Here is a 288,206-nt window from a genome sequence, read left to right as displayed (position 1 = left end):
GAGGACAGACACGACAGCCTTTCTCTCGCCGCGTCCAGTATTGAGGAATGGTCGGGCTCCATTGCGGACCCCCCCCCCCTCTACAGCACCCAGCTGCACCGGACAACGCGCCGATATCGACGCGGAGCTTACTCGCGTGCTTACAAGGGCTGTCAGCGACCTTCAGCTCGACTGGTCTCCTCCAGACGAGCCCGCTAAAAGCAGGCTGGATGAATGGTTCCTGCAGGGGCGCCCTTCGGCCCCTCCGCAAAGAAACGCCCCCTTCTTCCCGGAAGTTCACAATGAACTCACGAAGTCGTGGAAAGCCCCATTCTCCGCACGCTTGAAGACTTCTGTCTCGTCAGCGCTCTCCTCTGTCGACGGCGCCCGAGACCACGGTTACGAGAGCCTCCCCCCTCTCGAGGAGGCTATTGCTGCACACCTCTGCCCGCCCTCAGCCGCTGGATGGCGGTCGAAGCCTGTGCATCCATCCAAGCCGTGCCGCACCACCTCAGCTCTCGCTGGCCGAGCTTACACCTCCGCTGGTCAAGCCGCTTCGGCTCTACACACCATGGCTGTGCTGCAGGTTTTTCAGGCCAGACTTCTCCGTAACCTGGACGAGTCTGCCCCAGATACCTATGACTTTAAAGATCTCCGCAGCGCTACTGATCTAGCCCTGCGTGCGACAAAGACCACAGCACAAGCATTCGGCCGAAGCATGGCAAGCCTCGCTGTTTTAGAGCGACACCTCTGGCTCACGCTCACGGAGATGAAAGACACCAGTCGGTTAAGGGTTTCGCTGAACGCTTCACTGAGGCTCAGAAAACATCGCAGGCAATGAGACACTTCCTGCCGAGACGCTCTAGCTCTGCTGCGGGACGCCGTAGAAACGCGCCGCCCCCTCAGACCTCGAAGCCATCGCAGCCAGACTTACAGTCTCACCCAGCGACCAAAACCCAGCACCGCTCTCGCTCTACGAGCCGCAAACCGCCAGAGAGACGGGGACCTCGGCCCAGGATTGTGCTGAACCCCGAGCCTCTGAAGCCCTCCTGACCTTCGGGCTGAAAAGACCGTGGTTAAGTCCCGCTGCGGCCGGACCACCACACAAGAAACCTCACATGCTTCCTCCAATCCCCTCACTAAAGGCGGTTGGAGATGTCTATACTGCAGTAAACGAGCCTGTTACAATGCACGCACGCCTGCACACAAACGCCGTTTTCACGGCGACCTCAATAAAGCACAAAAAGAGCTTTTTCTATGTAGGCAGTGTGCCCACTACACAGTACGCACCCCTACATGTATACACACTCCCCCAAGTGTCACAAAGACTCACTCGGGTCTCCTTTCATGCCCACCTTCCCGCTCGCGCCGGAGGTGCTCTAAATGTAGCGCGCGTGCCCACTTCTCATTGCGCAACCCTACAAATAAGCGCTGTCACCACAGTGTCACAAGCACAGCATACTCGAGCTACTGGTCCCCTCATAACAGGCGGCCAGTGCCCGAAGCACATTCAACCCATAGCCGCACGAGCCGCTGCATGGCAGGCCATCCCCGGCATATCAGATTGGGTTTTGAATATAATAAAACGAGGTTACTCGCTCCAGTTTGCTCGCAGACCGCCGCGCTTTCGCGCCATGGTCGAAACGAAAGTGAAAAGCGAAATGACACACGTCCTTCACGCCGAACTGATAAACCTTCTTGCAAAAGGGGCGATAGAAACTGTCCCCCCTGCGCAGCGCGAGTCAGGCTTTTACAGCCACTACTTCCTCGTACCAAAAAAGGATGGCGGTCTCAGACCCATCCTAGATCTCAGACGTTTGAACAAAGCGCTTATGACGCGATCGTTCAAAATGTTAACTACCAAACAAATACTCGCGCGAATTCGCCCGAGGGATTGGTTTTTCTCAGTGGATCTGAAAGACGCTTACTTTCACATTCAAATAGCACCCCATCACAGGCCATTCTTGAGATTCGCCTTCGAGGGGCAGACTTATCAGTACATGGTTCTTCCATTCGGCCTCTCCGTAGCGCCCCGTACGTTTACGCGGTGCATGGATGCCGCTCTCGCACCCCTGAGAATGCGGGGAGTGCGAGTATTGAACTACCTCGACAACTGGCTAGTTTTAGCCCATTCCGAGGAACTACTGACGACACACAGATCCTCGATCCTCAGCCATTTAGAATGCCTGGGTCTCACGATCAACACTGTCAAGAGCGCTCTGTCTCCCAGCCAGAGGATTTCCTTTTTGGGGATAGACATAGACTCTGTGACATGTACAGTGCGTCTGACGTCACAGCGCGCTCTCACTATTCAGCATTTAGCCGTGTCGTTCAAAGCCGGGTCTCTTTACCCGCTCAAACGATTTCAGGAAATGCTAGGTCTGATGGCATCAGCCTCTGCGGTTCTCAAACTGGGCCTGCTGCGCATGCGCCCACTACAGCGCTGGCTTAGAGACCGTGTTCCAGCGCGCGCCTGGATTTCCGGCCGCGCGCGCATCAGGGTGACCCACGGCTGCATCGCAGCTCTGGCCCCTTGGAAAATAGCCAACTGGTATCAGTTAGGCGTAAGCACGGGCGCTGTCTCGAAATGGAAAGTAGTCTCGACAGATGCATCCAACCTCGGTTGGGGCGCCCTGTACGAGGGCAGGTCTGCCTCCGGCCTCTGGTCGAGCCCGGAGCGACTGTTACACATAAACTGTCTGGAGATGATAGCGGTCGAACTATCCCTGAAAGCTTTCCTCCCATTTTTAAAGGGCCATCACGTTCTGGTCAGATCAGACAGCATGTCAGTGGTGGCCTACATAAATCGCCAGGGTGGTGTCAGGTCAGAAACCTTGCACACCCTGACCGAGCGTCTTCTGACATGGGCACATTGCAATCTGCGCTCGCTAAAGGCAGCGCATGTACCTGGCATCCTGAACCGGGGCCCGGACATGCTTTCCAGGGCGAATGTTCCCCCTGGGGAGTGGTCTCTTCACCCACAGACGGTTCAGTTGATGTGGAGCATCTTCGGCAGGGCAGAGGTCGACCTCTTCGCCTCAGAAGACAACGCTCATTGCCCAATATATTTTTCAAAGAGCAGGGACGCGCTGGCCCTCGATTGGCCCAGACGCCCGCTTTATGCCTTCCCACCGGTCGCGATGCTGCCGCAGGTCATCGATCGGGTCAGGAAGAGCAGATGTGCTATGCTGCTAGTAGCCCCACTCTGGACGACCCAACCTTGGTTCTCCGAGCTGATGCAGCTGTCCAGTACAGCCCCATGGCCAATACCGCTGCGGAAAGATCTCCTCACGCAGCTGAAGGGCGCGCTCTGGCATCCCCACCCCGAACTTTGGGCCCTTCATGTATGGCCCCTCAACGGGTACCCGGGAACCTCCCTGAGGGAGTGTTAAAGACCATTACGGAAGCCAGAGCGCCCTCAACCAGGCGCCTATACGCGCAGAAATGGTCAGTGTTCTCCACCTGGTGCGGGACACGGAACCTAGACCCTCACTTATGTGACGTGTCGGAGATACTCTCCTTCCTACAGGAACGTTTAAATGCGGGCAGATCCCCGTCTACGCTCAAAGTGTATGTGGCAGCCATTGCAGCTTCTCATGCTCCGGTGGCCGGCCTATCACTGGGAAAAAACGAACTGGTCATTCGTTTCCTTAAGGGAGCTCGTCGGATGAACCCTCCCCGACCCCCTTCAATCCCTTCCTGGGACCTGTCCACGGTCCTAGAGGCCTTAAAGGGCCCCCCTTTTGAACCCGCTTCAGTCTGTCGATATGAAGCTTCTTTCGTTCAAAACCGCTTTTCTACTGGCTCTGGCCTCAGTCAAGCGAGTGGGGGATTTACATGCGCTATCTGTAAGCGCTGACTGTCTCGAGTTTGGGCCTAATGACTCCAGAGTCATTCTCAGACCAAGACACGGCTATGTCCCCAAGGTGCTCTCAACACCGTTCAGAGCGCAGGTCATCTCGCTGTCAGCCCTTTCCTCGCAAAGCGACGAAAGCAACGCGAGCTTCATCTGCCCCGTCAGGGCTCTTAAAACCTATATTGCGCGCTCCGCCTTATTCAGGAGGTCGGACCAGCTCTTCATATGCTTTGGTGGGCGCACCCGAGGTCTCGCCACCACGAAGCAAAGCCTATCGCGATGGATAGTAGACACTATCTCGCTGGCTTACAAATCTAAGGGCCTTCACTGCCCGTTCGGCATCAGAGCCCATTCCACCCGAGGTATGGCCTCGTCATGGGCATGGTCCTGCGGGATACGACTGGATGATATCTGTGCGGCGGCAGGCTGGGCCTCTCCGTCCACATTTATTAGATTCTATAATCTGCAAGTCCCTGCCCTGCAGGCCAGGGTACTTTCTATATAGACGTGCTAAGCCTTATCACGTCCCCCTTTTTTCGTTCCCTATATAAAGCTCACTAAGGTTGGCTGTTGGGACTGGGATTTCTCCTGCTATAAAGCCCCGAGCTCTCGCCTTGGGCTGTGACAGGTCGAAGTTCCCGAGCACGCACGGCGTTTTACATTGTGTTCCCATAGCGTAAGCTAGCTTACGCAGTACGAGAGTACTCTCGAAAGGGAACGTACTCGGTTACTAACGTAACCTCGGTTCCCTGAGATGAGGGAACGAGTACTGCGTAACCTGCCGTGCTATGTGCTCGGACCGGGTGATCGCTTCAGTCGATTTAAAACCTGATCCCTATGGTGAAGCGGTGGCTTATATAGTTCCAGCCACGCCTATTTTGGCGCGCTCTGACGTCCAATGGGCGCGAAGCGCCCCCATTGGTTCGTTACTCTCCGCCGCCTCACCATAGGTTGCTGCAGTTGCCGCAGCACAGCCAATAAGCGCGCGAGCCGCTTCGCTTGGGTCTGCTGTGCTGCAGCACTGCGTTTTACATTATTTAAAAATTAAGGATAATTTTTGGCTTCATATTCTCGAGAAAAGGGGACCTTTTCCCATAGCGTAAGCTAGCTTACGCAGTACTCGTTCCCTCATCTCAGGGAACCGAGGTTACGTTAGTAACCGAGTACGTTTTCCAACTTAAGGCTGTTAGTGGTTCCTAGAACCAGACTCAGGTCTAGGAGTGATTGAGCATTCACTGTTGTTGCTCCGAGACTTTGGAATAGTCTTCCTACAGAAATCAGAACTGCCCCTACACTATCCATTTTTAAATCCAGGTTAAAAACATTTTTATTTGATCTGACTTATTATTAATGATTTGCATTGCTCTGCCCTGTGTCTTACAGTTTTATTTGTTATCCTTGCCTTTGTTTTTAATTCTGTTTGTGGTTGGTTACTTTGTACGGCACACTGGTCAACAGTAGTTGTGTTTAATAAAATAAATAAGTAGTGCTTTATAAATAAATTAAAATTGAAATAAAAGCCAGCACAAGCTAATAACACTGTAATTTCTGAGGTCAGTGACATTAAATCTGCATAATGAAGTCAGGTTCTTGGCACTCTAGAATTTTAAATTGACAAATAACTTAAATACACAAGATAATTTTAAAGAAAGATATTGTGTTTTTCTTTTTATTTCAAAACATACGAACAGTATTTGTCTTAACCCTTTCCCTCAGAAATTGTCAACAAGCAATGTTTTAAGGGAAAGGGCGCACCCTACTGCTTCCTGATCACAGGGAACACAATCTCTTTTGAGGAAGCCATGTTTTCTCAGGATGGCCACAGCATATTCACACATCCTTTTAATATTAGGGTTAACACTTACTCCTCCTTTACAAGATATGCCAGGACATCTTGATAGTATTTTCAGCATGCCAAGATATAAAAAAAAAATCCCTGTCAGATGATCTATGATAATGACCCATAAAATTTCAAAGATCACAGTTTGAACTACTGATAGATCATTTTGAGCAGGTCGAACAGATCAAGAACTGTGCTTGCACACTGCTGGCAAGCTTTCATTTCTTTTGGGCTGGTTACTTGTAAAATCTGTAAATCATGTCCATAATACTGCCTTATCTGTAGATTTATTGTACATATTGTAGACCTTGTATACTCTGTACTTACTGCTTATTGCACCTCTGGTTAGATGCTAACTGCATTTCGTTGCCTTGTACCTTACATGTGCAATGACAATAAAATTGAATCTAATCTAATCTAATATAATCTAGATTAATGTATTATTATGTCAGTTCATAATACATTCATGTTAGTTTACACCGTTTTAAATGTTTCAATTTATTAGTGGGTGTAGAAATTAACATTAGCCATGTTTAATAAAAGCTATAAAGGTATTGTTCATTGTAAGCCCATGATATTACATGCAATAACAAACTGAACCATCCTGTAGTGTTTCAGATTTTATCATTTGTTTGGTTCTAAAGGCGGGTGTTCGTTCCGCCAGGACGAGAGGGGGCGGTCGAGCGCTTGTTTCGTCACCGCTTTGTTTTTTTGTGCTCATGCGCTCCAACAATAGTTGGCGCCAGATGATCCGCGGTGCCGTCCCGCTACGTGGGTGCGTACAGAGAGAGAGAGAGAGAGAGAGCGAGAGAGCGAGAGACACGCAACCAGGCAGTATCTTACAGACGCAACACAACGAAGATCTTCAGGCCGCAGACTACGCCGTGCATCTCGCGAAAGAGCCATTAAAGGGCCAAGAGGTCTGAAATGTTTACAAAAATACGTTAATATTTGAACGCCTAATGTGTATGTGCGTCAGGGTTTTTAGATGGCCGTTGCTAGTCAAATTAGCTGGCTAACTAGCGTGCTATATATGATACAAGGTTGTTATTTCATTGAAGTTATGTCATTGGTTGTGGCGTATGCTGTATATTGATTCATGTTATGTGCTCGCAGCGATCAGAGTGATTGTTCGGGTGTGTTGTGTAGCAATGGCGGCGGGGCAGCTAACGCTAGTGTTCCGCTAGCACGAAGCTTAGCAGGAAGACAGGCCATGTTTGTTTCGTGTAGCTAAAAACGGGCTAGGATTATAGCATAAGCACAGCTCATAGCAGCGCCGTGCAGATTATTAGGACGATTTCAGAATAACATATAGCCACAGAAGACGCTGAGAGCATGTTATTTTGCTTTTAATTCGACGCCACGAAACAACAACTCGCGTTATGTAAGAAAGGGCCGCCTTTCCCGGGCTTTCGCGAAGAGTGTACATCTGTGATTAGCCTTTAACTTGAGCTGTTCGCCTTGTGTATGCCTTGACATCTTGACTTTTAAGAGCTATGACGACACCGCTTCTCAGCGAGCAATACAAGTAGTAAACTAACGTGACCCACTTTATTTGCATTCGCTCGCGTCGTGTGTTGTCTCTGCGTGCTTTATGAAGGGCGGAAGCTAGTCGCGGCGGCCATCTTACAGCTAGTTAGCTGTTTCCAGTCCCTGGCGCACAAGATGCCCTCCTTTAAACGCCTTGTGTTTCCTCGAAGCTGTTAGAAGCTGTCTCTGCGTGACTTGAACGCGACTAAGATATGAATGTTTGACTGAGAAATGATGAGTAAACTTAAGAACTCGAGGTGGCCTGTCATCTTTCCAATTCAGTATTCTTTTATGTTCTAGCTGTAGTGCTAGTTAGCCAGCAAGTTAGCTGATAATACATGCTCAAGGAAGCTAACTAGCAGCTATTTAGCCAGCTATCCTAGCCAGCAGTGGCAAACCAGCTGTATGGAGGTTATGTGAAAGTGGTAAACATGGGTTTTAGTTGATTTTAAGTTGATGGCATGTATAAAGGGCTTCATTGTTGATCACTTGGCTTGAGAAATGTAAATGTCTACTCAGTAGATTCATATATATATTTATATACCTAGCCTGTCAAGTTAGCCAATTATAAACTCTATATGCTAACCTTAGCCAATTTGTAGCCAGTGGTATTTCTGCTAACTAGCTTTATGATTGTTTATAGATGTGCCTAATTTTTGGTTTACAGTTTTTAACCATAAAATGTATAGCAAGTAGTGGTGTAACGTTACATAGCCCAGGTTCCAGTTCTGTTGGTCTACAGCCCACTTTATTACTTTAAAAGGATATTGATTGTTGTATTTATGTAAAGAGAGGGTAATATGTGCACATCCAAAAACTTTAGGCAGGTGCTCAATCACATAGAGCACTTCACTGTCAATAAGCTAAATTTGGCACACTGCCACTACTGCTCTCCAAGTCAGAGTTTATTAAATTCACGTTTTGACCCTAAAGTCTTCCTCAGGCAAACAAGTGATCAGAAGAGTATATGTGTATGTATATTTGAGACAGTGTATTTTTGTATCAGCTGGTTCTATGGCCTCATAACTTTTTTTTTTTTTGGTTAAGTTTCAAGTTTGTCTAAACGTATTATTTGCCAGTTGTTCATTAAGTTGAAGATGTGTGGCAGAAATTTATGTAATTGTTAAGACCACAACTTGTTTTCCGCATTTTTTTTTCAGGCAGTAAATTCAATATGAAAGTTAAACGTTTTCAGCTAAAGTATTTCGTTATGATCATGCAGATGAGTTTAAATGTTTGCTGTCTTCCAACAGGCCGGACTGATCCTGACCCAAGAACTGACTGTGCCTGTGACGGGCAACCCTTCAAGTTTCTTTGCTGGAAAGCGGGGCTCGTAGAACATTGCTAAGTTTCACTTAACCGGGAAGACGGAAGTCGTCAGGCTGGAGTGCGTCCTGATGGCCGAGTCAGAGACTGACTGTGACACACCAGGTCTCGATACATTGGGATCTGAGTGTGTCATCGCCCATACCCAAGTCGTTGACTTGCATTATGGAGCGGAAACTGAGATTATGACTCAGGAGGATAAAAGACTTGACCTAGAGGCTATACATGGTGATTTAGGGGCAGTGACCTGTGTGGATGTGGTAACAGAGACGGACCATGACTACATTAAATCTGAAATACACCACGATCATCATCAGTACTTCAGCAGTGCAGAAATCAAAGGCAATGAGCATTTGCTCGGTGAGGTGCTGTTGAAGACGGAGATAGATGGTGGAGAACATATCGTAAAGGTGGAGTCAGACCACGGAGGGGAGCTTACAGTGGAGTCAGAGAATGGAGTTATCATCCATGAAGCCCATGGCCTGGAATGCAGTGAGTGTGGGGAGATTTTTGGCTGCATGTCTGATCTGCATGAACACTTTGAAATCCACAAAGCCACTCACCCCTACATTTGCGTCCACTGTGGTGAGAGCTTCGCTGTTGAAGCCAGCCTAAGAAGTCACATGAGGATTCACATGAAAGAGATAAGTTATAACACTGGTCTTGAGATGGTTGGTGCATTCAACTTGAAACCCCACCAGATGATGCACTCTCCTGAAAAGCCACACAGATGCTCTGAGTGTGGCAAAAGCTTCGCTGCTGCCATCACTCTCCGGGAACACATGAAAATGCATTCGGATGACAAACCCTACAAATGCACCCAATGCCGAAAAAGCTTTGTGCGCAGACGCCACTTGAAAAAACATCAAGAGCTGCATGCCCACGACAAGCCGTTCACCTGTCTTCAGTGTGGAAAAGGCTTTACGACGGCTTCTAATCTCAAGCAGCACCAGAAGACTCATGCTGGTGAGAAGCCACACAGATGCACCCAGTGTGGAAAGTGTTTCGCGGCAGCAGCTACGTTGAGAGAGCATCAGAGAATCCACTCAGGGGAGAAGCCCTACAAGTGCACCCAGTGTCGGAAGAGCTTCGTCAGGAAACGCCACCTCAAGAAGCATCAGCTGGTCCATCAGGGTGGAAAGCCCTACCGGTGTTCTCAGTGCGACAAGGGTTTCAACCATTCCTCCTCATTGTCACGACACCACAAGGTCCACCTTGAGGCCAAGATGTTCGCCCAGGCGGATAAGGATTTCCCCTTCGATACTACGCTAAAGAGGGGAATGCACACAGGTGAAAAACCATACAGCTGCAACCATTGTGAGAAGAGCTTCAATCATTCGTCGTCACTATCCAGGCATCAGAGGACTCATTCCGATGGAAAGTCCTACACCTGTGCTCAGTGTGGGAAGAGGTTCAATCATCCCTCTTCTCTCGCGCGGCACCAAAGGGTTCATTTGGAGGATAAGTCAACTTACAGTGCTATTGCAACAGGAAAGGGATTCCCCCACACTACCATCTTGAAACAGAGAATCCTTCAGAGTGAGAAACCATATAGGTGCGATCAGTGTGGAAAGGGTTTCAATCATTCGTCTTCTCTGTCTAGGCATCACAGAATTCATATTGATCAGTAAGCCTGTTTTCTCTCCCACAAGTGGTGCACTACCATTCATTCCATGATTCAGGCCAGCTTGTAATGTTAGAGGGTTTGGCAAAAGATGCAAGAAAATCCAGAAAGTCTGAGTGGAAGTGCTCTGAGCGAACTTGTCAAATCAATTCCTTTGGCTTTTTAAGAGCAATGAATTTCAATTTGGCATGATTGACACCGAAATCCCCTGTGTGATGTTCAAATGACTAGATGCGTACATTAATTCTGGAAAGTGGTGTATGATTAAAACCGTAGACAAAACTTCCTTCATCACTGACTTGTACTTTAAGCTTGAAGTTTATTGAAACCTGGCACAAGTTGGTTTTGAAAGGTAGATAATTTCTGCAAATAGGCCCAATAGACAGCTATTCACTCCCCTACTTTGTATCTTTTCCCAATCTCTGTATCATTAATGGGTTGAGAAACTGATATCATGTGTAAATATATGTTGATTTTCTTTTATATAGCTGTATAGTTGAATAGTGTGCTGTTCTTTTCTGAAAAAAAAAAAAAAATGAGAGCTTGTCTCATGTATGGTCCAGTTAGTCTTATCCATCTCTTGTAGGTGAAGTGGTATGGTGCTTTCAGGGGATGAGACTAGTTTTGAACAAGCTGTCGTATAGAAAGGCTATATTAATTATCATAAACCGTTTATGCTACAAACCAACAGAATTTGCAACACAAAATGGCATATTATTAACTTGACTGACCGCTGGAAGTTCACTCGAGAGCAGCACAAAATTGAGGGGCAAGAAATGTCATCTTTCATGTTGTTAGTTTTCAACACATCTGAATTGTACAGCTGATTTTGTTAAAACAAGTGGACTTGGTACAGCCTAAGTATTCCCCTAAATGTCTTCAGTGCTTCTCCCTGCTACCCACCAATGTTACCAATGACTGACTGCCCATTGAAGATTTGCCCAGTCATTGCTCAAGTCAGACAGCAGTGTATAGCATTTAGTTGTATTCTGGGTACATTTAGCAGAGTATCAACATTTAATAATAAGAATAATAATAGATTGTGTATACTTTAATGCAAATACAAAATATAGCTTGCTTTTTTTTTTTGAGGTTTGTTTGATTTATGTTTCCCTCCCCCTTTAATTCCATGGGTTTGTGCTTTCTATTTACAGTTCTGTGTATGGAGAATATCTTTTTACAAACGGATGTATTTTTTTAATAAGGTTTGGGTAAATGAAAGGGAAATGAAAGGAATACTGTTTTTATGGGAGTGAACGATGTATCGGAACTATTCTTTCTTTTCCATTGGAAAACAATTGTGCTTCATCACTTAGCATAGGTTTATTCATTGTGTTAGTTAGGTGCCTTATTGCATGCCATGTAGAAATATATGCTGAGCTGTAATAGAAAAAAAAAAAGTTTTGGCTCCTGCTCCCTTGTTTATTTACATACTAATCAATGTTTTAATTTGAAATTTTTTTTTTTTTGCTTCTCTGTACGTGAATGTTTACACTGTTACTTCTATCTTTTATTTTACTTGTCTGTCAACAAGCCTCTTTGTAGAATAGAGGCTAAAGAAAGTTACAATTTCATTGATCCTTATGTTGAGTGCCCTCTATAGTAGTCAATTCTTGTCCTAACTGTCCCCATCTTTGAGTGGCTCACATATATGGATAAATAAAGGTTGTTGACTATCAACAGTGTTTTTTCAAGTGTTTTTATAGTACCTGTCTGCTTTCATCAAGGTTTGCTTTAAGTAGTGTATTAATATTTTTTAAAGGGTATTTATCCTGTCATTAAGGAAGATACATTATTGGTGACTCAATATTTTACATTTAATTTGTAGGATTGTTGTTAAAATCTGAAGGTCAGATCATACTAAAAGAGTCCTTGTTGGTAAGGTTATCCTTGTAGCAAAGTAAACAGGAAATATAAGTTTGTGGCTGAAGTGACCTTGTGTTAGATGCGTGTGCGATGCCATCTGCTGGTGTGTTCATCATTCTTCTGTGTGCCTTGCTTTTAGGTTTAAACAGGTTTTGTTTCCAGTGATTGAGATTACATGTATAAATATTTTCTGAACCGGTATAGTGAATTTGCTTTTTCTTGTAGATTTTTTTCCAAAGTCCTGAGCAGTCAGTAAACGCGTTTCTTATGTTGTTGGTGATCATGTTTACTAGAGATGTCAAGTTTCAACAATTCATGTTCGAAGTCTTTTTAAATGTTTTGGAAATGAATTACTTATTCAAGATTACTTTTATGTATTTTCAGCTGAAAATCCTCATTGTTTAAAACCATTGCATTAGTTCCTCATATTCAGTGACCTCACACAAGGTTGGCTTATTTTATGACCAGTTGAGATAATCTTGATGAGAAGAGTAAAGATGAATTTCCTCACTGTTAGTTCTTTCATCATATATTTTTTTCTATTGGGGCTGGAGAATCGTGTGCAAAAGTACGTTTTCTGAATTTAAATGTATGTCTTAGTATTGATACTTTTTGCGAGTGTGGAAGGTTTATTTTTTTATTTATTTTGTTTACACTGAAGATTACTGAGAATCTGCACTAACGCATGGGAAGAGACCTCAGCTATATACCACCCAGTATTCCTTCCTCCATTCAAACTGTGGATTTCAGTTTTGATTTTTTGAAACACAGAAGAATGTTTTCCCAGTTTTGTCTTTTTTGCGAGTCCTTGATCGGTCAAGGTAAGCAATATTGTTGCCATCTAAGTATGTTGTGTAATGTGATGCTTTATAAGTTATTATATATTGTATGTATTCGTTTTCAGATGCTACATCAAGCACATTGAAAATGATACTTTCTACAATGTGAAGTATTTTTGATCATCACTGGAAAATACTTTGGACCTGGATGCTTGAGTTCTTTACATAACCTACAAACAATAGTTCTTGTGGATGTTGGTCTCTCATCTTTACAGCTTCAGATGAATAATCTAACTGAGCTGCAGGAGCTTAGAGTCGGGACAAATAACATCCACTCTATGTCTCTGCCTTCATTCATGAGCACCTTCAAAGACTTCAGTTTACTTGATCTACATGCCAATAATATATCCATCATCAAAACTGATGACACTGCTCTGTTGCGAGAGATCGACAAAAACATGACTTTGATTCTCTCTTTGAATCCGTTATTATGCATTGAACCCGGAGCTTTTAAAGACATTTATCTCAGAGAACTGGACATCCGATCTGCTTTTTTCTTCTGCTGCAGAAAGCTGGTCTAAAATCTCTATATGGTCTTAATGTCAAAAGGCTAATGTTTGGAAAGTACAGGTGTGATTACAAGATTATGTCATCAGATGCACACTATTTAGATGGTCTTTGCTTTATTAATGTTCATGAGGTATATTATTACATGAAAGAAAGGCATGTTGTGCCAGTTCATATATTTCACTGTATGATAAACACCACAGTTGTAGCTGTGAAGGGTGGGATAACTTGTGAAATAGTGAATGTGCCATTTAATGGAATCAAGGAGCTTTATTTGATTTCCAATCAATTAGATAATATGCCAGTTTAGTAACTTTCACATCTCCATACTTTTGAAAAACTAGTATTTACAGACAGCGTTACAACCCAAATTCCAGACTTCATAGACATGCCTAAGAGTTAAAACCAAATTACTTCAACATCATGCTGCACATTTTTTTCTGGGACCCCTGAATTGAGGTATTTAAATTTGAGTCTAAATCCACAAATTGGTCTTTTTGTAGGACCATTTGATGGACTTGATTCCCTTGAGATTCTAGATGTCCATCATACAAGGGTTATAGGTATGGGATACCTCTCACTTTTGAGGTATTTGGATGTTTCTTATTCAGGTATCAACTTTGTTAACATATATTGCTTTTATGGGCTAATCTTAAAATGGCCGGCAATACTTTTCAGGGTGATGTAGCAAGATATTTATTTAATAATCTTACTTTTCTGGAGCACCTTGACATGTCATACTGTCGTGTGATAGAGTTATATACAAGCTCAATCAAAAATCTCCAAAGGCTTAGACTTTTAAATTTGAGAGGAAACAATTTAATGACTATAGATTTTCTGGTCCTCCCAATCCCAAACCTGAAACAATTATCATCACTTTATGTCGATAAAAACAGCATTGCTAGCATCCCACTTCATGTTCTCCAAAATTTGCCCACAAACCTTTTAGAGTTTGATTTATCCTCTAACCCCATTGATTGCTCCTGCTCCCAGACAGATTTTATTTCATGGATTTCCCAAAATCAGAACATTTTGAAGCAACCAAAAAATATTTTCTGTAAAACCTTTTTACCAAGCTCAGATTTTAGAGCGACAGACTTTGACATTGACAGCTGTGTGCACAAGAAAAGACTCACAATTGTTTTATCGGTATGTTTTGTTATAGTAGTAGTTCTTTTATCACTCTTGGTTTATAGGTTTCAGTTTTATCTTCAGTATTGCTGTATTTTACTGAGCGGCTACAGATCACCTGGACAGGAAGAATGTTCCTATGACGCATTTGTGATTTTCTCCAGCTATGATGAAGTCTGGGTCATGAATGAACTGATGGAGAATCTGGAGAATGGTGTTCCACCGATTCAGCTTTGCCTTCATATGCGCGACTTTCAAGCAGGGAAGTCCATCGCCTCCAACATTATCGATGAAGGGATAATGGGCAGTCGAAAAATCATTGTGGTCGTGTCTCAACACTTCATTGATAGTTCCTGGTGTCGCTTTGAGTTTGAATTAGCTCAGTCTCGCTTTATGATGGAGCGCAATGCCAACATCATCATCATCATTCTGGAAGATGTGGAAGAGAGGAAGACTAAGAAAGTGTTTGGACTTCATAAGCATCTGAAAAAGAACACATATCTAAAATGGAGCAGAGACACTTTGAGTAAAATGAGATTCTGGATACGCCTCAGGAAAGCTATTATTGCCACAAACCAATAATATACTGTATATGTTTTAAATAGATAAACTCATTTTCAACCAAAGTTTTAAAGAAGAATTATTGCATTTTATGTTGTGTTAAACCATTTTCCCATGTCTGAGCTTCTTTTAAAAACTACAAGTAAAGAGCTTTCAGTGCATCATGGGAATGCACGTTGGAAATTATTAACTTCCCTTTTTGAAACAAAACCAGAAGTGAGAGATGTTTGCAAACATGCAATACTTAGACAACAGAGAATAATCAGATTTATGTCAAATGTGATATTAATTGAAACCGCTTCACACTCACTGATGTGTGAATTGAATTAATATTCAAGATCTAATGATAGAAAACGTCTTAGTTTGCTGTAGGATCTAGAATCTCCTGTCTAACAGTTTGTTCTTTGTCACGTTAAGTTTTCCAGATCTCATGCAAGATTATTTCTAACAATGATCGTGACATTTGGGGAACGGATGATTTTCCTATGCTTAATCTTAATTTTGGTGAATGCTGGACAAGGACAGGAATGTACCACGGTAAGAACAACCTAGTTCATATTTATATGTTTTATTTGGTTTTAATTACGTTTAGTTTATGTGGGCCCAATAATTAGTTCAGTAGTATTTTGTAGTAGTGTTACTGATATTATTCTAGTGAGCTAAAGTGTTATAAACATGCAGAACTACAGAACTTTGGTATAAATTTGATTCGTTCTCTTGAAATTTTTATTTTTTCAATGTCCCAAAAAACTAAATATTGTATTATATTATATATCTATTAGTAAAGTAAAAAGGCCTTGGTCTCTCTAAGACAGAAAACAAAGTTATAAAAATAAAAAGACCAAAAGTAAGTTGAAGTAAAAAATAAAATAAAATGGTAATTTCCTGTGTCTTTCTTTTATTTCTAGATAATAAAGAATAGGGAGTACTCATGTTCTGGGAAGAATTTGACTCAAATTCCCAGCAGTCTTCCCTTCACTGTGACGTCTCTGGATTTCAGTTTCAATTTCTTGAGCTCTTTACAAAAGTGTGTATTTCCTGTATTGTTGAATTTAGAAGTCTTGGATCTCACAAGGTAAATAAACAATCATGAATCATTATGTGTTACAATTAAAACATGTTAGCCATTTTTCAAATGTACTCATTTTTTTTTCTTTTTGTCTTTCAGATGCCACATCAAGCACATTGAAATTGATACTTTCTACAATGTGAAGAATTTGATTACTTTGATTCTCACAGGAAACCCTATTACATACTTTGGACCTGGATGCTTGAATTCTGTAAATAACCTACAAAAACTATTTCTTGTGGATGTTGGTCTCTCATCTTTACAGCTTCAAATAAATAATCTAACCGAGCTGCAGGAGCTTAGAGTCGGGACAAATAACATCCAGTCTATATCTCTCCCTCCATTCTTGAGCACCTTCAAAGACTTCAGTTTACTTGATCTACATGCCAATAATATATCCATCATCAAAACTGATGACACTGCTCTGTTGCGAGAGATCGACCGAAACATGACTTTGATTCTCTCTAGGAATCCATTATTACACATTGAACCCGGAGCTTTCCAAGGCATTTATCTCAAGGAATTTCACATACAATCTGCCTTTGTTTCATTAGATGCACAAAAGGAGTGTTTAGAAGCTCTTGCTGGTCTTAGTGTGGATAAGTTGTTCATTGGTAGTTACAGAATGCAATGGAAAGTCAAGGTGTCAGATGCGAGTTATCTTGATGGTCTTTGCTCAGTTAATTTCAATGAAATATATTTTGTTCTGAAAGAATGGTCTGACTCTGAAATACACTTGTTCCGCTGTATGATCAATGCAACAAAATTCACAGTGAAAAGAGGATATTTCAAAAGCATGGACTATACTCAATTTCACCATCTTAAGGAGCTGTATTTAGGCCACACTTCATTATCTGTTGTACCATTTATTTCACACATACCTAGCTTAGAAAAATTAGTGGTGAAGAATAATAGACCCATGACCTTTAATGGTATCAATGATTTGCCTCTTCTTCAGTTTGTAGATTTGAGTGGAAACTTTTTGATTATGAAGGACTGCTGTTCCCAATTTTTTCAAAGGACACCAAATATTCGTTACATGAACCTTAGTCAAAACTCGGAGATAGGGATGATTGATAAGCCATTTTCTGGATTAGACTTGCTTGAAGTATTGGACCTCCACCGTACACAACTAATCCTATTTTTTTACTTTGGATTTTTACATGGTCTGAAAAATTTAAAGTATCTGGATATTTCTTACACAAGTATTACTTTCACAAGACAAATTTTTTTTCAGAACATGAACAATTTGACTGTGCTTAAAATGGCGGGAAACAGTTTTCGTGGTGATGCATTGACTTACCTCTTACAAAATCTAACAGGCTTGGAGGTTCTTGATATCTCACACTGTGGCATTGAAGAAATCTCCAGAAGAACTTTTACTGGCACACAGAAAATACGGCATTTATGTTTAAGTCAAAACAAGTTAATGATTTTGGATTTTCTGGCCCAACCAGAACTAAATCCCCTTACATCACTTTATGTCGATAAAAACAGCATTACTAGCATCCCACTTCATGTTCTCCAAAATTTGCCCACAAACCTTTTAGAGTTTGATTTATCCTCTAACCCCATTGATTGCTCCTGCTCCCAGACAGATTTTATTTCATGGATTATCCAAAATCAGAACATTTTGAAGCAACCGAAAAATATTTTCTGTAAAACCTTTTTACCAAGCTCAGATTTTAGAGCGACAGACTTTGACATTGACAGCTGTGTGCACAAGAAAAGACTCACAATTGTTTTATCGGTATGTTTTGTTATAGTAGTAGTTCTTTTATCACTCTTGGTTTATAGGTTTCAGTTTTATCTTCAGTATTGCTGTATTTTACTGAGCGGCTACAGATCACCTGGACAGGAAGAATGTTCCTATGACGCATTTGTGATTTTCTCCAGCTATGATGAAGTCTGGGTCATGAATGAACTGATGGAGAATCTGGAGAATGGTGTTCCACCGATTCAGCTTTGCCTTCATATGCGCGACTTTCAAGCAGGGAAGTCCATCGCCTCCAACATTATCGATGAAGGGATAATGGGCAGTCGAAAAATCATTGTGGTCGTGTCTCAACACTTCATTGATAGTTCCTGGTGTCGCTTTGAGTTTGAATTAGCTCAGTCTCGCTTTATGATGGAGCGCAATGCCAACATCATCATCATCATTCTGGAAGATGTGGAAGAGAGGAAGACTAAGAAAGTGTTTGGACTTCATAAGCATCTGAAAAAGAACACATATCTAAAATGGAGCAGAGACACTTTGAGTAAAATGAGATTCTGGATACGCCTCAGGAAAGCTATTATAGATCATTGATCTAGGCAAATATGTACTGTGAATATGTGTAATGTGAAATCAAATCAGCTGTTACTTCAATTTAAACAAATAATGTAAAGTGGACTTATTGCATTGAGCTGTTCTTGGTAAGCACCTCTCTCTTGAAAGAAAGGTGAGAAGTGAAAGTTGCATGCACACATGAATAAGTGAGAATGCAGTATCAACAAAACTATATTAAACACTAATGTTTACTATTGTATAATATAGCCGCTCGTGGCCTAATGGTTAGAGAGTTGGACTCTCAATTGAAAGGTTGTGAGTTTGAGTCTCGGGCCGGCAGGAATTGTGGGTGGGGGGAGTGCATGTACAGTGCTCTCTCCACCCTCAATACCACGACTTAGGTGCCCTTTAGCAAGGCATCGAACCCCCAACTGCTCCCTGGGCGCCGCAGCATAAATGGCTGCCCACTGCTCCGGGTGTGTGCTCACAGTGTGTGTGTGTGTGTGTTCACTGCTCTGTGTGTGTGCACTTCGGATGGGTTAAATGCAGAGCACGAATTCTGAGTATGGGTCACCATACTTGGCTGAATGTCACTTCACTATTGTTTTTTTTTGTGGTAAGTTCCTGGTTTAGTGCTTGACAACTCTGTAGCTGAGTTTCCAACCTTTGGACTGTAGTTTGCTCTTTTTCACTTGATTATGCATTAGGAGTTTCACAGCTCTCTATCTCTGAAAATAGATCATAGCTCATATGAATTATAAAGATATGAAATAGCTCATATGAAATGTCAAACAATATTTATTCATTTATTATTTTTCATTTTTTGGCTTTCAGATGTCATGCAAATTATATTGATGGGAAGAATTTACTTAGATTTTCACCTGTTACATATTTTAGACCTGGATGCTTGAATTGTCTGTAAATGAAACTTCCTCTGAGCTTTGATGTAGATATGCAAATATATGCTTATTTACTTAAAAAAAACTGTTAAGCTGTTGCATGTGTACATTTATTCAGTTGTGCAAAAATGCTTTGTTTACTTACAAAGCATAAACGTTTTTGAACCTGACATCATAAAAAAGTACAGCTGAAACCGTAGACTTTTACTTCCCCTTATGGTTCACCATCAACACAATGACCTTGTGTGTGTGTTAAGGGTGTACTCACACTAGCCAGTTTGAACCGTGCCCGAGTGCGTTTGACCACCAAAGCGCGTTTCGTTTGACTAGTGTGAGTGCTCCGAACCGTGCCCGGCTCGATTAGCCGGCCCTGGCCCGCTTGGAAGAGGTGGGCCAGAGCACGGTTCAGTTGGACTCGGGCGCGGTTCGCATGCAGTGTGAGCGCTAACCGTGCTGGACAGTGTTGCCAGATTGGAAATGTCCAAGTATCGTACCAGAAGTTCAAAATTATCGTATTTGGAAGAAAATTATCGTACACGAGTCAAAAGTGTTATTTATCTATTCTAAACCAAGAACATTTTGACACGACCTGCAAATTACCAGAATAGATAACAAGGCGTATTGTTGGACAGAAGCAGTGAGAAAAAATACATACCATTATTTGCAGTGACTGTCTGCGTCGCGGCGCATATTAAAACATATTAAAATGATTTTTAACCCTTGCTTTGTCGCGTCCAGTGAAGAAAGAATTTAGCTGTTGCTGCGTGGTGCAGTTAACTCCACATCTGAGCCGCTGTCATCGGAATCCTGCGTATTGCCACATGTTGATGTTCATGGACCGCAACTAGTTCTCATTGGCTTTAAAGCAGGGCACTCTCCTACATTCTTAACACACCCTCAGGTGCACATGAACGCATTTATAGTGTCTGTAATGAGCCGATTTCTTGTATGAGTAAAGAACCCCTATGACTGCAACTACTATCATTACAATTTTCACAAAATTCTAAAATTATCGTACATTACGGGATTTTTTTCATTATTGATCGTACATCGTACAGAGGTAAAAATTATCGTACAAATACGATAATTATCGTACGTCTGGCAACACTGGTGCTGGAGCACGGAATAGGACGCGTGGCGTCACGGTTTTGCGACGCTCCAAAAGTGCAGCTGCAAAGTCCTTGCTGCACTTCAGCTGGTACCTTGCAAACCTCCTCATACGAGCAGTACGATTACGTGAAAATTTTCGCGCCACTACACATCTGTTTAACAACAGGCTGTGAGAGGGCTGTGGACCACCGTGGACCAAACGACACAAAATTATCCACAAAGAAAACAGAGCGATGGACTCCATTGTGTTCAAAGAGCGCCGCTCTTCCTGTTTATCCCGAAACCGTCGCGCACCATAACGACGTAAGCGTGCTCCGGCACGAATGCTGAAACCCTATGTGAGTGCAGGCAAGAGGGGGAGTGGGGAGGGGGGACAATGGTACTCGGGCCCGGTTCATGGCAACCGTGCCTAGTGTGAGTAGTTTGCAATGTTTACATTACAAAATTCACATATTTGCTTTTCTCTTTGTTCTAACATCAGCTGTCACTTGTGTATTCAGGAGGTGTTACCCTAACCTGGTAAACTGGTTTATCACACATGCTTCACATTTCTCTATTTAATGGATGTGTCAGTACAGTTTCATTGAAACTACATTTTACTGCTTGTCTTTGGATTATGCCAAGAGAGTTTAAACATGTCTGGAAGCAGTACAGCAAACCAAAGCCGTTACAGCACTCTGGAGAAACCCCGACGGTCTGGAAGATACAGCAGCTCCAGCAGTCGGAACAGCTCTAGAGAAGTGCTGTGTGATTTTTGTCTGGCTAAGAAGAACAAGGCAGTGAAGTCGTGTCTTACGTGCTTAACCTCCTTTTGTGAGACACATCTCCAGGCTCATTATGAGTATCCAGCTCTCATGAAACACAAACTGGTGGTGGCAACAGGGCAACTGCGTGAGAAGATCTGCGCGGAACATGATAAACTCATGGAGGTTTTCTGCCGTTCTGACCAAGCATGCGTTTGTGTTTTGTGTATCATGGAGGAACACAAAAAACATGATATTGTTTCAGCAGCTGCTGAAAGGACAGAAAAACAAGTGAGCTTATCAGCAAAGAGAAAATTGAATGCCATGAAGAATGCAACTCAGTACAACTAAATCATGTTCTAAATCAACCGATCAACGTCTCACCAATGTGAATTTATTTTTTCAACAGAAACAGCTTGGGGTTAAACTAACGGCATCACAGCAGAAAACTGAGGAAAGATTAAAGAAATGGCAAGATCTCAGGCAGGCAGTGGCCTCCCTAAAAGTGAGGATTTTAGAATTTTCTGTTCATATCTGTTACTTAATTGCTCAAGTTTAATAAACTGATGCTACAGTAAGGTTTATTTGTTGTAATAAATTAATGCATTAGGTCAGGGTCAGTGGGGTTTGTGCGGAAATGCAGGGACTCTGAGAGTTAATGAACCGCTAATAATGAATTGAATCATAAAAATGTCATTTGAATATAAAAACAACCAAAATAGAAAATGTACTTAAAAAAAAAAGAAAAGTAAGAACTATTCGATTTGTTTACCTGCATGTCATTTGACTTTTAACCGACATCGAGAACTGTGAACAAATGTGTTGATGCAACTGTGTTGTTCAATTATCGAAACACTACCTCATAATCTCAGGTGATTCCTCAACTAACATTTTTGGTCAAAGGGGTTCTGTTTAAAAAAACAAAACAACAACAACAAAAACAAAATAACAAAAACAAAAAAACCTTTGGGAATCCCTGCACCAGTCCTTAACATTTAAACATCAATTAAAGTATCATGAATAAACATGAATTAAACATGAATAGGTTTATAAATTAAATGAATTACTGAAGTACTTTAAAATTATTAAGTCATGAGATTTTAAAAAAAAGGCTCTTTAGATAATTAAATGTTTTTAAGAACTGTCCACTAAAAGGTTCTTTAGGGAATCCCAAAAGGTTCTTGGCTATGGCATCACTACACGTGTTCATTTAGCTCACTGTGCTGTTTCTTGCTTACCAGTTTATTAAACGTTAGAATGGTGCATTGGATCTGTTCCATCTCTTAAAAGTGAGGTAGCATTTGAATGTGTAAAGGAAAAATGTGAATAATAGTCCCTATCTCATCCATGCTATTTTTTCTCATTGCAGCATTCATCTCAGAATGTACTGGATGAAAATGAGCGTATTTTTGCTGAACTGCTGCGGGCACTGGAGAGGAGGCATGGAGAAGTGAAGGAGATGATCCGAGCCCAGGCAACTCTACTGCTGACACGTGCCGAAGGACACCTGGCCAGGCTGGAGGAGGAGATTACATTACTGAGAAAGAAACACAATGACCTGGAGCAGCTGTCCCAATCCGACGATCATATCCATTTCTTACAGGTATTGTTAAAAAAGCGCTGTGGCCCAAAAAGCATTTGCATTTGTTTCCTACAGATAAAATAACATATCTGCTTATTCTCCCCTAGAGCTGGCAGTCTTTTTCTGCTCCTTCTGGATATGAAGACTTGTCTAAGGTGACATTAGCCCCTCATCACACTTTTGACAATGCAAAGAAAGCCATATTTGACCTGAAAGTGCAATTAGAAGACATAAGCAAAGAAGAACTGGACAAAATCTCATCAGCAGGTACTCAAAACCCTCTATTACAATTACATAAATAAAAACAATAATAATGTGAAATATTACTACAATTTAATAAGACTGTTTTCTATTTTAATATATTTTAAAATTACATTTTGTCCTGTGATGCCAAAGCTGAATTTGTTTGAGTATCAGTCTTCAGTGTCACATGATCTTTTAGAAATCATTCTAATATGCTAATTTGCTGTTCAAAAGCAGTTCTTATTATTATCAGTGTTGAAAACTATTAATCATTAACAGTTAATACTTTGTGGAAACAATGATACACTTTTTTAATTATTTGATTATTAGATGAATAAGAAGTTCAAAAGAACTGCATTTGTTTCAAATAAAAATCTTTTGTAACATTATAGATGTCTTTACTGTCTTTTTTGATCAATATAATGTATCATTGCTAAATAAAAGTGTTTTAATTTATATTTAAAATAAACCTTACGGACCCCAAACTCTTGAACGGTTGTGTATATTTTGTATAATATGTTTACAAATACATCTTCTTCATCTGTAGTGAAGGAGGTTAAAATTCTCCAGACTCTGGATCCTGCAAAAAGGGAGGAGTTCTTAGAATGTAAGTTTAAATCAATATAATCAACAGTGAGACAGTCATGTTATATATATATATATATATATATATATATATATATATATATATATAATTTTTTTTTTATTTTTTTTTTATTTTTTTTTTAATGTGGATTAATTTAACAACACCACTTTTCAATCTAGATTCCTGTCAGCTCTCAATGGATCCTTCAACAGCCCACCCAAACCTGCACCTGTCAGACAGAAACACAGTGGTGCGGATGAACAATGAGCCAAAGTCGTACCCGGAGCATCCTGATCGCTTCGAATACTGGCAGCAGGTGCTGTGTAAAGAGGGGCTGGCCGGCGGTCGCTACTACTGGGAAGTGGACTGGAGTGGCACAGAAACAGACATCGCTGTGACTTACAGGGGGATTCAGAGGAAAGGAAATGACTACGTTGGCAGCTTTGGGGGGAGTGACATGTCTTGGAGTTTGTACTGCTCTGAATCCAAGTACTCTTTCGTACATAACAGCAAAAGAACAACTATTCCTGTCCCCAGTTCTTCCAGGATAGGGGTGTATGTAGATTACGAGGCTGGAACAGTGGCATTTTACAGTGTGTCTGACACAATGAAGCTCTTGCACAAGGTTCAAGCTAAATTTACTGAGTCCCTTTACCCTGGCCTTGGAGTCTGGGGATATGGGACTACAGTACGGCTGTATATATAAAGTACAATAGTTGGTTGAATAGAATGTGGTTCTTCTATATTTATTTTATCTTAGTTATCATTTTAGTAAATTCAGTGGGAACATGAATTACTTTCCTTCCCTCTTTGGGCATCTAAAATATGAACCACAGACACTCAATCTGATGTATAGGCCTACATATCATATAACCGTCAATGTTCACTATCAGCAGTGGGTGATCTTAAAAATAGTAAAAAACTGATTTTTTTTCAGCTCATTGATTTTATTTACTTGGTTTAAAGTACTCTAGGCCAACACTGACCCCCATCGGAAACACAAACACTGGGTATATTTTGTATGCTATTTTACACAATAAAGTAAGAATCAAAATACATCAAAATAGGGCCTTCTTTTTTATTCAAAAAACATCCACTAGACGGAGCCATTACAATTTTATTGAAGGTAAGAGATTTGTAATACTTTTTTTTTCTTAATAAAACCGAGGTAAGCAACTCTTGTGTTTTGTTTTGTGTATTGTGTTTTATTTGGCATTTGCACATTTTAAAATGTATAACAATAACCGATATCATGTCAGGCTTAAGAAATTTGCTTAAATGAGGCAAACTTTTCACAATCAGTATCTACATTCACTGACTCATACATCACTCCTTCTTTTGACCATGTGTTCTTATCCATGAATATTATTTTCTTCAATTGCACATAGCGTCAGCTGGTTACATCAGAACATCAAAAGAACAAAGAAAGATGAAACACGCAGCAGTGTGAACACTGATTAGTATTGCTAGTATGAAGCAGTGGATTGTGGTACTGTCTCTGCATAGTACAGCTGTGAAATCGTGTTTTCTTCAGATTGGTTGTGGCTAATGGCAAATTGTAGAAATAGAAACTGACCATACTTATAGTTGAGGTTTGTTTTTATAGGCTGTTGTGTGGGCAGAATATGTTTTGGTAACAGCTATTCTGAAATTCTGACCAACCTTGCAGTAGGATGACTGTTAGCTGTGATGCTTGTCTGATAAAAAAAATGCTTTTTAGACAAGATGAGTAATGCATTGAACATAACATCAGTAGCACATCTAATCAGAGGGGAACTCCTATCAGAATGCACTAAAACTCTAATATAAGTATTTACATCATGCATAGCATATCTTGTCAAGCAGAACAAAACATCAGGATGTACAACCACATTATTAAGTACAAGTTGCAGCTTTCATAGACAAGACATACATATTATAATGATAATAATATGTTCATTCAACAAGATTGTTTAGCTAACCTATTCTGTCACTTGTAATGGTTTACTACAGAGGTTGCTCAACTGTGATGCAATGATGTCTGAGGCCTAAAAAAGCATTGCACTCATTGCACAGTTTTTCAAGACATCAGCTGGTCAACATAGTTTCCTTTTAAACAGAAACCGTCTGGTGTTAAGTTTGAAAGGAAAAATAAGCAGTTTCTGACTTGAAGATAACAAGATGACAGTTGATCATTATTATTTAAGACACTGGTTAAAGTCAAAACACTTACATTGTGCATTCTTTCCTATTCCTTTAGTTGATTTTTTTTTTTACAATTATTATTACATATTATATTATTAGCATGACAATTTGAGTGGAAAGTTAAATTTTAGTTAACATTAAGTAACGTGAATCACATCTGAAGATGGCTGAAAGTGTCAGGGATGTGTATTATCACAGATGATAATTAAGAACAGCCAAATCAATTATCAGTAACTCAATTAGATAATTTTCAGCAAGTACGTTATGACTCATGACATAACATCAAGTTATCACTTCAAGCTACATATCTCACATAATGTACAAAGGCTTCTGCATCAAACAAAGACTGTACATATTAAATGTAATGAATTAGTCTGCTTCAAGTACAGTACATGTAGGCCTTAGCAAGGATCATGATTAACCATGATTGAGATGTTCTATATCTATAATAAAACAATCTAAAAAAAATAAACAACATAAAATGCAACGTAAAACACCTTATATGTAGCCTACATATATTACAAAATCTATTTAAATAAAATATTTTGGGAACGTCTTTTTTACCGCGTCAAGTGCGACTGTACAAAAACATGATTTGAAGTTTTACTCATAAAACTACAGGCAGTGTTGGGAAGGTTACTTTGGAAATGTAATAGGTTACAGATTACAAGTTACCCTGTTTAAAATGTAATAGTAGTGTAACTTTTTCAATTACTTTATTAAAGTAATGTAACGAATTACTTTTGAGTACTTTTTGATTACTTTTCTAAATTTGTGAAAATTAAAGAATAATAAATAAAAGCATATACATCAACTTAAATACAGTTATCTAATAAGCATGTGACATATTCTGTGTAATAAACTCCTGAAACATTGGTGTTTTTTTTAACTGCTGTATCTCTGTATATGATGATAGTTTTCTCAAAATAAGTAAAATGCACATGAAGTGACACAGAGCAGTTCTAGAAATTATGTTTATGTGCTCGTTTACTCCTATATTGAGGCGGCAGAGGTTGAAAACACTGCGAGCTTCAGTAGGCCTATGTGTAGAAAATGAAACCATTTCTTTGCCATTAATTTACAGGAGGGGCGGACTGGGAAAAAAAATCAGACTGGAAAATTCAAACTCATACAAACAAATTCATGGACAAAACTATTTTTTATCTATTTTTAATCTTTAATTTGGGGACATGCAAAATAATTAAAAGTTCTCTCCTGAACTGCACCTTCACTTTCATTTTTCTCTTCAGTTTCTTTATTTTGCCCTGTTATGCATCTCTCTCATGACTTTAATACTCAAGATTGAACAAAACTATACTTTACAATACAATACTCTACAATACTACAATATCTTTATAGAAAAATCCTAATACTGTACACGAGTCATATTTTTCCCTTACAAAAATTAACCATGCTTTTATTAGCCTATATAAAAGTAAAATAACCTTGTTTAATTTTTTTTTTTTTTGCAAATGGATTTGTATTTATTTTTAAATAAATACATTTGTAAAATAATTTTACATTTTTGGTTATCACAGTTAAACAATAGTAACCATTTTTTCTGGATTTATAGTTAAAGATTAAAATGTTAATTTTCGTAAGGGTTGTGTTGTTGTCTGTCGTAGCTCCCCCTAAACCTATAAAAAAATCTGATTTTTTTTTCAGCTAAATTACTACTGTAACATTACAACAGATAATAATTATGTCCTTTATATAGTATTTTGAGTGATGAATGATGAGCAACGTGCTGCTGCTTGATTAAATAAAATAAAAAAACAAAGACAAAAAAGCATCTTTACAGATGAAACTGACCTGAAACCCTGAACAGTAGTTCTGCTTCTCTGCTCCAGCAGTCCACTCTACTCTCTCTCTCTCTCTCTCTCTCTCTGTCTCTCTCTCTCTCTCTCTCTCTCTCTCTCTCTCTCTCTGTCTCTCTCTCTCTCTCTCTCTCTCTCTCTCTCTCTCTCTCTCTCTCGCATTGATTACTCGGAGTCTGATCCAAACCGTTTGGCGGAGCCGCGGAGAGCGCGCGAGTCATGACTAACACTTCATGATTTATTAAAAATTTAATTATCAAATGGCCAATTCGCAAATGATCGCTTTAGTACATTCGGCAGGCAATTATACAATAATGATATTAAATAGTTGGGCAAAATCGGCTGCCAGGTCACCGGGAATTGTCCCGGTTCTCCCGGTGTCCAGTCCGCGCCTGATTTCCACGGACACGCAGAATGTGCAAGTCATATATTGCACTTTTGGGGCTTAATATTCACAGACACTAGTCCATGTCATGTTTTGATTCAAGTGTACTGACCTACTTTTGATTTAGTCATCCAAAATGTGGCATATTCCATCCGCGTTAGGCATTCCGTTTTTATGACTGGATTCTACGAACCAGACTGTAGCCTATTTCCGCATCCCGGAAATTATTAGGGCGGTATGTCTCAGAATAGTCAGTGCAATTTGGGAAAGAAATCAGTTAAATCTGTATGTGGATGCGTGTAAAAATTCAAATGTAATCCCCTTTGTAATCGTTAAAAATTTCATAAGTAACTGTAATTTAATTACTCATTTTTTCGTAGTAACTGTAACTAATTACAGTTACAATAATTTTGTAATTAAATTACGTAACGCCGTTACATGTAACTAGTTACTCCCCAACACTGACTACAGGCCTATACATATAACTACACTTCTCTATAAAACCACGTTGAATGTAGCCTAATATAGATGTTTAATGTAAATTAAATGCTTTTTATCTTTTTTAAATTTATCTCTAGTGGTTTTTGTACATCGTTTCACTTCAAAATTACAAACAATTTGTTCAGTGAATCAGGATGTGTGTGTGTGTTGTGTCAGGAGGCGGAGCTGTGCGAACAGCTGAACTGTTTAAAGTGCGCGTTCAGTCCACACGGCGGGACAGGGACACTGAGATAGACAGAGCAGGACGTCCGAGAGGAGCGAGGTTCTGCAAATCTGTCGAAAACTCCGAGAACGAAGGACCTTACATAGCCGCTGTGTTTTGGATGATTGAGGATCAACGATAAACCTGTAGCGGTTTACTGGTGATTGATGCAGTCCGCTCCTGAACAGCCTGCGCTCCGTCTGAGGGTCTAATAACAAAAGCTGGGAGACGCGTCTGCTCTCCCCTGTCACAGTGGGAAGGTGAGACACAGTGTCCACACTCTACACTAAACACACGGCTCTTACAATTACGTTAAGCTGCAACTTCAATCAGCCGTTTTGCCTTGTTACCAAAAGGAAGTACTTCTACATGCTACAGTTTTCAATCACAGGCAAGTTTATTCATTCAAATGCACACCCGCTAGACATGCAGCAGTTATTCCAGGCATCGAAATCTTCTGTTGTTTCTGCAGCTCCAGAGAAGAGCATACACAGAAGCAAAGATATAAACTTATATAGTAGGCTACATAATAATGCATATGTAAATAAGAGTATAAAAGTGTAAACATTTGTGCCAACAGCTTGGCAAACAGGTAGGTATGCATCGTGAAATAGTGCAATATCAAATGTCCAAAATGCCAGGGAACAGTCTAGGGAACTGTTTATCATGTTTTTGTCATTGAAAAGATGATTTATTTTGCATTGCAGATATGATCTTTAAGATAAGCCAGTTTGGGGTCATGCAACAATTATAAATGCACATTGACGAGCAGAGGGAGGCTGGCGAAGGAGAAAGAAGTGGATTTTTTGAGGGGAGCAGGAGAGGACCGTGTGCTGGAGATGTCTCTGTGGATGATATTACCTGTCAGCCTCCCAGCTCTGACCATCACTGGAATATGGGTTGTGTAAGTCATCATGAATCATGATCTGGATCCATACCTATTATGGATAAAAAGTGCAGATGTCATGTATGCTTTGATTTAAGATTGCATAGCTTTATGGTCTAGCAGAATAAATGGATGTAGCTTTTATTTGTCACAGATTGTTTTAATAGTGCGATGTAACCAGTACCCAGCTAACAAAAAAGGATGTTTACTAACATTCCCATTAAGTTATATAAAAAACATTATTTCTGAACTATCCTAACATTTAAAATGTCAAGTTTGTAAAAAAGTTTTAGAAATTTTTTGGTTTTTGTTTTGCAAATGTTAAGCGAACATTTTTTTGCAAACATTATGGTAACGTTATTTTTCAATGTTTTCTGAACAATTTGAAACAAACATTTAACATAAAAAAAAAAAAAACGTTAGATAATCATCTAACTTTCAGGTAAAACGTTCCATGAATGATGTATAAATAATGTTTTGGGATCATTCTTAAAAATTTTTAAAGAAATATTCTATTAATGTTACTGGAAGAACATTTGTTCATAACTGTGAGAGAGCGTTCCATGTTAGTTGGATACATGCACAATATGCTGAAGCCAGTTCATTTTATGCAAATATATCATAGTTTTAGGTTTGGCCTGCATTGAAATGGTTTTTATAGTACACAGAGATTCTATCTTTATCACAACAAAATCTGTCTCTAGGTAAAATATTTTGGGACACCTCAAACCTGCTTCTGAATCGTTCAGTTTCAATGTAACATAATTTGTTATGGAAAGGTGTATTATTTGTGCAAGTATTAAATCATAAGCCAAAACATCTGAAGTGCTGCCACTTTCAGAACCATTTGTATTCAAATTCCTGAACCTTCTCTTTGAGGAGTGGGCTATACATAAATGTTGCCCATAACTGTCTCGCCTGAACTTCCCTGAAAAATGTTGAAGACTTTGAGGTCATTATTAGTAAAGTTGTCATGGTACAGAAATGGTGAGAAAGCCCATGATGTTCTGGAAGAGAGCTGTGCATGAACCGGCATGTGATGTTTTTGGAAGTTTTATGGAAATCAGGTTTTTGACTGCATGTGCAATCACAGTTGTTGAAAGACTGTGATCAAGTGGATGTGGATGTGGTTTTATTTACTTGCAGTGATATGTTAGTGTCACATTGCTTGTCCCTACTTCCTTCCTGTGGAATGCTTGCAAATGCCCTGTTTCTACGGGGCGTTCAAGATCCCCTTCCTCTCCTGTAGAGCCTTGAGTTTGAAGTCACTGAGGTGGTTACATAAAGCCTGTGTGAGGAAAGGAGTGAGTAAAACAGAGAAGTGCAACTTAGAGCAGCATCAGTGCCTTCTCATTTACTATGCTAGAGAGAGAATGTTTGGTTTATTCTTTCTGTGACTCCTGTAGTGATGGTCTGGGAGAAGTTCCCAATACAACAAGGACTAAACCTATCCCGCTTCAGATTTTTTCTTCCATTATCTGTGCAAGAATGGGCATGTTTTCATAGTTGAAAATGGAAACTCTAATTATGACCTATAAAAGAAATAAGTTAACGTTTCCAAAATCAACAACAACTAACAGTTCAAGCTGCACAAAGAAACTGTTTGGTGTGCTCTCAAACTGAGTTTTTTTGAAAGTTTAAGGTTTGTTAGTAAAAACACATTTGTTCGTTGCAGTTTTGGAGTAGTATGTAGCCCCCTTACACCCCAGTGGAACGTTTGTTTAAATGATTCAGGGTACATTGTAAAAAAAAGTTTCCATTTAGGAAAGGGTAAGTTTCCAAGGCAGTGTTTCCACTTGAACGGTATTCCTATACGTTTAGGCTGTTGTTTATGGTAACGTCACACAGGCTTGAATAGTCCCACAAATATGTGCTGTTCCCTGCAACGTTGAACACGTTGTTAATGCAAACAACACTGTGAATATTTATTCATAACAAAAGCTTTATATTTTAAAGCTTATACATGGTAACAGCTGAAACTGTCAGTGCTACATTTGTGTCCTCAGTAGTTGTGATATGTTTGGAAATATTAGCATTGTGCCTCTGTGGTGGGGGATGTAGCCTAATTTTCCAATCAGATCAGGTTTGGTTTGACTGGACCTGATTAATTTCTCACACTTACAAATACCTGCTGTGGACGCCCAGCACAAGGTGTCCTTTTAAATGACTCGAGTACATGATGTGGAATGGAGGGGATATGGACACCGATGGAGTCTGCCATCTGTTTAAAAGGTTGTTCGTAAAAACATGTAAGCAATTAGATTCAAAAGGGCTCATCAAAACATGTTTCTTACATTATGAAGCACTTATCCTTGGTCCTCGTCTCTTTCTTAGCCTTTATTGAGAATACTGTAACTTTTTAAGCTGAATTTTGTTTGAAAACTTTGAAATTAGAAAATATTACAAACCTTTGCCAAAGCTTAGCTTAAGTTTTTATTTAGAGCTATAGTTCGTCCAAAAATTAAATTTTGGAGAGACTCACCTTCTGCAGAACATAACATGTAGAAGAAATTTTGAGAAATGTCAGTGTTTTTAGTCTATACAATTATTAAGTCAATTAACACCAAAACTGTTTAATTATCAGCATTCTTCAAAATTCTTAAAATCTTATCTTTTATGTTCTACATAAGAAAGAAATTCATTCATACTTTATATTTAGGGATGCACCAATCCTGATACTATCGGTATCGCCCCGATACTGCACTCCTGTACTCATACTCTTATTCATAAAAATACCAAAAGCCGATACTACACTCCATGTGAATAGAGCTGTGTACAGCAAAAGAAACACTGACAACAGAACAAGAATGGAGTTATTAGAGTTAAGGGTTTCTATGAAGTACATGTAAGTAATTAATATAATGTTAAACATTCAATATTCACGCCTGTATAGCGTTTGTGCGCAAGTTGATAAGCAGAGCTAGCTGAGTGGATTGAGCGTGTGGCGGCACAGATGCGTGAGCTTGTTGAGTCTCACAGACATCACTGGAAAGTTCTGCAAGCAAGCAAAACAGTGCACAAGTTACTTAAGTTATTTGATGGTAAGGAGGGCGAGAGAGAAAGTCAGAGAGTGTGCACTTCTGTTGCATGATCTGAATTGCTGTTCGCTTCATTAGCACATGCATTTGGATTAAAACTAAATCCTAAATATAAAACAAGCAAAAATTATAGGGGCATTCACTAAAAACAACATTTATTTTAAATGTCAAGCATACACGATTAAAGCAAAAGTGAAACTGGTAGACTGTGGCTTTATATTTCTTTTTTTTTGTGCACCATTCCAAAGTGTGCAGGCTGCGCATGTTTAGCATGCTTTAAAGTAATGTTTTTTTAATTCATGTAATTTGCGTTCAGGGCCAGGTTTCCCGATAACCATTGATCTTAGTGCTTAAGAACATTTTCCTCGAGTGATTTTACGATCATTCGTTATTGTTTCACGTGCGTTTCCCAAAAATGCACATAAAGCAATCTCACGTAGCTGTGCTTTAAGTGCTACTTAGAAGTCGCTATACGTTTTTCATGTCCTGAAATGTCACCTTATAGAATGGCTCTTAATTGTAGTACACAATCGTTTATTGATTTTAACCTAATGCTGCTTCCAAACAATATTATATTATATTATAGTGTATAATATTATACTTTACATAATAATATATACTATATTTTTTATATACAGTAAACAGAGAGAGAGAGAGAGAGAAAGAGAGAGAGAGAGAGAGAGAGAGAGAGAGAGAGAGAGAGAGACGTTATTTCTGGGTCCAATACATAGCTGGTTTTCGTGCACTTCAGCAAGTCATTGACAATTTCTTCCCCCCAGCAAATGACATCTTCCAACTGCAAATGAAATCACCAAAATAGTACACACATACTCGTATAATGGAGCAATTGAATGGAGCAGCTCTAATGCACCATTAAAATGAACAGTGAATGTAACAAAAGCTTATACAATACATTTTAACAGGTATAATTAAGTGTGGAAATAACTAAAGGAAATATCTGTATGCTAAATGAACCCAATTAACATGATTTTTATTATTATTATTATTATTATTATTATTGTGTCTCTGTACCCAATATAAAAAAAAATGCTGTGAAAATACAGGTATCGGTATCGGCTAGAACAAAAAAAATGAAAGTATCGGTATCAGACTCTTTCTGATCCCTACACATATTTCATTTGTGTGTGTGTACTATCCCTTTTAAGCCTTTGAAAGAACAAACATGAAGAAGTAATGTTTAGCCCAAAAAAGTCACTAACGACTCCTGTTAAGTTATTTCAGAGAGCGAATCGAAATCTTACGATGAGCAGATGGGCTGGGGTTTCTGAGCAGGGTTACTCTGTATCCAGACTGTGGTACAGTTTTCTGGGGAAAGCCTCTCTGTGATGTTGAGAGTGACCTGGTAACAAGTTGGGTGATTTTTCACAACACTGGCTAGGGCAGATGGCAGAATGTTTGTTTACCAATGAATTTCTCTCAGTGTTGTGCTAAGTGTAGAGCAAGTCTCAGGTGATCCGTCTCTTGTGAACACACACACATACATTTACTTGAGATGAAAACAAACCTAATTGCTGCTTAGCCCACTCCTTGCATGCTTGTGGCGGCACTCGTTCACTGAAGTTTAGCAGAGAATTTCATGCAAAAGCCTCCTGACTACAAAACGGAAATATTTCCGTGACTTTCTAACAGTTACAGATGGAAAATATATCTGTGAAATGTAAGTCCTTTGAGGAAATCAGCACATCTCAAATGCATTAAACAGAGCAAATCAGAAAGCACACTTATGTCTGCAAGATGTCTGTTAAAGATCGCTTCATCTGGAAAGCATGTACAAACATCTGATAGACGTCTTTAAGTTTGTCAGTTTTACATACATTCTAAATCATAAACATCTTAAAGACATTTTCTAAACATCTATTTGAAATCTGATAGGAAACATCCTATTCTTCTTTTGCAGATTAGCAAACACTCTAAAAATACATCTTGCAGACATCAGATAGACATCTCCGTGATGTACGTGTGCGATCAGGGAAGTAACTTTCAGCAGCACACGAGTCTGTCAGAGCATCTGACAGAGCAACCACTTTAACCTATATGTGTCCGCATATCTTGCAAGTTATTTCAAAGTCCTTAAAATAAACCATGTCTCATGTTTAGGACAAACTGGATTATGCACTTCCCTGCAGCAGCTCACTCTGCGTCTTCTGCTATTATTCAGATGCGCTCAAATTAAACTGCTGAATATTGATATAAATGTTACTGCCTCATACCATATCGCTTATTAAAATATATTGATATATCGTACAAACCCGATATTCGGTTCAAATTGGTAGGCAAACATTTACTTTGACCGTTATCTGATGGTCCTGTGCTCACTGACATCTCCTGAGGGTCGATGTGACTGGATCAGGAGGGCGTTGACCGCTGGCATGTGTAAAGAATGACACATAATGCCGATGTAAGCTGAAGATATTCAGGTCATATTGACTTAATTTCTAGAGCTCTCTGGTTTTTGGTTCTGTGCTAGCAGAAAACGTGTCAAAAGGACATCAACCTCTGGTTTCATCAGTGAATACACAGGCTGTTGCAGTGGTATGGAAGTTGGTTGCTATTTCTGTCTGTCCATAAGCATCATGTATAATGATAAAGTAACTTGTACGATTTTACGTGTTTCATACCTTTAAGCCTTGGGCATATACTGTGTCTCTTTGTGTAATCTCAGACATCAGTGGAGTAAATTGGTTTTTGGTCATCTTGACTTGAAACATTGTTTTGAAATTTTGAAAGAATCATGGCTGAATTCAAAGACAGATTGTTTTAGGCCAGGATGTTTTTATTTTGAATTGTTTATGTCCATTTTATTTAGATCAAGTTTATTATGTACAGATGCTATGGTAACACTTTACAATAAGTTTTAATTAGTTAACTACATTAGTTGACATGAGCTAGCAATTATCAAAACAATTAGGATTTATTTAACTTTTAATAATCTTTGTTAATCTCAACATTTACTAATACCTTTTTTAAGATCAAAAGTTGCATTTGTTAACATCAGTTAATGCATTGTGAACCAATCTGAACATGAATGTTTCTATTAATTACAAAGGTAAAAAAAATGCTGTACAATATATTGTTTATTGTTTGATCACGTTAGTTAAAGCATTAGCTAATGTTAGGAAATGATACCTTATTGTAAAGTATTACCAATGCGACATCAGACATTCATTTTTCACAATCCTTTTTAAATGAGAAAAATTTGTCCTTGCAAATAGGAATGAAATACGAGCTTAAATCCTCCTTTTAAAACTTTTGCTCTGATTTTAACTGATTACGTGGCTAATATATCATAATTTATATTTTTCCAGGTATGCCATGGCCTTGTATAACCAGCATGTCTGTCCTGTGGACAACTGGTAAGTACATATCAATATATTATGGAATTTTTTAATTATTTATTTAAATTGAATACGGGCGATTAAATATTTTAAATAATGTTGAATTCTGTAATGCACATTAAATGTAAAACATTAAATTTAAGAAATATTTTTTGAAGAAACAATTTTAAGTTTTTAAAATATGTCAAATTTTTTGTTAGAGTATTTTTATATGTTTATTACTATGTTGGTAACTAAAATGTGCATATTTTTGTCTTTTGAAAAAAAGAGCTGATTTTGGTGTATGAGCTTTGAAGCTATTAATCATTTACTGATAACACCTTTTTAAAATGTGCACATTAGAGAGAGACCTCCTAACTTTGTATCTCCTACACCTCTTCTGCTCTAATGAATAATGTATTTGATATGAGATGTTGAACGAGTGTCCGAATCCTGTCTCATTGACTTTATTTGGCTCAAGGCGCGTGTCAGCCAGTGAGGAATTAAATCCTGTCCATTTTGGGAGGTGGCACACTGTACTTTAATTATTTAAAGCATTAATAATGGCATCTGTGTGTGGGAACGTGAGCAGCGGTATGACTGATTAATAAAACCCACCGTTTCAGAATATCACTGAAATCACCTGTACTTTCTGACTAGGTGTCATATGTAGAGCAAATAAAACATTTAATTTAATAACAGTAACTAGTGAGCAAACAAGATCAAATTCGGTCTGTTGAATGAAACGTGGCCCGCAGGCTGCCTTTGCCTTTTAAAGTGCTTTGCATTCTTGAGTAATTTTTACACTCTGGAAAAAACAGTGGTCTTTCATTATTTTTTTTCTCTTGGAGGGAGGAGCATTGGTCCTGTAGAGTGGCATGTGTTTGCTTTAGCAATGATGTGTAGCCACGTTCTGTTTGCTTTGAGTTCTGCATGGTGTAGTATAGGCTTGCCAAATCTACTGACATCAGTGTCTGTGTGTATCTGTGAAAGCGTTCGGAGAAGAAACGGGTACTTTTGACTACCCTAGTGTATTATGAATCGAAGTTATGGCGGAGTTATACTGGAATTTAGTTGTAACTCTGGTCGTATTATTCAGCGTACGGTAGGAATGCAGTGGCGTGTAATCAAATTCACAGACACAACCCTCTACAGACACCTTGGCAATTGAATCGCAACAATTGAAAGAGTTTACTTTCAGTTATTTAAAAAACTGTGACATTTTACAAACATTTATTATATATAAGTGCATGAATGCATATTAGTCATTTTAACTAAACATTTTAACTGGACTGGTGGTGGTGCTTTTTTGGTCATTCTGTGTTTCTGTAAAAAAAATAACAAAAATACTGATAAGATAAGATAATAATGATATGAATTCTACTAATAAGAACAATATAAAACACATTAAGGATTAATGAGATACTATGAATGTTCTCCAAAGGAATTGGAGAAAAAATTCCAAAGGAACGCCGTTGTTTTGAAAGAAAAATACTACAAAGAATATTGTTTACATGTAGCGCTTCAACTCTCTCTCTCTCTGTGTGTGTGTGAGACAAAGTGATGGCGAGTTGTTCACCTTCACACTAGAGTTTACAGTAACTTATGTTAAATACAGGTACAGCGTGCATCCATTGAGATGAACTGAAAAATAGCACAGATCACTTGATGGAGAGTGAAACTCTGAAGTGCTCAGTTAGTGTGTTCGGTGAGTAAAATATCTGTGCTAAACTTATACTTAGCCTCTAACTCACACACTGGCGAGTAAAATCTGAGAATTTTTTTAACCATCATCTAATATTAGACTCCCCTCAGTCATGGTATTGCTGGCCCGAGACTCAAACCCACAACCTAAGGGTTAGGAGTCAAACTCTCTAACCATTAGGCCACGACTAGAGGGTTAAGACAGATGCAGCTGTCCCACTCAGTAGCATACACTCAGATCTGTCTGATATGATTAATTATTATTTATGGCCAGTGAGCAAAACTCAAAGTATCTCAAAGTGGTCTCCCAGAGACTTGTGGACTCATTTTGGCTCTGTTTTAACTCCATATGTGTATTAATAATATGGTGGTCTATGCGTTTGTTTACTTACAGGATGTATAATCATTCATGTGAGGTGGATCTGCCAATGCAGAGAGGACCAACCCTATGCTGTACTATGGACAATGTTCCTTTCATAAGGTCTGTATGAAATAACAGCAAGAAAAAACTATGTCAATGGGTAACAGTAAATGGTTTAAATGTTATTTTATTTCAAGCAATGATAATATTTTTGATGGTTTTAGATTTAGTTTTAGGTTAACTGTACTAATCCGGTATAATAATTTCTAAACTATCTAATAGTTCTCAAAAATATATAGAATTTGTGTTTCTAATGCTTGAAAAAAGTCATTGAACACCAAAGTGCACCTTATTCCAGGAAAGTGTGGCTCTCAGCCTGGCTCTCTACCTGAGGCAGTGGTCTGTGTCAGCACATTCTTCATGCCATGACCCCTTCCCTTCCTCTGCATGCATTTAGTTTCTATTTTCCTCAGTCTGAAGACCGAGATAGGGTCAGGGGGAGAAATAGGAATGTAAAAACATGTGACCTTCGGGTCACCATTACGAAACAAGATATTTCACCTTTACAAGATATTTTTCTTGCTGAGAGAAAAACATTCAGAGGAGCTGCAACTTGTACACCACACAAAGGAATTTCCCTAATTACTAAGGAAAAAACGAAACCAAACTGACAAAAAGTACAAGAACATTGATTTGAACATTAATTTATTTGACTCTTCTAAGCATTTTATCATCAAAGGGAAATCTGACAAAATGCATATATTGTGGATTCTGGAATAACTTGTGGGATCTTTGATCCAAGCTGTTCAATAGACCATCTGTCTCCTTTGCCTTCAGAGCTGTGTGGTTTATGGAGTATGAACTTGTGTTATGTGTTAAGTCTTATTTATGTGTGTCTTTGGGTGTGTCCATGATCTGCATGTCTACTACCAGCAGTCTGTGTATTTGTGTGTGTGTTTGTGTGAGGGTTTATTTTGACTGCTAGCCACCATAGTCTGCGGTTCTCAGCCCAGAGGTGCTCTGAAGTGGGTGAAAGGTCAGATCAACAGACACTCGCACTTAGAACAGGACACACATTTCCAGCTTATCATTATAGACCTTAACACATCAGTGATTTATTTATGGAAAGCAAAGCTATATGTGAAACAGTAGAGGCTCATTTGGCAGGAACCTATTACATGGTTTTGGAAAGCTGAATTTGGTTAAGAGAATTTTTATTAGGAGAACATGGCTTTTTGGGAATACAGTTAGTTTACATTTATTATGTCTTGGCTGAAACATTTACTTTCTTCTATGTAATTTTTCAATGTTTTGAAGACTATTCATCCAGGTCTTTTTCCATACAATGGCAAGTTGTAGACAATTTTTAATGTGATTTTCAATGAATAATGATTTAATTTAATTGTGCTCCTTGCACAAGTCTGTCATATGGTTTCAGAAGTCAAATGTATCATTTTTAATCAGACTATTATGGTGCTTTTATGGACATTTTTTAAATCTTTACAACTGTTGTCACTATAAAAGTCTTTGTTTGGAAGAGACATTAAGAAAAAACTAAACGGGTTTAGAAACCTATGAGGGTGATTTAATGATAACAGAATTTACATTTTTGATTGAACTAATTCTTTAAGGCAATGAATCCAGAGCTTTATGTAGCAGGTAGCTTGTCATTCTCAACACTCTTCGGCTGATTGGCTGTAAAATTAGGTTTGTTTACTCCATTTATTTGCAGCTGCATCTCCTTTTAAAGGCTTCATACCACAGTGATGTTATATAAAGCTGAAATGGCCTTCAGGAATGATTACCTGTATGTTTATAAGGAAGATTTCCTTTCATGGTGAAGTTTTTTTCTTTGGTGAAGGCCCTATCTTTGCTTATCTTTTGTCATTTCCCATACAGAGTGACAGCTGTGTGGGAAAAGCTAAGGGTCCTCAAGCCCTCTTCTAGCTCTATCCCCATAACCCACAGCTGCCAGTGTGCTCCCAAGAGCCAAACAGGCCTGTTTTTGTCAGCTGCCAATGGGAGTTCATCCCTCTGGACCCTTTACTTTGGAATGTGCATCTATGTATGTGTGTTTATTCATGTGGTGAGAACCCTGGGCATCTAACCTCTGCTCTGATGTTCTGATCTGCAGTAAATGTGGTTCACTTCCTCCGGAGAGCTGCTTCTTCAGCCTCATCTGCAGCACCGGATCCTTTATGGGTGAGTTTACAATGCACATCTCCCACTTACACTACAGTTTAAATGTGGGTAAGTTTCTCTAAAAGAAAGTAGGCTCTTATGCTCACAGAGGCTGCATTTATTTAATCACATTTTTTTTTTTTTTTTTACATTTTATTGAAATTAAAAATAGCTGTTTTCTATTTGAATATATGCTGAATTTTCAGCATCATTACTCCAGTCATGATCTTTCAGAAATCATTCTTATATGCTGATACACTGTTCAAGAAACATCTTTTATTATTATCACTGTTGAAATCTTAAGTTAAGTGCTGCTTAACATTTTTGTTAAGTACCATGGTACTCTTTTTGAGGATTCTTTTATGAAGTTCAAAAGAACAGATTTTATTTTGAAATGGATTTTGTAACATCATTTAATGTTTTGCTTTTGATCAGTTTAATGCATCCTTAATTCAGAATAAAATTTTTATTTTCTTTAAAAAAGATTATTGGCCAAACTTTTGAACAGCAGTGTACATTCTATTCATTTTAGTTTGTATTTGCATTTAATTTCACATATTGGCTATACGAAAAATCCTAAGCCTCTAAAAAATCACATTCACTTGTATGTAAAAAGAAAGCTTCACTCTAAATTGTGCTAAATAGAATGCTCAAAAAAAAAAAAACATTCAGTGTCAGATCAGTTTACACTTTTTGGCGAAATCAACCTGCAGATAGCTTACAGATTGATGTGCATGTTAAGCTGGGATAAGAGATTCAGATAGCACACTTCACCTTCAAGCATCGACTTCCCTTTTCCTCTCATTTACAGCATTTCTGAACTTTATTTTGATTTTGGAATTTCGGATCAATCTGCAGTTCACTCTGTAAATGATTCCCATCTGTACCACAATGATTCTCTGTCTGGGCAGCAATCAGCTCAGGAAACCACAGGCTTAGTGTGTTTGCTTTTATGTAATATCACAACTAAATATACAAGGCCAACTATCTTCAACATTACGGATGCGTTCATCTTCACTCATGTCAGATTTTTAGGGGAAGACATTATCATCTAAACACTGACAATACACACTTCTCATTCTCTAAACTTGCCCGGAAAAGCAGTTGTTTACATGTAACTTTGATATTTCACAGCTCAATAAAAGCTGAGTGGGTATGTGCATTCAAGCATTTATAAAACGTAGCAGTCGATGCAGTCACTGCACATTACCAAACACTGTCATCAGACACCAAGGAAGTTGCTGTTGAGGAAGGATGAATCCTCTTCAGAAATGATCTGAATTGTATTTGAATCACATCACAGCAAAAACAATGACCAGAGGCCAAGCAGATAAGCAAGAACAGAAATTCCCTTTAAATACAAATTTTAATAGCTAACATTGAGATATTTCAGCCATATCACATTATAAAACATCTTATTTTTTAAGACTTTTAAGACATGGTGTTCCCTGTACATTAATTTAGCTGTATCCTGTGTGAGCAGAGCTATACTTAATGCAAATGATGTCGGTTACAGCCGAGTGCAAACTACACAGCAGGTCTGTGAGAGTAAAGGATCATTGGTTCAGTGTGACCTCTGACCTGAGCGTCTGGGCCTGGGCCTGTGTTCATGCTGAGAGCTGAAGTGCTGTATTGTTGTGTTCAGTCCCACACCCAGTGTAACGATAATTGAGAGTATTCTCCTGCTGGGAGATTCGGGCTCTGCCTGTTTGCACAAGGAAATTACCGTTGTTCATCCAACAAAGCAAGAAAGCTGAATTTTGAATAGTTTTTGAAAGTGTGTTTTATATAACACAACTATCAAACAAAACCTCGAATGCTACGTTATTTATAGCGTCAGCGTTCCAGGAAAATAAGATCTTAATGCAGTTGTTTATTCTAAAGAGTTTATAAAACACCACGATAAAAAGGCCTCCCGATCATTCTATCAATGGTGACCAGCGGTTCCCCAGGGCTGCATTGTTTTCTCATGGCTTATATAATGCACAGTGTTCCCAAATCTGATCTTTCAAGAGATCTTTTTGATCTCAGCATGCACTAGAGGAAACATCTCTCCGCACTGTAGCGCGCTAACAGATGTGAAACAGGGTGGAGAGAGTTTACTGCAGGAACTGACCGAAGCTAGTTTAGGCTGCCGAAGACCTTGTGACACAACTGTTTACTTTTATCTCCTGTTTTTTGTTCTCTTGAGGGAATGCTGCACCAAGGTAAAAACCCATGATCCATTAATGCACAGGTGTCATCTCGCTAATGTGTTTGTGTTTGGGCTACAGTATTTCCGCCACATTTCACCTCTTACAAACTGATGAACTCCTAATGTTGACTCCAGACCAATGACACATTCAAGGCGTATAACTCGCTTTGACTTTTCAGAATCTGAAATATCTAGCTCAAGAGAGGCACATTTTCAGGCTAAAAATGTAAAGTGAGTTTGATTGGAATTAAACATAGCTTTTTTTTTGGTGATAGTTAAACTGCAGGAATAATAATTTCCCATGTCCATTGGGCACCTTGTGTTTTTTAAACCCCCTGTCTTGCGCCCTATGGAACGTATTTCCAGAAAACAGTGCTTACCAAAACACCCACACACAACCATGTACACAGACAGGCAGTTGGAAAGAGCTTGACCTTTTTTGACCTTTTCTTTACACCCATTAAGAAGAATGGGATTCTGGGGTTGTCCAGAGCACAAGAAGATAAAGTTTAAAGTTAGTCAGTGGAAAACAGATATATTTAGCCATTGGCAGATAGCTGTCTGTGCTGAATTCCCATTGTTCCTGCGCCCGTTTCCACTGAGGGCCCATTCATGAGGGAATTGTCAACAGTAGATGCTTGGGAAGGAAGACTGAATCTTACAGTGTTATCTAATGCAGTTAACAACCATTACCCGTCACAAGTTCTGTTGCTGTTGTGCCATTTCAGCTGGATTTTATTAATTTCCTCAGCCTGCAGACATGTTGTTTGTTTTTCCATGCTCGTCACTTGCTGTAACGAACACATCAAACATAGTAGTTACTGGTTAGAAATTAGTTACTACTGCAAAAGTTACATATAGCCTCTTATATGTAGAATGCTGAAAAGACCAGCATACAAGGTCACCAGCATACAGTATGTTTTGTTTTTGGATGCTGGTCCTCAATGAGCTCTTGATCTAGCTTAATCAGCAAGAGTTTCTTGATCATCCAGCTTCACCATGCTGGTTGACTGGCATCATGCTGGTTAGAAACATGGCTATAGTGGTCCGTTTGCAAGACCAGCACTAATTAGCATGTAAATTAATGCTGGTCCTTCCTGCAGTGTTTCAGTACTAGAAGTAATCCTGTCATGCCAGTTTTAATGTTGACTAGGAGTTTGGGCTGAGGAAGGGGGGGGGGGGCAAATCTGCCTCAGTCAGTTTTCATTAAGCATTAACCCAGCATTGAAAGAGTTGAGCAGATTGCACCAGCTTGATTTATGTTAGAGAACTCACCATGAAGTCCCTTTCTTATCCACTCTCTCCTTATCCTTCCACATTGTTAGTCTTTACATTTTTTTTCTTTTCCAAAGAATACTGGAAATAATGTTTTAGAGTGAGTCTGACTCAGTGAGTCTGAGGCCAGCTGGATCGGAAATGAGTAAAGATACTATCCTCCTTCTGTCTCATTTGTTAGGTCAGAGTAACCTAGTAAGATTGCATACTGTATGCCGTCATTACTTATTTGTAAAAACAATTGATAAAACAACCTAAGGAGAGCAAGTTAACTTTGTTCCTGTACTTCAAATGTGACCAAGGACCACAAAACCAGTCATTAGTGAAGAGAAAATATTTTGACCCATAAAATTTATTTTTGGCTATTGCAACAAATATATCCCAGCAACACTCAAGACTGGTTTGCTTGAATTTAAATGCAAGTTGTAGTTTTTTATTTTTTAAGAAAATCATAGTTTAATTTAGGTAAGATGCATAAAATCTATCAAAAGTGCTAATAATGTTACAAAAGATTTCTTGAGAAATATTTTATAAGCAGCAAATCAGCATGTAAGAATGATTTCTGAAGGATTATGTGACACTGAAGACTGGAGTAATGATGCTGAAAATACAGCTTTGACATCCCAGGATTAAATTACATTTTAAAATATTTAAATAGAAAACATTTTTTTACTGTATTTTTTATCAAATAAATGCAGCATTGGTGAGCATAGGATACTTCTTTAAAAAAATTAAGTTAGGCTATGTTATTTTAAAATAAACAGTTTATATAAGCTTCAACATCCCTGTGACACTAAAGAGGACAGGTGGTTTGTAGAATGTATTGACATAGGCTTATATATATTTTTGGGATTATGATAACTGTATTATTTAGCTATTTCTGTGCATATTTAAAAAAAAACAGTTGGTCTCTGTGTCTCACCAATCTCTCTGTGAAACTGTGCCTGTCACAAATACATTGTGATGCTTCGCTGTTTCACTGTTGTCATTTTGGTGGCTTCTGAAATGAATATTTTATGTATGCGTCACTACTTAGCTGAAGGGAAAAAATTAGAAATGCTTCATAGATATCCTACATATACGTCAGTGGAAGATTTCCCGATGAGAAGTTGAAGTCATTAGATGAGGGCAAGTCAAAACAGATTTTTCCTTGTCCAGATTTTTCCAGATGTTTTGGATAGCATGTTGCTATTCACTAAAGCCAAGTTTTACCTTCATTTGGTGCTTATTGAGTATTACTTTTGGACCCCGTTTATACTGCTTACATTGTATACCTTAAATGATCTTTGGTTAACAGTCTCTGCCAAATATGAACATAAATATGAAGTCATATTTTAGAAATCTTGAATGTTGGAATACTGCAAATTGTTTGTTGTAACATTAGGACAGGGCATGTCTTAGTGTCTATTGCAGACTATCCAGACGGTTGACACGAACTGTTTTGTATTAAAAGTCCACATTGTTGAAGGTTGCTAGGCTTTTCATTAGGAATTCTGCATATATACAGTATATAGTATATACATACACACACACACACACACACACACACACACATATATATATATTCAGTGTCTTTTAAATGTGTGCTTTTCTGCAAATTTAATTGTAGTGTTTCTTTATAAAATAACCAATTTTTTTTTTCTCAGTGATGGTGATTGTGATGCTTCGCTATGCCCATGTGATAGAGAAGCACCAGAACTGTGTGTTAAACACAGCAAGTCTCTCCACCGGCTGGATCTGTGCTGCTGGACTCATAATGGTCGGCAACTTCCAGGTACAGCTTGCATAAACCTTACTTATTTGTGTCCAAAAACTGCTCCACATTAGGACTGGAAGATTTCTCTTTAGGGTCTTCAAGTTGAACATTTGACAGCAGAAGAGGAAACACAGTCTCATAGGCTTCAGGCTCTAATGCACAGTGGCTTCCTGAAGAAACACTGGTATTACCACGTGTATATATATATGTTTTTTAGGCTAGAAAAAGGCTAAAAAATAGAAATTACAACTATGATCATTTATAATTTAATGATAATTTATCTATGACATTATATATTACATTATATTAAAAGATATATATCTTTTTTTTAGCCTTAACATAATTTAAAGGGTACATAACATACACAGTTTCACCTAATCTCATGTTAATCCTTTACCTCACATCCAAAAACACACTTATTTAGAGACATTCTCAAACTAATCCTATGCACCTCTGCTGACGATTTCCCGATGAAGTGCATTGATGTGTGCGGTCTCGCTCTCCTCTGGTCAATGTGTGTGCGGGCGCGCTTTCCCGAGAGAAATGCTCATATAAGGAGTTCAGCTCTCGTCTACGTCATTAGATTCACTATCGAAAAAAAACAGCCGAAAACTTGTACCAACCTGGAAGTAAGATATTCGGCACAGAGATTTTTTCAAACATTGGCCATGTTTAGCATGAGAATCCATCTCTTTAACACTGTGAACAACTCTGAATATATGAAATACCATTGTAGCCCCCTTTAAGATATTGGAATAAAACACAAATTCAGTCCAGTGTGTCAAACATTTTGGCTCCCATGTCCCATGCTTATGTTTGTGTTTGCAAGTGTATTTTAGCATGAAGTTGTGTGCATGTGTATATATCAGCATTTGGGTTAAAGTTTTCTGTCAAATATCTCTTGAGAATACCTCTGTCATCCGTGCTTGAGTTACTTTACTCCCGTTCTACCTTGGATCCTTCTCCAGAGCGTTTAAATGAACGATAAATGCCAGACTCCATAAAGCCCTCATGCAGAGCTACATGCTCCTCTGAAGCCTGTGAAAGCAACATCCTTTACCTTTATTCATGAATTGGTGTGAGCCCTTGGCGACAGCATTTTTGCAGGTTGAATTGTTTGAACGTTTGGCCGTGTTCCCAGACCTTTAGTGATGTGGGGAGGTCGGCCAACGGGGGCATCGCAGGTTTTTATGGGTCCTGATAATATAAGCACCAGAGTCTTATCTTTGTACCCCATCTAAAGCAATGCCTTATGTGTAGGAGCACAGTTCAGACTTGTTTTTTGTCCATCTCTCACTAAATCAGGCTGTATTAACTTATACACTTAAAAAAAAGTATTGAACCTTCAACCTTGCAACATAATGAACTTAATTAGACTTACCAGCAGTTTTGTTATTGGTTTAGAGTTAATCTGGTTTTGCTCCCCTGAGTATTTGATATGTTTTGAAATCAAGCATAGTCTGCTAGCTGGCCATTGAAACATTTGTTTGTTGCATCCTAAAATGATCTGGGATGGACTGATTCGGATAGTTAGATCATCGAAAAAAGCTCTCATCCTTTACTCACCCTCATGGCGAACTAAAACCATTCGTTCATTTTGGAACACAAATTAAGATGGGAGATTTCTGTCCCTCTATTGAAAGTCTGTTCCACCAGAACATTGATGTTTAAAATGTTCATGAGATCGTAAAAGAAATCCACACTAATTGAGCGGTTTAACTGAATTCATGAGACACAGTCACTGTATATAATGAACAGATTTAGATTAGGCTATTCCTCACATACTGTATAAGCGTTCATCCCTGCACATGCATAGAGCACATCCAATATGGTAAATTAAAGCTCAACTGTACTTGCCATATGGACAAGAGCCTCACTGACTCAAGCTTAAAGGGGTCATATGATGTGATTTCATGTTTCCTTTCTCCTTGGAATGTTAAAAGCTGTTCGTGCATACAGAAGATCCATAATGTCTCAAAGATTAAAGTCTCAAGCCCGAAGAGATATTCTTTTTAAAAGTGAACGCTAATCCACGCCTTTTTCTAAAACGCCTCATTCAAACATCCCCCCCCCACATATCTATGTCACTCTGTTGTGCAAGATGTGCATAACACCGCCCAGATACATGCTCAAAGCAAGAAGACGTCACTTTTATTATCGCTGTAGTATTGTTGATGCCGTGGCCATGTTGAGGAGACGTTGTGTGTTTCGTTGTGAAAGCCAAACTACCTTGTTTGTCCTTCCAAAGAGGACACAACTAGAAATCAGGGTTATTTACAACCCAAATATTCGAGTTTGTGCAGTTAAATTTTCCGGAGGAAATTTTCCTGAACCTGGTAAGGGGCGTAACATTTCTGCACATGCTTGAAGTATTTGCCCTATAACAACACACTAGATAGCTGGCCAATCAGAGCACATCGCTCTGTAAAAATCGACATGTTTCAGAAAGGCGGGGCATAAAGGAGCAACAATAATGTACAGTATGTGGAAAATAATGTCTTTTTTAACCTTAATAAACACATAAATACATTGCATTACACCAATTGTTTTAGTTTTTAACATGCTCAAACTGCTAAAATCAAATCGGTATCCTATTTATGAAATTTATGATATATCAAAGTTTTGGTTGCATGCACTTGATGGACATAAATCACTCAGGTTCCTTAGCAAATTTTCACATTTGCATTTTGAGGATTAACGAAAGTCTTATGGGTTTTGGAACTAAATGAGGTTGAGTAAATGATGACAGAATAATAATTTTTTAGGTGAAGTTCATCCACAAGAAAGATTATGATATCTGAACAGCATCTCAAGCATAAAAAATCAGGGAATTTCAAGCTGGTCTAACCCAGTCTTACAGCAGCGAAGATAGCTTTAATGCCTCACGTTAGGTCATTGTGATACAGGACCACCCGTGCTGTGTGGAGAGCAGTAATGTGTATTGAGCAGAGAGTTTCATGTTTGAGTTGCACATGTGAAGTCTGCAGTCCATTAGGTCACATTTGCCAGCCCTCTTTCCGTTCCCCTCTACTGTATCCTCCATCAAAAAAAAAGAAAAAGAAAAAAAAAGCAGTCCCTCCCTCCTCTGCTGTTTGTGTAATGAGAACATGTACGGAGCGTTCCTGCCCACTGCCACATTGTGCTCCAGTCAAGCCTTCATAATTTTCAGCATCATTACTCCAGTCTTCAGTGTCACACGATCCTTCAGAAATATTTCCAATATGCTGACTTGCTGCTAAAGAAACATCATTACTATTATCAATGTTGCAGATAGTTGTGATTCTTAATATTTTTGTGAAAACCGTAATACATATTTTTCAGGTTTCTTCGATAAATAGAACATTCAAAAGAACAGCATTTATTTGAAATCAACATCTTTTGTTATACTTTTGATTTATTTAATGTGTAATAAATATCTTATTGACCCCAAACTTTTGAACAGTACACATTTAAAATGTATAGCCTTCCTCTACTGGGAAAAACTGAACAAAAATATTGATGACTAATCCTGTGCTACACAGATATTTGTTAGATCAGATGCATTTTAGTATCTCACTAGCAAATCATGGTTCATGGCTTTGATGTAACTGATATTTCTTTTATTTAAGGAACAAATCCTTCTAGTGTTGTCACGGTACCAAAATTTCAGTATTCGGTACCGATACCAGTGAAAATCCACGGTTCTCGGTACCAATTTCGGTACCAAAGCAAAAATATGCTAATTAAAAAAAAAACTTTTTAGCACTAAAAATAAAACCAATGCGATTCTTTATACTTATTTACAATTGTGTTTAAAGTTTTTCTACAAGTTATATAATTATGAAAAACAGTAAAAACAAGTTTCACCCAAATTTAATTTGTCTTTTCATTTATGAAATTTAAACACATTATATTTCTTATATACACATTATATATAAAGGGGATTTTCTATTAAAATTAAAACATGTAAGAAATATTGTGATTTATTTCTTTAAAAAATAAAGTTTTATAATTTTTTTTCAACAGTAGTAGCACTATCACATACATTTTACTAAATAATAGTAATATTTCTAGCACAATGCCTTTATGTAAAAATTAACTTTTAGGCCTAATGAATGCATATTTGTCATTTTAACTGAACTTAAAACTGGTGGTGATGCTTAAGATTTTTGGTCATTGATGGTTTCTGTAAAAAAATAGTAATAGATCATATTAATTAGTAATCATATTAATTATTATTAAAAGATAATACTACTACTAATTCTACTATCATACTAATGTATATCCAATGCACTATGGATTAATGAGCTGCTGGGTTCATGAATATTAATTACGTTGTCTGCGTTCGGTCAAACTGATTTGCTGAAATCAAAACAGGGACGGTACAAAATCAGCGCCAGCCAATAATATTGCCATTTGCGCATTAGCTCCGCCCACTACCGGAGAAACCGGTGTGTCTTCTGCTTGTTCAAAAATGAATATGAATAATTCTAAATGAATTCCATTACAGGAAAAGACAATAAAGAATCGTTTACATATAGCGTGTCGATTCAGCGTGGCAAGACTCTCGCTCTCGCTCTCTTTTGCATGTGTGAGAAACAGAAAAGATCGCTTGATGGAGAGAGAACTCTGAAGCTCAGATGCTAAAATTAATGCAAGCGTCATGCGCTTCAGTCTATGTAGTAAACAAACCCGCACGTCTGTCATTCATTAATTCACACAGAGACACGGATTCATATTTCAAGCAACATTTGCGGTTTAACATTTACAGATACTGGTCCATATGGAGATTTGATTTGATTAATTTATGCTAACTTTGACAAATTCTATGACTGTCCATATTAAAATGTAAGTTTCATTTTCATGACTGGATTTTGAGATTCCGTCCTCGTTTTCTGCTTCGCGGAAATCATAGCGCTGAACCGGGTTTGAACGGGACCTCGGTACTACCGGTACTTAAAGAAACCTGGTACCGTCACATTTAAATTTTTTTTAGTACCGACTTGGTACCGAAGTACCGGGTCTTTTGACAACACTAAATCCTTCAAAATGTCCTGCTTCTAGTTTCAGTAGGAAATATGTCAACATGGGAAAGATCGCTGCTCTTGTAAAGCGGCTTCATGAGGTCTTAAAAGTTTTGAAATTGTATTCTTTATTTCATTAATGGGAAATATTTCCAAGTGAATGGAATTTTTTGCAAAAAGATGTGTAGTATGGGACTTCATTGAATCCATCAGGAATCGATTGAGATGTTCTAATGGATCCAGGTGCTTGGAGGGAAGAAGCCAAAAAGGATAGTTGTTTTAGAATAATGTGCACCAGTGAATCATTCACAATAATTAAAAAAGTAGTAAACTTTTTCAGTTGACTTTAATTTTAGGTAATTAAATTGTCTTGATTGCAGTTCACTCCAGCCTTTCAGTAGGTAGTTTTGAACTGTTTTATAATGACAAAGAAATAATTTTATTTGCATCTAGATTTTCAACTTTTTAATATGAAGATCTAGATGTACTTGTTCCAGTCCTATCACCAACATTTAATTCCAAAATTAGGCATTTCTTGGAAAGAAAAATGGATTGCTCCATCCTTCCTGTCTTCTATAGAAATGGAGAGAAGGTTACTGGAATCATGGATGAATGAGTCATGGTGTACCATGTGCTTTGTGTACGGAGTACAGAGCTCCCTTGATCTGACAGGCGGGAGAGGCGGGAATGAGCACGTGGCCCAAACGCCACATCTGCACCTCATCAGCAAGCCTGCCTGCCCTTCTGGAGCGATTCACCGCTGCAGTGTTAGATTACAAGGGCGCAGACAGACTCCCATTATTATCAGGGAAATGGGAAGTCACGTTATGTAACTCTGGCTGTGCTGTTTCTCTATCCGAAATTTGATAGAACTTGATAGTACTGATGGTCTTGGATAGTTCGTTTTGGTGTCAGAATGCTGTGTTGTGGTTCTCCTGAAGTAGATTGGGAAGAACAAAGCTTCTCGGAGTGTGTCCTGTTTTGATTGGTACAGGTGTTCTGTTCCTGTCCTGTTCCAGCAGTCCTGTTTGAGCTTGCTGAAAGAGCTACGCTACACTGCCTTGTGTTTCCTAATAAGCTAAAGCCTTATTCAAATGAGTCTAGTTTTTCTTAAAGATTTTGCAGATGTAGTTTTAAGCTCATCCAAATTGAATAGTGATGAGGTGAACTTGGTGAAATTGACTCTGCAAATTATCTACAGTGTTTTGACTGTTTTTCAGTGTATTATTTTTCCAGATCGGTTAATTATTTTGACATTTGTTGATTTACGAAACTAAAACTAAAATTTTGTTTGTAACGCTGACTTTCTGAGTAAAATAATACTTTATTTTAGTGCTGTAGCCTATCAAATAGAGATTCAATTCCAGCAATTTTTCACCTTAAAGTCTGCATTAACAGGAAATTCATCCTATTTATCTTTTTGATTTTGTGAACGATTAATCCATGCATACATTTCATTTGTACAAAAAAAATAAATTGAGCTCACAATTCTTAATTATGTCTTTAGTGATATATGTGATATAAACTGACTTAAAGTTCACATTCAGATCTACCTCCATCCAACTAATGAACTGCACCAAGTCCCTGTCCTACATTTTAACATTTTTCAATAATCCATTTCCCTTTGATTTAGGCACAGTGTCGAAGAAAAGATTTATCGCTACCTGCTTATATTGCAACTTTAATGCTGTATAAGTCTGATATAGGAAAAATTTGTCAGAAAATTTTCAGTTTATTGTCAAATTGTCAATTCTTAAGTGAAGGCCCTTTGACACTGAGTGTGATGCGAATCACAGACAAACGGTGCTTTCACAATGAGCACGAAGCGATTGATCATCTTTTCTAATTCATGCCGGCACACTAGATGGCGCTGATCAAAATTTTTTCCTCATTTATGTATCTCATATATGGCTTTTACATCGACCGCTGCTCAATATACAGCATTCATTTAAGATAAATAAAGTGTGGCTCTACACCAGAAATGCAAACTATCTATAATGCTTACAAGAATACATCTTAAAATATATTTAGAACTACAATTAGCATGAAGCTACACTTCAAAATGCATTAATATTTTTGCTCAAAACCCCCTTTAAAGTATTATCGAGTGCTTGGAAAATAAATCACAATTGTGATCTAAAGGGGATTTTGATTCTGTAATAGGAAGATATGCATGCTTTCATATTTGATGTGTAGAAAAATGTGTCTGTCAGATTTGGGATATGTGTAAGGGCAGTAGAAATGATTACATGATTGACAGATCTTGAGTGAACGCGCTCTGACTCATAACACTCGTGCATGTGGCAGAAAACTGACGGTGTTCTTCAGATCACATAATTAAGTGGAGAATAAATAGAAATGATATTCTGTAAGAATAAATCTGCTCTCAAAAACCAATGATAACAAGAACTCAGGGTTACTCTCTTCTCTCTTCCGGGATACTACTCTTCTGTGTCTGTTTTGATTTGAAACAGTGCCACCAATCTCGCCCATTTGTGCAACAGCAGCTGCTCAAAGCTCAAATCTAATTGGACGGCCCGTTTCATCGAGTGTCGGGGGAAAAATCGACACAGAGTTTGAACAAAAATTCTTGTTTTTTTGTGAAGTGTGAATGGCTCCATAGAGAACAGCCTTTTAGATTTAAGAGCGTCATTCGTGCTAAATGTTCACGTTCAGTGTGAGAGGGCCTTGAGAGTCCCTGAGATCTACTAGACATCCTGTGAGCACGTGTGCATGTTTTATACATGAGTGTGAATGTTTATGTTTATTTGGATGCTTGTGTGGTCCCCTATAAACATTTAACTACAGCCAAACTCGTGTTTCTTGCTCAGAATTGGACTGGAGAGATCATCCTGAATTAATAAAGATTGGGGCTCTTCTTGTGTTTGAATGTTGAAGTGTGTGTAGTTGAGTTTTCTGTGCATAGACTGTCTCACTTGGTCTTAGTCCTGATGGTCTAGCAGGTACTGGCTGCCAAAGCAAACTGTGTAGATCTTTACTTCTGCATTCCAAGAATGGAGGGAGGGATACCCGAAGGAAAAAACAAACAAAAAAACTGAAGACTGATTTAAGTCTGAAGAATTATTTGAATTTATTTAGGTGTTGTGCAATTTAAGATTTGGATTTGACAGCCCTACTTATTTTATTGTTTGCTGTATGCTATTGTATGCAACTTTATATTGTTCTTAAAACACTGTGCACAAAGAGAGAGAGAGAAACAAATCTTTTTTTTTCAACCACATGTTATAAAGCAAGTCCATATGACAGAAGCTCCTTTCTCTTGCTAAGAGAAAATACCCTGCACTGGTATGTCTGTTACTGTGTCTAAGATCTAGATGAGTTTGTTTCTTCATCTGAACAGATTTAGAGAAAATATATCGTTACATCACTTCCTCACAATTGGATCCTCTGCAGTGAATGGGTGCCGTCAGAATGAAAGTCTAAACGACTGATAAAAACCTCAAAATAATCCACAATTCACTAGCTAGGACCACGCCACAAACAAGCTATGAAACTGTTAATTGAACAGAGAGTTGGGGAAGAGTAGAAAGAGGAAGAAGGGGTCGAGGGAATGGGATGATGGTCAGGTTGATCGGGGCATCTAGAATTGATGGCTCAGAGAGACTCAGGGTGGGGGAACCGTCTCTAGCATATATTTAGGCCAGACAATGAGGACCCCCTGATACAACATGATAGAAATATAATGTGGGGTAAGGTTGGCTGAATGGATGAGAAAGGGAGGGAAGGGTGGGTTTGAGAGAACAAGACTAGCAGTACACCATAAACTGTATATGGAGGGTTTTTTTTAGAAGCCAGGTGATTGTTTGGGGCGTGCCCCTGCTCCCGAACATCTGTCAACCAATTAACTCCATGTAAACCACATGGCTCCAGTCTATTACTTCACATCTTGTAAAGTGGAAAGTTGTGTGTTTGTAATAAATTCACTAATCCTCCTGGATAATATACAAGTCATCCGTCCACAGTCTCATTTAGCAGACACTTTTATCCAAAGCGACAGATCAAGCACTGTTGTTTACAAACAAATATTCCCAGTATCTACAGTTATAAATATGTTGATGGATTTTGATATGAGGAAAACAAAGGATGGACTGGATGGATGGAAGCATAATTGATGGAGCGATGGTTTAAGTTAAAAAGCAGAGTTTCGCTTAACAAGATATTAATTGATAGACGTGGATTAATTTTGGATTATTTTGATATTTTTATCAGATGTTTGTACTCTCATTCTGACAGCACCCATTCACTGCAGAGGCAAGTAATGTAATGCTATATTTCTTCAGATCTGTTCCAATAAAGAATCTAATTCATATTACATGGCGTGAAAATAAGTACATTTTCAGCTAATTTTACTCCTTTAACTCAGGTGTTCACTTGAAGGTGTAATGTGAGTGGCCAGCATTTTGTTTTGGCAGATTAATGCATCAGTCTCATCCATTGTACTTGTTTCCCACAAGACTATGAAGCTTTCAAGAGGTTCAGTCCTTGTCCATAAACATGAGATGCACATTACATACTTGCAAATTGCATTGATGATGACAGCACAAGTAAGCAATGGGAACATCAGCTCAATATTTAGACACTAAAGTGAATGGGAAAGTCTTAGCCTTAAGGGAACATACAGGATATCATTTGCTGAGATAATCAGTGGTTCACTGACAGCCTGGAGTTGATTTATGGTGTCCAAAGTTCCTCCTGCAACACTTTACACTTTGCTTTTGCTTGTGTGTCAAAAAAATAAATGTAGATCAAGTTATTTAAAGGGGTTGGTTGAGGGACAGTGATATATATGCTGTCTAATAAAGTATAATAGATTGCTATGCAATAATTTGTTTAGCAAGAGATTAATACTTTTAACCAGAGGATGAACAGAGGCTTTAAAGGGAAAATACATTTTTCTAAAAAAAAAAAAAAGAGAGAAAATTATAATAAGAACTGTATAACATTTTACACAAACTTATTATGCATCAAAACTTTTGTCAACATTGATGATAAGAATAAGAAATGTTTATTGAGTACCAAATCAACATATTAAAATGATTTCTAAAGGATAATTTGGCACTGAAGACTGGAGTACTGATTAAAAATAGCTTTGGCATCACAGGAATAAATTATGTTTTAAAATATCTCACAATAGAAAACAGTTGTTTTAAATTGGAATAATATTTCACAATATCACTGTTTTTACTATCATTTTGATCAAATAAATGAAGCTTTGGTGAGCATGGGAGACTTCTTTTAAAAATGTTGTATGTTCCTTATATAATATTACATGTTTTAAAGCATGATATGGATTTTTACTGACATTTTCCAGGTTTTTCAGACCTTGTCTGGTGTGGTTTAAAGTGGAGTTGTGGTTGTTCTGCTGCCCTCTGCTGCTGCTGGTGGTGTTGAATGTGATGTGTGATGTGGCATTGTGAACTCCCCATTCTCTGCCTTCAGCGCTCAGACCTTAAAAACACCACACAGTCATATCTGGCCAGCACAGCAAAGCTTGCTTCTATAAAAGTGGAAATTATGCATAAACATAAATTTTCTTGTGTTTCCCAATATGCTTTAGAACAATTTCGGGACTGTGGTTTTGTAACTGATCAGATCCACTTAGACTTACTGTACTGACAGTTATAACCCATCTTTCATTGTTTAAAGTACAAAAAAAACAACAACAACAGTTGAATTTACATACTGTATGTATGTATGTATGTATCACCCACATCATGTGACGTGTTGCTAACTATATCTGTAGTTTTGATTGGTGAATCTGTGCTCACTGTTTTCTGTCACTGTGTTCCTCACAGGTGGATAACTCCAAGGTTCTTCACTATGTTGGAGCAGGGGTGGCCTTCCCCACTGGTATGCTGTTTGTTTGTCTCCAGTCTGCGCTGACCTACCGTCTGGCGAAGACTCAGGGAGAATATAATGTGGGTCATTTGCGCCTCTTTATGACCCTGCTGGCCTTTGTAGCCTTGGTGCTCAGTATCCTTTACACTATTACTCATCCTCATATATTGTCTATTTGTATTAGGGTTGTAAATCATTTTAGATTATTGCTGTCATAATATCAGATTTTAACTACATTATTATGTTAGCAACAATAATTCACAATAACAATATTAATGCAATAGCTATAGAGAAAAAGTCAAATTCATCTTTAACTTTATTTTGTTTTCTCTTTTTTTGGTAGATTTAGAGACAGAATTAATGTTTAACTATTTGCTCTTTATAAAAATTTTTTCTTTTAATTCTCCCACCATTTCCCAAACCACCAAAACCAATATCAAAACAGCTGATTGATTTGAAAATATTAAACACTGATTTTTAGATTTTTCAGTATGCATTAAAATGCACAAGTAATGCGACCTCATTGCAAATTTTCAAAGCAAAATAAATATTATAACAATTTTGCCACACTTTATTCATTTAATATTGTATTTGTAACATTTAGTTTCTAATTGGACTACACAATCAAAGAAAATTTGATAAATAACTTTTTTTTTCTCAATTGGATTTGTTGAAGGATGTGTGGCTGAAGTTAACAGAATTAAACAGCTAAACATTAAAAAACATTAATGGATTCATTTCAACAGTTATAATATGTAGTTGTTATTTTTTAATTGGTCAGGTTTATTGTTGCAATATTCTCAGATCTCACATATTCCCAGAATATCCTGTTGTATTCAGCCTTCAGGCTTCAGTCTCTTTTGCTTTTCTTTTGTTTCCCAGTCAGTGAGTTCATGCATGTTCTTCCTGTAATGCAAACAGGCCTGAGCATGAGTTTACAGTGTTCACTATGATTCCTTGATGAAACTTTCCTCAGGCGGGGCGTTTTTTGTCCAGGAGAGTTTTGTCCTGCAACATGCATCAGCCATTTTCGAGTGGGTCTTCTGTGTCATTATTATGCTGTTCTACAGCACATTCGCTTTTGAATTCGCCGGGATATCTAGTGACACAATGATGGTGCTGGCCCGAGGGCAATCTCTACAGTCTGTAAGCCAAAACCACAAAATGGAGTCTCTTGCTGGGGCCAGTATGCACCAGACTGAGAGCCTGTCCAAACTGTAACCTCAGTGTCCTGTATTTGCCAATCTCTCTCAACACTAGAAAAGAACACTACAACCGCAGAGGGAAAGTGACAGAAACTGGACCTGGCTCTCATACAACCGGCTTACCTTTTGGCAAAGAATCCAGCTCATATTTTGCACATTTTTGAGAGATTTTTTCACTCTCTGGGGACCTTTTGAATCGCACAGCTTCCACACTGGGAAAAACAAAGTTCATTGCCTGGATGTTTTGGAGTTTCCATTAGATCTCACTGGGATTTTTGAGTATCTGTGTTACTTGGATAAAGGAACTAGACTGCTAGTTGGCTAAACTACACATGTCCATTGGTGAACCCAGAGGACCGCTGCATCAGAAGCCTTCTGCAACACTCAAAAATTTTAACATAGCCCCTCAAAACAATGGTTGTTGTGCCAGTTCCAAACATTGCAAGACAATGGATCCAAAAATGCTGATGCTTTTCTGTGCCTTTAGGATGTTGTTTTTTTTAGAGTTTTTATTTTCAAAGGCAGTGATGGTTAAACCACATAACATTGTATTTTCACTTATCACTACTGTTTGATAACTGATCAAGGTGGTTCATTTTGCCTTAATCACAATATGCTGTCAGAAATGTATTTTCAGGAGATTGTCATTACCAATGTGCCTTATATACCAAAAACCAAATACAGATATTTATTAGAAATGTATTCAGTTGCCTTGAATATATAAGGCATGTATTTTTTTTTCATATGAAGCAAAAAATATGCTGGTTGTAAACAACTAAGCTGAAAGAGATACGCAAAAACTTCTCGTGAAACAGGTGCATAAATTTATCACATTAAGTCGCCAGTAATTGGTGCCATTCCAGGCACCATGTTAGAGTCTATGAGTTTTGCTTTACATTTTGACCAAATGTTACTGAGAAGAGGGTTCTGTGGTCAGTGTGATCATATGTTTCCCTCTTTCTGTCACTGAAGGAATCGTTGTGTGTTGAGTGGGGGGTTTATGGGAGTCACAAGGAAGCGTCTAGTAATGAAAGATGAATGAAGCTGCCCTTTAATGTAAAGGGTGATGAGTGTAGGTGTTCTTAGATGTACAGAAGGTCTCTATGAGCTGTTTTTTGCAGACAATATTACTTGCAGCAGGACTGCAAATTTATGATTGATTTAGTTTCTTTTGAAAAAAAGAAACAATTAGGTTTACATTGGTCAAATGTTTTCACACTACCAGCATGACAAAAAATTAATATTGTTCCTCATTCATTATCAAGGGAGTTTTGTCATTTAATTTGTCAGGATAAGAGCCATATTTATGCTTCTCACTATTTGATTCCACCAGTGCTGTCCTGAAAACATCATTCATGTAATTTCAGTTTACTAATTCTCTACGCTCAGGAATTCAGATCTGTCTTTTGCTGTCACATCTTCTCTCTGTGTTCCAGACTGTGTTGATCCACCAGATATGAGTAAACATTCAACTGTTTCAGTAACTTGTTTAGAACATTTCCTTCATGTAGCCAGAGAGCTGTATTTTGCTTCGATTGCATCACTGGGACTCTGTTAACCCCATAAATTGGTTTAATTTGTTGTTTAAACCATTGTCTCCGAAGTTTTTCTCGTGTATTGTTTAAATAAATAATTCATCCAAACATAAAACTTCACCAAATATTCAACTTAATTTAGTTTCAAAGTCAAAATCTGTTATACTCTATGTGGAAGTCAAAAGAAGAAATTAGAAGAATTGTTGTGCAGCTTTATTCCATAGCAGACAATTCACAGCAATGACCAACATAAAAGTAGCTCATAAGACTCATTTGGTGTATTTTAGCACAGTGTTTTTTATGTTTGTTTTGTTTTTTAGATTTTTTGGTGCTTAATAGACATGGTCACCATGAGGTGAATTTTTAAAGTAACAAGAAAAAAAATAGAATCTTTAAAAGTTTGCAAATATTCTCATTTTGTGTTTCACAGGCGGGAAACATGAGGGTGAAAAGTCATTTTTGACTAATCCTTTAAGAAACCTGTTAAAAGTCATTTTGCTTAATAACCTTTTGCCTAGACTTGTGTTCCTTCATATATTATCTATTAAGTTTGCTTAAACTAGGACTCTGGTGGTCAATAGCTGTACTGTTGCAAACATGCTGTCATCATTCAACAACAAATATCTTAATGTGCCTTTGTGTCAACCAAAGATTGAATCACTCATTGGAGAAGAGTTTTGGGGTGTTTAAGTGTGCTGTAAAGTTGCCTTAAAATGTATGGAAATGTAGCAGAATCAAACATTAGTCTCATTAACTTTTCTCTTATCTCTGTGAATGAACTTTGCTTAAGTCATGGAGACTGTGTCACACAATTCCAGTTAGTGGTCACCATGGACTTGGAGTTTATTTAAACACATTGAATTTGTTGTTCTGGTTTGACTTATCAAGTGCTTTGCTTCATATTTTTGTGACATATTACAAAGATGTGTAATAAACATAATCCTTGCACATAATGAAATGACTGGATGGCATATTAACCAATAAATTAGCCATTCATCGTGTTTAAATACATCCAATCTGACTCCAGACATATATGAAGAATTTTCCACACTTTAATTATTCACAATTATTTACATGTCAGATCTCAAATTTAATCTTAAAGACAAAAGTTGAAAATCTGAAAGAAAACGGTATGAGTAATATGGTTTATAGTGTTTTTAAGGGTTAATGCCTCTGTTGAACTCAAAGAAGTCTAAAAACAAATGAGGCTTTCACACACATCTCAAGTGTGCAACATTATCTGGGTTTGTTCATAACTGAAGTACATAAACACACATACACATGCTCACTCTCCAGTGATGACAATTAATGTAAGACCAGCACAAGATCTGTACACATAAACAACAAAATTCTAATAATATCCCTCCGCCATTATCAAACATTAATGAGATTAATGCAGCCACAAATGAAGCATAAAAAGCAAATGTTCTAATGATGCAAAAAAAGGCACACAAATTAGACCCTTTTAAGACTGTAAATATGATGCCAGAACTCAGATTGTAAACATGTATAAAACCTAAAGCTCCCAGTGGTCCACATTATGCTTATAACTCTTCACACAATGAAAACCGATTAAATAGCCAAGCTATTCGACTCATGATCGAGGAAAATAAATTGCAAAGTAGTAAATACAGAATAATTGTGATTTAAATCATTTAAAGTATAAAGCTGAAATGTGTTATTTCTGAGGTACTAGTGGCACCAAACAGAAGTACAATCCCCCTCCCCCATCCCACCAGTTTATCCGAAACCTCCTCCGTTGATCGGAAAAACAGATATTCCCGCCCAAAACTCCCGCCAGTGTTTCTGCTGACAGAGTAATACATTGATAGCACTACAGAGTCACAGTACTTACACTCTTTAAAGTAATTAATCTGATTACTTAAAAGTTGATTACTTAAATGGCAAGCTGGGATAGGACGCACTTCAGCTTTAAGGAATGATTAATTGTCACGAGTGTCGACGTGGTGAGGGATACTTTCATGACAGACGGCTATTAATTTATCAATCTTGACATTTACAGCATATTCATCTAATCTGAAATGTAGCATATGCGGGAAGAGATCCAAAATCATCTGAGAGAGGAGAGCTGGAGGAAAGAGCGACTGAATGACTGAAGGTATGAGTCGCACGCCTCTCGGTTTAAACCTTGAGACTCTTGGCCATCTCCCAGGGGAACTCTGATCGGCCAAAATGACCGTAGCAGGCGGTGCTCTGGTAGATCGGTCTCTTCAGGTTCAGGTCCCTGTCAGTGGAAATTGAGTTAGTTAGCTTTTCACCAAACAGACCACACCTGAATCCTACTTGAACCTTTAATAAAATGTAGGCAACCTAATTTATGTACATCGGTACTTATTAAATATTTATACTAAATAATCTATATGTTGTACTATGTATAATGCATACTGTTTTAATTTGAATGAAGAGAAAGCTATTGCAAATTAGAACCGCCATTTCGAGTACATTGGTGGTAGTGATGCTCCCCCTGGAGGAGAAACTGGGAAACCCCATGTTTACATACAGTCATGGCAAAAAGTTTTGGCAGTGATTTTGTGTTTTGCAAAGTTTGCTGCTTCAGTATTTGTAGATTATTTTTAACACATGTTTCTATGGTATACTGAAAAAACAATGATAAGCCTATCGTATGTTTTAAAGGCTTTTATTGGAAAAATATATAATGAGTCAATATTTAGTGTTGAACCTTGTTCTTCAAAACCTCTGCAATTCGCTCTGGCTGGATATTAGCGTCTGGGTCAAATCCTGACTGATGGCTATCCATTCTTGCTTATTAATTCTCAGAGTTGAACACAATTTGTGGGCTTCTGCTTGTCCACTTGCGTTTTGAGGACTGACCACAGGTTCTCTATGGGATTGAGATCTGGGGAGTTGACTGGCCATGGATCCAAAATGTCAATGTAATGATCTTCAAGCCACTTCTTTATCACTCTTGCTTTGTGACATGGTGCTCCATCATGCTGGAAGAAGTCGCTCTTGCAAGGTGTTTTGATACCTGTCTTTATTCATGGCAGTGTTTTTGGGCAGAATATGAGAGAGCCCACTCCCTTGGTTTAAAAGCAACCCCACTCATGGATGGTCTCAGGATGCTTCATAGTTGGCACAACACAGGACTCATTGTAGCATTCACCTTTTCTTCTCTGAACAATCGATTTTCCAGATGTCCCAAACAGTCGGAAGGGAGCTTCATCAGAGAAAATAATTTTGAACAAGTCTTTTGCTGTCCAATCCTTGTACTTTCGGAAGAATTTCAGTCTGTCCTTGACATTGTTCTTGGAGAAAAGTGGCTTCTTTGCTGCTCTTCTTGACACCAGGCAGTTGTCCAAAAGTCTTGGCCTCACTGTGTGTGCAGATGCTCTCACACCAACTGCTGCCATCCCTGAGCAAGCTTAGCACTGCTGGAGACACGATTCTGTAGCTGACTCCTCAGGAGAAGATGTTCCTGGTGCTCGCTGGACACTCTGGGACATCCTGAAGACTCCATCACTGCAGTCGAACCTCTCTCCTTGAAGTTCTTGATGATCCAGTAAATGGTTCTTTCAGATGCAATATTTTTTTGTATCAATTTCCTTCTTATGTGAGGCCATTTCGATGCAAAGCTATGATGGCTACACGTGTTTTTTTGGAGATAACTATTGCTAACAAGAACACAATGATTGGAAAAACTTTCTTCCCTCCATCAGTTTGCACTTACAATCTATTTAGTATGATAATGATTTCACCTGACTGGTGCTCATACACACTTTCACATGTGGTGTTCATTTTTCTAGCCAATGAAGCTTTAAGCAATTCTTTAAAATTCATCTGATCACTCTACACAATAATCTAGAAAAATGTGAATGAACACCACAACAGCTTAAGCAGAAAACTTTGTAAAACTCTAAATGTATGTCACTGCCAAAACCTTTGGCTATGACTGTATATCAATATGATGATATAGCATTTATAATCAGTGTAAATTCTTTCTTCTTCTTTTTTCTTCATGCCACATATTTTTAAGATCCGGTAAACACACTCACTGTTTTATGGGGACTTCCCATAGATGTAATGTTTTTTATGCTGTACAAACTGTAGGCCTAAATCTACCCCATCACAGAAAACTTTAAGCATTTTTAGATTTACAAAAAAAAAAAAAAACTTACTTTAGTGTGATTTATAAGCTATTTTTCCTGATGGGGACCAAAAAATTTATCCACAAGGTCAAAAATGACTGGTATTACTATACTTGTGTGGACATTTGGTCCCAATAATTTAAGGAATACTAGGCACACAAACACACACACACACACACACACACACACACACAAAAACACATATTCATAATAGAACACCTTTGAATCTTCCCAAAATGGTGCAAACATGTCAACTTGAAGTTATTTAAGACATGCTGTAAATACACTTAACAAACCAAAATTAAAGACTAACGTGTAAAGAATTCACAGTATTGTATTACAATAGTGTCCTCATTATTTCAAGAGCTTTCACAAGGACAGCTTTCACTCGCTGATTTTGTTAAATATTAATATATGTTTAAACTAATATAGAACATGTTAATTTGGTTTTATTTTTTGCTTACTCATTGACTAAAATGTTGTTTTCATCTACTAAAAGTAGGCTAGATGCTGTTTTACTCTAAGCAAACATGATTGGATGGCCATAACATTACTTGGAACTTATTGAACAGATGTAATAGCAGAAAATAATTCCTCATTTTACCTAAATTCCATGTAAATAATGTCTCCCTCTAGTTTAACTCACCCACACAAAGTTCTGAAATTAAGCATTTGGTTTTTAAGGCTGAAAAACAGAAAAGGTTGTTTTCTCTTCCTAAAGTAGAAGAACATAATAACAACATATTATCTTATTAATTGTTTACCTAACAATGACACCTGGTCGGAGGTCAAAGTTCTTGTTGACAATATGTAGCAACTCCTTCTCTGTTTTTTCCGATGAGCCATAGGTGAAGAGGGAGACTGAGAGTGGGTGCGCGACTCCAATGGCGTAAGACACCTAGTTTTAATCCATACCAGATAAAATTGGTCAAAATGTGGATCAACTTGTTTGTCTAGACACAACTTCATACATTGTTCACATTTTTTAAACTTGTAAGATGTTATTGAAGGTGTTTACACTGTCATCTCACCTGAACCAACACTCTTCTGCACAGTTTGGCCTTCACCAGAGACTTGGCCACCCAGCGTGCAGCATAGGCAGCAGAGCGGTCCACCTTGGTGTAATCCTTCCCAGAGAAGGCCCCACCACCATGAGCCCCCCATCCACCATATGTGTCCACAATAATCTTCCTACCCGTAACACCAGCATCTCCCTAAAGAGAAGATGGTTTTATGGTTTAATGAAAATGATGTCATCCTCGTGTCATTCCAAACCAATAGGAAAAACAAAGGTAGAATTTTGTGAAGAAACATGAAACAGCTCTTCATCTTAATGAAGCTCACCATGGCTCATCATGTTCCGCTACAATGTCAGAGCCAGTGCTCTTTGGTGTCGATGTTAAAAGTGCAGCTTTCCATACAACTAATTGACAGAAGGTGCTCACCTGAGGCCCTCCGATGACAAAGCGTCCACTTGGCTGCAGATGGTAGACAGTCTTATCGTCAAGATATTTTGCTGGCACTACAGCTTTGATGACCTTCTCCTTCAGAATACGCTGTTGCACCTCAAGTGAAATGTAGTCGTCATGTTGGACGGAGATGACCACTGTATGGACACGCAAAGGTATCACAGCACCATTCTCCTGTATGTAGTGCACCGTGACCTGGAGTTGTGGAAATCATATAGGAAAACATCTGAAGTCATCATTTTATTCGACATAGGGAATTTGAAGGACATTTCCTTCTGTACGTCTGAAAATGGCAGAACTCTAAAATAGATCAGAGGTTTCAGCTTCCTGAAAGCTGTCCAGCTTGAGTTGCTGGCATGCTCTTGAGATTGACGGGTGCACAGTCGTGTCCTCTGTCCCACTGCGAAAATTAAGGACCGGGGGCCCTGGATGTCATACTGTGGGTCATTTTCTCTCAAGCATTAAAAGAGACCGCCTCATGGTCACTATCTTGCTCAACAGGCGTCACATCTATTGGCCAATGTGTTGGTTCAATGAACACTTGTCAGATAAGATATCATGGTCAATGTCAGTCAGGGGCTTTGAACCTGCACATTGTGGCTTTAAAGACTCGATAATAGAAACTTTAGAATTTTTTGTGAGTGTGCAAAAATTACTTTTTTTTGTTTTTCTTTTAAACATATTTGGTTTTTAATCTTTATTTTGCTGACCTGAGTTTTTGAGTCTGGGCGGAGCCATGGGATGGTGCCATCCCGCCGCAGCTCGGCCATTTTGGCATTGAGTTTGTGTGCGAGGACAATTGTGAGCGGCATGCACTCCTCCGTCTCATCAGTGGCATAGCCAAACATGAGCCCCTAAAACACAATGGAAATGCAAAATGAGGATGTTTATCACAAATGATGTGCTCAAACACATTTTTACACATTGGTTGTGTTCAGACCTGGTCTCCAGCTCCAATGTCTTCCTCATGTCTGTCAACGTGGACACCCTGCGCTATATCAGGAGACTGCTGCTCAAGAGCCACCAGCACATTGCAGGTTTTATAGTCAAAGCCTGAACAGAGGAAAGAGCAAAGAGTGGGAAAAAATGGTGGATGATTTAGTATAGATCTACAGTACCAGGCAGTTTGCTGAAAATCAAAATACGTATGTATTGCTCCTGACCTTTTTCAGAGTTGTCATAACCAATGTGTTTAATGGTGTCACGCACAATTTTCTGGTAGTCAACGTTGCTCCGAGATGTGATCTCACCGCAGAGAAGTACCATACCAGTCTTACAAACAGTTTCTGATGATTAAAACAACCTTAATTAGTCAAACAGCCCTTAAAAAATGGAAGCTGCCACTGTATAATCCATTGCTAGGTTAAATTTAGACATGAAGATGTTATCCATTTAATGGATGGGACAGAAACAAAGAGTTTCAAGAAATGGTCACTCTATAACTGAACAAATGTCAAGATAAGTGACCAGCTGTTGGACTATAAACTTTCAGTTTTTTTCAGAAAGTATTTTAACACTCGTGTTCATACAGAAGGATTTTAGGTGCTTATTATTATTATTTTTTTTTGTAATTAAAATGTTCACTCACCACAGGCCACTTTAGCATCTGGGTCCTGCTTCAAATGTGCGTCAAGAACTGCATCACTGATTTGGTCACAGATTTTATCTATTAACAAAATCACACCATTATAAAACAAAGTTATGTAATGTTTCAGATTAGGGTTCAAGTGTGCGTTTAAATTTATTACACCAGAAAGTTTCAGTTCAAGAGCTGAAATGCGTGTCCTATAGCAAGACTGTAGGACATAGGAATCCCGACAAAGCGAAACCCCAGCTGAGCAGCTGGAGGACAATACCGATGGTCCTCTCCTTTCAGAATCATTCACTCAGTCTATATTTGTGCTGCTAGCTGAGGCAACCGTGTAGTTGAGTTACATCAGAAACTACACTGTCAAAAACAACATCTCAGTTGATAATATAAGACAAACAAGGCAAATCTATTCAGTCTGGAGCATTATGGAATAGATTTTTTTGCATCTTGTACATGTACACCTATTGATTGATCTGCTGAAATATGTGCTGATGTGAGATATTAATGTGAACCAGACAGGTTTGCAAAATTTGTCTAGGAGGAACCAGACCAGATTAGATTAAAAGTCATTCAAACTCATTAAGAGTCATTACGTTTTCTTTAAAGGTTTTGAAATACGTAATGTGAAATCAAACTGACTTGACATATTTCAGGAGTGCAGAATCTGAAACTGTCTATAGCACTTTGGCCTTGTAGCATGACATGAGAGAACCGCAATATGGCAGATAAGAAATCTGAGGTCTGGTAAGTTCCCACCTGAAACAGAAATAACTACTGAAGCAAAATCTGTTGGTATACAGGTGTGCCACTTATTCACTCATTATACAGCCATGGGATGGTGTCATAATCAAATCATTCTTTGTATCAGTAAGTTCATTATGAAATAAATTGCATAGTAAATATGCAACTGAGAAAAGCCTACAAGTGATAGGCAGGAATTTAACGCCTCTGTAAAAGTCATGACCCCTAATTTACTATTTTTGTCTACTACACTTTCACTCAATGAAATACCAGTTAAGCACATGGTACTGTGGAAGTATTGTTACTGAAAGTGTGAATGAACCCCACTGAACTGTTGCTTAACCAGCTTATTTCTATACATACTGTTGCTTAACCAGCTCACCACTTCTATATGCTCCAGTGACTTGTTGAGGCAGGTGAATACGTCTATAGGTCTATAGGTATATGTCTTTAGGGTTTTTCTCCAAGCACGCACCCAGGTAAAGGATACAAAAGTTATGTAGTACATACTACAAAGTTTTAAAAAGCACATTTTTGAGAGTTTATTTTAAAAGTTCAGATTGAAAATCACCTGGATGGCCTTCTCCCACAGACTCTGAGGTGAACATGAAAGATCCGTCATCATGAACGTCATTCATTCCTTCCATGTTTGCTTCAAAATCAACAGGACAAAATAATCTATCAAATGCTTAATAATTGTCCTCCAGCTGTGGTTAAAGCAGGCCAAGTGTGCAGAAATCCTTATAGTCCCAAGGGTATTGAAGAAAGATAGAAAGAAAGTGAGGTGTACAGATAGATCACAGACTATATAACACACAACCTCGTCTCAAAGCAAGTTTGCCCCTATATATGGCAGAAAGGAGACACACACTAAGCTTTACTCACTCTCTCACTCACAAATATACACACATATACACACATGTCATGTGAACAAGTGGGGCAGACCATTCCAGGGGGTGTTGTTTGGGGGGAGGAGATTTAAACTTTCAGAAACACACTGTTAACCCATTGTGCGCTCAGCTCTGTATTAGGAGGGTTTTCTTTGTGGAGGGAGGGTTTCTGTTGTCAGTGGACACTTGTAGGCTAGAAATCATCCTCACATCACACCAAGTATCAGGGCTGGAGCTTTTACCAACAGACCTAAGGGTGATTTATGATAAAGATTGTGGAAAAGTTATGTCAAGTAATATAAAATCTGAAGGGGTGTGGTGAAGTTGCAGATGTGATTGGATGACACAGCACTCCTCTCATTTGCAAAGGATATGTGCTTGGCAAAATTTATTTTTTCTGTGGTTGTGTATTAAATGCATTGCAAAAACAATCAAGGTCAGTTCCAAGACATGTTGCCCTGATCTTTGTTTGAACTGTCTATGCTTAGATTGTGTTTATAATATAAGGTTTTGGATTATTATGGATCTTGATATGACCACTTCTTATTTCTATTTCTGCTGTCAATTGTAGTTTGCAGATTTCCAGATTTCTCAATTAAATGTTCCCTTTCAAAGCTTCAAAGGTGCAATATGGGTCAAGCCAGGATGTGACCAAGGGTTGAAATGTCAAATTATGAAGACCCACTGGATCACAACTTTAAAATAAAACAATAAAATTAACAATAAAATTAATGCAATTATTGTAATAGTGTACATTGAATTTGAATTTGTCTCACTTAAGTCTGCATCACTGATTCTGTTATTTCCTTGTTTATTACTGTGACACTGCTTTAAAACAGTCTGTCTTGTATAAAGCATTATATAAATAATGGTGACTTGTATCCCCACATGGGATTAAACATTCTGCTTTTACATTTGAGCAGAAAGACAAACAAAATCTATAGGAATGACCTATAACTTTACCCTTTTTACCCTTTTTTGTGAAATCACATGGAAATAAATACAGATTTATCCATTATGCTGATTTCAAGACCTGTACAAATAAAGTCCTAATGTGTTGCTTTTTAATAATTAGTAAGGTAGTTGTTAAGTTTAGGTATTGGGTCAGGTTAAGCGATCTAAAGGATGATCATGTACAACCCGAATTCCGGAAAAGTTGGGACGTTTTTAAAATTTTAATAAAATGAAAACTAAAGGAATTTCAAATCACATGAGCCAATATTTTATTCACAATAGAACATAGATAACGTAGCAAATGTTTAAACTGAGAGATTTTACACTTTTATCCACTTAATTAGCTCATTTAAAATTTAATGCCTGCTACAGGTCTCAAAAAAGTTGGCACAGGGGCAACAAATGGCTAAAAAAGCAAGCAGTTTTGAAAAGATTCAGCTGGGAGAACATCTAGTGATTAATTAAGTTAATTGATATCAGGTCTGTAACATGATTAGCTATAAAAGCTTTGTCTTAGAGAAGCAGAGTCTCTCAGAAGTAAAGATGGGCAGAGGCTCTCCAATCTGTGAAAGACTGCGTAAAAAAATTGTGGAAAACTTTAAAAACAATGTTCCTCAACGTCAAATTGCAAAGGCTTTGCAAATCTCATCATCTACAGTGCATAACATCATCAAAAGATTCAGAGAAACTGGAGAAATCTCTGTGCGTAAGGGACAAGGCCAGAGACCTTTATTGGATGCCCGTGGTCTTCAGGCTCTCAGACGACACTGCATCACTCATCGGCATGATTGTGTCAATGACATTACTAAATGGGCCCAGGAATACTTTCAGAAACCACTGTCGGTAAACACAGTCCGCCGTGCCATCAGCAGATGCCAACTAAAGCTCTATCATGCAAAAAGGAAGCCATATGTGAACATGGTCCAGAAGCGCCGTAGTGTCCTGTGGGCCAAGGCTCATTTAAAATGGACTATTTCAAAGTGGAATAGTGTTTTATGGTCAGACGAGTCCAAATTTGACATTCTTGTTGGAAATCACGGACGCCGTGTCCTCCGGGCTAAAGAGGAGGGAGACCTTCCAGCATGTTATCAGCGTTCAGTAAAAAAGCCAGCATCTCTGATGGTATGGGGGTGCATAAGTGCATACGGTATGGGCAGCTTGCATGTTTTGGAAGGCTCTGTGAATGCTGAAAGGTATATAAAGGTTTTAGAGCAACATATGCTTCCCTCCAAACAACGTCTATTTCAGGGAAGGCCTTGTTTATTTCAGCAGGACAATGCAAAACCACATACTGCAGCTATAACAACAGCATGGCTTCGTCGTAGAAGAGTCCGGGTGCTAACCTGGCCTGCCTGCAGTCCAGATCTTTCACCTATAGAGGACATTTGGCGCATCATTAAACGAAAAATACGTCAAAGACGACCACGAACTCTTCAGCAGCTGGAAATCTATATAAGGCAAGAATGGGACTAAATTCCAACAGCAAAACTCCAGCAACTCATAGCCTCAATGCCCAGACGTCTTCAAACTGTTTTGAAAAGAAAAGGAGATGCTACACCATGGTAAACATGCCCCGTCCCAACTATTTTGAGACCTGTAGCAGAAATCAAAATTGAAATGAGCTCATTTTGTGCATAAAATTGTAAACTTTCTCAGTTTAAACATTTGCTATGTTATCTATGTTCTATTGTGAATAAAATATTGGCTCATGTGATTTGAAAGTCTTTTAGTTTTCATTTTATTAAAATTTAAAAAACGTCCCAACTTTACCGGAATTCGGGTTGTAGAATAAGGCATTAATATGTGCTTTATAAGTAGTAAGAAACAGCTAGTAATACACATGCTAATAAGAAACTAGTTAATAGTGAGAATTGGTCCCTAAATAAAAGTGTTAACAAATGTTTAGTTATAGAGAATGTTCAGCATTCTAACCAAGTTCTCTCATTGTTCCTAAAACTACTGTATAATAATATTTTAGGTACTGAAACTCATTTTCATTTTGATTTTGACCCATTCCTTCAAAGTTTAGTGGGATGACACAACTCAGTAAAAAAAAAAAAAAAAAGCCAATTTCTCAACTAGACCGGAATGGGGACAATTGTAGGACATTCAACTCTTTCCATGTGTCACATATATTTGTCCTTGTGTTTGAGATCATTGTCCAGATAAAAGATTAACTTTCTCCTACGCTTTAGTTTCAGCAGACGGTAACACAATTTTCCAATGGTATTCCATCCATTCTTGTTTGATTTCAACAGGACATATAGCCATTCTATGCCATATGCCATCATCATATTGCAATTTAGACATTTTAAAGTGTGGGCATTGTTTGTATTTGGAATTTTTTTTACATTTTACAAAAAAAGCTGGTTTTTGGTTATTTGACCACAACAGCTTGTTAATGAGCTTTTTGGCAAACTTCAAATTTCGCTTCTTTTGTATCGCTCACCCACAGAGGACTGTTATCCAGAGCTTTGTTTAATAGTGCACCTTAATAGGATAGTCGGTTCCTGAACTCTTCAGAAATGTTAAGGCATTTCTGTGCTTTATTATTTTTAATTCTTTTAATTTATCTTTCTTGTTTACCAGGTTCACTCATTAAAAATGGGCACTTAATCTTTATCTCTTTTTTTTCATAATATGACTCCAGTTGGTGTGGATGAGGTGCATCATTTTAGTTTTATCAGGAAGGTGTTATTGTTGCTTCTGCTTCATGCAAGAGAGAGAATTAATTATTTTTACACAATAATAACATAATGTAGCCTATAATGCATAACACACAATATTATGTTGATCTCCAGTGCTTAGAAATAGAATACATTGTACATAAAACATAATGTGGATATATCCATGTGTTTTATGTCTTTATGTTAGTTGTATTAAGATGATGATGTGTTTGTGGCAGAAGTACACAGGTTGAAAGGTTGATGTTAGTTGAGGTGACAAACATCTGTTTATATTTTGTTACCATTCTCTTGGTACAAAACGTACGTGGCTGATACTGATTGGTGTACGGTGATAAACACAACTTGTCACCTACCCTGCCCCCCTTTTTTTAAACGTAAACTCTTTTGATAAGCATGGAGGAGTGAAGTGCGTCAGCCAATGGCTAAGTGAGATGAGGACGTTTAGTAGGTGGGGTATGCATGCTTACAGCTGATTGGCCTGTAACCCAGACACATGGGTTAGACAGAAACTCTTGAAGGTGCTCCTATGAGGAGGACCTAGGTGAACTTTATAGTTGTGCTGGGTATGAAACCTAAGCTGAGTCTCTGATTGGAAACTCTGCCATCTATTTATGAACTTTCATTATGAACACATTAGATTAATAAACACATAAAGTCTCCTACTCGATACTCACTGCCTTCTCATCACCCATTTAGAGCCTTCAAACTAAATCTGAAGTCACTGTGCATGAAGCATGGAACACAGATGAATTATACCACATTTACTTTTATTAAAAATACAATTAAGTGCTGTGTTACTGTTTCATTGTCATTACTGTAATAATAAGCTTGAATAACTGCAAACGCGGTTGCTGCTATAACAAATGAAGGAGGTTTCCCACATTGGCTCGGCGGTCGGCTGGAATGCAGCAGCTGCAGGAAAGGGTGGGATGTTGGGACAACATTCATCTCAGCACATTCCAGAAACAACTGGCCTCTGCCCCTCTCCCCTAAAAATAACTATTACCACCAAAACAGAGCTGGCCCAGATCCACTAACCTAACTGTATCATCTTACATAATCAAGTTCTTAACACTTGTAAGCAAACACACCTGGGATTGGCTACGTGCTAATGTAATGGAAAGAGCTCAAAAACTCATGGAGTACAAACATATTCTGTAAATATCTGTGTTGAATTTTCAGAAAGGTGTAATGTTCACTTTATTTGTGAAATATATACCTTTATGGCTGGAATTATTATGAGAGCCTCAATATATGAACACAAGATGATTGTATATATTACAAAAATACCTTGTTTTATATGTCCTTGTTGTTACATAAATCATTTTGCAATTTTATTAGTGTATACAGGACTCTCGTGGTTATAATAATGTCCTCAAAACATGAGTACAAAGATAAAAATGGCCAAACATCTTCTCCTGGTACACTTCTTCTCCAGGACCACAGTGACATATTAGTATATATATATATATATATATATATATATATATATATATATATATAGCAATAACAGGTGCATGAAATAACAATCAAAAGGATGTAAATCTTTGGATGGATAGATCATCAGTATTCAGAACATTTAAAAAGGTAAATGCTATATAGATAATATCAGCTGTTCCAGGTACAGGACTGTACATTAGTCTGTAGAGGGCAATACTGTGCTATATCAGCAGTATAGATATTGCGGTATACTTTACTCTTTTTTCTATTGGTAGATATGCCCTGTGAATGCAATACCTTCAGTACACTTTTTCATATTTTCATTTCAAGTCATATTTTAAGTCAGTATTTTAAATCACAAAAACATTATTCATGAGTCATGACCAACTTTGTTTTTCCAACACACTGATATGACTTTATGTTGATATGGCACAGTCTGAAAATGCAGAAACTAATTAATATTATTTTAATTGTGCTATTTTTTTTTTATCTCATTAATATAGTAGATATTTTTAAGTCATTGAAGCATTCTGAGTTGTTAATTATCGTAAGAACAAATACACAGTGTACAGTATGTCTTTCGAAAGCTTTCTCCAAATTACTTTAAGTACAAGCATAATCTGGAACAAGACGTTTTTCTCAGTTATTTATTAATTTATTTTTTCTATGAGCAAGATTAGTTGGATTTTGTGGTTGTGAAATTTCCAGGTGTTCATTTAGTTTCAGGCTGTTCATTTCTGTGTTCTTTAAACAGCTGGTCACGTTAATTTCCTCAGTTAACATTTTCAAATGTGAGAGGTCCATGTGGGAATTAATAGATTAGCAGTCTGCTAAAACAGAGGATGAATTCTTTGCAATATTAGAATTGTAAGTCTATGGTGAGTTGAGATTAAAAAAAATATTGAAATGTGTTTAGACAATGCACTTCTCTTTTAATAAAAATGTATTTAATTGAAAATGTAACAAATATGATTCAGTTGGAGAACCTGTACCCTGCATATATTTTCAGATTTCAATTTCAGTCTAATAAACAGTGATTATTTTCCTTTGTTACGTTTGTGAATAGCAGTTTTTTTATAGTCTAAAAAAAAAAGTTAATTATAATTACATTTTTAAAATTATAATACAAATATGATTATTTGTTTAGAATTCCCCATTTGTTACAACGTTTGATAAACCAACATAAGCAGTTATCATATAATTATGTAATGATATTTCAATATCCTAAATATTATCTGTTAGTACAAAAGTAGTGAAACTAAACTTTCTGTAATTGATCTTATCTCTGTAATAAGTTCAGATTGTAGTATCTTATATAGAATGTCATTATCTTTTTTCGAGCAGCTCTTTCAGATGAGAAGCAAGATGAGTAGTGCAGTACATGGCTGTGTGAAGGCCTGGATGATTATTGTGTAAGGAGGTAAAAACAATCTGATTTCAGTATCATTCTGTTCTTAGGTCTGTTGTAAACGAGACCATACGCCATGTCATTGTGTTATCTCCGAGGCCTCTGAGCTCTCCTTTATGAACCCCTAGCTGGATGAACTGCTTTTACCTTTTTGACTTGATGCTAAAAAATATAATGTTGTGATACACTGAACAAAATTATAAACACAACACTTTTGTTTTTGCCCTCATTTTTCATGAGCTGAACTCAAAGGTCTAAGACTATTTCTATGTACACATAAGATTTTTTCACAAATCTGTCAAAATCTGTGTTAGTGAGCACTTCTGCTTTGCCGAGATCAGGGGCGAAAATCTCATCTAAATGTTGGGGGGGGACAATAAACATAACATTTCTCACGAGCAAGTTTTGAAGGGGACACCAATAAAACAGGCTAAAAAAGAATATGGGTACAGAGAGGAAAGCCTTACTATTGCATGGAGACCGTTCCATTATCCTTCTTCTCAAAGTTTCTTTCTGGTTCAATGAAAAAGCTGACTAAATTGACGAAAACATTCTTCAAAACTTTTTTTTTTTTTTGCAATGTTTTTGAAGTTGTTTACACAATCAAGCCACCAAAATACAATGGAATTTGAACTTAACTTCAACTTTTATTTATTTATATAGCACATTTAATTGCAATGTTGTTGCTTCACAGTTATAATTAAAACATGCATATATAAAAACATTTTCCATGCCTAGCAAAATGAAGGCATACACACTCTTAGACATACACCCTCACACAACTGTATAGTGAGATCAGTATAGACGTGAAAGACAGGGGAAAAAACAAACAAAAATAATAATAATTTATTACATCAATGACTGATTTGTTCAAAAAGTGGATTCACTCAGTTCGGAAACACCTCCTCGGTGTGTTTCTCAAAGACACAATTAGTGCTGTTACTGCTGTAGCTTAGTTTTCAACATCTTTCGTTGGTGAAATAGAGCTAAAACAGTCAATATGGTGCCTAAAATGCACTTAATATTAACTTCTTGTTTATTAAATTTTTTATAAAAATCTAAATCACATTTGTTATGCTAATATCTGGAGAACAACTGCACTCTTAGTATGATGTTATATTAGATTAACTATATTAAATGAAATAAACTGACCAGTGGCGGCTCGTGAATTTTAAAATAGAGGAGGCAAACTAATTGTATTGGTCTGGATCCCTGCCAATTGTTATTATTATTATTATTATTTGCTTAACCACTTTAAAATGGCTTTTTGGCAGCTTTTAGTCAGAAACCATAAAGAAAATATATTCAATATCGTTGCTCATTATAAATACTTGGTAAATTATCAGCCCAGCCGCTCCGGGAGACGTTCAAACCATAGACTGTATAAAAACAGGTTCAAACTAATAGCACGTAATTTATGTCTCTATGATGGTTGGTTGATATTCCAGAAGGGAGGCTAGCCTCCTCTATGATGTTACTTTTCTCAGCACTCCTCAGCGCTGAAAGTGAACACTCGATGCTGATTGGTTCCCCTGGCCTCCCCCTCCCCTTCTCTTTCACTTAGCGGTTTTAATTACATCAGCAGATTCGGCACATTCGCGATAGAAAAGCGGAGCTTTCGTGTGATGGTATTACAACTGTGAAATTACAAACAAAAATATATACATTCTGAGACATGAACTGAAATGAATAATGAATTTTATTAACATTAAATCTTCCTCATTTTCACCTCAAAATTTGGGGGAACTGTGCCTCCCCTGCCTCACCCGACGACAGAGGTGGAAAGAGTACAAAAATATTCTACTCAAGTAAAAGTACCATTACATTAATGAAATTTTACTTAAGTACAAGTAAAAGTACCAGTCTAAAAATCAACTCAAGTAAAAGTAAAAAGTAGCTCATTTAAAATTTACTCATGTAAAAATTACTTAGTTACATTTTAACAGTGGGAGGGAGTCAAAAATGGGACAGGCCAAGGGGTGTCAAACTCAGTTCCTGGAGGGCCACAGTCCTGCACAGTTTAGATTTAACCCTAATTAAACACACCTGATCCAGCTAATCTAATCATTTAGGTTTATTTGAAAACTACATTGCTGAGTCCCAATTCGCCTACTTATACTACGACAGTATGTACTTTTTTTGTGAGGAAAAAGTACATACTTTTGAGTGTGTAGCAAAAGAGTATGCACGTTCTGGGACATACTTCGATGACGTCATGCAACGTGAACGACAACGTGGTTGCCTAGTTACGCACACCACAACTGTTGTTTCATTCATTCTTGTATGTCCAATAAAATTTTATTTACTATTCCCATCTTTTTTTCTCATCGTTTTTTTTTCACAATACATTTTACAATGTGTTCTTCTACCAAGTTGAGGGGTGAAGAAGCAGGGCGTCGTCGTCGTAGAACCAAACGCAGGTCGTTTGTGAGGCAGCTGATTCTGACGTTCATGTGCAGTGTGTGTAACAAAGCCATCGCAAAGCTCCTCCCTCCCGCACGCAATGGGTTGTGGGCAATATTAGCCCTTAGAGTGTGCATTGATCTGCACATCGAATTCTAACCGGAAATAGTAGACCATCCGGGTATCTTTGGAATACTCTTTTCAACATACTACGATTTGGGACGTACTAATTCTAGTTTCTAATTCTAGTAGAATTGGGACTCAGCGCATGATATGTGTGCTGGAGCAGGGTTAGAACTAAACTCTGCAGGGCTATGGCCCTCCAGGGACTGAGTTTGACACACCTGGTATAGGTCTATTAATCTCAAACTAGTTGTTTTTAATTAAAAGAATCAGTTATTTAGAATAATAAAAAATTTGGGCTGTTACCAGGCAAATCAGTATCAACAAACTCATCTTTTAATGCAGAGGAAATGCAGAAGATTCATTGGAAGTGGCATTTAGATGTATTACACTGTTTAGTGCAGGACAAGAAATCATTTAACCTGCAGTTACAAATGCATGAATAATGTTTTGATATACAAGACATAAAATGTTGAATACTCATTTGAAATTATAAGAAATTAATTATTTAAAAAAAATCAAAAGATACTTTTAATGTAAAATTAAAATGGCCAGTATGTGTCAGCAAGTCACTGTTAATAAGTGAGTCATTGCGATTGAACCGAATCATTTAAACGGTTGATTCATTCAGGAAAGAAACACTGTCACGTTGCTCAGAGACGCAAAACTGTGCTTTGGTGGCTGTGTTTGGAATTATTTTCTGTTGTAGAAAAAGAGCTAAAAAAGGCAATATGGTGTCTAAAACGCAAGTTTCTTAATTAACTTGTTTACTGAACTGTTATATATATGTATGTATATATTCATGATGATTTTTGGAGGAAAAGACGGCATTCTTTGTGTGATTTTGATTTAATATATGAAATTATATAAATATGTGAATTTTCTGCCCCTATATCTTAAACTTTGTGATCATTCTAAATGCACTTTAGGAGACTGAATCACACAGTGAAAGAACGCACTATAAATGCGCGCGCACATCATTAAAACAAATAACATGATATTATCGCAGATGATATATATAGCACACTCCTCACCACTGTCTTTTTGGCTAATTTGTGCAAAACTCTTGCTAAAATGTCAAAGCTTCATTTTAACCACCAATGCAATGATGCAATTATTTAGCTTACCTCTACATTCTTGCAAAGGGTTGATGTCTTGTCGAGATTTTATAAGCTGCTAGTTTGGTCTTCCTAGGCAAGTACAGCTTACACTGCATAATAGAGCATACATATGGCCAGGGGTTCACTTTATTTCCTTGAGTTCAACTTCAGAATATGACGGGGTTTCGTTTTCAGCGGTGTCTGCACCACTAACGCCTGTTTTGTCCGTCTGCATCTTTCTTGTGATTTTAGCGCCAGTTTGCCCTCCTGCCCATTATTTACTGCAGTAGTTTCCAGGGAGCGATTTATTTTTTTTATTTTTTATTTTTTTTACTCAGTAATTAATGTGTTTTAAAATGTAGCGAAGTACAATACTTTAAACAAAATATACTTAAGTAAAAGTAAAATTACAGATTTTAAAAATTACTTTAAAAAGTATTAGTACACAAAAAAGCTACTCAATTACAGTAACGCAAGTAAATGTAATTCGTTACTTTCCACCTCTGCCCGACGAGCCGCCACTGAAACCAACTAAATCATAGTGAACGCGGGAAAATCTAAATTCTAACGTAATCTAACGTACAAGACTTGTATATGCGTACACCATGAGTGTGTAAGACGTTATTAAACAAGCTAAACGCCTGTATAAAACGCCTGTTATAATCGCTAACAGCGCAGACTACATCGGTGACAAAAGTAAATTGGTACACAATAATATTTTTTGGACACGACTTATTAATGACTCAGCATCATCTATATTAAAGAGAAAATAATCACGTCATCCGATGTTTAATGTGAATAAAGTAAACTTGACTTATGGAGTTCCACAACAATTGTTTTCTCGCACCGGACTGTGTGTGTGTGTGTGTGTGTGTGTGTCGGTGGTGGTGAGGTAAAAGGGGAGCAGGCAGTGGACCAAAGCACTGTGAGGCAAAGCAGGGGGAACTCGAGATGTTTAAAACTTCTTTTGTTGTTGCTCAGTTTGCATTTGTATTGTTTTACTACTTACACAATTAGTTTAACTATATATCATTATATTATTTACAATACACATATTTCAATTATATTTTAGGGGGGGACAACCCTCAGATGCAGGGGGGTCCGGACCCCCCCGACCCCCCCGCGATTTCCGCCTATGGCCGAGATAATTCAACCACCTCAAAGGTGTAGCATATCAAGATGCTGATTAGACAGCATGATTATTGCACATGTGTGCCTTAGGCTGGCCACAATAAAAGGCCACTCTAAAATGTGCAGTTTTATTGTTTTGTGGGACCACCATTTGCCTCACGCAGTATAACACATCTCCTTCGCATAGAGTTGATCAAGTTGTTGATTGTGGCTTGTGGAAATTTGGTCCACTCCTCTTCAATGGCTGTGTGAAGTTGCTGGATATTTGCAGGAACTGCAACACGCTGTCGTATACGCAGAACCAGGGCATCCCAAACATGCTCAATGGGTGAGTGTCCAGTGAGTATGCTGGCCATGCAAGAACTGGGATATTTTCAGCCTCCAGGAATTGTGTACAGATCCATGCAACATGGGGCCGTGCATTATCATGCTGCAACATGAGGTAATGAGCGTGGGTGAATGGCACAAAATTGGGCCTTAGGATCTCATCATGGTATCTCGGTGCACTCAAAATGCCATCAATAAAATGCACCTGTGTTCATTGTCCATAACATACGCCTACCCATACCATAACCCCACCGCCACCCGATCCACAATGCTGACATCAGGAAACCACTCACCCACACGATGCCATACACGCTGTCTGCCATTTGCCCTGTACAGTGAAAACCGGGATTCATCCATGAAGTGCCAGACGCCATCGAATGTGAGCATTTGCCTACTCAAGTTGGTTACGATGACAAACTGCAGTCAGGTCGAGACCCTGATGAGGACGACAAACATGCAGATGAGCTTCCCTGAGACGGTTTCTGACAGTTTGTGCAGAAATTCTTTGGTTTTGCGAACCGATTGCTGCAGCAGCTGTCCAGGTGGCTGGTCTCAGACGATCTTGGAGGTGAAGATGCTGGATGTGGAGGTCCTGGGCTGGTGTGGTTACACGTGGTCTGGGGTTGTGAGGTCAGTTGGACGTACTGCCAAATTCTCTGAAACGCCTTTGGAGATGGCTTATGGTAGAGAAATAAGCATTCAGTTCATTGGCAACAGCTCTGGTGGACATTCCTGCTCGCCAAATGCACACTCTCTCAAAACTTGCGACATCTGTGGCATTGTGCTGTGTGATAAAACTGAATATTTTAGAGTGGCTTTTTATTGTGGCCAGCCTAAGGCACACCTGTGCAATAATCATGCTGTCTAATGGTGGATGGATTATCTCTCGGCAAAGAAGTGCTCACTAACACAGATTCAGACAGATTCGTGAACTGGAGAAATAGGCCTTTTGTGTACCAACGTGATCTCATGAGAATACATGTGTATTTTTACGTTAAATGTGGTTCTACCACACGCACATTTACTTACGTTTTCATGCACATAAAAACGTACAAATTTTAAAATCGTGGGTTTAATGATTTAAATCTGTTGTATTTAATTGTCATATCAATACATGTTTTTATTGAATTTATTGAAAGCAGTTTACTCATCTACTTAATAGGAAATAACATTTCTGTGCATGCTGCAAACTCATTTCGGGGGATTACATAATGTTAAACGAGACTACACTTTGAAACTTTAAAATGAATACAATTTATGTAATTGTTTAACCATTTTGTAATATTTTGCTGTGCGATTTTCTCCTATCCAATGACTGACAATACAACCATAGATACACAAAAGCACGGCATAAAATTACAAATCACATCCATTTTATTTGTTTGCTGTACTCCATATATTTAGAATCCAGTGCCCGGTTGCATGAAACTCCTTAAGTGAGGGTTTCCCTGAGGGAGAAAAAAATCCCTGAGGTAAGGGATTTCATTAAGAGCGTTGCAAGAAAACTCTTAACTGTCACCCTTACCTAAGTGTTTATACTAAGCGTTTCACAGTAGTTTCTGACAACATACGGCAAAGATCGCCGCGGTTGCTATAGTTACTAACGTTACCTCCAACAGTAAACAGAACATAACGAACCAAAAAGCCAAACCCTTGCTAAAATCACACTTGTATTAATATATTTTTGCTATGGAGAGTACAAACATAACAGAAAACAAAAAAAAACGTAAACCAAACTGGACAGAGGACGAAAAGGCAATTATTGTTCTCGTAAGTGGTTATAATAATAATACTTTTCAGCCTTTCATCAACCATTCATCGTCTCCAAGGGTTTATTACAATCATTAAAAACACGCCTTGGTATTTCCTCCTCTTCAATTAACACTAAATCAGCCATCGTATTTTGAGTTTAAGTTGACTTAAGGGAGCTGTTTTGGTCCCTTAAATTTATTAAGGTGAAATGGTCACTAAGGACTTTGTATCAACGCTTAAGGGAACACTTAGATAATTAAGGGGAAAAACTTAATAACAGCCTTAAGTTCCTTAAGGAAACCCTTAGGGTTTTTTGTTGCAACCCAAGTTTCACTAAGTGTACCCTTAACCTTATAAGGGATTTCTTAGCTTAAGGAGTTTCAGATGTTTGATGCACAGATGTTTGCAAGGAACATATCCAAATTCAGCCCTTTATCAATCAATCTTCATCTTCATTCTCAGCAACAGCGACCGTCACAGTCAAAGCCCACGCTCGTTATGATTCGAATTTGAAAATAGCGCCAGTGCGCCACCCTCGAGAAACGTTACGACATGGTTTACGGCACTGATATAGAACGCTCATTGGTTCTCATCTAATTCGTCACAGATTGCGACATGCGGTGTTTCAGTTGATAGACATTTAAAATCAGTACTGCGCAGGCGGCAAAGAAGTCGACCGGAAGTTGAAGTCGGCCGCGTGCCGCCATCTTGTAGCAGAACTTCACTTGCGTTAGCATTCCCATTGACTCCCATTCATTTTGGCGTCACTTTGACAGCGAATAACTTTACATCTGAGGCGTTTAAAGACTCCATTTGTCCATTATTTATTTCTGAAGATACACGACAATGTATAAAGGTCTCCATTACCTTCTATGTTACATTATGGCCCCGTAGAAACAGTTTTTGTAAAAATAGGCTATCGATTGCGTCATAACCACTCGACTCTGTCGCATTACCGTACAGACAGGAGGAGAAGCTCGCAGGCAATTAACTTAATATGGCGTACTGGCGTTACATTTTAAAATACTATACAAAATAATTAATCAGAATACTTACTCCTGCTCACTCACGCCAAAGAACTCCCCGCTCAAGCTCGCCGTCTCTGCAAGATTAACGATGGCAGTTTGCACGCACAGCTACTAGAAGATTTACATCTGTCAGACAGGTTGCTGACGTCATCAAGCTTAGTTTGAGTCTGCGCGTCAGAAACGGAAGTGCTAAAAAACGATAAAAATGGGCTTCCCTTGTCTCAATTGAGTTCCAATGGGGTCGCTGTGTCCATTTCTTTTACTGTCTATGGTACTGCGCCAGTGCGCCTTCACGGAGAGAAGACAGATACATAATTTTCACGGATTAATAAATAAAAATTCTGCTCTGTACCCTACAAAAACTATTACCTCCAGAGAGGACTGCGACTGGAACTCATTATCATTTGAACTACTTTGGTACCACTTTTGATATTTTCGCAAAAAATAAATGATTAACGTTACGTTTGTTTGTCTGTTATTTGTTTATTTATAACAGTAACGTTATGTAGTTTTAAGAAATGGTTATGGGTAGGTTTAGGGGTAGTTGTAGGATTAACGTTAGTGGCTCAAAATAACGTTTTAATGTTATATTTTTGCTAAAATTGTGTTTTATTATGTTTTATTCTTTTAACACTCTGTGTAAAATGGGTACGTTTAGGTTCGGGTGGGGTTTAGGGATCTTACATTTATCAAAAAGAATTATAAAAAGGGAAAATATACATAAATATTAAAAAAATTAATCAGATACACATTGAAAAGCAGCTTCATGAGCAAATTTCTATGGATAACTGACTGGTCAGAGAACACGTTCTATCTGTACGTATTTGAGGTTGTTTTTACGTAAATTTATATACGTCTCGAATCTGTAATTACGTCAAGATAATACGTAAACGACACTGTAAATACGTAAAAGCACATAAGTATTGGACAGTTTTAATTTACGTCTAAATATGTACGTTTTGATTGTGAGATCAGGCTGTGTGTACATAGTCTCAGATCTTTGAGTTCAGCTCATGAAAAATGAGAGCAAAAACAAAAGTGTTGCATTTATAATATTGTTCAGTGTATTTAAATGCATGACTAAAATGTTTGAACCTTGTCCTTGCTTGCAGACATTTAAGATGCATTCATAAATAACTTTTGATGTCATTAAATAAAAATAAACATATTTACTTTCTGCAGTTCTTGTCTGTGACGGATACGATTTCTGCATCAATAATAATGTCTCACAATGAATAACCTTTATTTACTAATTTTTACAGCTGGTGCTTTTAATTTGTATATTAAAATGCATGTATATTAAAATCATAGACTGTATAAAAATATGGACGTAGTGTCCGTGACGTCACCCGTAGACTACTGAAGAGAGTTTTTGAAGCCTAAAGTGTGTAGAGCGGGCCGTCGCCATCTTGGCAGCGCGTCACTGCGCGACTCTCCCGGACAATCAAAAATGGGCAAAAAGGCAGGAGCTAGTTGCTGTAGCCACGCCCACCTAGCGCGACGGCAGTGTCAGCAGCGGCAATCTCCCTGTCACTCAAGTGGCCACGCCCTTAATTATGCAGAAATTTAAGTCTTAATATAATTTAAACAGATGAGTTATAAAAAAATTCACCCCCCTCACAGTTGTCATGAAGGGCAAAATTAGCTATTTAGACCAAAATCATTTTTTGAACCAGGCTGTAAACATGTTTTTTCCTGCTGTAAAGTTGGGCATTTTAACATGGGGAGTCTATGGGACTGACTCCCTTTTGCGGCCAGTCGATGAATTGCAGTTTCCCTTTCATAGGTCACTTCGATGCTGCGGTGACGTCACCACGTATGGGAACACCTTCGGTGTGACGAATGTCTGAAGCCCTATACCATCCCGCCAATCTTATTGGCCAAATAGCGCGTGGCACCGCCCAGCATGCGTAAGCATATATATACCTGGTGCCGCGCGCCATTTACCTCAGATTTCATTCCTTCAGTACGAAGCAAATCTTCTGTGCCCTATTATCTCGCGTTCTCAGCGATCATCTACGAGCAGTATACTCCTCTCCGCGGACGCGATGAGTCAACGAAAGGTAGGAGCCGTATGATGGGTTATCACGAGGAGGCACTTATGAGAGGTTCGTTGCAGCCTCTCTACAGGTTCTCTCCTTGATAGCCTATGGCTACAGTAAAATATGCATACACTTCCCCTGTGCACTAACGCCATTAGGAAGTATCCGCGCTCTGGAGTGTATTTCTTAAGTCGCCTCGCGTCTAACCCCCACCGTTTCGCTTCTGCGGTCGCCGAGGCCCCGCACGAGGTGTTGGTTAGGGGCGATATGTGCGGCTTGAATATGAATACAGTGATGCACTGGAGTTCCATGTGCTCGCTCTCCCCCACTCGAGCGCGTTAATCAACAGTTTTGCTCTTCAAATGGTGGATTACGGCTCACACAGCCGCCGCGTTTTCGCTAGCGGCTTGGCCCGATGTTATCTTGTTGGATTGAATCCTGCCGTGGATACGCTTCAGGATTATATACAACGAAATGCAGCGAGTTGACGCACACGCTTTTCTTCATGTTAATATGCCAGGGACTATGCCCTTCACTGAGAGCGCTGTTAGACTCCTAATGCACATCTACCCTCTCACTGCAGTCCCCATACTCTAACTTTGACTGTCTCGCAGCAAGGGCACCTCGAGCGTCATTGAACTGAGCTATCATTCGCGCGCCCCCTCAGACACTCTGCACAATCCAGTCTTCAGAGTTTGAGGGACTGCGCGGAGGCTGGCAAAGATGGCCAGCGTATGACGGTTCACACAGCCGCCGCGTTCTCGCTAGCGCGTGGCCCGATGTTTATCTTGTTGGATTAAATCCTGCCGTGGATACGCTTCAGGATTATACACAACGAAACGCAGCGAATGTGACGCATGCGTTTTTCCTTCATGTTTGCTTAGGACTGTGCCCGCCTCCAGAGAGCGCTGTTGGACTGCTAATGCACATCTAAGCCTCTCACTGCAGTTTCCACACTCTAACATTTGACTGTCTCACAGCAAAGGCTCCTCGAGCGTCATTTAACTGAGCTATCATTCGCGCGCCCCCTCAGACACTCTGCACAATCCAGTCTTCAGAGTTTGAGGGACGGCGCGGAGGCTGGCAAAGATGGCCAGTGTATGACAGTTCACACAGCCGCCGCGTTCTCGCTAGCGGCGTGGCCCGATGTTCATCTTGTTGGATTAAATCCTGCCGTGGATACGCTTCAGGATTATACACAACAAAACGCAGCGAGTTTGATGCATGCGTTTCCTTCATGTTCTCTAACATTGACTGTCTCGCAGCAAAGGCACCTCGAGCGTCATTGAACGGAGCTATCATTCGCGCGCCCCCTCAGACACTCTGCACAATCCAGCCTTCAGAGTTTGAGGGACGGCGCGGAGGCTGGCAAAGATGGCCAGTGTATGACGGCTCGCACAGCTGCCGCGTTCTCGCTAGCAGCGTGGCCCAATGTTTATCTTGTTGGATTAAATCCTGCCGTGGATACGCTTCAGGATTATACACAACGAAACGCAGCGAGTTTGATGCATGCGTTTTCCTTCATGTTCTTTAACATTGACTGTCTCGCAGCAAAGGCACCTCGAGCGTCATTGAACTGAGCTCTCATTCGCGCGCCCCCTCAGACACTCTGCACAATCCAGCCTTCAGAGTTTGAGGGACGGCGCGGAGGCTGGCAAAGATGGCCAGTGTATGACGGCTCACACAGCTGCCGCGTTCTCGCTAGCAGCGTGGCCCAATGTTTATCTTGCTGGATTAAATCCTGCCGTGGATACGCTTCAGGATTATACACAACGAAACGCAGCGAGTTTGACGCATGCGTTTTCCTTAATGCTTGCCAGGGACTGTGCCCTCCAACAGAGAGTGCTGTTGGATTGCTATGCACATCTAACCCTCTCACTGCAGTCCCCACATTCTACATTGTTTGCCTCGCAGCAAACGGTGCTTCGAGCAGCATTGGATTGAGCTGTAATGCCAAACGTTCCCTCAGACACTCTGCGCAATCCAGCTTTCAGAATTCGAGGGGCGATTCAAGGGTCCTGCACAGACGACCCATTTATGACGGCTCGCACAGCCGCCGTTTTTCGCTAGCGGCAAAGCCCGATGTTCAATCTGTTGGCCTAATTCCTGCCGTGGACACGTTTCAGGATTATACACAACGAGACGCAACGGCTCTTATACATACACTTCCCCTGTGCACGAACGCCACGAGCTTTTCGTGCCCGGATATTTTAACATGTATGACAGCGTTGCAGGAAGCGGAAATTTTGAGACCGCTAGTATGGTCTCGGCCGTGTGTGAATGCTTGCCCGACATTTCTCTATGGGTGTTACGCACGATTTGTCATGGATGCACCATTCAGTTTCAATAAGGCCCGCCTCCTTTCCGCAGAATTCTTTCCACGGTGGCGAAGCCGATGGAAATAGCGGTGCTGCGACAGGAGATGTCAACTCTGCTGAGCAAAGGGGCTATAGAGGAAGTACACCCCTCTCAGATGGAGGCGGGGTTTTTTACAGCCGTCATTTTGTGGTAAAAAAAAACAAAACAAAAAAAACACTGACGGATTACGACCCATTCTGGGTTTACACCATCTGAATCTTGCACTCAGGAAGTTCCTCAGATTCGCTTTAGAGAGCAAAGCGTATTAGTATTTCTCAAAATGCATGGATGGATCTCTGGCCCGGTTGCGGCACCAGGGCGTTCGTGTTTGAACTATTTTAGGCGATTAGCTGGTGTTTAGCGCAATCGCAGACTCAAGCACACTCTCATGGGGATCTTGTGCTGAATCATTTAACAGCCTAGGCTTACGTATGGAATGTTTCACCCCGTTGTCTCCGCATCGGACGATTCCGGTGACACGGCGATGTGTGATGTCGCTTAAAAATATGTATGTCAACCGAATTCTCCTGACTGAATTCTCCTGACCGGAGTCCGGCTGGGGATTTGCGCTTCCCGAGAGACTGTCACGACGGATGCGTCTTTGACCGACTGGGGAGCTGTTTGTCAAGGGAGTTGGCACATAAACAGGTTGAAATTACTGGCTGTTTTTCTGGCTCTCCAGTATTTCTCGAATCTGCTGATCGGCCGTCATGTGCTGCTCAGATCAGACAACACAGCGGTTGTGTCATACCTGAATCATCAGAGAGGATTATTCTCTCGCCCCCTGTGCAGGCTGGCGAAACATGTTCTTTGTTTTCAGAACTAAATTCTATCGATCCGAGCTGTTCATGTCCCCGGACGTTGGACTTTGGAGCGAATTTGCTATCCAGGCAGACTCTGGAGCAAGCGGAGTGGGGATTGCACCCCCAATCGGTGAGTCTCCTATGGCAGATTTTCGGGGAAGCGAAGTGGAATTGTTTGCGTCAAACACGACTGCGCATTACCCGCTTTGGTTCTCCCTATGCCCTCCAGCACCCCTGGGCTTAGATGCATTAGCCCACAACTGGCCCAGGACCAGTTTGTATGCGTTTTCCCCCAATCTGTCTGATTTCGGCGATATTACGCAGAATACGGGTGGACAGGGTGGAACAGCTGCTGCTGGTGGCTCCGCGGTGGCACACACACAGCCGTGGTTTGTGGATCTGATCAATCTGTTAGCGGGCTCTCCATGGGAGATTCCCCTCAGACAGGATTTATTATCACAAGCACAGGGACTGATTTGGCACCCGAGGCCAGATCTATGGAATCTGCGGGCGTGGCCTCTGAGCAGAGTGAGTTCATATGTCCCGGTCTTTCTGCTGAAACTACAGAGACTATACTGAATTCTAGAGCAGCTTCTACGAGACGCTTATATGCTTTCAAGTGGAGACTGTTTACGGCCTGGTGTGAAACTCATAATATGGATCCAGTTTACTGCCCAGTGGCGTCAGTACTGGAGTTCCTTCAGGAACGTTTTTTGGATGGAGTGACACCAGCTACCCTAAGGTTTACGTGGCAGCCATTCAGCTTACCACGAATATATAAATGGTGCCTCAGTGGGCCGTCATCCACTGTTTCTCCTTCATACAGGGTGCGCTACGGCTGAGGCCTTTCCGCCCCGTGCGGGTCCCTTCATGGGTTTTTCCATTGTGTTGCATGGTTTATCAGGGCATCTGTTTGAGCCCTTGGAATTGTTCCGGATAAATCCTGACTTTTACAGCACAGACTCTGTGGAAGTGTTGTTGCGACCAAGGCCTAATTATGTCCCTAGGTCGCATCTATCCCTTTCGCTTTCAGCAGGTGGTCCTGGAGGCTTTTTCTCCTGCTGCGGCGGAGTCTGGGGATCTAAGTCTTTGCCCTGTAGAGCGTTAAAGACTTATGTGGATCGTACTGCCCCATGGCGTGAGTCTGACCAGCTGTTTGTCTGTTTTGGACATAAGAATAAGGCCATGCAGTTACGAAACAGTGCATGTCCCATTGGCTGGTGCAGGCTATTTCCTTGGCCTATGAGGCGCGCGGGCTCGCTTCGCCCTTAGGAGTAAAAGGTCATTCCACGAGAGCAGTGGCTTCTTCTCAAGCCTTTCTCAGTGGATCTTCTATGGATGATATCTGTGCTGCGGCAGGCTGGTCCTCACCGAGCACTTTTATCAGGTCTTACAGTCTGGATGTGAGGATGGCTTCTGGCTCCCAGGTTCTCTCCGCTTGACCAGATGCTTCCTTGGATCCAAGCTATCAGGTACGTCAGGCGTGATGGTATAGCGTTCCCATACGTGGTGACGTCACCGCAGCATCGAAGTGACCTATGAAAGGGAACATCTCGGTTACGTATGTAACCTTGGTTCCCTGAATAGGGAACGAGATGCTGCGGTTCTGGCCGTGCTGTACCTTGATAGCTTTCTTCTTCGTCATGAAATCTGAGGTAAATGGCGCGCGGCACCAGGTATATATATGCTTACGCATGCTGGGCGGTGCCACGCGCTATTTGGCCAATAAGATTGGCGGGATGGTATAGGGCTTCAGACATTCGTCACACCGAAGGTGTTCCCATACGTGGTGACGTCACCGCAGCATCTCGTTCCCTATTCAGGGAACCAAGGTTACATACGTAACCGAGATGTTTAGTCACTTCCTTATTGGCCTCACGAGAGAGAGCGGGAGGTTGGCGCTCGATTAAAATGCATGTAAAATTTTGCGCAGTAACGTTGTATATTTTTGTGTCGCCTGTCTCTTTAAGAGGTTAGATAGGCTAGTCCTCCTCCAGCGGAGCGCGTCTGTCCCACATCGGAGTGTAACAGCAAACTGACACAGAGTCGTTGAACTGAGGCGTAAGTATTATTAGTTTTATCTGTTTCCAACCCTTGTGCATTAATGCAGATAACAAAGTTTATATGTAGTATTATATTGTCAATGCTTGTATCTGGCATTGCCATGACAACCTAACTCTCTGGCTAGTCAAACAAGCTAGCTAACGTTAGCAGGTGTTAACCTTTTTATACAGTCTATGGTGTTAACCCAATGTACTTTAGCCTCCTCTGCCAGTAGCGCACATCTCCATTCTGACTCAGCCTTGCTTGAGTATCCTTTTATTACCTTTACGTTTAATTAGCAATAAATTAGTCGATTTTACGTCGGGTTATCTAATACATCAGCAAGCAATAAGTTATAACTTACCCATTATTTTTTAATACACTTCCAGAAGTTCCAGGTCAAATGTAACGCAGAGTTTGGTAACGCTTTTGTTTCTGGAGTTCAGTAAAGTAACGAGTGACAGTGTCTAGGATAAACGGAGTTTATTGGCAGTCATGTCAACCTAAATATCATTTTAACGTGTGTCTATATAAAAATGTCTTTTGCAGTTTACACTTTGTAGTTTTTCCCTTTTCGTGAGGTAAATTACAGCTTTTTTCTAATCAGGAAACCATCAAATATGCATTCTGGGAAGAGAATATGTATATAATAAATTTAATAAAAATTAGAATTTAATTGCAACTAACATGCAATTAAATTTCCAAAAAACAGTATTTGGACCGTTCTTTTGAAGTATTTTATTTCTGTAATAATAAAAGCTCACATCTTTTTCACAAGTGTGTACACCCAGAAAGTCCTTATTTTTGTGTTTAATTTTTGTTTTGGTGAAGCACTGTTTTCCTTTCCTCTCCAGAGCTTTCCACTGAACTTCACTTTTTCCCGATTGGTAAATGTTTGCTAAACTTGCCTTGGATGTTACCAATGACCCTCATGCGAGTACGACCCATGCCTTTGACCCTTTTGTCACCACCAAGAGGAAGATTTTGTCTTTGTGTGAATAGTGATGGTAACCCTATTAGTGAGTCTCTGTGTCCCAGTCCCCCAAGCTTTTAGCCTTTGATAAGAGAGTCATAACTCAAAACCTCCCTCCAAAGTCTACATGCTGACCGGAATTCAAGACCGAAGCTCTTCATTTCTTTAAACTCTATATACTTGCATGCTTTTTTGACAAACTGCCACTTCTTGAGGGAAAGCCAGAACAGCCAGTCTCCCTTTAGAATGACAAAAGGTACTGCTTCTGCCCCAGAATGTATTGGTATAGACGTGTTATACCAATTACATGCTTGCCTTTAATACAAAGTATGCAGGAAAAAAAAACAGACACTTTGCGTGCAATGGAATTCTTTCAATGCTTTTTTGGGTTGAATGTGAGGAGATTATTACAACATAGAAGAATATTACAACATATAATGTTTTGTGTAACCTGCCATACTTTCACTGCAGTGTCATCATTGCTGTGGAGGGAGGCCATGGGCATGTGGTCACTTGGCCTTGGTGCTGTGGGGACCGCCATTGCTGGCTTAATGCTTGCAAACACTGACTTCTTGCTGTCTGAACCGGCACCTGCCACTCTAGAGTATCTAGGGAATGCTGACCTGAAAACCTTCAACAGTGGTAAGAAATGAAGTGAAATACAGAGGATGTGATCTTACGGATATTTGAAATAATTTTTTTTACCAGTCGCTATCATAATTAAGCAAAAGGGTGAAGGAATCACTGTATTTATTGAATATTTTTTAATCTGCATCCATTCAGATAAGAGGACTTTAAAAGCGAAAACACTCTGGGAGAAATCTGGTGCAGTGATCATGGCTGTCCGGCGACCTGGATGATTTTTGTGCAGAGAGGTATAGTGATCATGTATATAATAAAGTTCAGTCAGATGCTCTAATTCACTGCCCAGACAGAATCTGAGGAAATTCTGTGATAAAGGAATAGTTTACCTAGAAATTTTCTTTTTGCATTTTCAGTCCATCCAAGATGTAGATGAGTTTGCTTCGGAGCAGATTTATAGAAATGTAGCAATACATCACTTGCTCACCGATGGATCTTCTTCAGTGAATGGGTGCCATTAGAATTAGAGTCCATCCAGCTGGTAAAAACATTACAATAATCCACAAGACTCCTATCCATCAGTTAATGTCCTGTGAGATGAAAAGCTGTGTGTTTGTAAGAAAAAAAACAAAAAAAAACAAGATGCTTTAACTTTTATCAAGGAATATGCTTCTTCTGGGACAAACAGTCCATCCATGATTGTCCTCTCACATCAAAATCAACCAACATAGTTGTTGGCAAACAGCCTTGGACCGTTTCTGCTTGTAAGTGGTGCTTGATCTGTGCATTTTCTCTCCTGATTCAGATGGGACTTGTATGTTAGCCAGTGTGACATTAAAAACGTGTCATTGATGGATTTTTTTTTAAATTACAAACATAAAGCTTTTTACTTTACAAGATGCTAATTGATTCACTGGAGACATTTGTGGATTATTGTAATGTTTTTATCAGCTGTTTGAACTCTCACTCTGATGGCACCCATTCACTGCAGAGGATCCACTGGAGAGTAAGAACTATATGCTAAATTTCTCCAGATATGTTCCAATGAAGAAACAAACTCATGTACCTCTTGGACAGCCCGAGGATGAGTACATTTTCAGCAAACTTTGATTTTGCGGTGAAGTATTCCTTAAAAATAAGCCAGGAATACTACACTACTATTAGTAGCAAAAAGCATAAACACAGTAGTCTGAATGATGAATACATGAACGTGAGGCTGCTGATAACATGATTGTTTATCTACAGGAGGCCTCTGAGCTGTCCTCTCTGAAGCCCCAGCTGGATGAACTCGGGGTCCCTCTGTATGCTGTTGTGAAGGAGAATGTAGGAACAGAGATTCAGGACTTCAGGCCACACTTCGCAGGGGAGATTTTCCTGGATGAAAAGGTTAGTACCGGTAAGCATTAAAGGGATAGTTTGCCCAAAAGGAAAATTCTGTCATCATTTACACATTCTTGTGTCATTCCAAAACCATAAGACTTTTGTTCATCTTCAAAACACAAATGAAGATGTTTTCAGTGAAACCTAGGTGTTTTCTGTGCCTCCACCACTGTAAGTCCACGAAAATCAAAACTTTGACATTTCAAAAAAAATAATAAAGAAAATGATAAAAGAAGCCCAAATGAATTGAGTGGTTTAATCTAAGTCTTCTGAAGGACACTACACACATGCATAGAGCAGCACATCAAATATGGTAAACAGAAGCTCAGCTGAGCCTGCATGATGTGTATTACAAAATAGAGCATACCATTCATTATTCTGTCTGTTTGTGCACAGCAAGCTTTTTATGGGCCACAACAGAGGAAGATGGGTGGGCTTGGTTTCATTCGCTTGGGAGTATGGCAAAACTTTATAAGGGCTTGGAGGTCAGGTTACCAGGGCAACGTGAACGGAGAAGGTTTCATCCTGGGAGGAGTGTTTGTCATCGGATCAGGTGAACAGGTAATCTTTTAGATATTTCATGGCACCCAAGAGGGTGCTTTTTTAGTGCATTTCAGAGCTTCAGCCACGTGCTTGTCCTCACACATCCTGTTCTTTGTTGTTTTCAGGGGGTTCTTCTAGAGCATAGAGAAAAGGAGTTTGGAGATAAAGTCAGCATAGAGGTGGTTTTGGAAGCTGCTAAGAAAATTTTGGTAGAAAATTAGATGTTGTCTAAATTTGTCAGGTGCAGCAAAGCTGCCAAATTGGATTAAATTAAAGATTAAGGAAAGTTCTCCCTTGATCTGGAGTCACAATGCACCTCACACATATCTCTTGATAATGCTGTGAATAGAGAAAAACTCAGGTTAAGTTGAATTGTTAGCAATGACTGGAACATTTTAATTCTGGCATGTACAAATAAGTCTAATGTAGTGTAATTAAGTAATATTGTTTTTGCACTTATAGTTGTATGATATTGTTGTTTTTCATCTACTGCATTCCTTTGGCTGCCTGCTGCCACACTGGTGTTTTTTTATGTTGTATGTGTATTAATGAAAGTCTGTCTCCAAACTCCATGTTGAAGGAGCAGATTTGATGCAAACACATTCTTATAAACCTGCGGGTTTCTGGTCAATGACCAGCTAAAGGTTCTGCTAGGGGTGAACACAATGAAAAATAAGCATGTCATCTCCAAAAAATTCAGTTTGTCTTCATTTGACATTCTTTTGAGTATTGTTTATCCACATGAGAAATTCCATGTAGTTATTTACATTGTATTTCTCCACAACACAACTTGCTACTGAGCCATTCATCTCTGATTAGTATATTTGCACGTGCAACAAAGAGCTTTTCTCTGTTCACCTACTATTATGTTTGCATTTTAAAGGCAGACGACTTTGAAATGGCCCTTATAATAGCATTTTGCTTTAATTAGAAATCTGTGTTCCATCTGGGGAAGCCAAGTCATCCAGTTCAGAAAAGGTCTGATTAAAAGAAAAGTTCATCCAAAAATAAAAATGAACTCCCCAGCTGATAAAAGCATCATGATAATCCACATGACTCCAGTCCATCAATTAACATCTTGTGAAATGAAAACCTATGTTTGTAAGAAATTCATCAAGGCGTTTTAACTTTAAAGGTACTGGTTCTGGCCAAAATGAGTCAATAATCCATAGCTTTTAATCTGGTGGAAGTCCATCCCTTGTTGTCCTCAACGTCAAAACCCACTGACATGTTTAAAACTCTTCGCTTCTAAATGCTGCTTAATCTGTGCATATTTCTCTCCTGATTCAGAAAAGGATTGTATGTCTGCTGGAAAAAATCTTTTGAAATTAAAAATGTCCATTAATTTGTTACAAACACAGCTTCTATCTTCACAAGACAAACTGATGGACTAGAGTCGTGTGGAGTACTTGTGTTTTTATCAGCTGTTTGGACTCTCATTCTGAAGGCACCCATTTACTGCAAAGGATCCATTAGTGAGCAAGATGTAATGCTAACATTCTAAATAAAACTCATCCACACCTTGGATGACCTGAGGGTAAGTACATTTTGAGCAAATGTTACTATGCTTTCAAATGGACTTTCTTAGGTCACATTTTTTCTTGGTTTTTCTAAGTATGATGTTCTTCTATAGCAAATGCTAACAAACAAAATATAGTCTCAGACATAGTTTAATATCTTTATTACACTGTACCAGATAAAATACACACGGATTTAACAAAACAATATAAAATGCTGGAAAAATAAAACAAGCACCAATAATAACCATAATAATTGTGCTGAAGTGGGTCTTCCTGGTGCAACATTTACATGCAAGTTACATCACACCAATTACTGCACTTGCATTTGTCTGCACTTTCCACACTATAGGAGACTTATCAAGATGTGCGCTAAGCATCAAGTATATATGCAGTCAGTCTTCATTTTCTTTGGCGTGGTCTGATTTTTGGAAATTGCCAAATATATTTGGTGTGACAAAATGTTTTATTTAATCTATTACTATCCATATATGACAAATTGATGGACAACCATCATTTTATAATTATAAAGAAAATTATATATGACCACCATTCATTAACATAATATTAATTTTAACATTGTGGGTACATCCAATAAGCATTGTCAGTGGTCTAGTGCAATTTACAATCATAAAATATCTGTAAGATCTTGAAACACCCCCTTTGCTAAATAATTTGTTGTATTGCTGATATTACAGACAGTAAGCTGGGTCAGTGTGGTTTGAGGATGCTATGGCAGTACCGACAGTATAATGTCTGTCGATTTAAGTTTATAATTCTGCGTTTATTATGTTGAACTTTGTGTGCTGGTGCACTGTGCATTTTGAAAGGAAGAACGAGTCTTGACACTAGTCTGTGATACTTCATGTAACATGACATGTCTGAGAAGAAATCAGACTATTCTGTATAAATCACAATCAAATAGTCATATCCGCATAACATATCCAACACTTCTATATCAAATCTAGACATTTTTTTGTACTATCATCATAGTAACAGGGAAATTGTGCATTAAATAAAGCAAACATCAATCACTGACCGCTTTCAACTGGGCTACCTTTTTCAAAGGCATACTTAGATAATGTGCTTCGATATTAGGCTAAATTATTTGCCTTCAATGGAGTGCTCAAATCAAAAACAACAGATCTCTACTGCCTCTTAGAGGACATGTTGAGAGTAACGACAGTGTTGTTGGAGTCTGATGCCAAAAAAACACTGTAAAGGTTTGTTAACTTCATCCACAAAAACAACAGGAACCAAACAACAACAAAAAAATACACACCATAACATTAGCACAATACATCAGGGAAAACAAGTTTGATCTTATGTGCTCAGGTTGCAGGACCAGAGGCTAGTGAACTAATAATGGTTATATCATATACTACAGATACTACGACTGACATCATCATCTAATATATATATATAAACACATAATAGATTACCCCATGACAAAAATAAATAAAACTGGTTGTTGTTCCCATAATTGTAAATGTCGGAGATGTAATTCATGATCAAAGCAGGGGATATGAAGCTTTTTCTCCATACACCAAACAAGCATTTTCATCTATCAAACATGAGCAAACTCTGTTCTTATAATATGCTCTTGCAGCCTGACATATGTAGTGCTTCTTTCTTTTAGCCCAGACACATTCTGTCCTCTTTGTGGAAATTATTCATACAATCACAAATGGTAATAAGTATTAAATATTTAAATAAATATTATTTTGACCATTCAGTACACGAACTACAATCCACACAACCAAATATCTCAGAGAGAAGGCTTGAACAGAAATAATGAAGTGTGACCTGCAGGAAGTGATATCCATGAAAGTCCCAATAATTAGCATTTTGATGCGCTCATGAAGGAGTGTTTGCACATCTTAGGGTTTCTTTTGTAGTACATACAGGTGAATGCACACTGCATTCACTGCATAAGTGCACTTAATGGGCACATAGTGGAGTGGAGAAAGGTGGAAATACTCCTAGCAGAATAAAGTTGAAAACCTAATTTCTGTAACTGTCTTTAGTAATAACGCACATGGTAGAGTGAAGTTAGTCAGACGTTTGAGCCACTAACCTGGAAATTAATATACTGGGAAATTAGTCTATGCAGTCTATATAGTGTTGTGCAGTCAACACTAGATGGAGGTGTAAAGCAATGCAGCAGTTAACGTTCAGGCATCTTAAACTAAATCCAGCAGCAAGTTCTGACCTTCACTGTACATATAATCATTTTGGATAGTACAATAACTTGGGTAAAACTGACAAAAAATATATAACTTAGAACAGCAAAACAAAAATAAATATGTTCTACTCTTCAAGTTGTGCCCACTAACCTCCAGTGCAGTGGAGGGCATCAACATGGGCTGCAACCTAGACCTGATTACAGACCCTTGTTAAAATAAACACTGGTGATGTGAGGATTGTTTTTTCGTATCCTCTCTTGAAGCTCCGGCTCCAAGCTGCTCACCTTCATAGAACTTCACAAAGACAAAACAGAACAGAACAACAACCTAAATCAGCATGTCAAACCACGGCAAAAGTGTTTCTAAATTAGAAGCACTCACCTCTTCTGTGGGAACAGAGCACAGCACAGTGGAGTGGCAAACACCAGACTGTGGAGATGGAGAAGGCATCCATTCATTGTTTTGAACAACGATTGCATTGTATAGCAAATAAACACTGCCTTAAAAACTCACCAGAGTCCAACAAGTCCAACTTGTACAGGGGCATTGAGAACCGGGAACCGCTGAGAAATAAACAGAAATTTTACAAAGCAGTTTAAAACACATCCATCACATCACACAGATTCAGAGAGATACTTGAAATGAGTCTGTAATTTGGATTCCTTACCTTCATGAAGGCCTTCTTTTCTAAGGCATTCATGATAACTGGAGGAATAGCTGTTTGAGGAAAATTCACAACATTCTCTAAATTTCATTTTGACTACTTTATTTGGCTGTGAATAAAAGATTTAGTGGTTGAATACTTTTTAGCAAAATATAGAGGAACTCCAATTTTTAGATGAAAAACATCTAGAAAAGCTTACCCATGGCTGGCACTGCCATGCCGATACGAGACACCACCACCTGTACGATGGCTTGCTGAGCAGCTTTACTTGATTCTCCGAGACGATTTCCCTCAGCATCAGTAACAGGAATACCACACTTCAGCTCTCTGTAGAAGAATTGAGAAAAGAGAAAATTCATTCAATGGATGATTCAACACCAACATATGCTCATTTTAGTAATTCAAATGTTGAAGAGCAGTTTTCTCACTAACCTTTGTCTCATGAAAGGTATGTTGATACAGTTTGCAGCTGCCACTGCAGCAAATGGAACAAAACGCCCCATAATAGCTGGCAAGCTCTGAGAAAAGAGTTTGTATTTTTATGAAACATATTTTGCTGTTTGCTGAATGGAGTGATGGCTGCTGAGAACACATTAATTAAAACAGTTATTCAAATTGTTATAAAATGTCACAATTTTGATCAAATAAAGGCTTGGTAAGCATAAGAGACTGAATTGATTTTGAACAGTAGTGTACAGTCGTGTCAAAATGTTTTGAGAATTACATAAATATTGGAAATTGGAAAAGTTGCTGCTTAAGTTTTTATAATAGCAATTTGCATATACTCCAGAATGTTATGAAGAGTGATCAGATGAATTGCATAGTCCTTCTTTGCCATGAAAATTAACTTAATCCCAAAAAAACCTTTCCACTGCATTTCATTGCTGTCATTAAAGGACCTGCTGAGATCATTTCAGTAATCGTCTTGTTAACTCAGGTGAGAATCATTATGTCAGGCTGATTGGGTTAGAATGGCAGACTTGACATGTTAAAAGGAGGGTGATGCTTGAAATCATTGTTCTTCCATTGTTAACCATGGTGACCTGCAAAGAAATGCGTGCAGCCATCATTGCGTTGCATAAAAATGGCTTCACAGGCAAGGATATTGTGGCTACTAAGATTGCACCTAAATCAACAATTTATAGGATCATCAAGAACTTCAAGGAAAGAGGTTCAATTCTTGTAAAGAAGGCTTCAGGGCGTCCAAGAAAGTCCAGCAAGCGCCAGGATCGTCTCCTAAAGAGGATTCAGCTGCGGGATCGGAGTGCCACCAGTGCAGAGCTTGCTCAGGAATGGCAGCAGGCAGGTGTGAGCGCATCTGCACGCACAGTGAGGCCAAGACTTTTGGAAGATGGCCTGGTGTCAAGAAGGGCAGCAAAGAAGCCACTTCTCTCCAAAAAAAACATCAGGGACAGATTGATCTTCGGCAGAAAGTATAGTGAATGGACTGCTGAGGACTGGGGCAAAGTCATATTCTCCGATGAAGCCCCTTTCTGTTTGTTTGGGGCATCTGGAAAAAGGCTTGTGCGGAGAAGAAAAGGTGAGCGCTACCATCAGTCCTGTGTCATGCCAACAGTAAAGCATCCTGACACCATTCATGTGTGGGGTTGCTTCTCATCCAAGGGAGTGGGCTTACTCACAATTCTGCCCAAAACACAGCCATGAATAAAGAATGGTACCAAAACACCCTCCAACAGCAACTTCTTCCAACAATCCAACAACAGTTTGGTGAAGAACAATGCATTTTCCAGCACGATGGAGCACCGTGCCATAAGGCAAAAGTGATAACTAAGTGGCTCGGGGACCAGAATGTTGAAATTTTGGGTCTATGGCCTCGAAACTCCCCAGATCTTAATCCCATTGAGAATTTGTGGTCAATCCTCAAGAGGCGGGTGGACAAACAAAAACCCACTAATTCTGACAAACTCCAAGAAGTGATTATGAAAGAATGGGTTGCTATCAGTCAGGATTTGGCCCAGAAGTTGATTGAGAGCATGCCCAGTCGAATTGCAGAGGTCCTGAAAAAGAAGGGCCAACACTGCAAATACTGACTCTTTGCATAAATGTCATGAAATTGTCGATAAAAGCCTTTGAAACGTATGAAGCGCTTGTAATCATATTTCAGTACATCACAGAAACAACTGAAACAAAGATCTAAAAGCTGTTTAGCAGCAAACTTTTTGAAAACTAATATTTATGTAATTCTCAAAACTTTTGGCCACGACTGTATATATGAAAACATAAATTAAAACAATAGTGAGTAGTAAACTGATATCTTAATGGTAAAATGTTTTGTTTGCTTAAAGTCACTCTGTAATTAACAATAAACATTGAGTAGTTTAGTGAAAGGACAGACCTTGGTCAGGGCCTTCAGTCCAAGGGCTGTTATTACAGCTCCAGTGGTAGCACTAACATAAGCTGCTCCAAGCTGACTGCAAAAGTTAAAATAAAATAGATATGTCTTAATACTGAGCAGATCAATACCATTAATATTTCTCATGGAACTCATAATTACTGATATTACAGAATGCACAACCCTCCTTTTTCAAGACTTGGGTTTAGAAAAAGCTATGATGTCAAAGTAGTGTATTCATCCCTAAAGCACGTGTCATTTTAAAGAAAAATACAAGCCTCACTGCATAACCTGTTTACAGATACATGATAAACTGTCAATAAATAAATGATCAGAATAGAAACAAATAAATGATTATGCTGTCAGAATATGCCTGTATTCAGAATGTGTAGTGATCATGAAACACTGACATCTCTACTCCATGAAACAGAATCCAACATTTGTATCATGGCAATTTGGCTCATGCAACGGTTTTCAGGAAACTAAACTGTGTAATACACCAACATAGTGTGGGCAAAACACACCGCACCATTAAGAAATGATGACCTCCATACAGAAACCTGCATCTAGATTGTTTCTAGTAGTGATCTTAGCCTTCATACTTCACGGTGATTGGCGCATCTCCGCTGCGGTTAGTGTAGTTGACGATGGCGTTGAAGGACTGGTTTACCCACTGCCAAAACACCACTGCTGGGGTTGTCCTGATTACAATGAGAGAGACTTAAATTCAATAATAATAATTAAAAAAAAGAATCTATTTCAGACTATTTCTAATTAAAAACCCTTTCATAAACAAAGCTGTAGTCATAAGATTCTCCCAAACAAGGCTGTCATTTGAGTTACATGTTGGTCTTGCTCAAAATGACTCATTTGCAGATGACTCACTGATTCAAGTGGAAAAAAAAAAAGTGTATATAAAACCAGTAAAAGTATATATATTTTTTATAATCTTAGTCATAATGTTCTTTTACTCTGTCAATGTTTTGAGAGAGCACAAAATAAACCTAACCCTGAATCAAACCTCCAAACTAAGCGATTCAATAGAAGTGCTGTCTTTTCCATGACTCATTTAGGAAATATTCATAGAACTGAGAGGGGATATTTATCCCAAGCCATGGAAAGATTTACTCAGTTTCCTTTTCCGGCTTAAATAGAAGACATTTTTAGGTCTATATATACGTCCTGGCCATATGGTGTCCAGAACAATGAGTGATCCAGTTTGGCAGTGTGCTTACCTGTAAAAGGTAAGCATGCAGCCTGTAATGGTCATGTTCATGGGCACTTGTGCAGACATGCGTCCAATTAGCAGCATTTTCTCTCCTGTGTCTGGGTGGAAGGCAGAGTCATAAATGTATTTGGCCCTCCATAGTTGATCTTCTGTTAGCCCAGGCTTCATGATTCCCAACCTGTAAAGGAGGGCACAGCAGTACAGTAACACATCAAAACCATAATAGACTGATCCTATGATAAACTGACAACAGCATGGAGAGCTGAAATAGTATTTAAAGGTGAAGTTAAGGATGGGCGGTATTTCGAGTTGTGCATGCACACCAAACAGATGGAGCACAATAGAATAAGAGCTCATTAATTGTGTCATATGTAGAATTTTAAATATTTTTATATATTTTAAATCTATATGCTATTATAATCTATTTTATAATAGCATATAGCAGTAATGGGGTCATTGAAAATGAAATGCAATTAATCTGTGTTCTTGTGTTTAGTTACTTTAATTTTTAGTTTAATGAACTGAACCTCTGCCTTACAAAGCTTTATTTTATTTTTTTTATTAGATTGTAATGTTACAAAATACCTTTTTTGCACAGAATGGATAGCATAGCCTACTTCCACCATATTTGTTTTCATTGCCTTTAATATAATATTAAAGTAATAATAATACTAATATAATAATAATATAAACATTGTTTTATTGGACATATATATATAAAAACTTGGTATTTTTGAGTTGAAATTCAACATGCGGTGTATATTTCGGTATTCTCTACATTTTCTATATATATATATATATATATATATATATATATATAGAAGTTTTTGGCCATATCACCCAGCCCTAGGTGAAGTGTGTAATTTTGGGATTTTAAAATAGTTTCTCCTATCCCAGCTTAATTTGGACAGACATAAGTAAGCCAGTAGGTTGATTACTCTGAAAAGCTCTGTGCCACTTTCAAAACATTGCTATTTTTGTTTGAGTGTCTCAACCAGCAAACACTGACCAATGGCATTTGGGGTGGGACTGGTATCTGTTTGACTGACCAATGGGAGATGGGGGAGTGTTTGAAAACAGCCATTAATAAGACTTCACAGGGTGTCAGAGGAAGTAAAATCAAACACACACACACACACACACACACAGTCTGGTTTACTGTCCTTGTGGGTACTTTAGAAAGGAAAACAATATCCATGCTACAGTGTTTAAAGACTCGAGTCAGTTTAGAAAGGAAAACAATCATTCTACATTTCACACTCTAAAACCTTTTCCAGCAATGCTGTGATTGGTATGGCTAGTGGTTTCTTCATTATATTAAAGTACAGTATTTCACCCCTTAAGTTTACAGATACAGCATTAAAAACAGTCCAGAGGGACCACAGACCTGTAGTTCTCCACAGTAACTCTGGCATCCTCTAAAACCTCACTGGACAGCAGCACGTTTCTGGGGTCCGTCACCATGAAGAAGTGCTGAGCTCGGCCCATAAACGTGCCCTGGTCCCATCGTGGTTCTTTAATGTTGATATTCAGAGGCAAATCTCCAGACATCCTATTTGATTTCTGTGGGGATCATAAATAAGTCTGGGTTATAGCGAGATGGTTTAAGTAGCGGTTTAAACCTGATTTGTGGGAACAAAGGTAATTGGTAGACTTAAAAACCAATGATCATCTCCCTGAACATCTCTGTCATGAAGAATGCTAAATCGAATGTTAAATCTGTCATGAAGAATGTTAAATCTGTCATGAAGAATGTTAAATCTGTCATGAAGAATGTTAAATCTGTCATGAAGAATGTTAAACTGCATCTATGCCAACATAGCTGTGGGTGGCATAATAGTTTAAATGGTTTTAAAAGGTGAAAGTAAAACTAAGAAACTTAACGAAAGGGATGGTTAAAAGTAACCGTTCTTAAACTATATTTACTAATAAACATGACGGACCCTCTTTCTTTATGTTCATGCTTATTATTTCGTTTACTGCAATGCACGCCTGTAAACAATAATGCCTGACAGATGAACATGTGAGATTAGCAATGCATATAAAAAGAGGAAGGACTAGCCGGGGCTGTTGGGTTTGCAATATTTGTTTACTGCAGAGAGTATGTAACGTAACTGAACTGTTTATTAACCAACGAAAATTGTATTGTTTATCTAACGTTACCATGGAGAGCGAGCGACTATAAACCGTAATTTTACTGCTATAGCTAAAGCTAACTTCCGTGCTGGTGCGATGTAAACTGACAAGGACGTGCAAAATACCAACATTTTTCATTTAATCTCAATTGACCGAAGCTGTCACTTTGTTAAACGGAGTTGTTTGTGCTGTTTTCCCATATAAAGTATACTATTTAATTACAAGCAAACTCAAATCTCCTTCAACGGGGTAAAATACCGTGTAGCTTCAACGTAATATCGCGTACATGAACACAACAACCATATCAAAACAGACAAACGTGCATTTGTGTTTGAAGAGTCATTCAGTAAAATATCTGACACAGACCTTGCTAAAACACCACAGGTAACGTTAGCGAGCAGGTACTCCTTGAAGCAGTTGACCTCAGTGCTGACTGCCTTCCTCCGTTTGATGACAGGATTGAACGTACTTCCGGTCGTGCCTTGAAAATCAGCGTGAAGTGAAATGATGAACGGGCACTTTTTGTGTGAAAAGGCGGTGTTTAGAGTACACAGATCCACAGTTGGCTCGTGAGACTGGGCGTGGACGAGAGCGGCGCTGTGATTGGTGGCTGTTCTGAGGGCGTGACCTGGATGAGACCTGCATTATGATTGGCTGTTTGATTCGTGATTTTCACACTGACCTCCCGATTTGCTCTAATGGGGGGTTTTAGCTTTTAGAAATGGTATTAAGTGTGTTCAAAGTCGATATCAGCCATTTTGCGAAACTTCAGCCAGTTATCCACTGATTTAGCTACTGTACTTGCTCCAAAATCCCGCCTAAAAACGTTTCTGATTGGGTAAACAAGGGCGGGCAGCTCTGCTAACTCTCTTTTTTAAAATATATTTACAAAATATATGATTATCACAGACAGGTGCAATATGTGAAAAACACCTAGTTCAGTTATATCAAATATTTACCTATAGTATCCAAATAAGCGCTTTCAGCACTTTTGACCTTTAAGATGAGCAAAATTAAATATATAGCTGCAATTTGGGATGATAGACAATTGTTGGTTTTATTTGCATTTGTGATAAAAGGAGTATTAATATCGTGAAAGAGATGCCTAAAGCTGAAATTTACATGCACAATAGATACATTAAAGGTTGTTAATTATACATTTTGAGTGGCGAATTCAGTTTACAATTTTAGTACACTTAAAAAACTAATTCACAGAAAAGAAATGTCGTTGAATGACCACTGAATAGCAGTAAAGTGTCACGAAAGATGTTCCGATCTCCTTGAAGCTCCAAAGGGGATCCACTGCATGAAGACAAGTTCACATTCACCATTTGATCAAAATAAATTCTCACCCACTTCTAGTTGCAGTCATTTAATCTGGATAGACATTTAAGCCCAAATGAGAAAAGAAGCATGCTGCATCTTTATTTAGTGTTTGATGGCATCGAACGCTTACTGCAGACCAACGTGAGACTTGTTCAACAAGACCACTGTTCATATAATACTCTTATGATATGAGTGACGATTGTCAACCACTGGAGTAAATACATTTGTGCAGTGTCCTTCTGAGCTGCTCCACATAATCCAATCACATGCTTTGAGAGGCAGGCTTAAAAGGAGGCTAATATTGCCTTTGCCTCAGGTGAGGGCACGCGGCACAACATGGAGACAGGTAAAGGCATTTTACTTCATCAGACTTTGTTTTTCTTGCATTTATGCATAACATTAACAGCAGCCTAAGTGGGATAAATAAGTAAGGTAAATTAGCTTTTATTCAGGATGAATAATAAAAAAACTTACTGGTTATGCAAGTGATTTCAAACTAAATTGTTAATTGCATCTGTGTCTTAAGTATCTCACAGAGGATGATCTTTGTATAGTTTTAAGATCTTCTCGCCCTGATTAATTTAAACTGGGATATTTATTCTGTAGAAGGGAGACAATACTTCAAATCTGAGAATGTTGTCTTGTTATATTGTTAACTGAAGCGTTTCAATGCGCTTTACGCAACCTGTTGCTTGGGCGCTGTCCGAGGTGCTGAGGATGAGGCAGCGACAACTTCCTGTTTAGACTAACGTCAGGACAACACCAGTTTATTTTCTTCTCTGACCCAAAACACTTGACGAACACATAAGGGGTCAAGATGACGCGTACTGGATTCATTGGATTTATTTAAAGAAATCGGAACCTGTTTCTGTCGTCATTTTAAGGGTAAAGGAATAATTTAAGAATTTGATTATATACGTTATTTTTTTTATAGTTGTATTGGTTTGTTGACATGTACGAATACAGTAGAAATGTATATTGGTAACAACAACTTGTCTGTTTACATGAGAAATTTCAATGTGCTGGCAATTATTTTCAGATTATGTAACTATGATCCTGTTAGACAGAACCAGCACATCGCATTCATAAGAGGACCTCTACTGCTTTCTTCTGAGCGAAAGAGATTTTCATACTGGTCACTTGGACACATCTACTGACTCTTTATTATCACTATTAATAAACATGGTACTGGTATTGGTAACACATGAAAGATGCTCTATGTGATGGAACACACTTGTAGTCACATACAAATGTCTTTTTCAAAACTAAATTTAAAAATTGAATTGAAAGTGAAAATAAAAGAATCACAAACTAAATTTAATGTAATTCTCTTGATTAATCCATTAAGAAAAAGTTTTAGTTTTTTTTTCTGAACCAATAATCAAATATATGTAAATGTCACTGCTGAGGCAACATTCAAAGGTTTTTTTCAAAGGACCCTCGGGCACTTCTACTCTACCACACTACCTCCACAAGAAGCAGCAGCGCCAGAGAGGAGTGATATCTTCCCTCCTATGGGCAGAGTCATCCTCGATAATGCACCTGTCGATGGTGAGTCTTCTACAAGCGTTGCTCCTTGACATGATCTACATGCAGGTAACCAACACATTCTCATGGCAGTTCAGTGCTGTTTTAGGTTTTTGGCAAATTGGTGGGGAATATTAATAATTTTGTACGCTCTCATTTGTACATTTTTGTACAATCTGCCTATGTCACTTTAGGTTTAGGGGTGAACATGAAGGCTTCTTGTTTTCCTTTTTTTCCAAACATTATATGTTTTCGTAAATTTAAATACATGCATTTAGCAGACACTTTTATCCAAAGAGACATACAAAAGAGGAACAAAGCAATTTGTCAGATGAATCAAATGATATAAATTCATACAAATTTGATAACTCAAAAAATATTTAAATTTTTTGTATGAGTCGGGCTGATGTAATATTTTCTAAAGTATATTTATTCCATTTAAGGATCAAAATATAATGGTACTGTATTTGTTATTGGCTAATATTTCACTTTAAAAAAATAAGTAGTAAAAGTTGAAATTGGATATTTTGAAATGGTTAACTTTAGTTCTTAGTGTTTTATTTATTTCTTAGATTAAATAATAATAATAAAAAAAACTATATAGTTATAAACTATATAGTATTTGTTATCAGACATAGCAGGAAAATTATCTTATTGACTTTATCAACCAGATCCATATCTATAAATTTCCCTAGGACAATAACAGTACAGTGTCATCAAATAATGAAATAACAAACAGGATCCCGTGATGCTTTTGAAGGGGTTGCTGAATCCCATACAACTGTTGGCTGACTTTCCTTCCCTTTAAAAATATGTAAAAACACCTAATAAAAAATGTATGTTTAGTTTTTTAAAGAAATTCTTACATTAGTTAAAGTGACGTGACATACATCATGCTCTGCATTTAACCCATCCAAAGTACACACACACAGCAGTGAACACACACATGGAGCAGTGGACAGCCATTAATGCTGCAGCACCCGGGGAGCAGTTGGGTTTCAGGGCCTTGCTCAAGGGCACCTCAGTCGTGGAATTGCCGGCCCGAGACTCAAACCCACAACCTTAGGGTTAGGAGTCAAACTCTCGAACCATTAGGCCACAACTTTTTTAATAATATAATATAATATAATATAATATAATATAATATAATATAATATAATATAATATAATATAATATAATATAATATAATATAATATAATATAATATAATATAATATAATATAATATAATATAATAAGAAAAATAATATAATAAGAAAAATAATATAATAAGAAAAAAAACATAAAAAAATCCATTAATAAACGTGTGATTTGTATAAAGAATTTATTTTCAGAGGAACATTCCATTTGTGTTTGATTTCGGGGCACCATAGGTGGGGATGACAGTGAAGACATCCACACAATTACTGTGGACAAGAGTGAGGATGGCAGGCTGGGCTTCAGTGTGTGGGGAGGCTCTGAACATGGCCTGGGAATCTTTGTCAGCAAGGTGGAGGATGACAGCTCTGCAGGTACAACTGATGAGGTCACAGGACTGAGATTTTCATTTGAGATTTAAGATTTATCTTAGATTTAAGATTTTTTTTTGATCTTACAACAGGGTATGTATGTATAAGCTATTGGTGAGTTTCAAGTGAATGTGATTTCGTTTTCTCATTCCACACTACAGAGTTGGCAGGCCTGTGTGTTGGGGACAAGCTGGTCAAGGTCAATGGCATAAGTCTGGAGAGCATCACCATGAGCAGTGCAGTAAAAGTCCTGACAGGAAATAATCGTCTGCGCGTGGTAGTGAGACATGTGGGGAAGGTGCCTGGTATCCGCTATTCAAAAGAGAAGACTACATGGTGAGTGGGTAAAGATTTTATGTGCTCACTTGAACTTGATTTACTATTTAGTTTGTTTTTAAATCAGGCTAAGCACATTCTATCAGGCTGAACATCATTTATAATATTATTTCTGTACCATGTCACCACTGTCAGTCAACAAAATTGGCTAAGCTTTTTTTTCTTTACTGTTGTTTGTTTTCAAACATTTTTATTAACTTTATTGTCCATCCCCATGGAGTGTTAATATTTAAAATTAATAATGATTCATTTTGTTATTCAGAATCTGATTCTTTAAAACAATAAAACCAATACTTATTAAAGTGTAAAATACAGCTATTCTCAGTTTACATTATATTTTTTCCAGGTAAAAAAAAATTATTGAGAATTTTAAGTAATCCTGTGGAAGTCTGCTGAAGATCCCTGGTTGAGAAGCATTATTCTACACTGATGATTTTGTGACTGATGCATCACCAGGCCTGTACTCTGTCAAACAATATGACAATGTTATTGTGTATCTAATGAGATATTGTATATATCATGCAATATTGTGTATCTATGATTATAATTTTTTTTTTTTAAATAAATTATTTTTATTTTTATAGCTATACAAATAAGTAATTAAAAGCATCCACATGACCTTTAGCTGTTTGTATGGCAGCTTGACCTGTCTCCCACAAGCCTGCCTCCTGGAGGTTGTCCACATAACCTCTGACAACTCATAACAGAAAAGTGTGTTGTTTGAAATCCTGTTTCTTTAGGCATTTACTTGTTGCAGATATGCTGAATGATGGAGTTTAATTAGACTGACTGAACTGAGAAGATAAGCAGAGCCTAGTGATGGGCTCTTTCCCCCCTGCATTAACTAACGGAATGGAAACCCTGTGACTCTTGGCCTTTACTTGAGCAATCTTTTTCTTCAGCTTCTGTTTCAGCATACAGCAGTGGTAGAGTTACCTCAGTGGTCTTCTATGCCAATTCATTAACTGATAGTAGAGTGAGCAAGTTTATTACAGAAGCATATTTGTGTCCTCCTGGAAGTTTGTGTCTGCTTGTGTATAACACTGGATTTATACTTAAGGGTATGAAAGATTGGGACAGTTCTGCTTGACCAAGCTGTAGTGCAGAAATTAGTTTGGTGTTCATAAGATTTTTTTGAAGGAAGTCTCTTATGCTCACTAAGGATGCATTTATTTGAACAATTTAAAATAACTATATATATATATATATATATATATATATATATATATATATATATACACATTACTGAAGGATACAAGATGCTGAAAATTCAGCTTTGCCATCACATGAATAAATTACATTTAAATTATAAATGACATAAAAAAAAAAAAAGAAAAAAAGAAACATAATTTTTTTTTTTACATCATTTGAAATTTCAATGTAATTTTTTCTAATATGCTGATTTGCTGCTCAGGAAACAGTTCTTTTAATGATCAATGTTGAAAACAGTTGCTGGTTGCTCGCTTTTCTCAGGCAGAGCTCAGGTTCCACCTGTGATAAACAGCCAACAGGTGTGCATTATTCACCAGGCCTTGGGGATCAAGTTCTAATCAGCAGAAAGCCTCGTTTTATGGCCTTTTCTCATTGCCCCCATGTCAAGGCTCTATCAGCCTGCAGTTGTGCTGTAAGTATATAGGGCTGCTAAATGCCTGCTTTGTTAGCTGTTGATGCCACTTTTTGGTGCTAAGTACGGTATGAGCTCTGTTGGTGATGAGTGAAATGACAATGTGAGAAAATGTCAGACAAGGATCAAAACAAAAGGAGAAAGGGATGTTTTTGAACTGTGCTGCAGTCTGTTCGAATATAGCTCCTGAATGATGTGGCCTTATAGTGACTTACTTTCCTGCAAGGCAGATCAGACTGCCTCCAACCATCATCTTGATGTTCAAGCTTAATGATGTTTTGTTTTTATGAAGTAACAAACTAACTGTGACTTCATGAGAGCCTTTAGTGAGGTCAGTGTACACCTAGCACATCAGAATTGAGGTCATATCCTCCTGTCAAGTCATTTTTAAGCTTTTTAGACTTAATTTGTACAATTAAGTTTTTTCTAAAAAAGTGTTTTATGATTGTGTTATTTGTAATATCCTGTCCTAGGAGGCTGGCCGATATCCTGCTTATAAGGAGATGGTGGTGGAGTACAGCTGGCTTAATAAATGTATGTAAACGATGCTTGCAAACCTCACTATTTAACATCATATCTGTTAAGTATTAATGGATAGATTGCTTGTTTAGAGCGACCCACTTTTATGCACTTATATCTTATAAAAACACAATTTTAATTATTAAATTGATGGTGTGCACAGGGACGGTCCATCTCCAGATTAAAGCTGAATGCCAACCGGCTACGTCATGCCAGATTTATTTCATTGCTCTCCGATTCTCTGTTTTCCATGTAATATGGATGGCAGTGTCTTAAAATAGCCACAGATTAGATCTTAATGTTCACATGCAGATAAATCATTCGGGATTGTGCATGTTTGTAACATCATGGTGATTCAGGAGTATTTAGGTTGCAGGACAGAAAGTCATATATTTCTGCTCCATATTTAACACTAGTGACATTGATATATTGTTCATTCAGACGTAAAAAGTACATCAAGACTTTCTTTAATATTTATGAGGCTTTTGGCTGCCATGTCTGTTGCTATATTTATGTTTTTTTTTATCATTTCACAAATTGCATTTGTTATCCAAAAAAAAGCTATTCCTATCTGATTTAATACATAAAAATAATTTTGTTTGTATAAATGAATGTATTAAGGTGGACCTAGTGATAGATAGATAGATAGATAGATAGATAAAAAATATATTAAAATATATAATCTATAGGCACATATATAAATCATATTTTGACCTTGAGTAAATATATTAAATGAAAGTCTCTATTTTTCCCTCTTAGTGGCTAATGGAGTCCAGCCCTCTTCCTCCCAGGGTTCAGACTCCTACTCCTCCTCTTCCTCTCTCTCCTCTGGGACGCCGGTCAGCTCTCTCAGTGGCCTCTCTCAGGTCATGTTCCCTTCTGTATTCGGCTCAGAGATGGTGGATGTCTGTATCTCCACTGAGGAACGCTCACGCCAGCCCAGCTCTGAACGGAGAGAGACAGCCATGCAGAATGACCCACCAGAGCCTGATGCCACATCAAGATCTAAAAGGGTCATAACCACAGAAACCAGCCAAACGGTTGGTGAAACTGTCCTGTTAAAAGACACAGTGATCCACACTGGGACTGCCAAATCTCAGACAAGGACCTTCTCTGCTGGGGAAAAAAAGACTCTGGACTCCCCTAAAATGGCATTCCTGGTGGCTCTCAGCAAGCCTCGGAAGCCCATCCGCTGATCCCAGAGTCACATCACTGTGTCAGGTACAGTAAGGCTGGTTTAAAGAGATAAAAACAGTCTTTCAAAAGGCTGTGAATCACCGCTGCACAAGGCCGTCCTCTGTTTGTGTCACTGATATAAATCATAACCCAGTTGTAGTGTTGGGGCCCAAGGTCACAACCAGAGCAGTGATGAGGATCTTGTGTTATTTGATACACACACCATGTTGTGGAAGCTCTGCTTAGTATGTGTTGTCGAAATTAAAAAACAGAAATTGACAATTTAGAGTCACACTACGTCTGTTTGTCAAATATAGAGCGGTGTGCTGCCATTGCATCTCTACATTTAAATGAACTTGGTTGAATGCATAATACATCCGCATTACTGCATGGGATCTCCCCATGAAAGATTAATGGTTCAGACTGGAGAATCTGATGCCTTGAGAAATGTATGCTCAAAAATCCACACAGCAAAGTGTATATCATCCTGTTTTATTTGCCAGGCTTCATACCTCACACTGGAGATAAATGACCGGAGGGTTTGTGGCCTTAAACAAATACATTCAATCACAACTTAACATAGATTCTTCTTGGATGAATCTCACAGAAACATGTCCAGGTCGTATTTCACCCTAAATCAAAAATAGAAAGAAAAGAACATGTAGAAGAAAAATAGATACCATGGCCACAAATTAAGAATTTGGTACCACAACTTATCAATTCTTTACCAAGTTTATTTAATTTGCTCTTGCATTGTAGTTAAATTGTGGTGATAATGAACTTTGTTCTCTTGTTTAAATTTAGTTAAATTGTGAACAGAAGAAAGCAATTTAAGAAGAACCGATGAACAAACTGTCGGAACAAATTGGCCAAAGTATCTTGATTTTTTTTCGCCAGCATGTTTTGTTTCTCATGAAATTTTACAGTAATGAAAATGACATTTAAAATGTAATATATAAAAAAAAAACGATTAATAAAAGGCAATAGAACATTCACATTGTAGCAATTGCAATATGGTCCTAAAAGTATATAGAGTATCTATAAATAGAGTAGCTGTTTATCAACATAAAAGTGCTCTCGACCTGCAGTGACCTGGGGTTATGACGTTCTCGAGGACACAGTAGTGATGAAACAAGATTGTGATCTCAGTAACTCTGCAGTTTCTGGGTCACTATTGCTCAGGGCTGAACTGGCAACCTTTGCCACCTATAATACATGAATTTTATTACTTGGGAATGTTAAACTTTTCTTTATGAACATTTATTTATTCAGTACATAATTTAACTCAAAATTCTTTGCCAGAAGATCGCTCTTTGATCACAGTTTTGATGCTTGGATATTTAGAGGACAAGCAGAAGAAAAAGGAAGCATCAAAAGGACAAGGTAGAGATGGAGAGAAGTACCTTGCAGCGCTCCAAAGCCTTTGTCAGCTTGCTTTTTAAAAGCGGACACAGGAGGGAAAAGTCATCCTCCAGAGACAGGAAGGACAAAGGGACAGGGGACGGACACAGAGGAAGATCCAAATCCCCGAAACGTTTGGATAATGAACCAGGTGAGTGCACATATGGTTTAACAGACTTTGATGACGATCACTTTCTGTGGATACCAGGGAGTAGCTGAGGAAGTTATTTGCATTTTAAAAAAGTAAGAAAGCAGCATAATGAGTTTTTAAAGAGGCTAAATCAGAGAGCTGCTTTACTGTACACTGTTCTGCAGTGGTTTTGCTCAGCTAATGATTAGCTTGCATACAATAGCTGCCTTCAGTAGGTGCCTGCTGCAACAAAACGCAGTCAGAAGCTTAGAAACACATTGAAAACTCCAAGCTAATCACAGCTTGTCAGCCAGTCAGATTTGCCAATGTCTTTTTGTAACATTTTAACCTGGTAACATTACAATTTCTTGTACATATTTGCAATTAGTTCACTTTTAAAAACTGGCTTTTCGCAGTGATGCCCTAGAATAGTGTCCATACATGTTCCTGAAGGGCCACTGTCCTGCAAAGTTTAGCTTCACAAGTCTTATTCAACTGACACTTGCTTATTATATTTGACAGATTTAATTAGGAAAGAGATTGATAGAGGAAAAGTGTTTTGTGGTTCTGCTGGATCAACAGAAAGCTTTTGATACTGTTAACCATTCAATATTATTAGACAAAGTGTTTTGGGTTTTTCATGTAGAGTAAAATCTTGGCTGGCTTCTTATCTAACAAGGAGAGTGCTGAATGTAGAAGTGGGAGGGATATGTTCGGAGAGTAAAATTGTGTGTAATGGGGTTCTGCAGGGAAGTGTACCTGGTCCACTATTGTTTTTATTATAAACAACATTCAGGCTGCATGCAAGGGAAAATATGTTTTTATATGCTGATGATGCTGCTCTTTTAGCTTGGAAAGTGTTGCAGAAAGTTAATGCTCAAATCAAATACATTGCAAGATATACTACTTTTCTAGTGAAAGTTTAAGGGTGCTTACTATAGGACTTGTTCAATGTCATTTTGAGTATGCTTGTAACTCAGATGATTGATTTAACTAGGAAGTTGAATGGAAAAATTGCAAAAGTCACAAAACAAATTGGTGAGATTAGTTTTAGTTTTAGAACCCCCAAAATGTTTTAGTCACGTGAAGAGTAGACACTTTCAGCAGCTTGGATGGTTAAGATTTGTTAGTCTTAAAAAAGATTGGCACCTCTGATTCTAAAAATGGTACATTCAGTGTATATTCAATACATATTTTTCCCAGGCTAAATTAAGACATGGTCATATTACTTGACAGAGCATTATGGATCTTAATTTATGCAGGTTCAAGACTTTGTATGAACAAAGGGCATTTATGTATTCAGGTGCACAGGAGTGGAATAAGTTGTCTTTGGGCATTAAGTTTAAGACAGATTGAGGGTTTTAGTAATGGAGTGATGAAAATGTTTTAGACAGGCTGTGTTAAATTTGACAAATTCGATTTATTATACTGTTGGGAAGATGTTTGTGGTGTGTTTAAGTGTGAAAATTATATATTTTTTTGTAATTAGTATGAAATGGATGCCAGAAATACCTATCGTCACTAAAATAGTTTTTTCTAATATCAATATCAATGGAAATATGTCTTCTGGCAAAACGCTAACAATTCATTTTGCTTTGTGACTCTCACAGTGCATTATGGGTATTCTCTAGCTGTTTAGCATGCATCAATTGTACACTCGTTATTGCTGTGCATTGTGGGATTGAATGAGTGAACTTGATAACGTCCACTAAGGTTTCAGAGTATAGAGGCAATTTCAAACATAGTGAAGGTCTTTAGACTCACTAGAAACGTCTAGGCAAGTGTGTTGAAGCTGGTTAGAGCTAAAATCTGCAGGACGTTGGCCATCCAGTAGCAGGATTGGACACCCCTGCTATAGAAGAACAATTTTAGTTCCCCAAAGAACATTAAAATAAACAGTCCTTAGAAGATTTTTTTTCTTTCTGTGAAGAACATTTGAATAATCTAAAGAACCTTTTTCCTCTTTAAAAAAGCCTCAATGGATTCCTTATTGAACCACAGATGCCAAAACTTCTTTAAATGAGAATTTCTGTCATCAGAGCTTGTAGACTGACTCTAGCACTTGTGTCCTCAGGTAAAGAGCGGGTCGACACATAATTAACCTGTTGAGTTCTCCCAGAGAGACTTGTGCTGGAATGAGGGAGCACAGCCCCATCCCCAGCCCAGAGACCATGCCCATGTTGGAGGACATGGCCTGCACGCTGCTCAACGCGGATGAGGTGGCGGCTGTCATGAGACACTGTGAAAGGGTGCGTCATCTAAAATTCTCCTTGGTTGGAAAAATGTCTCATTTATGACTTTATACATGTACAGGTTTACAGGTTTATTGGTGTTTTTTTTTCAGATGTTTATGTGGATAACTAGAAAAGGCATCTGTATTCTACAGTACACTGAAAAAAATAATATCTGTAATTAAAACAAAGATTACTGGAGCATGTTTTACAAGAGAGTAATTCATTTAAAAATGTCACATTTAATTCACATTTAATGCATACTTACAGATTCTTTGTAATTGTTTGTGAAATTTACAAGTAATTTCTGAGTGAAAATAGTTTCTACACCAAAATGTTTTCAATGTAGGCAATGCTACAGTTATATTTAAGCTCTTGAAGTACTAGCAGACCATATTACTTCATTTACCTCAAAGTTGTGTAGTACTGTCCTTTATTGACAGTTTGTGAGCACTAAATTGCAAGGATGTTTTGTGCTTTAGACAAATTTGGTGAGATTTAGACTGTCTACTCCCAGGGCTGATGTCTAGTTCACAATATCAGGAATAAATTGCTGAACTAGGGCATCTCCTCCTGTTCTTTGGGGAAGTCATGGCGGGGGAAGGTCTCGGCCTAATGGTTAGAGAGTTTGACTCCTAACCCTAAGGTTGTGGGTTTGAGTCTTGGGCCAGCAATATCACGACTGAGGTGCTCTTGAGCAAGGCACTGAACCCCCAAATGCTCCATGGGTGCCGCAGCATAAATGGCTGCCCACTGCTCTGGGTGTGTGAGCATTTTGGATGGGTTATATGCAGAGCACGAATTCTGAGTATGGGACACCCACTTTTTTTTATTTCACCTTTCTTTAGTTTCTAGTTGAGCGTGTGGTTGAGGATCTGGTGCGCCCCCTGCTGGCCATCTTGGACAAGCCTGAGAAGCTTCTGCTGCTGAGGGAAGTTAGGTAAGGAGTGTTCAAATATCAGCCTCTGAAATACATAAATATCTCACATATATTATGTAGTTTGCACTACTCAAGCATTCACTTACTTTACTTTGCGTGGAATGTTTTAATTTAACATTCACTTTCTTTTATGTAGAATGATCATCCCTCCCACAGATCTGTGCCGTTTTGACAGTATGGTTTTGCCCTTTGAGCTTCAAGCCTATGACATACTAAAAAAACGCTCTGGTAAGAAAGCTTTTTAAATTTTAGCTGCCATGTTTGAATAGTATACACTAACAGTCAGAAGTTTAGGTAACACTTTAGTATAGGGTCCAATTCTCACTAATAACTAGTTGCTTATTAGCGTGCCTATTATAAACATATTGGCTGTTTATTAGTGCTTATAAAGTACGTATAATGCATGACATCCATAATCCTACCCAATACCCTAAACTTAACAACTACTTTATAAACTATTAATAAGCAGCAAATTAGGAGTTAATTGAGGCAAAAGTCATAGTTAATGGTTAGTCAACAATGAGAATTGGACCTTAAAATAAAGTGTGACCGAAGTTTAGATAGCTCCTCAATTTTTATTATTAATGTTTTCCATAAATTAGAGTAATAAGACAACTCAAGTAAATGCATGGGAATTATATAGTGACCGAAAACAAAAACAAAAACAAAATGACAACAATACTTTAGCTGAGCTTCTGTCAAACAGCATCCTGGGATAATTGTAACAGTATTGAACAAATTCATTTATACTGTATGTTGATCACTTGATGCTTTTCCTTGATATAAATCATATACAAATAAATAAATAAAACTGTAGTTTTGTTAAGAAAAATCTGGATTTTTATCTGAATCCAGTGTCGTTAATGTGAATTATTTATCAAGTATTTTTGTGGGTCCCCAGTAAGGTCTCCTATCCTGCGTTCTCCTCGTCACGGTGGAACACCCCGTCGCCATCTAATAACTCCCATACCAGGTAACATCCTTCTGATCAGTGTAGGAAATTATATAACCAGAAGACACAAACTCTCTTCGGAACACAGACTTCACCACAAAGTGTAAAACCCAGAGATTACGGTTTACCAACCGTGACAGTCGATCAGTCTGTGGCACTGCTTAGGTGTTATGAGAGCCCAGGTTGCTCTGATAGTGGCCTTCAGCTCTTCTGCATTCTTGGGTCTGGCGTATCGCATCTTCCTCTTCATAATACCCATAGATTTTCTAATTAATGTCAGGTGAGTTTGCTGGCCAATTAAAAACAGAGATACCATGGTCCTTAAACCAGGTACTGGAAGCTTTGGCACTGTGTGCAGGTGCAAGGTCCTGTTGGAAAATTAAATCTGCATCTCCATAAAGTTGGTCAGCAGCAGGAAGCATGAAGTGCTCTAAAACTTCCTGGTATACGGCTGTGTTGACCTTTGACCTCACAAAACACAGTGGACCAACACAAGCAGATGACATGGCACCCCAAACCATCACTGACTGTGGAAACTTTACACTGGACCTCAAGCAACATGAATTGTGTCCCTCTCCTCTCTTCCTCCAGACTCTGGGACCCTGATTTCCAAAGGAAATGCAAAATTTACTTTCATCAGAGAACATAACTTTGGACCACTCAGCAGCAGTCCAGTCCTTTTTGAAGCGAGACGCTTCTGACGCTGTCTGTTGTTCAAGAGTGGCTTGACACGCGACAGCTGAAACCCATGTCTTGCATACGTCTGTGTGTAGTGGTTCTTGAAGCACTGACTCCAGCTGCAGTCCACTCTTTGTGAATCTCCCTCACATTTTTGAATGGGTTTTGTTTCACAATCCTCTCCAGGGTGTGGTTATCCCTATTGCTTGTACACTTTTTCTTTCTACCACATCTTTTCCTTCCATTCGCCTCTCTATTAAAGTGCTTGGACACAGAGCTCTGTGAACAGCCAGGATACCAAACATGCATCACTGCCAAAAGAAGATAATCTGCCTATTTTGCTTTATAGCCTGCCTGTTTCTTTCTGCTGCTGACACTGCATGACCTCCTAACCCCTAACCTTGGAGTGCACAGTGCCCACTGTCATTGTCCACACTGTTGGGCTGCAATGTGCCTCTGACTTTTGAATGGAAGTTGTATCTGAAATGCAAGAAAGTCGCCTTGCATTGTTTAACCTTCAAGCGTCCACCCACGCAGGTCTGAGGCTTAATGCAGCTCCTTTGTGATGTCCACAGAGGGGTAATTCAAAACTCTCCTTGCTAGAGGCCTCTGAAATCTGAGCGAGATATGTGTGTATGCAACGCCACACCGCTCCTTACTCCATGGATATGAATGTGTGATTGTCGCTCACATTTCTGGATGAAAGGGAAAGTGTGTGTGAGGTTTCGCAACATCTGCACTGATTTAAGGAGATGTAAACTAATTAAGCTTTTAAACTATTTATATGATAAATACTTTGATTCTGAATTTGTAGTTGTATTAATATATAGCATCTATAAATTCACCTGTGTCTAGTGGTACTGTGGTACAATAATGATATCAAATGGTAATGCCTTGTACTGTACCGTGACATCCAGCAGCCCCAAATTAAAAAAAAATATTTTAGCCACACTTACAGTTGGTGTAAAAAGGGCTTTTCAAACTTGAAATAGTTTACCGGGGTCAGTTTTAACCTTGGGTAAACAGAATCCTATAGATTGCCCTGAATGGACTTTTCGGACTATAAAGGTAAGAACAAAACAGTCTCTTAACTCAAATATGAGGCATGTAATTAGATGACTGTTGCTAAACATCTAACTGTAATATTGTAAAACCACAATGTTTCACACTGCACAAGTTCTGTATGGTGATGCAGGGATAACAGTGCAAAAACAGTGCAAACACTCCTCCGGAGAAGGTTTCATATAAGGTAGGGTGACCATGTGTCCCCTTTTTCAAATGCTTGTATTGAAACATTTTGCATACCTAAAACTGTGCTAGGTTTTGTGAAGCATGGGCACTGGTAGGAAGACTTTTAGCTGTGTTTATGATCAATGTGCATAACAGTGACTGTAAAATATGTAAGTCTAGGAATAGCGGGACCCACACTATATTTTTGTGCACCCAGTCCCTCCCACAACAAAGGTAAAATCGCAAAATTTGCATTGGGCATCCCGCGGGACCCCAATCCTAATGCAGCCATCAATTTTGCATTATCTATTTTGACCTTTCTCTTTAGGCCTTCTCGCACGCCAACATTGGTCAAACGGCATCTAAATCAATAGTCAAAAATAAAAGCAGGGTTTAGACGGAAAATAACCTGGGGTTAAACTCAGTGTGAAAAGAGTGAGAGAAATGGTTTTAATATCCTCTTGTATCACAGATTATCGTGGTGGATTCCACCTTCAGCCAGTGCAAGATCTGGAGAGAGAACGGCGACTACCTCCTCGAGCTTTCACACCTCTCTTGGATGTACCAGTGGACACTTACATCACAGAGTCCTGCTCATCCTGGCTGGCCGCACTCAGAGTCTCCTCATGGCACGCTCCCCCCAGAGAAGAGACAACGGTTTCCCCAGGACATCACACCATGACTATTTATCCAGCAGGGGTGATTCTGTCCCAGAGCGAGGGAGATCCCCTTATAGGAATGGACATAGAATAAAAATGGACAAATCCCAGAATGGTAAAGAGGTAAAGTATACTGAAATGAGTGCACACCGCCGGAGTAGGACCCCAGTGACCCAGGTGTTTGCGCCCAGCTCAGATCAGGACTGGAAAGAACCAGTGAATGGACACTCAGACAGCCAAGAAACCCCACCAGAGCAAGAATATGAATTAACCAAGGTTTCTATCTCTAAGACCAAACATACCCTTGGTGAGTTACTTGGAGTCACAGAGTCCTGACTTTATGTGGAAATGTTTCTCAAATGACAGACATCCCATTTATGTCTGACTAAAATAACTTGATTATAAATTTATGAAATGTTAATACAGCTTGCCTATGCAACAGTTTCCTCCACAATGCTAGGGTCTTCTGGGTTTCTAGCCCAAGTTACCACACTCATATCTCTATTATAATTTGATCCATAGACATGGTTTAGGTTCCTACTTCATTGTTTAATAGTAAGGGTTAGGGGTTTATTCCGATCTCTGTTTCTGAGTATAATAGTATTACTAAAGCCTATTAATATAGTAGATTTGCAGAGCATTCGATTCATTCTGGAACCACAATGCCATACACTCAAAAATATAAACATATAAATGCTGTCACTGGGGTGGTTATCTTTTTAAAAGGTATGTGTAAAAGGTATATGTACACTTTCAGTACTAATATGTACCTTTAAGTTACTAATATGCACCTTTTAGAGGTAAAATAAGGTATCAGAATTTACCCCTTGAAAAGATACAGAAGATGGCAGTGAATTGCCCAGTGCCTGAAGTAACCCAGCAGTAATAGAGTGCTGTCCCATTTTAGAAGGTCTATAATGGACCGGGAGAAAGCTAAACATTATTATTTTACATTATTATTATTTTCTTAATGACAGTTGCTCAACTGGTGGGCATCTGGTGACACCTTTAATATGTTTAATCTGGACTGGAATCAGCATCTGTTGCTTTTATGGCACAATCAAAAGCTCAGTGTTTTCTAAGCATTCAAGTAAACAGCCTACAACAATATTAGGGTGACCATATGAGCCATTTTCCCAGGACGCGTCCTTGCCAGGATTTCTATATTGCCTAAAACATCCAAAGTAGTTTAACCAATAAAATATAGCTGAGTGCAGATGCATTTTGTATATGCTTAACTTATGTTTGTGGTTTTCAAGAGAAGCCACATCCTTGTCGATTACATCCTATCGTGTAACAACACTTGCCACACTCAGGAGATCTGGTGTCAGGCTCAAAATCCTTTAGTTGCCAAGAACATCCACTCATCTCTGGCCTCCACATGGACATGGTGTGAAAGACTAGTGGGTATTCCATTCATACCAAAGGCCAACTAATTTACATTCCACTCAATTCACTTGATGTCTCACACTGAAGCTGTAAAGGGCGCTTCAGAGCGGCTATCTTCACTGAGCTCTGCAGATTAACAGGCCTGAAGAGGGAAAGTATGGAGCGCCCTGTTGACAGGCTTCCTGTTGTCTAACTGATAACTGTATTATTTGAGTGGCAAGTATGCTCCAGCAGCTTGGAGCTAATGTTTCTGTCACACATTGTCTGCAGTCACATCCCTCTTATCATATGTTGTTGACTCACATGGCAGACGGAGGAAAACATTTCAGGGGGCTTTTGTCTATGAAAAACTGGCCACCTCAAGTTGGCTTAATAACTTTCCAGGTATTTGCTAAGCCATTAGGGTGTTGTGAATGGTGGTAGGACGATGCTTGTGGTCGTGTTTTTTACTGTGTAGTTGCTAGAGTAATGGTTGATTACAATTCCTAATTATTATTATTTTTTTCATGCAAAAAGATATATAAATAAATAAATAAATATAGTTGCAACTTTTGAAAAGCACTGTCTGACCCAAATTTGTGGATTTGGGTTTGAAGTTCAGAAGGTGAAAAATCTATTCAGCTGTATGAGCACTAAACACATTGATTACTCTTCTTCTTTGAGTCATCTTCTTTCTCCCTCTCTCTTTTTCTTCATGCACACAGTGATGTACTCTGCTATCCGCTGATAAATGACTTCACTTGTCCTCTGAATCCATAAAATGCTTTGGTGATTTGTTTCTAGTCAAAAAGGCGGATGGCATACAAAAAAGACTGATGATGTCCCTGCGGTCTCCTTAATGTAAGTGCTGTTTGAAGGGGATGTCAGCTTAAACAAATCTTAGGTCTTTAAATGACCATTAAGGGACACACAAAAAAAGTATAATGTTTTGAAACAATGCTCTTAAGTAGTTCTTGTGTTCTACTTTTAGGTTCACTCACTATGACTGGAATAGTCTCAGTGTAAAGTTGTGGGCTAAATTGTAAGCCTACTTGTAAGAATAACATAATTGTCAATGTGAATTGTTGTCCTCATCCCATTTTATATCCTTAACGTGACATTTCTGAGTGAAAAATTAAACATGAAATATAACTGGGCATTACATAAACTAAATGCAATGCTTGAAAGGTTAGTTCACCCAAAAATGAAAATTATGTAATTAATAACTCACCCTCATGTTGTTCCAAACCCGTGAGACCTCCGTTTATCTTCGGAACACAGTTTAAGATATTTTAGATTTAGTCCGAGAGCTCTCAGTCCCTCCATTGAAGCTGTGTGTATGGTAGGGCTGCACGATGTGTCGTTTAAGCATCGATATCGCGATGTACGAATCCACAATAGTCACATCGCAGGATGTGCGATGTAGGCTGTCGTAGTTGATCCGTTATTCATTAACTGTACGGGCCAGCTGCTCCCCGGCCCCTGACGAATGTGATTCGCGGATTAATTGCACAGCTTAACTATCATAGAGTGAAAGTTTTGTGTTTTTAAGTCCTGTCAGTTTAACAGGGCAGAGAGAGAGAACGCACGAGAGAGAGCAAGAGAGAGAGAGAGAGCGAGGCCCGGCCGCACGCTTCAAACAACACTAGTGCTGTCTTGCTCTCTCTCCCTCACGCATATTAATCAATTGACACAATGGTGTCGATGTTTAAATCATTTAAAATGAGAATGTAAGTGTGCTCACCCCATTTTTGTTTGTAAGAAAAAATTTGATTAGATTTCATATCGCAATATATATCGCAGAAAAATATCGCAATGTCATTTTTTCCCAATATCTTGCATTCCCTAGTGTACGGTATACTGTCCATGTCCAGAAAGGTAAGAAAAACATCATCAAAGTAGTCCATGTGACATCAGAGGGTCAGTTAGAATTTGTTGAAGCATCGAAAATACATTTTAGTCCAAAAAAAAAAATTTCAGACTTTATTCAGCATTGTCTTCTCTTCCAGGTCTGTTGTGAGTGCGTTCACAACAAAGCAGGGACGCTGCTGACGTACGATGCTGCTAACGTGTTCTCTTTGTTATTGGACGAAACCAGAAAACACGTCAGCAGCGTCACTGCAGTGTTTCATTTTGGGGTGAACTAACTCTTTAACTGGGATAGTTCATCCAAACGTGAAAATTCTGTTATCATCTACTCACCTTCACGTCGTTCCAAACCTATATGACTTTCTTTCTTCTGTCAATTACAAAAGAAAATATGTTGGGAAATGTCACATTTAAGAAATGTGGATTTTTTTTTGACGCCGATATTCTTCAAAATATTTTTTTCAGGAAATTGCACTATAAGCTGAAAATAATAAGCCAAAATAATAAACATTTTCCAGTTTAATTTATGTGATAATGAAAAGAGAAATAGAATGTCTCTATAAGAGGACAACAGTGTTTGTTTTGACCAATGAAGAGCATGAAAACAGACCCTGAACTCTAAAGATAGGTGTAGAGAGTTGACTAAACAGGTGCATCCTGGTAAGAGATCCTGACTGGGTAAATATGTCTACTTTGAATTAAAGTGCACTTGTGAGCTCCGCTGTACTCTGTACTTTTTTCCTGGCAGGAAAGACACAATTCCAAAGACACGCTCCTGCATTTGTGTGAGTATTTAACTTTTGGGCTATGCACACCTAGAGACTGGTGTTCATAATTTGGTCCAGCTCACTCTGATTTGACTGTTTTCCTCTTATATTTAATTGAGCTTTATGCTGTTAGTTTTGTCAGAGATAGGATGATGAGTTTAGATGAGAGTTGATGGATATGTCATGTTTTTGACCTGAAAGACCCAAACATCTGTGCTTCTGGTCTGCCAAAGGTTACAACCAGAGAGAAAAAAAACATCAATTTCTGAAGTAGAATAAGCTGATGTCATCCACTGGCAGAGCTTTGACACACAGTCTGAAGAAGGCCAGATGAGATCATACACAGGAGAGCAAAGGAAACGATTGGCATCCTGTGCCTGCAGCATTCGCTTTTTCCTGCCATTCAGACAGTGCATGCCTGTCTGCGCTCTGCCAGAAATACTCAGGGATGTGTCAGGAAAACAGACATCTGCATTAATGATCAAGTCCTACACCTGAACTTTTCTAGAAATCTCTCTTTATGTGTGTGTGTGTGTGAGTGTGTAGGCTGGATTCGAGCTGGTGTCTGTAGACGGAAAGTCCCTCCAAGGTATTACACATCAGCATGCAGTGGATGCCATTCGGAGGGCTTTCAGCAACAAGGCCAAAGACCCCATGGAGTTTATCATCAAAATTCCCAAGAACCTGAGAAACTGACTGAAACAGACTGAATCTCAATGAGTTTTGAGTGACATAGGCAAAACTAATTTTTGGGCCCCCCTTCCCTATTAATATTATAGGCCTAACATTAGCTACCACCCAAGCAAACAAAAATATTTCTTAATCAGTGGAAACCATTACAGTGTTTTCTATCGCAATTAGAGCTTGCGTTGAATCAATAAAAGTCGACTGTAGTTCTTAATTTGCTTGAGAACTGAGAAAGACCATTCCATTAATAGGCGCAGCATGGGCCACATAACCACTTCAAGTTGCATTATCGCTCTTATAATATTAACAGCCTGGAGTCACAATCTCACATCGAGACATTAAGATGGTTTATTTCAAGACATTTGTCATGTTTCCATCCTGAAATCTCATGTGTCATTTTTTTACTCACTTCATAAACTCCAAACTAACTTTTGGTCGGGTTTTGTTGAAACGTACATCACACCAGTTAGTACTTGAATTTTGCTTGAAGTATATCAGGGCCTTAGTGCGGCAGGGTATAAACGGAGGACAGTTGCTTGGTTTGATCATGCCATCATGACTGGCAAACCCCTGAGCAAGAATTCAAAAATGGGTTTCCATTGTTATTGGCCATTCAAAGATGCTGACCTTTTCCCTTTTCTGTTGAAATTTATTTGCTTTTGAATCTATCCCTTGTCTAATTTGAATCTATTCTATGAAATCGAATAAAACAGTCATAACTCGTCACCTCCGATGTTAAAGGATCTGACACCCTGTATAAACACAATATATTGTGGGTTTCTGTTTGTGGTTGGCTTGAGCCTGAAGCTATAAGAATGCACTGACATGACATGCTGATAATCTTATTTAAGTAAAAACACTACCCATCCATCCTACAGTCTCCACAGTTACGCCTGAGAGAGATTACACACAGACACAGTATGGATTGAGATCAGGTCTGTTTTTCTTTTAAATTGCTGGTTTGGTTTAGTGAATGTCTGGTGGATTTTTACAAACGAGGATCCCTGTCTCACTTTACATCCTGTGCTTTAAGTGAATTTCTTTTTTTGGCAACTTATGCTTATACTTACCATTTTTTATATTTGTGCCTTAAAACTGTACATTTGGACTGTGCAATTAAAATCTAAATTTGTGATGATTATAGGATCAGTGTTATATACTAAACTTTTTTTTTTCTCTGTACGCATTTAAAAAGCATCTAAAAAGCATCTAGTGTGCATTTTTGCAATTTGTTTAATTACAAAAGTCATCGTGTGATTATAAATAAAAAGGTTAAATACTGCCCGTTTCTATTGTGTTAGCTCTTTCGACTCTAATTCTTACCTCAATAATAAAATCCAAATTATTAAAGAAATGTTATGTAACTTTTGTCTCTCTAGTGGTTGCTTAACTACAAGTTATTGCGGATGAACACTGGGCCCTAACATACACCTAGCACAATGTAGCGCCAGGTGCGACGCAGGTGTTTTTTTGCTAGTTTCAGCCTAATGCAGTTGTTATTTTCACGTCCTGCGCCACGTTGTTTAATGCCCACTACAGCTACTCTGGTGTTCAGAGATCCAAAGCAAAGCTGCTATCACCACACACTGTGCAGCTGAAGCTGAAGGGCTTTAGGAGAACCAGCTACAACAAGACATTTATGATGATATAATACTCCAGGATCTCTATAGCGTTTTTACTAGTTTCTTTCTGTATTTGTTCTTTACTTCAGAACAACAGTAAAGTATTATTATTATATGCCACACTGTGTATTTGTTATTCTTCTTTCTTGTTCTGTTCTTTAGTCTTTTGTTTGTTGACTTGCAGATTCACTCAAATTTGAGTTCATTTCAACTTGTATTTGAATATGAAAAAGCACATTGTGACAAAACTGCATAATTCACAGAAAGAGTAAATGAAAAACAAACAGTTAGAAGCTGAAACAAAACACGATGCCTTGTGTTTGCTCATGTGGGTGGTATTATTATATTAATATAAAGACTGGAATGCTGAAAGTTCAGCTTTGCCATCACAGGAATGAACTACATAAAAAATATTAATATAATAATAAATATTTTAAAATAAAATAAATGTATTTATTTTACAGTTATCATGGACTGTACTTAATTGTTCTGTTTCTTATTAGGGCCTGTTCACTGATGGTGTGAGGACTCTATTGGAATTGCTCCATTCTTCTTCTTCTCTTATGTCATGAATTAATGACAACAGTCAACAGAATGTCAGGAGGCCAGAATGACGGTCCTTTTTACAGGCGCCTGTCCAACATGCTTAATCAGAAGGTTGCTTCATTTTACATTCTGAAGTAAGATTCCTTATACTAAGACTTTTGCTGCAAACTAGCTTTTCACAATAGCCTACCAGCCATCAGAATGTGCTACCAGTCATTTCAATGACAAAAAGTGTCCCAATCATTTGATTTTGAAAATTATTTTGTAAATGATGTAGCTTGCTGCTGCAGCTAGTTTTACTCAAGCCAGTTGGGGTGCTCATTCTCTGACTTGTATTGGAGCAAAAGTCTTAGTATAATGAAACTGACTTCAGAATGTAAAACGAAGCGACCTTCTGATAAAGCTTTTAGACCGGCACCTGTAAAAATGAGTGTCAGATGAGGCATTAAACTGGCCTCCTGACATTCTGTTGTCATTACTTCCCCTCCTTAATCATGAATTTGACATTATTGTTTAGACTGGTAGCGTATCCTGTTGGCGGTATTGAGCTTATCAGGAGCACTACCCAGTGTTGGGTGTAACGCGCTACTGTATTTAAATTACTTATCCACTGAAGAAGTAAAGAAAGGGATTACTGCTCATTTTTAGGTAATTCAATTACAGTTACTTATAAAGTACTTGCGTTACATACAGTAAATAATTCGAACAGTTCTAAAATCAATATTGAATTTGAAATCTAAATTGCAGCCTATTTAACCCTCTGCCCGCCAGTTTTTCCTGATTCACAGAGAAACTTTAAATACTCAGACACAGATAAGACTAAAATCAATCGAATCTAAAAAGGGCCTACTTTTATTTGTGTACACTGATAATAACAATAAAACATTGAGCTTTTGCAAAATAAAAAAACAAACACGTTGCACTTTCTGCCGTCTATTACTCCAGAGCACTCGTAGATCTACGATGAATTTCAAATGTTACTTAAGTTACAATACTCTTGGGAAACAGGCCGTAATATTAAGATCAGTCATTTGATCGCTTTTACGAACTTAGGCTTGCAAAGCTTTTGGGAAATGCAGCCCTGTGCATTTATTTTATCTGAAAGAAAGAAGAAACCACGACAAAAGAGAATATGGCAGAAACAATGGCTTGGAAGTCGTGGACAACAAGGACTGTCAGTAGCCTACTGCAGAATGAGTTGGAGGTAATTAAACAGTACAATGAAATGTGGTATTATATAAACAATCTATGCATTTGTTCAATTTATTTTTAGTTAGTTTGATTAATTTGTGACTTTTCATTTCTGTTCATAAAAATGCATGATAAGGGTTATACCATCTGCACTGTGATTGGCTGGATCATTTCCACCTTGTCATTGTGTTGCACACATTACAAGATCACGTGGTGATAATATCAAACAGGATTGAAAATGTTGTAGCATCTGTGATAGCTCGAGACAGGTTCAGATTACATTGCTGACCTGCTCATAGTTAATGAGCTTCAGCGACTGCAGCTAGCACTGATTTGGTCACCGGGGTTTTGTCGAAGACTGTGGAAAGTCTGCGACAGCAACATCCAGCCAAAAATCCTGTAGTAGCGTGAGATTGCCATAAGACCATGCGCTTAGCTTGTTAAAATAGGGCCCATTGTTTTGATTTTGTGAGTTGTGCTTTGGCTCCGCTATTCTGCTGAGAAAATTGATGATACATGGGGCAACTTTTTGAGCAATGTTGCCAGGCAGTGTTGCCGAGCGATGCTGATTGAGCACTTTGGGAACTTTCTCTTTGAGAATGGGCAACAAATTTGGTCGTGGGCCCTGTGTCTCACCTGGTTCCCCACATTGCTCAAAAAGTTGCCCCGTGTACTATCACCTTGATTGTTGGCCACATGCTCACGATCGATTCAATAAATGAATTATATTATATATTTATATTACAAATGCTTGCTGATGCTGATGTTGGAATTATCCAATATATATATTATAGTATGACATCAGGAAAAAGGGTGTAAACCAATTTAACTTGGCTAGTAGGCTATTTATAGACAACCGGACCATAATAATTGGTTTGGAGTTTGGCATGGTTTTTGTAAACCCAGTCAATGCTCTGCAAATATGATACTTTGCACAATAAAGCCAAGCTGGTGTAGATTCGTTTTATTACGTACACTGTCGCTGGGACGCTTGATTCGGCTCTAGTGTTCAAATGGGCGTGAAGACCAAAAGTGTGATTTGATCTGTGATTTTTCAAATGTTTGATTTTCAATACTTTGGATTTTAATTTAAACTAAAATATCTGTTCAGTCGTATAGACCCTGTAACAGATAACACAATTTAGTAATTGTGATTCTTCTTCTTAAGTGAAATAAAGCAGTTGCAAATGTTGTACAAAATAAACACTCAGTATCGCACCAATACATGCAACACTTTATGTTTTACTACCAAATTATATGTAATATCTAATTATTATTAATATTTCACTGGGAATGTTTCCATGACCTCTTGCGAGACCTCAGCAAAATGTCTCATGATTTATTTCTAGAACATGATGCATGATGGGATACGCTTATCCTCAAATACCGCTCAGAAGCAGTGTTCAAGTTTATAAGACCTGGTACAGTCTTGCGCCCTTACTGTACTTCCTGTTGCAATCAAAGTGGCCAAGATCATAATTGTGGGTATTTGGACAAGCCCGATGAATGGGACATCCTATGTTCTTGTGGACTTAAGGGACACTTGCACAACATTGTAAGTCCACAAGACCGTAAGTGTGCATGAGCTGTGCCATTTGGAACAGGGCCTAAAACACCTTCCACCAATAGTAGCCATGACCTGTATTCCTTGATGTGACATAAACATGCAAGGAGGAATGACAGAAACAAAGAACAAAAGAAAATTGTTGACACATTAAACTGGGTCAATTTTCAAAAACACGAGACTCAGGTGATGAGGCAACTTTCTTTAATTAAAAACACATTTTTACATGAAATACCCAACAGGAAAATATACATACATGACTAAGAAAACATACACAAGCTTTGGTCTATTCACAGTGGTTACACCTTCAAGATATTTGTGTGTAAAAACAAATACATTGAATATGTCAATAATATTACAATAAGAGGAATATTTACAAATGTATTTTTAAGGGGTGTGATTGACATGTCAGGAAGAAATGCATAGGATATTGCCCAGTGATAGAGCTCTTTCATACACTCATAACATATCTCTGCTACAGAGATGATCCTGACAACACAACGGATGATAATCTAAACAGGGTGAGAAAAATATGGCATCTTATCTTCTGATTCTCAGGTAGTCATTGATGAATGTAGAAATTAATTGAAGCGATACAAACTAGACTAATCACAAACATTGAATCATTCTGAAAAAAATACTGAAACTAATTATTTGGCCTTGAATTAAAAATATAAAAATTATCACATAAATAAAGTGTCTGTTTTACTGTAGGATCATTAAGAGTATATTACATAGTTGAAAAAAATAAAGCACTGCGTGAAAAATGTGTAAATGTATATAACTATAAGCTGATAAAGATACTATGGAAAATACATAACAGATTATCTTTGGTTGCTCATTACCTCAATCCTTATTTCATAATTTTTTGCCATTACATTTTTTTATTCCTTGTCAAAAAAGCTCTCAAGCCTTGTTGTCAGACAATGTTCTTGCCAGTTTTCTACAACATGATCAAAAATTATGTAAAAATACTGTACGTTATGATCAGAGAAGGACATAGTAAATACTCCATATGAATATAAAAACACTAACCACTATATGAAACACTGTCAGAGCTCCCTATGAACATGTTATGGCAAATGACCCCTCTGGAGAAAAAAGTGTGTGAAATATGCAATTCATATTTATTAAAACCACAAAGTTACCTGTGTTACCACAAAATAGCTTGAGGTGCTATATATAAAAATATACATAATATATATATATATTTATGTATATATATATATATATATATATATATATATATATATTCTTTTTTAAAGGATCTGTTCTGTAAAAACAACAAAGTTTATATAATGTATATATATCCCTTTAACAAAATGATCACAAACATTTGATTAGTATTTCTCAGATTGTATGCAAATCTAACATAATATCTATGCATTCATCAACTATGTCATTACAGAGCAGAAATGGTTGGAAAAACCACCTGGTTGACCTGTGTTATGCCATAACGTGACTCAACGCCAGACTGTCTAGCCACAGAAATGTTACAGTGTCATGCACACATGCTATTCACTCTGTACAGTGTGCATAGCAATACTCACAAAGAAAAGAATATATATATATATATATATATATATATATATATATATATATATATATATATATTTGCTAGTTATAACTACTAATATATCATCTAATTATAAAAATAACACTTCTACATCAGTGATTAGTATCAAATGTAGCATAAGCAGCGGGGCTGTGAGATGAGAGGTGACAGTTCTTGCTGCATAGTGCCTTAAATAGCTGAGAAGATATGACGCAATGTTGTTGAGGACTTAACACCAGCACAACTAGAACACCAAGAATGAATGCAACAAAACTGCAGTTTCTGTGACTTAACATGAGATGTTCAATGGAGGGCCTCCAAGTCTCTTCCCATCAGTGTTAATGCTGGTACAATGGGCGAGACAAATAGAGTGCTCTGTACTAAATGGAATATGAGAAACATCACGAAACCCTTAACCTACATGCTGTATTTCTTCCCACTCTCATAACCATTTCACTATATTTGCAAAAAAAAAATTCCAAATGAATTTAGTTAGCAGATGAGTAAAATTTAAAATGATCCTTTCTCTTTTGGGGCACAGAGGACCTACAATAATGTACAGTATTTGAAAAATAATTTGTTTGTTTTTTTATATTAAAGCATGTCAACATACTCTGTTAGACCAAATACACAAAATAATGATCTTTAAAAAAACATCATATGACCCCTTTTAAGAATTCATGTTTCAGATCGGGGTGGGGGTGGGGGGGATTAAATGTGATATTTTTTGCATTTTTTTTCCAGAATTAAGCTACATTTTAGCCCTAGTTGTACTATAGGGGTTTGCCAGGATCACCACCTTTGAGGACACCTTCCCTTCACCAGTGGCATCAATTAACTGCTGTTCACAGTCATTGTACATTCATCTCACAGGTTTCCTCACAGGTGTCCGAGGCAGGAAGTGATGAAGATGTCTAAATACAAATGTTGTGTTTCACTGGCCTCTGTAGACATCACAATAACTTGCCATGAACATAAGTCTTTCTGAAATAGTGTGGAGAAGCATGCCAAATAACACTGCAATGCAGGCCAGTGCTCCTCACACAAGCACAGTGGAAATTCATTTTGGGATGGCAGAGTGAGATGTGGGTTAGATTTCAGTGGCAGTGATCTCCTCAAAATGGATCTCATTGCTATGCATGTCAAACTCCTCCATATCTCTGTTCTCCAGCTCAAGACTAAGTTCCCTCATCACACGTTCTAGGTCTCGGTTTCTGCGGTACATCTGGATGTAGTTCTGCTGCAGCTGCTTCTGGTAACGAATCACCTTGTTTTTTTCCTCCTGCCATACCCTGCGTTCATCCTCAAAGGCTTCCAGTTGGTCCTCACTCCGCCTCCTCTCATACATCAGCTCAGCACGCATTCGGTCCACCTCCTGACGGAGACCATAAAGCATATCCACACTCTGACGCTGGACCTTCGCTTCATCACTTTCATATGCTAGAAACTGCTCTTCACTGCTGTTGTCCCGGAAAGCAGGACTGATCCTGTGAGTGATTCCCCCATGGGTTTGGGGCAAGGGCAAACTCATGCATTGGCCCTTAGAAGGTAGAGTTTGGAATGGGGGCACTGCCAGGGCCGATTTAAGACGGATGGACTCTTCCTCCAAATGGCCCATCTTCTCTCGCAAGAGCTCCGCTTCACTTTTACGACGCTGCAGCTCATTCTCGCAAACCTCAAGTTCGAGTGTACGGGTGCGGGCTGTGGCGTGGGCTTCCTGCGAGCGAGCCTGGCTAGCTTGAAGCTCAGAACGAGCCTCTCTCAACTGTGCCTTCAAAGCAACAATCTCGCTGGCCTTCTGACCAAGATCAGCCTGTACATCCTTCAGCTGCTGCTTCAGCAGAGAGATCTCACCAGACTTCTGACAGACCTGCAACACAGGAGCATTCAAGTTCATTGAATGTAATTATTACTCACTACTAGATCTAAATTGGTACGAGGTCTCACCTCCCACTTTGTCTCTTCTAGACGAGGACCTAGCTGTGTCTGCTCCTTCTCAAAAGAGGCACATTTCTTCTCCAATGCCTCCCGTTCCTGCAGCAGTTGGGAGAAGTCCTCCTGCAATTTCTTCTTCTCTTGCTGCAGCTGGAACACCTGCAACTGCAGGACCTGTTGTGCCCGTTGTGCCTTCAGCTGCACCTGCTTCATTTTCGATGCGCAGCTCTGCCGAAGGTCTTCCAACTCTTGCTCACACCTCTTCTGTTTCTCCTCATACACCTGCATGGAAAATACATGATTTTATTAACGTTGTATCCCCTGTATCTAACAATTCCCTGTCAAATGGCACTAATAACTGGTAGAAAACCTGGCGATTGTCACCTGACAGATGGCTGCCTCGTTCTCATCCAGGTTGTCCCTTAGTTGCTGCAGCTCCAGATCTCTTTCCCTCAGCTTCTCCTCAAGTTCTCGAATGACGCCCTCATACCCTTCTCCTGGAGCCGGAGAGCGGCCACATGATCCACTGTCTGAGAGGGGCTGCCCACGACCACTTAAAGACCCTGTGCTCTTACTGGATGATGACCGACCACTGTCGGAGTTAGAGTGTCCGTGGCCACCGCTAGAGCGTGTGGTTTCCATGTGCCCGGTAGGAACCTCGCTCTGTGCCAGGCTGTATCCTGTGCTGCTGTAGGTTGGTAGGCTGGAGAGTGAGTTGCGGCCTGAATCTGACATAGTGCAGCATTGGCTACTCCGTGCGTTGCGCCCTCCACTGTAAGAGTTACGCTTCTCCTGACAACCCAACCCAGTACCACGAAGTAAGAGGTTGAGGCTGCCCTGGCTTTCAGTCAGACTGCCCCCTGACCGTGGAGACAGGTACTGAACAGGGTTGCGATTCTTGGACACAACAGGCTTAAAGGCAGTGGGACGGATCAGTATCTTCTCCATACTCTGTGATCAAAAGTAAATGGTTAGTGTAACTACTACGTAAAACCAAATTCACATTTTCATAGTGTCACATGATCCTTCAGAAATCATTCTAATAGGTCAATCTGATTCTGAAGAAACATTTCTTATTATTATCAATGTCATTATCAATAACTTTGTAGAAACCATGATTTTCATTTAAGCATTATTGTTGAATATAAAGTTAAAAGAATTTAAAAGATATATTTTGTAACACTATAAATGTCTTCACTGTCCTTAATGTATCTTTGCTGAATAATTAATTCTTTCAATAAAAACTCTTGCTGACCCCAAACTTTTGAATGGTAGTGTATCTATACAATAAATGGCTAATGCCTAAAGACAACAAAAGGGACCTTTTTTGTTGTTGAGAGTGTAACTGAGGTGTCATTGATTAAATTTGTACAGTAAGAGATGGCATACTGACATACTGCAGTGATTAAAGGCTCTCTTTGATCAACAGAAATTAATAGCCAATTTGATGTACTGTGTCACTGTGTGTAATGAGCATCAGCAAAAACTACCATTCTTTACAGTAAAACAAACAAATGATATCATATGACAATATAACAATGGGCAGAATTTTAAATTAGCTACTTAAAGAAATTATCTGGTTTAAAATAACAAAACAACAAAACAGTGTAGCTTGTATGACTTTAAGCTGTAAAGTTTTTTTTCTTTTATGTTTACCTCCTAAGCACCCCTAGACTTACCTTTTCCAGCTTCCCTGACACTGGGACGAGTTTGGGAGGAGGGCCACCAATGTTACCATTCATGCCCCTGTTATCAGGAGACGCTTCGGTATCACTTGATGGGCTGTACGTGGTCACATGATTATCGTTCCAGTCACCCACTGGCTCATCATTCAAATAGCCATAGTTGCCATTGCCAGTAGAGATGGGGGCAGAGGACTTGTTCTTAGCAGGTAGAGGAGGCTGCCTGGTGAGAAGCTGCTCCTGTGAGCTGGAGCTGTGCAGCGTGCACTCTTGTTGTCGGAAACAGCTTGTAGCTGGTGTGGGTTTGCGATACTTGCCGGCAAAGTTACTGGCAGCTTGGCAGTGACGCTCCTGATAGGTACGTCCAGAGATAAGGCTGCTTACAGAGCCCATGGTGCCTGCCGCAGCTACGATGGGGGAGTGAGATACTGAGCGGCACTGCTGGATGTCAGCACAGGGCTTCGGGTGATCAGTGGGCACAGGCAGTGCCTGAACTAGAGCCATGGTGAACGCACGCCCAGGTCACACACTCTGTAGAGAGAAAAACAAGAAGACAAGGAATAAAGTTTACAGTCTAAATTGGCTGATTGTCATGTAACCTGTAAAATTGATCATATAATTTTAGGTTTTTGACTAAAAAAAAAAAGAATCAGAACGAGCTTTATTGCCAGGTATGTTTACTAGTTTACACAAATGAGGAATTTGTTTTGATGACAGAAGCTTCCACAGCACAAACATATTACAGTGACAAGACAGATAATAAAAATATAATAAGTAAATAGGAAATAATCATAACATACAACAAACATTTTAAAAAAAATACACAATATACAAATAGACAATAGATGGCATTTGTGTGTACATGTACGTATGTTATGTCCAAATGCAAGGAAATGTGAAGTATGGTGTTTTAAATAAATAAAGGTATAAATAGTATTGTATATTACATGTTTATTTCTAAGTTAACTGTTCATGATATGGATTGCATGAGGTTAACTGTTCTTATGCCTGGCTGCTCTGGTGCTCAGTGCTCTGTAGTGCCGACCAGATGGCAGCAGTTCAAAGAGGAAGTGGCCTGGGTGTGAGGAGTCCAGAATGATTTTGCCAGCTCTTTTACTCATTCTGGAAGAGTGGAGATCTTGGAGAGTGGTTGTACCAGTGATTCACTCAGCAGTCCGCTATCTATCTGGACTATCCACTGCAAGGTCTGATTTGGTACCTGCGCTGAACCAGACAGTTAAGTGGAAAGAATGAATTCAGTGACTGGAGTCTATTTGGAACTCCCACTTCAGGTCCTGAGAGATGATGGTGCCCAGGAACTCGAATGACTCCACTGTTGCCACAGTGCTGTTCATGCTGGATGAGAATTTACCCAGCCTCACTAGCTGCTGGCCTGTCTGTCAGGAAGCTGGTGATCCACTGAAAAATGGTCTGTCAAGATGTTGCAGGATGTAGTGCAGTCCCATGTTGACTGCATAATCTACAGACCTGTCTGCATGGTAAGCAAACTGCAGGGTGTCTAGCAAGGCTCCAGTGATGTCCTTCAGGTGGGCCAGCACCAGTGTTTTAAATGACTTCATGACCACAGATGTTAAAGCCACAGGTCTGTAGTCATTAAGTCCTGTGATTTTGGGTGTCTTTGGGATGGGGATGATGGTGGAGCGTTTGAAGCAGGAAAGGACTTTGCATAGCTCCAGTGATCTGTTGAAGATCAGCTGGTTAGCACAGGATTTCAGACAGGCTGGTGTAACGCCATTTGGGCGTTAATAGATCCAAAGAGAGAAGGTAAGAATGGGTATGGGGTGTGAGACAGGGTTTTTCAAACCTGCAATACAACTCATTCAAATAGTCAGCCAGTTGAGGGTGTATGTTCACGGTGTGTGTGTTCACTACTGTGTGTGTGCACTTTGGATGGGATAAAATATTATGTATGGGTCACCATACTAGGCCACATGTCACAATCACTTCACTCTGTCCCCACTCATGCAGGCATCTTCTTTGGACTGACGGAGCTGTCTGAGTTTTACAGTGAACCACAGTTTGTCGTAGTTGTAAGTTAAATGAGTCCTGGTAGGAATGCACATATCCTCACAGAAACTAATGTATGATGTTATAGTCTCTTTGAGCTCATCCAGATCGGTGGCTGCAGCTTTAAAAACACTCAAATCAGTGCAGTCAAAGCAGGCTTAGAGTAGTCCATCTTTTTACAGTCCTTGCTACAGGTTTAGCTGATTTTAGTTTCTGCCTGTAGGTCGATACAAGGTAATCCAAACAGTGATCAGAGAGCCCAAAAGCTGCCTGTGGGACAGAGTGATATGCATCCTTTATTGTGGTGTAACAGTGGTCCAGTATATTACTGTCTCTGGTATAATGTGTAACATGCTATCTTTATTTTGGCAGTTCACTGGAAAGATTTGCTTTATTAAAATTTCTAAAAATGATTATAACATAGTCCGGGTATTGTTGTTCTATATCTATGAATTGATCAGCCAGTTGTTGTAGCTCATATCTTTAGACATCGCCACATGACCAAAGTGGTGCAATTTATTCATGTAACTTTATACAATATTTTCACAGAATAAGATCATGGTCTTATTACAAGTTACTGATGTTAATTGCCTTGAGTTATTGCAGCAATCTGCAAACCAAATAAGATTAAAATTCAACTTTTGTAGCATGTGGTCCATGTCTGCTTTCTCCGAGACAATCTATACTGTACACTTTCCAAAAAAAAAAAAAAAAAACAACCAAAAAAAAATTCTATCAGTATGTAATCTCATATACTGTATGTATATATAGCAATGTTTCACAATAAATGCATTTCTACTAATTTTTTCTTTAAGAAATAAAAACTTTAGTGAACTTTAAGATTTGATTTTACAGAAAAAATTGAACTTTTTAAATAGGTGCTGTTAAACTTACAGTCTGTCTCTTTAATGAATGTTCCTCACCCTAATAGCACCTGTTAGCGACTATCAATAATAAAAACAAAAATACTTACGGGGCACAATGTTGATGGTGCCCCTTTGCGGGGATTTAACACTAACCTTTACATTTTGTGACTAGAGGGCACTAACATACTTGTCATCATCAATGACACTTCTTGCTTGCTATTTAACTATTGTATGCTGTAACTGTAAAGGTCTTAGTTAGCACAGCATAAAATGAATGAGCAATGTAACAGTTCAATTAAAACAGATAAGCAAGCATTAGCAGCAGTTAGTTATGTGTTTCCAAATCAGTGTTAGAGTTTAATTCTCTGAGGGGCATTGAGGGATATATATTTAGCCTGTAGTGAACGATTTGTTCATTTTGAATGAAACTTTAATGTGACTCGGGAAGAACAAGTCATCTCAGGGAGTGATTCGTTCAGTTGTGCATGCGCAAAATTCTATAGGTTCTGTACTGGAATAAGTCTAGTAGTTCACCTGTTTCAGTCAGTGCAGTCTGAGCCAGAAAGAGAATTGATTAATTCATCTCATGAGTCTTCAGGTTTTTCGAGTCATTCATTCATCACTTTACAGACCCATAAGCCTTACCAATGCAGTCTTGAGTCAGAAAGAGAATTAATTAGTTCATCTCATGAGATGAACTAATCAATTCTCTTTCCGGCTCAGACTGCATAGGTTAAAGCTTATGGGGCTGTCACGTGATGAAAGAATGACACAAACCCGAAGACTTGTGAGAGGTGAGCTAATCACAGACTGAAGACCCAGGTAAACAATGAATTAATCTTTTCTGTTTATTATAGCATTATAGTTTTGTATTGTTTGTAGTGTGATCAACATTTGCACAAGTACTAGTAGACATGTTAGGGAAATAACACGTAAGATTTTAATTATATTTGATAAAATGAACGAAATGAATTCATTTTGCTGAATGAGACTCAAAGGTCTGAGTTGGTAAAATGATCTAAACTTCCCATCACTATTAGCCTGCTGCAATGTGCTAAGAGCAGTTTCACCATTTGGAATAATTTGCAAAGAGCCTGCCAGTCCAATCAATTACACACACCCTCAGTGCACTTAAGAACTTCAAAGAGCCACGTACAGGAGGAACACAGTCTTGAGTCACCAGGACAGAACAGACCGCCTGGACTGCACTGCCATTCCAATGACCTTTCTGCCACTGGGACAGACAGGCAAAGAGAAAGCCAGTGCCAGTCTGACTCAGACTTCTCATAAGACATTCTTGTTCTGTTCACTCATCCACATGCAGCCCCCACATGCCATTTTAGCTGAGGTTTGAATTCTGATGAAGTCAAAGTAGCAGACTTCAGTATGGGATTGGGTGAATAGCTAATGGTCTTATGGCCTTAATGAATTATCATTCTCCGGTAATGACTACCAGTCAAAATTGTGGACGTATTTAACCCTTATTTTTAATATTTTCTACAATTTAATTAATGAAAGTGCACATCCCTTCCTTAATTCACACCTACAAGTGTACACTCTCTCCTGCTAGCAACTTAATAAGAGATGCCTTGTTGTTCCTTCACAACGAGGCACAAAGTCATTCTCCAGGACCTTCACCCTCTCTGCTTCTCTCAGGTGAAATGAGCAGCTAACCTCCACTGCTGAGACCATCACTTCTTTCAATAAGCTGCTGAAGACACAGTCCTAATTTTTTCCTCATTTTGGACATCTACTCAAAAAATTTCATGAATATTATATTTATATTATATTCTTTATTAATTAATTTTCTAATTTTATCCAACATGATTTATTAAATGGAGCAATACAAACAAAAGCAATTAATCCATTAAATTAAATCACAATTAATTAAATCACACAGAAAAACCTCCTTGACAGCAACCAATCTGGCTTCAGAAGTGGACATTCAACTGAGACTGCCTTGCTCTCAGTTGTTGAAGCCCTAAGAAAAAAAAACAGCATTTGCAAGCTTTTTATTCAACAGAGACTGGGTCATAAGAGGCATGGGTCAAACATTGGCAAACAGGTACATAATAGGCAAGATATAGTATTCCTAGGGCAAGGGTGGGTCAACGATCGGCGAACAATATCCAGAATGCTAGGCACGAGGGGAAATCCAATAACAAGAGCAATAGTCCAGGCAAGGTGCAAACACAGTCTCTCATTGAACACATGATCATGCTGGATAAAAATGCACACTTCACAAGATCTCACTGCTTGATTCAACCTAGTTTGCAAGGTTTGTGAAATTTGTTTTTACTGATATAAATGCAAATTTGCTTAATACTGACGGCAAACAAGAAAGTATTATAATGTTTGCCTTTATATTACTAATAATATAAAAGCAATCATTATAATACTTTTTGTATTCATTAATTCCTTTGTCTGACCATTCTATCTGATTATTAGACATTCTTCTATCCGTACTGTTAACGACGACAGTGAACAAGGGAGCACTGTCAAGTCACCTTCTCAGCACTGTCAAGATAAAGGTCCCTGTCACGATCATTAGATGGAGTGCCCATGAGCTTCAGTAGAGGGCACTCCACTCAGGACCATTCCACCCATCAACCACCAGATGTCACTTGGACACTAGCACCTCTCATACTGTTGCACCACACCCGAACTACATTACCCATGAGTCACTGCATCAGAATCACCCTGCCACACCTGCACCTCATTCATCAGCCAATTTCCTTGCCACACCTGCACCTCATTTACACACACACATATAAGCAGCACACTCACTCTCACTCACTGCAAAGTCTTGTTTAGCCAGTCTGACATTTCTGAGCATTTTTCCCTGTGTTTGTTATTCCTGTGTTTTGACCTTTGGACTGTGTATTCCGACTCTGATTCTCTGCTGCCTGTCCCGATCTCTGCTTGTTTCTGGTTACGATTCTGGTTATCCCCAGGTAAACAATGAATTAATCTTTTCTGTTTATTATAGCATTATAGTTTTGTATTGTTTGTAGTGTGATCAACATTTGCACAAGTACTAGTAGACATGTTAGGGAAATAACACGTAAGATTTTAATTATATTTGATAAAATGAACGAAATGAATTCATTTTGCTGAATGAGACTCAAAGGTCTGAGTTGGTAAAATGATCTAAACTTCCCATCGCTATTAGCCTGCTGCAATGTGCTAAGAGCAGTTTCACCATTTGGAATAATTTGCAAAGAGCCTGCCAGTCCAATCAATTACACACACCCTCAGTGCACTTAAGAACTTCAAAGAGCCACGTACAGGAGGAACACAGTCTTGAGTCACCAGGACAGAACAGACCGCCTGGACTGCACTGCCATTCCAATGACCTTTCTGCCACTGGGACAGACAGGCAAAGAGAAAGCCAGTGCCAGTCTGACTCAGACTTCTCATAAGACATTCTTGTTCTGTTCACTCATCCACATGCAGCCCCCACATGCCATTTTAGCTGAGGTTTGAATTCTGATGAAGTCAAAGTAGCAGACTTCAGTATGGGATTGGGTGAATAGCTAATGGTCTTATGGCCTTAATGAATTATCATTCTCCGGTAATGACTACCAGTCAAAGTTGTGGACGTATTTAACCCTTATTTTTAATATTTTCTACAATTTAATTAATGAAAGTGCACATCCCTTCCTTAATTCACACCTACAAGTGTACACTCTCTCCTGCTAGCAACTTAATAAGAGATGCCTTGTTGTTCCTTCACAACGAGGCACAAAGTCATTCTCCAGGACCTTCACCCTCTCTGCTTCTCTCAGGTGAAATGAGCAGCTAACCTCCACTGCTGAGACCATCACTTCTTTCAATAAGCTGCTGAAGACACAGTCCTAATTTTTTCCTCATTTTGGACATCTACTCAAAAAATTTCATGAATATTATATTTATATTATATTCTTTATTAATTAATTTTCTCATTTTATCCAACATGATTTATTAAATGGAGCAATACAAACAAAAGCAATTAATCCATTAAATTAAATCACAATTAATTAAATCACACAGAAAAACCTCCTTGACAGCAACCAATCTGGCTTCAGAAGTGGACATTCAACTGAGACTGCCTTGCTCTCAGTTGTTGAAGCCCTAAGAAAAAAAAACAGCATTTGCAAGCTTTTTATTCAACAGAGACTGGCTCATAAGAGGCATGGGTCAAACATTGGCAAACAGGTACATAATAGGCAAGATATAGTATTCCTAGGGCAAGGGTGGGTCAACGATCGGCGAACAATATCCAGAATGCTAGGCACGAGGGGAAATCCAATAACAAGAGCAATAGTCCAGGCAAGGTGCAAACACAGTCTCTCATTGAACACATGATCATGCTGGATAAAAATGCACACTTCACAAGATCTCACTGCTTGATTCAACCTAGTTTGCAAGGTTTGTGAAATTTGTTTTTACTGATATAAATGCAAATTTGCTTAATACTGACGGCAAACAAGAAAGTATTATAATGTTTGCCTTTATATTACTAATAATATAAAAGCAATCATTATAATACTTTTTGTATTCATTAATTCCTTTGTTTGACCATTCTATCTGATTATTAGACATTCTTCTATCCGTACTGTTAACGACGACAGTGAACAAGGGAGGGAGAATGTGAGCTATGTGCGCTCAGGGGCTGCCTTTCTCAGCACTGTCAAGATAAAGGTCCCTGTCACGATCATTAGATGGAGTGCCCATGAGCTTCAGTAGAGGGCACTCCACTCAGGACCATTCCACCCATCAACCACCAGATGTCACTTGGACACTAGCACCTCTCATACTGTTGCACCACACCCGAACTACATTACCCATGAGTCACTGCATCAGAATCACCCTGCCACACCTGCACCTCATTCATCAGCCAATTTCCTTGCCACACCTGCACCTCATTTACACACACACATATAAGCAGCACACTCACTCTCACTCACTGCAAAGTCTTGTTTAGCCAGTCTGACATTTCTGAGCATTTTTCCCTGTGTTTGTTATTCCTGTGTTTTGACCTTTGGACTGTGTATTCCGACTCTGATTCTCTGCTGCCTGTCCCGATCTCTGCTTGTTTCTGGTTACGATTCTGGTTATCCCTGACACCCCTGACGCCATTCCTGATCTCTGCCTGTATTACCATTCTGTTTAATAAATGCTGCATATGGATCCGAACGCCTCCGACTCCTTGTTACAGAAGACTTCGCCGTACCAGGATCCAGCAGCCCAGTATCCCCTTGTCACTGAGGTATCGGTTCCTGTTTCAATGTCAGCATATCACCAATCCAGCCTAACCACAGATCCAGTTGACCTGCTGTTAGATCTAAAGCAAGGAGATCGATCTATTGAGGACTATGTTCAACAGTTCTGTGAATTGGTTTATCGAGTTCCTCTAGACGATGAAGTCTTGTTTAAGGATTTATTTCGTTTTGGACTCAATGAACCAGTAAAATCATGGTTACCTAGAGGGGAGTTTAATTGCAGCTTAAGGGACATAATGGACTTTGCACTCTTGTTATGTGGTTCTCCTTTCACTGTGGGATAGGCAGAGGACTTTAAAGCCCCAAAACCACTGCACAAGATGGCCGCCAGCCCAGCGCTGCTGCACAAGATGGCCGCCAGCCCAGCGCCGCTGCACAAGATGGCAGCCTCAGTTGAATTTCCAGAGTCAAGTCAGGTCCCCGTCGACTTTCCAGAGTCAGGTCAAGTCTCCACTGACCGTCCAGAACAAGGTCAGGTCACCATTAACACCCAAGAGTCAAGTGAAACAACAGTTAAACTTTATGAGTCAAGTCAGGTCCCTGTTGATTTCCCAGAATCTAGTCAGGTCACCATTGATCAGGTCCCTTTTGATTTCCCAGAATCTAGTCAGGTCACCATTGATCAGGTCCCTGTTGATTTCCCAGAGTCTAGTCAGGTCACCGTTGATCAGGTCACCGTTGACCATCCAGAGTCAGGTCAAGTCTTCGCTGACCATCCAGAGTCAGGGTTAGTTACCGTTGACCTTCCAGAGTTAGGGCTAGTTCCTGTTGACCTTCCAAAGTCGAGTCAGGTACTCATGGACCCTCCAGAGTCGAGTCAGGTGCTCATGGACCCTCCAGAGTCAGGGTTAGTCACCGTCGACCTTCCAGAGTCAGGGTTAGTCACCGTCAACCTTCCAGAGTCAGTTCCGGTGACCGTTGAATTTTCAGAGTTGAGTCAGGTTCCGGTTGACCCTCCAGAGTCTAGTCAGGTGCTCGTGGACCCTCCAGAGTCAGGGCTAGTCACCGTTGACCTTCCGGAGTCAGGGTTAGTCACCATTGACCTTCTAGATTCAGGGCTAGTCACTGTTGACCTTCCAGAGTCAGGACTAGTTACCATGGACTTTCCAGAACCAAGGCAAGTCACCGTTGACCTTTCAGAGTCAAGTCAAGTCACTGGTGATCGTCAAGGACAGAGTCAAGTCACTGGTGATCGTCAAGGACAGAGTCAAGTCACTGGTGGTCTTCAAGGACAGAGTCAAGTCACTGGTGGTCTTCAAGGACAGAGTCAAGTCACTGGTGGTCTTCAAGGACAGAGTCAAGTCACTGGTGGTCTTCAAGGACAGAGTCAAGTCACTGGTGGTCTTCAAGGACAGAGTCAAGTCACTGGTGGTCTTCAAGGACAGAGTCAAGTCACTGGTGGTCTTCAAGGACAGAGTCAAGTCACTGGTGGTCTTCATGAGCAAAGTCAAGTCACTGGTGATCTTCATGAGCAAAGTCAAGTCACTGGTGATCTTCATGAGCAAAGTCAAGTCACTGGTGATCTTCATGAGCAAAGTCAAGTCACTGGTGATCTTCATGAGCAAAGTCAAGTCACTGGTGATCTTCATGAGCAAAGTCAAGTCACTGGTGATCTTCATGAGCAAAGTCAAGTCACTGGTGATCTTCATGAGCAAAGTCAAGTCACTGGTGATCTTCATGAGCAAAGTCAAGTCACTGGTGATCTTCATGAGCAAAGTCAAGTCACTGGTGATCTTCATGAGCAAAGTCAAGTCACTGGTGATCTTCATGAGCAAAGTCAAGTCACTGGTGATCTTCATGAGCAAAGTCAAGTCACCGGTGATCTTCATGAGCAAAGTCAAGTCACCGGTGATCTTCATGAGCAAAGTCAAGTCACCGGTGATCTTCATGAGCAAAGTCAAGTCACCAACGATCTTCATGAGCAAAGTCAAGTCACCAACGATCTTCATGAGCAAAGTCAAGTCACCATTAACCTCCGTGAACTAAGTCAAGTCACAGTTGATCCTCAGGAACCAAGTCAAGTCACAGTTGATCCTCAGGAACCAAGTCAAGTCACCAACGATCCTCATGAGCAAAGTCAAGTCACCAACGATCCTCATGAGCAAAGTCAAGTCACCAACGATCTTCATGAGCAAAGTCAAGTCACCAACGATCTTCATGAGCAAAGTCAAGTCACCAACGATCTTCATGAGCAAAGTCAAGTCACCAACGATCTTCATGAGCAAAGTCAAGTCACCATTAACCTCCGTGAACTAAGTCAAGTCACAGTTGATCCTCAGGAACCAAGTCAAGTCACAGATGAACTTCATGAACTAAGTCAAGTCACAGTTGATCTTCATGAACCCAATCAAATCACCACAGATCTACCAGAGCCTCGTCACATCTCAGCCGAACTCCCAGAGCCTCGTCACATCTCAGAGCTCTCGTCCTATCCTGTCACGGCCAGGGAGGCCGTCAATGAGCTCTCATTCATTCCGGTCAGGGCTACGGAGACCATCCACCAACTCTCTGTCTGTCCTGTCATGGCCACGGAGGTCCTCCATGAACTCACCGCCTGCCCTGTAATGGCCAAGGAGGCCAGCTACCATCTCATCACGGCCACGGAGGCAGCTATTAACCTGTTAATGTTCTCTGTTTCAGTCCCACCTGAGCAGACTTGCTCTCCTGTGCCATCGACTCCACTGTGGTGGTCCTCTGCTCTGCCCTGTTGGGTTTCTGTCCCGTCTGCTCGGCTGTGGTGGTCCTCTGCTCCGCCCTGGTGGGCTTCTGTCCCGTCTGTGGTGGTCCTCTGCACCACCCTGGTGGGCTTCTGTCCCGTCTTCTCAGCTGTGGTGGTCCTCTGCTCCGCCCTGGTGGGCTTCTGTCCCATCTTCTCAGCTGTGCTGGTCCTCTACTCCTCCCTGGTGGACTCCAGCTCCACCTGCTCCACTCTGGTGGGCTCCCACGCCACCTGCTCTACCTTGGTGGACCCTGGTTCCCGAGTTAGACCCATGGCGGGCTCCTGTTCCCGACTTAAGCCCATGGCGGGCCCCTGTTTCCTATGTCAGGCCCATGAGGGTCTCCTGTTTTCCTGAGTTAGGCCCAGGAAGGGCTCCAGTTCCGCCTGCTCATGGACCTGGCCCTCCATCCCTCCCCCTGTTCTGCCTCCGCTCCACCGCCCTCCTAGATAGTTTTGAGCGTCTGGAAGCCGCTCCTTTGGGGGGGGGGGGGGCTATGTCACGATCATTAGATGGAGTGCCCATGAGCTTCAGTAGAGGGCACTCCACTCAGGACCATTCCACCCATCAACCACCAGATGTCACTTGGACACTAGCACTTCTCATACTGTTGCACCACACCCGAACTACATTACCCATGAGTCACTGCATCACAATCACCCTGCCACACCTGCACCTCATTCATCAGCCAATTTCCTTGCCACACCTGCACCTCATTTACACACACACATATAAGCAGCACACTCACTCTCACTCACTGCGAAGTCTTGTTTAGCCAGTCTGACATTTCTGAGCGTTTTTCCCTGTGTTTGTTATTCCTGTGTTTTGACCTTTGGACTGTGTATTCCGACTCTGATTCTCTGCTGCCTGTCCCGATCTCTGCTTTTTTCTGGTTACGATTCTGGTTATCCCTGACACCCCTGACGCCATTCCTGATCTCTGCCTGTATTACCATTCTGTTTAATAAATGCTGCATATGGATCCGAACGCCTCCGACTCCTTGTTACAGTCCCGCCTCGAACGCATCGGACAAGCAGAAAAACTTATCAGCCGATGCTGATATTTGAAAAATACCAAATATCATCCGATTTATCGGCCTTGGCGATATATATCGGTCGACCACTCCATATGACCCCTTAAAAAAATGTGCTTATACTGCCAATCTTTCAAATACGCTACTTTGTTTGAAATTTTATCTAATTCAGTTAAAAATATTAAGAGTTTGGTACCAAAACGTGATAAATGACTTTTTTTTTTTTTTATTGAGTTCTGCCAAATTCAGTATTGTATCTGATCGGTATTGAAAAGTAATTTTTTTATTTCAGGCAAAATGCATTATCCGAGTTATTCTGTCATGTTTTCTCCCTTCCTGTCCAAACCATGACAAACGCCAGTCTCCCTACTCTGCAGAATGCAATATATCCGCTCAACCAATCACAGCGCTCCATTCCACACTCTCTAGACAGTAATGGCGGCATTCTGAATACACCCGGCATCCTTGTTTTCCTCAACTACTTTGTACTTTGTGATCAACAATCAAACTTGGGGCTACACGATAAATCGCATGTGATTCTCATGCGCATCTCATCAATAAAGCTGGTTCAGTGATTAATAGTAAATCTCTATCATGGATACACAGAGCCGTAGATCACTGACAGTGACAAGCTATGCCAATCGCGTTCATAATTGCAGTTGAGTCGCATTCAATTATGAACGCGATATTGCGTACAGTAGCTTGTCAGTGTTTTAATTAATGCCATTTATGTTTTTGTTAATACAGCATATAGCACTAGTCAACTAAATGAATGTAACATGGCAAAGATGAATGCTTGAATGTAAGATGAAAGTTGAATGTAAGGGAAATGTAATTTTCTTACCACAATTACAATAGGTAGAAACATGGCTGTCAACAGAAATAAATAATTTTAATTAATATTATGATTTCTGACCTGTTTTTAGAAAGCAGCACAACACTGTCAATACTGTAAATATCTGTAAATACTTATTTTATATTATGTATTTAATTATATTATTTATGCATCATATTATGCATTTTTAATGAATTTTTTCTGTATTTTAGTCACTGCATTACTTTCACTAGAACATATTTCAGCCAACATTTCTCATTTTCATTCGTTTTTAAATATTATATTATATTATACAAATGCAAACAGCCCTCTCACTCTTGTTTAGCATTTGATCTCTCCTTTCTCGATAGTGAGAGAATTTCTCTGCTGCAGGTGTTTCTAATCAAATTCCACAGTGAGATGGCTGAAATCTCGTTATGATAAGTTTTAATAGTGCCGCCGGAAAATGATTAGCAGCGAGGTGTGAATCCCCTGGGAATCACGGAGCTTCTCTGTTGAGTCTGATGTAGAATAGGATGGAATGTCAGCATTGAGCCTGGAACCCAGCAGAGCTCCAAATCTCCGGGCACAAATCCCTAAAACCTTATTCACATTTGGTCTCTTTGGTTCAATTGTAGTTGCAGGGGCAGTATAATTTATTTTTGTGAAGATCCCAATCAAAGCCTCTTCCCATGGAGATGTTAGACATGACATTGTGGTATCCAACACCAAAGTCTTTGTTCTGATATGACATGCTTTTTCCCTTAACTGTGCAAACCTTATAATAGTATCCTCCTCACTTCACCAGAAGATGTCAAATGAATCAGCCATATTAAGAATTTTATGTAGTGCAAATCTGTCACAACAATTTTCAAAGTACCCAAGACAAAACATAATAAACATCATGATACATAACCCTCACAGGCACATGAACATTCAGAGAAATACAGGAAACTGGAAGCAGCACAAAGGAAAATGCTGACCTCATCTACTACCTCATCTGACTGCTGCAAATACAACCACACATGCTCATTAACGCTGTGTATGTGCTGCCCAAAAATAGAGAGGACAAAAGTACATTCTTGGATTAATATGGCACATAAAATGTTGATAATTAATCAAGAATGACTCCTTGTGCTCTAAATAGGGAAAAGTGAGAGCTGCATAGTCTCTGTGTGCTCAAGTGAGAACAATAAAGTGATCAGTGAAACTTATATTGTGTTTACTGATAAAAGAGCAGGAGCATCTAAGGACTGAGGCAGTCAGTAAAATATTGCTTTTACACTGTTTACTCTGTTCCTTTGGTTTTACTCCTCAGTTTCCTGTCACATTGTGTCCTGCCATCATCTAGCCCTACATCACATTTCTTTCACATTTTAACGTGTTACATCTTCAACAGTGTTTGAATGTCCTGCTCTAGTCACACGTTCAGACCCCCCAGAGAGCGCTGACTGGCCGCTCTGCAGCCTGTGGCCCCGCTCCGAGACTTCCTGTCAGCTGCACTGTTATTGTCCCCTCTATCAGATAACACACACAATGTTACGAAAACACTCTGTTACATTCACAAACACACAGAAAAAAGATAACAATCACGTGACCGCAGCAGAAAACTAAACACATTGTTGGTGATTTGAAGGACTTACTTTGAAAAACACAAAACAGTTCTGATTAGGTTGCTGCAATTACAAGGTGTGTATGTGTGCTCATGAATTATTCATATATGCCATGGAGAGTAATTGTAGCAGTAATTAGGCTTAATTAACAGATTCTTCATTATTTAGAATGAGGGTAATTTGCAAATGACAGTTACTACAAAAAGCCAAATGGCACAATTAATTAGCCGTAGCTGTCATACTTTTAAAGGGTCATACAAATTCACTGAATAAATTAAACTTTTAGGGGAAAAAAAGCATTTCACAAGTGCATTTATTCTTCAAGTGACTGACAGCCCTAAAATGGTACCTTTCAATCCATTAGGTGGGCAAAACTGACCTAATCGGACATGCCTGTGGGATCCAGACTGTTAAATTAGTTTAGTACAGTATGCCACTACAACTACAAACTATGACATCTAAAAAGAGAGAGGGTGAAATTTAGGATTTTTGTCATATAGTGTTAAAGGGATAGTCCATAAAAAAAAACAATCTCTCATCCAGACCTGTGTGAATTTCCTTCTGCTGCTAAACACAAAAGAAGGCATTTTGCAGAATATTATAACTAAACATTTTCATCTCCATTGTATGGAAAGTCAAAGAGAACCAAAATTGTTTAGTTGCTAGCATTCTTTAAAATATCTTGTGTTCAGTAGAAGAAAGAGAGTCAGGTTTGGGGCATGAGGATGAGTAAATGATGACAGATTAAAATTTTTGTGTGAACTATGTCTTTAAGTCAGTGAGTTTTGTATGAGCTGATGATTCTAGGAATGATCTAGATACAGAAGTTTATAAATTATAATAAATACCATGACCCTGCACGTTAGTGTTTTAATGTTAATGATAATTAGGCTATTGGTCCCATTTCAGGCTAAATGCAAGTTAGCATTCTATCCGTTCTGTATGGTTTTCAGGATTATTAGTATTAGTGGGCCCCATTGATCAATCTAACATATAGCGCAGATCCGTGCGAATGAGATGTGAATGAATACATACACACAAAATTATCTTAAAATAACTGTCTCTGCAAGTATTTTCGTAAACACACACAGTTATGTCTTAAGTGAACGTAAACATTTTATTCGGTCTTAAAGGGGTAGCAGCCTATAAATACCTGCTGTTCTATAAGCGCCACCTGCTGTCAGAGAGTGACATTTGTATCTCATTCACAAAGCTAAAATCAGACTATTCTGTTAATGCTTCAAATTTTTTAATTATACAATCTAAATAACATGTATTTAGCATCTTTTTTGGATCATAATTCAAATTCAGTGTTTGCCTATGATTTTAAATAGACCACAGGCAAAGCCTTTGTTTATATGAAGAGATTTATTTTATTTGTATTATTTCTTTATTTGTTTTTATTATTTTTTTTATTTGATTTATTTGATGTTTTAAAATGTCAAGTTAGTTTTATTATTTGATATTTCAATTTCACAAAGAAATATGCAGCATTTTGTCTGAGAAATAAAAAAGGGACACATTTTCATTTATAATTTGTCTTAAATCTAATTTTATAAAAAAATGTATATATAAATAAATGGTAAGAAAATTTAATTGTGAAATCTGTATCCTGAATTTTATTGGATCGAAAGTTGAGTGAATCATTACATCCCTATGAAGGGCAACCAGGGATTTTTACATTTTGCGAGCCCTGCATTTGAATATCATGGCCCTAAAAACATCCTGGTTTAGAAGCCTCGCCCTTAAAGTTTCCGACATGGAGAAATGAAACCCGGCCAAAAAGAGGAAGTAATCTCATGAAAGAGACATTGATCTTGCTCCAAAAACATACATTAACCTTGTATTTGCAAATAATTAAGTTAAATTAATTTATGCAATTTATATACAGTTTATATAAAATTATATATTAAACTATAAAATAAAACACAGATTAGGCTATAGTGGCATTCATTATGAACAGCATACAAATGTCAAGCAAACCTGAATTTGCATTGGGCTCTAAGAATCTAAATGTTTCCAATTTTTGCTATATTTGTAACATTTGTTTGTATAACTATTATTCATTACGTAGCCTAAACATGGCTTTATACTTGAGTCATGTTCTAATATCCTCATATGAGTGTTATAATTCAGTCATGTAAAATCCTTCACATGCGCAAAAAAATTAGTTTGGGCGTTGCAAGCTGATTTTACAGCGGACCTAAAATAAACAGTGTAACTTTTGTTTTTGATTGACTGCATTTTAGTTGGATGATGTATGGCTGAAATGTCAGGCAACGGTAGAACTAATGTTGATTGGGTGAGGTGCCTTTGTGATCAGATGGATTTAATCAAATAAAGATATAAAGAAAAGAAAAGAAATGCATTAAGAGTGTCACAAAAATGAGCGTAGTTTATACTTGTTGCACGGTGTTTTTTTTTCTTTTGTTAATTTGTTAATTATATTATAGTCAATTATATATTTTGTGTGATCCTATTTATTTTATTCCTTTTATAGACTTAATTTCAGTTTTTCTCCTTTCACAAAAGCACTGCAGGTAAATGATGCGATGACTGAATCCTCATGGTCTTGTTTACACTGCTATTCACGCATATAAAGCTAAAGCTAAAACCAAAAAGACATGCAAATCTTACTATTTAACAATCGACTAAAGGCTGATTTATACTTCTGCATCGAACCTAAGCCATAGCCTATGCATAGACGCACATCCTAAACCATAGCCTACGCCATAGCCTGACGTGCACCTTTCCAAAAATCTAATACCGCCTCAATTCTATGCGAACCGCAAGCGCTGTGATTAGTCTGCTAGAACCCCTCCCTCCATGTGTACTTGAGTTTTGTGTGTTTATGTGCACTGTAATATATTTTAATGTTACACCTTCTTATATAAAATGAAACGAAGCAAAGAGCAAGTGTCTTATCATTTATTATACTAAATAGCATTATACAACAGTAGTTGTCCACGACAAACAGTGTTGATCTGCCGTGGTTCAAGTATTTGAGAAGATGGAGAGAATGCCATCTTCTCTTGTTCCATTGACGTCTCCTTTTGTAGTTTTAAATAATAATTTAATTATTTTATATTTATTTGCAGCCATCACGGCTATAATGCTTCTCTGACGAGCCTCTTCTTCTTCGCTTTTTTCATGGTACTGCAGGTTACACCAGCAACATGCACGTAGACACTACAGACTAGTGGTTGTCAACGAGGACAATGACCCAGAAGTATAAATTAAAACTGACGCATAGCCTACGGCGTAGGTATAAATCGTAGAAGTATAAATCAGCCTTAATGAGCTTCATTTGATGCGATAAAAGCGTCTGCTAAATGATTAAATGTAAATTTGATGGTCAGGACAACAATAAAATGCTGACATTTACTATATTGCACACAATTTCAGGTAACTCAAAAACTTGCGTACACGAGCTGAGACCAGATGTGAAATTTGACCATAGCCACCGCTTGCATCCATATAGATAAATTCTAAGTTTTACGTTGAATTTTTTGAAGTGTGCATCCATTCTTGTAGAACTAATGCGATCCACAACCCCACTGAAGAGAGACAGATCTCTTTTGACACTTACAGCTGTAGGGAACAAATGTGAAAAGGACAAATAATTTAGCTAAATGAACACTTAAATACACATGCTTGTGTACACAATATTAGTAAAAAGTATGCACTTTCCCATCACCCTAGTAAAAGACATAGTAAAAGAATACAAAATAGGATTCGGCCTCAGTGTTTTTGGGAATGTTAATGTCAGTCACTTTTACATAAATCCTCTATTGTCCTTATTAGCTAATGTGCAAGTCTGGCTCAAATGAATCAGACTTGATAAATTCAATTATGCTGTTATCCAGTCTAAAAAGTCAACTGGCGCCCAAGTCTTGGGAAAGAGTTTAGTCATGAATGATGCATGTGCAATAATAGAATGAAGTCATTGCCATCAGTGGACCCAAAATATTCTCCTCAGTGTGTGCTAAAATGCTCTGATGGACTGAAATAAACAGATTTCAGATCTCCTCTTTCATCCCTTCATTTCTCAGTTAGGAGTTCCATTCTAAATGACAATGATCACACTTTCTGATCACACTTTCACAGACGTGCTGTCTGAGAATGAGGATTATTCTTTCTGGCACACATACAAAAACACTAAATGTGTTGTCATTAATTATTTGTGTAAAATTCTATAAACAAGGCAGAATGAGATCACAGGGAGTGTGTATGATTTATTGATAAGGAAGATGAGAGTCTTTTTAACCTCTTTATGATGTCTTATTAGGTAATGTCTCAACCTACATTTGCAGTACTTATTTGTATGTGTCATGGTTCTCATGCTCATGCGATTAAAAACTGGTGTCGAGTGAAATTTTTATGAATTTCTATAGTAAATACAGATTTTTACAGATATGCACAGCGCTAAAATATTTCATGGACTAAATATTGATTTGTGAATGAAATATCTATTAAAGTTTTTTTGCAAGAATCATAAACAATTCTAAAGGACTGTAAAGTTATTTCAGTATATTTTAATGTGATATCATATACAAAGTATTATGCACCTTATTTCAAAGGTTTGATTTCAGTAAGAAGTTTTAATGTTTTCTTGATAAAAGTCTCCAACACTTTTCACCAACATTGTATTTATTAAACTTAAAATAAAGAAGAAACAACTAAAAAGTCTTTCTGTTATACATTAATAAAAATGAATAAAATACTCAATGCCCATGTTATCTATAAACTACCCAAGCAGTAGTAAAAATTATTATTATTTTTTAATAAAGCAAATCATTATCTATTTTTATGTATTTTTTTTATAATGGGATGAGAATAATGAAACACAATATCTTAAGAGTTTCAAAGTTTGCACATTTATTTTTGCCCTAAATAATTCACTCAAACTTCAAACAACACTACAACAGCATTTTCCAGGGACCACATGGCCGCTGTTAAACTCTGCGTGTAAAGTGACTCATTTTCATGGTAAAATCCCTGTAGCTGTCCTCCTCAATTCAATTAATTGTGTTTTCTTTGTTGAAATACTGCATTGAATTAAAAACAACAGGGAAACTGCCTGTAGAACAAGCATTATTGGCCCTGCTAGTTTCACTGCCAAACTGTTGCAGGCTTTTGGCTTTTGGCTTTGTTTGGGGCTGTTGCCATGACACATGAGGCCTGCATGTGCACTGCCTGGGGTGAAAGAGAGCAAGAGGGGGAGGGAGCCAAAGTTTGCAACAAAAACAGAGGGAGAACTCCACAGAGAAGAGAGGAAAGAGAACGATAGAGCATAGGAAAAAAACTAATAAAATCCTGAACAGGTGGAGTGTTAGTGAACATGCATAAATCAATCGCAGGAAGGCAAACGAAGTGAAGTAAAGGAATCCATAAAAGTTGAATCAGAGAGAAAGGAAAACTCAACTCAAAGTTTAAAGAAGACAGGGGGCTGGTCGGCTCTTTAACATCTCAAAGCATATGGGCTCTCCTTGAACAGGGGCACGAGTCGCATCACAAACCTCCCGAAGACAATCTCTCCTGTCTCACTGCCCAAGCCTCCCTGGGCATCCCATCCAGCAAGCCTTTCAGAAAAGAGCCGGCTGGCTCAAACTCCAGAATGAGATGCAGCGGGCGACAGTATTCGCACAATACCACACAGGAGGTGCTGCCATCTGGACTGAAATACCTGCCAATCAACAGCGGACATTTTGTTTCACCCAGTGTGCTGGCACAGTGGTGCCCATTACTGAGAATCTGCCAGTGGGAAACAGCTCCCATGCCCCGACAGCTATAAAGTACATTGAGTGTAAAGTCATTTTTAAATTCGAAATCACCTTCATTATTACACCAAGTTCACATAGAATATGCAATGGTGGTATGAATATGCAAGGTTAAATTGACTAAAACTAATCGACTAGTCGACTTCAATGCTCTGCCATGACGCTTTAATCTTGACGACGACTAGTCGCCGGTCCTATAGAGGGCGCAACAGGATAATAAATGTTTGAAGGACTTCCACATTTACGCACCATTTCCAAACAGTTAAAATGACAAATAAATGTATACTCCAAAAGGTCCACAAGACATGTGTGATTATATTACTGGATGCTCGAAATTTAACAGGAGAATGCACATTATAAACAGCTTATTGTACAGGTAAGTTAATTGCTATTCTAATCGAATGCGTTGCTGCACTGTAACACACACACAGCTCGTACGTCACATGCTGATCGTTCGCCCAAAGAATCATTCAGCGCGGAAATGTACTGTCTACGCTGTTTTGTGATTCCTCAATAAAATAGCTTAGAAACTAAAACGTTCTAGCATATATTTGTTTATAACTAAATCCCACAGCATACTAGAGAGACGCTTCCATGTAGAAATAATTCACACAAGCAATCGCTCTCACTAATGCATTCATATAAGTGTAATCTTTACTGTGCTACTTTATCTGTATCTGATGTAGAACGAGCAGAAATCTGTGAGAAATAAAACGTCCCAAAGGCAAAAGAACTGATAAAAATGAGCTATTATAGGAGCAATAGCCATGTACGCAGTGCTGCGTCATATGCCATAGCTGTGCACAAGGAGTTTTTAGCAGCTACAGACTTATTTGTTCTTTAATGACGTCATCAGCGACTAGTCGACTTAAAAATCACTATAATATTTAATTTCTACAAAAGAAGTTACTTACATTAATAAATTGAGCATCGCGTTAGTTCAGTCAGGTCACATTAGTCACGCTTGCATCAGCTGACAGTCAGCTGTTCCTGACGTGTACCAATCCAGTCTTAACACCTATCACCTGCGGTCTATTTAAATTCCCATTCTTCAGCGTCTCTTCCATCGCATCGCTGCTTGCAATTAACTCCCTCCTCCAACCCCAACTCCACCAACTGAACCTGTAATTTGATCTAACTTTGTTCTTTCTTTACAGTCTCTTCATTGGAAGCAGTCTCTATCACATTTTGTTTACAACTCATGTAATTGAGAATTGTAATTATGCTTATAATGGTTCTGTTCTGTACCCCAGGGGGGTTTGTCTTGCTGCTCTCCCCGCTATGTCCAAGCATGGCTGCATGGACAGGCAAGTGGAGCGTTGCCCAGAACATAACCATATCGCTAACACTAACTGTATGCAATATAATTGTTATAAAATATATACTTGACGGTAGTGGTCCTGATTGAAATGATTTTAAGCAGCAATAATGTTATATTTTTTGTTCATTACATATTTTTGTATGTTTCATTTAAATTACTTTAAAAACTTAGACTTGAAAATTTTTTTGACTTTTTATTTAATTAACTAACAATTTTAAGTAAAGACTGCTAAAGTGAACTTGCGTAAAAACTTAAGGCACTTTTATAGTGAACTAATTCAGGTTCAAATTGCAGCATACTAGACTTAGATACAGGGAGAACTATTAATCGGACTTACAAAAGTTTTAGTGACACACAAAAGTTTTATTTGAGACTTTGTAGCAAGTAAACTAGATTAACCATGAAGGCAAGGCAAGGCAAGGCAAGTTTATTTATATAGCACATTTCGTACACAATGGTAATTCAAAGTGCTTTATATAAAAGAAAGTAAAATAGTAATGAAGAAAAATAATAACACGAATAAAACAAAAAAAACCTTTTAAAATTATTAAAAAATTTACTTATTTAAAATGAATTTAAAACAGTTAGAAAATGATTTGACATAAAATAAAATAAAAAAACTGTGAAAATATAGTGCAATCCGTTCGGACATTGCACACTGCTCATTCAATAAATGCACAGCTAAACAGATGAGTTTTAAGTCTAGATTTAAATGTGACTAGTGTTTTAGCACATCTGATCTCTTCTGGAAGCTGATTCCAACTGTGGGCGGCATTGTAACTAAAGGCGGACTCCCCTTGTTTTGTGTGAACCCTTGGTATTTCTAACTGACTCGATCCTAATGATCTGAGTGGTCTGTTAGGCTTATATTCAGTGAGCATATCTGAAATATATTTCGGTCCTAGGTCATTTAGTGACTTATATACGAGTAAAAGTACTTTAAAATCAATCCTAAATGTAACTGGAAGCCAGTGTAAGGACCTGAGGACTGGGGTGATATGCTCCGATTTTCTGGTTCTAGTCAGAATCCTGGCAGCAGCGTTCTGGATGAGCTGCAGCTGTCTAATGGTCTTTTTGGGAAGGCCGGTGAGGAGCCCATTACAATAGTCCACCCTGCTGGTGATGAAGGCATGAACAAGTTTCTCCAAGTCTTGGCTGGAAACAAAACATCTAATTCTTGCAATGTTTTTTAAATGATAGTATGCTGATTTAGTTACTGCTTTGACATGACTATTGAAACTAAGGTCTGTCTCCAGAATCACACCAAGATTCCTGACTTGATTTTTAGTTGTTTGACGCCTAAAGTCAAGGTATGCATTCACCTTGAACACTTCATCTTTGTTTCCAAATGCAATGACTTCAGTTTTTTCCTTGTTTAACTGAAGAAATTTCTGGTACATCCAACTATTAATTTCATCAATGCATTGGCAGAGGGAGTTAATGGGGCTGTAGTCATTTGGAGATAAGGCTAGGTAAATCTGGGTATCATCCGCATAGCTGTGATAGGCAATTTGGTTCTTTCTCATTATTTGACTTAGTGGGAGCATACACAGGCTAAACAAGAGCGGTGCACGAATTGACCCTTGTGGGACTCTGCATGTCATGGACGTCCACTTAGACTTATGCTCTCCTATACTCACATAATAGCCTCTCCCTTCTTAGTATGACCTGAACCATTTGAGTACCATCCCAGAGAGCCCGACCCAGTTTTCCAGTCTCTCTAGTAGTATGTTATGATCGATCAAATGCAGCACTGAGATCTAGCAATACCAGCACCGATATTTTGCAGTCACAATTTAAGCGAATATCATTTATTATCTTAATGAGTGCTGTCTCTGTGCTGTGATGCGGTCGAAAACCAGATTGAAAATTGTCCAGGTATCCATTTGAGTTTAAGTATTTGTTCAGCTGATTAAAAACTACCTTTTCTATAATTTTGCCTATAAAAGGAAGATTAGATATTGGTCTAAAATTGCTCAAAATGGTGTTATCAAGATTGCTCTTTTTCAGGAGGGGCTTAACAACTGCAGTTTTTAAGGAGTTTGGAAATGTCCCAGAAAGAAGTGAGGTGTTCACTACTTCTAAAAGATCTGCTTCTAATATATACATGAACAGAAATGTATATTCTACTTTAAAGGGATAGTTCACCCAAAAATGAGAATTCTGTCATTAATTACTCGCACTCATGTTGTTCCAAACTCATAAAATCTTTGTTCATCTTATGAACACACATTAAGATATATTTGATAAAATCTGAGAGCTTTCTGACCCTCCATTTACAGCAATGCAACTGAAATGTTTTATGGTCCAAAAAGGAAGTAAAGACATCAATGAAATAATGTGAGATCGGTGGTTCAACCATAATGTTATGAAGCTACAAGAATACTTTTGAGAGCAAAGATAACAAAAATAACATCTTTATTCAACGATTTCTTCTCTTCTGTGTCAGTCGACGCACATTGACAAGAGAACCAGGATGCATGTGTGTGATGTTGCTGACGCAGGAGCCAGCGTTCTGAAGTAGAACACACATGTCCTGCAGCTTGTTTTCAAGCAGACGAATGCACACACATGTGTTGTGGTATACTCTCGTGAAGACTGAGCAGCGGAGACTGTTACTTGGTCAGTTTGACACATTTCAATTGTGGGCATTTGCAAAAAGCAGAAAAACGTCCAGCGTGAGAATGAGCAAGTAACATCTAGGAGCCAGTTGTTTCTGAGTAAGCTGCTCTTTGCCATGGTAGGAATTTCCAACCACTAATGATTATTCAGTTCAATCCAGTGGTCAGAAACAGACACTTGGAATAATAGCAGAATGGAGAGGAGCTGTGGCTTACTGTGAAAGTGGCCATTTTGAGGAGATGCCACTGATAGGATGGTAATAAAGTGATTAAGTATTTAAAATGTACTATGGTCTGAAAAAACAATACTAAGTGAAATCCAGACCATCCATATATGGACAAGATACTGCCCAGCAGAAATGACTGTTAACCAGTGTTTCTTCAAATTCAAAAGGTTTTGATAAAAAAGTAATCTCAAATACTTATCCAGACTTAGTTGAATAAATCACAGTATATAATGTAGCCTGATTGTGTTTTACAAAGGCTTCAAATAAAAACTGCCAAATAAATCAATGTCCAAAAATCTATGGAAATACCATGGTATTTATAGTACCATTGTTGATATCAGATAACTAGAATGTGGAAAACAAAACATATACCATTGTTTTGTATAATATATAATTAACTGTAACCTTCTCATAAATGGTGAAATAATGTAAATGATTTAATATCATATTATACAGAATTACAGATGTTTTTTTTTTTTTTACCGTGAAGTACATTAAATGAAAAAGAGCAATGTTATAGACAGAAAGATGTTTAGCTACGGTCTCATGAAGGAATAATTGGTACTCTTGTCTCTCTTTAAATAGACCACAGATAACTTTCTCTACTTGCTGTGGCTATTGATCTTCTTAAAATGGCTTCTCTGCCTCCTCTTGAAGCTTTCTGAACCAAGCATCAGCAGAAAGAGAGGAAAAAAAAATCTTGCGGTGTTTCTGAAAAGCCATAATCATCAGTCATACGATCAAACTGAAATCACATTGCAGATATGCACTGCAGTCGGGAGGAAAAGTGTCACAGTGCACATACCGGTAAATTAATTCCACACCAGTGCTTACATAACCAGCATGGCCTCAGACAAACTATACAAGCAAGAATATGTAATTCATCTCAAAAGTGCAGATATGGTGAACCAAGCAGGAGCCGCAAACCGAAAAAAAGACAACCTTGGAGCTGGTCATAAAAACTTGCAAACACGCCACAGCGGGATCAGCCGCAAGAGGATGTGGACATACAGACACAGTCCCAACAGATTCCAGCCGAGCTCAGACGGAGAGGAAAAGAGTGCCATGGAAAGTTTTGATTCAGTGCAGTCAGCTGAGTCAGACTCAACGTTAATGAGATCTCCCTCTGCATATATAACTGCAAGAACAGGCCAGTCTGTCACAATAACAACTTTTTGTTTTGAGATATACTGACCCAGAAATATAATATAATTTTGTTTTAAAGACGGTTTTATGCATCTGAATATATAACTATAATGTAACAGCATAATAATGCAAGAAGGCCAACACATTTCAAAATGACAAACAAACAAACAAACTTTTCATTTTTAAGAATATTTAGATCATGGAAATTAAGTATAAAAATATTAGATACCTTAAACTAGTAAATAAACATTTTCTAACAAAAAGTAAAAAAAAAAGAAAAAGAATGAAAAATCTTCATACAAGTTCTTTGTGCATTTTTCTATCTACAGATTTTTTCCTGACCTTATTTTCTCTGTAAATTAAAGGGTTAGTTCATCGAAAAATTAAAATTATATCATTAATGACTCACCCTCATGTCGTTGCAAACCCGTGAGACCTCCGTTCATCTTCCGAACACAGTTTAAGATATTTTAGATTTAGTCCAAGAGTTTTCTGTCCCTCCATTGAAAATGTGTGTACGGTATACTGTCCATGTCCAGGAAGGTAAGAAAAACGTCATCAAAGTAGTCCATGTGACATCATAGTGTCAGTTAGAATTTTTTTAAGCATCGAAAACACATTTTGGTCCAAAAATAGCAAAAACTACGACTGCAGTGTAGTGATATCCGGTTCGCGAACAAATCACTCGATGTAATCGGATCTTCTTGAACCAGTTCACCAAATTGAACTGAATCGTTTGAAACGGTTCGCAACTCCAATACGCATTAATCCACAAATGACTTAAGCTGTTAACTTTTTTAATGTGGCTGACACTTCCTCTGAGTTCAAACAAACCAATATCCCGGAGTAATTCATGCACTCAAACAGTACACTGACTGAACTGCTGTGAAGAGAGAACTGAAGATGAACACCGAGCTGAGCCAGATAACGAACAATAGACTGACTCGTTCGAGCTGTTTGAAACGATTCAGTTCGATTTGGTGAACTGGTTCAAGAAGATCCGGTTACATCAAATGATTCGTTCACGAACCGGATATCACTAAACTGCTTTGTTTTGAACTCTCTCTCACAACAAACACGGAAGAGAAGACAATGCTAAATAAAGTCGTAGTTTTTGCTATTTTTGGACCAAAATGTATTTTCGATGTTTCAAAAAATTCTAAATGACCCTCTGATGTCACATGGACTACTTTGATGATGTTTTTAATATCTTTCTGGACATGGATAGTATACCGTACACACAGTTTCAATGGAGGGACAGAAAGCTCTCGGACTAAATCTAAAATATTTTAAACTGTGTTCCGAAGATGAACCGAGGTCTTACGGGTTTTGGAACGACATGAGGGTGACTCTTTAATCACATAATTTTCATTTTTGGGTGAACTATCCCTTTAAGGGTGCACACTATTGCTAAAAACACAATCACTACTTAGCAGTCAGATGTCCGTATGCACAAAGGCACAGATCCCTAAACAAGGCCATATCTTCAGATTAAACATTTTTTGTAGAAGCATTTTTTAAATTTGAACTAGCACCTCATGACTCCACCACGTTATGTATGAGAAGATGCAAAAGACTCAGGCGCAAGTGGAATGTAAAAAACACGGTGATATACATTTTTAAGTAAATATAATGGGCGATATATTGCTTCACCAAAAAATATTGCTGTCAAGTACACATATTGCACGATAAGTCATTATTGATTATTGCCTAAGCAGGAAGCCTTGCATAAATACTTGGCACATAAAAGCATCTCATAAATAGAAACAAAAAAAGTAATGAGAGGAGATGGTACGAGGTGTTTTGGAGAACCTAAACCAGTGAGACACAGCCGGTCAGTCTGGCACATACTGTCCTTACAGAGAAAATGATCTCACCGCATTTTCTAAGGCTGTATTTCAGAGCCTTGTAACATATGAGAGTGATTTAACTCATCTATTATTTTCCGACTCACTGAGGCAAGCACCTTTCCACCCTCCCCTTGGTGAACTCTTCTGGAGCTGAGTCTGGATGCTGCTGACACTCAGTAACAGGCCGCTCTATTTCAAAGGTTTACTGTATAAGAATGTGCCATGAGCTGACTCACATCCACTTTAAACACAAATGGGAATCTCAGTATATTGGAGGCACTTCACTCTAAACTTCATCCCATTCGAAAACCAAATCTTAATAGATCGGCCTGCATGATGCGCAAGAAGCTTAGTGGTGTTTGACTAGTTTGTGAAATCTTTGTGTAAGCACTGGGCGAGGAGTGACTGGAGTGTGACTACAAACCAGCTCAACAATCACTCTTTACAACAGATATAAATTCCTACACACTTTTAAAAATAAAGGTCCCAAAGGGGGGGGGGGGGGGGTTACAGTGATGTCATAGAAGAACCATTTTTAGTTCCTGAAGAGGCTTTCAGTGAATATTTCCTAAATTAAACCATTTACAAAATATAAAGAACCATTTTCCGTAAAGAACCTTTTGTGGAATTGCAAGGTTCCATGGATCTTTATGGAACCATAGATGCCAATAAAGAAACTTTATTTTTTTTGAATATAGGAAACAAAAACAACAAAAGAGATCACACTTACATAATGTCCCCTAAACAATAATTACATTAAAAGGAGAGCAAATGAAGACTTTTGTTTAAGACTCATTCATCTTAGATGTTTCTCCTGTGGGAAAAGCTCCCAGTAATCTCCCACGTGTCTCCTCCTGAGAGCCAGAAAAGATCTCAAAGTTTCAAACTAAGCTCTGACTTGACAAGACACCAAAGTATGTAATAGTCGGAGATCTCAATATAAACTCAAACATTCCTCATCAAATTCTTCCAAAATCAAATGAGCTGAGCTTTCACAATCATTTCATAGATCTTTACTCTTACTGTATAGCAACGGTCATTTCATTTGGTCTATTCTTATTTCCCCAAAGATTAGGAATTTCCAAAGAAACATCTTGGATAAAGTTTTTGATTAAATCTCTGTTATGTCTTTTGTGCTCTGACAGAACAATAAAAATCCTGAGTAGTAGCCAACTTTTGTAAAAATAACACACTTTGTGCCCTAAAATCGTTCCCCCACAGATCTCTCCTCAACAGAAAGCACTAACAGTGCTGCTAAACTTCAAGTAGCTCCTTCTCACCCCAGCGCTATCAGCTTTAAGAAAGTTAATCATTCATTTCACATCACTTCAAAGCTCTTGTGAGCTGCAGTGGTAATATGAACTCTTGTGCATTCTGAGGGTGTAATAAATACAGTTGTATTGCTGACATACCCATAGTGCTCTGCATTGCTGCCTCCTCGCGTCTCCTCAGTCTGTCCTGTAGGTACAATCCCAGTCTGCTCACTGTACCCCTCTTTTAGTCTTACAAACTCTCTCTGTATCTTTCCTTCTCTCACACACTCTTTCTTTCTGCTCCTCTTCCTCATGCCAAAGTTTCCTCTCTTTTCTCTGGCAGAAATCCCCTTCCTCTTAGTCCTGTTCTCTAACTCTCTTTCCCTGCTGTTTGTCGCCACAGCACCGCCCCCTTCTCCTGCTACCCTCCTCCCTCTCTCACTTTGTCTATGGCCCCTTGCTCCTCCACCACCCCCATCCTCACACACATTAATCCCTCATGCTCACTCCTTCTCTTTCCCCTTGTCTTTCTTTTCCATTTTTCTCCACAATGTGTGTGGAAAATGGAAATACTGCCATCCTGTTTTTAAGTCTGACCCTCAGCAGCTGATTTAATCCTACTGTATAATATTTGATGAGCACATTTCTAAGGCCTCTAAATTATCGACATTATCAAAACTCTTCTGTCGTCTGACTAAAAGTTTATACTTTTATAGCAAGTAAATTACCTTTTAGCATAAATGTAAAAAAATCAGGTAATGGAACCTGGTCTTTATAATGCAGAATCTTTAGTGATTTTATAAAGTGAATATAAGAATAACATTTATATTGTTAGGAATATTTCAAGATGAACACTTCCTGGACTGAATCAACTGAGGTTTACTGGATTATCCATACATAATTTCTTAGAAAAAAATGTATGTATTTCATACTGTTTTTCATACTACTTTTTGGCCATATAAATATCAGCAACTGGATGAATCAGTACATTTTCTGCTCAGTTTATGCCCTTGAATAAAATTTATGTGCCTTTTTCTCCTTGTGTATTAGCTCCATATTCTCTTATATCATACTCTATGAGCAAATCAAAATATCAAATATAATACAAAACATAAAACATAATTTTTTTTGGCCTAAAGGTTTAATAAACTGTTCTATTTATTTTTCTGACTATTACTTCATATGTCAGGCTTTACAGGGTTAATGTGACTGACACACACACACACACACACACACACACACACACACACACACACACACACACACACACACACACACACACACACACACACATCCAAATAAAAGCTGTGTGTAAAGACTTGGTTATCCACTAACTGGTTTAGAGTAAAACGTCTCAAATCAAGGTAAACACTTTGTATGTTTAGTGGATTTTAATGGGATATATGTTAATTTTAAGGAATGCTGGGACATAAACGCATGACACTCTAAAAACTGCCCACATAACTTGTTGATGCTTTAACATATGAAAGAGTGTAGCACACACCATGGCGTCACCACAAATGCACATATAAAAAGCATAACAAAGGGTTTGTTGTGCTGTATGACATCACACTGAAAGTTTCATGAAAAGCAAACATAGGGATCCAGTCTTTGTGAGGAGGACAAGGACAGAAGAACAACTTTTAGGTGTTTCTTTCAAATTTGGTCCTGTGGAATTGTCACTGGTTTAATTTGTCTGTTAAGTCCATCAGATGATATACATGCATCACAGGAGAATTTTTCTATTCTTTAACTTTTTTATGAATTAACAAATGTGATAGGAATTATGGTAAATACATTTTTACTGGGCATAAAGACAATCAGTTAATAAAATTTGACACATTTTCATTTTACAACATTACACAACTCTGCACAACTCTTTCCAACATTGATAATAATAATACTAATATTATTAATAATTAAGCATCTATAATAATTGAACATAGCATTAGAATGATTTCCAAAGGATCTTGTGACAATGAAGACAGGAGGAATGTTGCTGAAAATTCAGCTCTTCGTTACAGGAATTGCTGTATATGAAGAATCAGACATTTATCTAAAGGTTTGCCTTTCAACTCGTTCTCCCCTTTCAACCGTTAACCACTCCACTCCTCATTTACTGGGCTTTCCCAAACAAAAGCAAGGAAGCATGATGTGTTAAGTTCCTAACCTGTGTGTGCAAAAAAAAAGTACATACAGGGATCCTGACTGGTGTGGAACTCCCAAGTGAAGTGAAAAGGTGAAAAGCTGGAACGAAAAAGATAGAAAAAGACAGAGAAAGTGAGAGACGGAGGAAGGAGAGCTAATGAAGCATTAGGAACAGATGAGCATCCGAGTGATTAATGGACACTTGCCCTCCAGGGAAGTTATCATATGAACATACACTCCACATATATTCGCTCGGGAGACTTAACACGATACTCCCAGCCACAGAGCACACACATATCCCACAGTACATCCGGCCAACTGCATTCTCCTCACCAGAGCGACTGCACATGCACCAGTGCTTAAACACACTGCTGGGTAGAACTGATTATATTTCATCTGAATTATGTCATCAGATTACAACAATTAGAATTGAAATTCAAATTAGAACTTGTAATTAAATCATTTTATATTTTAATATACTCATAATCAGATTACAGTTACTTTTTATTGATTACACAATTATTGAATATTCACAAAATGGCAGTAAACTTTTCATAAAATCATTATATTATAATTCATTGAATCTCCTTATTTCTAGCTTTGTGGAATTCTGTCTTATAAGTTATGGAGAACTGGGAGGCCACACAACATAAACACACAAACTATTTAATCTTCAAACCGTTTTATTCTGATTTGAAAATTCTTTATATATTTTTCCTATATATTTCATTATTAACTTTTAATCAATATTCAGACACCATGCAGTTCCTTCACAATCCCCAGTTTGGTAAACCCTGACATAATGTAATGTTTAATGCACAGTATATATTTGATAACAAATAACAGTATATATTTCTTTCTCTTTGTATTTATTTATTTTTTCATTAATATGGTACAAGATTATCCAATTTAAATCAATGTGGCAAACAAGTTCGGTCAAAAATGGGGCAATGAACAGCCTTGATTAAGTATGAATAGGGGAAGGGGAATTCTGACCCCCCCTCCCCAAACTTCCCAGTTCTGCTGTCTCTATTCAAGTGATAGAGGAAGAAATGGAACAGAATAGAGTTGGTTAGGAAAGGGAGAGAAAATTAATGATAGTGAAGGACAAAAGACTGAACAAGAACCTAATCCCCCTTCCACCCCCCCCACATACATACACACACACTGATCTGATCAAACATGTACACACACATGCAGACAGACACACACAAAATAAGAGGCCCTCAAAACCTCCAAAAAAACACTTGACCCTTCATCTACAGAGAGAGGGAGAGATAGAGAGACGGGTCAAAAAGCAAAACAACTGTTGAGTGGCAGACTGAGGGTTGTGGAGGTGAACTGAGTTTCATTGCTAAAAAAAAAAAACAGAACTCAGCTGATATATGAAGATTTAGGTGCACATCGCCAGAAAATTTGGCATATTCCACATTGCATGTTAATTTAATTAATGTTTAATTCAGTTTGATTATGTTTTCAGTTGCCAGTAAGTATTTTAAAACTCGTTATGATGTTTAGAGTCAACATGAAACTGTTTACTTTTGGACATGATTCATAAGTGCATTTTATTTCTAAAAGAATTCAGTCTTTAATCTGTGATAAGAATGTACATGCTTGGTCTCAAACCATAGTTGGTTGTCACTTTTTCAACCAATCCCTTCCACCCACTTGTCACATTTAAACCAAATTTCACAGGCCAGTCAAATTTTCAATGTATAAAAACCTTCCCAACATTTCTGTCTTCTTGTATAATCTGTTTCATTAATCTAAAATATGTTACATTTAGGAAGTAAAATGGGTTGCAATGACATTTAATGTCGACTTTCCCCATTAGTCAGTGGATTTCCAAAAAACATCAGCACAGAAAATGTGGTGGAAAAAAAAGCAGATTCTTTCCGGCCCTCTTAATAAAACTACTTAGAAAGTTCGTATTAGCTCAGTGTCTGATCCCCATGAATCTTTGTGCTGCACTTGTGACGAATCTTCGGCATTGATAATAATAAGAAATGTTTCTTGAGCAGCAAGTCAGCATTTTATAATTATTTCTGAAGAATTATTTGATAACTGAAGACTAAAGTAATGATGCTGCTTGGCCATCACAGGAATAAATTATATTTTAAAACATATTACAACAGAAAACTGTTATTTTAAATGGTAAGAATAATTCACAATATTACTGTTTATACTGCATTTTAGATCAAATTAATCCAGCCTGTTGAGCATAAGAGACTTCTTTCTAAAATATTAAGTTTCATGTTCACTTTCTACATACAGTTGCCCTAAAAATCAGCATAAAAATGTTGAAATATCTGCATTGAATTTAGGGCCTCCTAATGAGGACAAATCACAAAATGTATGTTGGATGAGTGCATGATGTCCATGAATCCTTGATCTTTATTCCTGAGGGGCATGAGAGGAGCATGCCGAGAATCAACTCCTAACAGAAGGAAAACATGTTTTACCACCTAAATGATCAAAGACTTCAGTGTGGAATGCATTTAATCTTTGATTAACTTTCTACTGGAAGCAGATTACTTAACAAAATCATGGGTTCAGAGAAGGACATCAAATCTGGGATTGAGTATATACACCTCTAGCCCTGAGCTCAGACCCCCCAGAATCACAGACCTCCATCACAAAGCACTGAGCTTATGCCAAACACATCTGCTGTCATAACACATCCCATACACTCTCCACATAAGCACACCATCAGTGACAGAAACACACATACATGCAGTACTTCAACACTCACATAGCCAGAAATGTCACACAGACACACAAGCAGACTTCTTACACATATACAGAGCCCTTGGTCTGAGCTGCTGTAATGAATGGCGTGCAATGAAACTATATGTGTGAAGCTGCCAGCAGGTCTGAGCATTGCAAACCAATCTACTTTTATGGCTCTGCTCCTTGCCATGGATAAGCAATAAGACCACTGAGGTGATGTCGAGAGGGGAGAAGGATGAGAGGGAGCTCTGTGTACTTTTTGTGCTCTGTTGGAAGTGCAGACAGCTTGATGTAAAAAAAAAGCTTGGGGATGGAGAGGAGGACATATAGGCATGATGCTCTGCCAAGCTTTTAATGGCAGTGAATGGGGGTCAAGATTTTGAAGCCCAAAAAGTGGGGCCATCCATCATAAAAAAGTGCTCCACATGGTTCCAGTGGGTGTATATAGGCATTACAAAGTGAAGTGATGCATTTTTATAAGAAAAATATCCATATTTAAAACGTAACTTCCACTAACTGTTGTTACCACTGTTTCCACTGTTGTGTTCCATGAATGATGGATGTTGGCATAGTGTAAGCTCCTGTGGGAAGTGACAAATGTGGAAGCGCAGAACAAAACACCGGTCGCAAATTAGAAGAACAAAACAAGGATTTCAGAAAAATGGAAAATTAGAGAGAAAAGAGATTTCGAAACAAGCCAAGAAGAGACTGGTTTTCCTTTGCTGTAAACAAAACTAGGTTCTCGGGAGACTAGCATATTTTCACTGGAGCCTATGCTACACCTACATCCTACATTCAGATTTTCCAAGATTTCTAAGACAAAATTCAAAGGCTTTAATATGAACTCAAAATGTAAAATATTATTATTAAAGAATAACCTTTGAGCAAAATAATTTTAAATTGGGCGCTGCTATAATAGAAAATATATTAAGGGGAGAAATATCATGAAAGATATCAGAAACACACCTGTCCCTGACACTGGCTTTGGGACCCAAGAGCTGCTAGTGCTGTTTTATGGGCGTAAAGGGTCAAGTGAGGTCAAAGGTTGAAAGACCAGGGTTTTAAAATAGTTCAGAGTTTGTGGTCTCAGTCACGAAGTGACCTCAGGTGGAAAAACCAAATATAGCATCATAATCAGCAAAGGTCACACTGAAAAATAAGATCATGTCTTCAAATCATGAAAACATTTTTACTGAAAGAGTCACAGACTTTCATCTTCAGATCAGTTCGGGGCTGTGAGTCATAGGGTTGACATGCCTTGGCACACTTTAACAGTGGATGGAAAGAATAATAGATTTCTTCGAAAAATATATACCCGCTACAGAGCATCTGTTGAAGAGTTAGTCATCTTTGCTATGGGAGAGCTGCTAACATAAGCATTGAAAGATGTTTTGCACAGACAGTTATTTCCCATAACTAAAAAATAAAGTATTCATCAGTCTATGGAAAGAGAGAGAGAAATAGAGAATCGGGAGAAGGCAGAGTGTAGTGAGACATCTGAAGCTCCTCAAGCCATTCAGAAATTACAAATAATTAAAGGGCACAATATCACTGCTCTGGTTGTATAGGACAGAGGTAAATGGGGTAGCATGTGGCATCTTTTAAGCTGTACTCACACAAATCTAAGACCTGCCCTGCGCACCTTCTGTAAATCTTAGCAAGAGAGAGGTGGGAGCAGGCAATGTGTCAGAGACTATTTACTCTGTTTGTCTTTTCATTCATTTCCTTTTAACTCCCAGCATGCTCGCTGTTTATGTTCCACTGGTATCTGCCAACACAGCAGAGGCTCCCAGCCATACATGTGAAATGCCATGAGAATGTCATGGCTTGATGAGACTGATGAGCACACATAACTGACCGTATTTGAATAATCTAGCATACATGTCCATGTAACATTTTACCAAAAAAATACATAAAATATTTTACAAATATGAACCATTGTTTGAAAGACATTGCTACTACTTTTACTAATCAAAGACGCATTCAATTGATCAAAAGTGACTTTTAATGTTACAAAAGATTTCTGTTTCGAATAAATGCAGTTGTTGTTTTTTTTTACTTTCTATTCATCAAAGAATCTTGAAAAAGGTATCATGGTTTTGACACAAAAAATAATTCACAGAAAAAAAAATCCATATTGATATTAATAATAAATTTTTCTTGAGGAGCAAATCAGAATATTAGAATGATTTCTGAAGGATCATGTGACACTGAAGACTGGATTAATGACATTTTAAAATATATTCAACAAACAGTTCCTCTTCAGTAACTCGAGCTGCGTCGAAAACGCTTTGAGGAACGTGTGTGTGAATGCCATTTGTTTGTCTTGTGAGTCTTATTTACTGTTGTCTGTCCAGTAGAGCTCCAAGTCATGTCTAAGAGCAAGGCGAAATCTAAGCATTTAGAGGGCGAATCCGGATCGCGTTACAGGTTGTGTGTTCCTCCCTGCCCGCAATATATAACGAGTGGGTTCGAAGCACGATGATTCGGCTCTCGAGGGGGCCGACTGTCCACACTGCGAGAGAATGTCGGTGCGGCTGCTTCGTTCCTGTTCTTTGAGGAGGGAGCCTTCGCCAGCGTTCCCCGCGGTGCCGACCCCGCTTCTGCTGAGGCAGAACGGCAGCTGCACTCGTGGGGTTCGCAGGTGGATTTGTCGGAGGGAATTGAGACGGGCGAGTTTCTATCTCCTTCCACTTCCGCCAGATCCGGTGCCCAATCTCTGGAGTCGGAAGCACGCTCAGCGGTTCCTTCCACCCAGGGAGAGGGATCGACACTCCGACTCTCTTCCTCCGAGGAGGTTGACGTGGAATCTGTCGATAGGGATTCGCCACCCCACTCGCCGCAGTATGAGGAGCTCTTAGAGGTGGTGACTCGTGCGGTGGCCAAATTAAGCATCGATTGGCCCGCCGAGAAAACAACTGAACCGCAGCGAAGCAAGCTCGATGAACGCTTCCTGCGGGCGAGTCAACCACCTCCTAGCTGGGGCCTTCCGTTTTTTCCCGATCTGCATGTAGAGATTGCTAGATCGTGGAAACGCCCTTTCTCAGCCCGCCTCTACATCCCCTTGTCAGATTACTACGGCAATGTAGTGGGGATGGGAGAGCATGGCTACAGAGCGATGCCTCGGGTGGAACAGACGCTCGTGAGCTATATGTCCTCCGGTGCTGCATCGTCTCTGAAGGCCCCGGCATTGCCCATTGCCCTCCAAGCCGCTTAGAACAACGTCGGCTTTGGTGGGCAAAGGGTATGCGGCAGCAGGTCAGGCTGGTGCGTGTCTGCACACCATGGCGGTGTTACAACCGTACCGAGCCGACCTGCTTAAAGAGCTAGAAGAGGGAGAGGAGATCAAGTCCCACGATATATCAGAGCTAAGAAGGACCGCTGATCTCTCCCTCCACGCCACCAAAGAGACCGCCCAAGTGATTGGGTGGTCCATGGCAGCTATGGTGGCTGCGGAGAGACACTTATGGCTGACCCTGTCCGAAATGAAAGAGCGGGACCGGGTCTGCCTTATGGACGCCCCAATCCAGCCTTCTGGCCTGTTCGGCAACACAGTCAGCACTGTTGTCGACAGGTTTCAGGAGGCCCGCAAACAGTCGGCAGCGTTCCATAAGTTCTGGGCGGGAGGTGTCCCAACCGCACCCTAGCTCCTCATACCGCGAGGCCAAAAAACAGAGCGTCTCGGCCGAGGTCTTGTAGGCCCAAACAAGATCTAAGAACAGTCATTGAAGCTAAGAAGTCCTCGGCCAAGAAGCCGTGACGCAGTACATGGTGCCCGTCTCGCTTCAGCGCCCTCTGGGGGCCGATCTGCCAACCCTGCCAGTGTTCCAGGGCGCAGCGGTCCCCAGCGAGCATCATTCTCAGTATCTTCCGCCCATGTGCATAGCGGGGCTGAGACGCTCGCCTCCCCTGCGGGGGCCTCTTACACCAGAGGTCAGTCTTGATAGACTGATACCCTTAGTAGATTATTTAGCAGCGTGGAAACTACTGCCAAATGTATCTTAATGGGTCCTGCACACAGTAGAAAAATTTTACCGTATTCAGTTTGGCTCTGCACCGTCGGTGTTCAACAGGGTTACTCCAATGATAGTCGGCCCCAAGCAGGGTCTGGTTATGGAACAGGAAGTGAAAACCCTATTAGAGAAGGAGGCCATCGAGGTGGTCCCTCCTCAAGACAGGGAATCCGGGTTTTACAGCCGGTATTTCATAGTTCCAAAGAAGGATGGGGGGTTGTGTCCGATCATAGATCTGCGGGTCAGTTATGAGATTGAAGTTCAGATGCTCACGATCAAGCATGTTGTAGCTCAGATCAGGTCTGAGGACTGGTTTGTCACAATAGATCTCAAAGATGCATACTTCCACATATCCATCCTTCCACAACACAGGAAGTTTTTGAGGTTCGCTTTCGGGGGCGAAGCTTACCAATATCGAGTACTTCCCTTCGGCCTTGCACTCTCACCCCGCACGTTCACAAAATGTGTAGATGCGGCTCTGGTCCCCCTGCGCATGCAGGGCATCCGCATTCTCAACTATATCGACGATTGGTTGATTTTAGCTCAGTCAGAGCAGGTTGCGGCTCGGCATCGAGATGTCGTTCTCGCACATATGGGGGAGCTGGGTTTGAGACTGAACGCCAAGAAGAGTGTACTTTCTCCAGTTCAGAGAACCACCTATCTAGGCATAGTATGGGATTCGACCGCGATGCAGGCACGATTGTCCCCTGCTCGTATCGAGGCAATCCTCATCTCAGTCGAGAGTCAAAGAAGGCCAATCACTCACTGTCAAACAATTTCAGAGATTGTTGGGTCTGATGGCAGCTGCGTCCAACGTGATACCTCTTGGCCTGCTGTACATGAGACCCCTACAGTGGTGGCTCAAGACCAAGGGATTTTCCCCGAGGGGCAATCCACTTCGAACTATCAAGGTCACGCGGCACTGCCTCCGTGCCTTAGACATGTGGAAGAAACCTTGGTTATTGAATCAGGGCCCGGTGCTGGGAGCTCCTTGTCGCCGTGTAATACTAGTGAAGGATGCATCCCTCACTGGTTGGGGTGCAGTCATGAGTGGCCACCCTGCCCATGGTCTGTGGAGCGGTCGCCATCTGACATGGCATATCAATTGTCTAGAAATGCTAGTGGTTTATCGTGCACTGAAGCACTTCCTCCCAGACCTAAGGGGTCACTATGTGTTGGTGCGCACTGACAACACATCGGTGGTCTCTTACATCAACCACCAGGGAGGTCTGCATTCGCGCCCCTTGTATAAGCTGGCGCACCAGATCCTTGTGTGGTCCCAGAGCAAACTCCTCTCGTTAAGAGCAGTATATATTCCTGGGAAACTAAATATGGGAGCAGACATACTGTCGAGGCAGGGGCCGAGGCCCGGGGAATGGAAGCTTCACCCCGAGGTGGTGAAGCAGATATGGAGAGTTTTTGGCAGAGCTCAAGTAGACCTCTTTGCGACTCAAGAGACATCACAATGTGCCCTTTGGTTCTCTCTAGTTCATCCAGTTCCTCTGGGACTGGACACTATGGTACAGACCTGGCCGAGGCTTCGTCTGTACGCCTTTCCCCCTATTGCTCTGCTCGCGGGAGTTATGGCGAGAGTACGCCGGGACAGGGTCCGTCTGTTATTAGTAGCCCCGTTCTGGCCGGGCCGAGTATGGTTCGCAGACCTGGTCTCGCTCCTCGACGGCTCTCCATGGGAGATACCAATCAGGAGAGACCTACTCTCACAGGTGCAGGGCACAATAATTCACCCTCGCCCGGAGTTGTGGAAGCTGTGGGTGTGGCCCCTGAGGGGGCACAACTATTAGCATCCGGTCTCTCAACCAAGGTTGTTGAGACCCTCCTCCAATCCAGAGCTCCCTCAACTAGGAAACTGTATGCCCTGAGGTGGAAACTCTTCACCTCATGGTGCCGAGACCCCCAGCTAGACCCAGCAAACTGCCCAGTTGGTACAGTTCTGGAGCTCCTACAGGCCAGGCTCTCTGCAGGGTTGACCCACTCCACGTTGAAGGTCTACGTGGCGGCCATTGCGGCCTACCACGCCCTTCCCGATGGTCAGTCTTCGGGAAGACACCCCTTAGTTACACGTTTCCTCCGTGGTGGGCTGAGGCTCAGACCTCAAGTACGGTCCCGTATTCCCCCGTGGGACTTGGTTGTGGTGTTAGAGGCATTGTGCAAACCTCCGTTTGAACCTATTCAATATATTTCAGACAGACATCAGACGCTTAAAACCACCTTTCTGTTGGCCATTACCTCTCTGAGGAGAGTAGGAGATCTTCAGGCCCTCTTAGTGGCCCCTACTTATCTTGATTTTGCACCTGGCATGACCAAAGCGTTCATATACCCTCGAGCGGGATATGTTCCCAAGGTTCCCTCTGTCACACCACAACCTGTAGTGCTGCAGGCCTTCTGTCCTCCTCCCTTTCGGGAGCCCGACCAAGCGAAGCTAAATTGTATGTGTCCAGTTCGAGCGCTGGACACATACGTACACAGAGCTGCCCTGTGGAGAAAAACAGACCAATTGCTTGTATGCTACGGTCCCCCCAAGAGGGGTTCTCCTGCTTCTAAGCAGACTATTAGTCATTAGATAGTTGAGGCTATCAACGCCACCTATGAGTCCTCAGGTCGTCCCCCGCTGTCGGGAGCCAAGGCTCACTCTACTCGGGGTATGGCGGCCTCTAAGGCCTTCCTAGCAGGTTTATCCATGCTGGACATCTGCAATGCTGCGGGGTGGTCCACACCTTCTACTTTCGTAAAATTCTATGGCCTAGACATGCCAGTCACTCCAGGACGACTGACGCGCACAAACTAAATCCCAGGCCTAGTCCTCCCTCGTCCTTCACTGTCGTCGCTCCAGTTTTATATCCTTCCATCTCCTCCATGGGACCCGAGACCGGTGGGTCGAACAGGTGTCGCTCATCTCCAATCACTCCACCGGCCTCGCTCTGTTCCCACGTCTCTCGGCACCGCCCCACTCGTCACAATATATATATATTATTATTATTATTATTATTATTACTATTGTTGTTGTTGTTTTTATTATTATTATTATTGTTTATAGGATTTTTCCTCCCTCTGTGCCAATAAGAAACCATTCTTATATCTCTGGAAATATTCTTTTAAATATAAAACATTAAAAACACAAAGTCTCTGATGTAATTTCCACCATTAAGAGGAAGAGACAGAGCAGGGATCATTCTCCTGAAGGAAACAGACAGCTTCTAAAACGAGTGGGAGCATAGATTGAGAGCTGCAGGGGCAGAGCAGCTGCTTAGACGACACACACACACACACACACACACACACACACACACAAGCGAAACACAAAGTCCTGAAGAACTGCCAGTCATGTGCTCAAACTGCATTCTAACAAGAGTTGAGCCAAAGGGGCCAAATCTGTAATCTGAAGAAGTGCACCCTCCTGGAAATACTGGCAAAAAAAAATCCTTTGTTTGTTGTCTAGTATCTGAAGGGTAATCAGATTTCACCACAACCATGGTAGTGCATCAAAAACATGGTATTACTACAGTGCCATTTTCACCATGAGTCCCTCAACTTTTCATACAGTGGTTTTGCTGTTTCTTAACCAGGCGACACCTGACAAGATTTGAACATGCAGTTCGCCTGTACACACTGAAAAGCTGTGTGACAAAAAACATTAGTCACAATACACTAGTGACAGCCACGTTTTATGAATTACCTGTTTCTAATGAGTGATTTGGAGTGCATAGCCTATGTTTTTTCGTAATTTCAGTAAACAATTCTTCTTTACATACAATTATAAAACATCTTAATATTTAATGGAATTATTTATCAAAGATTACATTATCTATATTAGAAAACACTTGCAAATGGTTTTGCAATTGTGGCCAAATGATTAAAGAGTCGGACTTGTAATCCTAAGGTCCCGGCCAATTGTTCCAAGTTAGTACAACATTGCCATGATTTAATAAAAAATTATAATAAGAACAGATTATTTGGTAATGACATCTTGGATTTTTTTCTCTGCATGCTACGTGCAGGGAGGGCTTCATTCAGGACTTCCATGATGCCTCTCCAAACAACAAGCTTTTTAGTTTCCATAGTGGAATATGTCAAAATATACAATGTTTCTGAACTTCCAACTTCAGTACTCATCCATGTTTGATGTTTAATAAACATGAGTATATTGAATATACATGAAGAGCGGTACTACATTCAAAGGAGATTTCCGTGTGGGTGGGGCTACCATATGTGACTACTGCCGAATGTTACATCTCTTAATTAATATTCATGAGCAATGCTAATAATATTTATAATGCATTCATTTAACTTTTACATTTTAACTAAGACAACTCTGGGTGCAATTTCATCACATCTCGCTCTGTTCCCACGTCTCTCGGCACCGCCCCACTCGTCACAATATATATATATTATTATTATTATTATTATTATTACTATTGTTGTTGTTGTTTTTATTATTATTATTATTGTTTATAGGATTTTTCCTCCCTCTGTGCCAATAAGAAACCATTCTTATATCTCTGGAAATATTCTTTCAAATATAAAACATTAAAAACACAAAGTCTCTGATGTAATTTCCACCATTAAGAGGAAGAGACAGAGCAGGGATCATTCTCCTGAAGGAAACAGACAGCTTCTAAAACGAGTGGGAGCATAGATTGAGAGCTGCAGGGGCAGAGCAGCTGCTTAGACGACACACACACACACACACACACACACACACACACAAGCGAAACACAAAGTCCTGAAGAACTGCCAGTCATGTGCTCAAACTGCATTCTAACAAGAGTTGAGCCAAAGGGGCCAAATCTGTAATCTGAAGAAGTGCACCCTTCTGGAAATACTGGCAAAAAAAAATCCTTTGTTTGTTGTCTAGTATCTGAAGGGTAATCAGATTTCACCACAACCATGGTAGTGCATCAAAAACATGGTATTACTACAGTGCCATTTTCACCATGAGTCCCTCAACTTTTCATACAGTGGTTTTGCTGTTTCTTAACCAGGCGACACCTGACAAGATTTGAACATGCAGTTCGCCTGTACACACTGAAAAGCTGTGTGACAAAAAACATTAGTCACAATACACTAGTGACAGCCACGTTTTATGAATTACCTGTTTCTAATGAGTGATTTGGAGTGCATAGCCTATGTTTTTTCGTAATTTCAGTAAACAATTCTTCTTTACATACAATTATAAAACATCTTAATATTTAATGGAATTATTTATCAAAGATTACATTATCTATATTAGAAAACACTTGCAAATGGTTTTGCAATTGTGGCCAAATGATTAAAGAGTCGGACTTGTAATCCTAAGGTCCCGGCCAATTGTTCCAAGTTAGTACAACATTGCCATGATTTAATAAAAAATTATAATAAGAACAGATTATTTGGTAATGACATCTTGGATTTTTTTCTCTGCATGCTACGTGCAGGGAGGGCTTCATTCAGGACTTCCATGATGCCTCTCCAAACAACAAGCTTTTTAGTTTCCATAGTGGAATATGTCAAAATATACAATGTTTCTGAACTTCCAACTTCAGTACTCATCCATGTTTGATGTTTAATAAACATGAGTATATTGAATATACATGAAGAGCGGTACTACATTCAAAGGAGATTTCCGTGTGGGTGGGGCTACCATATGTGACTACTGCCGAATGTTACATCTCTTAATTAATATTCATGAGCAATGCTAATAATATTTATAATGCATTCATTTAACTTTTACATTTTAACTAAGACAACTCTGGGTGCATTTTCATCATACTTTACAGCTTATTAGATTTTAGTGTCTTTAATTACCTGAGCCTAATTAAAACTAACACAATGAAAGGGAAAAGTTATGACACTAATGGCATGGTCCATTAAAGCCTGCTTGTTCTGTATGGCTGGGCTAAATGAACGATGGAAATCAATTCCATATGTCTATTTCTCCAGTAGTGACAGTGAGGTCAGAGAGACATACTTTTGCCTTACCTTGCACAAAAGTCCAGTGAGCAGCTCCTAAAAAGCTGTAGAGATCCTGGACGGATGGAAACTTTACATATCCCCAGAGTCCCACAGCAGCGTCCACCTCCACTCACACACACCCCTGCAGGCATACACACACATAAACAGAGTTAGGTGAAGTTCTGAAGCATGCAAAGCACATTCAACCAGAGGAAAGCTATGAAAATCATAAAAAAAAATCACAATTACTATTAAAAAGTTCTGTACATCTAGTAAAAACAATAATAAAGTAGCATAAGAGAGCAATTAGAGAGTCTCTACCATCTGTTCACCTCTACAGGCGATATGACTGAGTTCAAGTGTGCATACTGTACGTCACACACCTGCTATGGAGTATTAGTTGCAGGGTGTCAAGGTGAAAAGCCTGTTATTATGTAACCGTGAAAGTGTGATAAGGTCATGGCTTTCTGAAGGGCTTTCTTTCTTTGTCTTTGGGCATCAGTCAGTGAGTTCACACGGGTCTCAGTGGACATCAGTTCAAACTAAATAACATTTTGTCAGATACAGAATAATCTGTGAAAGTTTCAAATTGCTCAAACGGAAATATCTGCTCAGTAAGTTATATCTGAGAGGTGTGGAAGAACACACTGCCCCCCACTGGATACAAACCATCATTACCTCTCTGTGAGAAACCATAATAAACCAATATAATATTTAACAGCCTTTGACTCAGTACTATTTAGATATCCTGAATTGGGAAGAAATTAATTTCAGTGTGTTTCATATGTGACAAACATTTATGCAAAGAGGGTTACTGCTCTGCCATGTTTATAGGTAGGCTATATGAATGAAACACAAAGTCTAATGTAACCTTTTTTAAGTGTCTACAATCTGAAAGACTATAGTTCAAAAGATGGATTGATATATGCATTGATACAAATGAAAAATGTTTCCAGAGCAGCAAATCAGCATATTAGAAGGATTTCTGGATCATGTAACACTGAAGACTGGAGTAATGATGCTGACAATTCAGCTTTGATCACAGGAATAAATTAAAATTTAAAATATATTCAGATATAAAAAAAAAATATTTTAATTTGAAATAATATTTCACAATATTGCTTGATTAAATAAATCATACAGCATACAATAAAACATCTTTCAAAAAAAACTGTAGAAACAATTTCCTGACCCTAAACTATTTCATGGTGTACCATACCATAACATACCATATCCATATAGTAGCACACTCATGTACGGAAAAAAAAAAAACACATTATAACAGCAATACCTGCTCATAACTGCAAATAGGGATGTGAGATATCACCACTGGGTTTACCCATAGTCATCTGTGGTTGGATCTGCAGGGACTGTCCTCTCTCTCTACCCTTATACATTTAGGCTGGAATGCTAGTTACTGTTTACTCTGGTTTTAATACAACCAGTGAAGAATGAAGTTGAGATTAGAGAGGAATGTGTCTGTGTGTGTCTCTTCTCTTCAGTTATTAACAGTCTCATCTAGTATTTGCTACCCCTTCTAAAGTGGGTCACATCTACGTACATGGTCTGCCAGCCATGCACAAACACATCTAACGCACACGTGGAGTAGAGAGGGGAAACAGCGGTTCACACGTGCCTGAGCCTGTCTGCTTCACAGAAAGAGGGAGTGACTGGGAAAATAAAGGAGGTGAATGGAGGTCTGAGACAGTTAAGCAATACACACACAACGCTAGTGTGGAAACTATTTTTAAACTGTAGCTTTCCAAGTTACACCAAAGTTGTTAGCTGCAGTACAACAAAAGTAGCTAACTAGACTGAAGCTACTGAAGGGATAATATTTGAAGAAATATATGAGACTTGTGGCTATGACCAAATTACACCTTTGCTGACATTACTTATATTGATGAACTATATAACTAACAGATGATAATTAAAAATGTATCATATAAAAAAATAGTTTAGGTAAATAGTTTAGTAAAAGTTTAGGGTTGGTAAGACTTTTAATGCTTTTGAAAAAAGTCTGTTATGCTTTATTTGATCAAAAATAGTAAAAATATGAAATATATTGAACATATATTTAAAAAAATGTAATTTATTCCTGTGATGGCAAGGCTGAATTTCCAGCATCATTACTCCAGTGTCACACGTTCCTTCAGAATTCATTTTAATTTGCTGATTTGCACCACTTCTTATTGTCAGTGTTGAAAACAGTTCAACTAATACTTTTGTGGTAACTGTGATACATGTTTTCATGATTCTTTGATGAATATAAAGTTCAAAAGAACAGCATTTATTTGTAATAGAAATTTCCGCAACATTATAAATGTATTTACTGTGATTTTTGATCAATTTAAAATAAAATGCTAAATAAAAGTACTTTTTTTTTTAATGAGTCTTTTAAAAACAGTCTAACTGCTGTCATGCTACTGTATATTTGGTAGTACTGTACCATTACTTCTATTTAGCTACTTCCCCACACTAGTAGCACACTCTTATTGTCAAGATCTGGTCAATGAACTTCCGTTTATTCACCACCATCATCCATAACACAGACTTTACACTACACAGTACACCCTGGACTACATCTCCCATGCTCCATTGCACCAATCACATTCACCTGATAACAATCATACCATGCACCTGAGACCAATCACACACATACACACACACACACACAGCACGATCATCAGACACGCTTTATAAGCATTGGACTTCCTCTCACACACGGCCGAGTATTGTTCTGCATATATCCCTCTGATAGCGATTGCTGTGATACCAAGCCTTTCTGTGTATGTTTTCATAGTCTTGTCTTAGTTTCTAGTTTTCATAGTCTGGTTTCAGTTTATAGTTTTCATAGTCTTTTCCTTGCCCTGCCCTCATTCTCGTGTTTTCACCCGTTTGCTCTGGTTACTGGATTACCCCTCTTGTCTACCCCTCTGGATATTGTTAGCTCATCGAAGACTCTCACTTGCCCTAGGATTATTCTTGTGTCTTGCCCTCTATATACCTGTTTGCCAGTGTTTGACCCATACCTGTTATGACCACGTCTCTGTCTAATAAAAGCTTGCACATGGTTCCGTACATCTAATGACTCGTCATCCCGGTTAAATTTATGTACAATGGTTTCTTGAATAACTTTCATTTGACTGATATGCTCCTGCTCTCCCTTATCAACCACACAGAAACATAAACACATAAACTGTGCAGAATTAATCACTGAGCCACTGTCTGCAAACTTAAACAGTATGGCTCATTGATTTTGCCATGACCTTAACTGGCCTGTTAATTGGACCAGCTCTTTGGTGTCAAGTTGCTCTACCATTCAAGCTGCTTCATTTCCATCTAAAAACAATCTCTAGATTAATAGATTAAATGATACAAGAGCCGGAGGATATCGGTCTGACTGGCAGGAGACAACAAAGTTCAGACTCTCATAAGAGCTGTGGTGCAATGGTGACATTGTGCCATGGTGCTTAAACCTTGTGAAAATGTCCACATACCTTAAAAGTATATTTTCAAAAACTTGTTGTACTTGCATTTAATACAATATTTAATAAAATGACACTTACAGTTAGTGTACTTAAAGAGAGACAAGTTCATGTTTCATAACACATTTTAAAGAGGACTTTGTAAAAATGTCAGATTAAAAGTACATTTTTAATCACTGTTTTAATATATTTTGTAATGCTTTAAAGAAGTACATTTATTTTGATGTGTTATCTCATACTATAGCACATGAAAAGTACTTGATTATGGTTTTGACTCCAGTGTGTTATTCAATATTACATTTAATATTTTCAGTGTATTAATGCGCAACTTTACAACATTACTAATGCACAATTACAAATATATTTAAATATATAACATAAAAGTTTCAAAAGAAATTACATTAAATATTTCATTCTACCATAAGTACATTCAAAATTCAATCTAAAATCCATTTTCATTTAAATTAACATACAATTAAGTGTCCGAAAACATTACATTCAGTTCACACTTGAACACAGTGTATTCTTTTAAAGTATTATTTCTGTAACAAGTACTCAAATAAGTATGCCAAGTGTTTTCATCTTTTCAATAAAGCTGTCAAACTCCAAAAAGCCCACAAAAAACAACAACATTAAAGTTAAGCGTTAAATTCCAACTATAAATTCCAATAATTTACATCTATAATATTATTCACTAAAAATATAGCCTTCTGCCCTAGTTATTCTAGCATTCAAGATACAGATCTCCTTTTTCTTCTGTACTGAATATGAGTGTGCTACACTTCCTGCTATATGCAAATACTGTTAACGTATTGCAAATGCACCAGGAGTGCTAGAGCAGATGGTACATTTGAATTGTGGTTTTTTGTCCTTTTTGGAGCAACGGGTTGCTGTCCACTTTCATTATATGTTAGAGTGGAAATATTGCTGCTGTTATGAACTCCTTGTGCATTATATGCAAATAAATATATGTGTTTCACTATGAGGTCTGTGAATGATGACAATTTTAATTTGTGGGTGAATTATACTCTTTATGTTCTCCCCATTAACCTTACAGTGCCCGCCTGTTCCTCGCCTGCTCCGCTCCCGTAGGCAAATGTACTGTTAGATGAGGTAAATGTGTATCTGACCCATTCTGGGCACAGCGAGAAAGAGAGAGAGCATGCAGGGTGACAGATGGCAAGGGCCAAGCGTCAGGGACTTGAGGACGGAGAGGCATCAATCCACTCCACTCCTCCACCACTACCTCCTTTCTAACCCCTTCATCCCTCCTTCTAGATGAGAACACAGCTCCATCTCTCCCATCATTTTGCCATCCTTGAGAACCACGCATAAGGATTCACAACAGGACAGTACAATGCCAGCCGTGCACCACAACACAGATGCTGACTGACTCATAGCCTGGGAGTTATGAGGGGTTATGGGGCACCTCCACAAGGAGAGAAGCAGCCTGAGGTCACAGACTGACCTCAATTAATGCTGATTTGGGGATTATGAACTGTAACGAGTCCAGACTGCCACTAGTTATAAAACTTTACTTATTGGTTAAAAAAAGAAAAAATAATACCATTCAAAGATCATGGCTGCATTTGTTTAATCAAACATTCAGTAAAACCAGTGTTTTTGTGAAATACTTCTGAAATTTAAAATAGCTTTTTTATTTACTAGAATATATTTTTTATGTGATGCAAAGCCGCATTTTCAGCTCCATTTCTCCAGTCTTCAGTGTTGCATGACCCTTCAGAAATCATGTTAATATGCTGATTTGCTGCTCTGTAGTTGTTGTTCCACTTTATTTTACCCTTGCTGTATGAATTAGAATTATTACATGATGAATTATTAGAATCTAGAGTGTAGAATATAGGAAAATATGACAGTAATTCCAAAATATGATCAGTAATTTATGAAATATTAGATATTATTAAATGAATGCACAAAAATGCAAAACAGAAGCATTTTAAGACGTGGCTGGAAAATGATTTCAGGTATAAGGAAAAACTGCACTGTGGATTTGTGCTGCCAAGGAGAATCAGATTACTGTCCAACCCGTACTGCTTCTGAGCTTTGGGATGGCATTAGAGTTTTAATATTCATAAAACTAACAACTGAGCCACATTTGCTGACCTCTGACAGCAGCCTTGCAATATGGTTCAGGGACAGGATGCTCTCATGGGCTTAAAAGTGTCTGAACCCATTCTAATTCACCTGCTTTGCCTCCTGTCTGTATCCTCATATTGTCACGTGTATATTTAGTTCTGTTTATTATGTTCTAGTTTTCCCTCCTTGGTTGTTAATTAGCTCCACACCTGTTCTTTTTCTCCCTGATTGCATTCTGCCTAGTATTAAAGCCCTGTGTTCTCCTCTGTATCTTGGTCTGGTATTGTCTTTTGTGGATTATTTGCTGTTGTATTACTGTTGTAAGGCACGCCTACCAGCAAATGGTCCCAAGAAGGATTTCACCGCATTTGTGGAGTGGGTACTGTTGAATAGCGGATCACAGTTCATTTGGGGAGGTAATACCCAATTCTCCTGAGTTTCCACTGGTTCCCCCAGCTCCTGTTCACCTGTGTTCCCTCCCAGTCTCCCTCTCTCGTCTCCTAAAACCAGACAGTTCCTCAGCCCTGTCTCCGCTGGTTCCTGTCAGTCCCTCAGCTCATCCTCAGACACCCAAGTTTTAGTCCTGCCTAATGGTCCTCTCTCTCCTCGACAATGCTTCCTGTCATACTCTGTACTGTCCTGTACCGCATTAAAACGATCAACACAGAGAGTAAAGACATTTATAATATTACAGAATATTTCTATTTCAAATAAATGTTTTCTATTCATCAATGACTCCTGAAGAAAAGATATCAGTTTCCACTAAAATATTAAGCAGGAAAACATTTTTTTAAATTGATAATAAGAAATGTTTCAGCAAATCATCATATTAGAATGATTTCTGAAGGATCATGTGACACTGAAGATTGGAGTTACAATTCTCAGCTGAAACTCTGGATCTTTTCTACAGACGTACTTTAGTGTCAGTAACAGAACAGCCCACTGCAGCTCAAAAGAGAACAGCCCACTGCAGCTGAAAAGAGAACCTCTCGCTGTCTTTTCATTTTCAGCATGATCACTGCAGAGACACCTCACATTAAGTCCCAAGCTTAATGTGTCCCCAGCTACCCAGTCCCCAGCTACGATTTACGCATGAAGGACACCGCTGCCTGAGAAAGAGTTGCATAACAGTCTTATAACACCAACCAAAAGATTTCTCATCTCTCAGTTCTGCTCACTCAGGATTATTTTATAGTCTCAGAACAACTAGAATAAAAATATCTCAGTAATTCATAATGCAATTGTGAAACTATATCCTCCTTGATAAGTAAAATCAGTATATCTCAGATTTTCTTTATTTTCTGTCTAGCATTTTCTTTCCAGGAAAGTAAAAGCAGCTTTGTTGTTTTAATGCTCCGCTGTCTGTCCTAGTTTCCACTGTGTTCATTGTGCAAGCACACATACATAAAAGATGATTTGCTGCTTCAATTTCTGAATTGTTTCAATTCGATTTAGTGGCAGACAACACTGGAGCTACAACAACCCCACACAGGATACAGTTTAGCATTCTCCCTGTGAGAGAACGATGTGTTAGAGACTCTATGAAAGGATGGTAGAGATCAAATATGTACTGTGACATGCATGTAATATGTATCCATCTTGAAGTGCTGACTTTCACAAACAGCGTGAAGCAAATACATGCAAGAAAAACATTTACAACTAGATACAGTAACATGTCACAAGAGAACAGAAAACAGAACAGGACCGATTCTCAATATTAACTAGTTTATTATTAGCACTCATATTACTGGCATAGTGGCTGTTTATTAGTACTTATCAGAGAAAGTGAAGAAAGTGATAGTGATGTGACGTGGCCAAGTATGGTGACCCATGAGTTGTAATAGTTATTCCATAGTGAGAATTGGACCTTAAAAAAAGTGTGACTAATATGACTAATAAAAAGTGTTGACAATATATTACAGTGTCAAATATTACATAATAATGACATACTATAATGTATAAAATATGTTTGTATTTTATTAATATAGCTTCACAATTTGACTTAATTACAAATAACATTTTGCCTGAATCACTGAGATACTATTACAGTTTTTCTAAATATTTTTCATTAGTAAAAAATAGTTTTATGTTTTCCATTTTTATTTTAATTTGTTAACTTTTAAGTAATTTTGTTGTGAGTTTTGATTGTTCTAGTCTTAGGGTTTTTTGTTTGTTTGTTTATTTATTTGTTTTGTTTATATTTTTATTTCAGTTTTACTTTCAATTATTCTAGTAGTTAAAGATAAACTAAATTAAAGTTAAAGATGAAAATGGTTTTAGTTTTAGTTAATAATAACTCTGCCTGAAAGAACATTTTCACATTTAATTGTACTAAAAAGTAGCTTGAGAACATGAAGAAATCAAGAAAATAGACTTTTCTCTTTAAAGTATCTTTGCTTCTCAAACCCTACAATGCAACATGCTTAATCAAAAAAAGTGCATTGAAAGTGTAAGGCTCGAAAACTCACAGACTCTATTATTCCTCTCAAATATAATAGCTTGAGAATATAAATATTCGGTACAAATTACTATAAATAGTACTTGTAGATTTACTTAGCACCTGTCTTCTTTTATTAGAGCTCCAAAGGGATTCAGGTTCTAAAATAATAGTAAAACTAGCAGTTCAGCCTCAGCCCACCAGAGAGAAAACAACTGAGAACGAGAGGTTCAGAGGTTTTTATCAGTGGTAAAACTGATAATAAGGGCCAAACAATTCCATTGTAAGAATGTTGCTACAGACAGCTCTAAATGATGGATTATGAGAGCATATAAAGTTTTATAGTAATTGTGTGGAAAAAGAGTGCACAATTTAGAAGGATTTGTTTCTCTAAGCTGCTCCAGAAATTCCACAGTTAGCCTTCAACATTATTCTTGATGAGAGGGAAAAAAATCAAAATGTTAAAAGAGAGAAAGAGAGCAGCTTCTTTATAACATCTCTGCTTGTCGAATAAGCAAACAGTACCATGGACCGATTACACAGATCCCAGATTTGATGTATGCGCAACCGTTCGGTAGATTGAAGGAATCAAAGAATTTGTTGTTGTAGGTTGAGTCACACAGAAACAAAAGAGGGACAGATGATGGAAGCCTATGGAGTACAGTATTTCAGTATTACAGTAAGTTCATATACTCTATATTTAATGATGAAATACATTTATTCATATTCTCACTTCTGGTTTCCGCTGAGATCACATCAGATAGGACATTGAGAGCAGGCATTAGCCAATGAATCAGTCCATACATCTGTTTTGACTTCTCATCTGGAGCAGAAAATGAGCAGTATTTGTCTTGGCACAAAGTAAAAGAACAGACAGGACAGCACTGCTGAACTGAGCTCTGAGATGTTTGGGCTTTGTACAGTGGGTTTGTTATTCTAACTGTGCCTTCCAAAATGGAACAACCAGAGCCTTGTATAATCCACTTTCCCTTTAACGAGTCTTCCAAGACTTCATAACCACCCAACTGACTCCATTCACAGTATTAATCGTCATTTGATTGGAGTGGCCACAATTTGGCAGCTTTGGCAGCCAAGTATCTTATAATTAGACATTTTATTTGAAAAGCAGTCTGTCAGACATCTCACTCAGTGACCTTAGTCTTCATTTGAATAACACATTCTAGATCTAAGTGCCTCTATAATCCAAATAACCATCACATCCTCCAATCAGAAAGCGGAACTGCACATCAGCCAAGACTGAAACAAGATTACAGTACATTACAGAGATTTTATCCCACAAACTCAATGGGGATGGGAAAGATAAGCTCTTTAAATAACTGTAAAAGCAATAAATAAGGAGTAAATCCTGGACTGTCCCCCTGTGGGTGTAATCCTGAAAAAATGACTACCATTGGACCATGATGAAACACACTGTGCAGACTATGTAGAAACAGTGGAATTCAAACATTGTCAACACAAACACGAAAAAAAGCATAAATTGCATTAGTGCATGCTATTAACACTCATTTTTCAAATATGTCTGAGGTAAACGTGTTTTAATAAAAACAAAAACAATGCATGTCTCTGAAACTAAATTAAACGAAATAACTTTTCGCTGGTGAACAAAACTCTAGCCAATACAATATGTTATAAATTGAACAAAATCTCATGTAATTCTCAATATCATCAGATAATGAATCAATAAAATTAATTATCAAATTGATAACAATAACAAATTATACAACTACCATGAATATATCCAAATGTCGAAAAAATTTGAACTATATTATAATTCAGCAATATACAGTAAAGACCAAAAGTTTGGACACACCTCATTCAAAGAGTTTTCTTTATGTTCATGACAATGAAAATTGTAGATTCACACTGAAGGCATCAAAACTATGAATTAACACATGTGGAATTATATACATAACAAAAAAGTGTGAAACAACTGAAAATATGTCATATTGTAGGTTCTTCAAAGTAGCCACTTTTTGCTTTGATTACTGCTTTGCACACTCTTGGCATTCTCTTGATGAGCTTCAAGAGGTAGTCACCTGAAATGGTCTTCCAACAGTCTTGAAGGAGTTCCCAGAGATCCTTAGCACTTGTTGTCCCTTTTGCCTTCACTCTGCGGTCCAGCTCACCCCAAACCATCTCAATTGGGTTCAGGTCCGGTGACTGTGGAGGCCAGGTCATCTGGCGCAGCACCCAATCACTCTCCTTCTTGGTCAAATAGCCATTACGCAGCCTGGAGGTGTGTTTGGGGTCATTGTCCTGTTGAAAAATAAGTGATGGTCCAACTAAACGCAAACCGGATGGAATAGCATGCCGCTGCAAGATGCTGTGGTAGCCATGCTGGTTCAGTATGCCTTCAATTTTGAATAAATCCCCAACAGTGTCACCAGCAAAGCACCCCCACACCATCACACCTCCTCCTCCATGCTTCACGGTGGGAACCAGGCATGTAGAGTCCATCCGTTCACCTTTTCTGCGTCGCACAAAGACACGGTGGTTGGAACCAAAGATCTCAAATTTGGACTCATCAGACCAAAGCACAGATTTCCACTGGTCTAATGTCTATTCCTTGTGTTCTTTCGCCCAAACAAGTCTCTTCTGCTTGTTGCCTTTCTTTAGCAGTGGTTTCCTAGCAGATATTCTACCATGAAGGCCTGATTCACACAGTCTCCTCTTAACAGTTGTTCTAGAGATGTGTCTGCTGCTAGAACTGTCTGTACTGTATGTAGTGCATCGTACTTAAAGCAATATATTATAGTAAATCTCACCTGTGGTATTGTTTATATTATCACAAATCTCTCCATATATATATATATATACAGTGTTGGGGAGTAACTAGTTACATGTAACGGCGTTACGTAATTTAATTACAAAATTAATGTAACTGTAATTAGCTACAGTTACTACGAAAAAATGAGTAATTAAATTACAGTTACTTATGAAATTTTTAACGATTACAAAGGGGATTACATTTGAATATTTACACACATCCACATACAGATTTAATTGATTTCTTTCCCAAATTGCACTGACTATTCTGAGACATACCGCCCTAATAATTTCCGGGATGCGGAAATACAGTCTGGTTCGTAGAATCCAGTCATAAAAACGGAATGCCTAACGCGGACGGGATATGCCACATTTTGGATGACTAAATCAAAAGTAGGTCAGTACACTTGAATCAAAACATGACATGGACTAGTGTCTGTGAATATTAAGCCCCAAAAATGCAATATATGCACGTTCTGCGTGTCTGTGGAAATCAGGTGCGGACTGGACACCGGGAGAACCGGGACAATTCCCGGCGGCCTGGCAGACGATTTTGCCCGCTATTTTAATATCATTATTGTATAATTGCCTGCCGAATGTACTAAAGCGATCATTTGCGAATCCGCCGTTTGATAATTAAATCTCTAATAAATCAGGAAGTGTTAGTCATGACTCGCGCGCTCTTCGTGCCTCCGCCAAACGGTTTGGATCAGACTCAGAGTAATCAATGCGAGAGAGAGAGAGAGAGAGAGAGAGAGAGAGGGAGGGAGAGGGAGGGAGAGAGAGAGAGAGAAAGAAGAGTGGACTGTGGAAGCGCACAGCTGGAGCAGAGAAGCAGAACTATACTGTTCAGGGTTTCAGGTCAGTTTCATCTGTAAAGATGCTTTTTTTTCTTTGTTTTTTTTATTTAATTAATCAAGCAGCAGCACGTTGCTCATCAGTCATCACTCAAAATACTATATAAAGGACATCATTATTATCTGTTGTGATGTTACAGTAGTAATTTAGCTGAAAAACAATCAGATTTTTTTTATAGGTTTAGGGGGAGCTACGGACAGACAACAACACAACCCTTACGAAAATTAACGTTTTAATATATTTCTATAAATCCAGAGAAAATAGTTACTATTGTTTAACTGTGGTAACTGTATTTGAGTTGATGTATATGCTTTTATTCATTATTCTTTAATTTTCACAAATTTAGAAAAGTAATCAAAAAGTACTCAAAAGTAATTAGTTACATTACTTTAATAAAGTAATTGAAAAAGTTACACTACTATTACATTTTAAACAGGGTAACTTGTAATCTGTAACCTATTACATTTCCAAAGTAACCTTCCCAACACTGTATATATATGGAGAGATATCTCCAAATTTATCTGCCATTTACTTAAGTGTCAGGATACACACTGGAGGCATAGGTAGTTGAATTCAACACAGTGTTTATTATTTCAAGAGTACGTGAAGGGTGAGTAGAAGATGATTTCAGGTGTGGATTCTGTGCAGATCACTCTGTGCAGAGTCCATCAATAGGCGAGAAGTCAAAGCCACACAATCAAGGAATTCTAATACTTGTTTCTTTTTCCCTTTACAGGAGAGGCCACTGCCCAGAGAGTCTTACGGGAACACAGGAGATATCGAAACTCGAAAGGGAATTCGGGTAACTGGGTTATCTCAGGAATCCTGGATACAGTAGAACAAAGACACACAGGTTAGCTTCTCAAAGGTAAGTATACGTTACTTCAGGAGGTCTTCTGAAAGCGAGGTGAGCTGGGGACGAGATCGTGAGATCATTTCCTGTCGGAGGCTTGCCCGTGAACTGGTGCTGAGGTGACTGCTTTATAGTCCTTGTGATGTGGCCGCTGATAGGGAACAGGTGTGGGTGATTAGCTTGACAGGTTCCTGACACTAAGTAGGATGATATTTACTATATAGCAAATTTAAACTGCTTGATTGCTAAGTGCTACATAAATAAATTTGACTTGAAATTCAGATAAATGCTTGCATTAAAGCATGTAAATGTATTTTGTTGCATTCTTGCTGTCAACAGACCTTCGTATGTTTGATTTCATGGTACATTTTAATTGTGGTGTGTGTGAATGGGCCTTATTTGTCATCATTTTGTCGGTTATGCAAAATGTGTCACATAAAGGAGGCATCTACACTTCCAGTATTATGATAGCACAGAGGTCACAGTATGTTTACCCACATAAGACCAGATGTCTGTAAAGGCAGACAGCAGAGGAATGCCGCTTCCAAAGGACTCTTTCAGCGTCTGTTTCCAGCCTGGACTAGACTGTTTCCTGTGCTGGAGTGTCAGGATGAGCCCGCATTCTCTCTCCTCTCAAGCCCCAAGGGCAGAAAACAAACAAGGCCAATGAAGTCATCTGCCTGAGCACCCTAACGGAGGTATTCAGTTTCCCTGACAGAGCAGAGCGAGAGGAAAACCAGGGGCGCAAAAAGTGGGTATGCGCCATATGCGGCGCATAGGGGCACCACACCATGGGGGCCGCCAAAGCGATGGTTAATTTTTTTTTAATAATAAAAAATAAAAATATGTATTAAAAGTTATATATATATAAAAATATATACATTTTAGAGGACTAACAGGCGCCGGTGCCCTCATAATATTCCATCATAGAATTTAGACATAGAACCTTGCGAGTGGGTGGGGCGCCGTGAGCGCTGAGTAAGCAGCAAGGTTAGTGCATTGTCGTTGAAACTCGAAAAAGATGGATAAAACAAAAAAGCTCTCGGGGACTAAAAATAGAAAAAGAAAGAGGGAAAAGGAGATGGCATGTCAAGGGATGCGAGAGCAGCTAAATAAGTGAATGGTGAAAGGCAACAGGTAGGATTTAAAATGTGACGTCTATGCTCGGAGAATACTGTATGTAAAACTGGAATATGTGCTGTAATTTATTCCGTCATCACCCGGGTGCTGATAGCGTGTGCGCACAGATGAGACCTAAACAGCACACGTTGATATCTGTGTTTAAACTAAACTAATTTAAGCTTTGTCAGTTTAAACATTTAAGAGGCAGAGGACGCCAGCTCGCGCGCGCAGTGAGAAGATTTGTGCATGCGCTCATCTGAAGCGCGCAAACCCGCGCCTCAGAACGCGCGCAAATATAAGCTCTCTCTGAAGTGTTTAATTTAAAGGGACAATTTCAGACAAAAATTATGTCAAAATGCCCGTCTTGGTAAGTATCCTATAGCAGACATAGCGTAGGCCACTGTATCAGTGCATTCTTTTAAAGTGACAGTCTTTATATTAATCGAACAGCAACAACAAAGAAATCACTCGCTGCTCTTGATTAAAAAGCTTTTGTAACAGATTGTTCAGTTTCTCCTAATGTTGGCTCGAAAGGCTATAATGGTCAAATGGGTTGGTAGTGATGCCCCCTTTACTCAGATGTGGAAATCTATGATATCTGAAGTTGTAACTCTACAAAGATTGAGGTATTGTCGCAATGGTAAATCGCACCTGTTTAAAAAATGGGAGAATATTTTTAAGTGTCTAAAGATTAAACGGTCATAAACAAAAACTGGATAAAATTTAGGTACAATCATATGATGAAATGCTGTATGTAAATTGTCCACATGTTCATGAAAATGTTAATTATTTCCTGTGCTGTGTTTTTGTTTTAATATGTTTTTGTTTGTAATAATTAAAATGTTTAATAAAAAGAATATCTAAAAAAATATATAAAAAAAAAAAAAAAAAGCTTTTGTAACTTTACTAAAGAACAATCTTTAATTTATAGTCAAATATGTGATGCTGTTTTACATTTGATTACTTTATTAAATTTCTGTACCTAAAAACTAATACTAGACCTCTTTACTCTATTGTATTTATTTTTGCTGTTGCTCGTAGTTAGATTTTTTTTTAATTATAGTTTCTCCATAAACATAGCACATACCGAACTGTACCGAAATGTGACTCTTGAACCGTGAAACAAACCGAACTGTGAAAATTTGAACTGTGCCACCCCAATAATAATAATAATATATAAATATATATAAATATATATGTATATATGTGTGTGTGTGTGTGTGTGTGTGTGTACATATATACCATATAATTATGGTAGGCTTACAGTGGCTGTCTGATATACTTTAAAATAAACATTTATTATTTAAAAGCTCATACATGATGATGTCCGGCGGAATTATTTATTTAGAAGTGGGGGGGGGGGGGGGGGGGGGGGGGGGGCAAAATGTTTTGCTGCATACCCCTCTAACACTGGATAGTTGCGCCCCTGAGGAAAGCGTGTTTGTTTCTGTATGTGTATTTGAGAAAGTGAGTGAAAGTGCATAATCTCTATAACAGATGGTTGAGCTGTGGTTGATCAAAGCTATGATGGCATTCCTGTGTTTCTACTGTCAAACACAGGATCTGACAAATGTAAAAACATGCAAAGATGTGCAGCCATCCAAAATGGTCACAGAATTAAGTGAAATGACTTCATGACTTAAATATTAAGAAAAAACTGCATGGTACAACAGAAATAAAGCAAATGCACAGGTGAAGTACCGTAAATGACTCTTTGGAGCATCTCTGTGAACTACAGAAACTTGAAAAGTGCTGAGAAAGAGAAAGAGAAATAGACTGACGGAGCATATATTGCTATCCGTTTCCTCTGGGATAGTGGATTCCGTTTTGATATGCAAGGCTGTATGTCTAGCGTCTTTATAGGATAAAGAATTAGTGATAAAGAGCTTTTGTTTTGAGTTTTTATCCACATTCATAAAACAAGGTAGCTTACTGTATTAAATAAGGAAGCCTTTGTATGTCCGTATGAATATAAGGCAACAACATTTGTTTGGATTTACATTTTTGTAGATGTGTATTCTGATGCATGTTTCAAGCCATATAATGTCGGTATGAAGTCTGGAAAAGAGTGTTCAGGGAGTATTTTGCATGTCATATATACACACTGTATTTATGACAAACTATACAGAAAATAATATTCATATTCAAATAATAGTTTCATGCAGCTATCAGCACTATTTATACCTCTTACTATTACTTTACTCCATGAGTCAGGACCAAGCAAAATTTCTTGCTTTCCAGTAAAAATCCAAACTGAAAAAAAAACTTGTTATTGGTATAAAGTAGTTTTTGTTAATTAATTAATTAAACGGCATTAATACCGAATACAGTATTTTTGTTCAATTAAATAAAACTGAAATAAAATAAAATATAACTTAGAATAAAAAAGATTACTATTACTAAATGGATTACTAAATGGAGTACTAAAATTACTAAAACTAAATGGAGTACTAAAATTTAAAAAATTAAATAAAACTGAAATAAAAATAAATTATAGATAAATACAAAAACAAAAAGATAAAATTACATAGCAAAATTACAAAATGCTTGCCTTGAACTGAAATGAAAATGTAAGCTTTTTTTTTTTAGATAAAAACTAATTTAAAAAATATATACTATAATAATCAAAATAATACTTATATATATATATATATATATATATATACTTAAAGAGACACACAACTACATATTATTTAACAAAAAAAATTACACAATAAATCTATTTTAATAACATTTAAAATGTTTGTAAATTATACTGTTCATTATTACCTACTGAATGTTTTATGTCCATTTACTAAAAACAAAATAACAGTCAAAACATGTTTTTAACTATAAAAATGCTGGTTGTCTTAATAGCAGTGATGTTGTGATGGTGTGCCCTGCGTGAGAGAGATCTAGAGTCCATATGGAGATCTGATGGGGTCTGACAGGACGCAATGCTTCACCGAGACAGACCGGCCAACCCACAGCAGAATACTCTATAAATACCCCATCACTACCTCTTTCTCTTGTCCCCTCTCTCATTTTAGCATGAAATGAAGGCAGATGCATTAATAACCAAAAGGGACCATGCAAATTAAGCATAAATAAAGCCCAAAATCCTTATTTAGATATTCTGCTCCAGACGGCCATGCCTGAGGAGAGGCTCTGGGGGGAGTTACGTAACTGACTCTAATCCTTTGTGCTATGCAGCACAAAAACAGAAGAAGCGGCTTCACCATTAATAGAGTCAGGACAGCTTCTATCCATCTCAAATAACTGCTTCTTGGAAACTGTGTTTATACATTGTTATATATATATATATATATATATATATATATATATATATATATATATATATATATATATATATATATATATATATATATAAAATGTTAATGACTGGCAGCCTAATATTTTTATAGCCTAACAAAATTGCTTCAATATTTTTCCCTCAAATTTGTACAGCTCTGACAAAAATTCAACATGATGTCTGGAGTCTTATTTTCCACATAAATCATAAAGAATCAAAAATACACCTGAAACAGGATTAGAATGTCAAGCAAATGAGCTGATCTCAGTATTGTGATACTTAGATCCACATCCGGTTTGTATTTTGGTTCTGTAGGGAAATGCTGAGTCACCAAATAAACCTAATAAGTCCTCTCAAATCAATACTGACACACAACTTCAGTACTCTACTCTAATTTGGCAGCAGTACACATAGTGACCTGTACAAGCCAGTGAACACAAACCACATTCCCGCTGGCTGGTCTCCTAGATGAGCTGTCCTGGATTTGTTCACCTCTCCATGCTGCTGCCTCAATGACAAGCAATGTGATACTCAATTAAACCCGACTCATTTTCTCATATTCTCCTCTGAGAGGTACAAACAGGTTAAAGTTCACACATTCAGGACAGAACCCTGCTTTAGGCATCTGTGCCCGGTTGCATGAAACTCCTTAAGCTAAGAAATCCCTTAGATATCAGGTTAAGGGTACCCTTAGTGAAACTTGGGATGCAAGAAAAAACCCAAAGGGTTTCCTTAAGGAACTTAAGGCTGTTATTAAGTTTTTTCCCTTAATTATCTAAGTGTTCCCTTAAGCGTTGCTACAAAGTCCTTGGTGACCATTTCACCTTAATAAATTTAAGGGACCAAAACAGCTCCCTTAAGTCAACTTAAACTCAAAATACGATGGCTGATTCAGTGTTAATTGAAGAGGAGGAAATACCAAGGCGTGTTTTTAATGATCGTAATAAACCCTTGGAGACGATGAATGGTTGATGAAAGGCTGAAAAGTATTATTATTATTATTATAACCACTTACGAAAACAATAATTGCCTTTTCGTCCTCTGTCCAGTTTGGTTTACGTTTTTTTGTTTTCTGTTATGTTTGTACTCTCCATAGCAAAAATATATTAATACAAGTGTGATTTTAGCAAGGGTTTGGCTTTGTGGTTCGTTATGTTCTGTTTACTGTTAGAGGTAGTAACTATAGCAACCGCGGCGATCTTTGCCGTATGTTGTCAGAAACTACTGTGAAACGCTTAATATAAACACTTAGGTAAGGGTGACAGTTAAGAGGTTTCTTGCAACGCTCTTAATGAAATCCCTTACCTCAGGGATTTTTTCTCCCTCAGGGATACCCTCACTTAAGGAGTTTCATGCAACCGGACACCTACCTACATGAATTGGAAGATCATACTACATGACAAAGGTTAAGCAAATTGCCGCTTTTGCTAAGATTGGGTACTAAAAACAAATTTAGCAGTGCATGCTGATAATGGTCATTTGCAAAATACCTTTGTCATGAACAGCAGGCTTGGCTTTACTCACCCTCATGTTGTTCCAATCCCATAAGACTTTGAAACCTGAGAGATTTTAGTCCAAGTCTTCTAAAAAACATGATAGATTTATATTATGAACAGATATTATCTCGCCTTCCATGGCTTTTTGTTTATTAGGCGTCACTACCAAAGTGAGAAAGAAAAAGCCTTGCATTTATCTGCCTGATGTGATCATGACATTCATAAATAGTTGCAGTGCAACACTAAAGTTTTAGCCGAGCACTGAGAAAATTAAATGTCTCAAAATATTTATGCATGTTATCCATCTGTGGCTTTTTTGTTAAGTTAGACTCCTATTTCTTTCTACAGAAAATCCAATACTGCTCTCTTAGGACAAATGATATGTGCACAACAGTACCACAAAATGCTAATGGATGTGAAATAAGGTTTAAAACTCTATTTACTACAATTGACTTACTCAGTTAATAGCTTACAGATACTGTTTTAAAATAGTAGATCAATTATTACTCAACATTGGTAATGTTTCTTGAGCAGCAGATCAGCATATTAGACTGATTTCTGAAGGATCATGTGACACTGAAGACTGGAGCAATGATGCTGAAAATTCAGCTTTGACACCACAGGATTAAATTACATTTTATAATATATTAAAATTTTAAATTGTAATAATATTTCACAATATTACTGTTTTACAGTATTTTTATCAAATAAATGCAGCATTGGTGAGAATAAGAGATTTCAAAAAGAATTTAAAAAATCTTACTGACCCCAAATGTTTAAACAATAGTGCGTTTTTTTTTATAATAAATAAAAAAAGTTTAATATGACACCCCAAACTAATTAGAATTATAATGATATTACTAATCAAAAATATGTGTTTTTAGGGATTTGAGTACTAAATGAGAGACCGTTTGACTCAAATACACACACATTACTGATTCCTCCATTAACAAAGAAGCAGATCTGTCCCTAAAAATAAAATAACCACCCAAACAGCATAAGGAAGAAAAAAAATCAATGATGCATTTAAAGAGAATTCAGTGGAAATCCATCTGCTCCATCACGGCTTTATATGACAGCTCGTCTCAGCCATGAATGCTGTGATTCAGAAAGTCTACTGGAAATGTCAGGGAAGTTTTTGGAAAAGGTGGTTGTAGTGACATAAATCAGAGTTATGGGGAGGAGAGGTTTCGTGTTTGTGTTGTTGAGAAGAGGGGTAATAAAATTACTGTGGGGCTTGCACTGAACCCCAGAGCTCACAGGCGGAGCCGCGAAAACATCAGCAGCCAAAGAGACCATTCCTCATCTCCTGGCTCCAAAGAAGGGGTGGAAGAGAGAGAGCCAGGGGCTGAAACACCACACAGAGAGAAAAAACAACTAGTTCTCTTCATTTTCCAACTGTCTGCAATTATGGTAAAATGTGAATAATCTGCAGAGCATTAACATTCATAGAGGCCATTTATGGCACACCCCTATTTTCTTTTCATTTTGGAATGGGAAAAGACATGAGAGAGAGGGAGAGTTGATGAGAGTCAGCTGATGGAGTGGGCTGAAGAGGGAACAACACCACAGGCGATCTGGCAGAGTCATTCACTAAACTCCATCCACATGGAGCTCACCTCACTTCCCACAATTACAATAACTGCAAACTTTCACACACTCACACATGAATTCTTTATGGTGATGCTGTTAAAGTTCATTTGATTTTACCAGCTATGAGGAACTTAACTGTTCAGGAACATTTACCTTTGGAAAAGGTAAAGGCTGTGTCTTTATACATCAATGTATCGTCACGAGCCGCAGGGTTTAATTTGATTTTGTTTGTGTATGTTTTTTTTAGCCATGATTCCCATCCACTTACATTATAAGACTAATAGACTGCAACATTTGACTTAAAAATCATAATTTTTGTTCAACTGAAGAAACAAAGTCACCTACATCTTGGATGCCCTGGGGGTAAGCAGATACTGGAAATTTTCATCTATCCCTTTAAAAAACGAGCAAATTAAGATGTTTGAGGAATCAGGCTTTGTTTGTGTGGTAATTTAGTACTTCCCAGATAAGTCATTATTTCTATACACAACGCCTCAGTGCAAGCTAATGGATTGTCAGAAAAATGTGTACTTCATTTAGTGAGCTCTTTGCCTTCAGTTCTGCTTGTTAAGGCTGATTTATACTTCTGTGTCTGCAACCTTTATGCAGCAGGCTATGCATCAGTTTTCATTTATACTTCTGAGTCCTTGTCCGCGTCAACGTGCAGTACACATGCAAACCACTAGTCTGTAGTGTCTACGTGCATGTTGCTTGTGTAACCCGCAGACCATGGCAAAAGCCAAAGAAGAAGTGGCTCATTGGAGAAGCATTATAGCCGTGACGGAGCCAAATAAATATCCAGTCATTAAATCATTATTTAAAACTACAAAAAGGAGACAACAACAGAACAAGAGAAGACGGCATTCTTACCATCTCCTCAAAGACTTGTACCACGGCAAATCAACACTGTTTGTCGCGGACAAGTACCGTTGTATAATGCTATTTAGTATAATAAATGATAAGACACTTGTTCTTTGCTTTGCTTTATTTTGAAGAAGATGTAACATTAAAATATATTAAAGTGCACATAAACATACACAAAATTCAAGTACATACAGAGGGAGGGATTCCAGCAGACCAATCACAGCGCTTGTTGTCAGCATAGAACTGACGCGCTGTTAGATTTTTTTGAGAGGTACATGCCAGGCTACGTTGTCCTACACATAGTCTACGCCGTAGCTACGTAGTTAAAACTGGCCTGTTATGGATGCTACTGGCACACCATCATAATGGACAGCAATGAAACAGTATTGTGTCTGCTGGACCATCTCTTGACACTCTGACCTCATCCCATTACCTTCACGTACTTCACAGATGCCTTTCATCATAGCAACAGTAGAGAGGTTAACAAAGCCATTGAGAGAGGTCAATAACCTTGCTGCAGTCATTCCAGGCTTTTGGAGATTAAGTGTGAACACATGCCATAGATTCACGGTGCTCTACAAAGCTGTGACTTCCAGACTCGTGTCTCTAATGTAGACAGATAATAAGTCTGTCTCATGGCGTAAATGTGGGATGGGGGTGTTTGAGGACACAAAATGAGAGCTGTTTATATTGCCAGTGTTGGGAAGGTTACTTTGGAAATGTAATAGGTTACAGATTACAAGTTACCCTGTTTAAAATGTAATAGTAGTGTAACTTTTTCAATTACTTTATTAAAGTAATGTAACTAATTACTTTTGAGTACTTTTTGATTACTTTTCTAAATTTGTGAAAATTAAAGAATAATAAATAAAAGCATATACATCAACTTAAATACAGTTATCTAATAAGCATGTGACGTATTCTGTGTAATAAACTCCTGAAACATTGGTGTTTTTTTGAAACTGCTGTCTCTGTATATGATGATAGTTTTCTCAAAATAAGTAAAATGCACATGAAGTGACACAGAGCAGTTCTAGAAATTATGTTTATGTGCTCATGTACTCCTATATATTGAGGCAGCAGAGGTTAAAAACACTGCGAGCTTCAGTAGGCATGTGTAGTAAATGAAACCATGTCTTTGCCATTAATTTACAGGAGGGGCGGACTGGGGAAAAAAATTCAGACTGGAAAATTCAAACTCATACAAAAAAATTCATGGACAAAACTATTTTTTGAATGGACCTGACATAAAAAAGGTTTAAATCTTTAATTTAGGGACATGTAAAATAATTAAAAGTTCTCTCCTGAACGGCACCTTCACTTCTATTTTTCTCTTCAGTCTCTTTATTTTGCCCTGTTATCCATCTCTCTCATGACTTAAATACTCAAGATTGAACAAAACTATACTTTACAATACAATACTCTACAATACTACAATATCTTTATAGAAAAATCCTAATACTGTACACGAGTCATGTTTTTCCCTTACAAAAAATTACCATGCTTTTATTAGCCTATATAAAGGTAAAATAACCTTGTTTTTTTTTGCAAATGGATTTGTATTTATTTTTGAATAAATACATTTGTAAAATAATTTTACATTTTTGGTTATCACAGTTAAACAATAGTAACCATTTTCTCTGGATTTATAGTTAAATATTAAAATGTTAATTTTCGTAAGGGTTGTGTTGTTGTCTGTCGTAGCTCCCCCTATAAAACAAAAATCGGATTTTTTTTCAGCCAAATTACTACTGTAACATTACAACAGATAATAATGATGTCCTTTATATTGTATTTTGAGTGATGACTGATGAGCAACGTGCTGCTGCTTGATTAAATAAATAAAAAAACAAAGACAAAAGAGCATCTTTACAGATGAAACCCAGAACAGGAGTTCTGCTTCTCTGCTCCAGCAGTCCACTCTATTCTCTCTCTCTCTCTCTCTCTCTCTCTCTCGCAGTGATTACTCTGAGTCTGATCCAAACCGTTTGGCGGAGGCGCGGAGAGCGCGCGAGTCATGACTAACAATTCATGACTTATTAGAGATTTAATTATCAAATGGCGGATTCGCAAATGATCGCTTTAGTACATTCGGCAGGCAATTATACAATAATGATATTAAATAGTGGGGCAAAATCGCTTGCCAGGCCACCGGGAATTGTCCCGGTTCTCCCGGTGTCCAGTCCGCACCTGATTTCCACAGACACGCAGAATGTGCAAGTCATATATTGCATTTTTGGGGCTTTATATTCACAGACACTAGTCGATGTCATGTTTTGATTCAAGTGTACTGACCTACTTTTGATTTAGTCATCCAAAATGTGGCATATTCCGTCCGCGTTAGGCATTTCGTTTTTATGACTGGATTCTACGAACCAGACTGTATTTCGGCATCCCGGAAATTATTAGGGCGGTATGTCTCAGAATAGTCAGTGCAATTTGGGAAAGAAATCAGTTAAATCTGTATGTGGATGTGTGTAAATATTCAAATGTAATCCCCTTTGTAATCGTAAAAAATTTCATAAGTAACTGTAATTTAATTACTCATTTTTTCTTAGTAACTGTAACTAATTACAGTTACAATAATTTTGTAATTAAATTACGTAACTCCGTTACATGTAACTAGTTACTCCCCAACACTGTTTATATTGCTGTGCTAGGCTGTGTGGGTTGTAATCCCCTCACAAGACGGGGCACTACACGGCTCTTTAGAAATGCCTGAGAGACTGCCATCATGGTTCAGCATGACTGGACTGATCATAAGCCCTCTAGAGACTGAGACACATTATTTCAAACTATAGATGTGCATTCTTTTAACCTGAGGTTCTCATGCAGCCATCAATTATACAAGTGACAAATTTCACTAAAGATTGATTTCTGGATTTTCTTTATATTACATAGTCGGCAAAAGCCTTCAGAGGGTACGTCAATAGGATTTCATCAGCTCTATAACTGAATTGCTAACGGCATTTATTTACGGCTTCTCTTGAACTTTATGTTCAGAACAGCCAATTTGCATATGGCTTTTTTTGCATAAAGGGCCTTGATAACACTTTAGTTTAACGATCAGTTCTCACTATCAACTATTAACTTATTAGCATGCATATTACTAGCATATTGGGTGTTTATTAGTATTTATAAGCAAATATGAATGGCTTATTCTGCATACCTATCTTTTAGATCTTTTAGAACTACCTTACTAACTATTAGTAAAACAGGAGTTTATAATAGAGGGATAAGTTATGGTTAATAGTTAGTTAATAGTGAGAATTGGTCCCCAAACTAAAGTGTAACCAGAGCCTTTATAATGCAACATCAAAACAATTTACAATAATGCATAAAGAATGGCTTTAGTACTTCTTTTTCTATTTAAGAAAAATGTAAAGACACTGATCTATATATAACAAACTAAGAAAAAACACTGAATGAGTCCAAACACAAATGAATAAATTATATAGAATAATTTATTTTAAAATAAATATTACATCATTTTTATCTAATTTCTTAAATTTTTATTTTATTTATTAATACATGAATTTATTCAAAATATGTATATAAATATGTACTCATTTTCATGTTCTTCCAAACCTGTACAACTTTCATTCTTCTGTGGTTCACAAAATAAGATGTTTTGAAGAATGTTAGGCTCTGTTCACACTTTCTGTTTTTGGGATTGACAACCGCATTTACTTACAGGAGTCTTGAAATGTCCTGTTGACAGCAACTTAAGCCGCGTTTCCACCGCTGGAACTTTACCCAGGAACTAGGGACTTTGGGCTGGTGTTCTGTGTGTTTTCACCACAGGAACCAGGATCTAAATAAAGCTCTGGGTAAAAAAAAAGTCCCTGCTGGCGAAGAAGCACTTTTTCAAAGTTCCGGAACTTTCGGGGGCGGGACTTGGGCGCTAAACATACTGATTGGTTGAGTTCACACAGCACTGTGATTTCAACCACCATTTATTCGGATCATATTCAAAATATTACTGTTATTGTGTCATGAAATGTAATTTTAAAAGTATTTCAGGCGAGAATGTAGTTGTTTAAAACTCAAATCTGCGGTTTATTTATAAAGACAGCGCCTGTTTAAAAATGTTTTTGTCAATTTCAGAGACGGTAAGCTCCACGCGATCAGCGGGAGCTCAGTGATCATGTCTAGAGCACTCTCAACTCGTCTAGTCTATATATATATATATATATATATATATATATATATATTAGGGGGTCAGTCTGTATAAATGGTGATTACAAACTGGTTAAAAAGCTTCAGTGCCTCCAAACATACATCTGATTCTCCTAAAACAGACTGCAAACTTGATATTCTCCTTCCATCTTCCACTCTTGAGCTAATGTTCAAACATCTTATTATAGATCAGAGGTTAAAAGGTCGGCAGTTGTAAAGCATGTTGTAAACTCCACCATGTTGCATGGTTTTCTTGTTTGTAGTCAGTGGGAAATGCACTGGACAAGCCAGCAGCACAGCAGAAAGAGGTGAGTGTCAGAGCGAGCCTCAGGCAGAGCGAGCTGCTTGTCTCTTATCATAACTCATATCGCCATGGGAAGCACTGTGCAGTGGAAACTGTTGTGAGCCCAGGACCCCTGTGTTGCATCAGCTTGGAGACAGAGATGGAGAGAAAGTGCTGCATGCTTTACATATCTCGCAGGCCAAAGATCATAAATCAGGGGACGTACAAAGAGGACAGTGTTTTTATAATGTTTTCTTTCTCAGTCTGGGGGTGTGCAGATTTGCAGAGCAGATTCCTGACTAATGGAAAGCAGGCCAAGCACGAGACGCTGTGCTACTTCAGCGAGCGCTTCTCTGTAGAAGTGCATGATATATCGGGGGCCAAAATATTATTCTTTAATAACTTGGAACATTTATTATTAATATTAATGTTGATATTGAAATTACTGCCATTACTTTGTCTTGTTCACTAATAACAGCCATTATCTGGGTCCCATTCACTAATAATTCACATGCACACAAACTTTTTTGCATAATGCATAATGCACATGAATTTGTTCTTAACTCATTCTGAAGTTAATGAATTTGGATTATTCTGAATGAGCAACCAAGTGCCTAAGGTTAGTAATTTGCATAAAACACACACAAACCATCTCTATATAAGAACTTTAGACCTTTCCTTTACATCCTTTTGTCACTCTCAGCAAACATACGCTGCACTCTAAGATTCAATCTCGCATGAAAGCACATGCAATAAGATCATCGAGCAACAGAGAGTGTCATCCTCAGTACCAGTTCAAATACAACAAACACACTGCATTATTTTAAACAGCCTGAGATTATAGATTATAGAGATTATAGAGACCACACAGAATATGACGAGCTTTGGGAGTCAGCTGTCCATGTCCAGCCAGTGTACCAGCACAAAAACACACTCAACAAATTATTGGCTAATTATAATCATCAAGATATAATTTTTGGTCAGTATTGTATTTGTTCAATATCAAATTAGAGATGCACCGCTAGTGCATTCCTACTTCTCTCTTCATGCAAATGTACGCAACATCAAACATCACTGCCAATCACATCTTGCTGCTCCAAAAACAGGAAGTGGATGGGCATCTTTGTGGGAGGAGCTAACAGCGAGGCACTATCACTCTCTGAATCCATCAAGAAAGTTAATCAATGTGATATATTAGAAGAAAGTGAAAGACAAAACCAAGAAATCACATTAGTGTGGGCAGTTGGCACACATTGATTTTCTCTCAGGAATATTAATGGAGTATTAATTTAATAATTGGCTATGTTAGAGCCGCTCCAGCAACTAAATAAAAGATTTACGGTATTCTCTGCGCCAGAGATGAATTTTTCCCACACCAACCATATTAGAGATAACCTCATAAATTTGGTGCCCTAGAATGCCGGTATATTGAGGTGCACTTCCAGTCAAGACAAAAATGGCAGGCAAGTTTACAAAACAATGCCTGCCAAAAGCCATCCAACACCCTAATGAAATTACAAACTCTATCTTCATTAATGCAGCAGATGCCAAATTCATTCTGAAACAGATGCTTTGCTCGTTTTATCAGCCTCTATATTTGTCAATCAAACATTAAAGACTTTCACGTCAGGATTAGTAAGGCTGTCACTCCAGCTGGTTAAAAGTTATATGAGATATATGGAATGTATGTCACATGACCTAGTGATCATTGAGCACTTGTGTCCCATTTCCCACACACTGTTATAGCACTGTTATATATAGACCACATTGACTTGCTTCTCTTAAAGGGTTAGTTCACCCAATAATCAAAATTATATCATTAATAACTCACCCTCATGTCGTTCCAAACCCGTAAGACCTCCGTTCATCTTCGGAACACAGTTTAAAATATTTTAGATTTAGTCCAAGAATTCTCAGTCCTTCCATTGAAACTGTGAACGGTATACTGTCCATGTCCAGAAAGGTAAGAAAAACATCATCAAAGTAGTCCATGTGACATCAGAGGGTCAGTTAGAATATTTTGAAGCATCGAAAATACATTTTGGTCCAAAAATAGCAAAAACAACGACTTTATTCATCATTGTCTTCTCTTCCGGGTCTGTTGTGAGATATCAAAACACTGCAGTTTGTGATATCCGGTTCGCGGACGAAACACTCAATGTAACCGGATCTTTTTGAATCAGTTCACCAAATCGAACTGAATCGTTTGAAACGGTTCGCATCTCCAATAAGCATTAATCCACAAATGACTTAAGCTGTTAGCTTTTTTAAGATAAAATAAATGAGTTAAAATAAACCAATATCCCGGAGTAATTAGTTTACTCAAACAGTACACTGACTGAACTGCTGTGAAGAGAGAACTGAAGATGAACACCGAGCCGAGCCAAATAACGAACAAAAGATTGACTCGTTGATGTGCAAATAATTTTGCAATTGATTTGCATTTCAAAAATAAGTGAAATAAGTATTTGATGCCCAAGCAAATCATGACTTACTATTTGGGGCAGAAACCTTTGTTGGCAAGCACAGAGGTAAGACTTTTCTTGCTGTTGGTCTCCAGGTTTCCACACATTTCAGGAGGGATTTTCATCCACTCCTCTTTACAGATCCTCTCTAAATCCTTAGGGTTTATTGGCAACTTAAAGTTTCAGCTCCCTCCACAGATTTTCTAAAGGATTGAGGTCTGGAGACTGGCTAGGCCACTCCATGACCTTAATGTGCTTCTTCTTAAACCATTCCTTTGTTGCCTTGGCGGTATGTTTTGGGTCATTGTCATGCTGGAAGACCCATCCATGACCCATTTTCAGTATTCTGGCTGAGGGAAGGAGGTTCTTGTCAAAGATTTTACAGTACCTGGCCCTGTCCATTTACCCCTCAATGCAGTGATGTCGTCCTGTACCCTTAGCAAAACAGCCCCAAAGCACAATGTTTCCACCTCCATGCTTGACTGTAGGGATGGTGTTCTTGGGGTCATAGTCAGCATTGCTCTCCCTCCAAACACGGCGAGTTGAGTTAATGCCAAAGAGCTACATTTTGGTCTCATCTGACATCAGCACTTTCTGCAAAGCCTTTATCATATGTTCTTTGGCGAACTTTAAACGGGCCTGTACATGTGCCTTCTTGAGCAGGGGTTATCTTTTGGGCGCTGCAGGATTTCGTAGTGTGTTACCAATGTTTTGCTTGGTGACTGTGGTCCCAACTACCTTAAGATCATTAACAAGCTCCACCAGTGTAGTTCGGGCTGATCACTCACCTTTCTCATGACCATCTCATCTCATGATGGCTGTTTTGTATTTCTTCCACTTCTGAATAGTGGCACCATCAGTTGTCTCCTTCTCACCAATCTTCTTGCTGATGGTCTTGTAGCCCATTCAAGCCTTGTACAGATCTACAGTCTTGTCTCTGACATCCTTTGACAGCTCTTAGGTCTTGCCCATGGTAGTGGGAGAGGTTGGAATGTAAGATACAGATTGTGTGGACAGGTGTCTCATTCACATAACGAGCTGACATTAGAAGTAACTTCTTAAAGTGACAGGACTAATCCGTGTTCCACATGGGGACATAACTAATCTGTGGGAGCCAGAATTCTTGCTGGTTGGTATGGGATCAAATACTTATTTCACTCAATGAAATGCAAATAAATTTCTAACCTTTACATAATGTGTTTTTTGTTGGTATTCTTTCTCTATCCATTACAATAAACCTAATATGAAAATTACAGACCCTTCATTTCTTTGTAAGTGGGCAAACATTACAAAATCAGCAGGGGATCAAATACTTTCCCTACAGTATAATATGAACTCTAACTTTCACCCAACCATTTCCATCCAAAATACTCCCAATGGAATGGCAGAAAGCAGCTGGGTATGGCGAACCATGTGCAGTGCCAGAATATCAGTTAGTATATAGCCATTTGGAATCTCCAAAATTGAAAGATGGCTACAAGTACAAGTAATAGTGGTATGTGAATACTGCATATCCTGTTTCACATATTGTAGCTTTTAAAACCCTCAAAAATACAAATAAACATTATGTTAATTAAATATATCTCATAATAAGACTGGAAGTCCAGAGAGGGGCTTTTCTGAGAGTGTGAAGAATGTCTTATAACAGCAGAAAAGTATCTAGTCTTATATTTCAGCTTCCACTGATGGAAATCACAAGTGGGTTCCTAGAGTCTGGTGGTTTTCAGTTAACAAGATCTTACTCTATGTTTACAGATGAAACAGAACTCTTCTGTGGAGTGTGGTGAGCATGACAGGTATGTTGGCCTGAGTTAAGCCTGAATCTTTTAAAAAAGACGGAGGAGGAAAAACATGACTGATGTTCTTGTAGTGTGACAGGTAAAGACCTCTTAACACCAGCAAAACCTTTGTAAGTAAACTGTTTTGTGAAACACACACACACACACACACACACACACACACACACACACACGCACACTGTATTCATTCTAAGATAACATCATTAAGGGTCATTAGCAAGTCACAGTTATCATGCAATGCATGCCACTAGTCAAAGGTGAGATCTGAACCTACTGAGAATGAACTATGGGGATTTGTGAGAATGTGTTAAATACACAATTCAGAACTGAATACAAAGACTATTCAGACAATATGTCTCCAGGATGGACACTTCATATGCTGTAATTAAAAAGACACTGGGATGCCATAATTACTTTTGTTGGGATAAATTGGTGTCTGCCTACATTCAACATAATTATGACCTTTGTAAGATAAAGCACTCAGTCACTTCACTCTCACGGGCAAACGAACAGCAAAAACAACGTACACATGCACAAATGAAGATGAACTAGATGAACTTTATATTCTAACAATTATTAAAACAAATTACAGTGTTAGGCTACTAGTACAAATGTTGTCAGCAAAGTCAGCAAAGTCAGCAAATTAATATAATAAACTTTAACTTTAAATCTTAGACTACTAGTATTATTTTTAACACATTTTACACATATGTAAATTGTAAATTATTATAGTGAGGTTATAAAAGACATATACTGTAGGATAAATTACAAAAAAATTAAATACTACAGTAACAAAAATAGCTAGCTTGTAAGCAATGCTAAAACGACTTTCCATAAACAAGACATAAAAAATAATCATCCGTAACGCTGTGGGCTCAAACTCGCACTAAAGTTTTCAATCAGATTTCAGTCACTCACCGTTGACTGCGTGAAGAGCGCTTGACCAATCCCGTGCATAAAGAATCAACGCTTCTGAAGAAAGCGTCCTGGTATTTTCACTTCTTCCAAAGGATGGTGAAGTTCACGCAGATCTGAGCCGCCCTGGCTCTACTCCTCTCTAAAGTAGGGCAAACTCCCGTAGCTGGAGGTTAATACGGGCAGCCGCTAGGCTACACATATCTGTGTCCGTCCTCCTGGAAGCGACTGCTGCGAGCTGGCTGAAATCCCGCTGCTGGGTCGCGCTGCCCTCTCTCTCGCTCCGCGCTGGACCGCCGCTGGCAGGAGCGCGAGAGCGCGCCTCACATTGTAGTGATGGGCACTTCGGCTCTTTTTCGTGAGCCGGCTCGTATGACTCAGCTCACTGAAAAGAGCCGGCTCTTTTGGCTCACAAACAGCTCTTTAAAAAACAATAATGTTTTGACTATGATAGGTGTGAAAACAAATCTAATTAAATTATTAAATGAAATCATACTCACAATTTCTTTAAAAATGCATTGATTTGTTATGAAAAAAGAATACTATTAAACATTTGCATTTAAATTACAACTTTTGAATGTATAGAAACAACAACATTACAAAAAAAATACAATCTGAATCTGAACAACATAATAGAACCCATATTAAAGAAAAATAAATAACTGAAAGGATTAAACTGGTCCCTCTTTTTTGGCATGTTATATAGTCAGCATGAACTGTCTCACTAGTTATGTTTTGTATAACTAGCATGAACACACACACACAATGCTGATCATATTTTTATTTTATGAGAGATTTGCATTCAGAAATGCAAGCTGCCTTACTTTCGAGGGGCTGATGATCATTAAAATGATTCCAAATGCTGCTGTGCTTCCGACTCATTTTTCTGCTTTTGTTTTGTTTTCAAAAGCTGTTGTGTTTTTCCTTTCATCTCCTCCGAGTTTGACACTGTGGTGTGTGTGTGTGTGTGTGTGTGTGTGTGTGTGTGTGTGTGTGTGTGTGTGATGGCGGCCCCTCCCTCATGCCGTATAATTGGTTGACAACTCGTGTATGACTGACAGGAATAGAATGTGAGGCTGTCGAAATATAATATTTTTTTTTGTTCTTTGAATTAGTCAATTATTTTAAATAAAATAAAGTGCATCCATTATTTAATTATTACATAATTATTTAATTTCTATAGGCTATATTTTTTCTTAAATAGAGTCGGCTCTTCAGATATGCGAGCCAGCTCCCGTCGTTCACCTACAAGTCATTCGCGAACGACCCATCACTATCACATTGTCTCCCGACCGCTGATCTGGAGCGACACGCTGTAAGGCTATGGGACAATGGCGACGCGCGGGGGCTCGCGACGGGCGACACGTTCAAGTTCAGGAAGCAGCTTGAACTGTGTTGTAATTTAAGGTGAATGTCGAACTAACAGTAGCTAAACCGGCACTGCACCGTCTGCTTATTGGACACTTATGCACTTATGCTGACGCGAGAATATGTCGACTGTAAACATTTCGTATCAACAAAAATATAATAAAGTTGTTATAATTGCTGTATTTCTAGAGCTATAGGTTCTGACAAGGTTTTAGATTCACAAAAGTCAGTATGTTACCTTTTTTATGGAATGTTTTCACATGAGTATTATTTGTTTTATTAATCTGTCCAGTTATAAGTTACAGTATTTGTTGCCAGGAATGGTTTGATATTTACATTTTGCTGTTTAATTAATGTTTTCATGCTTCATAATTGTTCTATTGTGTAAATCTTAAAAATATAGGTTCTATTGTCACAACTTACCTTATGATTTGACATCATGCAAACATATGCATCATACGCATAAACATTTTTTCTTTTCAGAGCAATAAAAAATAAAATAGATACAAAACTGTTCAAGTCCTCTGGTCTGGAAGAGTCTTTGAAATATGACTCAGTACTGTTTAAGGTAAAGAACAAAATAAACACAAAGGCTGAGGGACACAAAGAGCAAAGGAGTGGTATTTGTTATGGTCTACCATGAAGGTACAACATGTTCTTGTCCAGTGACTCTGCTATGGGCTTCTTGGGTCAAAACAGATTTATTAGTTTTTTTATTTGCCCTATCTTTCACATATTTCCAAAAGTTCACATCTGACAGCATCAATACAGAAAGACTTTGATTAGCATGCATGTCACATCCCTGTCTGTTATTCAAAAATAGACTTTATCTGTAAATGTCTATATGTTGTATAAATATACAGTAGTAAAAGAGAGACAATGGGGGGCTTACTGGGGGTCTCAGCAGGACAACAAATATGTCCCATCATTCACTGTTTATAACCTGACTTCAAAGCCAGAGACAAAAAGAAAAAAAAAAAAACTTACTGGAGGCAGTAATAATGCTAAACAAACCATAACCAAAATCGAAAGACCACAGCAGATCTAATGATATGTGATTAAGTAGTCTTAAGTTTGCAGTTTTATAAAGTTCAACCGCAGTTCTGGTGTAGAGCCAAGGTTGTCATAAACAAAAATAAAGGCTCTTAGTTCATACGAGTTTATAACACTAAAATGTCATGGGGCTCAATAAGACTTTCAGTTTCAGAGCAAAGTAGCAAGCCTGAAGGGATTCAGTTGCATAATTCAAAACCTGTTAAATCAGGGGCAAACACTGCAGCATAAACATTCCCACATGTACTGTACACCCTTGTACTGTACAGCCTCTCATACAAAGCTCATCTCTTTGTCCACTAATCCCTTCCCCAAAACTGTTTGGACAAAGATAAAAAAATAGGCCAATAACAGTCTATTTTTCTCCTCAGCTTGTTTGAAGCTCTGTTAATTGTTGCATTGTCCTTTTATTAAGATTTGTTTGCATAAGTACCACAGTCAAGCAGTAAATATCAGACAGTAAAAACCAACCTGTCCTCCAACCAATACGCCCGTATAGGTCGTTTGTCCAAATCCATGAAATACGACCCATCAGAGCGTCGTATTATAAGCCAGAATAGACATAATAAGACGTAAGAAATGATTATTTATACTTAGAATTTTTTACCGGGAAGTGAATAAATAACAATTAAAGCTGCTTTTGTCCTTGCACGTGGGAAAATCACATTGGATCCAGGCTGTTGAAATCGGATGACCCTCAGTGTGAGTTCTTGTACCCTGTAGACTCTCTAGAACTGTCACACACATTACACAGCTGTCTACACATTGAAGATTATTCAAATCAGTTTCAAGCTTTCCAATATGTATGCTACAGATGCAACACTGTCTGGACATCACAGGACATACTCTTCAGCAGATGTTGTGAGAGGCATTAATATTGTCAGTTGGAAATGTGTTTCCATCTAATTTTCCTTCCCGGAAACCTCTGAGAAACTATACTTCAGTCCATTTTTGGTCTTAGAAAGTAACGAAAAGTGTAAATGTAATCTGTGGACCTGTTTCAAATAGGACCTTGACAGCCAGGGCATCTCATTTCTCCAGCCAATTTCACCATCAGTAGAAGATTCAAGACAAAGGTGGATAGAGAGAAAGAGGAAGAGCGAGAGATAATGAGCTGTTTACCTTGTTTCCTGCAGCTTCAATTAACTTTACTAAAAGTCTTAGGTTCAGAGTTTGATGCATAGAGATGAAAATAGAAGTAGCTGAAAATAAGTCAGTGGTCCTCACTGCAAAAACAAAAACAAAAACAATTATAATAATAAAATAGAATACAAAAAAAAAATAGATGTATAATGATGTATTGGCAGAATATGACATTGCATTTTAAAATAACCTTAAAATAAACGTTTAAAAGGAACAAAACATTTACATATCTTTTCTGGTCAAACTCAGAAATTCTGGTGCAAATTCACCTCTCTCTTGGCTATATAAATAATACTAATACAATAATTGGTCCAGTGTTTATTCCATGTGCTAGACTGGTAAATCACACTTTTGTTTTTGTTATGCATTTATGCATGTCAGTTTTTCTAGTTACTATTCAGTCCATGTCATGTTAATCATTTGGGTATCATTTTATTTGATCGTCTACTTTAGATATTCTACTAAGTAACTAAGTAACTTTGCACCTATATGATAAATAGCAATCATTCGAATATTAGTAGACTTTCTGATTAATATCTGCCAACACTTTATTTTGATGGTGCACCAACAGAAATTCTAATGACTATTAGTAACTTTTCAAGTATGTTGACTAATTCTACTAATCCTAACCTAACAGTCTACTAATATTGTAATGAGAGTTACTTGAGATGTAGATGCAAATTAATGAGAGATAGTGAGTAGAAAAAAGTTACTTATAGTTAGTAGTAGAATATCTAAAGTGGAGAATGTCAAAAGTGTTACCATCATTTGGTTGTGGTTACTTAAAAAAAAAAAAAACTTTTTAAAAACAAAGAATGTCCTTGTTGTATACCTACATTTTTTAATCACCACTATATGTGCAATATAACATCCTAATGCAAAACAGCTGAGAACCATTGAGTATAAGTGAAATGGCAGTGATCCATAAAAGAAGTGTCATGTGCATTTCGGTTGAAGTTTTGGATCAGAATCATAATGTTATCATATTAAAATATAATGTGTCATTTTCTTCTTGTACTAAATAGCTCATGATACTACATTAATGGGTGACTTATGTGGATGGAAAAAAATTTTTGGCCAGAATACCACTTTGTAAACCAGACATCATTCCACCCACAGATGAAAGAGCAATAAAAAGCCAACAAAGAGGCCAACATAACTCCTGACATGCAATAATGTGAAGAGTTTGTAACCAGATCTGACTGATAAAGACAGGATCTTTATTCATTTTTTAGGAGACAGCTTATACAGAAATCCTGTGGGGTTTCTGTGGATGAAAATTCTTGCCATATTTTATAATGTCTGCCATATTTTCAGGTCAGTTGCCCGTTTAACAAATGCTGCAATAAAGAACGAGAACAAAAGAATGCCATCAAGACTTTCGTCAAACAAGAACTAGGAATAAACAGAATCATGCTGGTACTTCTTTATAATTTATCACAGATTTTCCAGATGGAAAATCTTACCAATGCCCTGCAGATTGAGGTACTTAAAAGACATGAAGTCAAAGAATGAATTATTGGGAATAAAGCTAAATCGATCTATATGTGAGAAGAGTGCGAGCACCAAGGGTATTACTGGGCAGCATACTGTACATTTCCGAGCAAGATCATAATTACTCTATTAACACTGCACTCTATTAACACTGCACTCATTACTCTATTAAGTGACTTCAAAGGAAATCCTAACATAATGAGTGCAGACTAACACTAAAGTCTGTGCCGCACTTTAATTACTTCAGCTCCTCTGGAGAACTCTTACCAGTAGCCTACATTCTTGCCATTCCTATGATTGTACATGGGCACAAAATGGGATTATACATTTACTTAAATGGATGGTTTCCCAGTAGAGTTTGCCTCAGTCGGGCACTTGACAGTGAGCAGTTTTAGTCAGAGTAGACTAGTTCAGAGTCGCTTATTGTGAAGCGAAGCCATTGTGTGGCTAAATTAAGCACCCTTTCAATTCAAAGAACCAGTCTGCAACCCTCACTCCAGCCCCAACCGACCCACAGAACAGCACCACAAAAGTGTCGTTGCTTACAGAGGAGCTTTGTGCATATAGTTAAGACAATCTGGCCCTTTTCATGGTATGGTGAACTATGCCTTTGCTGTCCAATTGCCTTCATTCGAGACACCCAAAGAGGGACAAATGGAGCCTCAGATCAGCAGCGAGAGAATTTCAGACGGCTCCATTGCCACTTTGTTTCACTACTTTGCAAAGTTGTAGAAGGGGAATGAGTGCAGTGTTAAGCAGCTGAATCTTGCTTTGTTTAGATGCCAAAGCTGTTCCTTTACTGTCAATGGTGTGTGCCACATTGTCCTGGATCTGTGTGTTTGTGCAAGCAAAACAGGATGTGGAGTAGTGGATCTACATTGGCATGTTTTTTTAATGTAAGAAAACTTTTGTGTGTGTTCACATGTGTGTGCTGTGTATGTGTCACTGTTACATAAGTGCTCTCTGCTGTCCTGAGGGGAGTGGAAACCAGGAGCTGCTGCTCCCTGTAACGTCGGTTAAACAGGCCCAGATAGAATCTGCAGGCTTTTTCTGCACTGATTTGGTGCATGTGAAGTAGGATGTGTGCCTACACAGTTTTTTGGACCAAGGGGATTTTTCAGTGCAATTAGGTTTCATGGTTGGATGTCAAAAAAAGCAAAAACAAAATAAAATAAAATGTCATTTTTTCCATTTAATATTTACATTTGCAGCAAAACATAATATTGTGAAAAATTATTGCAATTTAAAATAGCTGTTTTCTATTTCATTATATTTTAAAATGTAATTTTTTCCTGTGATGGCAAAGCTGAATTTTCAGTAATCATTCTAATATGCTGATTTATTTAGAAACATTTCTTATAATTATCGATGTTGAAACGGTGATTATTTTTCTTAGGATTCTTTAAAGAAAAGAACGTATCTTTTATTAGAAATTCAAGGCAACATAATTTATTTGGAACAGATGTTTTCGATAACAATGTAAAGGGTTTTACTGTGACTTTTGCTAAATTTAATGCATCCTTGCTGAATGAATATATTAGCATGCATTAAAAATGTTACTGACCACAAATGTTGGTTCCCTCTCATAAACAGGATGCATATAAAACAGACAGTAAAACTGTGCACTCATTTTTCAATCACTCACACTGTTGGTCAAGGACAGGCTCTCCAAGCACTACATGGGAATTTTCTCTGTGGGGCTGAACCATTATAATTCCTCCACCATCAACTTCTGTGATACTAAATTATCTAAAAACAGAATGCTTAGTGACTGCTAGTCAAAGACCTAAATCATCTTTACATCTCAAATCTGACAAGGAAATAGCTGAGGACTGCTGTGAATAATTTAATTGTCTTTCTTTATATGCTGATAGACAGATTCTCATTTGAACCTACAGAAAACTGGGAGGACATATAATTAAGAGGCTTATGGAGCGGAGATAAAGATATGGTGCACTGGGAAGGCTAGTTTACGTTTGTCTCCAGTAAAAGTGATAGGATCTAAATTGAGGAAGTAGGGGCACAAAGTGATGTCTCTGTGATGTTATTGAAATCCATGGAGCAAAGATAAAACTGTGCTTTACACAGAATGAAGCACAATCCATCTGCATCTCACATAACACTTCCATTACACAAAACACACACACACACACACACACACACACACACACACCAGGGGCGCTGCACAAGATCCCGGGCCCAGTCCTAATGCCCCCCCACCCTGAAAATTTATAAACCAGACTTTTCGAGGGCCCTTTCTTCCTTTGGGGCCCTGGTAATCAGTACTGGTTTTACCCCCAGTCCAGCGCCCCTGCACACACACACACACACACACACACACACACACACACACACACACACACACACACACACACACACACACACACACACACAACACACACACACACACACACTTTTCCTGCTTGTGTTGAACTTAATAGAGCAGGTGTCAGCATTAGGCCATGATAACATTGAGTTTACAGCCTCCAAACAAATGCAAGCACATACAGGCACTGACAGCTGTTAACTGGGAGCAAACGCACACTTTCAGCCGATTGCGTGACTGACTATAGTGACATTTTGAACTCACCTCAGGGAAAACTCAAGCCATTTCAAACTTTGTTATCATCCTTTGTTTTCTGTCAATGGATTTAGACAAGTATACAGTGCTGGTGTGCTGTGGGCTCTAGAGAAATGGGTGATGGGTGAGTGTTTGTTGTTGTTGTGAATTCTTTCCTTTTAAGTTTAAGAGTTGCAAGCCACTTCTCTCCCTCAAACTGAGACGTCAGACAGACCCTCACGGCATCGTCGCACACCCAAGCATCTGGAAGAGTATCATGTTGACTATGGCTATCACCGACCTGCTCTCTCCTCCCCACCCACAGAAGAGGTACAAGCAGAGCAGAGAGGAGCAACTTCAGACACTTTGCTGACGCATGTCTTGTCTTTAAGGTACTCCGTGGGCTTGCTCCACCACCACTGTGCCAGTTTATAAAACAGAAAGATAGGGTCAATAGAGTAACCAGAGCAACCACCAGAGGGGACTGCATAGTTCAATATAGAAAAAGTAGGATTGGAAATACAGCCTACAATTTTTTGGAATAGCCTACCCAATGAGTTAAGGGAGTGTAATAGTCTCTCCTCTTTTAAAAACCAGCTTAAATCTTGGATTAGGGATAATTATAATTGTAACCATACACCAAATGTTTAAGTTTATGAACATGTATGTATGTGTGTATGTGTATGTGTATATATATATATGTATGTGTATGTATATATATGTATATATATATGTGTGTGTATATGTGTATGTATGTATGTATGTATGTATATTTTTTTATTATTTGTTCATATACTGTATCTACTTTATACTGTAATTAAGTTGAGGGTTGATGATGTGAACAACATATTGTCTGTTTGAGAGTATGCCCATATTGTTTTAAAATTTCTGCTGTATTTATTACATTGCTACTGTATTTTAGTGTATCTTTATTGACTTTTGTATTTTAGGGTGCCTGTTAAGATCTGGCTAGGGACAACAGATGGAAACTAGCACTTGTAGCTAACTCTGGCTTGTTTACTAGCAAGTAACTTGTCTGTTGATCAATGAGCATTGTCCCTATCAAATAAAATAAAATAAATTTAAAAAAAAAAAGCCGCAGTGGGCCTAGCTAGTCAGTCACGAACAGTCTCCAGCCAAGGTGAGCATCCAGACACAAGCTCCATGGATTTGTTGAGCATGAGTTCATTGAGGAAAATGTTGAAGACTATTTCTGTCAAAGAGAAGGATGAGGCTGCTGATATGGCTGCACTTCACAGTAAACTTCAACAATATGAAAAACGACAGCGTCGGCGTAAAGAGCTGATGGAACATATCACGTCGTTCTTGAGGGAAGAAGAGGATGAGGAGGATGATCAAAGTGGAAAGCCCACAACACCACCAGTACGATCCCCTTCAGTAACTTCTCCACATTTGCCTCCCTCAAGTCATACTACTCCATCACAGTCACCTGACATTGAGCTATGTACCCAACGATGTGTGAGTGACATGCAAAAGAATGCAAGTAAATCTCCTGCGGAGGCTGAGGATTTTAACTCTGGATTTGTTCCAATATGTCCAGTCAGTTCAATTCCCTTGTATTCACCAGTATCATCTGGAACCATACCTACTGTTTCGCACCAACAACAACCTGCCACAAGAGCAGAGACTGTGCCACCTCTGTTTACGAAGCACTCCCTCATTTATGATGCTGGAAAGGCCTTTCAACCTCAAGTGCAGCCACCTTTAATGGCACCTAAGCCAGTCTACCAGCACCTTAATGCAGTATATGGCCATTTGGCAGGGTCACCTCCACAACAACAGTTTACTGCTCTGCCTACCGCAAGTTTTGCGACTCCTCATTATACTCTTACGACTCCAGCAGCATCAGTCTCTCAAACCCAGTCTAGAGTTCCAGTTATGACACTAAATCCTCCTGCCTTTGATACTCCCTCTCTGCAGCCATTTAATAAAGCACTGAATCCAACTGAATACTTTGTGCCTCTACGCCCTTTGCATGCTGCCCCCCAACCAAAGATTCCTGATTTTGTGAATGACAATGAAAGGGAATTTGCTAACCTGAAGTTAGCACTGGACAACCTTCTTGAACCGCATGCAGAGCTAGATGAGAAATACAAGTACCATATTTTGCTGGAGCACCTCAAATTGCCCGAGGCACAGATGATTGGCCAGTCTTGTCGCCATCATCTATACCCATATTCAGCAGCTATGCAAGCCCTTCAGTTGCAATATGGCCAACCACACCAACTGGCTCAGAGCGAAATAGCAGCAATCCTCACAGCCCCAGAGGTCAAACCAAATGATGCTCACAGCTTCCAGAGTTTCGCTCTTCGTGTACACCTCTTAGTGAGTATGCTTTTGTCGTTGGAGGGTACCAGAGGGATGGAGTTGAACTGTTGTTCACATGTAGATCGTTTACTCAGTAAGCTGCCCAAGTACTTAAGATATGGCTTCATAGAGTTTCTCCAGCTGAGAGGGAAGCTAAACTCCCCAAGTATTAACCCGTACAACCTAGAAGACTTTGCTGGATGGCTCCAAGTCAAGGCTCAGCAACAGCGACTTTCCAGTAGATTAGTGCAACGTTACCAGTATGAAAGAGCACCCAGTTGTTCAAAGGAGAAGAATGCAGCTAAAGCGAAAAGCCAAAGTACAACCTTGTTTCATGGTGTATCACCCACAGAGACTAAACCATCCTCCAATCCTAAGGTGTCTTGGAAAAGAACATCACCCAAAGTTATCTGCCTATTCTGTGGCAGCAAAGATCACTACATCACTCGATGCAGTAGTATCAGAGAGCAGCCTGTTGCTGAACTTTGCAAGTGGATTTCGGAGGAAAAGCGCTGCTGGAAATGTGCTCGTTCCCATGCTCCCGAGACCTGTAATCTAAAGAAACCCTGCAGTGACTGTGGTGGTATTCACCTTCAAGTGCTTCATGGTGTGGCCCAAAGTCATACAACTAACACATCATCAGCTAACTCTGAGAGCCGTATCTACCTCTTACCATCCATTGCTTCAGGCAGAGTCCTCCTGAAGGTTGTACCAGTGCTGCTACATAACAAATCAAAGACATTTGAGACTTATGCTATACTAGATGATGGAGCACAGTGCACCATGATCCTGCCCACTGCCGTCCAGCAACTCCAGCTGAAAGGCGAACCTGAGACTCTAGCCCTTCGTACTGTCCGACCAGACACTACTCACCTCAGTGGCACAAAAGTCACCTTTGAAAGAAATAACCCAGAGAAACGTTATCAGGTGTTAGGAGCATTTACAGCTTCTGGTCTTGATCTGGTAGAACAAACATACCCAGTTCAGGCTCTTCAGAGACGGTATGCACATCTAAGGGGAGTTCCACTACAGCCATTTCACAAAGTGCATCCACTTGTGCTCAGTTCATCTCATTACTGCCAAGGAGCCAATTCGTCAAGGCACCAAAGGCGGTCCAGTAGCAGTCCATACAGCTCTTGGGTGGGCTCTCCAAGGAGCAGTAACGTGTACCACAGACCAGGCACCAGTGCAGCAATGTTTCTTTATCTCCACAGCTCACACAGATGATCTTCTCTACAGAAATGTGGAAAGGTTATGGCAACTGGACGTATTGCCCTTTCGCAATGAGAAGCTGGTGGTCCGGTCCAGACAAGATAACGAGGCTATGCAGCTGCTTGAGTCTCAAACGCAGCAAGTCAGTGTACAGGGTGTACAACGTTATGCCACCCCACTTCTGTGGAAAAAAGATGCTCTTAAGCTCAAGGGATCTATGCAATCTGTTCTTGCCAACCTAAGGAGTATTGAAAGGAGACTCCAGAAAGACCATGTGAAGGCCTCAATCTACTCAGGAGAGATTGCTAAACTCATTGAAGTAGATTATGTAGCCAAACTGAACCAAAAGGAAGTAGCCCAGGCAGAAGAATCATGGTACCTGCCCCACCATCTGGTGAGCCATAACAATAAACCCAGACTGGTTTTTAACTGTTCATTCAAACACCAGGGTCTTTCTCTTAACAACTCCTGCCTGGTCCTGCTCTTGGACCATCACTGTTGGGCGTCCTGCTGAGATTCAGACAGCATCATGTGGCTGTAAGTGCAGATATTAAGGGCATGTTCCATCAGGTTCGTCTCCTACCAAAGGACATACCCTTTCTCCGTTTCATTTGGAGAGACCTGCAGAGCGAGAACCCTCCAGATGTGTATGAATGGCAGGTCTTACCATTTGGTACAACAAGCAGTCCATGGTGTGCCATCTTCGCTCTGCAACATCATGCTCATAATTCTGAAGCCCAGTATCCAGGGTTACAAGAAATAGTACACCAGAGCTTCAAGGTGGACAATTGTCTCACAAGTTTTCGTACTGTTGCTGCAGCCAAACAAACAGTGGATCAACTACGCAGCATGTTAGCAAAAGGAGGATTCGACCTCAGACAGTGGGCTAGTAGTCACCCAGCCGTGATCGCTCATCTTCCTCCTGAAGCCCGCTCCTCTGCTACAGAGCAGTGGTTGGTCCAAACCCATGTTGACCCAATGGAGCCCACATTGGGACTTCGGTGGAACTGCGCAACTGATAGCCTTGGCTATCATTACCGGCCTATTGAGCATGCAGCCCTGACAATGAGAGCAGCCTACCAGGTGCTGGCATTTCAGTATGATCCATTGGGGTTCATACTACCATTTACCACAAGGGCTAAGGTAATCATCCAACAGTTGTGGGCGAAAAAGAGAGACTGGGATGATCCAAATCTACCGCCAACCCTTAAGACGGCCTGGATAATTTGGGAGAGTGAGCTAGAACATCTCAGTGCAGTATCCATTCCTCGCTGTTACCTAACGGCCTTCACAACTCCAGCAGAACAGAACATTTCCCTCCATGTGTTCTGCGACGCCTCTGAAAAAGCTTATGGGGCAGTGGCATATTTTGCAATTCAATCCGACAGTGTCATTCACGTTTCCTTCATAATGGCCAGATCGAGGGTTGCTCCAAAGAGGCAGCAGTCTATGCCTCGTCTGGAGCTTTGTGCCGCCTTAGCTGGAGCACAGCTAGCCAAACTGGTGAGGAATGAGACAACTCTCTCCATCAGTCAGACAATCCTATGGACAGACTCCTTGACTGTGCTGGAATGGATTCAGTCAGACTCCTGTCGATATAAAGTGTTCGTCGGAACCCGAGTCTCCGAGATACAGGAGCTAACTGATTACAGATCATGGAGGTACGTGAATACACATGACAACCCCGCTGACGACATAACAAGAGGGAAATCGCTCCAAAGTCTGGCTGAGCCTAGTCGCTGGAGTCAAGGACCTCCATTCTTGAAACAGAGCGAAGAACACTGGCCTAAAAAAACAGAACTCAACCAGTCAGAGGGAGTATCTGAATTAAAAGGGCTTCCAAGCTACTGCCTAATAGCATTTGACATTGTCTCCAACCTCCCTGATTCTACCCAGTTCAAATCATGGTGTGAATTAGTAGAAGCAACTCGACGGGCCTGTCATGGGGCGGCCACATCGGATTGTGCATCCAGTGAGCCTATAGCAAGTAAAGAGGCAGAAGCTGTGCTGATAAGAGCATGCCAATTCCAGAGCTTTCCTGAAGAAGTTGCTGCCCTTAAGGCTAAGAAACCAGTTCCTGCACACAGCCGATTAGTCAGTCTTGCTCCAGAATGGGATCCACTGAAAAACATGATAAGAGTTGGAGGCAGATTAAGAAGGCTAGCAAACTCAGACCCAGAACAAATCCACCCTATTGTGCTGGACCCAAGACACGCAGTAACAAAGCTCCTTATCAAAGAATTTGATGAGCGTCTGTTACACCCGGGAGCAGAAAGAGTCTACGCTGAAATAGGAGACAGTACTGGATTCTTAGAGGGCGGCAGGCCATAAAGTACCATCAGCTACACTGTCTGTCCTGTCAGCGATGGAGAGCTCAGCCAAAGGTTCCACAAATGGCAGATTTGCCACCAGAACGTCTCCGATTGCTCTGTCCACCTTTTCACTCAACTGGTGTCGACTGCTTTGGCCCATACCTGGTCAAAATAGGGAGAAGAAATGACAAACGCTGGGGACTAATCTTCAAATGTCTTACAACTAAGGCAGTACACATTGAGCTCCTCAATTCAATGGATGTAGATGCCTTCCTTCTTGCGCTTCGCCGGTTCATAGCCAGAAGAGGTAAACCACACGAGATCCGTTCGGATTGTGGCAAGAATGTTCTGTCCACAGTCCTAGTGGAAGTAGAAGGGATCCTCAATTCGAAACCATTAGGATATGCCTCATCAGATGTTGCTGACATGGATCCGATTACTCCTAATATTCTCCTTATGGGGCGGTGGGATGCATCACTGCCTCAGGTGGCATACGCTCCAGGAGACATGGGGCGACGGCGATGGCGGCACTGTCAGAACATGGTGGACCAGTTCTGGATTAACTTCACTAGAAACTACTTGTTTACACTCCAGACCCGACAGAAGTGGCATAAAGCTTCAAAGAACCTGGAAGTTGACTCTGTCGTACTGATTGTGGATCCGCAACTCCCAAGAGCTCAGTGGCCCATAGGCAGAGTTCGAAAGACATTGCCCAGTAGTGATGGATGTGTACGGACTGCTGAAGTTGTCGTTAATGGTAAAGTTTACACCAGACCAGTTGCCCGCCTGATAGAGTTACCTGCTTTAGAAGGTAATACCAAAGACATTTAGAGAATTCCCTTCATTACCCATTTGCTGCTCAAATGTGGGGGCGGCTGTTGTGAATTCTTTCCTTTTAAGTTTAAGAGTTGCGATCTGTGTTATATTTCAGTAATGACTTGCGTAAATAACGTAGTGCAGTATTCATAGTATGTACGGTTGTAGCGTGACCGGTTATTCACTGTTGCTTCAGCACGGCAGTCACGCCGCGCGCTCTCACTCAGGTGCAGCATTTATGTGCAAGGAAAGTGTGTGATAAAGTAAGTTACTTCAATATATATTGTTAATTACCTAGATTATTACAGTATACCACAATCGTGTTAACTTTAACAGTGTTTATGATGTTATTGATGTTTAGCGATCTTTTTGAGTGTAATTTGATCCTGTTTAACGAGCGGTTTAGCCCGCTAGCATCGCAGAGTGCATTGTTCATGTTAACAATTTTATTACATGTAACATTTCATGGTGATAATACCTTCCAGCAGCTATTATTACTAACTTCTGTATTAATGATACATTCTCATTTCTATATATGTTTTATATTTCATTGTTTGTAATTTTACTAAGCAGATTATTCTCACAGATATATTGGTGATACATTTCTCAGTTAATATTCTACATATCAGCGCATTTGACAGTTGTTTATTATAGAGTTTGTTATATGTCGAGTTATTGGTAATATGTGAACAATGAGTATTTATATCTGTTGTTTTATTTATTTCAGAAACTACCTCAAATACACTGACATGTGTTAGGTCACATCTTGTGCAATAAACCATCAAAATGAATATGATGACTCCGACTCCTTGACAAGAGTTCTGCAGCGGTCAATAACTATTAACCAGCATTCAGTGGGGCAATCCCCAACAGTTGTCATAATATTGCACCTCTTAATATTATTATAACACATGAGAGGTGTTAACACTTCACTTTAGAGCATTCACATTACTCACTGGATTCTATAGACTTTCTTTGCATTTTATTTTGTGGTGAAATCTATGAAATTCTGCAGATAAACATGGCAAAGTGTGCTGAAATTCTAATTTATACTGAAAATACTGACATATAAAATAAACTAGTGATACTATTGATACTATAGTGATTCATGAAACAATGTTAGGAAATTTAGTTGCCAAGGACATCTAATATAATTATAATAAGTTTTGTAGTCATTATGTAGGGGATAATGTACAGTTAGTCAGTCGTAATCACAAAATATCTGTTGTTATTCTCGAGCAACTAGCCATTAAGTGTGCACTTGTTATTGTGGTGCATAATAGGACTGCATGTGTGCACTCAAAAATGTCCACAAAGGTTTTGGACACCACTGGCTGTCCCCTCAAATATAGCATATTATTCAGGGTATAAGAGGGTGATTTCAGACAAAGTCAGTGAGACTGTGATGTAATGTGAGACACATGAAAGTATTGCAGTTTCAGTTACTGGGATTAGCTCTGATTTACAGCGCTGACATGGACGGCAATATGAGCAAATGAAATCTCTCTTGTACTCACAATATAAAGAGGATTTGAGATATTCAAGTCTACAGTGAGAACTTCCTGCAGCTGAAAAGAACATGACTGAAATAAACCAGCACAATAAACAGCTTCATGTCCAGTGGGTTTTTCTTCTCTTGCTCACTCGGCAGCCTTACAGAACGCGTTGCTCAAATTAAAGGGTGGATTCATCAGTGATGTAACAATAGGACTAAAGTGGGGGGTCTCTTCCATCCTGTGGAGCACAGGCCCGTAGTGTGCCACTGTAATGTCTCTAAATTCAGCAGGGGAAAGAATGAACGCTGGATGAGCTGCCACAGCAGCTGTGGAAATGTTATGCTTGGCTGAGACAGCGCTAGCAGCCACAAGTTCCCATGGATGATGCATTGAAGCCTGTACAAATACTGGTATTGTTCACCAATACAGGCTTTCTGTTCTTCAGCTGGTTAACTTCAGATAAGTATATTTTCACACATATAGGGTATATGGGAAGATAAAGTTGTTTCAGTATAAACCAGGTAAAACCTGACTCACATACACACAGAATGTAAGTAATGCTCAGTGCCATTTTGGTGAGCGACCTGTTAAGCACTGTCATTATCTGGAGTGATAGAATTCAGCTAAATGAAGCAGATTAGTGCCAACTGGGGCTTTCGATCATTAAAAAATGATTTAGGGTTTTGTGTGGGAATTGTTTTGCTGCTGTGTTTACAGAATATTTTCAATCATGTTTTCAAGCTTTTCAAACATTCAATTCAATCCTCATACTTATCATTTTCTAGATTTAAATTTACACACTGATCTGCTTGTTTTTTGCATGATGCATTTAACAGTTAATGTCCAGAGATGTATGTCTTTTTCTATTGTGCTGTTTGTATTTTATAGAAGTTAAGTATATTGCTGAAGATGAACTAAACACAAAATAAATAACATTTAAATTTAAACCCTTTTCGGTTGTTTTTTTATCTTTGTAGTTCTGATAGTTCTTTCTATTTTTTAAACGAAGTAAAAACGAAATTCATTATGTCATGGACCTGAGGGCAAAACTTCATACAGTCTCTATGGAGAATTTGCTTCAGGCCCAGGGCAGACAGAGCCAGTCGTATAACAGGGGAACTAGGCTACAAGAATTTGCACCGGGAGATAAAGTGCTCATTTTACTACCCACCTCTAGCTCCAAATTATTAGCGAAGTGGAAAGGACCCTTTGAGGTCACACAGCGGATAGGGGATCTCAATTATCAAGTATTACGAACGGACAGAGGCAACGCACGGCAAATTTACCACCTCAACCTCCTCAAAAAATGGAGCGCGGAGGCGTCAGTGCTGTTAGCGACGGCAGTGAGAGGAGAGGAGGATCTCGAGCAGAGATTATCAAAGAGAAATCCCTCGCCCTGGCCGGGGGGATCACCTCTCGCCCTCGCAGCTCACTGACATCGGGCGGTTGTAGTCCGAATTTGCCAATGTATTTTCGCCTCTACCGGGTTGTACTAATCTGATTCAGCACTATACTGAGACCGAGCCGGGCGTGGTGGTTCGCAGCCGGCCATATAGATTACCTGAACACACAAAAAAAGATAGTTCAGGCGGAATTAGAAGCTATGCTGGGGATGGGAGTAATCGAGGAGTCCCACAGTGATTGGGTGAGCCCGATAGTTTTGGTGCCTAAAATGGACGGCTCGGTGCGCTTTTGTGTGGACTACCGCAGGGTGAACGCAGTGTCAAAGTTTGATGCTTATCCAATGCCGCGGATTGACGAGTTGCTCGATTAGGCACGGCTCATTTTTATTCGACATTGGACTTAACAAAGGGATATTGGCAGATCCCCTTATCTCCAATGTCCAAAGAAAAAACAGCCTTCACCACGCCGTTTGGATTGCACCAATTTGTGACGCTTCCGTTCGGTTTGTTCGGGGCCCCGGCTACGTTTCAGCATCTCATGGATTGGGTGCTAAGACCCGATAGAAAACATTTTAATTATAAAGATATAACTGTCACTGAAGATGGATAAACCTGACTCAACATGAACACAGTAAACAATCAGTTTGTAAACAACTATGACTGATTATAAAACAACAAATGAAAAACAATCATAAAATCATCTGCTGAGAAATTTCTGGTGTCAGAATATAGGTTTCATTTGGATTTATGGTGTGTCCTTCAGATTAATTATATCGAATTCAAATCATTTTCAAGTTCTTGTTAAAGAGAAATTCTTTCTTTTGATTTCATCAGGCTGTTCCAGAAATTAAGTGAAATGTTTTTTTATGACTAAAAAACTAAGTATGACTAAACTTTTACTCATAAAGTATTTTTAGATTCTGGTTATTAGTCATATATAGAAGAGTTACCACTTCACTTCACATTTCAAAAACATACAAATAATTAAATGAAAAGATATGTGATTAATTAAGTATTGTATTGCAGACGTACAGAGAGTAAAACTTTGTGTGATGGAAGAATGGAAATTATTAAGAACATTTCAGTCTTAATCTACTGTATGTGTCCATCCACATAAGCACAGCAGACTCATTTTTTCAAACTGAGCATAGGACATTCTACAGAATAAATTTAGCATGAAAGTTAATGATGAAAAAGGAAAGAGCTGGTGTAAATGGAAAATGGGGGAATGGGGGGTCTAAGACTGAAACTGATTCCCCAGCTCACTGACCCTTCATTGAGCATCGCCTTGTGAAGAAAAATGAATCAATGTCTTAAGAGTATTTCAGTCCTTGGTAGTGCAACTGTTGCAAACAGTCAACTATGGCACTGTCAAAAGATCTCCGGGATAAAGTTGTGGACAGGCACAAGTCAGAAGATGGATACGAAAAAAAGTTAAATTATCAATGCCTAGAAGCACAGTGAAGTCTAGCATTAAGAAGTGGAAGGTATTTGGTTCAACACAGACCCGTCCTGATCCAGGGAGTCACTCTAAACTGGATGAAAGAGGCAGGATGAAACTGGTCAGAGAGGCGACCAAGACGCCTACAGCAACTCTGAAGCAGTTGCAGGAATTTATGATAAAGATTGGTCACTGTAACGCCACGCCAGAAGAGGGAGACCTCACCGGAGTATTGACTGTTTACCACTCCCTCTGCTTCTACAGTCATTTCCTGTTTGGGACTATTTAACATGTGTCAGCATGTCACTTCACTGCGAAGTATTGCCAGTTAACCTGCCTTACCAAGCGTTTTCCTTGTGAGTATTCTGACTGCCTGTTTGTTCACAATTCTGCCTGTTACCTCGTTCACATCTCTTGGATTGCCCCTTTGGATTTACTGTTAGATTGGAGTGATGTTTGTGTTTGACCTGTTTGCCTGCCTACTCGTCACTGCCTACTGGATAACCCCTGTGTATGTTGAAAGATCGGACTGCCCTTACGGTACTGACACATTGCCTGGTTACACGACTCTGATTATAAGATCTTCCTTTAATAAACTCCCGCAAATGGATTCACATTCTGCCTCAGCCTCTTCGTTACAGTCACTATGTGCATGTGAAAACAATATCACAAATTCTCCACAAATGTGGCTTGTATGAGAGGGATCCAAGAAAAAGCCACTCCTCAAGAAAGGCCACATGCAGTCACAACTGAGCTTTGCCATAAAGCACCTTGATAAATCTGAGGCAGATGAGACTAAAATTAAATTATTTGGCCTCAACACCAAACCATATGTCTAGTGGAAATCCAATACAGCTCACCATCCAAATAACAGCATTCCTCCAGTAAAGTATGGAGGAGGTAATATCCTGTTATAAGGGTGTTTCTCTGCAGCAGGGACTGGAGCACTTGTCAGGATAGCTGGGGATGTGAGGAGGAGGTGAATGTGCAGTGAACCCAAAACACAAATGGAGCTTATGTGTTAACATATAGTTTTTAATGTGTTTATGAGTTTACATATGCGTGACTGCACTCACATTCATTTATTGACTGTAGGGATGGGAACTGAAGTTAACCCTTCAACAGCTGTGCGACTGTCATCCCTGGCATTTGTACATCCACATGGGAAGAAAACTCCAAGAACTCTTCGGTACATGCAGCTGTTCACATCTTTTTCTTCATACTATCCACCCCCTTCCTCTCTCTCCAGTGGACTTTCATCAGGAAGAATAACTAACCCTTCCTCACAGACTCAATCACCTGCTAAAAAGCTTTCATTTTCAATACTGAAGGAGTACGGGTGATATGACACATGTGGAAATACTGAGATATAAACAGCTGCACGCTGGATCTTAACTGCTGCATTACAGCCCCACCATGGCACTTTGCTGTTTTTACTTTAAGCTACTTTTCCATAAGAAAGATAATTCAGTTGATCAGTTAATATATCAGTTTTCTCCTAGAAAGCAATGAGATCAAATGCAGACTTTTGATGAGGCTCCTGCTTTTCATAGGTTTTTCTCTTTAAGAAAATGATCTCAGTAACACCACACGTGTCTCGTCAGTGGTTCTCAACCACCTTTTAAGGGAGCTACAGGATGGCAAAATCATTTAAATCAATAAATCATTATTAAAATGTTAAATACTCTAATCTAAATTAAATGAGCAAACACAAAGCAAACCTTCTAGCTATTCTTCACAACTGTTCCCACAATGCCTCAGTCTGTCTCCTGAGCCTCCAGCAGATGTGGGCTTTAGATTCCTCACTGTGTCATTAGTGAGGCCCTGCTTCAGTTCAGAATGACACATGAAGAAAAGAAAACTTCTGTGCTGAGACAGAGATTATTTGTCTCAGATCATTATACAGCAAGAGTCATGCTCAAATTTCTTAAACATATATAAATAGATCAGACATTTACATTAAGATAAAGCATTCAGAGTCAGTTTAGTTTTATAAAAGTTTAAAAAGTATTATACAAGTTTTCTTAATATACAAATTATGTATTGTAATGCTTATAATGTATTACATTATTAACCACAGTTGTATTACATCAGGGATAGGCAACTTCATTTTTACATTTTAAATATAATGCATTAAAACCCATGAATGAGCAATGTGTAACAAGGAATCTGCAAATATCAAAATGCATTTTTAACTTTGTTTACAATTATTTACAAAAAATTATTAAAGAAAATAATTATAATAAATAACGCATTGTATCATCCATTATGAATGTACTAAGCTCACTAAGGCTGAATTTATTTGATGGGGAAAAATGCTGTAATATTGTGAAATATTATTACTATTATAATGACTGTTTTCTATATTGTAATAAGTTTTAAAATTTTATTTATTTATATAGTAATTTATTCCTGTGATGGTAAAGCTGAATTTTCAGCATCATTACTCCAGTCTAATGACATATGAACCTTCAGAAATCCTTCTAATATTCTTATTTGCTGCACAAGAAACATTTCTTATTATTAATAGTGTTAAAGAATAGCTGTGCCGCTCAATATTTTGGTGGACACTTTGATACATTGTTTTCAGGATATCAGAATTTTTTTTTATTTGAAATAGAAGTCTTTTGGAACCTTAAATGTCCTTACTGTCACTCTTGATCATATTAATGCATCCTATAGCTGAATAAAATTATTTGAACTGAAATTATTTTTTACCTGGAAAGAAAAAAACTATTGATTACTGAACCCTACTTACCAATGGTAGTGTATATTTTTACAGGTTTTATAGGTATGGCTGTCAAGCACCTGAACACAAGCACAACTCAGCCAGCAGATGTCAGTGTATTTGATTCTGGACTGGTCTCTAGTAATCCTGTGTGAATGTTACTTTAGAAGAGCACTGTTGGTTCAGGTCGATTCAGTTGAGTTTGCACACTCTGCCATCTGCTTCCACTGGCACACTGAGTGCGCCTGTAATGTTAACTGGGTTAATTCCCTCTGGAACATCCTCTGAGATATAAACGCCCTGGGAGATAATCTCTAATCCAGGATTTTTTGCAGCAGGATCCTCTAACTCAATTAAAGTTGACTCCATTTGCAGTTAGAACTCAAAGAATAAGGGATGGAAAGGGAGGGGAGTTGCAGCTGTTTGCACACGTCTTCAATAAATGACTTAAAATGACTTAATTACTTAAAGGCTAAACTGAGATTTCAGTATTTACCTTACAGCGAGAACAGAGTCTGAGCACTGTTTCTGAAAAGAAAGAAAAAATCCACTTGAAATCTTCTTTCTCTTTAGTTTTTGATGCTTGATTGAATTCTCACAGCAAGTGAGTCAGAAGAAAACAAAAAGCTCGCTTTGTCAAGAAAGCTGTTCAGCTGTCCAGTCAAGGATTCAGCCTCAGTGTATTGAGGTAACAGTCACACATAGAAGGATTTAGCTTTTGTCCATCTGATTTAAATAAGCAGTTCATCAGCCACAGGGAGCGAAATCATCTCAATCTCTAAGACAAATCACTCATAAATCACAACTTTTACATTATTTTTTGATATTTAAGTAAAGATGTTGCAAAACATTGATCTGTTGCTTTGTATCAGTCATTTTAAAATAATTAAATTATTTTGTTGTTGGCATCTCATCATAACTTTCATCAGAAATGCATGAAAAATTCATTTTCATTTAGATTTTATCGCTGAATTAATATTGAATTTTAATTTAACTTTAACTTACAATTCTATCATATTTTCAAAAAAAAAAATGCATTTGGGATAATGCACTCTTTGACCTTGCACTTTCTGTTTAGTTTGACATTTCTAGCCTAGGTAGGGTTTCATTTTTTATTTTAATTATGCTGATATTGGCTCCATCAAGCTCAATAACTCAAAACCTTTCTGAAAAGAATAAAGTCAGCATTTTTACAGAAAGAAAATATTGTTTTTGACACAAAGTCCAAAAACACTGACTGTAAATAATTTACTAATGATATTCCCAAGCTAATATAATATAATATAATATAATATAATATAATATAATATAATATAATATAATATAATATAATATAATATAATATAATATAATATAATATAATATAATATAATATAATATAATATAATATAATATAATATCATCTCATGCAGTGCCTGCATCTTACATGGTTGATCACTAGATGGCGCAATACTTTCATCAAAAAGGATCATCACAGTTCGAGGAGAGACTAGGAGAGACCTCATGGGATTTACTGTAGGTTTATTGTATTACTAAATATCCAAGAGAGTTTTGAGATGTGAAGACACGTTTCTGAAAACATCTCTTCAAACTTCTGCCTTATACTGTTTGAGGCATCATCTACAGCAACTGTGAAAGGATCCTGCATGTCTATCATCTTCAGAGGAGTACCAGACTCTTATCAAACACCATGCAGAGTTAAAAACGAACTTTGAAGACAAATAAGCAAGTACATGCCATTAAATGGTCGTGGGGAAAAAAATCATGTGATATGTGTGTTCATGTGTGTTACCTGCAAAAAAAAAAAACACATTTGAGACAGACAGAGAGTAAGGGCAGAATGAAAAGAGAAAGAAAGACATGCAAAGGGCAATATATTATAATTTGCTATTGTCACGTGATAACAGAAAAGGAATATCTTCACAGACCAGACATTTATGTACCATACCATGTCAAGATATTAATTGGTGAGTTAAATCTTATGCTATATAGAGACCACTGACCAGCAAAAAAAAAAAAAAAACACAACTGTTGTTTGGCTAATTTTCGCAGGGGAAGAAATAGTCATGAAATTTAGCTAGACAGGAAGCCATGCAAAAGATTTCTCCATGCAGATTTTACAACGGGTTCAATGCACAGAATTACCACATTGACTAGATAGCTGTGTTTGCTTCTGTGTGACCTTATGGAATGAAAACAAAGCTGTGAGGAACTGTTGTTAAACATGTCACTGATCAGCTGATGAAACATTTTTCTGAAAAAAAAACAAAAAAACAATTCTCCATATAAGTTTTGAAAGTTGTGAGTTGCATGGCGTCTAACCTAATTAAGGTCTAAAAGTCCACGTCTTAACGTTAGAGGTTATTGAAACATTTAAAAACCCAGCTGAAGCTATTTATATGTAACAGTGATATATAATTTTATGTAACATTTAAGCAACTTCTAATTGACGCCCCAGCCTTGTCTCAACATCTTTTTGAGTGGATTCAAATATTAATTCACCCCATAATTCAAACCAAGGATGTCTCTGACTGGAGTGTTAATGCTTTCACTGGGACCTTTTAGTAGAGTACAGAACAGAATAATGTAATGAGTCACTTTCTATAGAGACTCCAGCAACACAAATTCACTCTCCTCCTCACGTACACACACAGCTTATCTCCACTTCTCTTATCCTGTATCATTCCACTAGAATGGCATAACCCACACCCTTCTGTTGACATGCGACCTCATGGTTTACTATGATGCCATGAATAATTGAATCTCTTTAGAGATTTGTAACTCTTCTTGGTTCTGAGTCCAAGACTAACCATCAGTAAAAACCTTTTGAACATTTATGTAATGGTGATGGATTAATACCTGTTAATGCAGGTATTTTACTCATTGTTAATAAAACAATAAAGAGCTCACTCCTTTTTAATAGATGATCTGGTGATTTGTGACTGCCCTCTTGTATGAAGCATCTCCCACACCCTCTCATAGTTAAAATCTGGACTGATCTGTGACAGTGTTTTGTTTTAGCTCATTCTCTGCAGCGGATTTCAAGTCAATAAGAAAGAGAAAAGTTTCTCTCAGTTGGTGAATGTCAGCTGACCACAGAACCACCTGATCCAGCTGTATTTGATGTGTCAGATGCTAATTACATGTTTTGTTGTAGCACCTACACGTCTCCACAGGTGAAGTATGCTAACCTCCCTTTGAATATTATGCTCGACTCATGAAAACAGACTTGCTGAAATCTCTGCATTTATTTCATATCATACCAAAAACAAAAAGAGACACTAACGGAAGCATCAATACTGTTTATTAAAAGAATTAACTAGGCAAGATGTAAACAGACAAGTTTCCGATGTTGAACATAATTAATTCACACTTCTCAGCCTCCTCCCCTGCATCCACGTCCCTGTAGTATTACTGTGTTAATTAAACACAAAGCATAACACTTTACCCAAGGACAAAAGAAAACACATACGGTACACATTAAATGCATACCTTGAGTTATGCCTCTTTGAACGCACACAGGGCAAGATAATCGAGAAAGAATGTTTCTTGCATGAAGAGAGCGGTAGAGAATTAAACATAAAGCAAATTGATAATTCAATGGTGTTTTTCACCATGGTGCCAGCCACAGGTCTAACCAGCTTTATTAAATGCAGTTCCAGAGGCAGCCCACACAATCCTACCCACGGCTGAAGAGGCATTCAACTGTGCACTGACTCTGAGACATCGTCGGCTTTGCAGGAGCTTTAACAATGTTTTCTTAACACAAAATGTGAAATAGGAAGCATACCATCTTAGTTGGAATGTTGTGTAACATTTTAGCACATATACAACTGGAAACACTTTTTTTTTTTTTTTTTTTACAATTTTGGAAAATACTGTAATAAAGGAAATTTAATTAACATGCTTTATTCGACTTATTTGGGTTTAATTATATTTCTATTATTTTTGATTATTATCATCAACATCATATTTACATTATTATATATTAGTTTTTATATCTATTTTGTTTTTGTTTTTCAAAAATTATAAATAATGTTTGAAAACATTAACCAACCACTATTTAGAAAACCCCCGTTTGAAACATTACTAAAATAAATATACACAAAACGGTCAAAAAAAGCTATAAAATAAATATTTCAACTGACACATTTTTCAGTTGTATACTGGAATAAAGTATATGAGTGACTGAAGGGACCAGTTAAACTCTATATATGTCTCTTCTGGTCATCTATACTGGGCATAAACCTCTTTAATTATTAGTTTATATTGAAAATAGTGAATGGTTTTATAGTACAACAACAAAACAATGTAACACACTCAGTCAATAACAACTCTCCCATAAACCTCAACGGCGACTCCATTATGCTTTATGGACTGCGCTGCAAAGATATATATTGTTTTGTAAGGACTGAAACTTGTCTTGTTCAACATTTCATTATTTGGGACTGTGCATCAGTTGATATGAGGCTCTCTGTCAAAAAAATAAACCCAAAATGTTACAGCCTAAAGGTTCTGTGTTTTGTTTGTTTACTCAAAAATGGGAATTCTGTCCCTCATGTCATTCCAAACTGTGCTGTGATTATTTGCTAAAACTGAAAATATTATGTAGCTCTTGCCATTAAACAGCATTAAGAAATAGCATAAAAGTGGTCAATAAGACTCGTTATGTGGTACATTAAATCTTCTGAAGCCAGGCATTATGTGAAAAACACAACAAAAGTAGCTCATCGTGTTCCGTCAATACACCCAGGAGAACCAATGGCATTTTAGCAACATTAATGTGCAATTTTTGAATCTGGGCGCTGCTGGGCTCTGTGTAGTTGTTCTAAATGAGACTAAAAGGCTTAAATGACCATTTCCCAATCTATTTCAATGCATTCTCCAGACTTTCTTTTGATGTTTCTCTGTCAGTCTCACTTTGAATGCGGGCAGTAGACGAGATATTTCTTATCCACAAACCTGTTCTGGCATGTTAGAAGAATCCGCAGGAGTGCCTCTCTTGCAGGAATATACGACTCAAGGGATGTAAACATTGCAGGAGCAGATCATATGAACTGAACAAGGACAAGCATCTAATCACAGATTGTGACCCTCTGGGAGAGCGGAGGTCAGACGTGTGTGCAGATCTATTCTGCTCTCATTAGACACTATGATGGAGGTGTATGCACGGACATGAAAGCCATTTGTCAAACGGAAATAAAAAAGATGGTGTTCGAGGATTCAGAGAGGGAGAGGTGATGGAGGAAAAAAACATGAATGATTTATGGCAGGAAACAATCTGTCAAGCTCAAAAAATGGTACAATAAAATTCATCCATATGACTTGTGTGCTATATTCTACACAAGAGGTCTGCTCAAACAATGTTGCTTCTGCATAAAAAAAAAAGTTTTGAATCTGGCTTCAAAAGACTTTTTTTGTCTCGTTTTCCTGTAGAAATATCACAATATTATTAAATCAAGATACATATACTTGAAAAGCAAAACAACATAATTTTTTCAGAACACAACAAGACATCAGATATCAAAATCCTACGCATGAAACAAGAAAAAAGATCTATCAATGGGCTAAGATAAAATAATCTTAACTCAAATGGAAAACGTGTATTTTTCTTACTTTAAGCATAAATTCAGTTAATTTTATGTCATTTCGATTTTCTAGTAAATCTTTCTTCATTTAAGAATGTTTAGATATTTTTACTGGAAAACAAGACACATATTTTGAGGAAGAAAAACTTATTTTTTATATTATTATTATTTATAATATTTTTTGCAAGTTCATTTTATCCTTTTTAGTCACTATAAAGTTGAATTGCATAGAAAGAGCCACGGAAAGATACTTAAATATTTCTTCTGTGTAAAAATAACAATATACAACTTTGCAATGGCATGAGGATAAATATTTAAATAACGACATCTTGAATTTTTTAAGAAAAAAAAACCAGAAAGTGAAAAAGTAAGTCCAGCTCCAAAAACAGTAAGTCTGAACATGAAGCACTAGAGAGAGAGAGCAAACTACACTATCAGCAGTGCTCATCTTAGCTCTGTTCTGAACATGTGGCCTTAATGTTCTCCACTCGGCTCCATTGCAATCTGCATATTCTGATCTAAACAGACAGAACCAGGTGCTTCGCTCCCCTAAAGTATAGTGGGAGATACGCCAAAATGTTATTGCACGCATGTGTGGGCAGTTTGAGCAGTTGGAGCAGTTCCAGGACGAACATTTACACAACAGTTTAATGGACTTACTGGAAGTGTAGGGGATAATTAAACCCCCCAATATCACCATGTTACAATACTCATTGTTCATCATGTCCCGACTAGAATTGAATTTAGTTTATTTACTGGCAACAGAAGCCTAATTTCATGATGTCGTTCGAATTCGCTAATTCCTGTTAAAACTATGAGACCTGTGTGGCAAAAACTGGTCATGTCAAAAGGATAATCTGAGAAGGTCAGCATCACCTCTGCGGTTGCCATGGAAACCTAGCAGCCAATGACCTCGGAATTCTGATGAAGGATTCTGACAAGGAATCATGATCATTCTTGTGCATGTGGACTTAGTATAATACAACAGACATACAGATCTGAGACATAACAGATCTTAAGTCAAACAAATCCAGACACATTTAGGGGTCCATTCCTCAGTGTTAAACAGATACTTAGTCTTCCCTCTCACAGCAGTTTCAATTCAGAGTCAATTCAAATTGTCTCTCTCACATATTTCTCAATGTTCCCATCCTTGTAATCCATTCCGTCTTCTCCAGATCTTTCACAATAAGCACAACTTCATGGGAAACAAATGCTACCGGTCCATAAAGTGCATCTCAGTGGTTAATACTATCATCTTCCTGGGTTCCCACTCCTGTGAAACAATCAATAAATGCCATATTTACACTATTAGTACCATCAAGCGCATTTCTAATTGTTTTTAAAGTCTGTTATCCCTGCTCTTTTTAATTGTGATTATTAATACAAGCTGTTACTGATATGGTCAGTGTTGGCATAAATTAGAAAATATTAAAATAAAAGGCATATCAAAGACATTCAGTGTTTGATGGCGCTAAAGTTTTCACACGCTTTGCTCCATCTTGTTGCTTTTTTACAATGCTCTCTTATAAATGTTTCTTCCAGTACCAGTGTGTAACTGAATCATTTACTTGATTCCCCCGGATGGGCTCTTTTGTTCTTGAATTTAAATCAAGCATGCTGAAACAAGCCAAAAGCTGTGCGATACCATTTGCTGAGGTAGAATTTCCATTGTATGTGTCTCTTCTTTGCTATTTGTGATCAGTAGGCTTTCCTCAGTCTGTTGAAAGTCACAAGCTCTACATCTGAAATGTAAACGGAGAGGGAGCGTGCTCCTTTTAGAGGAATACCAATGCTTTGTTTATCTTCCAATAAAAGCAGCTGTAGCTACTCATTAGAATCTCGTTAAAGTTAGTCTGGGTGAAGAAGGGGTATTATATGATGACACTGCCCTTGAATACTTCAGTGTTCAAACGCATCTCCACAGGGTAGGCTGATTTCACACCGAGCTCTCATCAGGTTTACTACACAGCTGCGTGTGCTTCCTCTTCTCCAGTATCCTGTTGAGCTCCTCTGTGAAGGAGTAATAGAGTGGAGACGTGGTGTCTCCATCTGTCTCTCTCAACAACACATAGCTGTTGCCATTCATCTTGCGTAAGACGCTTGGTAAAGTGGCAGAGAATCCATTGACGTACTCTGATTCTGGAGGCGGTGGGGGAGGTGGAGCAGGAGGAAGCTCTTTGTTGGGTGACATTGTTGCTTCTCCAGGGACGATCTGCAGCAGACCATCATCCGATTTCCCATTGCAGTGGCTGGAGATGGTCTTCAGCTCCATGTGGGCACCTTGCTTTCTTTCGGCACGAGCTGCAGCCCGTAAAGAGTATTTACCCCTCCGTCCTTGCAAACAGAATCCCATATAAATCAGGATGACTGTTAGAACAAAACACAGGCCTCCTAGAATTGTGATTAGGGAGAGGTACATGGCCTCCATGTTCCTCACAGATAGGAACTCGAAGCGAGGAGACATTGGGGTTGGATGGGAGTCATCCGGGGAGTCACTTTTGGAAGACTGAATGGTCCAGTAGATCGCTGTGGTCAACCGTTGCCGTGTTGGCTCAACAGGAGGAGGTGCGGGAAGCTCCTTGCGAACTGTCAAGCTGTAGATCACCACAGGAACATGGACACCATTCTCCAGGGCAAAGCAGCAGTAGTTGCCGCTCTGGGAAGGCTGTGCCTCGATGACCAGGAGACCGTCAGTGCCGATACGGTAACCAGAGTCCAGTCCATAACCTGGCAGTTCCTGTCCATTCAGCATCCACTCAGGGGTTGCCAGATTGGAGCTGAGCTCACATTGAAGCAGCACGTCATCACCCGCCATCACAGAGCGAGAGCGGTGTAACACTCGGTCTATGACAGAGCAACAGCACACACACATCAGTTATAATGACACTGGAACAATTTAGGGTTAATTAACTTGATCACATTACTGCAGTAACAGTGATGCATTGGACACTCCAAAATTAAATTAAAAATAAAATGAAGGCGGCATAGGATAAAAACTTTAAATTGCTAAAACACTTGGCAACTTAGCCTTGGCAACTAACTCAAAAGTTTAGGAGCTAAAATTATTAATATGAAAATAAAACTCAATTAAAGCTAAATAGAAATATTAAAATAATGGCAAAAGCATATAAAAACATGACTAAAACCTACACCTAAATTTAAAATGAAAGTTGAAAATATTTAAATGAAAGCTAATTCCAAATATGATTAAACACTATAAAAGTATATAAATAACACTGTATACTAAAACAACACTGAATCATCACATCAGCACTGACTATCATAAGAATTATTTCTCATACCATCTGCTGTTGATTCATCACAGCCCTGGTTTCCATTCAGAATATCTTGTGTCAGATTGGCTCTGTAAACAGAAGTTATTTTTATTATTATTATGCACTGATATTAAAATTTTGACCAATACCAATAAATACTTGACAGATTATTTCCATATTATGGCTGACAGCTAATAAAAGACTGATTGCCTTAATAAAAAATAAAACATAAAAAATTAAAACAGAATTTTATGAGTGAATTTAGGTATCACAACATTATAACATCAGTATGAAAAATAAATATTAATTTTAAGATTTGCTAAAGATTACACTTAAATGAGCATTATGGAGGCAAAGGTCATTCAATGTAAAAAATATGGTAAATAAGCATGCACAATTAAAAAATATATTTCAACTCATGCAGCAAAAAAAAAAAGTGTCTTGACAACCAAAATGGTATCAGTATATTTATGTATCAGTGTATCAGAGTTCACCAGCTCTGGGCTAGACACGTATCCAAGATCCACTAGTTGGTGGTTCCATGACATGGATAAAATTAATTAAAAAGTTAAGAACGAACAGCAGAAGTACCTAGTATTCATGACCATGCACTCATACCTTCTGTTGTGTGATGTAATCTCCGCACACTCCAGTCCATCCCAGGCACAGAGGGGATCACGCGCCATCACACAGTCAAAGCACGAGGAGTATCTGCTGCATGTGGACAAGGGCAACTGCACCACTGACGTGGGCGAACCCACATACACACTCATCTGAAAGGTTCAAGAGGGAAGTAAGATTCACATTGTGGGCTGTACATAAAATCAAGTCATACTCATATCAGTTCAAACAGAATGTAATGGATTTGGAGACTTGGAGACTCATTTCTCACCTGTTTCTCAGAGATGACTATACTTTCTACTGGCTGGGGTTCCTCAAACAGCTGCAGCTCCTCAATGATGTGCAGCTTACCAACAACCTTCACAGCCCTTAGCAGCCATCCTTCGTCTGAAGGAACATCAAAAGAACTCAGAACACAGCTGCATTCAATAATACCACCAAGTGCTTGATAGATAAGAGTTAAAGAAAGGTCACTGTAACATACATTACCTGTCCCAATAAAGAGTAAATGGTATATCTGACCATCTAGACCAGTAACTCTGTGTACAGCAATTTTGGTGTAGTCCACATTCCTCCTAAACAGCAGAGGGCGCTGTTCTTGAGGAAGGATCTGTCTGTACATGAGTGGATGGCGACGGACAAAGTGAAGTACATCGTCTGGCAGGTTAATGGATGAGTTGATGCCTTTTGCTCTAAGATCATCTGTGATGCACTGAAGAGAAATGGAATGAGCAAGGTAATATTACTTTCTGACAATAGCATATACATCTTGCCATATTTTCACAGCCTTGAAAGGATAGCAGACAAACAATTCAGGGTCTGAAATTCTCCCTTCTTCTGACACACTGGAATTGCCCACTGATTTCCAAGACCCTGTTGAGAATATAGGACACTGAGCTATTCTCGGTCTGTTGATGGGAAATTGACAATTTCAATTATCTGACACTGTTTAAGCACTACAGAAGAAAAGCTTATTTTTCAAAAACGCAAAATAGACTGGAAAAAAACAAAATCCTTAAAATTTCTGAGAACTTCCAAATGGCAATTAAAGCTGCTCACTCACATACAGACTTGCTCATTAGCAATATCACAGATTCAAAATTCATAATGCAGCCAATCAGCAAAGATTTTCTGCCTGCTACTAATCCCCATGGCAAAGCACTTTGATGAAATAAGCCCCTTTTCTCCATGTGCATTCCATAAAATTGCTCATCAGCGTCTGATTTCTGGATGAAATTAAATCTGCGCTCTACCTGCGCTTCCCCATCACAGTCAGCAAGAAGGCAGTGTTTCATAGATGAGGATAATCAGGCCAGTGTAAGATGAAACAGGGGATCAGGGTTACTGTAATCCAGTATAGCTACTGTTGGCCGTACCGAGCCAGGTCGTGGTTCTGGCACCTTCCCTGTGTACTGGGTCCATTTGGAGCTGGAGTCCTCTTTGTTTTCTATGTAAGGACCTTCAAAGGCCCACTGGATATCCAAAACCGAGTACTGGCAGATAGCAGACGCCTTTACGTTTTTCCTGAAAAAGAAGCACTGATTAGTACTCTTTCAAATCAGTACAAAGGGGAGAAATCCAACACTACATGATGTCAGGTAAAACCCTGAGCCACCAACATTCAGCCATTTCTTTAAGATATATTTCAAGGTAGCACAAAGAACATTTGTGAATAGAAGGTGCATTCATGAAAATGGTGAATCAGCCTAGGTGTGAGCGCTTTGTGGTTGATCCAGTTTCCAGTTTGTATGCTTGGGTTTATTAACCGAAGAACCTCTCAGTCTGTACTGTGTTCATTGTTTCTCAAGGTCTTAGCATGCTGGCATAAAACCCTCAAAAGCCCACTGTGTAACCATGGAAACACGAAAAATAGATTATAAATTTATCAAAAAGTGTGTGAGAGAGGTGAGGGATGACAGTGAGTGGGTGAAGGGGGCGAGACAGGAACATAGACAAAGCTCCTCAAGTGATGAGTACAACCTAGTGAAAAAAGAGGAAGGGGCACTTATTAAAAGTGACTGTAGGGAAAAAACAGCAATGAAGGGGGAGGATGCTTTTAGTAGTAGTTTAATGGAATAGTTAAACTAGAAATTCTGCCACCATCTACTCACCCAGTCTCATTTGAAACAAAATAAAAATGTCTGTAAAATAAAAATGTCAGTTTTTGTATGTAGGGCTCAACAATATGTTCAACTGGTACCTAAGTGTTGGGTCATTAAGCCGTCTTTTCACAAATTTGAACTTTGGGTGTGTAACTGAGATTAGCTAATTTGAGCTGTGCAGGTAACCCTCAAGAGGCACACTGGTGACTGATACTAGAGGCTGCGGTCTTTGTAATTAGCAGGCCGCCTAATTATTTTATAATAATTACATAATCATTTAATTTGTTCAGCCATAGAAAACCTTCTATGTTATGTCTGGATATTTTCATACATTCGTTATTCATTAATTTTACCATTGCAAATAACCGGAGGGTAACGGCTGCTTCACAACCAATTGAAAGATTTGTGCGACTGCCACTAGGGGTTGGAATGAGACAATCGTACATGAATGTCGGAGATAGTGGGAAAGCAGCCAATATATCTTATGCTCTTTAAAGGGGTCATATGATACGATTTCAAGATTTCCTTTCTCTTTGGAGTGTTACAAGCTCTTGGTGCATAAACAAGATCTGTAAAGTTGCAAAGACTTACAACTTATAAAAGTTGACTCATCCACGCCTTCCTAAAACACCTTCTTTAAACACGCCCCCAAGTCTACATCACTGTGCGGGAAGGTTTGTATAACGCCGCCCTAATGTTTACGCAAAGAAAGAAGGCATAACTTTTATTCTCGCTGTAGTATTGTTGTTGCTGTGCTGTGTTTCATTGCGAAAGCGAAAATACTTTGTTTGGTCTTCCAAAAGAGGACACAACACTGTTCCTGAACAGTTCAACCCAAATATTCAGATGTGTGCAGCGCATTTTACGGAGGACTGTTTCCTGAATCTGGGATTAATAAGTTTTCATATTTAAAAAATTTCCCACTGACGATTCAAATGTGAGTTTTGAGCAGTGTAGAGTAGCACCTCTTGTTTGTCATTTCTCCGATCACAAATGCAGACATGGTTTTATGTTTACACGGTGCAATGTAATGCAATGCGTAAAAAGATAGTAGAAGTCATTTTAATCCGTAATTATGTCCCCACTGTCAGGATCCTGCCCTGACAGTCTTGTCTGTCCTATCTTTGTTTAATGTTTCTTTGTTTTTTGCCTGAGAACATGGCTGTATCTTTCTTTGTGTTGGCCATGTACTCCTCTTCGTTTTCAATCACCACACCCCCTTGTTTACTCCTTGTTTGTCCAATTGTGTTCACCTGATCCTTGTTTGCTCTGCTCCCTTTATATTGTGCTCATTTGCCTCTGGTCTTTGCTGGTTTGTTTTGTGTGTACAATACACAAAATAATGTTTTTTTTTTGTTTTTTTAGCAATGTCATATGACCCCTTTAACACTGTACAATGTCTTACTACTTTGCAATTTAAATTGTTGCCAATTCTGCTAATTTGAACATGTCATCTGTGTATCGTTATTTTTATCAAAATTGCAATGAGTTAGAAGATTACAATGCCACACATTATAGTTTTATTGACATATATTAATTAGATATTGGCATCATATATTGTATAAATATTATTTCATATTCTGTAGGTGTAACCATTTTTATAAACACACAATACATTTTTATGGAGCCTCATGTGTCATTAATTTTTTTATGTAGAAGAGCAGATTTAAAATTCAATTAAATAACTAATTTTACTATTAAAAAAATAAATAAATAAACATTAGTGGATAATGTATGATTGAAATTTCTAATTTGTGAGAAATATTCCTTTAAGAGAAAAGGTCTTTTATTGCAGATTCCATGTCTGATTCGGGATTGCCTAATACACAGGAAAACAAACACCAATGTCAAAGTAAACTTTACACCCAAACCGATGACATGTTGACACCACAGTCGTTCAACCTTACCCTGTTAGAGGTCAGTGTGCTCAAGTCATCACAGCTCAGCTGACGCACTCATTCTCATTTGATTTGTCTCTCCTTGTCTTGCTCTCTCGCCTTCTGCCTCTTAATTATTTTCTAACATAGCACACATTATAGACCTGCCAGTCCTGTCATTCATCACTCTTACGCATATATTTGTGGTTTGCACCGACCTCAGGCAGCCCACAGATTTATTGGTTTTGACAGCTCATCAAAACCACCCCTCTGGTTTCAGCAGGGCGTCAAGACTGTCATGTCAAAGCGGCAGACGTAAAGCGTGTGTGACCTATGTGTTATAACCAGTTTAGCTCTGAAGAAATGGGTGAAAGGAAACAATTGAATAAAAAGAAATTACCCCACTGTCATGCTGACCAAAACTGAAGCTTGAGGGCCTCATTTCTAAGTACAACATTACAGTTTTATCAATGACTAGTCAAAGCTAGGCTCATGGGCATCTTTATACGTGTGCAGAACAAATTCTCTGATCTCCTGAGAGAACGTGACCTGCTTATGAATAAAACAGGCTTTGTGCTCCAGGCAGCAAGAGGACGTGTCAGTGATTTTCATTCTGATGATGCTGGTGGACTGTAAATGCTGCCACATCATTTGATGTAAATGGCCAGAGCAAGCCAGGGTTGACAGGTGAACTTACTAATAGACAAAATCCATTTCAACAAACCCTCCAGTCCCAGCAAAGACATGACGCTCCCTGGCAGAATCCTTTAACAGCTATCGACTGAGGTGTCATTTGCATGCCACCTTGAAAACATGGCAGCACAACACTTTCACAAACAACTGCCAGGATCTTTTAAGAAAGATGGTCTCCTTTCTGGAGAACCAGAAAGGTGACTTTCATCAATACAGATAACTAAAGTAATTGACACCCACAATGAAATCCAAACACAATTGCAAATAGATAAATAGGCAATTATGCAAAAAGGATAGTACAAAAGAGATCTTACCATTCCAGACCAAATATGCCATAGAAAACAGAGTCCTTAGAGCCGGAGCCCTCCAGAAAAAACACACTCCGCAACACGTTGAAGTGAAACTCATAGTCAGGTAAAGAACACACCAGACGGGCCTTCAGGAAAGAGGTCCACTTCTTCTGCAGTGTGAGGAGACCCCCTCTGTCTCTCTACAAGATGAAACCACAGAAAACAGCTGGAAGAAATTCATGAGATGCAACAGCAGATGCCTTTCTGAAAATTTTACTAACATTTACACTACCGTTCAAAAGTTTGGGGTCAGTAAGATTTATTTACTAAAAGAAATTGTAAAAAGTGCGATTAAGAGACTTTTTTCAAAAACATTTTATTGTCCCAATGCAAATTTTTAATGGTAGGCTACTGTATTCATTTGGTATGTAAAGCCCCTTACAAATCAAAGCAAACAGTTAAAGTAAACATAAAACAATTAAAATATTTACCATTAGGTGAACGTAGTGAAGGAAATATAAAACAATTAGGCCTATATCTATTCAACATAGGGCTGGGCGATTTCTCAGATTTTATCGATTGATTCAGTTCAATGTTTTGCCTCAATTTAATTTTTTATAAATCGAGTAATTGCGATTTTGAATACTACCAAACATTAAAATTAGACACTTTTAACAATGTGTGAATGATAACAGTAAAAAGAAAACAATGATCCAACCTGCATGTCTCACGTGTATGCGCTCAGTGAAGGACCATAAGTAGAACATCATTAGGTGGCGTTCTCACAGAATGCGCTTATATGTTGACAAAATGTGACGCGGGCAGTGTAATAGGAAAAAATGCAGGAAGACTTGACTTAACTTGAGTGTTGCGTTTTTAGAAAGCTGTTTCATGCATGAGACGCTGCAAAAGACACGAGCGCAACAGTAAAAAGCATTCATGTTTTCACAGAAAAAACAATGGAAAAGCAGCGCAATCGAATAAAAACCTGTAAGAGCTACTACTACTGTATGCATGTATGATATTTCATACATCAGGCAGAAACTGCTGTTCATTGTATCTACAGAACATTTGTAGTTAATAATAGTCTACTGGTGGAATACATTCAGTCATTTTGAATTTGAATTACCTTGACTTTTGAGATTTAAAAAAAAAAAAATTTCTTGTATTATTTATGTATTGTTGTATTTTTTAAGACAAGTTTGTGCAAGATGTAGTTGTAGTTAATGTGTCTTTCCTGCATGATGTTTAACAAGTGATTGGTTTATCATGTTGACATCTTCATGTGTGGTGCACTTGGAATATAATTTTTTTTTAACTAGATGTTGTAAGTACATTTTCAAGTTGTCTAGTTAAAACTCATAAAAATTGAGAAAGACAATTTTCGCCATATTGCCCAGCCCTAATTCAACACTATTAGAAAAATTCAAGATAATATTACAAAACAGTAGTAGAAGATAGCTTATAACTTTGAATATGGATAACTGATTCTTGGCATGGCTGGTGGCAGCTAACATTATCATCAGTGTGACTGTAGGAAATGCAAACGCACTGAATTGGATGGGTTTTTTGTATGTAAAGGAATACCCCATCACGTCAGGGGGATAAAGTCCATTTTCCATGCTGCCTCCCAAGAGGAGAATAAATCTTAATGGAAGAATGACTTTGACGAGACCCCAAAGCTTATTACAGCAATTCTTGGTTTTCCCAGTCCTTAGTTTTTAATTTCCAGTGTGGGAAAAAGGAAACTAGCTTTTGGATGTTGATTTATGATGCCATCATCTCAGCCGGTGATGTTCAGAAGCAGAGGTATGGTGATATCAAACCAAAGCTTAATGCATTGCCACTGATACATTAATCCACTGCAGATCTTTTTGGATATTTAAAAAAAAACTGCAAGTGATTTTTAGCCTACTTCAATATAAAGTAACATAATGCTTTTATTAAGACTTCATACAGACTGTTGCTGACAACAGCAAAGTTACTATGCTTAATATGGCTTTCCCTCAGCTCAGTGTCAATTAATGGGATTAACACTATCAATCCCTCTAGCATGTGGATAATGAACAATAATCTACTCATTAAGGTGACCCTGCTGTGTAAACTGACACATTTTACCCTCAGTCCATACAGCCTGCTTCACACTCTTCACCAGCACTGGCCTAAATACACTGGAATATAATGAAATTCTGTCTGTTATCTAACCTACTAATATGTACACTATGGTCCAAAAATTTGGGATCAGTTTGGGTCAGATTTCTTTTATTTTTTTTCTTTCTTTCTTTCTTTCATGCATTTATTTTAATCAATATTATTTTTTCCAGTAAGGAAGCATTTGGTTTGTTAAAAGTGCCAGTAAATGCATTTATATCATTACAAAAGATTTCTATTTCAAATAATTGCTGTTCTTCTGCTTGCTTGGTTCTTTCTATTTATCAAAGGATTCTGAAAAAAGAATTGTTTTCTTCAAAAATATTACGCAGAATGAGCTTGTTTTTAGCCTTGATAATTATATTGCAATAATATTTCACAATATTACTGTTTTGGGCTCAAATAAATGTAGCCTTGATGAGTGTAACAGGCTTCTTTAAAAAAAAAAATCCCAAACTTCTGACAGATTTGATCACAGTTAGGAAGTTCAGGACAACTGTGAAATAAAACAAGTCTGACTGATTTACAATATTGATCTTTTTAAAATGAACGTTATTACATTAAAGTATCAATTTATAAATGTTTCTTAGATGCTGATATACTTAGTGTATATAATATGTACTAGACTATATTTTAGTAAAAAGCCATTAAGCCATTTTAAATGATAATTTCACAATAATATCAGCTTAATCAAAATACACTTACGATTTACATCTCGCATGCTTGTAGCTAGTGTAATATTAGGCACATGCTTTGAAAACAATCCCTATTAAACCACTTATCAACAACACAAAGCCCTTTGCAGTGAATATCCAACATCCTGACCTCTAAGACCTCAAAAAAGTGCTCTGTGCCTTCGACAAATTATGAAACATACAAGTTGAATTCACTTGCACGCACTGATCATTGAGCAACACACTGAACGCACACAAAAACATCAGATGGTAAATACACACTGTGGAGAAGCAGTCTAGAAAAGGCAGACATATTCAATTGGCACTTGGATCTGAGTGTGTAGAGCTAAACGGATGGGTTGAGAAGCGAGACAGAGAGGCGAGTCTCATGGGAAGGGAGCCGTTTAAGAGAGAGATGCTTGGCAACAACGCTGCTGTAAAACCCTGTTAGGAAACCTGTAGAAAACCACACTTCAAATAAACGAATGTTTTGAGGGCAAAGCCCTTACAATGCTAAGAACGAAACTTTCTTTAGAGGTTAAAAATCACATTGGTGAGGATTTTTTAAGTATGTGTGCTATTTTCCAGGGCAGGGCAATGGCTGTCTCTGAACAACTCAAATGCAAAGGCAATGTTCACATTTTGTGGAGTTAATCAAATCTTTGTTGTTCATTGCTTCCGGATTATATTAACTATTTTTGTTCCACTTTACTATGCAAAGCATGTGTTACCACAGTCTGGATTTATACCCACTAATTTTCACACTTTAATGAAACAGTTTTAAGATGTTCGTGAGAAAGAACAGGTACAGTGATTAGCCTCGTACCTTGCACACACGAGCGACCCGTGCGACTCTGCTGTGACTGAAGTATGGACTGAGCTCCTGACTCTTCTCGGTGAAGAAGAAGTAAATCTTATCGTCATCTCCCACTGAGCTACTGACGCTCTCCCTCACCAGCGCTGAGCCCACAAAATCAGCCTCTGTACAGGACAAGACAGAAGACTGCTATTAGTACGTCACGTCCTAATACAGACAAGTAAAAAAAAATACAAATTTTAATAATAAATGGTTGATTAAAAATAAATATCCATTTTATAATACTAACTGTGAGTACACTTTGAGGATGGTAAGACTTTGAAATGTTTTTGAAAGAAGTCTCTTATGCTCACCAAGGCAGCATTTATTTAATCAAAAATACAGTAAAACAATTTAAAATAAATCTTTTCTATTTTAATGTTTTACAGTGCCATCATTGTAATGGCAAAGATGAATTTTAAGCATCATTACTCCAGTCTTCAGTGTCACATGATTTTTCAGAAATCATTCTAAAATGCTTATCTGCTGCTCAAGACACATTTCTTATTATTATCAATGGTGAAAACAGTTGTGATGGTTAATATTTAATCAATATTTTTGTGAAACTTTTGATACATTTTTCAGGATTCTTTGATTAATAGAGTGTTCAGAGAAAAACAGCATTTCAATATTTTCGATTTTTCTTTGTTTTAAAATGTTTAAATCCTACAACTTAACACCAAGTTTAACTGGTGGTCTCATACTTGAGGTTGCCACTGTAATGTGAAATGGCCAAATAATATTAACCTACTATGACTCGAGAGATCCAAACATATGGTAAAGTTGATGGTGTGGGCTCAAATACTTTAGTAATAACCGACCTTGTAGCCATTGAGTGGGAGCCTCTTCTGTTCTCAGTGTGGGATTCGGAGAGTTACGCCGAATATCAGGAAAGCTCCGGAACTCATACTGAGATGCTGTGTACATCTGCTGATCTTAAGGTAACAGAGCATCAAAATATAGTTCAAGATTTTAATATTGTTAATGTCATATGATAAAACAATCTAAGGGCGAAATGTATATTGCTAATTGATTTATTGATGCCATACCAATCAACAGACCAGTGTAGCCTTTGGTGGGGTCATATGGACATTTCTCTCGACCCTCCTCGAAGGCTGACGAGAACTTAAAATGTCTCTCATTCTGGAAAACACATCAAAATTATTTAGACAGTCCTACATATGAATGTTCTCCTAAAGTAAGATCTCTCTGCATTAAGAGGGATAAAAAAGTAGCCATCCCAGTTACTTACAATGTATGCACACAGTGGGCTGAAAGCATGTGTGCCACAAGTAAACAAGTGAGTGCTGTTGAACCTCTGCAGGAATCGTATGTGGTTGTAGCACTCTGTCTGTAAGGGGGAAGACGTGTACATCAGTATGTGAACTGTGAGATGATAACACAATAGATAGAGATCAGGACTAACCTTGTTATCTTTCCCTTTGTTCAAGCATTGTTGCTTCTGATCATCTGATGCCTCCCAGTCAATCTGTCACAAGATTAACAAGAATTTCTGTCAAACTTGTAAAAATGCTTTCCTGGCGCAGCAACTTTCTGCTCCAGTTTGCAGTGCCAAATCGTACCAGCTGGAGTTTGTAAACGATTCTTACATTAACTAACTATTCATACTAGTTGGAACAAAATACTGAAACAAAATCTGAATTCTTAGGAGGAAATAAACTACAAATTATATAAAAAAGGGTCTTTAGTGATCTTTAAAAAGAAAGGGTAAATCTAAATACAATATATTTGTGTATTTTTTTTTATTTGTGTAAATTTTAAGCATAAATTTTAGGATACCGCAGCACATAATGTGACTTTTGCTCTCCTTTGCAGTGTTAAAGCACCAATCTACAGATGCTCAATAAATCTCAATAAATTAGAGTGTCATGGAAAAGATTCTCTATGAGGTTCACGTCTGGTGAGTTTGCTGGCCAGTCAAGCACACCAACACATCATTTAATAGACCATTTTGAAGGATCAGGAAACCTTTGCAGGTGTTTTGAGTTGATTAGCTGATTGGCATGTCACCATATTCTAATTTGTTAAGATCGTGAATTGGTGAGTTTTTGTTAAATGTGAGCCAAAATCATCACATTTAAAAGAACCAAAGACCTAAACTACTTCAGTCTGTGTGCACTGAATTTATTTAATATACAAGTTTCACAATTTGAGTTGAATTACTGAAATAAATGAACTTTTCAACAACATTCTAATTTTTTGAGATGCACCTGTATGTGCAAAGAAAAAAAAAATCACACTTCTGGATTCATAGATGAATAGTAAGGTACAACATTAATTTGAAACAGAAATATTTTACATACTATCACATTTAATCAAAAAGAGTCCATTAGATGGCCTCTTAAATTGTACATCATTGTATTTTTCAAAAATGCATAAACCAAAAATAAATGACACCTAACAGTGAAATTATTCACATAACACTGGAATGGAGTCAGTTTTTCAGTACATACGGTCTGCAGAGAGCTGCTGGAGATGTCACTAGCCTGCAGGGCATATAAAGCCCCTCTCGCTCCCACGTACAGCACGCCTGCCTCCTCCTCCAGCAGCAATAAACTGTAGTTCAGTGTCGAGCCTCTGAAGCGCCTGAGGCCCAACAGCCCTGAAACACACAGGACAGACCAGTTAAAGAAATATTTTATCCATAAAAGGATCCATAAACACAAGGTCTGTGGGTTGTGTGCTTGGTGTTGTGAAGATGTGAGATGCTCTCTCCTGTGTCTCTGAGTCCATGTTTGATTTATAGACATTCAACTTCAGCTTCCCTTTTCCAAATCTTTAAATTAATCTTGAGAAGTGGATGCTGTGGATTAAACTATGTGTCCCTCTCATTCACAAACATCAATAACATTACTAAACATACCTGCATTTGCTCCAAGTTAATGTAAGTGATTGCCTTGATTCTTAAGTTTACTTTTCGACTTGTTTTTATGTTTCAGTAGCCTTACATGGTATACTCTTTTTTTGTAAAAAATAATTACTTTATATAAATGCATCCAGATGTTATTCGTGACCCTGGACCACAAAACCAGTCTTAAGTCGCTGAGGTATATTTTTAGCAATAGCCAAAAAAAAAAAAAACATTGTATGGGTCAAAATTATCGATTTTTCTTTTATGACAAAAATAATTAGGATATTAAGTAAAGATCATGTTCCAGGAAGATATTTTGTAAATTTCCTACCATAAATATATCAAAACGTAATTTTTGATTAGTAATATGCATTGCTAAGAACTTCATTTGGACAACTTCAAAGGTAATTTTTTCAGTATTTTGATTTTTTTTTTGTAACCTCAGATTCCAGATTTTCCAGATGTCGGCCAAATATTGTCTGATCCTAATAAACCATACATCAATGTAAAGCTTATTTATTCAACTTTCAGATTATGTATACATCTCAATTTCGAGATGGTCCAGGGTCACATTTATTAATTCTTGAGGTAATTGACTTCATCTCTCTTCATGTTTGACTGCAGCCAAACTAGTGGGGAAGCTTGTCAGGCCTAGCAACAGTAACCAAGGAGACAGGGCTTATTAAAGGTTCAATCTGCCTGTTGTTTTTATGTTTCCAGGTTCGTGTCTAAGGTGTCCTGCAGAGGAGGTAAGACAATATACCTCATGCTGCCATTACTCCCTGCATGACCTTAATGAATCATGTGTGGCCTCTTATTATGTAGAATTTCAGAGCAGACCTTTCTCTACCAAAGTAACAAAGGGTTGCTTTGTTAACATTTGTTGATATTATAAAGTGGTGTTTTAGTATTAATTGTTTTATGTTTGTTGGATTGCATTTGTAACACAATCTCATGGCACATCACTCGATCTTTGCATTGCACAACATCAGAAAGATCAGGCCCTTTCTAACGGAGCATGCTGCACAACTTCTTGTCCAGGCCCTTGTCATTTCTAGCCTGGACTACTGCATTTCTCTTCTGGCTGGACTTCCATCAAGCACAATCAAACCACTTTAAATGATTCAGAATGCAGCAGCATGACTGGTCTTCAACAAGCCCAGAAGAGCCCATGTTACACCTCTCTTTATCTCCTTGCACTGGCTACCAGTTGCGGCTCGCATCAAGTTCAAGACATTGATGATTGCATATAGAACAGCCACAGGCTCAGCACCCGCCTACTTCCACTCACTATTACGAATCTACAAAGCACCTCAACTTGTCACTGGGGTTCCTCAGGGATCAGTTATTGGACCCCTCCTCTTCTCCAAATAAACAACATCACTGGGTCCCAATATACAAGCACCTGCCTACTTCCACTCACTACTACGAATCTACATCCCCTCCAGAAGTCTGAGATCCGCTGGTGTGTGACGCCTAATGGTACCATCACAGAGAGGCTAAAAATCACTTTCCAGAACATCTCGTTCACCATTCCTGGCTGGTGGAATGATCTTCCCACCCCTATCGGAATGCTGAATCCCTGACAATTTTCAAGTGACAGCTGAAAACTCATCTCTTTTGAAACTACTTACATATATATATATATATATATATATATATATATATATATATATATATATACAACCCGAATTCCGGAAAAGTTGGGACGTTTTTTAAATTTTAATAAAATGAAAACTAAAGGAATTTCAAATCACATGAGCCAATATTTTATTCACAATAGAACATAGATAACGTAGCAAATGTTTAAACTGAGAAATTTTACACTTTTATCCACTTAATTAGCTCATTTAAAATGTAATGCCTGCTACAGGTCTCAAAAAAGTTGGCACGGGGGCAACAAATGGCTAAAAAAGCAAGCAGTTTTGAAAAGATTCAGCTGGGAGAACATCTAGTGATTAATTAAGTTAATTGATATCAGGTCTGTAACATGATTAGCTATAAAAGCTTTGTCTTAGAGAAGCAGAGTCTCTCAGAAGTAAAGATGGGCAGAGGCTCTCCAATCTGTGAAAGACTACGTAAAAAAATTGTGGAAAACTTTAAAAACAATGTTCCTCAACGTCAAATTGCAAAGGCTTTGCAAATCTCATCATCTACAGTGCATAACATCATCAAAAGATTCAGAGAAACTGGAGAAATCTCTGTGCGTAAGGGACAAGGCCGGAGACCTTTATTGGATGCCCGTGGTCTTCGGGCTCTCAGACGACACTGCATCACTCATCGGCATGATTGTGTCAATGACATTATTAAATGGGCCCAGGAATACTTTCAGAAACCACTGTCGGTAAACTCAATCCGCCGTGCCATCAGCAGATGCCAACTAAAGCTCTATCATGCAAAAAGGAAGCCATATGTGAACATGGTCCAGAAGCGCCGTCGTGTCCTGTGGGCCAAGGCTCATTTAAAATGGACTATTTCAAAGTGGAATAGTGTTTTATGGTCAGACGAGTCCAAATTTGACATTCTTGTTGGAAATCACGGACGCCGTGTCCTCCGGGCTAAAGAGGAGGGAGACCTTCCAGCATGTTATCAGCGTTCAGTTCAAAAGCCAGCATCTCTGATGGTATGGGGGTGCATAAGTGCATACGGTATGGGCAGCTTGCATGTTTTGGAAGGCTCTGTGAATGCTGAAAGGTATATAAAGGTTTTAGAGCAACATATGCTTCCCTCCAAACAACGTCTATTTCAGGGAAGGCCTTGTTTATTTCAGCAGGACAATGCAAAACCACATACTGCAGCTATAACAACAGCATGGCTTCGTCGTAGAAGAGTCCGGGTGCTAACCTGGCCTGCCTGCAGTCCAGATCTTTCACCTATAGAGAACATTTGGCGCATCATTAAACGAAAAATACGTCAAAGACGACCACGAACTCTTCAGCAGCTGGAAATCTATATAAGGCAAGAATGGGACCAAATTCCAACAGCAAAACTCCAGCAACTCATAGCCTCAATGCCCAGACGTCTTCAAACTGTTTTGAAAAGAAAAGGAGATGCTACACCATGGTAAACATGCCCCGTCCCAACTATTTTGAGACCTGTAGCAGAAATCAAAATTGAAATGAGCTCATTTTGTGCATAAAATTGTAAACTTTCTCAGTTTAAACATTTGCTATGTTATCTATGTTCTATTGTGAATAAAATATTGGCTCATGTGATTTGAAAGTCTTTTAGTTTTCATTTTATTAAAATGTAAAAAACGTCCCAACTTTTCCGGAATTCGGGTTGTGTATATATATATATATATATATATATATATTGTATATATATGTATATATATATATATATATATATATATATATATATATATTGTATATATATATATATATATACTGTATATATATATATATATATATATACACAATATATATATATATATATAAAAAATATATATATATTCCTTCTTTTCCTAGCTTGTTTAATGATGACTATTTTGTTCTGCCAAACAAGATTTTGTTTTACACTTTTACACCACCATTCAAAAGGGTCAGTACAGTTTTTTTTTTATCAAAGTAATTAATACTTTTATTCATCAAGGATGCATTAAACTGTATCACAGTTTTCTAAAAAGAAAAAAAGTAAAAAAATTTGCAGCAAAACTGTTTTCAATACTGATAAATAATAAGAAATATTTATTGAGCAGGAAATCAGCACATAGAATAATTTATTGAGGATCATGTGACACTGAAGACTGAAGTAATGACTGCTGATAATTCAGCATTTCCACCACAGGAATACATTATTACATTGTAACAATATATTAAAATATAAATTTTATTTTAAATTTCAAAAATATTTAACAATATTACTGTTTTACTGTGTTTTTGATCAAATAAAAACCCAAAAAGAAAAAAAAATATTCCCATCCCAAAACTTTTGAATGCTAGTGAGTCTGAGTTTGACATAGGCTGTCTGCTTGCAAACAGTAACTAAATTGGAAAGTAAATAATAAAACAAATATAAAAGTTTAACTGGCTCTTTATAGGTTTAATATATATGTATGTCTGAACATATAATTTTCTCTTAGTAGCAAAAGACAGTCATCACTCATTCCATAATAAGTGTAGGAGGTAGAACGCCCTTTTAACACAAAGGTGAGCTGATTCACAAACAAACATTCCTGGTTCCTTGTTTGTACAATAATCTGTTGTGTATCGCACTACTGTGATGATGTGCACACGACACGTGCTGTATGGTATGCATACTTCAAAAATAACACCACATTCTGAAAATCATCAACAAACACAGCCCACAGGACACACGTCTCACTCGTGTAGGCAGCATTGTGGAAACAGGACAGGTTATGAGGCACAGCCAGATTTGGCTGAGGACCCAGAGCACTAAAATGACAGCAGAGCTGACAAACATAGCTACAGAGAGATAGAGGGGAGTGAGCTAAAGGGACAGTGTACCAGAGACAGAGATGAACAGAAAAAGAAGATAATTAAGGTGCCCTGTGACTCCCTGCTGACACAGCGCTGCAGTGTTTCAGAAACGTCTGCATTTCCTTAATAATGCTTCCTGCTCACAAACACACACACATGCTCAGTAATCTCTTTCTAACACTCAAGCAGTCCCATTCATTTTCTCTTACGTTTTTGTGTCTAAGTGTGTGTTTATTGGGTTAGCAATGATAACCTACTCTGAGATCTTACATCTCTTAACAACTAACAAATTATATTACTAACGATCAAATCAATCATCTTCATTAAATACATCCAAAACTTACACTCAACTCACTCATCAACTAACTATGAATGGTTGTCACTGGAGAAACATCTTTCCCCCATACTATGGAAGTTGATGGCTATCATCAACAGGATTTCAACAGAAGAAAGAAACTCATACAGGCTTGAAACCACCTGAGGCTAGTTAAATGAAGAAAGATGATACATTTTTATTTTGGGGACCATCCTTGCTTTTTTACTATTTTTGCCTGAACTATCACTTTAAGGCCGTTCACAACAAGGTCGGTAACTAAAATGAAAAAACTATAGGTACAAAGTTACAATAATCACTCTAATTCCATAAGAATAGTGAAGTCCACAACACAACTATAACAAAAACGAGACAAAGGAATGATATCAGCTGATTTTCAGCTGATGAACAATAAAAAGCATTGACAGCCAATTAGAATCCACCTAACTTGAGTCTGAGCATTGAAAGCAACAGATAACAAAACCACAGTGCTTAAAACAGAATGTTATTGTTCATTAGTGTGGATGCTAATATAATTATCGCTATAGTTATTCATTTTAGGTGATAACAAGTTTTTATATTTAAGAGAGCCATTTGGCTGTTTGTTTTAAATGTTCATTAGCATTAGATAAAACAGACAGAAAACTACAAATGTATTTTGTTTGCATGGTTTGAGCCCAACTTAAAAAACACAGCTTATTGTTATCAGATTTTGTTCCTGATTTGAAATTATAATTTCATTTCACAAACACTAGATTTCTGTCTTTCCTCAATCAAGATAAGAGCTGTACTTTGATGGCTGGAAATAGCATAAATAATATTTCCACCAATCAAACTGACTTGCCTTAACCTGACAATATTAAGAAGCTAAGATTTGACCCATGAACAAAATGACATGTATAGTATTAATAGAAAAATCAACAATTAAAAAAAAAACTATTACTTAACCATTACTCTGAATATTATTCCTTTCGGTCTCTATATGGCGCTACTTGAAAACTCTGCTTTGGCCGAAAAGAATCATTAAATAATAATTAGTGTGCAAGAGGTCATGAGACTGGAAGATTGCATTTATCAAACCAATTTCATGAGCCTTAAGAAAAGCCATGAGTCTAATCTGCTGGCTAAAAGTTAAACAGCAGAATGATCCACTCTGTGCTCGTTTCCAACTGCTGTCATCTTTCCTCTTTATTTTTACCCTCTGTCACCAGAACTGAGCCAATGATGTTAACAGAACAGATTGATACACTATTAGATCACAACGCATTTCCCACAGTCCTCTAGAAACTTTTCAGTTGTCACTCTTCAGTGGGTCAGAAGCACAGGGTCAATCTCAAACCCAATGGAGCTGGACCGAACTAGGCCGAGACTTGCACACATTATTAGTCTGGCCACAAATAACATTATACACCAGAATAAACAGTACACATACACAGTGCACACACACACACCCAAATGCATTCCCATCCACATATCATTTACAGTTTCATACTGACACGTTACATTGTATTTTCCACTAGGCTCCAGATTCAACACAAACAGCAGTTCAAAATGGTAAACGAATTACAAGCCAAGGTTATTCAAACAGAACAAAGGTTTCCATGCACACAGCACGGAGACCTCCTCTATATTCCCACATTGGGGTGAGGAGAGCAGCTTTGAACTTCAAACAAATGTCAAGAGATGTGGCAAAGGCTCATCATGGAGCAACGCCCATCCAAACGAACAAGACCAGTAACCTGACTGATAGTACTCTACAGGCCTGCTATTACACAGACACAAACCACACAACTTAGGCGTGCTCGTCATTCTCAGGCACACTGAAGTGCAACAGAGACATGCTCTCATTTCCCCAAACCAGAATTACTCGTTTTACTGATTGCTCAAATAGAGCTCCTTCATATTTTAAAGTAGCACAAACGGTTGTCTGTTCAACTTGATCATGGGATCTTACGAGGAATGAATGCAGGTCAATGAAACACTGGCAAACTAAACACACTGTTCAGTGGGAATGAGTTTTGGCTTCAACCTCCACAACGTTGGGATTATCAATGCAGCTCCACTTATAAAAATAAATTTCTATCTATGTTTCTTTTTTGGATATGATATCATACTAATACTATGGTTTTGTATACAAGTACCACGTTAGTATTCTGTGTCTCAAACTTTGATATATATAGCCATATTATTCTACAACTTAGACAAAATCAACAATGTATTTTTTAAATTGTGTAAATAAATGCCAAGCACAAAGAATGCGGTTGTTTTTCTCCATTAAAACAAATCGAAAAAGCCAGATGTTTATATACATATTGTAGATTAATTTACTGTGGCAATTAAATTTACTTCCAAATAACTGTCATGCATGCCCTTCCCTATTACCATACAATTATACCAAACATAAATAAATTCAAGATAGGAAGACCAAATACATAAAACAAAGCTAAATATCACAGAGCTTGTTTGAAGTGGGTGAACTGATGACAATTATACTCCCTTCTATTTACAATGGTTTACAAATGTTGTAATCATTCACTATACCACAGTATGACTCTCTGACATCACTACAATGCAACCACCATAGCATTTGATTTTCTAGGAATGTGTAAGAATTTAATTATTCTGGGAATAAAAATGCTATAAATTCTTTCATAAAAAAGGAAATTAGTAATGAAACCTCTGGCACGTCCTGATTTTTCTGAGTGTGTTCCTAGATCAACATATTTTTTTGACCCAGGAACTATACTTTTTAAACCAAAAATTTAGTCTTGATCATATCCCTACACCTAAACCTAACCTGAACCAAGAGTAACTCCTAAAATCAGAGAAAATTATAGATGAAAGACACTGATGTACAAGCACCAAAAACTGATTATAAGCCTAAACTTCACAAAAACTATAAACTGGTTCTTCAAATCTGATTGGTTAATCACAATTTTGTTCCATGGTCAACAAAGATGCTGATCCAGGAACATGTCACACTTAGTAAAATCAGGTTCTGGCCCTAAAAATACCTCAGAACAAAGACAGCTGATACACTCTGCTTCTTTTATCACAGATTCCTGTATTTCAGTCTGGTTTAAGATCCATTGTGGAATAACAATGAAGCAATAGAGAACAATACCTGCATTTCCTGTTCTCTGAATAAAGTATAGCCTAATCCATTGAGGCAGGTAAGGTGAGGCAGCAGCCCACCAAAATGACTCAGCACTACAGGAAAAGACAACTGCAGATTGTATTTGTCCTCAGCTGCCATACATAACACTATTTACTATTATACACTACCAGCGTTGGGGAAAGTTACTTTTAAAAGAAATGCATTGCAATATTGTGTTACTTCCTAGGAAAGTAACTAATAGCGTTATTAGTTACTTTTATGGGAAGTAATGCATTACATTTACTTTTTTTTTTGCGTTACTTTTTCTCATCTGGGTTGAGCTTCTTGCTTGTTTTCAATATAATAGTGTTCTGTTTTTGGCAAAAAGCCTTTCACACCAAAAGTGAAATTAATAATTCTCGGGCTAAAGAAAATGTATATTCAAAAAGTTCAAACAAAACATTCAGCTGTGCTGCCATTCTGGATTGCATGAAGAATAGGACACAAGAGAAGAAAGTTCAAAAACAAAACAAAAAACAATCAAAACAAAACAAATGTCATGTTTATTTAAAGTCATTTTTACGTAATTGTTGAATTGGATAATTGAAGGTTTGCAGATACTTGGATTAAAGGGATATTCCACCCCAAAATAAAAAAAATTGTCATGAATCACTTACCCCAATGTCGTTCCAACCCCATAAAAGCTTTGTTCATCTTGAGAACACAATTTAGGATATTTTGGATGAAAACTGAGGGGCTTGTTGTTGTGATTATTTTACATTTTATTACTTTTGAGTTTGTGATGATTATAGCCTTTAATGCCAATATGGCATTAATAATGGTATCTTTGACTTGAACATAATCACCCATGAACACCCATTTAATGTGGACTGTATGTCTCAGGAACCCCAAAGCTTTAACTACAGAGTGAGTCAGTATCCTCAAAACCCGTGATCACCTCTTTCTGTAGCGCCATTTTGGAGAATATGATCTGAACGCACGCAGCTTACTCTCTTCTGTGTCAGCCGCGACACAAGGATGTGCTGTTTTCTTTCGAATCAAAGCATAAATACACGTAGAAAACGTATCCTTGTGTCGCAGCTGACACTTGACACATTTACTTGGCAGTGAATGGGACAGTCACATGCCTCCAGGTTTTCATCCAAAATATCTTAAATTGTGTTCTGAAGACAAACAAAGCTTTTATGGGTTTGGAATGACATAGGGGTAAGTGATTAATGACTACATTTTCATTTTGGAGAGGAGTATTCCTTTAAATACATAATTGATTTTTGTGTTAGCATTTGATTATTGCAGTTTTGAGTTTGCATTTCACCATTTTTATTATTTTTGAGGGGTACTGAATCTATTTTTGTGCAAGTGATATTAGTTCATGCATGTCAATGTTTAGTCTAGAACTACAGTAACATCATGTTCACACAGCACACACGGACAGGAGCGCTGTCAGTCAATAGATGGGAAAACAATGTAACTTATTTGAAAAAGTAACAGATCATTTCTTTGAAAATTTAAAAGTAATGCGTTACTTTTCTAGTTACTTCAAAAAAAGTAATCTGATTACGTAACTCGAGTTACTTGTAATGCACTACCCCCAACGATATACACTATAGTGCTCAAAAGCTTGGATTTTTCTTTTAGTAATGAATACTATTATTCAGCAAGAATGCATCAAATCGATCAAAAGTGACTAAAGGCTTTTACTTTGTTACAATATATTTCAAGTAAATTATGTTCTTCCTATTCATTAAAGAATCCAGAAAAATGTAACACGGTTTCCAAAATGTTAACTATCACAAATGTTTTCAACATTGATAATAATAATAAATGTTTCCTGAGCAGCTAATCAGATTACATTTTAGAATACATACAAAGAATACATTTTTAATTATATTAAAATAGAAACAGATATATTAGAGTAGAAAACTGTCATTTGAAATGTTAATAAAATTCTAAAATATTTAAACAAATACAGCCCTATGCAATGTGTAAATAGTATTAATAGGGAGTTCACCCTAATGATTCTTCTTTTCCAAACAGATGTTGTAATATGGATGAAGAGATTAGATCCCATTCAAGTCCATGAAGCATAAAATTCTCTAGGATATAATTTCATGCTGTAACATTTGAATCCGTCTGCACTGGAATTGAGGGCCTAGCCGAACCAGTCAATTAAAAGGGGATGTCTATAATGTGAGCCATGTAGTGAATATGCAACTGAGCACTGAGAGCAGAATGACTACCATTAGACCTTTACAAACTGACATTAAAGTAGTACATTTACTCAAGACACTCCTGTCACACACACACACACACACACACACACACACACACACACACACACACACACACACACCCTCTGTCTGCTCAACTGCACTGCTAATTAACTAATCAATATGACATTCACAAAATGATTTGGATTGTCATCCCAGAGGCCTTGTGTATGTATGTGTGAGAGAGAGACTGTGTATTTGCTAAAAAAACAAGTGAAAGTCTCCCGAGAACCAGCGAGTCATGTTAAAACCAGCCGCTTCACGCAGTTTCACAGCAGTGTGAGCTTTGATATTTGACAGAAGCATAATGAGTGTGCTCAGGGTGTTTTGAGGAGTACAATACATACAGTGCAAATATAATTTACACTGTCCTCCCTCAGGTAGCCTGTCACTATCTCGACTCTGTCTCATGTCTCTGAGGGTTACTAGGCTGTAAAGTACAGCGCTCTCTGAACTCATTAATGAGTAAGCAGCCACAGAAAGAGGTGATGACGGGTTTTGAGGATACTGACTCACTCTGTAGTTAAAGCTTTGGGGTTCCTGAGACATACAGTCCACATTAAATGGGTGTTCATGGGTGATTATGTTCAAGTCAAAGATACCATTATTAATGCCATATTGGCATTAAAGGCTTTAATCATCGCAAACTCATAAGTAATAAAATGTCAAATAATCACAACAACAATAATACTTCAGTGAATTGTCCATCAATGTAACATTATTTTCTTCCCATTAAAAAATAAACAAACAATAACAATGAAAATGACTAATAAAAAAGTTATAACTTATAAATATACAATTTTTCTAATTGATATTTGATAAATATTAACTTAAAAAAACTTAAAAACTTCTGAATAAAAATCTTATGCGATATGTGGCACATATGTAAGAGAGTACTCCTAGTTTATAAGGCCGGTTAAAATTTAACATAAGAATTATTGATTAAAACAACAGAAATATTAGAAAATACAGGAATACAGATCATTTTGACTCTCTTTAGCAGGTTTTGGGAGTAGTGATACAAACAGTGAAACAGTTGGAGCGCTGTTATCAATAGAATAGTACACTGTTGGAAAAGGCTCTCAGCCAATCATATATATATATATATATAAATATACATTTTCCTCTTCAGTCATGTCTTTTCACTGAGGGCGCCAAGTGTTACAAAAACACCCCAGTTTAATGAATACCTATTTACACACTCTCATCTCTTGCTTGTTGCTGAACAGGGGTTTGATATTAACATCTCATTTTCCGCTCATGCCTGCACAGGGAAGCTAAATGAAATGATGAGAGGAGAGATTAGCTCACTGGTTTTGTAAGTGCAGTAGATGATGCTAAGTCAATGAAAAGATCTGTCAGACTAATGTGTGCAGGGATGGATTATGGTCCAGCAAGGCCTCTGCCTTAGCCAATTGGGGTTCTCTGAGCAGCTCTATGTGATACATTTTACTTTGTGCTGTTTCTTGGTTTGTGCACTACACAGCTGAGTCGGATGTTTATATGTATCAAAACATTTATTTTAATAAAAATATAATAATTGTTATACAAAATTCGTACATACTAAAGTTAATTTTATTTTAAGCTATTTGCAAAGGCAGCATTACTGTACTAGAAAAGAGTTTTATCGATTTCAAGTTTTCCTTTCTCTTTGGAGTGTTATAAGCTTTTGGTGCATAAAGAAGATCTGTAAAGTTGCAAAGACTAAAGTCTCAAACCCAAAGAGAACTTCTTTATCAAAGTTAAAACTCTGCCATACCCCCCTAAAACGGCTCATTCAAACACGCCCCCACATGTCTATGTCACTATGTGGGAATATTTGCGTAATGCCGCCCACATGTTCACACAAAGAAAGGAGTGACTTCAGAAACTGCAGTTAGTGTTGAAGCAGCCATGTCAGGGAGATGCTGAGTAGAGCTGAAGATCTTTGCCCGAACCCGATGGGACCCGATGGGTTCAGTCGGGTTCGGGCTTAATTTATATAATCTTACGCGGGCTCGGGCCGGGCTCGGGCTTGCGCTCCGGTTTGCGAGGTAAACGAGTGCTCATGTGATGTGTTTCGATTAGCGTGAGAAAGATGTGAAAGTGGATGCTGAGTAGGTGTAACGGAGGCTTGCCTCTGGTTGTACCAGCAAATAAAGCAAAGTCTGAGGTGTGGAAAAGTTTTGACCATGTTTATAATGAGAATAATGAGTGAATAATGACGCACCATCAGTGAGCGCAGGAACGCGCTGAAGCCATCTACAGTGGATTCAATCATTTTCCTCCACAAAAACATGTAGGCTTAGCCTAATCTCTGTGAGTAAAGGTTTTTATTTATTTTAATAAATGCATAATGTGGACGGAGTATTTACGCTAATGTTGGCATTATTCTTTTATTAAATGTCAGCTGCTAGTGGCGAAGCAAATCTAGCGGAGCCTTTATCTTAATTTCGTTATTGCCAAATACCCATCTTAATTTAAAATTTATCTTAATTTAATTTGTTAAAAAAGACTCGTTTTTATTGGTGCGTTGGTCTATTTATAGGCTAAATGAGCCTATGACTGTATAGAGTGCTGAGATGTTAAGATGTCACAGAGGACTTATTTTATTTCTTTATTCCAACTTCCAAGTGGTCTAGTCTACGTTAGTTATGAATAAATTATGTTAAAACATGTATAAATGACTCATTCTTGACACAAGGCAAAAGAGCTGTGTGTGCGCACATTTGAATAATGTTGGGCTGTAAACGGGTTCGGGCTTTTAAAAAGCTGCCAATCAAAATTTACTTGTCGGGTTCGGGCCGAAACCTGTCGGGCTCAAGTCCTGTCGAGCCTAACTTTTAAGGCCCGATTACAGCTCTAATGCTGAGTGTATCTAGGAGAAAGCAAAAGCACTTTATTTGGCCTTCCGAAAGTAGATGCATTTAGGAATCTTTAAGATTACTTACAACAGAACAACAACGCATTTTATGGATGACCGTTTATGAACCTAGAAGAGGAGGTCATTCAGACCTCTGACCATTCTAATGTTACATCCTTTAAAACAGTTTGGACTGTCTTCTGCACTGAAAATCTGCTTCAGCACTCTTTCTCTCTGTCATTGGCCTAGCAGCAATAGTAGGACTGGTCTTGGAGAGTGAACCTGCCGCTCTCTCTTTGTTGTTAAACTCAACACAGGCCTCAAGTCTCTCAGCGGTTGTGTAACTAAATACTGAAGATAAAGGAAACCTTGGGTTGGCTTATTGTGCCTTATGTCCTGCATTTCTGCTTCACAGATGTGAGAGGAAGGCGTTTTATTTTTCAACAGCGAAGAGATAAACAAAATTCAAGCTGGCAGGCAGCGAGTCATCTAAACGAGTGTGATAGAGCCCTGCTTACATCTGCATGATTAAGTACAGAGTCATAAACAGTTGATGACCCCACTCCCCCTCACATGAGCACACAGCAGCTTCTCTGCATCTGCCTGAGCAGCCCTTTTAATTTACTTCAGAATTAACCCTTGCAATGCTTACAGAAATGTACTGTGGTAGTACCATGTTACTGTGATGCTAATGCACAAATAAACTGTTATATTTTGATATACCATGGCACTGAATGATTATCATATTTAAATACCATGATATAGAGCATAACAGTCACCACCCACTTTTTCAGCACTCTTAGTTCTGGAAGCATTTTTCCCAATGATTTGCTCCAAAGGGATTTCAAACAATTTTTCACTAAGGCGTTCATTAACACTTGATCCAAACCAACTCTAGCTCTAACAAAAATTTATGAAAATCAAAAGAACATTTTGTGATTGAAATAATAATAAATAATAATTGAAAAATGACAGTACATCTCATATTCTGTTCAAAAGTTGGTAAGACCTTTGTAAAGTCTCATGGTCAACAAGGCTGCATTTATTTGATCAAAAATACATTAAAAACAGCAATATTTTGAAATAAAACTACAATTTAAAAGAACTATTTTCAATTTTAATACGCTATAAAATGCTATTTATGATTTATGATGTGATGGAAAGCTGAATTTTCACCATCATTACTCCTTCAGAAATCATTCAAATATGTGGATTTGCTGCTCAAGAAACATTTATTTATCAGTATTATTACTGAAAACAATTGTGCTGCTTCATATATTTTTATATTTTTTTTGTGATAAAATATAAGCTTCTTTGAAGAATAGAAAGTTCAAAAGAACAGTGCTTTATGTAAACAGAAATCTTTTGCAACTTCCACTTTTGATCAATTTAAAGCAACCTAATTTCTTAAAAAAAAAAATATATATATATATATATATTAATATATATATATAATAATATATTTTATATTATTAAAATATATTTAATAAATATAGTTAATTTAGTTTGAGAAGGTAGGGAGACTCGATCAAGATATTAGCAATGCTTTGTGGGTGTGGATGGTCACAGAGCTCTTTTTGCCATCATTTGTTTCCATAGTAACAGTGACTTGTCTGATTGGTGGATATTTCTCTTCAGGATTATATGAATGAAAGAAAAACAAAAGCGTGTATATCATACCGTTGGAGAGGACTGTAGTTCTGGGGGTCACATCCAGGTCTAGCGGGGGTCTAAAGGGGTAACCCCACAGAGTGGACACAACAGCCAGCAACATTAAGAACAGCAGACATGCACTATGGGTCAACATCTTCAAGTATCAGCAGTCTGACCAGGAGGGGTGAGTACCACGAGACTGCTGCTCACCCCTCCGTTTCCTCTGGTATACACAAATGCTGCTGTTTTACTCTTCTTCACTTAAAAAATAAAACAGCTCTCTTTCCCTCAGGCGCTTCACTCTGCAAAACAAGAAAACACAAGATGGTTAGGACAGGTACAGAAATGACTAGTCAGCGCTGATGTCATAGTTAAGCTGACATGTGATCAGGTGAAGCGTGTGATCTGCAACATAATCAGATTTCTCAAATAACACAATTTATCTGTGGTCCTCTGCCCAGATCACCCAAGGACAACCAACTATCAAGATTCTCAAGTTTGCACGGAACAAAGGAACGTGGGCATGTTGAAAGGAAAGCAGTGCACCCTGTGGCACTAAAAGGTTACACTAATAAGAATGAAGTCTTCTTTTCAAATCTAAAAAAGACTGAGTGACACATGCACAAAGCTCATGGACACTCAGTGGTATGTCAAAGTGAAGATCAAAGGATGCAACTGCGCATCCAGTGACACCGACCTTTCAGGCCTTTAATCCTGAGCTGTGTCTGAGGTGACTGCATTGAATAATAAGCTGCTGATTAATGTATGACAACTGAATAGTGTGAGTCCTAATCCAGAAGAGCCAGGACTACACCCAAATATCACAAACTCAGCCACAGATCATCTCTGACTTATATCACCTTGCATCAAAAGCAGGTAGGATTAGTCTGGAAATGCTCTAGAGTTTTTATGTTCGTATTTGGAGAAACTGGGAGCGGAAAAATGGATATGTAGTAGTGGAAATTAGTTTTGTTACAGTTCAAAGGTTTGTTTGTTTGTTTGTTTGTTTGGTTGGTTGATTGATTTTTGAAGAAATTATACTTTTGTTTTGCAAGTATGCATTACATTGATCAAAAGTGACAGCAAAGGCATTTATAATGTTACAAAAGATTAAAACTTCAATTAAATCCTTTTCTTTAGGACATCCTATACTTCAAAGAATCTTGAAAAAAAATGTGTATCACCATACAAAACTATGAAGCAGCACAACTGTTTTCAACATTGATAACAAAATCGTACATTTTAGAACAGCGTATTAGAATGATTTCTGAAGGATCATGTGACACTGAAGACTGAAGAATTAGCTGTTGAGAATTCAGCTTTGCCATCAGTGAAATACATTACATTTAAAATATATTAAAATCAACAGTTTTTTTATAGTAATATTTCATAATATTACTGTTTTACTGTATTTTTGATCAAATAAATGCAGCCTTTGCAAGCATCTAAGAGAGTTCATTCATTCATTTAAAAGTCATACCGACCCCAAACACTTGAAAAGTAATGTATAGGCCTAAATATAATAAAAAAAACTACTGTCAATTGGTGCTTGACAAAGATAAAGTTTTGTTTTTTTTGTTGAGAAAATCACAGAAGGAAGTTCACAGATTTAATCTGGGCCTGATTATAAGCAGGTGTTTTTATCACCCATGATAATTTATTATTAAAGTATTATAAATGAGAGTATTATTAAACATGGCAGCCACTATGAGAGGGTGACTCACCTTATGCAGTATAAAACAGCCTTTTGAAGGACGCTGATATGACTGAAGTTTTCATATAATGTGAGCATACATGATTTTAAAGATATCTATCAAAACTACTATTCGCTTCTTGATATCTAAAACTTTTAAATGGTAAATTAGGTCAAATGTTTTGCACTTTGACACTACACTTTTTATTGTTGTGATTTTTGGTCACGGTCTTTACTTAAAAAGGAGTCACTGTGCTTGTGTGTGTGAGTTTGATGTGATTTAGCAGGACAGTGGCCTGAGCATCCAGCTGTTCATCTACCTCCGTCCATTGCTCTAACACACTCAGTCTCTTCTGTAAACACTCCAGACTTCTCCCCCTCTCTCAGATAAACACTCTCTCTCCCTCATTCCATTAAAAAGGCTTACGCACCAGATGAGCATCTCCTCTTCAGAGAACACATTTCCAGTGGCTTTCTAGGCCACCATATTCTTGTTCATTCAAAACTTTTTCATTCCTTTTCCCTCTGTATTAATTAAACACACAAAACAAACTATCTCAAACATAACTGCACAGATGTGCTTGAATTCACACCTGCTATAGTGCAGGAATCAGCAGTACTGTGCCAGAGAGGTTTATCGGATCAGCATCCCTCATACTGTTCTTTTCAACAACAGAAACAACATCAAAGAGCAAAGCTGAAATGTAAAATATGCTTTAATATTATTTACTTATGTTTTTTTTTTAAAGAAGTCACTTAAGCTGCATTTATTTGATCAAAAATACAGTAAATACTGTTACTTATTATTACAGTTTAAGATTACAGTTTTCTATGTGAATACATTTTCAAATTTAATTTAACACCGTGATGCGAAGCTGAATTGTCAAGTGTCACATGATCCTTCAGAAATCATTCTAATATGATGATTTGCTGCTAAAGAAACATTTCTTATTATTATCAATTGAGAAAACATGTTGTGCTGCTTATTTTTTTGTGTAAACCATGATGCATCTTTTTTTTTTTATAAATAAAGTTCAAAAGAACATAATTAATTTTAAATAGAAATGTTTTGTAACACTATATTTTTACTGTCACTTTTGATCTATTTAATGTGTCCTTGCTTAATAAAAGTATTAATTTCTTCTTACTGACCCCAGACTTTTGAATTGTAGTGAATATATTGTATATTATATAATAAAAATAATACATTAAACAGTTTGCATACTGTAATATATTTACAAATTCATTACAACATCACTGTTAGCACAGTCAGTGTCACTCATTTTCTAACATTTGAATGGTGACCTAAAAACAAAGCAAATCTTACATATTTCTTAATTCTACATAAAATTGTCTAAAATAGTTCAAAATCCTAAAACATTGTTTATTTCTAAGATTAATTCTGATTTTGAATGCACTTTCAGCACTTTTAGACCTTTTAGACTTATATATGATGATTCCTTTTTGCACTTACCATGTTGTTCAAATAATGCTGACAAATTTAAATCATTATTGGTTTGAATAGGAGAGTGAATTTTCATCACTAAAATATGCTTTGAAAGGTCTGTGCAGCCCTTAAGGGAATTTGATGTCAACAAAGCATTAGCAGTTATGACAGTATATGATATTAAATATCACTGAAAGTTTCAGAAATCAAATAACTTTTCTGCTGAACTGCTCATAGAACAGCACGGATTGAATCCATTATAGGATTATAACTACCCAACCAACAGCAGTACTATTATTTAGCCAATTCAGATGTGCTAGAGAGAATGAGAGCTATAAAGAAAGTAAGAATAGGTCAGACACTTGAGAGGCCAAATCTTCCCAGTGGAAAACCTCATAGCGCTAAAACCATTGGAAAGCAAATGAAAGCATATCAATTGGCGCCCACTGTAGCCCACAGCGACAGCTCCAGATCAGCACAGTGGACACATCAGAGAGCCCCAAAAGAGATCAGTATTCTGCTTTCAGAGCCAGAGAGATGGGCTAAAGCCAGTTCCAGACAATGGAAGATCAGCTGCGAGTTGATTTAAAAATAAATCATTGAATTGTACAACAGGATTCATGGTATCAGGCTGTAGGATGGACTGAATCAAGTGACAAGAATTGTGCAGCTGCAGAGAGAAAACGATCGCTCTGTTTCTGCTCAGCTGAACAGTGACTGCATGAGACCCTTCATGCATCTTTAACCAGCTGTCAGTGACTTTGAGCACATTTACATGCGAGTTAAAGGGTCAGTTGCCTCAAAAGAGAGACAGCAGCACCGACAAGCACATTAAATTCATATCATGATTTCATGGATGTAATCGAATGACAGTGACATGCTATATTCCATGCATTAAGGACCTGTAGAGTATGTGAATGAAGGAGGACATCAAGGCGATGCTTTAAACAACATCAAAGAACTAAAAATGTCTATCAGATGTCAAGTTAAATGTTTTTTTATTATTATTATTGATCTTATGTAGAATTGTTTTATTGTGTTGGTCTTGTTATGATGCATTGTGAAGCCAATGACAGTTTTCCACTTGTGGACAGTAAAGAAACTTACTAACTGACTGACTGACTGACACAACCAGAGTTTTGATGTTTAAATATTTATAAAACATTGAAATAATTGCATTCAAGAACAGAGTATCAGGTCAAGACCTTTTGAGAGTCTAGACAAATCAGCCCAACGATCTACCACAGAAATTCAACAGCAAATCTGCCATCTAGTTCATCATCAATGAAACAGGATCCAGCAATATTCCACCACAAGGCAATGAACAAAGAAAGTAGATAAATAACTTCCATAGAGGCTACTAAGGTTAGCTTAAGATATCAGTAAAACAACGTAATCAGTGTTTGGCTTATGAATGAGAATTGCTTAATTATGAAAGCCGTCATTCACAAAAATGTCATTCTTGCATGCATAGGACCTTGAGGATAAGCACTGATGATTGTACACTTGAGTCATTGACCAGATGATGAATCACATGAGGGACTGTTTTTTTTTCTGATGGGAATAAAAATGAGATTCTGTTGAACTATAAATGCAGTAAACAGTGGAAAAAAATCAAGTGGCAGGATGCAACAAAGACATCTTTACTGTATCGGCTCCAAGTTCAGTTTAAAGACACAATATTAAATTTCATAGTAAAATATGTAGCTTTAACCCTACAATATCAGATGTGGCTCTGATGCTGTTTTGGAGTAAATAATGAAGCATTAGAGCATCCTTAAACATTTCTGATGCCAATGAGAGAGCATATATTTTGTAAATAATAGTTTTAATATTTGTAAAAGATAGCAAAACATAAGCAACAATAATCAAATACATTTGTGTTTTATTTCTATCGGGTACATTCTGTGTGTCATTCAAATACTTTCTTCTTCCAGATGTCATCTTACTTGGACAGTTAAATGTGTTTGTGCCTGGAAAAACTGCCCTGCAAATTCTCACTGTCAGTTGACTAATATTCTGCACATTAATCTGATTAAATGCAGACGTGTCCACAATCTTTCTCATCATGTATCAATACCCTAAAATACCTTTCAGTCACATGGCCTTTCACAGTTTAATAGTTAACTTCCAGTGAACTAGTCTTTGACAGAAGAAAGATTATACTTAGTATGGCAAGCCATTTTTAAAATGTATTTTCCTAAAAATTAACTAGCACCTAGCACTTTAGTTTCACTTGTAGTATGTATTGGTTAGGTACTACTTACTATTTGCTAGTACTTAAAATACTGAACTGTCACTAGTCACTATCCCAATAGTGACAAGTATCTATTCTATTTTACTGGTAACAAATTGCAAATTTGTGGTTCAGACAATGACTATTCCAACTGTTGCTGACACCTATTTTAGTTTTACTTGTAGTAACGATTTATTATGCACCATTACTTATTTATTTACTCTAATCTATCCCAAACTTTACTAGTAAATGTATTAAAAATGTATTAGTATGTATGTGTGTGTGTGTTTACATACATATATATATATATATATATATATATATATATATATATATATATATATATACACACACATATATATATATATACATATATATATATATATATATATATACATATATATATATATATTGCAAATTAACATTTTTATCTCACCATTTAGTGGTTGTTCAATTAAAAACATTTCTAGTAACAACTGGAATACACACTAGTGTCTAATAAATATTTTTCAATTAGTACAAGGAATACTACAACAGACAAGTAAATATTTGAATATTTACAAAAAAAAATAATAAAAAAATAAGTTACTTGTATTAGATACTTATTAATATATGGTAGTGAAATGTAACAGATACTAGTACTACGCAAAATGATACTACTTGTTTACTTTGCAATATTTCTAAGAAACAAAGTTATTTTTAAAGGAATGAATGTTAAAATGGCTTGCCATACGTTTAGGATTCATATGTGCAAATTTATTTTAAAATTAAATCTATTTTAATTTTGAATTAGGTTTTAATTATCATTTCAGCTTTTTGGTGTTGTCTAATGATGCTGTCTTCACTCAACAGTATGTGAGACTTGTTCATACTGAACTGTCAGAAAGAACTTCTCTATCTATCGTTCGATGCTCACTATTTAGACGTGACTGACAACAAACCTCACAAAAAGAATGAGAAAACGTACACAGTATCAAAATGGTCTACTTACTGAAATGCCTTTCGTCACAAATCGTGCAAAAACGCAGGAAAGTCGTCTAGTAGTTAGTTTAAAGCCAAGTATCGTGAGACAGAGCGGAGACGCGGAATGAACTCTGCTGTGATGTCGCTGTTCTGCGTGTGCGCGCGCGATCCTCGTCACAGGTACTCTACGCCCTCCTGCGCCAGTCCTCTACATCTCAAACAATGAGCTCGAACTGCGAACACGCTGCTGACTGACGGCATTATTGGGTAACTCATCTGGGCTCCCGGGAAATATTTGAGCTACCGCATTCCTTCGCTATCAATTGGAAAAGCACAATTATTATTATAAACAAAGAGCACCGTTTAAACATGCAATCTGCTCATTGTTAAATAAGCTGATTGCAGAATAGAGGTGGAAGTCAGAATAGGAATACACATAAGTGAAAATGCACGAAAGTGGCATGCCTTAGGCATACATACTGCTCAATTACCACTACCATTTGGAAGAGATGAATAGTGCAAGATTATGATGTAAACACTTGTAAGATCAGGCTAGTCTGAAGTGTGAGTGGAAACACACACACAGACCTGTTTATCAGAACAAGTATTTATTTTCATAAAAATAACCAAAGGATTTTCTCTCTTTTTAAGAAATGCAGAAATCAGTTTTTAAATAATGCTTATGACAAATTTCACTCTAACATTTTCGCTTCTAGCTATTGCTAACAACAACATAATACAAATACACTATATTCACTCTGTACTCAAGCCTACTAAGCTGCTTAAACATCCTTAGAACTTATAGAAAAAAGTTGACTATTATTTAAGCCCTTGCTTTTGCTGATATATATATGAATATTTTCTGGATGAAGATGCTCCAGATTTTTCCAGCTACAGCAAGTAAAAATTAATCAGAAGAGATTCGACAGCAGCATAAAGAGTTGATCCTGAAAACTACCAGTGTGCACATTAACCATATAGACATTACAAGTTTGCACTAATGAAATGCATGTACATAAAAATATGCTCATGGTCTCATTTTCAGAGAAAAGGAGGCCAAACATTCAATAAGACATCTTAAAAAAAGAAGAATAAAAAATTAAGGACAACTGGTAAATGCAGAACAGACACACAGATTATATATTATAAACGATTTGTGAACACCTATAGGCATAACATGTGTAACTGAAAGACTCTATAAACATTAATGAATGCACAAACCCCCACATAATGTATATGCGTGGATGGCAATAAAGGTGCGTCATAAAATTGAAATGACCTGAGAATGTCTCTATTCTTTCTCAGACTTCTCAAACTCCAGCCCTCTCAAATCCCTTCCTTAATTTGCTTTTTCATTTTAGCTCTTTAACAAGTCCTCAAGCTCCTCTAACACCTCAGAGTTTTCTTCTACAGGTATGTGCTTTCTATTTTCTTCATGAGGCTCCTCATCTTTTAGAAGCTCCTCCTCTCTGTTTATGAGATCATCACCCTCACACTCTAAGTCTTGAAGACTTTCAACCAGCTCTTCATCAGATATTTGTTCAAACTTTCTATCATCCTCTAGCTCCATCAGCTGTTGCTTTGGCTCATCATTTTTCTCCTCTGAATCACTGATGTCCTCCACACAATCTTCATCTCGTTCGATCTTCACTTTCCTCTCCAGAGGTTGAGGTTCCTCACACTCTTTCGGCAAGTTCTCTTCTTCCTCTTCGCTCTCAGCATCTTCGTCTGATTCTGTACTGCTCCACTCTGTGGTCAGAGTTTCTTCTGCACTCTCTAAAGTGTCTTGTGATTTGATGCAGGACTGGCCCCGAGGACTGCTGGACACCTCATCCTCTGGTGGGGGCTTCCAATAATCATACAGCTTTCCCTGTGAATTACACAATAGACCCACTGAAGCATAGTTCATCCAGTAAATAATGAAAATTCTCTCATCACATACTCACCCTCATGTTTTAAACCCATATGACTGACTGACTTTCATGGGTCACACTTTAGTTTGAGGACCAATTCTCTCTATTAACTACGACTTTTGCCTCAAACTCCTATTTTGCTGCTTATTGATAGTAAGGTAGTTGTTAAGTTTAGGTGTAGGGTAGGATTATGGGATCTACAATACGGTCATGCAGAATAAGGCATTAATATGCACTCTGTAAGTACTAATAAACATCCAATCTGCTAGCAATATGCATACTAGTAGAAAACTAGTAAATTATGAGAATTGGTCCTAAAACTAAAGTGTGACTATTAGAACACAAAAGAAAAATATGGTAGAACGGCATGTGGCTGCTTTTTCTTTGCAATTTACAGTATGATAAAACAGTACACATGAAAACTATATTTCAAGGAGGCATTCACACAGAACACATTTTTGCATTTAAAAAGGGAGATGCAAGGTTGTGGAATGAAAGATCAAGAGAAGGTGTTTTTTTTTTTTTAGTTGAACCTAAACTTTGAAAAAGCACTGCAAAGCAACACACACACAAATAGATCAATGAACTTTTTTTTGCAATGGATGACTGTTATAAAAAGACATCTATGACAAAAAAAATTCTTTAATGTCACTAATTCTTCATGCTGACTCTACCTGTGAACTTTCAGCCACAATGCTTTCCTTTTAGCTGTAGATACACGTGTTATGAATGTAAAGGAGTCATGTTGCTTAAATTCCAAAAACACTTCGAAACAAAATCTGGCCTTCATAGCCAGCCAAAAGTAACAACAGATTTTATCAGCAACAGTTGAGAGTATTCTTGTATTCTTCAGTTGACTGTATTCAGTTCAATGTACAAACCCGATTCCAAAAAATTGCGAGTAAAAAAAATGATTGGAATAATTTACAAATCTCATAAACTTATATTTTATTCACAATACAATATAGATAACATATCAAATGTTGAAAGCGGGACATTTTGAAATGTCATGCCAAATATTGGCTCATTTTGGATTTAATGAGAGCTACACATTCCAAAAAAGTTGGGACAGGTAGCAATAAGAGGCCGAAAAAGTTAAATGTACACATAAGGAACAGCTGGAGGACCAATTTGCAACTTATTAGGTCAATTGACAACATGACTGGGTATAAAAGAGTCTCTCAGAGTGGCAGTGTCTCTCAGAAGTCAAGATGGGCAGAGGATCACCAATTCCCCCAATGCTGTGGCGAAAAATAGTGGAGCAATATCAGAAAGGAGTTTCTCAGAGAAAAATTGCGAAGAGTTTGAAGTTATCATCATCTACAGTGCATAATATCATCCAAAGATTCAGAGAATCTTGAACAATCTCTGTGCGTAAAGGTCATGTCCGGAAAACCATAACTGGATGCCCGTGATCTTCGGGCCTTTAGACGGCACTGCATCACATACAGGAATGCTACTGTAATGGAAATCACAACATGGGCTCAGGAATACTTCCAGAAAACATTGTCAGTGAACACAGTCCACCGTGCCATTCACCGTTGCCGGCTAAAACTCTATAGGTCAGAAAAGAAGCCATATCTAAACATGATCCAGAAGCGCAGGTGTTTTCTCTGGGCCAAGGCTCATTTAAAATGGACTGTGGCAAAGTGGAAAACTGTTCTGTGGTCAGACTAATCAAAAACTGGGACACCATGTCATCCGGACTAAAGAGGACAAGGACAACCCAAGATGTTATCAGTGCTCAGTTCAGAAGCCTGCATCTCTGATGGTATGGGGTTGCATGAGTGCGTTTGGCTGCGTAGAAGAAGGATCCGGGGACTGAAATGGCCAGCCTGCAGTCCAGATCTTTCACCCATAGGAAACATTTGGCGCATCATAAAGAGGAAGATGCGACAAAGAAGACCTAAGACAGTTAAGCAACTAGAAGCCTGTATTAGACAAGAATGGGACAACATTCCTATTCCTAAACTTGAGCAACTTGTCTCCTCAGTCCTCAGACGTTTGCAGACTGTTATAAAAAGAAGAGGGGATGCCACACAGTGGTAAACATGGCCTTGTCCCAACTTTTTTGAGATGTGTTGATGCCATGAAATTTTAAATCAAATTATTTTTCCCTTAAATGTTACATTTTCTCAGTTTAAACATTTGATATGTCATCGTTTTGATATACATGTTGTATTCTGAACAAAATATTGGAATTTGAAACTTCCACATTGTTGCATTTTGTTTTTATTCACAATTTGTACAGTGTCCCAACTTTTTTGGAATCGGGTTTGTATATAACTGTCTTATGAGGTGTATGTTTGTGAAAGTTTATGTGAATTTTTTGTACGGTCATCTTGGCCAGGACTCCCTGGAAGAAGAGATTTCTTTTATCTCAATGGGACTTTCCTGGAAAAATAAAAGGATAAATAAAATAAATTCATTCACATTACCTCCTGAGGCCTTGTTCGTGTGAGAAGCACCTGCCACTTGGTGTATATCCTAGCCACAAAGTCTTTCACCTACAGAAGAAAAGAAACACACTGCCAATAAAAATCTGGATCCCTTTGATATCAGAAGAATTAGGGATTCTCAGAGAACAGATTGAAGCTGCTCTTTACCTTGCTTCTGTACAGCATTTTCTCGCTCTCCCTTATGTCACACTTAATATGCTTCTCCAGCTGAGAAGAAAGACTCCGCAGATCACTCTGGAAGTGAAAAAGGGCACATATTAGGCTAATTAAGTAATACAATTGTGATATAAAACAATACTTACAAAACAAAGACTAAGGCACAGTCAGATGTGCCTTACTTTATTCATGCAATATTGAGGAAGTAAATTAGACCCATCGCAGTAAGCTTTTGTTGTGCACTTGGGATTTAAAGCAGCAAACACCACATAGGGAACTGGTAAGTTTGATTAAAAAATTGATTTAAAGATTTGTTTGTTGTCATAAGAACTGAGATTTTCAGGTTATTACAGAGATCTCCAGAATATTAAATTCTGACTGGTCAATCATCTGTCATTCTATAGTCTAGTGCATTTTTTTATACTATTATTTTTTCGGTAAGCAGTTGTGTAATAAGAGAGATAATGGACAATCATTATCGCAAAATAAGCCTCTTCGGGATGATACAAGTCCTGAGAAGTCTCATTGGGTTTATTTAGCCATAATGACTATACCTTACTTAAGATATATAATAATAGCTTTTGTTTATAAAAATGCACTAATATTATTATTATTATTATATATCCTTTCAGTGAAAAACAACCTTAATATTATTTAACCATTTGATTATAATTTACATTTAAACATTTTAAATCTAACTAGCAACAATGATTGTTTTGTTGAAATTATGGTTCCTTATTTAAAAATAAATAAATAAAATAATTTTTTATCATTTTCGTCTATTTAAGCCATTCCAGAGAAAATACTAAAGCAATGAATATTGTCAAAAGTCTGAAAATGAATGACACTGATCTTACTCAAAATGTAATGAACAATGCTAAAGAAGATGTATATTGAACCAACCTCCCCTCGCCCAAAACATCACGCTTCTAGTCAGTAAAATCATCCCTCACTTCAATTCACACAAGTACTGCTTTCTCTTGAGAGAGTAAGATTAGTTAAGTTCATAATTGGTCCCTGAGGGTATGAGTGGTACCAGAAGACAGAGCGGGGCTGTGTCCACTGACGCTCTTTCTGTGACTGATTCATTGATTCAATGCTTCTTTATGACTGCACTGTAAAATCTATTCACAGAGCATCTCAATTCTATTGGATCGATCTACAAAACTTTGATTTCTAAGTCCATCATCAATAACTCTGCTGAATGAAAAAGCATACGTCGGACCAAACATAAAAACGGCATAACAATGAAAATTAAGATAGATTGAGAACTGTTTTGGAACTGGATTGTAACTTCCTGGAATGTAATCAAATTTTCTTTCCTTACTATATAATAATATAAAAACAGAAATTGGACACTTACTCTCTGAGCTGAGGGTAAAAACTCAAAATTGGAGGCTTCATTTGTCAAAGTCAAAAGGCTGTAGCAGAGGTAATATGCCTGTGCGAAAGAAGATCATTTATCAGCTTATTAAACTTCAAGTGGTTTCACTTTATCACTCTTGGATATAAAAAAAGGTAATGATCCAATAGCTCTCATCCCTCAGAAGATTTTCTGCTTACTTGTTGGTCTAGATTGGCATCACCATCTTCTGCTTTCCTTGCAGACCTAAGGCCTTTCAGTAGGGACGAGGGACGCATTTGAGGTAGCAAAGGTTTCAGCTCAGATAGCTGGAAAAATAGTGATAGAAACAAAGATTAATTTTTATCTTCAAACAGTGCATTTCTTCAAAAATGAAAGTGGTTTGACAAGGTTGGCCAGTGGATGATACACCTGCACAATTGCACTCATCACAAACCATAATGCATCTACAGAGCTGACCTGTCTAAACATTAAAAAGCCGTTAATATTCAATGGATTATTCTCACCTTAAACTCTGTCCCTGAGGGTTTATAAGTGCAGGTGTGATTCAAAAGCTTTGAGATGATAGACACACTCAGGTGTCGTTTTAATTCCCTGTTGAAGAAATAGCAGATGAATAATTGCAGAAAGCATTTAAAAGTAATATATATGATTTGTTTTTTTTTTCATATTCATATATATTTTCATTTACTTTCCACAACTGCTATCTGGAAGAAGATAAACAAGTCTCCTGAGGTTGTGATGATCTTCTGACAAATCAGTCAGGGTCTGACAAGCTTTAGATATCTACACAGAAAAAAAAGAGAAAGCGGTGTTAAACATGAGAAAATGATAAACAGGTTGTCCACCTAAAAATACAAATTATTTTCAGTTTAAACGTGGAAAACAAAAGAAGAAGAATGCACTCACTTTTTCATTATAGGATAACTGAATTTTGGGCTCCAAAATGATAATGGTTTGCAATAGTGTGATGGCAAGTAATGATAACAGAATGTTCATTTTTGTGTTATAAGAATATTGAACATCCTCTTTCTTACCTGTACATCCCAGTGTGTGATGTTTTTGAGCAGATTCTGGAGCAGGAGGCTAAAGTGTCCAGTAGGTAGCAGCTGAAAATGAGTGTCCAGTCCAATTCTACACACTACCGCCAGAAGCAAGAGCAGCTCCTCATCAGTGTACGCTCTCGGACACAATGCAGTACACAGGGAGAGGTACTGAACAAATAATTAAAAAAAACAAAAACATAGGCACAAATTAGATTGACAATTACTATTGCATTTAAAGCTAAACCATCGTTAAACAAATGAAAAATCACCTACAACACAATACATGATATACTCATTCTTAAAATACTCCGCTTACATTGAGAACACTCTCTAAATTATGTACTGGCAAAGTGGCATTGTCTTTCATGTTAGATATCAATCCGTCTTGGCTGGTTTCTTCCGGCTGAAGGCTCTCTCTGCCAACACATACATATGCATTAAAATACCAACCAGCATTTTTATGAAGCTGAAAAGACATATGACTAGCACAGAAGTATAAGGTTGCAGTGCAGACTGAAAGGTAAAAAACTCACAAAAGGTCTCCCTCAGAAAAAGGGGGTTGCAGAGCCTCCAAAGGGAACAGATTGATAAATGATGCCCCCATGTTCAGGAAAACCAGGGTGATGTCCCGTACAGAAGGAACCCACACTTTAAAACTTTGCCTCTGGTGTTCAACTATAACACAACAGTCAATTTTAGAGCTTTATCCGTTCTATGTGAACAGCATACTTGGCCATTATGAGGTCTTTCAAGCATACCTATGTGTTGAGCAGCAGACAGAGCAATGGTCTGCAACGACTGCATGATGTGTGAGGAAATAATGGGGTTTGGGTGAACTGACATCATCTGAAAAGGCGTCAGAGTAAATTTCAGGTAGATAATTGTGCACTGTGTTAAAGTGCTGGTTGTAATTAATTATTCAAATTAAATCAAGCATTGCATTTTAATGAATGAATCATTTTGGCTATATGACAATGAGTTGAGTCTACGAAGTTATATGCATGTTGGGGTATTAAAAGCATAAGACCTCAAGAAAGTAACCCAGCTGTAATGTCTAAGTTTTGACAGGTTTAAACGTAAATGTCTCAACAGAACAAAAGTTACAGACTTCCTATGAAAGAATATAAGACGGCGTGAACAAAATGCAATGAGTCAAATAAATATCATAGGAACAGCAAACCTAAAACTTAAATTCAACCATAGAACAATACAAAAGGAATGCTAAAAATACATGTATTATCTATTTCAACTCATGAAAACTGCTCAACCCATCAAAAAATAAAAATAAAAATGACAATATGACACTAAGCATGCAGTGGCCCCAAAAAGAGCATTCCATTAGATAACAAAATATTAAAGCTCGTAGCATTCACATATTTTTAAATGTAGATTAATTGTATATATTTTTTGGCCAACTGTATAGTACATCCATGTGTTACTGACCAAGCACACAGTGTTTTGTAGGACAGAAAATATAAGGAAATAGGGTGGTTTTACCTGGAAAAGCCAGAGTGTAACCTCAGGCTGACATGGGAAAGAAAAGTAGGCTTTCCTCAACAAGCCAGCACTGATCAGAGACAGCACATGCTCAGTACGGGCCCTATAGAGGAAGAAAACAAAAAGCTCATATTGCTAAAAGTGCAATAAAGAATAGTAATAACAAAAAAAAAAAACTTTTTTTTTTTTCATTTTCTACATTTAAACAATTAGCACATTTTGACACTTGATATCATATTTATACCTTTTATCTTAAGCATTAACTAAAAGCTAGAGAAAAGTGAAATGATGAGTGCTGGCAGTCTTACTGAAGGAGGATTTGTTGTGATTTGTTACGCGGAGTCACACTAATCTTCCTCAGGTCCAGCGTCTGGTGGTTGAAGAGTCGACCAAACCTAGCAGGTAAGAATACTTCCTCTCCTGGGTGGATGTCCCTGATGGCACATGAGGCAACCGAGAACCTTTGCAAAAATTCCCTAAAAATTAAAACAAAGCTTTTCAGATTAACCATACATTTTCAAAAGGCTGACAATATTCTACATAATACGAGGTAGCATAAATATTCAAACTCCAAAAATTGTATTTAAACTGACTGCCTTAATCTACTTTAAACCATCAAAAGGCTTAAATTGGTGCAGTTTGAATTGGTGCAGACAGTCATTACTAAAGATTGAATTTAAAAAAAATGAATGAAGCAAGCTATTTACAGTATGGACAAAATACCTTTGCTCAAGTGAGATGTCTTCCTCTTTACTTTCACTGTTCTCGTCCTCATATGAATTCAGCAGATCCTCTTTACATGACTCAAGTAACTGTCTCTCCAACTCTTTTGACCTGTGTAGTCAAATTAAAATCTAGTGTCAAGTCATTATTAGACATTTATCAGGGTGAGACTGCAGGCTAAATGAAGCTTGTTCTGTCTCAACAAATTCTGCCATAGCATAAATCACAGGTCTGTGAGACTGACAGCCGGAATAAACAACAATGTCAATTTTACACGCTCAAAGTGTTACTGTCAGCCAGAATGCCTGACATTAATACCAACACCACCATTGTAGCTGGTGGTTTTCAGCACATTACTAGTGGTTCTAGGGGAGCAGTTCTAAACCAGGGCTCCGAATATTGGCCTTCAAATATTGTCTCGGACACATAAGAACCTTGGAGTCCAAAAGGCAGAGAACCACTGTTCTAGTGAGTCTAGCCAGTTGCTTACTGTTTGAAGTCAAGAGTCCACCTAAGTCTCTATAGTATGGTCTTTATGGATGGCCATTTTAGTGTCTCAGGTGTCAAACTTCTTCTCAGACCTCTCCTCAACAAGTCACATAATTTGAGTTCCTATTCACGTCTTGTAGTCCATAGAGCACTTTCAAAAAGTGCACAATGCTAAATGTAAGCAATGTAAAGGCTGATTCAACGGAATAGCTCACTCAAAACTGAAAATTCTGTCATCATTGACTCATCATGTCCTCATGTTTTTATATCTTCAAAACACAAATGAAGCTCAAATATAGTAAACGGATGCTCAAAAGTACAGTTGACCTTCTGTTTACCATATTTGATTTGCTCGATGTATGTGTGTTTATCAGTGTTTTTATATATATTTATATACAGATTCAAAGTCTGAATTAAACCTAGTTATAATATAAAGCAATCTTGACTCTTCAGAAGAGTTAGATTCAATTACTCGATTCACATTAATTACTTTGCTTGCCTTAGTAAACACCACTAAACTAACCACTAAAAGCTGTCAACATTGAGATTTTCACCTCTTAGTCATTGATATCCCAAAGCACTATAACAAACCAAGGGGCTGCCAAGCACAAAATGAGACAAGCTGGGAAGGAAGTTGGGAGGGAAAAAACAAATCAGGTTTTCAGACCAACCTCTGATATTGTTCCTTCTCTTGCAGCATCTGCTCCAGTGTATTTCTATAACTAACGGCTTTGGTTTTCACTGCCTCGGGCTAATACAGATGAAGAAAAAAAAAAAAGAAGAAAAAAAAAAAGAAACTTTTTTTAAAGAGTGATTAATGACACATGAGGTCATAACATGTTTTTGAACATCCTTAAACTTACTGCTGCTTTTGAGATCGGTGTGTTGGGCTCTGAGAAAGCATCTTTTTCAGGAGTAACAGGCACATGGTCTCTCCGACTCATCAGCTTCTCCAGAGATGGCAGTGGATCATCTTCATGACCACTGCTACTGCTGCTGAGGCTGATATTGCAGTGCTCTCTCAGCTCGTCGCCAGAGTCGGATCCCAGCTCAATATCTAAGGGATCTTTCCACTTGGGGCACCAATACTGTTCTCTTGATTCTTCTTTCACCGAAACAGCTGGGGCAGGCATGATAGCCTTGGGGCTGCGTGACTGCTCCACTTTCAACTGCGTTCTTTCATCTGATTCCATCTTACATGAACTGGCTTGTTCTGCAAAGCTGGGTGAGCTTAGATCAGGATGATGAGCAGACAAGTGAATTTTAACACTCTCCTTATGGTCAGAAGTGGGGCTTGTGTGTGTGGAGACTGTACAAGTTTCTCTCTCAGCATTTGTTTTTTTGTTATGAGTTTTGGGTGATGGCAAGCAGCAGTCTGGAGTAAAGAGGGTCTCGATGCTGTCGAACGTTGTGCTCGACTTCGGAGAGACTTTGCGCAAATGCGGCTGGCTTGGTGGAGCTTTGGGATTTTTGTTGGCTCGTGCCACCATAGCGTCTTTAGGCTCTGAAGTCATGGGTGATTTAACGAGTTGAAATGAGTGAGGTTTGTCGCTTCCTGTATTTGAGTCCTTACATGGTTCAAAGAGCTGCCTGGCGAGGGAAGGCGTAGGTCTCGGTTTATTGCTGCTGTTTGGTGCAACAGGAAGTGGTTTAGGAGACTCTTTCTCCTTTATAGTTATCACAGACTCATTGCTGGACTTCACAAAAGCACGCCTGACAAACTTTAAAGGCGAGGTGGGTTGGAAATCAACACACGGTCGTTTAATTTCCTTCTCACTGTCTGTACTACCCTCCCTTTTTCTCTTTGCAGATAGAGACATCCTGCCCTCTGTTGGCAAAAAGTAGTATTTGATATGGAAAGAGAAACGGCTTTATAAAATTATTAAATAAAAAAACTGGGTGAGATCAGAAATAAAACAAAGATCAATAATCCATACCTGGACTAGTCTTGTGGTGAGGGGTGCTTAATTCCTGTAACACAATCAATGAAAATAGATGAAAACCGGCTTAACATGCACTCACTTGAAAAAAGGTGGCATATCATAAAATTATTGAACAAAAGTGTAGAGCTTCAACAGTACCTTCTGTAAGGACATGTTGCTACAATGAGAGGTTTTGTGGTCTCTATTCTCCAGTCTTTCATCTTTTTTCTGATCAGGATGGTGAATGAATCGTGCCTCTGTGTTAATTGACGCTTTTGGTTTATGCTGGAATGAGCAGGAACTACTGCTCTCAGGGTTACACTCGGAATGAGATGTATGAGGGAGAGAATGTCTCTGGACTTTCACAGCATCTGACTGAAACAAACCTCCTCTGACCTGAACAGAGAACATCAGTGGATTAATGGTCATGAAGATGGTATCAAATAAGCAAACACCAACCACAAGCTTTACATTACATTTTCCATCACCACAAAAGCCCTGAATTTAATCACCAGAAAAAACAGTGACCACATAAGCCAATGTAAAGTATGTATATTTAGTAGCAGTGTTTCCCATACTGAGGGAACTGCAGGGGATTTGATGAGAGTTGAAGAAAAGCTAATTAAATAATAAAAATGTAAAATAAATAAATAATTTCAAAATAAAAACAATCAAATCAAAAGTTTTTTTTTTATATTTTGTTTGTTTACCTGCATGTCATGTGACCATTAACTGACATCAGATAATTGTGGACAAGCAAATGCATTGTTAAAGGGATAGTTCATCCAAAAAGAAAATGTGATGTTTATCTGCTCACCCCCAGGTCAATCAAGATGTAGGTGACTATGTTTTTAGCTCAAACCATTGCAGTCTATCGCTCTTATAATGTAAGTGGATGGGAATCATGGCTAAAAAAAAATACAATAAAAGAAAAAAAAACATACACAAACAAAATTAAATTAAACCCTGCGGCTCGTGACGATACATTGATGTGTAAAGACACAAAACGATCAGTCCGTGCAAGAAACTGAACAGTATTTATATTGTGTTTTTACCTCTGATACACGCAATGTGCAAACTGTGCGCGTTCTATCGGCACCTATCTCTCAAATGGATCATTGACACACTATTTATAGTCTCAATTAGGAATGTCAATGGTCCATTTGAGAGATAGGTGCCGATAGAATGTGCACAGTTTGGACATTGCCTGAATCAGAGGTAAAAACACAATATATCATCAGTGTATCATCACGGGCCGCAGGGTTTAATGTAGATAAACATCAAATTCTCATTTTTGGGTGAACAATCCCTTTAAATTCTTGAAATATTAAATTAAAATCTCAGGGGGGGCAGCAATAATGTATTCACTTTAAGGTTTAATTGTATGATTTAACTATTGGGTTCTTCAGAATGTAAAGTCGTGGAAATTAAATAAATATTAAAAGTTATGGCAATGTTGCCGTTTAATTGTTTTCTATTTATGCTAAGCTCTAAAGTATTACAACAGTTATATCTTGCTATTGCTTAGAATAAAACTAAAATAAAAAAGGACCTAATTCAATTTGGCTGACAAAAAAGTTTGGGAATCCCTGCATTAGAATACTGATAGAAATGCAGAGAGAAAAAAAATCATAATTGCTTTTACCCTCAAGTTTTCATTCAGCTCCTTTCTGAGAGCAAAAGAAATGTCTCTGTTGTAAGAACTATTGCTCCGCAGAGTGTCCTTTTTAACCGTGGAATTGAGAGAGCCATCCTTCCTGAAGTGAATGTTGCCATTATCTGGTTGTAGTTTTCTCATAACAACTTTGCAATCCAGAATACCATCCTGATGTGGTCTCTTATTGGAGGCTTTGAGTGCAGCAGAAAAGGACCTGTCCCTCTGCTCTAGCTCAGAGTTTTTAGTGGGCGGGATGCAGTTAGGAATTGAGCTCAAAAGTTTTGGAGTCTTCTCAGAAGGTTGAAGACAAAGACTACCTGACAAAGGATGTGGTGTGGCATCTACACTGTCATGTCGTGGAGCACCTAGTGGAATTAATTCTTTCACTAAAAACAAAAAAACACACTGTCAGGCATTCAGACAAGAAGTGCAAAAGAAACCTATTCATATCATCACAGCAGCTGAATCACCGCTCAAACCTGTTATTATATCTTAGTGCATGCTTATTAAGATTGTTAGCAGGCACAAATCAGACTGACATGCAAAGAGCACTGACAGTAGTTGGCTGGAAGATACTAGAAGACTTATGTACAGATTTTTGGAGTCATAGACAGTTGCCGAAAGTCAGAGCCAGTCTGCAGATTTTTTAGCAGTCGGAGAAAATCACATAGTGAATGATGAGTGTTGCCAACTCATTTTCAGAGAAAGGAAGGTTGATTTGTTGCTACAAGTTACTAAATGACGTTATGATGTCATTGTGCGATGACGTCATTGCATAAGCACGATGCAAAATTGTCACAACATCAAATCTCAGCAAAAACACTATATTTTATATATGTAAACTTAGATTTGTTTGTAAAATAAAAGGCATAATATAATAAAATATAAATAGCTGTATTTTTAAATACATTGAATTATTGAACACTTAACACATTTGTGAATGATAACACAATGATTAAGTTTTTTTTTTATAACGTAGTAATACTACACATTTTCAACAATTTTGCTTTAAGAAGTCTATGAATAGTTATTCTCTAAGAAACATCTGTAAAAATAGGCACAATCTACTATGTTAATAGGAAATAATTTTCCGTAATTGATTTTTTTACCTGCATTTTAAATTACGCATTGTACTTTCGGGTTACAGTGGATAATGGATAATGTCCTGGAAAATTACGATTATATTTTTCATTTTTATTACCGTGTACTGCCTGAACAATTATCGCAGGTACAAGCTAATAACAAAGTGTATTATAAATGAACCATTATTAAATTATTATTATTATTATTATTACATTGAACAACTGCAAACAGCAGCTAACTTAATTCATGTGATGTGTGTACTGCTAGGCATCTTTGGTTTCCCTTTTTTTGTGTAATTTGGATGGGAAATGTGTGCCTTTTTATTGTCTGAGTCACTTATCAAAAGTTGCATAAATGTATTTTTTAAATTGCTAAATTTGTTGCTAGGTGCTTTTGGAAGAAAAAGTTGCTAGGGTAGTCTGAAAAGTTGCTAAATTTAGCAACAAAATTGCCAAGTTGGCAACACCGGGCTTCAGACTTTTAATCAATCCAATCTGAGGATCAAGCATGTTTGTTATTCTAGTATGACTTTAGAACACACATTGTTTCCATGTCAGTCATTTAGTGTAAGATGGCTAAGCTGTTGCAATTTTCAGAGTCATGCAATGCATTCCAGCCCAGAAAATAAGGAGAGACAATCTGCAAGCCAATTGTGCCATACTGCAGTAAGCCCACAAGCAGATCAACAGCAGCCCAACACACCAAGCATCCCTGTACAGTATATACCACATATCTCACCCATAGAGGTGATGTGCTGCTTGAGGAAACTTGACATTTTATACTGATGAAACACAGATAGGTGTCTTTAAAAGTCTTCTGAGTGATCTGTACAAAGTGAGACGTATGGATCAAATGTTAAAAACAAGTGAACTCACATGTGTGCATGCAAAACCAGCATGTGTTTAGATAACCAAATCCCGTTTTGTGAAATCTCTGCCATTTACAACACACACCATATATTACAGTATTAATATTTTACTGGATCACAGTAATAGAGGACATTCAACAGACCTGTGCTACATGCTTCCAGTTTTCTATCAGGTGGGCGTGTGTCTGTAGAAAAAACAAAAACAAAGAAAACTTTAATCGTTGGTCTTGGAAAAGGTAACGTTAATGGGGGAAAAAGGAAATACCTACTTCCAGCACTTTCCTCCTATTTGTGCCGACTTTCACTATTTGTACTTTGTTACTGTAATGTGTATGAGCGGGAACAGAACCAATAACTTATGCTAACGTTAGATTAGAGAAACGAAACTATCCATAAACTATCAATTATCGTTACACAGAAAGGCGACCGTTAGTCGTAAAACGCCAGAAAATGCTCTTAATGCACGAGACTTGACCGACTACACTAAACAAATTCTCAAATCAGAGCATTTAAGTTACTTTACAAATGAGTGTTAACTTGATTCATTCTGACAAAACGTTATACATAGTCAATTTTGCAAGTACACAAGAAAACCACAATTTTCTAGATGTCAAACCGCGTAAATGGCGGAGACTTTACCGTATACGCGTCCGTCTAGTTCTGAAAAAGAGTCCAATGTTATATAATCCTTACAACAAAATGATATGCGATGCGTACCAACCATTGCAGACATTTATTTGATCCACTCAATGATGAAAGTGTTGTTGTGTTTGCGGGGAGCCGCCATCTTTAAGAGGGAGGAGCGAGTGAAGCAGTTCCCGGAAACGGCCACTAGAGGCGTTTAGTTTGAGCGCCAAAATCAAAAGCGTCTCACAGTGAACAGTGAGTGGAGACTTCAGAACAAAACAACAACAAAGATACGAGTAAAGTAGACTGATTTAAACTCTTACAATTTTCCAGAAATACCTCTAGAAACTTTTTAATTGCCTTTGGGTTATTTATTTAATCATGTGTTTATTTATTTACGTTCATGATATTTGACCACATCTTTGATGCTTTAAAGGCAGGGTAGGTAAAAATGTATAAAAAGCTTTTTTTCCAAATTTGTTTAAACTTTATTTATATATCAATACATAATTAAAATGTAAGTACTCTGAAAAAGAAAGTATAAAAATCGAGTGTCTGTAGACCTCTCACGACTGTTTTAAAGACAGCTCATTATTTCCATTCACTCCACCCCCTCCCTTCTTGGCTCCTTCCAAAGCCTCTACTATGGCTCGCTAAGTAATGTTATGTTAGCTATATTACGCAGCTACGTGTGCTAATGACACATGCTTCATGAAAAAAATATGTATGATCAAAATACAAAAAGAAAGATTTACCTGTCCAGCAGAAATAAAGCCATCAAGGAGTCACTTTTCAGCCCCTTGAGTTCCCTCAGTTGTCGCCATCGTTGGAAAGCCACGCCGATATTAACTCGCGTTTTATTTCTTTGTTTATCCAAAGACTTTTTGTTCATTGCCTTTTCTTTTACTGTTACTGTCTTCCTTTTTTTGCCTGGTTTGCCTTCACTAACTGCATAGGCTGGTACTGTGAATTTTGCTTGCTGTTTCTCTGCCATTGTTTTGGTATTCCTAGGATCCGTGCCTGTTGAATTCCTCAAATCAAACGTGCACACGCAAGTGGGCAGGTCATGTGTGGCAAAAGGGTGGTTGCCATGGTTGCGAGAGAGTGACAGTCGCCTAAGCCAATCCTATGTTTCGTCCCGAAATGGAAATAATGAGCTGTGTTAAATACAGATTAAACGGTCTAGA

At 38.3% G+C, this 288,206-nt stretch overlaps 9 protein-coding genes and 3 pseudogenes across 12 annotated transcripts; 7 read left to right on the top strand and 5 right to left on the bottom strand.

Annotated features, from left to right (window-relative positions):
* Nucleotides 1–8,602: 8,602 nt before the first annotated feature.
* Nucleotides 8,603–10,162, top strand: LOC132110342 (zinc finger protein 501-like). The gene has a single exon (XM_059516885.1). It carries the CDS (start codon nucleotides 8,603–8,605, stop codon nucleotides 10,160–10,162), a length of 1,560 nt encoding a protein of 519 aa, XP_059372868.1.
* A 2,526-nt stretch (nucleotides 10,163–12,688) lies between these two features.
* LOC132110862 (toll-like receptor 4) lies at nucleotides 12,689–15,098 on the top strand (annotated as a pseudogene).
* Nucleotides 15,099–15,482: 384 nt separating this feature from the next.
* LOC132110861 (toll-like receptor 4) lies at nucleotides 15,483–18,623 on the top strand. Its single transcript, XM_059517884.1, has 3 exons — nucleotides 15,483–15,596; nucleotides 15,968–16,134; nucleotides 16,228–18,623. Exons 1-3 carry the CDS (start codon nucleotides 15,510–15,512, stop codon nucleotides 18,434–18,436), a joined length of 2,463 nt encoding a protein of 820 aa, XP_059373867.1. The 5' UTR covers nucleotides 15,483–15,509; the 3' UTR covers nucleotides 18,437–18,623.
* A 2,391-nt stretch (nucleotides 18,624–21,014) lies between these two features.
* Nucleotides 21,015–24,266, top strand: LOC132110341 (tripartite motif-containing protein 16-like). The gene is made up of 6 exons (XM_059516884.1): nucleotides 21,015–21,440; nucleotides 21,559–21,654; nucleotides 22,519–22,752; nucleotides 22,839–22,998; nucleotides 23,522–23,581; nucleotides 23,740–24,266. Exons 1-6 carry the CDS (start codon nucleotides 21,042–21,044, stop codon nucleotides 24,264–24,266), a joined length of 1,476 nt encoding a protein of 491 aa, XP_059372867.1. The 5' UTR covers nucleotides 21,015–21,041.
* Nucleotides 24,267–28,658: 4,392 nt separating this feature from the next.
* Nucleotides 28,659–59,035, top strand: zgc:154058 (Transmembrane protein 150A-like). The gene is made up of 8 exons (XM_059517883.1): nucleotides 28,659–28,909; nucleotides 29,357–29,553; nucleotides 35,900–35,947; nucleotides 38,007–38,093; nucleotides 40,108–40,175; nucleotides 45,270–45,397; nucleotides 56,199–56,376; nucleotides 57,218–59,035. The coding sequence occupies exons 2-8, from the start codon at nucleotides 29,489–29,491 to the stop codon at nucleotides 57,460–57,462; spliced, it is 819 nt and encodes a 272-aa protein (XP_059373866.1). The 5' UTR covers nucleotides 28,659–28,909; nucleotides 29,357–29,488; the 3' UTR covers nucleotides 57,463–59,035.
* A 980-nt stretch (nucleotides 59,036–60,015) lies between these two features.
* On the bottom strand, nucleotides 60,016–67,799 carry LOC132110858 (S-adenosylmethionine synthase). Of its 2 annotated transcripts, XM_059517881.1 has the most exons (9): nucleotides 67,481–67,798; nucleotides 66,166–66,243; nucleotides 65,741–65,863; nucleotides 65,518–65,630; nucleotides 65,288–65,431; nucleotides 64,554–64,772; nucleotides 64,140–64,322; nucleotides 63,873–64,006; nucleotides 60,016–61,226 (listed from the first exon to the last, which is right to left on the bottom strand). In XM_059517881.1, the coding sequence occupies exons 1-9, from the start codon at nucleotides 67,554–67,556 to the stop codon at nucleotides 61,124–61,126; spliced, it is 1,173 nt and encodes a 390-aa protein (XP_059373864.1). In that variant the 5' UTR covers nucleotides 67,557–67,798; the 3' UTR covers nucleotides 60,016–61,123. The 2 variants fall into 2 exon arrangements, with proteins under 2 accessions (XP_059373864.1, XP_059373865.1); XM_059517882.1 differs by lacking the exon at nucleotides 60,016–61,226 and having other exon boundaries at nucleotides 63,869–64,006; nucleotides 67,481–67,799.
* Nucleotides 67,800–90,830: 23,031 nt separating this feature from the next.
* LOC132111186 (peroxiredoxin-like 2A) lies at nucleotides 90,831–93,123 on the top strand (annotated as a pseudogene).
* Nucleotides 93,124–96,283: 3,160 nt separating this feature from the next.
* LOC132110856 (sideroflexin-1-like) lies at nucleotides 96,284–103,485 on the bottom strand. The gene is made up of 11 exons (XM_059517878.1): nucleotides 103,327–103,485; nucleotides 102,212–102,387; nucleotides 100,832–101,002; nucleotides 100,199–100,297; nucleotides 99,600–99,675; nucleotides 97,676–97,761; nucleotides 97,443–97,570; nucleotides 97,247–97,296; nucleotides 97,093–97,142; nucleotides 96,961–97,008; nucleotides 96,284–96,873 (listed from the first exon to the last, which is right to left on the bottom strand). Exons 2-11 carry the CDS (start codon nucleotides 102,373–102,375, stop codon nucleotides 96,777–96,779), a joined length of 969 nt encoding a protein of 322 aa, XP_059373861.1. The 5' UTR covers nucleotides 102,376–102,387; nucleotides 103,327–103,485; the 3' UTR covers nucleotides 96,284–96,776.
* A 2,196-nt stretch (nucleotides 103,486–105,681) lies between these two features.
* LOC132110340 (PDZ domain-containing protein 7-like) lies at nucleotides 105,682–124,079 on the top strand (annotated as a pseudogene).
* A 6,849-nt stretch (nucleotides 124,080–130,928) lies between these two features.
* On the bottom strand, nucleotides 130,929–208,198 carry LOC132110855 (leucine zipper putative tumor suppressor 2 homolog). 2 transcript variants are annotated; one of them, XM_059517877.1, is made up of 6 exons: nucleotides 207,887–208,198; nucleotides 177,383–177,497; nucleotides 133,980–134,513; nucleotides 132,685–133,251; nucleotides 132,313–132,582; nucleotides 130,929–132,235 (listed from the first exon to the last, which is right to left on the bottom strand). In XM_059517877.1, exons 3-6 carry the CDS (start codon nucleotides 134,484–134,486, stop codon nucleotides 131,456–131,458), a joined length of 2,124 nt encoding a protein of 707 aa, XP_059373860.1. In that variant the 5' UTR covers nucleotides 134,487–134,513; nucleotides 177,383–177,497; nucleotides 207,887–208,198; the 3' UTR covers nucleotides 130,929–131,455. The 2 variants fall into 2 exon arrangements, with proteins under 2 accessions (XP_059373860.1, XP_059373859.1); XM_059517876.1 differs by lacking the exons at nucleotides 177,383–177,497; nucleotides 207,887–208,198 and adding an exon at nucleotides 162,675–162,888.
* A 28,131-nt stretch (nucleotides 208,199–236,329) lies between these two features.
* On the bottom strand, nucleotides 236,330–271,888 carry LOC132110854 (semaphorin-4G-like). Its single transcript, XM_059517875.1, has 15 exons — nucleotides 271,245–271,888; nucleotides 264,905–265,179; nucleotides 249,842–249,990; nucleotides 248,794–248,856; nucleotides 248,620–248,718; nucleotides 248,417–248,510; nucleotides 248,189–248,302; nucleotides 247,338–247,492; nucleotides 243,711–243,886; nucleotides 240,101–240,248; nucleotides 239,214–239,436; nucleotides 238,996–239,111; nucleotides 238,722–238,876; nucleotides 238,131–238,192; nucleotides 236,330–237,672 (listed from the first exon to the last, which is right to left on the bottom strand). The coding sequence occupies exons 2-15, from the start codon at nucleotides 265,029–265,031 to the stop codon at nucleotides 236,765–236,767; spliced, it is 2,589 nt and encodes an 862-aa protein (XP_059373858.1). The 5' UTR covers nucleotides 265,032–265,179; nucleotides 271,245–271,888; the 3' UTR covers nucleotides 236,330–236,764.
* A 445-nt stretch (nucleotides 271,889–272,333) lies between these two features.
* Nucleotides 272,334–287,215, bottom strand: slf2 (SMC5-SMC6 complex localization factor 2). 2 transcript variants are annotated; one of them, XM_059517873.1, is made up of 21 exons: nucleotides 287,110–287,215; nucleotides 286,536–286,577; nucleotides 284,430–284,827; nucleotides 282,920–283,180; nucleotides 282,800–282,809; nucleotides 281,726–282,690; nucleotides 281,534–281,613; nucleotides 280,374–280,484; nucleotides 279,959–280,126; nucleotides 279,651–279,753; nucleotides 278,912–278,999; nucleotides 278,687–278,828; nucleotides 278,470–278,569; nucleotides 278,145–278,321; nucleotides 277,799–277,893; nucleotides 277,614–277,701; nucleotides 277,308–277,415; nucleotides 277,108–277,185; nucleotides 275,736–275,822; nucleotides 275,568–275,636; nucleotides 272,334–273,086 (listed from the first exon to the last, which is right to left on the bottom strand). In XM_059517873.1, the coding sequence occupies exons 1-21, from the start codon at nucleotides 287,123–287,125 to the stop codon at nucleotides 272,574–272,576; spliced, it is 3,699 nt and encodes a 1,232-aa protein (XP_059373856.1). In that variant the 5' UTR covers nucleotides 287,126–287,215; the 3' UTR covers nucleotides 272,334–272,573. The 2 variants fall into 2 exon arrangements, with proteins under 2 accessions (XP_059373856.1, XP_059373855.1); XM_059517872.1 differs by lacking the exons at nucleotides 284,430–284,827; nucleotides 286,536–286,577; nucleotides 287,110–287,215 and having other exon boundaries at nucleotides 282,800–282,833; nucleotides 282,944–283,130.
* Nucleotides 287,216–288,206: the final 991 nt, after the last annotated feature.

Source organism: Carassius carassius, chromosome 30 (assembly GCF_963082965.1).
Source record: "Carassius carassius chromosome 30, fCarCar2.1, whole genome shotgun sequence".
NCBI classification, from domain to species: Eukaryota; Metazoa; Chordata; class Actinopteri; order Cypriniformes; family Cyprinidae; genus Carassius; species Carassius carassius.
This window is presented reverse-complemented; position numbering and strand designations above follow the sequence as displayed.

Excerpts from the sequence above, each read along its gene's own strand:
- LOC132110855 (XM_059517877.1), bottom strand. The coding sequence starts at position 134,486 with ATGGCTCTAGTTCAGGCACTGCCTGTGCCCACTGATCACCCGAAGCCC. Across the intron at positions 133,252-133,979 it reads TGTCAGGGAAGCTGGAAAAG|AGTATGGAGAAGATACTGAT; the intron begins GTAAGTCTAGGG and ends TTTTGATCACAG. Across the intron at positions 132,583-132,684 it reads ACGAGGCAGCCATCTGTCAG|GTGTATGAGGAGAAACAGAA; the intron begins GTGACAATCGCC and ends TTTTCCATGCAG.
- slf2 (XM_059517873.1), bottom strand. Across the intron at positions 275,637-275,735 it reads AAATGCTGTACAGAAGCAAG|GTGAAAGACTTTGTGGCTAG; the intron begins GTAAAGAGCAGC and ends TTTCTTCTGTAG. Across the intron at positions 273,087-275,567 it reads CACGAACAAGGCCTCAGGAG|GGAAAGCTGTATGATTATTG; the intron begins GTAATGTGAATG and ends TGTAATTCACAG.
- LOC132110858 (XM_059517881.1), bottom strand. The coding sequence starts at position 67,556 with ATGGAAGGAATGAATGACGTTCATGATGACGGATCTTTCATGTTCACC. Across the intron at positions 65,864-66,165 it reads AGATGCTAAAGTGGCCTGTG|AAACTGTTTGTAAGACTGGT; the intron begins GTGAGTGAACAT and ends TTTAATCATCAG. Across the intron at positions 64,323-64,553 it reads TTGTCATCGGAGGGCCTCAG|GGAGATGCTGGTGTTACGGG; the intron begins GTGAGCACCTTC and ends TCTTCTCTTTAG.
- LOC132110854 (XM_059517875.1), bottom strand. The coding sequence starts at position 265,031 with ATGTTGACCCATAGTGCATGTCTGCTGTTCTTAATGTTGCTGGCTGTT. Across the intron at positions 249,991-264,904 it reads AACTACAGTCCTCTCCAACG|GGCTGTTGGGCCTCAGGCGC; the intron begins GTATGATATACA and ends TGTGTGTTTCAG. Across the intron at positions 238,193-238,721 it reads ATTACATCACACAACAGAAG|AGCCAATCTGACACAAGATA; the intron begins GTATGAGTGCAT and ends TTCTGTTTACAG.
- LOC132110342 (XM_059516885.1), top strand. The coding sequence starts at position 8,603 with ATGGCCGAGTCAGAGACTGACTGTGACACACCAGGTCTCGATACATTG.
- zgc:154058 (XM_059517883.1), top strand. The coding sequence starts at position 29,489 with ATGTCTCTGTGGATGATATTACCTGTCAGCCTCCCAGCTCTGACCATC. Across the intron at positions 29,554-35,899 it reads ATCACTGGAATATGGGTTGT|GTATGCCATGGCCTTGTATA; the intron begins GTAAGTCATCAT and ends ATATTTTTCCAG. Across the intron at positions 35,948-38,006 it reads GTCTGTCCTGTGGACAACTG|GATGTATAATCATTCATGTG; the intron begins GTAAGTACATAT and ends GTTTACTTACAG.
- LOC132110341 (XM_059516884.1), top strand. The coding sequence starts at position 21,042 with ATGTCTGGAAGCAGTACAGCAAACCAAAGCCGTTACAGCACTCTGGAG. Across the intron at positions 21,655-22,518 it reads AGGCAGTGGCCTCCCTAAAA|CATTCATCTCAGAATGTACT; the intron begins GTGAGGATTTTA and ends TTCTCATTGCAG. Across the intron at positions 22,999-23,521 it reads GGACAAAATCTCATCAGCAG|TGAAGGAGGTTAAAATTCTC; the intron begins GTACTCAAAACC and ends CTTCATCTGTAG.
- LOC132110861 (XM_059517884.1), top strand. The coding sequence starts at position 15,510 with ATGATCGTGACATTTGGGGAACGGATGATTTTCCTATGCTTAATCTTA. Across the intron at positions 15,597-15,967 it reads AAGGACAGGAATGTACCACG|ATAATAAAGAATAGGGAGTA; the intron begins GTAAGAACAACC and ends TTTTATTTCTAG. Across the intron at positions 16,135-16,227 it reads GAAGTCTTGGATCTCACAAG|ATGCCACATCAAGCACATTG; the intron begins GTAAATAAACAA and ends TTTGTCTTTCAG.
- LOC132110856 (XM_059517878.1), bottom strand. The coding sequence starts at position 102,375 with ATGTCTGGAGATTTGCCTCTGAATATCAACATTAAAGAACCACGATGG. Across the intron at positions 100,298-100,831 it reads TGCATGCTTACCTTTTACAG|GACAACCCCAGCAGTGGTGT; the intron begins GTAAGCACACTG and ends CATTGTAATCAG. Across the intron at positions 97,143-97,246 it reads AAAAGAAGGCCTTCATGAAG|CGGTTCCCGGTTCTCAATGC; the intron begins GTAAGGAATCCA and ends TTTATTTCTCAG.